The sequence below is a fragment of the Coregonus lavaretus genome (genome assembly GCF_964263955.1).
Source record: "Coregonus lavaretus genome assembly, chromosome: 17".
NCBI classification, from domain to species: Eukaryota; Metazoa; Chordata; class Actinopteri; order Salmoniformes; family Salmonidae; genus Coregonus; species Coregonus lavaretus.
The window spans coordinates 19,743,769-20,032,126 of NC_140004.1; the positions used below are offsets into that span (position 1 = coordinate 19,743,769).

At 44.8% G+C, this 288,358-nt stretch overlaps 7 protein-coding genes across 7 annotated transcripts; 5 read left to right on the forward strand and 2 right to left on the reverse strand.

Moving 5' to 3' along the window:
* Nucleotides 1-216: 216 nt before the first annotated feature.
* Nucleotides 217-1,122, forward strand: LOC311145065 (immediate early response gene 5-like protein; the record flags this gene model as incomplete). The annotated part of the gene is made up of 1 exon (XM_084181249.1): nt 217-1,122. One exon carries the CDS (start codon nt 217-219, stop codon nt 1,120-1,122), a length of 906 nt encoding a protein of 301 aa, XP_084037375.1.
* Nucleotides 1,123-1,714: 592 nt separating this feature from the next.
* On the forward strand, nt 1,715-17,330 carry LOC311145188 (carnitine O-acetyltransferase-like). The gene is made up of 14 exons (XM_084181398.1): nt 1,715-1,845; nt 10,011-10,289; nt 12,357-12,475; nt 13,514-13,567; nt 13,664-13,829; nt 13,995-14,169; nt 14,387-14,565; nt 14,726-14,826; nt 15,169-15,288; nt 15,380-15,502; nt 15,610-15,745; nt 15,858-15,920; nt 16,019-16,156; nt 16,310-17,330. Exons 1-14 carry the CDS (start codon nt 1,819-1,821, stop codon nt 16,523-16,525), a joined length of 1,896 nt encoding a protein of 631 aa, XP_084037524.1. The 5' UTR covers nt 1,715-1,818; the 3' UTR covers nt 16,526-17,330.
* A 94-nt stretch (nt 17,331-17,424) lies between these two features.
* On the reverse strand, nt 17,425-36,778 carry adamts13 (ADAM metallopeptidase with thrombospondin type 1 motif, 13). The gene is made up of 31 exons (XM_084181397.1): nt 36,538-36,778; nt 36,111-36,177; nt 35,738-36,006; nt 35,441-35,606; nt 35,207-35,343; nt 34,982-35,065; nt 34,726-34,850; nt 34,452-34,598; nt 32,877-33,011; nt 32,560-32,710; nt 32,299-32,403; nt 31,974-32,131; nt 31,738-31,801; nt 24,288-24,414; nt 24,002-24,150; nt 23,589-23,709; nt 23,403-23,483; nt 23,129-23,310; nt 22,789-22,945; nt 22,520-22,649; nt 22,252-22,431; nt 21,932-22,130; nt 21,718-21,826; nt 19,895-20,024; nt 19,641-19,820; nt 19,241-19,445; nt 18,719-19,085; nt 18,462-18,605; nt 18,177-18,356; nt 17,851-18,032; nt 17,425-17,711 (listed from the first exon to the last, which is right to left on the reverse strand). The coding sequence occupies exons 1-31, from the start codon at nt 36,616-36,618 to the stop codon at nt 17,556-17,558; spliced, it is 4,668 nt and encodes a 1,555-aa protein (XP_084037523.1). The 5' UTR covers nt 36,619-36,778; the 3' UTR covers nt 17,425-17,555.
* A 16,817-nt stretch (nt 36,779-53,595) lies between these two features.
* On the forward strand, nt 53,596-83,263 carry LOC311144600 (neuronal calcium sensor 1-like; the record flags this gene model as incomplete). Its single annotated transcript, XM_084180637.1, has 7 exons — nt 53,596-53,659; nt 69,243-69,267; nt 78,751-78,889; nt 81,765-81,843; nt 82,253-82,341; nt 82,460-82,537; nt 83,165-83,263. 7 exons carry the CDS (start codon nt 53,596-53,598, stop codon nt 83,261-83,263), a joined length of 573 nt encoding a protein of 190 aa, XP_084036763.1.
* Nucleotides 83,264-88,571: 5,308 nt separating this feature from the next.
* Nucleotides 88,572-171,514, forward strand: LOC311144884 (hemicentin-1-like; the record flags this gene model as incomplete). The annotated part of the gene is made up of 81 exons (XM_084181052.1): nt 88,572-88,845; nt 91,288-91,358; nt 93,075-93,233; nt 98,081-98,203; nt 104,505-104,676; nt 105,006-105,112; nt 105,224-105,344; nt 105,427-105,690; nt 105,790-105,934; nt 106,554-106,675; nt 106,920-107,192; nt 107,660-107,801; nt 108,139-108,266; nt 109,039-109,152; nt 109,317-109,475; nt 109,680-109,874; nt 116,452-116,547; nt 116,726-116,853; nt 116,945-117,089; nt 117,436-117,548; nt 118,236-118,395; nt 118,596-118,755; nt 120,574-120,701; nt 120,824-121,075; nt 125,246-125,329; nt 136,342-136,533; nt 136,645-136,775; nt 137,935-138,082; nt 138,284-138,410; nt 138,517-138,674; nt 138,859-139,137; nt 139,259-139,401; nt 139,513-139,663; nt 139,776-140,009; nt 140,141-140,254; nt 140,391-140,578; nt 140,770-140,866; nt 141,019-141,180; nt 141,312-141,425; nt 141,538-141,734; nt 141,884-141,965; nt 142,076-142,207; nt 142,353-142,496; nt 142,653-142,812; nt 142,911-143,035; nt 143,148-143,331; nt 143,476-143,573; nt 143,669-143,938; nt 144,081-144,274; nt 144,377-144,458; nt 144,551-144,687; nt 144,809-144,950; nt 152,892-153,036; nt 153,190-153,317; nt 153,521-153,677; nt 153,791-153,912; nt 154,010-154,174; nt 155,629-155,736; nt 155,879-156,013; nt 156,127-156,261; nt 156,388-156,657; nt 156,788-156,978; nt 157,063-157,276; nt 157,399-157,533; nt 157,653-157,843; nt 158,680-158,761; nt 158,933-159,103; nt 159,276-159,428; nt 159,661-159,798; nt 160,110-160,231; nt 160,353-160,593; nt 160,789-160,863; nt 160,989-161,108; nt 168,978-169,112; nt 169,265-169,384; nt 169,509-169,634; nt 169,766-169,894; nt 170,000-170,293; nt 170,474-170,593; nt 170,706-170,832; nt 171,124-171,514. 81 exons carry the CDS (start codon nt 88,572-88,574, stop codon nt 171,512-171,514), a joined length of 12,660 nt encoding a protein of 4,219 aa, XP_084037178.1.
* Nucleotides 171,515-173,568: 2,054 nt separating this feature from the next.
* Nucleotides 173,569-176,284, reverse strand: LOC311144187 (uncharacterized protein). The gene is made up of 2 exons (XM_084180193.1): nt 176,246-176,284; nt 173,569-175,809 (listed from the first exon to the last, which is right to left on the reverse strand). The coding sequence occupies exon 2, from the start codon at nt 175,776-175,778 to the stop codon at nt 174,471-174,473; it is 1,308 nt and encodes a 435-aa protein (XP_084036319.1). The 5' UTR covers nt 175,779-175,809; nt 176,246-176,284; the 3' UTR covers nt 173,569-174,470.
* Nucleotides 176,285-248,969: 72,685 nt separating this feature from the next.
* Nucleotides 248,970-268,976, forward strand: LOC311144207 (angiopoietin-related protein 2-like). Its single transcript, XM_084180214.1, has 5 exons — nt 248,970-249,400; nt 255,335-256,269; nt 265,240-265,433; nt 266,623-266,893; nt 267,062-268,976. The coding sequence occupies exons 2-5, from the start codon at nt 255,372-255,374 to the stop codon at nt 267,259-267,261; spliced, it is 1,563 nt and encodes a 520-aa protein (XP_084036340.1). The 5' UTR covers nt 248,970-249,400; nt 255,335-255,371; the 3' UTR covers nt 267,262-268,976.
* Nucleotides 268,977-288,358: the final 19,382 nt, after the last annotated feature.

The following is a 288,358-nucleotide window of genomic DNA, read 5'->3' on the forward strand; positions in this document are numbered from 1 at the left end:
TTTGTTGGTGGAAACTGGAATGGGGGAGGAACCTATGCGAGATGGCTTTAAATCCCTCACAGCAATGAGGGGCGTCATACCCATTTCCAGAAAGGATGGGAAAGCATGTTCAGATTTTCTCCACGAATTTAGTTAAACTCTATTGGTATTTTTACACACAGATTACAGTTAATTTTTTCACCAGAATCAGGGAAAAACAGTTGGACAGTTTTAAGGATGGAGGAATGTGCCATTGACGCACAGAATCTGATCTCTATTTCTTTGCAGAAAATCCATAACTCCAGGACGCAGAGAGGAGGTATCAAGCTCCACAAGAACCTGCTGGTTACCTACGTCCTGAAGAACGCTAGAGACTTTTACATGAGCGTGGAGTTCGCAGGAATATACAGCATACAGCAGAACGGGGAGATGAGGACTGTCTCTGATGAAAAGCAGGACTCCTTTGAATTGACCGGGAACTGTGAGGATCTAGCTGGTGAGTTTTGCTGCAACTACAGCGGGGATGCGTTGGAGACTAACCACTGCGCAGCGCCACAGTCGGCTGGCCACCCAGCAATGGTGCCCGAAGCGCACACCCAGACGGTAACTGCCTGTCCCATGGCTCCTGTGCATCATTGTGACTCTAACCTGATGGACTCGGAAGTCTGCTGGGACTGTTATTCGGAACCTTACACATCCAAACGGGACATTCTTATTTCAAACACACCCAACAATCAAAAGACTGTGTTGGACTTGGACACACATGTGGTGACTACTGTCGAGTATAGATATCTCCCCGCAGACTACTGCGCGTCATTGAAACAACATGGACAGTGCCCGCAAAGTTCACCTAAGAAACGAAAAATTGACTCAAGTTATGTTTCTGATTCCGATTATCTTTCAGACTTTTTGCCCATGTCATGCAAACAGATTAGGTCTGATGACGTTTATTGTTGTAATTCTGAACAGCTGGACACAAATAACATCTCCAATCTCATGTCAGTGTTAGGCTCGGGGTTTACTGAGCTGTTGAACTGGCAAACAGACTTGGAACAGATATGCCTAGTCAATGGACAAACAAACTGTTGCAAACAAGCATTGGCGGGCAGCGGTGCATGGACTAGAGCAATTGAAGCTTTTTGATCCACACACTTTTACTTTTTCTACACACCATTGCTGGTCTCAAATAAAATAAGTATTTTTTACACACTTAACACTCTCCTCCTCTCTTCCATATCACTTTTGGGGAGAGGGCACTTTCTTGCTCCTGCACCAGCATGTTGCCTTCATGTGACCTGCACGAATGTGTGATGCAGAACGAGCTCCACCATGCGATAATAGATGATAACTACACCTATTTTATACAGTAAATAATGATCAGTCCCGTGAAATTATAAGAAAATTACCAGGTGTGTGCATTTCATAGGGCAATATAGTCTGTTTTAATTAGGCCTGTGTAGACCAAGACAATTTTATTTAAAGATGTCTTATATAATTTATGTGTCATGCCATCATACTTAATGATGTCCCTCCACAAAGCAAGATAGTATAATTTTGGTAACTAAATAATACATGTTATTTACAAAGTATCCAGCTGCGTGAATGTAAATTACGTATCAAGCCAGTATGATTGAATATGGGCAACAGTGTATCCAGCTGTAGACATAGGCTATATCGTTTCCGATCATGTCCGGAGGGGGGCGTAGAGATGTCCGACATGACTAAGTAACTTCTCGACTGGGAAACTTTAGTCGTAGGCTATGTCCTTGAAATGACAGCTCGAGGTGTTTCTTTACACTAACAACAACCAAAGCCTCGCTGGGCCATTTTTATGAAATTATGTTGGGTCTTCTTTTGAGAGTCGTGGTGAGTCAAACGTTTTTATGATTCATAAATGCGCAATTGTGCACCCATAACTGAGATCAGCGCGTTCACTATTACTGCTGTAAATGTGTGGGGAACCAGGTTAGGCTACTGTTATTAGCTTATAGTAGCCTACAATGTCAAGCCAGGCCACTCCGCATGTTTCCAAGAAAATCCTATCGAATGGCTTGGATACTGTAACCTATTTACCCCAGTCTAATAAAGACCAGAGTCTCTATATTAGGCTACAACATGGATAACGTTTCAAGGTTCATGTCTATATCAAATCAATACTGATAACACTTCATTGAGGGACAGTGGGTTAAACTATCATACAATATTTTAATATAGACTACAGCTTGCTTTTTAGATGTGTTTGCTGTGTTGGAAAAAGTACTCAACTGTCATACCTTGAGTAAAAGTAAAGATACCTTAATAGAAAATGACTAAAGTAAAAGTGAGTCACCCAGTAATATACTACTTGAGTAAAAGTCTAAAAGTGTCTGGTTTTAAATGTACTTAAATACTGTGGTGGAAAAAGTAGGCTAATTGTCATACATGAGTAACAGTAAAAGTAAATGCCATGAATCAAATTCCTTACATTAAGCAAACCAGACGCACGATTTTGTATTTTTTTTTATTTACTGACAGCCAGAGGCACACTAACACTTAGACATAATTTACAAACGCAGTATTTGTGTTTAGTGAGTCTGCCAGATCAGAGGCAGTAGTGATGACAACGCGTTATATTGATAGGCTAAGTGCGGCAATTGGACAATATTGCTGACCTGCCTGAGCATTCGAAATGAAAGTGAGTACTTCTGGGTGTCAGGGAAAATGTATGTGATTCAAAAATACATATTTTCGTTAGGAATGTAGTGGAGTAAAAGTTTTCAAAAATGTAAATACTCAAGAAAAGTACAGATCTCTCCCTTCATTGCAAGGGTTCACAGAGTGTAGTAGAACCCAGCAGCATTGCAGTTCTTGACACACTCAAACTGGTGCGCCTGGGACCTACTACCATACCCCCGTTCAAAGGCACTTAAATATGTTGTCTTGTCCATTCACCCTCTGAATGGCACACATACACAATCCATGTCTCAATTGACTCAAGGCTTAAAAATCCTTGTTTAACCTGTCTCCTCCTCTTCATCTACAGTGATTGAAGTGGATTAAACAGGTGACATCAATAAGGGATCATAGCTTTCACCAGGATTCACCTGGTCAGTCTATGTCATGGAAAGAGCAGGTGTTCCTAATGTTTTGTACTCTCAGTGTAAATTCTAACCTGAAGAAGCTGTCAGGAAACTTGACAACCAAGCACACAGTCGAAACAAATAGTGTAACAACATACTAAACTTGACAGAGTTGTTTTGGTCTCAAGTTTCTTAGTCATAAAAATAGCTCATACAGTGCCCTAGCAATCTAGTTTTTGCATTGGTTTTTGGATTCATACAGAATTATACTGATCACACCTGTTTAAATAGAAACTAAAGTAAATGCATGTTAATCACTTTGTGTAACCTTATGTCTGTTTTATTATGTTATGGTTTCTGTTGCAACAGCCTGGACCCTTTGGGCTCTATTTTCAGCTGGTGGTAAGCCAGCGCAATTGCAATTGCCAGACGGCATCCCAAGCCGTGTCCTAAGAGCATGCACAGACCAGCTGACTACATTTACATTTGACATTTTAGTCATTTAGAAGACGCTCACTATCCCACTCTGTTGTCCCCACTTGCTTCAATATGTCCACCATTGTTCCTGTACCCAAGAAAGCGAAGGTAATTGAACTTCTGTAATCATGAAGTACTTTGAGAGGCTAATTAAGAACCATATCACCTCCATCTTACCTGACACCCTAGACCCACTACAATTTGCATACCGCTCCAACAGATCCACGGACGACGCAATCGCCATTGCACTGCACACTTCCCTATCCCACCTGGACAAGAGGAGGACTACTAACAGAGGGCCGAGCACGCCCCCATCCACATCGACGGGGCTTTAGTGGAGCGGGTTTAGAGCTTCAAGTTCCTCGGGGTCCACATCACTAAGAAATCATCATGGTCCACACACACCAACACAGTTGTGAAAAAGGCATGACAATGACTCTTCCCCTCAGGAGACTGAAAAGATTTGGCATGGGCCCTCAGATCCTCAAAAAGTTATATAGCTGCACCATTGAGAGCATCTTGACTGGCTGCATCACCGCTTGGTATGGCAACTGCTTGGCATCCGGCGCTACACGGCTCAGTACATCACTGGGGTGGGGCCGAGCTTCCTTGGTATCCAGGACCTCTATACCAGGCGGTTTCAGAGGAAGGCCCTAAAAATTGTCAAAGACTCCAGCCACCCAAATCATAGACTGTTCTCTCTGCTACTGCACAGCAAGTGGTACCGATGCAAGTCTAGAACCAACAGGACCCTGAACAGTTTCTACCCCCAAGCCATAAGACTGCTAAATAGTTTGTCTGGGTAGCTATTTGGTTAACTATTTAACTCTCTGCATTGACCCCTTTTTGCACTAACTCTTTTGACTCATCACATACGCTGCTGCTACTGTTTATTATCTATCCTGTTGTCTAGTCACTTTATCCCTACCTATATATACATATCTACTTCAATTACCTCGTACCCCTGCATATTGACTCGTTACTGGTACCCCGTGTATATAGACAAGTTATCGTTACTCATTGTGTATTTATTCCTTGTATTATTGTTTTTCAATTATTTCTCTTTTTTCTCTCTGCATGGTTGGGAAGGACCCGTAAGTAAGCATTTCACTGTTAGTCTACACATGTTGCTTACAAAGCATGTGACAAATAAAATGTGATTGATTTGAGGAATAACTATGTAAGAATGCTGTTCATCTACTACAGTTCAGCCTTCAACACCATAGTGCCGTCCAAATCACTAAACTCAGGGCCCTGGGTCTGAACCCCACCCTGTGCAACTGGGTCCTGGACCTCCTGACGGGCCGATCCCAGTTGGTGAAGGTAGGCAACAATACCTCCGCCACGCTGATCCTCATCACGGGGGCCCCACAGGGGTGTGTGCTCAGCCCCGTCCTGTACTCCCTGTGCACCCATGACTGTGTGGCCACGCACGTCTCCAACTCAATCTTCAAGTTTTCTGACGACACAACAGTGGTAGGCCTGATTACCAACAACGCGAGACATCCTACAGGGAGGAGGTGAGTGCCTTGGCAGCGTGGTGCCAGGAAAATAACCTCTCCCTCAACGTCAACAAAACGAAGGACCTGATCATGGACTACGGGAGACAGTATAGAGCGCACGCTCCCATCCATATCAACGGTGCTGCAGCGGAAAGGGTCAAAAACGTAAGTTCCTCGGTGTGCACATCATTGAGGACCTGAAATGGTCCCATCACACCAACAGTGTGGTGAAGAAGGAGCAACAGCGCCTCTTCAACCTCAGGAGGCTAAAGAAATTCAGCTTGGCCCCTAAGACCCTCACAAACTTCAGATGCACCATTGAGAGCATCATGTTGGGCTGTATCACCGCCTGGTACGGCAATTGCACTGTCCGCAACCACAGGGCTCTCCAGAGGGTCCCAACGCACCATCGGGGGCACACTGCCTGCCCTCCAGGACATCTACAGCACCCGGTGTCACAGGAAGGCCAAGAAGATCATCAAGGACCACAGCCACCCGAGCCACGGCCTGTTCACCCCACTACCATCTAGAAGGAGGAGGTGCATCAAAGCTGGGACCAAGAGACTGATAAACAGCTTCTTTCCCCAAGCCGTCAGACTGTTAAACAACCACCACTAGACGGCCTCAGCCTAGTACCTTGCCCTCTGCCCAGTATCCTACTCTGCCCCTAAGTCACTTTCACTAGCCGGCTACCACCGGTTACTCAACCCTGCACCTTGGGACTGTTGCCCTATTTACATAGTCATTGAACACTGGTCACTTTAATCATGTTTACATGCTATTTATATATGTACTGCTGTACTACATTTTTATTATTTTAGAATTTTTTATTATTGTGTGCTTGTTTGACATTTACTGCATTGATTGATAGGAACTAGGAACATAAGCATCTCGCTGCACCCGTCACAACACCTGCTAAACTGTGTACGCAACCAATAAAATTAGATTTGATTAAACATGTTGATCCATTAAAGCTCTTCAAACCCTAGCGCCAGGATTGGTAATTTATCTGTCTTATATGAGCTCGCTCGCTCTGAGGTGGGAGGGGTGGCAATATCTGAGTTGTGCCCTTAAAAACGTGCGCCAAAGTGTCAATTTCAGTATGCGCTGGTGGGGATATTTAAGACCAACCAAAAGCTGGTTTAGCGGTAACCCGGTTGGTTATGGCATGGATTTTGACAACGGCAGTGCAGCTGTGACGCACAGTGCCCATATGCACATGGAATAAGATATACACTACATTACCAAAAGTATGTGCACACCTGCTCGTCGAACATCTCATTCCCAAACCATGGGCATTAATATGGAGTTGGTCCCTTCTTTGCTGCTATAATGGCCTCCACTCTTCTGGGAAGGCTTTTCACTAGATGTTGGAACATTGCTGCAGGGACTTGCTTCCATTCAGCCACAAGAGCATTAGTGAGGTCAGGCACTGATGTTGGGCAATTAGACCTGTTTCGCAGTCGGCGTTCCAATTCATCCCAAAGGTGTTCGATGGGGTTGAGGTCAGGGCTCTGTGCAGGCCAGTCAAGTTCTTCCACACCGATCTCGACAAACCATTTCTGTATGGACCTCGCTTTGTGCAAGGGGGCATTGTCATGCTGAAACAGGAAAGGGCCTTCCCCAAACTGTTGCCACAAAGTTGGAAGCACAGAATCGTCTAGAATGTCATTGTGTGCTGTAGCTTTAAGATTTCTCTTCACTGGAACTAAGGGGCCTAGCCCGAACCATGAAAAACAGCCCCAGATCATTATTCCTCCTCCACCCAACTTTACAGTTGGCACTATGCATTCGGGAAGGTAGCGTTCTCCTGTCCTCCGCCAAACCCAGATTCGTCCGTCGGACGAACGTGTTTCCACTGCTCCAGAGTCCACCATTCCATCATTGCGCATGGTGATCTTAGGCTTGTGTGCAGCTTCTCGGCCATGGAAACCCATTTCATGAAGCTCCCGACGAACAATTATTGTACTGATGTTGCTTCCAGAGGGAGTTTGGAACTCGATAGTGAGTGTTGCAACAGAGGACAGACGATTTTTACGTGCTACACACTTCTGCACTTGGGGGTCTCATTCTGTAAGCTTGTGTGGCCTACCACTTTGTGGCTGAGTAGTTGTTGCTCCTAGACGTTTCCACTTCACAGTAACAGCACTTACAGTTGACCAGGGCAGCTCTAGCAGGGCAGAAATGTGATGAACTGACATGTTGAAAGTCACTGAGCTCTACAGTAAGGCCATTCTACTGCCAATGTTTGTCTATGGAGCCTATCCATAAAATGTTTCTAAATGGTCTACTCGTGAGGCTTTTGCCGACATGCTTTTGCATTATTCACAATTCACATAGGCCTGCCTGCAGTGCATACTCCATTCGGCTTGTATCCATCCCCATTTCCAAAGTGCGCCTCTTGTCCAGTTACCAAAGACGTGCTCTTCCAAACAGGCTATTCAACATTTTCAGTCCCATAACGCCATATCAACGGTTGGCCTAGGCTATATCTTGCTTATTTAGAATGTGCCTCACACATACAATACAATTTACGGGAACCTAGTATTTTTTATTTGAGGAGAAGTGCGATTCGTAAAGGCCTATACTCGTTGAAGCCAATTACAACAATGTTGACTGTCAACACTCTAAACATATTGAGCAAACCAAGGTTATTATAGTTTTGTGATGTTTTTTGTGATGTTTTTTGAAATTCAGTTTAGTTTTAGTTAGTTTTCAGACTTAATTTACTCATTTTTATTTAGTTTCAGTTTTAGTGTTAGTGTTAGGGACACAAAATGTGCCTATGTGTGGGAGGCTAGGAGTCATTTATGTGTTGTAGGCCTATAGTTTGTTTTTTGGGGATGTCACTTCTTGCCACTGGGGGGCAGTAATACATAAGTTGATTGGCCAGAACCATAGACTTGGATAGACATAACATCTCTGTATCTGTGTCATGATGGTGTCTGTGAGAGCATGGACAGCACCATTGAGGCCATCATCTTGAGATAGTCAATTTTCTTCTTCTCAAGTAAAATTAATTGGCTGATCCTCCTAATGACCCAGCTGTCACGACTCAAACCGGGTCATCAGGAAGGATCAGTCAAGGAAGTTGGAAGTCTTGCCCAGTTGACTAAATAAAAATGGCGAAAGTCCTGAATGGAGCTGCCAATGCTAACACAGGCATTTGGCCACTAGAGGACTCCATAAAACTTTATGGCAAGGACATAAATGATAAATCAATCCTAATGTGACTTGGATTTAAAGAATAAGCGCCTAGACTGGTGCAAGAAATATGGTGGAAGGAAACTCTCTTGCCCATGTTTACACCAATCCAATGCTTTTTTAACTAAGTAAATGTTAGAACAATAAGTACCTTTACCTTTATCTGACAGACAGAGAGAGGAAAAAACAACAAATGAAGTCATGGCCCATTTGATATGTTATGTTTATGTAATGTTAAACATGAATCATTGACTAACCCCTTCAAAAAGTGTTAATAAAAACAGCTGCAACAACAGCAAAAAACATAAGCAATACAATACTTCTTCACAAATCTGTCAGTTCACAGCCAGCCAGCTTGTGTGTGCGTTTCTCTTCAACCAAACAAGATTTTCTGGCTTATCTTCAAGAAGACTCTGCATTCCAGAGAGGTGGTCGTTCCGTTTCTCAAGCCTGATGACAGTTGTCCACAGACAGAGAATATTCTCTCCACCAACGCTTGGGATGCAGGGGCATAAACCAGATCCAGTGCCACTGGGCACAGTTTGCCTGCCAGAACTTGAGAGGTGATTCTGTAAACATGCCCCCCTTTACGTCTTCCAGGTATTTCCGCAGCTCACATGGGGCACTTAATGCCCTGCCAGGTTGACCCTCCAGCTGGACAGTGACCTCAGACGCAATCTTCGATGCGAGGAAGCTATATTTCTGAAGCACTGTGGTCGAGATGCTTGCTGGATTCATCGTGCTGGCATCTTCCTGGGGTCCTGCTCCATGGCTGAACTCTCTGATTTTCTGAAGTACAAAATACTCTGCTTCCCTAATCAGGGGCTCCATCTCTGTTGAGCGAAGTGCCAGAGACACACTTGGGTCCATCAGGCAAGCTGTTGCAGGGGTTGGATCGCAGTTGGCTATCAGAGGATTCAGTATGCATGCGAAGCGCTCACACAGTGACTTCAGGAGGACCTGCGCCAACTGTTTTGCAAGAGTAGTTGACCGCAAGTGTGCCTGTTTGAAGTTGGTCGGCATGGATTGCGAACGGCTCCAGCAACTTCACAAGCTGTTCTAGCTTGGCCCAGTCACGCTCCGTGCTCGCCCTAGGATTTCTTCCCTGTTAGCTAGTGATAGCTAGTGATAGTGACGCACAAACTAGGCCTATTTGAAACATTGGCATCTACTGGCAGCATTTACCCGCCAGATTCAGAAGCTCGAAAACCCCATTAGATTTTTGTCCAAAGTTTAGATAAAAAAAAAAACAAAAAAAACAATTGATGATGTTTTCTATTTTATTTTAGTTCGTTTTGCAGTCAAAGATAATAGTTTCACTATAGTTTTAGCTTTTTAAATGTTTTTATTTTATTTATTTTTTAAGTTTACTAAATAGTTTTTCCAATTGTATTTTTTATTTTAGTTTCAGTATTCATTTACTATAATAACCTTGGAGCAAAAACAGATTTTTTTTTTTTACTGTTGCTGTCACAACCCCGGACCTATAGCACTACCGGCAGCGCTTAGATTTACCATTGCGTTAGAGGGTTCTATTTTAACAAACCTACAGTATGTATCAGGTTGTTGACAGTTGCTGGCCAGTAGGGCTACAAATCAGCTCTGTGGTGTTCACCCAACATTGCTGATATATTTTATATGCCAATGGGATTATCAACTTAATATTTTAGATACTTTAAAACACAAAATATCAACCTAGATACTGTATGAATGGTATTTCAATATGTCATATCGAATGCAAAACAAATGATTTATTAGAAATGCAATGACACAGTATTTATTTTTTCAGCTAAGGCCGGGCTTGGTGAAGCCATGTCGCCTGGTCAAGCCGATGTCAGTGAACATCCTCCCAGAGAGATCCTCGCATCACCAGGACAATTTGCCCAAGCTGCCCGTGCCTCCACTAAGGCAGACATTTGAGCACTACCTGTTGATGCTGGAGCCCCTGCTCAGTGAGGAGGAGATGGATCACACACACAAGCTAGTCAAGGAGTTCCTCATTCCTGAGGGGGTGGGAGACAGGTTGCAGAGGAGCCTGGAGCGCAGAGCCAGCAACAAAGAAAACTGGGTGGGTACTGTCATAGAACAGAACTCGTCACATAGAGCAGAGGGAGCAGAGATGGGTACTTAGTAGGGCAGAGCACTGGGTTGATCTGGGTTGATTGGCAGGAACAGATACCTGTATTATATCATTTATACACCTACAGTATATGTCATGTTGATGGTCTACAGTATATGTCATGTTGATGGTCTACAGTATATGTCATGTTAATGGTCTCCAGTATATGTCATGTTGATGGTCTACAGTATATGTCATGTTGATGGTCTACAGTATATGTCATGTTGATGGTCTACAGTATATGTCATGTTGATGGTCTACAGTATATGTCATGTTGATGGTCTCCAGTATATGTCATGTTGATGGTCTACAGTATATGTCATGTTGATGGTCTACAGTATATGTCATGTTGATGGTCTACAGTATATGTCATGTTGATGGTCTACAGTATATGTCATGTTGATGGTCTACAGTCGTGGTCAAAAGTATTGAGAATGACACAAATCTTAATTTTCACAAAGTCTGCTGCCTCAGTTTTTATGAATGCAATTTGCATATACTCCAGAATGTTATGAAGAGAGATCAGATGAATTGCAATTAATTGCAAAGTCCCTCTTTGCCATTAAAATGAAATTAATCCCCAAAAAACATTTCCACTGCATTTCAGCCCTGCCACAAAAGGACCAGTTGAGATCATGTCAGTGATTCTCTCGTTAACACAGGTGAGAGTGTTGACGAGGACAAGGCTGGAGATCACTCTGTCATGCTGATTGAGTTAAAATAACAGACTGGAAGCTTTAAAAGGAGGGTGGTGCTTGAAATCATTGTTCTTCCTCTGTTAACCATGGTTACCTGCAAGGAAACACGTGCCGTCATCATTGCTTTGCACAAAAAGAGCTTCACAGGCAAGGATATTGCTGCTAGTAAGATTGCACCTAAATCAACCATTTATCGGATCATTAAGAACTTCAAGGAGAGAGGTTCAATTGTTGTGAAGAAGGCTTCAGGGCGCCCAAGAAAGTCCAGCAAGCGTCAGGACCGTCTCCTAAAGTTGATTCAGCTGCGGGATCAGGGCACCACCAGTGCAGAGCTTGCTCAGGAATGGCAGCAGGCAGGTGTGAGTGCATCTGCACGCACAGTGAGGCGAAGACTTTTGGAGCATGGCCTGGTGTCAAGAAGGGCAGCGAGGAAGCCACTTCTCTCCAGGAAAAACATCAGGGACAGACTGATATTCTGCAAAAGGTTCATGGATTGGACTGCTGAGGACTGGGGTAAACTCATTTTCTCTGATGAATCCCCTTTCCGATTGTTTGAGGCATCCGGAAAAAAGCTTGTCCGGAGAAGACAAGGTGAGCACTACCATCAGCCCTGTGTCATGCCAACAGTAAAGCATCCTGAGACCATTCATGTGTGGGATTGCTTCTCAGCCAAGGGAGTGGGCTCACTCACAATTTTGCCTAAGAACACAGCCATGAATAAAGAATTGTACCAACACATCCTCAGAGAGCAACTTCTCCCAACCATCCAAGAACAGTTTGGTGACGAACAATGCCTTTTCCAGAATGATGGAGCACCTTGCCATAAGGCAAAAGTGATAACTAAGTGGCTTGGGGAAGAAAACATCAACATTTTGGGTCCATGGCCAGGAAACTCCCCAGACCTTAATCCCATTGAGAACTTGTAGTCAATCCTCAAGTGTCGGGTGGCCAAACAAAACCCCACAAATTCTAACAAACTCCAAGCATTGATTATGCAAGAATGGGCTGCCATCAGTCAGGATGTGGCCCAGAAGTTAATTGACAGCATGCCAGGGCGGATTGCAGAGGTCTTGAAAAAGAAGGGTCAACACTGCAAATATTGACTCTTTGCATAAACTTAATGTAATTGTCAATAAAAGCCCTTGACACTTATGGAATGCTTGTAATTATACTTCAGTATACCATAGTAACATCTGACAAAAAATATCTAAAAACACTGAAGCAGCAAACTTTGTGAAGACCAATACTTGTGTCATTCTCAAAACTTTTGACCACGACTGTATAGCGTTATCATGGCTGTTTGTGGATGTTTTTGCAGCTCACAGAGTGGTGGATGCAGTCAGCCTATCTGGATTCCCGGATGCCAGTGGCGGTCTATTCCAGCCCTGGGGTGGTCCTGCCCCGCATGACCTTCCAAGATCGCCAAGGACAGATGAGGTGAGCAACAAGGAACCATGTATGTCTGAAACCACTGTACCAGCCATTGCTACGAGATTATACAGTAGATGCCCACCCTCCCTCCAGCACTAAAACATCTTGGGGCTGTCCTACCGATCAGTGAAAATGACATTTTATAGGCTTACTGCTTCTTCAAAAGCAAGTTAGTAGAAAGTGATTGACTTCAGTGTTGTAATTCACCATTGCTCTGTTGAACTTAAGAATAAGCTTGAGGTTCAGATGACCTTTAGACAGACTCCCCCTTCATGCTGGCTATTTTAAGCACATTGGCTGCTCATAGCATTGCTCAGCTTTTTTGGACCGCGGTGACCCACATACGCAATCAACATTGCGGACAGTGCCAAACACATGCAGTAGAATATGATACTAGCGCAGACTTCAGTGCTCATATGAAAAGTCAATGATTCAACAATATACTGTACTGTAATGTACACCATCTTATTCACTAGACTAGAGTGACACAGACAGTTCAATAAATGCAGAGATATAGAATCAAAGAAAAATCCAAAGCGACTTACAGTCGCGCATACATTTTTACGTATGGGTGGTCCCGGGGATCGAACCCACTACCCTGGCATTACAAGCGCCATGCTTTACCAATTGAGCTACAGAGGAAAGATAGACAGATGTTTGTTATAATAATCATGGTTCTAAGTCGGACATGCTAAGCAAGTCTGGTTGGAGATTTGAGGACATGGAAAACAATGGTGCACTAAAGTTTATTGGAGTTGATTATGTGAATAGAACATGAAATGCTGTAGAGGTAAAAGGCTGAATCTCAGTTGGATGAGGAAATACCATATAAGGTATCATACTTAATTAATCAATAGGGTGGCAGGTAGCCTAGCAGTTAAGAGCATTGGGCCAGTAACCGAAAGGTTGCTGATTCGAATCTCTGAGCCGACTAGTTGAAAAATCTGTCTGTGCCCTTGATCAAGGTACTTAACCCTAATTGCTCCTGTAAGTCGCTCTGGATAAGATTGTCTACTAAAATGTAAATCAATGTTTTCTGCTCAGGTTTGCTGCTAAATTGATTTCAGGAGTTTTGGACTTCAAACAAATGATTGACAAGTGAGTAATATGGATATAGAAAATATTATCTATTTTAATTATATACATCTAATATGTATTTGTCACCCCAGTTGACTCTCTAACTCTGTGTCACAGTGAGACCCTACCTATTGAGTATTTGGGTGGGAAGCCTCTGTGTATGGACCAGTACTACCAGATACTGTCCTCCTGTCGTATCCCTGGACCAAAGAGAGACACTGTGGTCAACCACGCTATCGGGAAAGTGGCCCCTACTCACATCACTGTGGTCCATAACTTCCAGGTACACTAGGGTGTGCTATTGCTTTGCTTTTCTCTCTTTGATGCTGCTTTATGTTGTTACAAAACAGAGAGGAAATCAATCACATTGTTGCATTGTTAGTTTATTGGCTGTAACCCACTTAACCAGAACCTCAAATGCTGACTAACCTTCTCCCTCTGTCCTCAGTTCTTTGTCCTGGATGTGTATAACAGTGATGGCTCCCCACTGACGGTGGACCAGATTTACATGCAACTGGAGAAGATCTGGAACTCATCCCTGCAGAGCAACAAGGAGCCTATCGGCATCCTGACTTCCCAGCACCGCAACACCTGGGGCAAAGCCTACAACAACCTCATCAAGGGTGAGGCCAGGGAGAGCCTGAATGGCAGAGAAGGGTCTTTGGAGCGCATGGAGTGACCCACCAAATAAACAAAACCCTAGTCATAACCCAGCCTTGAGCCATAACATAAGAGTAACTGGTTGCAACCTATCACTTTGGACACACTGTTTTGTAGATATTGGTCGATGCTTTCCTCAAGGTCCTTGTAGGTTGCTCATTGTATCGTTTTCTTCCTTAGACAAGACAAATAAGGAGTCTGTCCGTGCTATCCAGAAGAGCATATTCACGGTGTGTCTAGATGCCCCCATGCCACAGATGTCTGAGCAGCGCTACCAGAGCCGCGTCGCTGCCCAGATGCTGCATGGTGGAGGGAGTCGCTGGAACAGTGGCAACCGCTGGTTTGATAAGACATTACAGGTGAGCTCTGAGACTAGAGCTGTAGAACAAAGCTTACATCCTCCCAGATATTTTATTTCATGTTCATATTTTTATTCACAAGTGTCTCTTGCATTATTCTACTTTATTCATAAATGTATTTTAAGTCTTATTATTATAACGTTTATTATTCAATCCCCAGTTTATTGTGGGTGAAGATGGTACCTGTGGTCTGGTGTATGAGCATGCCCCAGCTGAAGGCCCACCCATTGTGTTCCTGGTGGACTATTTGGTTGAGTACATGTAAGGCGTTACAGAATATCTTTATTTCATTCATTGATTAATGGTACATAGCACTACCAAGGTCATTGTTTACTATAGATAAGAAGGTCGGCACAGGTTGCTGGTTGCTATGGTTGCAATGGCTATTTTTCCAACCAGATCAGGTGCGTTATGCCTGAGTGTAGCAAGCATTTTGAAGGTTTACTATTTGTCACGTTTAGATAGTGCCTCATCCATTTCAAAATTATTTTTACTACCATTTGGAACCCACTAATCATGACCAAGCTGGAATCATGACCCTGGCCTTCAACTGAATGTGACCCTGCCTCTCTTGAAGTATAATGTTTGGTGTTGTTTAAACAGGGGAAGGATGGAGGTAGTACGCGCTCCCATGATCCCTCTGCCCATGCCTCCCAAACTGCGTTTCAACATCACACCTGAGGTCAAGAAGGATATTGAGTCGGCCAAACAGAATATGAACATGCAAGTAGAGTCTGTTTGTGTTCCTAGCAGTTTCCATTCAAACATATCTTTGAAGTGTTTCTCACTCTTTGGCTACTCTTTCATTTACCAGAATGTCCCACGACTTGGATGTGAATGTGGTCTACTTTGCTGACTATGGGAGAAATGTTCCAAAGGCGCACAAGATGAGTCCAGATGCCTTTATACAAATGGCTCTACAGCTTGCCTACTTCCGGTGGGTTTCATGACATTTTTACTCTAACAAAACAGTCAACATCTGAAACAGCAGTTGGGTTACCTTAACCTGACACAAATGAGACTTATTGCTGTTTCATGTTTCAGAATGTATAAGATGTGCTGTTCCACCTATGAGAGTGCATCCTTGCGTATGTTTGCACTTGGTCGAACAGACACCATCCGCTCCTGCTCCAATGAGTCTCTCAAATTTGTCCAGGAAATGGAGGACCCAGCTAAACCGGTAGGTCAACTCTGAAACCTGGATGTTGACAGTAAATAAACCCTGACTGTCAACACTAACCCCTGACTGTCACTGTACTGTAATGATGGATGTTTATCCCATATGTTGACAGAACACAGAGAAGGTGGCTCTATTGGACAAGGCATGCCAAGCCCACGTAGAATACACACGCATGGTGAGGACTTGAACTCTGCATAGGTTTTTGATGAAAATCTAAATTTACTGTATTAATCCATGCTTGTACATTTATTTTGTGTATGTCATAATGAGCAGGCAATTCATGGCCAGGCCATAGACAGACATCTCCTTGGCCTGAAGTTGCAGGCGATTGAAGAACTGACGTCCATGCCAGAGATATTCATGGATACAGCCTATGCTGTGGCTGAGCATCCCAATCTCTCCACCAGCCAGGTATGAAGGCTGTTTATGTGAGATATTAAACATCCCAATATACAACATATAACAGGACAAATTGCAGACCTGTAGACAGTGGTTTGGTAATAATTTGTTTATTAGGTTTGGCCCACATTTGTACATGCTAAAGGTCATGTTTCACTTCTCCAGGCTGGTGCCAAGACAGACTGTGTGATGTGCTTCGGTCCACTGGTGCCGGATGGCTACGGAGTGTGTTACAACCCCATGGCAGACCACATCAACATTGCCATTACAGCCTTCAACAGCTGTGAAGAGACACATGCTGCCAACTTTGGCCGGGCTGTGAAGAAGGCTCTGAGAGACATGAGGTCTCTGCTGGAGGACACAGCTAAGGCCAAGCACTGAGGCCCCACAGGGGACATGGCTCCTCTGTAGGGCTGTGTGGAACTGAACCTGTGCTGGAGGTAGTGGGGGAAACTAAAGCCACCTGGGTATACTGTATCTAGTTCTGTAACATGGAGAGAGGAGATGCACTTTGCACTGCATTAGGTGGGCCTTGGGAAGCTTTGGGCCCACTTGATATGAGTGTGGGAGGGAAGGTCATGTAGGAGAGAAAGTCCTGAAATATGCAAAATACTAGAAGACTGTAAAGCGAGTATGACTGATGGAAAGTTATACATAATGTTGAATGAAATGGGTGTATCCTTTTCCAAATAGGAAGTGCCGTATGTCAAAGAAAGATCCACACCAGATCAAGGCAGAGACTGTACTCTATTACAGGTGTACTATCTTAATTTGACCAGTTTCTCACAGCAGGACAATAATCCTGCAGCAACAGGAAATGTGAATTATTATGTGCATTATAATGAAGGGACATTTTTGTAGAGGTTGATCAAATTTTTTTTGTTGGATAAATCAAGTCTGACATTTTAAAGTGGAAATTGAAAACTTTATAAAGCTGCGCAGGAAAAATGTCTGCAACAACAGAGTGATCGAATTAAGAGAGTACATTTGTCTGTTTTAAGTTATATTTAAAAGTCACAGTATGTTGGCGAATGTCTTATCATTTATTTTTGTGGGATTCTATAAATGTGTTTATTCAGTTTGATTACTTACATATTTGTTATTTCATATTTATAAAATACGTTCAAACAGTTGTAAGTTATTTAAGTTCTGAAAATGTGTGCCATACTATACCAAATGTGCCATAATGATGAGTTGCTGAGTGGTTCTGCTGTGATCTACATTAGTAAATGTTTTATATACCAAATCCCCACCACCCCAAAAAATAAGACAGACTGCTGTGATGATAATCATTTATTTTAATGTTACAAAACTCTGACAATACTGATTAAACTAAGGACAAATTGTTCTCCAGGAACTGCCTAAATTCCTGTCTTGTTAAATACTGTATAATAGAAATGCGAGCCATGGATCAAGGCTCCACAAATGAGTATTCCGCTCGGAAGCTCCCGTTGCTATGCAGGTACTCGCCATGGAATTCTATCTCCACCATGTTTCCAGCTGATCGCCAGTCAAAAAGCTGTTGGTCCTTGAACACGTTGGTCTTCAAGACGTCTACATCTTGTATCTAATGTAGATGGTATTAGAGGCATAATGTTATCTACAATGGCATACATGTCAACATTCAAGATTTAATGTACACTCAACTAGTTTACATTGATGAATATACTGAAAAGCAAGAGAGAACAGTCTCCCTACTCCCTGACCATAATGAAGGTGGACTGGGTTGCTGTGCTGTTGACGACAGGGCCCATGCTCAGAGCCCGGATCCTAATCTTCACTGAGGGAGGGGCGTTGATGAGGACTCGACAGGTGTGACTGCCCAACACTGAGGTCATCGTTGGATTCTCAATGACCCCGCTGGGAGCAAACAGCTGGACATCACAGTCTGTAGGAGCAACAGTGAGAAGCATGTGGGTAAGTATTAAATTAACCAAATAATATGTCCTTCTAAAAATCTATTATTCCAGCTCTGTAACAACATGCCACTCTGCCTTCTGTTCCAGCCCATACAGTAGCATCTCAATGTTACCCTGGTGGTGACTCTTTTTGGTGTTCTTCTGACTGCTGTAAGTGAGCAGCACTCCGTTTCCGGGGGACAAGAGATTCTGGCGTACTAGCAGGACGTTGGTCCTGGAGGTCAGTTCAGTGTCCTCAAGCTGGTCACACTTCCTGACCAGTACCAGCCTGTCATAGAATGCCACATACTCCCCTACGCACGCACGCATGTACGCACACACACACACACACAGGGTTATTGTTGTCCATTTCGGTTGCCATAGATAGACAGTAAAAAGGGTATTATAGCTTTTCTCACTTTTCTTGCAGCTTAGGGAGCTGAACACTACTTTCATGTGGATGACCTCATCCAGGGGCCGGCCTATGGACAGGATGCAGCGACCTGTCTCATGTCTCAGGTCCACTGTGCCTGACTCCTCCAGCAGAAGCTGCCCACACAGACCTAGATAGCAACACACAGTAGATAACTATTACATTAGCTGATGGAGCTCTCTCAATGCTTGGTTTATGCCTATTCTGATGAGTGCTAAAAAGCAGAGAGTTCTGCCACCTTACTGGTTTTTGGGGTCACGGAGGGCATGGCTGTGGTGGTCTGTGGGGTGGTCAGTTCTGTTGCAGTCGGGGGTGTCTGGGTCAGGCTGAGAGTAGGAGACAGGAGTGGCTCCTCATCCGTGGGAGTGACCTCCATGCCCTGGGAACTGGTTAACTGGTCCCTGGTCTCTAGTGAAGGGGCGTTGGTGGTGTGTGTGTGGGTGAGGGGACTAGTCTTCTCTAAGACCCTGCAGTCGTCCATCTGGCAGCCCCGGATGGTGATGGGCTTTGGCATGTGCATGCAGAGCAGTGGGCTGAGGGGCTCAGGCTTAGTGGGTCCCATGCAGGACACTGCTCTAGACTGGATCCCATACCCACATGGCACTGAACACTGAGAGACAACAGAAAAGTTAGTCAACAGTACATCTACATAATGTATAAATTACTAATGTATGAAAACACAGCTGATCACCATTTACAGTAGATCACTGCATCTGCCAGCTCATGTCATATGTATCATTGGTCTGCACCTCTCACTGTACCTACCTGATTCCAGTCTTTCACGTCCCATCTGAAGGTGCACACCTGCACCAGACAGGGTACTGTGGTAGCAGGTTTAACGGCTGCATGGCACCTCTCCTCAGACACCTCACTGTCCTCTCCATGGATATACTCAACACAGGAGACATGCCTCCTGGCTACCCCCAGATCACAGGACGTAGAACAGGCCCCCGTCCTCAGCACTCTCCACCTGGACAGTATTATATCAAGTTCAAGTTTATTTACACCCAGCAATACATATAGAAATCTCTATATGGCACTGTCTGTTGACACTCACATAGCATTCAAGACAAACTGAAATCCATGGGTGGTGAATTCCACATTTAGATTATCTTTTTTACCCTGATCTTCCAGCCAGTGTTCAGTGTCTGTGTTTACCGTTTACCTGGCTGGGCAGCTGTTGGAGTTGCATCTGACCACTGCTATGGGTTTGGTCATGCTACTGCACTCTGTATTGTTCACAACCACCTCCTCATCTCCCTCGGTCTCCTGTGAGCAGTACAGCACCCTATGGGCCACGCCTCCTCCACACGACACACTGCACACTCCCTGCTTGTAGCGCCACCTGCATTGGAAACACACTGCTGTTACCCTGCTATGACAGAGCAATCATTCTTGTATTTGAAAGGATGGACTCACATGGGAGGGCAAGGGAAAGGGTTACAGGACTCTGTGTGAGGCTCTGGTTTGCTGAAGGCATCACAGTGGACCTCAGGCACCCCTAGCCTGGTCTGGTGGTCCACACATGAAAACCACACCTGCAGGGTACCTACACATGTACAGTTGAAGTCGGAAGTTTACATACACTTAGGTTGGAGCCATTAAAACTCGTTTTTCAACCACTCCACACATTTCTTGTTAACAAACTACAGTTTTGGCAAGTCGGTTAGGACATCTACTTTGTGCTTGACACAAGTAATTTTTCCAACAATTGTTTACAGACAGATTATTTCACTTATAATTCACTGTATCACAATTCCAGTGGGTCAGAAGTTTACATACACTAAATTGACTGTGCCTTTAAACAGCTTGGGAAAATTCTGATAGGCTAATTGACATAATTTGAGTCAATTGGAGGTGTACCTGTGGATGTATGTCAAGGCCTACCTTCAAACCCAGTGCCTCTTTGCTTGACATCACAGGAAAATCAAAAGAAATCAGCCAAGACCTCAGAAAAAAAATTGTAGACCTCCACAAGTCTGGTTGATCCTTGGGAGGAATTTCCAAACGCCTGAAGGTACCACGTTCATCTGTACAAACAATAGTACGCAAATATAAACACCATGGGACCACGCAGCCGTCATACCGCTCAGGAAGGAGACGCGTTCTGTCTCCTAGAGATTAACGTACCTCGGTGCGAAAAGTGCAAATCAATCCCAGAACAACAGCAAAGGAACTTGTGAAGATGCTGGAGGAAACAGGTACAAAAGTATCTATATCCACAGTAAAACGAGTCCTATATCGACATAACCTGAAAGGCCGCTCAGCAAGGAAGAAGCCACTGCTCCAAAACCTCCATAAAAAAGCCAAACTACGGTTTGCAACTGCACATGGGGACGAAGATCGTACTTTTTGGAGAAATGTCCTCTGGTCTGATGAAACAAAAATAGAACTGTTTGGCCATAATGACCATTGTTATGTTTGGAGGAAAAAGTGGAAGGCTTGCAAGCCAAAAGAACACCATCCCAACCGTGAAGCACGGGGGTGGCAGCATCATGCTGTGGAGGTGCTTTGCTGCAGGAGGGACTGGTGCACTTCACAAAATAGATGGCATTATGAGGAAGGAAAATTATGTGGATATATTGAAGCAACATCTCAAGACATCAGTCAGGAAGTTAAAGCTTGGTCGCAAATGGGTCTTCCAAATGGACAATAACCCCAAGCATACTTCTAAAGTTGTGGCAAAATGGCTTAAGGACAACAAAGTCAAGGTATTGGAGTGGCCATCACAAAGCCCTGACCTCAATCCTATAGACAATTTGTGGGCAGAACAGAAAAATTGTGTGCGAGCAAGGAGGCCTACAAACCTGACTCAGTTACACCAGCTCTGTCAAGAGGAATGGGCCAAAATTCACCCAACTTATTGTGGGAAGCTTGTGGAAGGCTACCCGAAACGTTTGACCCAAGTTAAACAAATTAAAGGCAATGCTACCAAATACTAATTGAGTGTATGTAAACTTCTGACCCACTGGGAATGTGATTAAAGAAATAAAAGCTGAAATAAATTATTCTCTCCACTATTATTCTGACATTTCACATTCTTAAAATAAAGTGGTGATCCTAACTGACCTAAGACACAGAATTTTTACTAGGATTAAATGTCAGGAATTGTGAAAAACTGAGTTGAAATGTATTTGACTAAGGTGTATGTAAACTTCCGACTTCAACTGTATAAGGCTTGTGTTGACCAAGATACCACATTGTCTTTGTAAAAAATGAAGGGATTATCTGGTCTCACTTACCATTTCTGCAGGTCTTTGAGCACTGGCCTATCACAGGGCTCCAAACATACACTGTTAGGTACCTGGAGCGTTGCCTTAAACCAGGGGATTTGTTAAGTATAGGTTGATCCTGGTAAAGACAAATCAATGGATGTCAGAGCTCCACCTTCTCCAGTATGATATCTTAAAATTCTGTGTGCACGTTTATGAGATGTATTATAGATCTCTGCTGTACCTGTCCCTTAGACTCCCAGCCAATAGGGCAGACATCAACCACACAAGACACTAAGACAGGTGGTTTGAAGAGCCCTGAACACAAGCTATGGTCCACCTCAACATCATGACCACCTTCGGACCGCACACATGTCACAACGCGTTTGGCCACTCCGGGCCCACACACTGCTGAACACTCCCCAGCTTCTGACGCATTCCACCTGTCACACACATCCACAAAAAAAGGATATGTAAATGTAACCACTGTACTGGGCCATTTAACCTACTTGGACCTTGTTTGCTTCATGCACATATTGTATTTGATCATACAAATATGTGTACCTTGCAGGGCAGGGTTGAAAGTTGCATGTATCCACTGATTGTGGGGCTGAGTGTTGTGGACATTCAGAAACTGGCACCTGTAGGACATCTGCTCCTTGCCTTTGAACACATCTCACAGGACGCACTTTCTCTCCACCACCACACAAGGCACTGCAGGGTCTAAACTCGCCCATCTCCCAGCTGGAGAACACAACACAGGACATTGATCAATCAGTTTGATGAATGTTCAAGCGTCTAGGTGTGACAGTGTGCCATGAATGTAGTGCACCTGGGGGGACAGGCTGGGAGGTGACAGGTTGTCTGCTGAGGCAGGAGAAGGGGAACTGAATCACAGTAGACCTCCTCCAGATGCTCCTTAGTGTCTTCATCCATACAGACATACATAGATTTCTGTATGCCTACAAGAAAAAGAGAGAACAGTGGATCTCTAAGAACAGTGACATTTGGAAAGCCCTAAAGTACTACCACAACAAACAAACTAAATATATTTATTCAACAATAATTTGTAAAAAATAAAAACTTCAAAGTGACTCTTACCAGAGCTACAGGTGACAGAGCAGGATGTTGTAACAACAGTCCACTTGCCCCTGGGTATCTCTTTTATAAAAGCATTATTACTAATGGGAGTATAAAAGTGGTAGGTGATGTTTGGACTGGTTTGTTCTCCATATTCTTTTCCATATTTCCGATAGACCTATATGAGCAAAAAACACATTTCACATTCCTTTCTTTTTTGAGGATTCAGTAAACTTCCATATTTGTGTGTGCATAGTGGAGGGAGATACTGTTCCTATTCTATATGTGTTTCTCACAGTTGCCCCCTCTGATGCTTTGAGTGTCTGTTGCCATGTCTGTGAATGTCTCTCTCACTGCTGACCTGTATGTGTGTCTCCTCTGTAACAGTTCCAGGCAGCAGCAGCACCTCCATTAGAGGCAGGAGGTCAGGGGTCAGGTACAGACGATAAACCCAACGACCGTCCTCCAGAGGAGAGGGGTGAGTGATGTTTAACGCTATGCTGCCACTCCCAGACACAACATACTGTTTCCCAATCAACACCGCTATGGATAAAAACACCAGACACCTTGCTTATTGCCCTTTATATGATTTGGAGTTTATTTTCAAACCACCCAAGGTCACCCCAGATACTCACCCAGGTGAGTGAAGACAGGTGCCCTGTTGACAATGTGAACCTGAGTGGCGTTTACTGGCAGTGTCAGAAATGTGACGTACTCTGAGAATCAATTAAGCAGGGAAAATCTAATTTCATTACTGGAATGAGATGGAGGTAGAAATTATCACTCTCCAGACTGAAGAATGGGGATATTTGAGTCGTTACCTCTGGCCCGACCACCACTGTAAGACTGAGAGGTGAGACTGCAAGAGGAGCCATCCCCTCCACACACCCCACACACATCCTCCACCTTCCCAGACTTCAACACTCCATCACAGCCAAACAGCTGGTGGAAGACAGACAGAAATTATTGCCCATTAGTTTATGAGGACATGTCAGTGTTATGTATGGTACGTCGTACTGTACGTTGTTATGGTTTACGACAGTGTGCTGCTTTACGGATGAATGGGTTGTCAGAATGAGTGGCACATATCATTAAAGGACAAAGTGATGTACAATGTGAAACTGTGCAGATGTGCGTTCTTCTACAGCTAGGCTAGATATAACAGTCAGGTCTAATAATCTGTCAACGTGTCTCTAGAACTCTCTAAGGTGGAGAAACCGAAGCAGGCCTTTACCTGGCACGTCCCTCCTAGACAAGCTGTCGTGGCACCCAGGGGAGCTGGACTGTCTGATTCACACCGAGTCCCATCCACAAACTGAGACCCACGGCTCACAATGAAGTTCTCTCCCTTACACTGGCACATGTACCTGCACTGTTCATCCCCTGGTCATAGGGGACAATCAGAGGGATACAGTGGAGGGAGAATGTAAAAAGTCAGTACTGTAGTAGTTTGCCCTTTGTTTATTGTCCTCCACCCCAGTGACCCCACCATTCCCCATTGGAGAGGTGTCTTGGCCCACCTGTGACAAAGCCGACAGCGGGGATCCAGGTGTAGAGGGAGGCCGTGTTGGGGGACAAGTACAGGGGCTGGAGATCTGTCTGGGAGCACTGCTCTGCCATGAAGGCCAGCTGGGTCCTTTCACACTGCTACTCAGACAGCATAGTGTGCGGGGAGGAATGCGGAACATTGCTTGTTGAGTTCACACCCTTTGATTCAGTTAACATCCTTTTGACGACCAATTGAACTTTCGATCATAACAATCTTTTGAAGGGAAGCCACTTTACTCTTTCCAATTCAACTCCCCTCATTCCACTCCAAAGCATGTGTATGGAGCAATTTCAGGAATTGTATTTGAATTCCATAATTTTGGATATAGTCAGATTCAGACATATTCAAAACCAGAGACAACCCCCTGATACTTTGCAAGCCAGCAAATGTAGAGGAGAAAATATATAATCAAACGCTCTCTGTGGTAAACAGAAGCCTCTGGTTTCTGAAGCCAATATGGGCCCTGTGTAGCTAAGTTGGTAGAGCATGGTGCTTGCAACGCCAGGGTTGTGGGTTTGATTCCCACGGGGGGCCAGTATTAAAAAAATAATGTAAGTCGCTCTGGATAAGAGCGTCTGCTAAATGACTAAAACACCGTTTTTTTTAAAATGTTGAATTTATTGTCTTCCTATGAATTTGTCACTAGCGTTTGAACCGTTTTGGCTATAAGCTATTATGCTTACACCCCATTCCTGAAAGCTTAGACTCTCTGGAACATGAACATGCCTTCCCACTGGGCACACACTGGTTGAAACAACGTTTCTTTTGAAATGACGAACAGGACATTTTAGAAGGGAGCAATGTTCCCTCTAAACTGCACGCATGCACGGGCCCGCAGTTGCCCCCGGGACTCCCGCGCAGAATAAATATCAGCCACTGAGAGAAGCACCAGATTGAATTTCACTCAACTTTCTAGAGCAGTGGTCACCAACCTGTCAATCGCAATCGACTGGTCAATATCCAAGGCATTCCTAGCATTCCAAACATTTCTGTAAAAAACCCAACGATAAAGCCTTGTGTTCCTATTTATTTTTATTTGTCACGGGCTGTTGGCGGTAGGTGCACCCGATTCAGCTGCCCTGCGTGCCGGGTAGGTCGAACTGTTGCCATTTTGTGTCTGAAGGTACAAACTTTGCCTTCCCAGCGGGCCTGGAAAGCAAATCAAGTGCACTATAGGCTTACCGCTGGCCAATCAGATGGCTCAGATTACTGTGTCTGCAGTAACATAGCAGGCATAAAAGAAAGCTACAGCAAAGTTGATACTGTGAGATTTTAAAATGTTTAAAACCATGACTAGAGAGAGATTGTCAACAAATACAGCAAAGAGCTGCTGTTTTTATGAGTGAGTTCATGTTTAAGTTTTTACTCAGCACTGTCAAAATGTTGTATTGAGCACTTTTATAAGCCATAAAATGCGCGTTCTTCCTATTTCCACTCAACACTACAACAAGCACTGCAGCAGTAATAAATGAGTAGGAAAGTGTATCGATAGGCTTGCGTTGTTGTTATGTTTAGCGGCTTGCGTCTTTTTTAATATCAAGGAATATTTCACATTCTCTGTTCACAGGAGTAACGACATGAATTTGTGCATGAGGCAGAAATAATTTGGTGCGAATCGAGTTTTGCCATCAACTGGAAGACATTTTTGGTCAGCGGGAGAGCAGAGGGATGTTGAGAGGCGGACCCTCAGTCTGCTGCTCTCTCCTTCCGCTGAGACTGATCATCAGATGCAGGCACCATCAGCCCAGTGAAATAAAAATTAAAAGCTAATGATTTAAATGTATGCTCACTCAGCTGTGCCTCACAAGTAATACAACCACAGATCTATTACCGGTGTGATCATATAGACTACCTCAAAAAAATTGCCCGAACAACAACGCATTAGCAGGGTAATTCAAGCAAAGCCAATATGCAGTGATAATGTATTGGGCATATAGCTTACTGCATAAACTTAATTGCTACAATACTGTACTTAATTGGTTAATGATGCATAGGCTTATGTGTTTTAAGTCATGTTTAAAAAATAATAATGAACTGTAGATCTTGGCTTGCATTTTGACTCAGAAATTGATCTTGACTCAGAAAAGGTTGGTGACCACTGTTCTAGAGTTTTCCCTGTTAACACTATCAATGTTTCCCTTTACTGTGGCAATTCGGATCAAATCAACGCAATATTAGCCACTTCCAATGCAACATACCGAAACAAAATGAACTATGCAAGAGATTTTGTTGTAGGCAGAACGCATCGGAGTAGGATTCAGCCCATACTCTACACAGAACTGTGCGGCTAACCAATCAGAGTTGCAGTAGGCCTATATGCAAATAGACCATTGTCATATATGAATCTTTGCCATTTACCTTGAACTGGACTGTGTTTACAGCATGAGCGGTCGTGAGTAGATGCACTTGTTTTGAGATTAAAGCGAGAGCTGCATGTAGCCACGTGTACACATTTTGTTCATATCCTTTGCTAGTTAGTGAGTTATTAGCTCAGTTATAGATAATTTGTAGTCAGCAATAGGGGAGTGATTACTTCCTACAAGAGCACAAAACATGTACATTTCTAGACATCTTTGAAATTCGAGTCAGGTAAAGAGCTATTTTTGATCTTAAAGGGGCAGCGTTGTATTTTGAAACAGGCTTGAATAAGCTAAGTAGCCAATAGGCAGAGGGTAGCATAATTTGTCTAATTCTCTGTAATAATGGTATGGGAATAATAATGCATTTTATTTTGTAAAGTGGTTTCTTGCATCAAAAAACACAACAACATTTTCAGTCACCTCCTTGTCTGAATGACAAGTGGATAAACAGGTTAATGTCAAGCCCTGCAGGTTTTTTTCAAAAGTCTCATGGAATGTAGGCCTACATTGAACACCACACATTGGCTGCTACTGTAGGCTGACTGATAGAACAGCAATTTCCATGTTAAAAATGTTATGAGATGGATTTTCTTCTATTGTAGGCCACTCTGGTAGGCCCACATTATGATCAGATAGCCACAGTAGCCTACTTGACCACTGTTAAAACTGTAACTTAAAGTGGGTACCGCCTCAGTGTTCACAGTAAACGCGCGCTGGAAGTTGCACAGAATTTTCACAATGTTCAAATTTGCAGACCTGAAATTTGCTCAGTGCCCCCAAAAATGAGAGGGAACATTAGAAGGGAGTGTCACAAAAACCGCAGTTTGGCCCCGATAAGAATATAGTTGAATAGCCCTGTCATTGCCCTTCTGTGACACTCTGGCTCCATGGACTTTGATATTTGAGCCAGGGTTGTTCATTTTCATTTGTTTGGGTGTATTTCTATGTTGGGGTGTCTAGGTTGTTGATTTCTATGTTTGGTGATTGTGCTTGATTTAGTCATATGACTCCCAATCGGAGGTAACGAGTGTCAGCTGTCGGCTCGTTATCTCTGATTGGGAGCCATATTTATACTGTGTGTTTTCACCTTGGGGTTGTGGGTTTTTGTTCCTAGTCAGTCATTGTAACTGTGGACTTCACGAGTCGTCTTTTGTTTTGTATTTTTGTGCTTTATATATTAAAGTCATGTTCGCCACAAACGCTGCGCTTTGGTCCGCTTCCTTTATAGACGATCGTGACAGAAAAACCCACCACAAAAAGACCAAGCAGCGTGTCAAGCGGCAACAGGACCTACCTACACAGGATTTATGGACTCCCATAAAGGATTCATGGACATGGGAGGAGATTCTGGATGGTGAGGGGCCTTGGGATCAACCGGGAGAATATCGCCGTCCTCGTGAAGAGCGGGAGGCAGCTAAAGCCGAGAGGCGGCGATATGAGGAGGCAGCACGGAGGCAAGGCTGGAAGCCCGAGAGTACTACCCAAAAATTTCTTGGGGGGGGGCTAGAAGGGAGTGTGGCGAAGTCAGGTAGGAGACCTGCGCCTACTCCCTGGACTGACCGTGGAGAGCGAGAGTACGGGCAGACACCGTGTTACGCAGTAGAGCGCATGGTGTCTCCTGTACGCAGGCATAGCCCGGTTCGGTACATTCCGGCTCCACGTATCGGCCGGGCTAGACTGAGCATTGAGCCAGATGTCATGAGGCCGGCCCTACGCATCCGGTCACCAGTGCGTCTCCTCGGGCCGGCTTACATGGCACCAGCCTTACGCATGGTGTCCCCGGTTCGCCTACATAGCCCGGTGCGGGTTATTCCACCTCCCTGTACTGGTCAGGCGACGGGGAGCATACAACCAGGTAAGGTTGGTCAGGCTCAGTGCTCAAGGGAGCCAGTACGCCTGCACGGTCCGGTATTTCCGGCACCACCTCCTGTCTCCAGTCCAGTACCACCAGTGCCTACACCACGCACTAAGCCTCCTGTGTGTTCCCCGAGTCCTGTGCGTCCTGTTCCTGCTTCCCGCACTAGCCCTGAGATGCGTGTCCTCAGCCCGGTACCTCCAGTTCCGGCACCACGCATCAGGCCTACGGTGCGTCCCCAGGGCCAAGCATGCCCTGTTGCTTCTCCCCGCACTAGCCCTGAGATGCGTGTCCTCAGCCCGGTACCTCCAGTTCCGGCACCACGCATCAGGCCTACGGTGCGTCCCCAGGGCCAAGCATGCCCTGTTGCTTCTCCCCGCACTAGCCCTGAGATGCGTGTCCTCAGCCCGGTACCTCCAGTTCCGGCACCACGCACCAGGCCTACGGTGCGCCTCAGACGGCCAGAGTCTGCCGTCTGCCCAACGGGGCCTGAACTGTCCGTCTGCCCAACGCCGTCTGAACTGCCCGTCTGCCCAACGGCGCCTGAACTGTCCGTCTGCCCAACGCCGTCTGAACTGCCCGTCTGCCCAACGGCGCCTGAACTGCCCGTCGGCCCAACGGCGCCTGAACTGCCCGTCTGCCCTATGGCGCCTGAACTGCCCGTCTGCCAAGCGTTGCATAAGCCGCCCGTCTGTACTGAGCCTGCAAAGCCGCCCGTCTGCCATGAGCCTTCAGAGCCGTCCGCCAGACCGGAGCCGCTAGAGCCTTCCGCCAGACAGGAGCCGCTAGAGCCTTTCGCCAGACAGGAGCAGCCAGAGCCTTCCGCCAGACAGGATCAGCCAGAGCCTTCCGCCAGACAGGATCAGCCAGAGCCTTCCGCCAGACAGGATCAGCCAGAGCCGTCCGCCAGACAGGATCAGCCAGAGCCTTCCGCCAGACAGGATCAGCCAGAGCCTTCCGCCAGACAGGATCAGCCAGAGCCGTCCGCCAGACAGGATCAGCCTGAGCCTTCCGCCAGCCATGAGCAGCCAGATCCGTCAGCCAGCCATGAGCAGCCAGATCCGTCAGCCAGCCATGAGCAGCCAGATCCGTCAGCCAGCCATGAGCCGTCCAGCCAGGATCCGCCAGAGCCGTCCAGCCAGGATCCGCCAGAGCCGTCCAGCCAGGATCCGCCAGAGCCGTCCAGCCCGGATCCGCCAGCCAGCCAGGATCCGCCAGAGCCAGCCAGCCAGGATCCGCCATTCAGTCCGGAGCTGCCCCTCAGTCCGGTGCTGCCCCTTAGTCAGGTACTGTCCCTTAGCCCGGTGCTGTCCCTTAGTCCGGTGCTGCCCCTTAGTCCGGTGCTGCCCCTTCGCCCGGTGCTGCCCCTTATCCCGGTGCTGCCCCTTAGTCCGGTGCTGCCCCTTAGTCCGGTGTTGCCCCTTAGTCCAGGTGGGGTTAGTTGGAGGGTGGTCATTGGGAGGAGGCTACTGAAGCAGGTTGTGACTGTGGTGGGGTGGGGATCACGACCGGGGCCAGAGCCGCCACCGTGGACAGACGCCCACCCAGACCCTCCCCTAGTCCTTATGTTGGTGCGCCCGGAGTTCGCACCTTTAGGGGGGGGTACTGTGACACTCTGGCTCCATGGACTTTGATATTTGAGCCAGGGTTGTTCATTTTCATTTGTTTGGGTGTATTTCTATGTTGGGGTGTCTAGGTTGTTGATTTCTATGTTTGGTGATTGTGCTTGATTTAGTCATATGACTCCCAATCGGAGGTAACGAGTGTCAGCTGTCGGCTCGTTATCTCTGATTGGGAGCCATATTTATACTGTGTGTTTTCACCTTGGGGTTGTGGGTTTTTGTTCCTAGTCAGTCATTGTAACTGTGGACTTCACGAGTCGTCTTTTGTTTTGTATTTTTGTGCTTTATATATTAAAGTCATGTTCGCCACAAACGCTGCGCTTTGGTCCGCTTCCTTTATAGACGATCGTGACACCTTCTAAGGATAGCCTTTCCACTCCTTATTTAATCTTGCTCTGACTGGGTTCAAACCAGGTCTCCTGCATGTCACAAGACTGTGTTAGCCCACTTAGCTAAAGCCCATAGGGACGAGTTCAGGAAGCTAACTCAAGTCTCCAGCAAGGTTACTCATCAAAAGAGCATGGTTCATCTAACCACCTTGGTTACATTTCACAACACTTTTGACTCATACTCAGAGATCACGGCACCAATATAACTAACTAGGTTCGAAATCAGGCCTACTGCCCAACAACAACACTTTCTGTGGCAAACAGAAGCAGACAGATCTGTTCACCCCATTTAAGGAGAGTGCAACAGAGGTAGTTTGGTGATCCATGAATATGATATGCAACCTTGTCTAAGACCTGAAGGTGTGTTAGTTTGACTGATGGGGTTCTAACCCAGGTCTCCTGTGCTCCAGACAATGCAACTTTTCAGGTCTCAGACAAGTTACCCATGTTCCAGAGAGTCTAAGCTTTCAGGAATGGGGTCATAATCGCTTATAGCCAAAAAGGTTAAACGCTACAGTCAAATTCATAGGAAGAAAATAAATTCAACATGCCACAAATTCAACTGCCAGAAGCTTTTGTTTACCACAGAGAGCGTTTGGTTATTTCTGTGCTCCTCTACCTTTCCTGGCTGGCAAAGTACCAGGATGTTGTCTCTAGTTTTGAATCTGAATTTAGAGAACTGAATTTTAAAACTGAATCTGAATGTTAGTTTGTAAACTTGATACACAGAAACTGCCAGAAGCTTTTGTTTACCACAGAGAGCGTTTGGTTATTTCTGTGCTCCTCTACCTTTCCTGGCTGGCAAAGTACCAGGATGTTGTCTCTAGTTTTGAATCTGAATTTAGAGAACTGAATTTTAAAACTGAATCTGAATGTTAGTTTGTAAACTTGATATACAGAAAATTAATGCAATATCTACCATATTGAAACGGAATATGTAAATGTTGAATTTGAATATTCAGTTAAATAGAAATTGAATTTTAAAACTGTATGCAATATTCATTCAATTAATTTTCAAATCATGAAATACAAGTTCAATTTATGAATTCAATGATTCAATTTGTGCATTACAAATAAAAAATATTGTATTCAAATTCAATATCCTAACAACAGAATAAATGGTGCAACAATGTACCTTGTAAAAATGACCTACGGAGGCCCACTGTAAACATAAAGATGACCTGTGGAGTTTTACCTGCTGGTGACAAAGTTCAGCCTCCGTATCCCTGCCCTTGCAATCATTCCCACCAAATGCAGGTCTGGAAATGAAAACATTTTAAAAATTAAAATCATGAAGACATCCATCAAGAATAATAAACTGTTTGGCTAATCTCATTTGCCAGAAATGTACCACTTGACCTTGGGAGGAGTCATGAGAATTAGTGTTGTAATTGGAACTGACTAACAAAGACGTTTGTTGTTTGTTGTTACCGTGGGTTGTTGCATTGCCTGGTCCGGGAAGTGACGCCCCCACCACATGTCCGTGAGCAGGGGGAGAACTGGGACCAGCTGGACCAGGAGCCGTGCACCACCACAGAGGAAGAGGAGCTGAGCTGGTCTGGGGACACACAGCGGCCCTTCAGGCACCACTAGAGGACATGCAGAGTTAGAGGTCAGGGCTGCTTTCATTTCACAACACAGATTTTGCATACTTTGAGCAACAGTCATATTTTCGTCATTGTAACATTTGGCTCATTGACTGGACCAAACATAGCCATAGTGATTGAATGTGACTAGTGATAACAAAAGGCTGTACCTGGTTGGGTGCACACTCTGTCCCATCCAACAGAGGCACCAGCAGGCGTTTACATGAGCTGTTGTCATCAGGTTTGATGTGGCAGGAGAGAACACGGCACACAGGCTGACAGGAGGAGAGAATTAACACTGGGAAAGCCTTACCCAGACAGAGCTATAGATACTATCAACATACTCTATAACCAGTCTTATTACTACAGTATAACCAATGATAGTATAATCACAGAAGTGGCTGCTATTAATGTCATAATGTGTCCCTTACCAGGTCAGTGTTGGTGAAGGAGCAGGCCCTGGCGGTGCTACCAAACGCTATCCGGCACTGGTCGTCCACTCCATAGTAAAGGCCTGGCTTCCAGTCTTGCAGAGAGCCAACCAGGACAGGCAAGTCTTTCACACAGTCAGCCTTGCCTTCACTAGAATAGCATTACAAACACGTATCTTACTCTCATCACCAGAATATACAATACTCAATGTGTTGTATACAGTACCACTGACCATTATTACATTTCTGCAGAGTACTCTACTTATGATGAACAGTTCATATTAAGAGTCCATGTGAGTAACAGCTGGCATGCTTACCTGAAGAATGTGTACAGCTGCTGTCTGCTGCACTGGGACCAGGTGAGATCCACACTGTTGTAGCCTCCATCAGAGGCCATCATAAAGCCACTGCTGCTGCATGTGTTACCGATCCCATCATGGTTTATACCAAAGCTGGGGGGAAAGAAGTGAAGATTACTAACTGTAGCTCATCCCATGCTATTGACTATGGCACTACTTTATTACTACGTCTTACCTGTGGCCTATCTCATGCCACTACGTCTTACCTGTGGCCTATCTCATGCCACTATGTCTTACCTGTGGCCAATCTCATGCCACTATGTCTTACCTGTGGCCAATCTCATGCCACTATGTCTTACCTGTGGTCTATCTCATGCCACTATGTCTTACCTGTGGTCTATCTCATGCCACTATGTCTTACCTGTGGCCTATCTCATGCCACTATGTCTTACCTGTGGCCTATCTCATGCCACTATGTCTTACCTGTGGTCTATCTCATGCCACTATGTCTTACCTGTGGCCTATCTCATGCCACTATGTCTTACCTGTGGCCTATCTCATGCCACTATGTCTTACCTGTGGCCTATCTCATGCCACTATGTCTTACCTGTGGCCTATCTCATGCCACTATGTCTTACCTGTGGTCTATCTCATGCCACTATGTCTTACCTGTGGCCTATCTCATGCCACTATGTCTTACCTGTGGCCAATCTCATGCCACTATGTCTTACCTGTGGCCAATCTCATGCCACTATGTCTTACCTGTGGCCTATCTCATGCCACTATGTCTTACCTGTGGTCTATATCATGCCACTATGTCTTACCTGTGGCCTATCTCATGCCACTATGTCTTACCTGTGGCCTATCTCATGCCACTATGTCTTACCTGTGGTCTATCTCATGCCACTATGTCTTACCTGTGGCCTATCTCATGCCACTATGTCTTACCTGTGGCCATCTCATACCACTATGTCTTACCTGTGGCCTATCTCATGCCACTATGTCTTACCTGTGGCCTATCTCATGCCACTATGTCTTACCTGTGGTCTATCTCATGCCACTATGTCTTACCTGTGGCCTATCTCATGCCACTATGTCTTACCTGTGGCCTATCTCATGCCACTATGTCTTACCTGTGGCCTATCTCATGCCACTATGTCTTACCTGTGGCCAATCTCATGCCACTATGTCTTACCTGTGGCCAATCTCATGCCACTATGTCTTACCTGTGGTCTATCTCATGCCACTATGTCTTACCTGTGGCCTATCTCATGCCACTATGTCTTACCTGTGGCCTATCTCATGCCACTATGTCTTACCTGTGGTCTATCTCATGCCACTATGTCTTACCTGTGGCCTATCTCATGCCACTATGTCTTACCTGTGGCCTATCTCATGCCACTATGTCTTACCTGTGGCCTATCTCATGCCACTATGTCTTACCTGTGGCCTATCTCACGCCACTATGTCTTAACTGTGGCCTATCTCATGCCACTATGTCTTACCTGTGGCCTAAGCTTTTAATAGTTGCTTAAATAAAATAATCTGTTTTTAATTGTGAGTGAGCGTTGCACCTTTTCCTTTTCAAATTACCTGTGGCCTATCTCATGAGCGATGGTGATGCCCAGATCAAAGCCTGTGTCCTCTGTGATCACACAACTCCATTGGCTAGAACATGCCCCGCCCAGCTGGGCCACACCCCTCACCTGCTTGTTCCCATTGGGCAGCTCCAGATCGAATCTGGTTGAGGACAAACACATTACAGTAAAGTAAAACCGCAAGACTTACAATGATACAGATCTTATATCTTTAGACAGAGTACCATTCAACTTGAAAAAATAGCACAGGATAAAGTACAATGACCTACCTTGTGATGTATAACACAAGATCAGCATGCAGGGGGTCCGTGTCATTAGAGGGGATGACCCTTCTGGCCCACTCACACACACTCCTCAGAGACAAGGAGATGTTGGTGGAGATATTAATCTCTGGCTGAAAGCGAGAACATAGCAAACAGAGAGGAACGTTTTCTTCTGGCTCCTCAGCCAGGCCTCAATGGCAGACTGGCCCACCCAGGTGTGTGTGGTGTGGTGTGGGGTGGACAGACATTGTCAGACACTGACCTCTGGTTCTGAGAGGATGATCATGCGGACCAGATGCACTCTCATGTTGGCTCCCAGTGTCATGTCCCTCAGCAGCTCTGAGGCCTGTGGGAAGATAACAGGACACACCATAAGAGCAACACAGAATAACCACTTTCAATAATCATTCAGATACCTCACGCAAACAGATACAGACAGACAAAGACAGGCAGGCAGGCAAACAGGCAGACAGACAGACAAACTCACAATGTTGAGGTTGGTGAGGATGTATCTCTCTGTGTCCTGCCTGTGGACCAGCTGCACATCAGGCGCCACCACCACTAGCAGCTCCAGGTGGGTCATCTCAGGCATTATGGTTGACCGTCGGCGACGCAGCCTCTTCACTGTCAGGATGAAGACAAAAAGAGCAGTATGCTGATAGAATGTGTGAGGATGAAGTATGAAACATTAAATACAATGCTATAATGTTTGAACACTGACTGGGAGAGTGTCTGGGGGGGCCTCCGGCAGTAAATGGCTGGTGGAACACCAGATGAGGTGTTCCTGGACTGGAACAGTTTCTGGCTTCAGTCAGATGAATGTGTTTCTGAAGCACTGACTGAATGTATAGTCTCTCCTTCTCTTTACCTGCAACAACCAGGCCTTGCTGTTGGAAATAGAAAAACATTTGCAATCCAAATTCATTTAAGAGAATGATGGATGTTAAAGACAGAATAACAGCTGAAATAAATAAGTAAACTGTAGAATTGTTTATGTCTTAACTTGGAAACAACTTACCATTTTCCTGGCACAGATGGTGAGAAATCCTTTAGTTGAAGGAGGATGTAGAACTTTGGCCTGCTGACAACACATGGCATGACTTTTCCTTATGACGTTGAGAGTGGTGTTCCGAGCTGTCTCTAATGTGGACTGACAGAAGAGGGACTGCTTCCTCTCCCCAGGCCCCAACACAAAGCGCTTCCCTTGGGCCTCGAAGGAGCATCGCCAGGGGCCAGTGTGGAGCTCCGTGGAGGCACAGTCTGTCCAGATGAGCTGAAACTCAGGCACTGGGGTGAGAAAGGTTACAATACTGTATGTGAATTATTGTATCCACCATAATGGTTCAGTAGCTCACTAACTGTATGGAAACTGTGTCATTATTCAGTCATACCTGAGGAAGCAGAGGCAGTACCAAAATAAAACACCATGTCCTTTTGTTCCAGGGAGTGCAGAAATAGCTGGGGAGGGGATACAAATTAAATGTTGGGGTCTTTTGTGAGCCTTCAGCAACATGTAGATTAGATTCACTGATCCATTCCTGGTTTGTATACAGTATGACAGATTACAGTAGGCCTATGTCCATGGCGAGCACAATCAACTGAACAAGAATAATATCTCTAGAGAACCCCTGAAAAATGTCACTAAGGTTTTTTTAAAAGTGTCTCATACAACTGAGATCCTGTGAAACCTGTGATCTGTCTCTCTGTAGGTAGAGATTTCCGCAGGACAATAAACAGCGCAAGTTGAGGAGGTCAATGTACTTTGCAGATGTCACAAACAGAAGAATCACCAACCACATCCCTGTGTTTTCCACTTACCTCCTCCAATGGAGATCTCATTAGTGTTGCTGTGGAGCCTGGCAGCACTGACAGCAGACAGAGCAGCGCCAAGGCTGTCATGTTTCCCCTCTCCTCTCCCTGTGGGACCACACCACACACTACCTGGCCTTGCTATATATCTATCGGAGGAAGAGGACCAAGATTTTCCTTCCAGCCAAGTCTGATGAGACCCAGCCAAATTGGGAAGTGGCAAACGAGTTTACTTAAACATCAGGGGCAGTAGTTGATCAGTGACAGACTTCATTTGTTGATTTTCACTGTGGGAGTAGGTGAAAAGAGCAATGCCAGCTGATTGGCTGGTTGGTCAACACTGATGTTTATTCTATTGGTCACCGGATGTCACTGGCGAGTGTCACAGTGCAGAACAGTGCATTTGTCCACAAACTCACTCCATGCTTGTTTCATGTACAGTATTTTGTTGTGACGTAGTACTGTAAGACGGAAAATTCCATTATATCCCATGAGAGTTGGCACATGGAAATGCCATTATATGTGCAATGGTTATAAAGAACCTCTTGAACTTGAAGACATTTATTTACATTTTAGACTTGAAGACTTGTTGATATACCAATTTCCTGTGCAGCAATTACTTTCTAACTAAGTGTGCATCATAAGTGTGTAAATCAAAGAAAAAAACTGGATGTTATTTCGGCTTGATCATTTTCACAGAAGCTCTAAACTGAATTTATAGAAGTTCACACACACAGTATCATAAATGCTGCGGGCCATACAGATCATTTTTGTAAGTGTAATATAGTACCACTAGAGGGCAGACAAGGCCCACTGTCACATTACAGATGTACTTTAGAAGGACTGAATGCTCCTTACATGTGATGTCTAATAGCCTGGTCTCATAGACTAGATCATTAAAACCAAAGTAAATGAAAATCCGGGACACTCAAATTAGTATGATATGTTTGGTATGGTTACATGAGACAGAAGGTTACTTAAGGCAAAAATGAAAGGAGTATGGTTGGTCAAGGTGGATGGGTTGTGTATAACGTGAATGTCTAGCAACCCAAAGGTTGCGTGTTTAAATCTCATCACAGACAACTTTAGCATTTTAGCTAATTAGCAACGTTTCAACTACTTACTACTTTTTAGCTACTTTGCAACTACTCAGCATGTTAGCTAACCCTTCCCCTAATCCTAGCCTTAACCTAACTCCTAACCTTAACCTTAAACCCTAGCCTAGCTAACGTTAACCACCTAGCTAACGTTAAACACAACATATTGGAATTCATAACACATCATAAGTATTGCAAATTCTTAACATATTGTACGAATTGTAATTCGTAATATATTATACGAAATGGATGATGGACATCTACAAATTAATACATATCAAACGTAACATATCATACTAATTTGAGTGTGTCTCTCCCTCCCTCTCCACAGTGGGCATTGTTTATCTCTATAAAGCTGGGATTCCAGTCCCATCTGCCATTAGTCGGCTAGATATCTGCCTGTTGTCAGTCTGAATTAACAGCTGGGTATCAGGCATTATACCAACAGAGCTGCTATACTGAAACCTGCTTCCCCCTGGAATAGCAGAGCACATTTTGTCCTCAGTGCCACCTGCTGAGGGATTCTCCTGCTGGTTTGGAAAATTGTGCTGTAGGCCTGGGGTTTTCAAACCACAACTGTTACATGTATTTTAACTATTCCACTTTTAACTATTCCACAGCTAGCACACCTGATTCCACCTGTGAACTATTAACCAAGCCCTTCAATAGGTGAATCAGGTGAGCTAGTTCAGAAAAATAAGAAAAAGTGAAACCTCTGGGGGTCCCCGAGGAGAGGTTTGAAAACCACGTAGGCTACCTGTAGACCAGACAATGAAAAAGGACAGACACAGGTTGAGAACTTTAAGTTAACTGTGCTGAAGTAGTATTTCCCAGTATGCATGGATTCCCTCTCAGATTGGATCTCCAACATTATGCAGAGTGGATATGGCCTGTATACAGTACCACCATGAGATACTTGTTTATTGGTTGTCCTTATTCACTCCCTCCATCTGTCACATTGGCCTTGAAATCTGTGGCATCCAGCAAGTGTCTACTAATGTCCGTACCTCATAGTACATTATCTTCATTATGTGTCCTTACTGTACACTTAACATATACACTGTGGCTCACCACTATTCTAATCTAAAACATCCTTTCCTAGTCAACTCTATGTATTGCCCTTTGAAATGACCAAATGTTCATGATAATTAATTAACTTGGTGATATGACTTTGTCCTGCTACAGTAAGTCGGCAGAGAGTCATGAAGTTCAATCTAACATACAAGATTGTAATTATTTGGCTTTCTCCTGGTGTTTTTAATTTCAGTATTTGCTAGTCTTTATTGATCCGCAGGCATCGCTGCCCTTATGGAGTACATCTGTCATTTGTGATTAATCAAATGTGCATTAATTTGGAAAGTTATGTCCTTGACTATTTATGAAAGTGCGATAATGATTGATCTGATGCTTAGCAAATGGTACAGCAACACTTAAAAACATCCGCACCAATAGCCTCATAACATCATTTTTCAAATACATGGATGTTTCCTTTAATTGTTTGGGTCTTTGTTTATGCAGGAGGGTTGCTGTCTTTTCACAGTTCTAATGTAATAAAACGTCTGTAAAATCTGGCTACACAGAGGGAATCTGTGCAATATTTCCCTCTATTGAAGGATATTTTATTGCATCCCCGATGCTGTGCCAGGCATGGAAATTCAAGTCAGTCAGTTACCAATAGACAGGTTTAGCCATATACTGCTTCCAAAAACATCCAACGGATTGGGCTGGATATTATTACATTATTGTTGTTGGGATAAGTTATTCACTATAATATACTATATGGACATCAAGAGTGTTGATAGCGGTGGATATGATAATGAAAATACTCTATATTAGTTGCCCTGCATAAAGTCTAGAGTTTGGAGCACAGTTCATATCATGTGTGCTACATAACATGTCTCTCAGTATTAACATGGAATAATTATTTAAAATTGCAATGTCAGGTTATTATTTAAAATTATTAATGACCATATTACTCATAATACAAAGATGCTGTGAGTTTCAATGCAATGAGAAATAACCAAAAGTGGCAAATACTTACAATATACAATATAATGTCAAAATGGGACTACTACTATCTCCAAAGTTTACTAGTACATTGGCCTAAAGGTGCGTTGATGCATTAGGAAAGTGAGTGCGAAAGGAGCCTCAAATGATTGGTGAGGATGATGGCTCTTGAGGATGCAGGGTTGGAAGGGAGACTGAGAGACAGGCTGCACTGGCCTGGTTAAACACTCCCAGCACACAGACTGGCAAAGCTATATGTTTGCCAAGTACTGGGCACAGTCAGGAACAAGGCGCACACATTCACCCATCTGTCACCAAACACCTCATAGCATACTGCCCAGTGCACAGGCAGTTTATTATACTCAATTTATTCCTCTGAGAGTATAGCTGCTATTTGTGCAACGTAAGGGACTGCAGGACTCCCTCTTGTGAATACTAAAAGGCTGGCCCAAACCCCTGTCAGATACAATGTGTTCCTCTCTGTTCTGAATGTTAAGAGGATATGTACTGACTGCATCCAGCTTTTAGTCTTTAGTCAACCCAGTCCCAGTTCACTTTAATCCCAAACAATTAATTTCAAATAAAATAATTGCCTGTAGCCCACTGACAGATACGGAAATTGAAACTGATGTGGAGGTCTGCCCTGTACATGTGTTTGGGGATTTTATCTGACCGAGGGTACAGTTGTGTGGCCCTAGATTAATCATTTTACATTACTTTTTCATAAAATACTGAAACACAACAACAAACCCGACAGCCAGAAAGACATCTCTCCTCTAACTGTCCTTATTTTCTTACAATTCCCACACTGTAATCAGGGGCATCATACACCCATTATTTTAGAGGGGGCACAAAGTACACACATCTCAACTGGGGCGGACTGGGAACAGCCAATAAGGTTGCAGCAGTTTTTTCACCGTAACCTAATGCAGCGCTCTATTGCATTAGTGGAAACCAAGACTGTTCTCAGGGCGGGTCTGACTAGCAGAAGTTACTTTTCGTTGTGTGGTCGAGTGCTGCAAGGAAAGACCTAGTTAAGCTGCAGCTGGCCCAGAACAGAGCGGCACGTCTTTCTCTTCATTGTAATCAGAGGGCTAATATAAATACTATGCATGCCAGTCTCTCTTGGCTAAGAGTTGAGGAGAGACTGACTGCATCACTTCTTCTTTTTATAAGAAACATTAATGTGTTGAAAATTCCAAATTGTTTGCATAGTCAACTTACACACAGCTCTGACACACACACTTACCCCACCAGACATGCCACCAGGGGTCTTTTCACAGTCCCCAAATCCAGAATAAATTCAAGAAAATGTACAGTATTATATAGAGACATTATTGCATGGAACTCCCTTCCATCTCATATTGCTCAAATGAACAGCAAACATGGTTTCAAAAAACAGATAAAGCAACACCTCAAGCACTACGCCTCTCCCCTATTTGACCTAGATAGTTTGTGTGTATTGATATGTAGGCTACGTGTGCCTTTTAAAAAATTGATGTAGTTCTGTCCTTGAGCTTTTCTTGTCTATTAATGTTCTGTATTATGTCATGTTTCATGTTTTGTGTGGACCCCAGGAAGAGTAGATGCTGCTTTCGCAACAGCAAATGGGGATCTTAATAAAACACCAAAATACATGTCTAGCTACAACCAGGTCTGCCCTGAGAACAGTCTTGGTTTTCACTAATGCAATGATCCTAATGCAGCGGGCATAAAATAAATGGAACTCTTGGTCTGATAGTTTCAACCTGATTGGCTGCATCTCCCTATCTGAAATACCTCACCATCAAATGCATCACCTACCGAGAGTTTTGTCTTCGGTCATTATCACTGCCGTGTATATTCCCCCCAAGCCGACACCGTGACAGCTCTCAAGGAACTACACTGGACTATGTGCAAAATGGAAATCGCATATCCTGAGGCCGCATTTATTGTAGCTGGGGACTTTAATAAAGGAAATCTGAGGAAAATGCTACCGAAATTCTATCAACACATGTCCTGTGCTACATGCGCATCACATAACCTGGATAATCGTTACTCTCCCTTCCGGGACGGCTACAAGGCCCTCCCCTGCCCTCCCTTGGGCAAATCAGATCACGCCTCCATTCTTCTCCTCCCCACCTATAGGCAGAAAGTTAAACAGGAAGCATCCGTGGTAAGGACTGTTCAACGTTGGTCTGACCAATCGGAATCTATGCTTCAAGATTGTTTTGATCACGTGGATTGGGAAATGTTCCGGGTCGCCTTTGAGAATAATATCGACGTACACACTGACTCTGTGACTGGATTCATCAGGAAGTGCATAAAGGATGTTGTTCCCACAGTGACAATTAGAACTTATCCAAACCAACAATTTTGGATGGATGGCAGCAACCATCCCATTTAACCATGGCAAGGTGACTGGGAACATAGACGTGTACAAACTGAACATCTATGACCTCCGTAAGGCAATCATAGAGGCAAAACGACAGTACAGGGACAAAGTGGATTCGCAATTCAATGGCTCAGACACGAGACCTACTGTATGTGTCAGGGACTCCAGGACAAAGAATGCTGAGTTGCATCCAAAGAACACCATACCTACTGTGAAGCATGGGGGTGGAAACATCATGCTTTGGGGCTGTTTTTCTGCAAAGGGACCAGGACGACTGATCCGTGTAAAGGAAAGAATGAATGGGGCCATGTATCCTGAGATTTTGAGTGAAAACCTCCTTCCATCAGCAAGGGCATTGAAGATGAAACGTGGCTGGGTCTTTCAGCATGACAATGATCCCAAACACATCGCCCGGGCAACGAAGGAGTGGCTTCGTAAGAAGAATTTCAAGGTCCTGGAGTGGCCTAGCCAGTCTCCAGATCTCAACCCCATAGAAAATCTTTGGAGGGAGTTGAAAGTCCGTGTTGCCCAGCGACAGCCCCAAAACATCACTGCTCTAGAGGAGATCTGCATGGAGGAATGGGCCAAAATACCAGCAACAGTGTGTGAAAACCTTGTGAAGACTTAGAGAAAACGTTTGACCTGTGTCATTGCAAACAAAGGGTATATAACAAAGTATTGAGAAACTTTTGTTATTGACCAAATACTTATTTTCCACCATAATCTGCAAATAAATTCATAAAAAATCCTACAATGTGATTTTCAGGAGAAAAAAAAATCTCATTTTGTCTGTCATAGTTGACGTGTACCTATGATGAAAATTACAGGCCTCTCTCATCTTTTTAAGTGGGAGAACTTGCACAATTGGTGGCTGACTAAATACTTTTTTCCCCCACTGTAAATGTAAATGTAGTAACCAAAAAAGTGTTCAAATAGCCACCCTTTGCCTTGATGACAGCTTTGCAAACTCTTGGAATTCTCTCAACCAGCTTCATGAGGTAGTCACCTGGAATGCATTTCAATTAACAGGTGTGCCTTCTTAAAAGTTAATTTGTGGAATTTCTTTCCTTCTTAATGCATTTGAGACAATCAGTTGTGTTGTGACAAGGTAGGGGGCGGTATACAGAGAATAGCCCTATTTGGTAAAAGACCAAGTCTATATTATGGCAAGAACAGCTCAAATAAGCAAAGAGAAATGACAGTCCATCATTACTTTAAGACATGAAGGTCAGTCAATATGGAACATTACAAGAACTGCAGTCGCAAAAACCATCAAGTGCTATGATAAAACTGGCTCTCATGAGGACCGCCACAGGAATGGAAGACCCAGAGTTACCTCTGCTGCAGAGGATAAGTTCATTAGAGATACCAGCCTCAGAAATTGCAGCCCAAATAATTGCTTCACAGAACTCAAGTAACAGACACACCTCAACATTAACTGTTCAAAGGAGACTGCGTAAATCAGGCCTTCATGGTCGAATTGCTTTAAAGAAACCAACCGGTTGAAACCTGTCCTTTGGTTTGATGAGTCCAAATTTGAGATTTTTGGTTCCAACCGCCGTGTCTTTGTGAGATGCAGAGTAGGTGAACGAATGATCTCCGCATGTGTGGTTCCCACCGTGAAGCATGGAGAAGGAGTTGTGATGGTGTGGGTTGCTTTTCTGGTGACACTGTCTGTGATTTATTCAGAATTCAAGGCACATTTAACCAGCATGGCAACCACAGTATTCTGCAGCGATACGCCATCCCATCTGGTTTGCGCTTAGTGGGACTATCATTTGTTTTTCAACAGGACAATGACCCAAAACACACCTCCAGGAGGTGTAATGGCTATTTGACCAAGAAGGAGAGTGATGGAATGCTGCATCAGATGACCTGGCCTCCACAATCACCCGACCTCAACCCAATTGAGATGGTTTGGGATGAGTTGGATCGCAGAGTGAAGGAAAAGTAGCCAACAAGTGCTCAGCATATCTCAGCCCGTGACAGAACAACACACCTTCATGGAGTCAGCAGGAGCAGTGGCGGCACCCAAGTCGCTGGAGGATCGGATCAGCGATCAAGACACCATGATCCGGCAACTTGGGGCCGCCATGAACGAGGTGTCCAACACTCTGCGCCGGTTGGTGACTGGAGAGGTGCCCACGCCTTCTCACACCATCCCATCACCAACGGCCAGTCCTCCTCTCTCAGCACCGGAACCCAGTGGCATACGGCTCTCGCTCCCGAGGGCATATGACGGTTCTGCAGCCGGGTGTCAGGGGTTCCTCCTGCAGGTGGAACTATACCTGGCTACCATACACCCAGCGCCCTCGGGGTACGAGAGCGTCTCCGCCCTCATCTCCTGTCTATCCGGCAAGGCGTTGGAGTGGGCCAACGCCGAATGGAGGGGAATAGACGCCGCTACCATCACCTACGCAGAGTTCTCCCGCCGCTTCAGGGCTGTCTTCGATCACCCACCTGAGGGGAAGGCGGCGGGGGAGCGTCTGTTCCACCTCCGACAGGGGAAGAGGAGCGCACAGGAGTTCGCCCTGGAGTTACGGACTAAAGCGGCGGATGCGGGGTGGAATGAGAGGGCCCTCATCGACCATTACCGGTGTAGCCTACGAGAGGACGTTCGTCGTGAGCTGGCCTGCAGGGACACCAACCTAACCTTCGACCAGTTGGTAGACATCTCCATCCGTCTCGACACCCTGCTGGCTACCCGCGGACGTCCCGAGTGGGGGTCGTCCATTCCACCCTCCAGCACCTCCGAGCCGATTCCCATGGAGCTCGGGGGTGCTGGCGCTAGAGAGAGGAGGAGAGAGAACCCGAGGGGGGCCATCACCTGCACCAACTGTGGCCGTGGAGGACACACCGCGGCCAGGTGCTGGGGAGGGTCTCCTGGGAGAGGGGACAACAGGTCACGCACTGGGGAGTCATTTCAGGTGAGTAGGCGCCCCACTTACCCAGAGCTCTCTGTTGGTCACATGAGTATACCTGTGAGATTTCCACAGGTGGCACCTCATTCCCAGCATAAGGCGCTAGTAGATTCAGGCGCAGCTGGGAATTTTGTTGATCGTGCATTTTGTTGTAAGTTAGGAATTCCCCTTCAGCCGGTAGAAGCCCCCTTTCCTGTTCACGCCCTAGACAGCCGGCCGTTGGGGTCGGGGCTGATCAGAGAAGTCACAGCACCACTTAAGATGACGACGCAGGGGGGTCATGAGGAGACCATTCAGTTTTATCTGATTGACTCTCCTGCGTATCCCGTGGTGCTGGGGCTTCCCTGGTTAAGCACCCATGATCCTACCATTGCGTGGCAACAGAGGGCTCTTATGGAGTGGTCTGCCCAGTGTGTAGGGAGATGTCTAGGTGTTTCCTTAGGGGCGACCTCGGTAGAGAGTCCGAACCAAGTGCCCGCAATGCGCATTCCCCCTGAGTATGAGGATTTAGCACTTGTGTTCAGTAAAACGAGGGCTACACGGCTACCACCTCATAGACAGGGGGATTGTGCGATAGATCTCCAAACAGGAGCGGCACTTCCGCGGAGCCGTGTGTATCCACTGTCTCAAGAGGAGACAGCGGCTATGGAAACTTACATAGCCGAGTCCTTGGCACAGGGATACATACGGTCCTCCACTTCCCCGGTTTCCTCGAGTTTCTTCTTTGTGAAGAAGAAGGACGGGGGTTTGCGCCCGTGTATTGACTATCGTAGTCTCAATCAGATCACGGTTAAGTACAGTTACCCTCTTCCACTGATTGCGACTATGACAGAATCATTACGCGGAGCGCAGTTCTTCACAAAGTCAGGAGCGCGTACAATCTGGTACGCATTAGGGAGGGGGATGAATGGAAGACCGCATTTAGCACCACCTCGGGTCATTACGAGTATCTCGTCATGCCATACGGGTTAATGAATGCTCCTTCAGTCTTCCAATCCTTTGTTGACGAGATTTTCCGGGACATGCATGGGCAGGGTGTGGTAGTATACATCGACGACATCCTAGTGTACTCTTCCACACGAGCCGAGCATGTAGCCCTGGTGCGCCGAGTGTTGAGAAGACTGTTGGAGCATGACTTGTATGTCAAGGCAGAGAAATGCCTGTTCTTCCAGGAGTCCGTCTCCTTTTTGGGTTATCGGTTGTCCGCGTCTGGTGTGGAGATAGAGGTAGACCGTGTGTCGGCCGTGCGTAATTGGCAAACTCCAACCACTGTCAAAGAGGTGCAGCAGTTCTTGGGTTTTGCTAATTACTACCGGATGTTTATCCGGGGCTTTGGACAGGTTGCAGCTCCCATTACGTCCTTGCTAAAGGGGGGTCTGGTTCGGTTGCAGTGGTCAGCTGAGGCGGACAGGGCATTTGCCAAGCTGAAGAATCTGTTCACCTCGGCCCCGGTGCTGGCGCATCCGGATCCCTCTTTACCATTCCAAGTAGAGGTAGACGCGTCCGAGGCCGGCATAGGGGCAGTCCTGTCACAACGGTCCGGCACGCCACCTAAGCTCCGCCCCTGTGCGTTCTACTCCAAGAAGCTCAGCTCGGCGGAGCGAAATTATGACGTTGGGGACAGGGAGCTGTTAGCTGTAGTCCAGGCCCTAAAGGTGTGGAGGCATTGGCTTGAGGGGGCTCAACACCATTTCCTCATTCTGACTGATCACCATAACCTGGAGTACATCAGGGCAGCTAGGAGATTGAACCCTCGTCAGGCTAGGTGGAACATGTTCCTGACCCGGTTTGTTTTTAAGATCACATACATCCCAGGGTCCCAGAACGGTAAGGCAGACGCCCTGTCCCGGCGGTATGACACAGAGGAGAGGTCCATTGAGCCTACTTCCATATTGCCGGAGTCTTGTTTGGTGGCTCCGGTGGTGTGGGAGGTCGATGCGGAAATTGAGCGGGCACTGCGTACCGACCCTACTCCCCCCGAGTGTCCTGTGGGACGGACGTACATCCCGCTCGAGGTTCGTGATCATCTGATTTATTGGGCTCATACATCACCCTCCTCTGGGCATCCAGGTATTGGCCGGACAGTGCACTGCCTTAGCGTGAAATATTGGTGGCCAACGTTAGCTAGGGATGTGAGGGTTTATGTCTCCTCCTGCTCGGTGTGCGCCCAGTGTAAGGCGCCTAGACATTTGCCCAGGGGTAAGTTACATCCCCTGCCCATTCCACAACAACCATGGTCCCACCTATCGGTGGATTTTGTGACCGACCTACCCCCCTCCCAGGGGAATACCACCATTTTGGTCGTTGTGGATCGGTTTTCCAAGGCCTGTCGTCTCCTCCCAATGCCGGGTCTCCCTACTGCCCTACAGACCGCTGAGGCCCTATTTACCCATGTGTTCCGGCACTATGGGGTCCCCGAGGATATTGTGTCTGACCGAGGTCCCCAGTTCACCTCCAGAGTTTGGGGGGCGTTCATGGAACGCTTGGGGGTCTCGGTAAGCCTTACCTCGGGGTACCACCCAGAGAGCAATGGGCAGGTTGAACGTGTCAACCAGGATGTGGGTAGGTTTCTGAGGTCCTATTGCCGGGACCGGCCGGAGGAGTGGTCTAGGTTCATCCCCTGGGCAGAGATGGCCCAGAACTCTCTCCGCCACTCCTCCACCAATTTAACACCTTTCCAGTGTGTTTTAGGTTATCAGCCGGTCCTGGCACCATGGCACGAGAGCCAGATCGAGGCCCCTGCGGTGGACGAGTGGATTCGGCGCTCGGAGGAGACGTGGGACGCTGCCCATGTCCATCTGCAGCGTGCCATCCGTCAACAAAAGGCGAGCGCCGATCGCCACCGCAGTGAGGGACCGGTGTACGCACCGGGAGATCGAGTCTGGCTCTCGACTCGAAACCTGCCCCTCCGCCTGCCCTGCCGGAAGCTGGGTCGGCGGTTTGTGGGGCCCTTTAAAGTCCTGAGAAGGTTGAACGAGGTGTGTTACAGGTTACAACTGCCTATTGAGTACAAGAATATTAACCCCTCGTTCCATGTGTCTCTTCTCAGGCCGGTGGTAGCTGGCCCACTCCAAGAAGATGAGATAGGAGAGACCCCTCCGCCCCCTTTGGACATCGAGGGGGCCCCGGCGTACAGGGTCCGGACCATCTTGGACTCGAGGCACCGGATGAGTGGTCTCCAGTATCTCGTGGAGTGGGAGGGGTACGGTCCGGAGGAACGGTGCTGGGTGCCTAGGAGGGACATCCTAGATCCGTCCCTCCTGACTGAGGTCCACCGTGGGCATCCCACGCGCCCGGGTCCGCGTCCTCCTGGCCGTCCCCGAGGCCGGGGTCGGCGCACGGCTGGAGCCGCGCGTCAAGGGGGGGGTACTGTCACGGATTCTGCCGAGACTGCTCCTCCTCCTGGTTCGGGCAGGCTTCGGCGTTCGCCGTCCCCGGAGTACTAGCTGCCACCGCTCCATGTTTCTTGGTGTGATTGCTTTCGTCTGTCTTTTACACCTGTGTCCGTTTGTGTGCTGATTACTTGTCCTATAAGTTCCTTGTTTTGCTTAGGTTAGATTGTGTGTTGTTTTTCGCCTGTCCGTTGTGCTGCGTGTTTTGTACCTGTTTTCTTGTTTGTTTGTTTTACGCACAGTTTGCGTATTTGCTCGCCTCTGTTTTATGTTGAGGCCGTTCTCTGTATTTTTGCCTATTGGTAAACTTCAGTAAACTTTGTTGGACTAGCTTCGGTGTCCTGCGCCTGACTTCCACACACCTTACACCTCAGCCTGTGACAGGAACTCCTTCAAGACTGTTGGAAAAGCATTCCAGGTGAAGCTGGTTGAGAGAATGCCAAGCGTGTGCAAAGCTGTCATCAAGGCAAAGGGTGGCTACTTTGAAGAATCTCAAATATAAAATATTTTTGGATTTGTTTAACACTTTTTTGGTTACTACATGATTCCATATGTGTTATTTCATAGTTTTGATGTCTTCACTATTATTCTACTATGTAGAAAATAGTAAAAATAAAGAAAAACCCTTGAATGAGTAGGTGGTTCCAAACTTTTGACTGGTACTGTATATACGGTCGTGGCCAAAAATATTGGCACCCTTGCACTTTTTTAAAGTAACTCACAATTTTCCCAAAAAAATAAGTTGAAATTGACCAAAGTATTTGGTCTCCACAATTCTTTATTTCACTGTTAATAGTACAGAACCTTTGTTTTTAATTTCAGAACTTAATGTATCTGTAACAAAGACGCAGGGAGTCAGGAAGCAGGTGCAGTCGGTGAGTTTAATAAGAACGAACATAGAGTGAATACACAAACAAGAGTGACGTCTGAACATGACCACAGAAACAATACTGCCTGATTGGTGATAACAACGGAGTGCTAGATAAAGGGGGAGTAATCAGGGAAGTGATTAAGTCCAGGTGTGCCTAATGATGAGGCGCAGGTGTGCGTAATGAAGGTTGCCAGGTGTGCGTAATGATGGGTTGCCAGGACCGGTGGTTAGTAGACCGGTGACGTCGAGCGCCGGAGAGGGGGAGTGGGCGTAGACGTGACAATATCCATTTAAATCAGAAAATAAACAGAAATGGCATTTGCAAAATGCACCCTAGACTTCATATTTGGTAGCACAGCCTTTGGGTAAAATAACTGCAATCAAGCGCTTCCTATAGCCATCGATGAGCTTCCTGCACCTCTTTACTGGCGGTTTGGCCCACTCCTCTTGTGCAAATTGCTCCAGTTCTCCCAGATTTGAAGGGTGCCTTCTCCCAACTGCTGTTTTCAGATCTCTCCACAAGTTTTCAACGGGATCTAGATCTGGACTCCTTGCTGGCCACTTCAGAACAGTATAGCGTTTTGTCTTGAACCATTCCTTGGTGCTTTTTGAAGTGTGTTTGGTGTCATTGTCCTGCTGGAAGACCCATGACCTTCGACAGAGACCCAGCTTTCTGACACTGGGTCCGACATTGCGCTCCAAAATTCCTTGGTATTCTCCTGATTTCATGATGCCATGCACACGTTCAAGGCACCCAGTGCCAGAGGCAGCAAAGCAACCCCAAAACATCACTGATCTTCCTCCATATTTGACTGTAGGGAAGGTGTTATTTAGCTTTACCAAAAAGCTCTAATTTGGTCTCAATTGTCCACAGGACATTCTCCCAGAAGGATTTTGGCATGTTCAGGTGTATTTTGGCTAATTGCAGTCACGCTTTCTTATGTCTCTCTCTCAGCAGTGGGGTTCTCCTGGGTTTCCTACCATATAACCCCCTTTCATTGAGTTGGCGACAGATGGGGCGAGTTGAAACTGTCATACCTTGTGTCTGAAGGTCAGCTTGAATCTGTGTGGCAGTTGATCGAGGAGCTTTCTCCACCATTCAAACAATCCTTCGCTGCAATCTTTCATCAGGTTTTCTCTGGCATGGGCCTTTAACTTCTTGATTACATTATGTACGGTGGAAACGGGAACATCAAGGTCTCTGATGGACTTGTAGCCTTGAGATTGTCCATGCTTGGCTACAATCTTGTCTGACCTCCTCCTAAAAGCTAACATTTAGTAAATTATTCAAATGTTTTGTTTTGTTCAACTGCAAAACAATATGTGGATACCAAAATATGTTTTAATTTCAACAGTTTTCTGGAAGAAATTGTGCATTATTTGAAAAAAGTGCAAGGGTGCTCTTTGCCTGGTCCAGTCAGTGTGCCCCCTCTGCAAAATACCGTTGACAGATATTTTTGTAAACAATGATGATAAAACTTGGGCTTAAAAATTCAATGTAGTAATACATTCAACATCTGATGTATGAAAATGTATGCACTCACTAACTAAGTCGCTCTGGATAAGAGCGTCTGCTAAATGACTAAAATGTAAATATCTGAGAAATAACAAATCTGAGGGGGCATGTGCCCTAGTGCCCCCTATGGGCATGATGCAGCTGACTGTAATGACAAAGTCCCTCATCCAGAACATCACAGCACACCACTAGAGATGGCCTTCTCAAGGTGATGCGATTTAAAAGGAATCCCAGCTCCACTGCCGGTGTGCCTTTGAGCAAGGCACTTAACCCCAAAATTGCTCCAACTGCACTGCACCGCTGCTGACCCTGTGCCATGTTGGTGTATGTCTGCTGGTTAGTAAAGGCAGAGAACGAATTTCTGTTTCTAACCAAATGGAAAATAAAGTATCTATCATGTTCTATTCTATTACACATAATTGCTGTTCATCTTGAATCATTTCACAATACCGCTGATTTACAGTTCAAGGCAGACTATCGAAAATGGCACAGGAAATAAAGGGTTAATAGCAAATGTTGTTCTGTGGTTCGGGACTGCGATGTCATTCGCGTCTGAATCTAGCCGACGCCAGTGGGAGAGAGCCGCAGGAAAAGCGCGCTCTTGTAGACTACAGAAGCCTTGCGGAGAAAGCAGATAATTCGTCCATAAACAGTCAATTCCGGATGCCTGCCTGAAAATGAAGGTGAGTGTTTCAATTGAAAGTTATCATCATGTCTGTCGGTTACAAGGGTATTATTTGTCATAATTTGCCTTGGATAGTGAAAGTAGCTTTAGTAGTAACCGAATGACAGGTAACAAACCGAAGAGCTCAGCCTTCACGGTCGCCAGATACATTACTGTTTGTGTTGCTAAGCAATAGCGTTGAAACCGTCTCTGCTACTGGTACCCTACTTTTGCACAATCTGGAAAGGTGCACAGAGCACAATAAGTTTAATAGATTTGACTGTTTCGTTATTGAGTTCTTATTTTGTTGTAAGAAACATCACCCAGCCTGGTGGGTGTAGTAAACTCAAACCAAAATGCAATGAGGAGTAAAATTATTATATCTTATTTAGATATGTTATTTTCTTTAAGCCTGGCAGAATGTCTTAATAAACATTGGTTTGGATCATTTATATGCTACATTGAATGACCTACAGGAGGGTATTATTGATCTCATTTATGTAGTAGGGCAATTCCATGGTAACAGAGTGACGCTGAGACTTAGATTTTTCACATTAAAATGAAGGCTATGTCAAACCAAAAAACAATGATTGCAAAGTTAAAGAAACCATACAATTCTATGCACAATGGACTACTTTTAATAATGACCACTGAACATTTTACCAAAGCACATTTACTTGAAGAACAGTGCAGATGCAAAGTTTGGTAACAGAATGAGGATTTGTGCTGTTTGTTCTGTCATTCTGTTGCCAAACTTTGCATCTGCACTGCAAGCGCAGCCCTGTATTGTGAGGGCTGCATACAGGAGCAGGGCATCTCTCTCTCACCCCAGTGAAAGTCAAGCAAGTTGCTATTTCAGTATTGTCTGTGAATGCTTGAGGAGAACTCAGCATTGAGAAATGCTCAGCATTTGACACTGTGGAGTGGGTGAGATTCCAGAGATTAAGGCTTGCTGATGTTCACAGTAATCTTGCCCTCCTGGCACTGCCCTGACCTTGCAACTGCTGTTTTTTTTTTTTACAGCGTCTGGGTTACCCGGGACCATGGAGCTGAGGAAACACAAGACGATGATTACCGTCACCACAGTCATATGCACAGAGAAGACAGTCCTGGCCAAGAACAGAACAAACACAGGCATAGACCCTAATGCTTAGTGAGGAAAGGTGCCGTATTGTCCTGTGCTATACTGAGACTCAGCCAGCTACTGAGGTTAAGCATCTATGAATGCCATTTTAGGCCTGTGACACAGAGAAATTCCATTATCCATCTCCTGTCCGCTGTGAGAGGTGGAAATCAAAAGGCTTCCATTTGCCGCTGTGAGGCCAGGAAGGAGGGAGAATTATGAGTCAGAATGGAAGAGAAAAGAGAACTGTCATTCTGTAAATCCCTCAGCCTGTAAACTCACTGGGAAAACAGCCTCATTCAAAGAACTGGAACATTTCTATTTTCTCTCTAATTTTCGGTATTTTGCATTTTAAATTACAGTTTAAGTCGCAAAAACCTTTTGACTTTGTATTTTCTGTTGCTGTGTCAGAAGGAAGTCCTGCTGGGATCTGAGTTCAAGCCTGGGGTGTAATTGAAAACGGAGTGCATCTGAGGCTGAGCCCTGTTCATTGTATTTTAGTTTACCCATCCCCTTATCTCAGCTGTCAAGAGGGAGGATTCTATTATAAGTTACCCGGAGCCACAGAGACAGTGGTGGGAAAAGAGGGTGGGAGGAAGAGAAAGGAGGAAAAGGAGGGGTGAGAGGAACAGTGAGCGGAGTGTGAGGGAGTGTGTACACACAACCCAGAGACTGAGTGACTCCTGTAACCAAGGACAAAGGTAGCAACGCATCACAACGCAACTCTCGCCCACTGAACATTCTAAAGAAAGGGGAGGCGAGCACTCAGACTCAGTCAACAGTCTCCCATTATTCAGTGCTGAGCCCCTGGGGTTGGAGTGGCTGCCCTGGAGGGCTGAAGTCTGGGCACATCTTGGCCACATCCAGAGTGGACTGCACCGAACAGAAGCCTGATGTGGGTGGATGGAGTTCAATTCTCTGCCAGAGTTTACTGTTCTCTTATTTCAGTGGTATAATTGCATCGCTTTCCTTAACTGGCCCATATTTGCGTCTGTTTGACCAGTGAGGACTGGACTGAGGAGTAGACTGAGAGGGGTGTTCAGTGTGTGTCAAGGTGGAGCTGGAGGAGTAACCCAAGGCAGTGAGGACAAAGGTACCCACCATGGGAAAATCAAACAGCAAGCTCAAGCAGGAGGTGGTGGAGGAACTGACCAGGAAGACCTACTGTGAGTGACCTTCTCTTTTTATGTTCTCTCTTTTCAACTGGACTGAGATAGGACGTGGATTGTATAAAATGCTAATATGTTATGTGGGGATAACAAAATTATTGTAACATGCAATAATAAATAACCTATAATAATAAATGCCTATTTAATAACTATGTAACAGAACTATAAGAGCACTGAACCAAGACTGATCTAGTGCTGGTGCATTTTCCAGTGCATTTTATGATGAGCAACAGTGAATAAAATACTACTAAATGTGTGCCTCATATGACCTGGTTTCCATGTAGCCTGTATAAGACATCTACGCTTCTGTTTCACTTAATCCTCAGAAACAACAGAACAAATTGAAGGCCCAATGCAGGCGTTTTTATATCAATATCAAATAATTTCTGGGTAACCTTACAGATTTCTATTAAAATGGGCAAAAACAGCTTTTTTTAGCAAAAAATGCGTGGGGAGGGGAAAACCGAAAACTAGCTGTTATTGGCAGAGGTTTGGAACTCTCTTTGTTATTGGTCTATTAACCAATTTACCGCATGGTGATGTCACCATGGAAAGCCCAAACTCCCGCTCATGCTGATTAGAAGGTCCTGTGTAGATTGTGCAGATCAACTATCAGGAAATAACACTGATCACATTTTCCACTCTTTTACAGTGTTAGTTTAGTCAGCTGTTACAATATGATACAAAACACAGGAAAAACAGAATTTTCACTGCACTGGGCCTTTAAATGTCAGCTCCTCTGTGGATATAGACTAGGCTTCATATTTTTGGCTTGCATAAATATTTATATGGTGTCACAAATTGTGATTAGTTCAGGTCTTTTGAAACCCTCCACTGGGAAGGAGAGATCTCTGAATATGCAGATGGGGTTAAGACTTTGGATCAGCAATCAAGCTGGTGTTTTGCCAAAGTTAGCAAATATGGGCTTGATGGCGCCTTCATACATTTCCATAAGTATGCACATTTAGGCAAAGGTCTTCAAGTAGCAGGCGAAAGAACACTATTTTAATTGTTGGCAGTAGGTCACTTAGCCTAAGTCAAGCAAAGTGGACTGGAGGCATTTGCAGCAATAACAAGATAATCACAATTATGTTAATTAGGATCTCTAATCACAGAATGAACGTATCCACGTATCCACATAGCCGTCCATTTTGCATATAAATAAATATAGCTTTTTGTTCTTTCAGCATTTAGAAGACTAGAGTTGAAACGTTCTCTATTTGTTGCGCTCACAGTATCTAGTCTAGTGGGTGGTGGTTAGCCTGTAGCATAGCATGCCAGGTGATGGGTGGGAGTTGACAGCCAATGGCTGCCTAATGACAGTGCTGTTCACGCGGTGGGCTTCACCACAACCAGGAAAGGCTGCTGTGGCAGGAGATTGAAGTGGTGAGGAAGATTGGGCTTCGTGCTGGGATGGGCTGTTTGCTACTGTACTTTATTCAGCTCTCTCTCTCTCTCGCTCTCGCTCTCACTCTCTCGCTCTCTCTCTCATCCCCTAATTGCCCTATTTGAACAGAATAGTATAATTAGGATCCCATCTGCTTAGCTTTGCACAGAGGGGCACCCAGCCTTTTCTCCCAGCATGTCCACTCCCTTACCCCGCTCTCGTCTAATTTAGACCCCTTATCGTTTCTCCCCTCATTTCTTTCTGATTCCTCTTATCCCTCTCCTTTGGAGAGGCTTAAATATTCTTCCTCTGACTTATAAATCATATAATTTCTTCCTTTCCCATTGGAAGTTGTTTTCAGTGATCCATTTTGAGCTCAGGAAGTTGTAGGCCTGTTTTCAGTGCCATAATAAAATATTAAAAGAAGCTGGCTTACCCTACTGTCCTGTCCAAGGCACACACCCAAATTAGAGGAGGAGCACCATCTGTGCGTTAGCAAAATTTCAGGATGCAGTTCTGGAGATGTTTATTTTTTTTGCATCTAAGGTACTTTGACAGCCAGTCAAGTAAATCTCATAAGCAACGTTGTTACTCTTATTGCCAACCTCACTTTGATCCAATGTCAAGTTTGAGACATTCACTTTTGACACTTCAAATAGCCTATCTATAATTATGCCAGTCTTACACGTTTGGTTGTGCAGGCCAGAAAGCAGAGATACTTCCTCTGCTTGCCTTCTTTCTTTATTAGCTATTTCAATTTGTCAATATAACAAGCATTTTATATTGCATGTTATGGCTTAAAACATACCCATCTTTTAATGTAGGGGACCACAGTTTAGCCTACTGTACCTAAAACTGAACAAGCCAAATGGTTTTCCAAATGACTGGTCTGATATCATATGGAAAGAGGAATCCCAGTCAAATAACTTGAGGATGTAATGGTCGCAGTTGTAAATGAGAACTCAACTGGCTTACCTGGTTAAATAAAGGTTAAAAAAAAAAAAAAAAAAAAAAAAAAGGATGTAATAGCTGTTTTTGTTAGCCGTCAGACTCAGCTCAGCGGTTGATACTGACATAGTGCATGCTGGATCTGAGCAGGCCTGCAGGGCTAAATGAGCTGAGCTGCTAGCCCTGGCCTCACTGCTCTCATCCGTCCTCCTAGGCTGATTGTATTACTGCCCATTGCCTTTAACTGAGTTACGTAATAAAACTTGATTAAATCATAGCCATGGTGAATTGCCTAGATTTTTTGACGCCATTGACTTTTGAGGCCAATTTCATGGCTTGGCTTGCCTGACAGTCGTGAGATTGACTCTGGAATTTATGACTGTGTCACATGATGATACTCTGTGAAGGGCTGAGCAAAGCAAAGTGAAGCAGGGATGTACATGTGGGCATAGGCTATACCCTCAGTACCATGGCTCAGGCTAAGACCCAGATACAGACACAGGAGGTGGATAGTACGAGTCTCAGAGTTTATTACAGTACAAGGGGCAGGCAATCGGTAGGTCAAGGCAGGCAAAGAGTCGTAATCCAAATCAGAGTCAGGCAGGTACAGGACGGCAGGCAGGATCAGGGTCAGGACAGGCAGAAAGGTCAGAACTGGGAAGACTAGAAAAAGCAAAAACTAGAGTTCAGGAAACACGGGAACATGCTGGTAGGACTTGACGGGACAAGACGAACTGGCAACAGACAAACAGAAAACGCAGGTATAAATACACATGAGGTAATGGGAGACACCTGGTGGGGGTTGGAGACAATCACAAGACAGGTGAAACAGATTAGGGTGTAACACTGTGGAAATTGGTTGCATCATGTCTCTTTACTGATCTTATACTAACTGCACCAGTCAGTCACAATACTGGACAATGATTCTGGTTGTAAATAGGCTAATAACAATATTGTAACTAGTCTGTTAAGAGAGAACAAATAGCTTGGCTGGGTCATTCTCACAAAACTGACACTTGACCCAAAAATTCTCAAGTGTAATTTTTCCAGAAATTACCTCTAGAATCACTGAGATTAGGATCTGTACTTTTCTATTTAATAATAATAATAATAATAATAATTATGTTTTTTGATGCATTTTACAACCATTTCCACAACTACCAACACAAAATGTTTTATTACCGCAACAGTTTTCAAAGTCCAAAAAAGTAATAAACAAATCAATTTCTAATATTTTTGACATTGCTCCCCTAATGAAAAAACATGACTGAAAATAAAAATGTCTTTCGTAATTTATCTCATTGCGTAAAACAACCTTTTTTTGGTCATAATCACTTTTGTATACATGTTTTTTGTTGTTGTTGATTTATGTAGACATATTTCAATAAAGAACAAAAGTCACATTAAGCCAAAATTGGTAAAGTACAGTGCATTCGGAAAGTATTCAGACCCCTTGACTTTTTTCACATTTTTTCCCCCCTCATCAATCTACCCTATAATGACAAAGCAAAAACAGATTTTTAGAAATTTTAGCAAATGTATTACAAATAAAAAAACGGAAATATCAACTTTACAAAAGTATTCAGACCCTTTACTCAGTACTTTGTTGAAGCACCTTTGGCAGCGATTATAGCCTCGAGTCTTCTTGGGTATGACGCTACAAGCTTGGCACACCTGTATTTGGGGAGTTTCTCCCATTCTTCTCTGCAGATCCTCTCAAGCTCTGTCAGGTTGGATTGGGAGCGTTGCTGCACAGCTATTTTCAGCTCTCTTCAGAGATGTTCGATCGGGTTCAAGTCCAGGCTCTGGCTGGGCCACTCAAGGACATTAAGAGACTTGTCCCGAATTTCACTCCTGTGTTGTCTTGGCTGTGTGCTTAGGGTTGTTGTCCTGTTGGAAGGTGAACCTTTGCCCCAGTCTGAGGTCCTGAGCGCTCTGGAGCAGGTTTTCATCAAGGATCTCTCTGTACTTTGCTCTGTTCATCTTTCCCTCAATCATGACTAGTCTCCCAGTCCCTGCCGCTGAAAAACAACCCCACAGCATGATGCTGCCACCACCATGCTTCACCGTAGGGATGGTGCCAGGTTTCCTCCAGTCATGACACTTGGCATTCAGGCCAAAGAGTTCAATCTTGGTTTCATCAGACCAGAAAATCTTGTTTCTCATGGTCTGAGAGTCTTTAGGTGCCTTTTGGCAAACTCCAAGCGGACAGTCATGTGCATTTTACTGAGGAGTGGCTTCCGTCTGGCCACTCTACCATAAAGGCCTGATTAGTGAATTGCTGCAGAGATGGTTGTCCTTCTGGAAGGTTCTCCCATCTCCACAGAGGAACTCTGGAGCTCTGTCAGAGTGACCATCAGGTTCTTGGTCACCTCCCTGACCAAGGCCCTTCTCCCCCGATTGCTCAGTTTGGCCAGCACTAGGAAGAGTCTTGGTGGTTCCAAACTTCTTCCATTTAAGAATGATGGAGGCCACTGTGTTCTTGGGGACCTTCAATGCTGCAGACATTTTTTGGTACCCTTCCCCAGATCTGTGTCTCGATACAATCCTTTGACCTCATGGCTTGGTTTTTACTCTGACATGCACTCTCAACTGTGGGACCTTATATAGACAGGTGTGTGCCTTTCCAAATCATGTCCAATCAATTGAATTTACCACAGGTAGACTCCAATCAAGTTGTAGAAACATCTCAAGGATGATCAATGGAAACAGGATGCACCTGAGCTCAATTTTGAGTCTCATAGCAAAGGGTCTGAATACTTATGTAAATAAGGTATCTGATTTTTGTTTTTTATAACATTTGAAAAAATTTATAAAAACCACTTTTTGCTTTGTCGTTATTGGGTATTGTGTGTAGATTGATGATGGAAAACATTTATCTAATCAATTTTACACTGTAACGTAAAAAATGTGGAAAAGGGGAAGGGGTCTGAATACTTTCCGAATGCACTGTATATGTTTTTTTTCTTCCTGATATTTCCTAAATATTGGTGCGTTACGGTAATGATGAGCAGGTTTCAGAGATGAGATTGCATGTTTCGGTAAAGAGTGTTGCATAGTTTGCCATTGAAAAACTACTGATCTCTATAGACAGGTTGGTTGTTTAGCAACAAAACGCGTGTACACAACTATGGGGCAAAACAAACTGGGTTGGCATAGATTGTTGACAACATGTAAGCTATATTTCGTCTCCAATGTTTATTGAAAACATAAATATATTTGCACAATGAGCACTTGTTGTTTCTCATATACATTGTTACAGTTGTTGGTTAGCTAGCTAGTGAATTTGAGCCATATTAGCATTGACATGAAATCAGTCAAAACACCTCAAAACAAGACATGGTATCAAGAAGAAGATGAAATGAGCTGAAATGAGCCACTTACGATTTCCTACATGGCAGTTTCTTGTAATTCTTGCTAGCAATCTTGCCATCCAGAATCACAACAACACGTTGACTTCTGCCCCATGGAAGTGCACACATCGTTTCCGTGACATTGTCAGCTAACCCATCTCAGAGATTCAGTAACCAAACATATCATCAAAGTGTGTCATTGTTAATCACAAATGACTTACACAATACTCAAATCCCTGATCTTAATGCAATTTACAAAAATAACCTTGTACTAAGTACTGTAATTACATGCATGTATTTTTAAAAGTCAAAAGTGGACACATTTTATTTTTAGAATTTATCCAAGGTCTTTACAGGTAATATTGGTGTGATTGTTATGTTAGGATGTGGATATTTTTGGTTGTAAGGTATTTTAGATGTATTTCTGGGCTGAATGGGATCCTATGGGCAAACGGCATAACACAATATGCCTATAAAGTATCTAAATACGTGAGATATGGACCACAAACTGGTGATATCAAACAACAGTATAGGTAAGTGTGAAAACAGGTACACATGTCAAAATGGATGTCACGGATTCAGCCGAGGCTGCTCCTCCTCCTTGCTCGGGCAGGCTTCGGCGTTCGTCGTCCCCGGAGTACTAGCTGCTGCCGATCGATGTTTCGGTGTTTGTCTTGTTTGGTCTTTATTGTTTACACCTGTTTCCCATTATGTTTTATTGTGTTCCGTTTATAACCCTCGGTTTCTCATTGTGTATTGTGCGTAATTGTTTTGGTCTTTGCGGCAGTTGCCCATGTGTGCGGGTCATATTATTTCCTCTCTGATTGAGGTTGCCTTTGTACTTTGTATTTGCACTGCATCCAGTAAAGTTTCTGCCAGTAGCTCGGTGTCCTGCTCTTGACTTCGCCTACCGCATACACGTCGCTGTGACAGAATTACGCACCTTTAGACATGGAGTCAGCAGGAGCGGCGGTGCCAGCTGGATCAATAGAAGAGCGCGAAGAACAACAAGCGGCTATGATCCAGGCTCTCGGCACCGCCATGGAATAGGTGGTGAAAACCGTGGAGCGATGGGAGAGAAGAAGTTGGTCTACACCTCCTCCGACGATACCACCACCATCAGCTATGCCCATCGCTTCATCTCCGGGGTCCAGTGGGATTCGGCTCTCGCTCCCGAGGGCTTATGATGGCACAGCTGCCGGGTGTCAGGGTTTCCTGCTCCAGGTAGAACTCTACCTGGCAACCATCCACCCGGCGCCCTCGGGATACGAGAGCGTGTCCGCCCTCATCTCCTGTCTGTCCGGCAAGGCACTGGAGTGGGCCAACGCAGAGTGGGGGGGAATAGACGCCGCTACAGTCAACTATGCGGAGTTCACCCGCCGCTTCAGGGCAGTATTCGATCATCCACCAGAGGGTAAGGCGGCGGGTGAACGTCTAATCCACCTCCGACAGGGGAGGAGGAGCGCGCAGGAGTTCGCACTGGACTTCCGGACGCTGGCTGCCAACGCGGGATGGAATGAGAGGGCCCTCATCGACCACTACAGATGTAGCCTGAGGGAGGACGTGCGTCGGGAATTGGCCTGCAGGGACACCAACCTAAACTTTGATCAACTGGTGGCTACCCGCGGACGTCCGGACTCGGGGCCGTCCATTCCATCCCCCAGCCCTTCCGAGCCGACCCCTATGGAGCTCGGAGGTGCTAGTACTAGGAGAGAGACCAGGAGAGAGGCCGTCCCCTGCACCAACTGTGGCCGCAGAGGACACACTGCTGGTCGGTGCTGGGGAGGGTCTCCTCGGAATCGAGTCAGTAGGCCACGCACTGATGAGTCATTCCAGGTGAGTAGGTGCCCAACTCACCCAGAGCTCCCTGTTGCGTATATGTGTATTAGAGTTGTGTTTCCCGAGGTTTCTCCTCATTCCCATCATAAGGCGCTAGTCGATTCAGGTGCAGCTGGAAATTTTATCGATCGCCATTTCACCCATAAGTTAGGGATTCCTATAGTTCCAGTGGATGTGCCCTTCCCTATCCATGACCTAGATAGTCGCCCTTTGGGGTCTGGGTTGATTAGGGAGGTCACGGCGCCGCTCATGATGAAAACGCAGGAGGGCCATGAGGAGATAATTCGGTTGTATTTGATTGACTCTCCTGCGTTTCCCGTGGTGTTGGGGCTTCCGTGGTTGACGTCTCATGACCCCAACATTTCATGGCAACAGAGGGCTCTCAACGGATGGTCTGATCAGTGTGTCGGGAGGTGTGTGGGTGTTTCCGTAGGGGCCACGACGGTGGAAAGTCCGAACCAAGTTCCCACCATGCACATTCTACCTGAATATGCCGATTTGGCTCTCGCCTTCTGTAAAAGGAAGGCGACTCAATTACCACCCCATCGACAGGGGGATTGTGCGATAAACCTCCAAGTAGGCGCTGCGCTTCCCCGTAGCCATGTGTATCCTCTGTCTCAGGCGGAGACGGCGGCTATGGAAACATATGTCGCCGAATCGCTGAGACAGGGATACATACGGCCGTCCACTTCCCCTGCGTCCTCAAGTTTATTTTTTGTGAAGAAGAAATATGGGGGTTTACGCCCGTGTATTGACTACCGTGGTCTCAATCAGATCACCATCAAATACAGCTATCCTCTCCCTCTGATTGCTAGTATGACAGAGTCATTACACGGGGCGCGATTCTTCACAAAACTGGATCTCAGGAGCGCGTACAACCTGGTGCGCATTAGGGAGGGAGATGAGTGGAAGACAGCATTCAGTACCACCTCGGGTCACAATGAGTACCTCGTCATGCCATACGGTTTAATGAATGCTCCTTCAGTCTTCCAATCGTTTGTGGATGAGATTTTCCGGGACTTGCATGGACAGGGTGTAGTGGTGTATATTGATGACATTCTAATATACTCCATTACCCGCGCAGAGCATGTGTCCCTGGTTCGTCGGGTGCTTGGTAGACTGTTGGAGCATGACCTGTATGCAAAGGTAGAGAAATGTCTGTTCTTCCAGGAGTCCATCTCCTTCCTGGGACACCGGTTGTCCGCGTCAGGGATCGAGATGGAGATTGACCGTGTTTCAGCCGTGCACAATTGGCCGACTCCCTCCACGGTGAAGGAAGTGCAGCGGTTCTTGGGTTTTGCCAATTACTACCGGAGGTTTATCCGGGGCTTTGGGCAGGTAGCAGCTCCCATTACCTCCCTGCTAAAGGGGGGTCCGGTGCGTCTGCAGTGGTCGGCTGAGGCGGATAGGGCTTTTAGGCATCTGAAGGACCTGTTTACCTCGGCTCCGGTGCTGGCACATCCGGATCCCTCTTTGGCGTTCCAAGTTGAGGTGGATGCGTCCGAGGCTGGGATCGGTGCTGTACTGTCTCAGCGCTCAGGTATGCAACCTAAACTCCGCCCCTGTGCTTTCTTTTCTAAGAAGCTCAGTCCGGCGGAGCGCAATTATGATGTGGGGGACAGGGAGCTGTTAGCTGTGGTGCAAGCCCTGAAGGTGTGGAGGCATTGGCTTGAGGGGGCTAAACACCCTTTTCTCATTTTGACTGACCATCGTAACCTGGAGTACATCCGGGCGGCGAGGAGGCTGAACCCTCGCCAGGCTAGGTGGGCTATGTTTTTCACCCGATTTGTATTTACGCTCACCTATAGACCAGGGGCACAGAACGCTAAGGCAGACGCCTTGTCCCGACTATATGACACAGAGCAGAGGTCCATTGAGCCTACTCCCATACTTCCGGAGTCTTGTCTGGTGGCACCGGTGGTATGGGAGGTTGATGCGGACATCGAGCGGGCGTTACGTACCGATCCTACTCCCCCACAGTGTCCAGAGGGTCAGAAGTACGTGCCGCTCGAGGTTCGTGATCGATTACTATATTGGGCTCACATGTCACCTTCCTCTGGCCATCCTGGTATTGGACGGACAGTGCACTGCCTTAGTGGAAAGTACTGGTGGCCCACTTTGGCTAAGGACGTGAGGGTTTATGTTTCCTCCTGCTCGGTGTGCGCTCAGTGTAAGGCGCCTAGACACCTACCCAGGGGGAAATTACAACCCCTACCTGTTCCACAACGACCGTGGTCTCACCTCTCAGTGGATTTCGTCACGGACCTTCCCCCCTCCCAGGGGAATACGACGATCTTGGTCGTTGTGGATCGGTTTTCAAAGGCCTGCCGTCTCATTCCTATGCCAGGTCTCCCTACAGCCCTACAAACTGCTGACGCCCTGTTTACACACGTCTTCCGGCACTACGGGGTACCTGAGGATATAGTGTCTGATCGGGGTCCCCAGTTCACCTCTAGAGTCTGGAGGGCGTTTATGGAACGTCTGGGGGTCTCGATTAGCCTTACCTCAGGGTTTCGCCCCGAGAGTAATGGGCAGGTGGAGAGAGTGAACCAGGATGTGGGTAGGTTTCTGAGGTCCTATTGCCAGGACCGGCAGGGGGAGTGGTCGGAATATATCCCCTGGGCAGAAATAGCCCAAAACTCACTTCGCCACTCCTCAACTAACCTTACGCCTTTTCAGTGTGTGCTAGGTTATCAGCTGGTCCTGGCACCTTGGCATCAGAGCCAGATCGAAGCCCCTGCGGTGGATGAGTGGTTTCGGCGCTCGGAGGAAACCTGGAACGCTGCGCATGTCCATCTACAGCGAGCGATCAGGCGGCAAAAGGGGAGCGCCGATCGCCACTGCAGTGAGGCTCCGGTGTATGCACCGGGAGATCGGGTCTGGCTCTCGACCCAAAACCTGCCCCTTCGCCTGCCCTGCCGGAAGCTGGGTCGGCGGTTTGTGGGGCCATTTAAAGTCCTGAGGAGATTGAACGAGGTATGTTATAGGTTACAACTGCCCATTAATTGCCACATTAACCCCTCGTTCCATGTGTCTCTCCTCAGGCCGGTAGTAGCTGGTCCACTCCAGGAGAGTGAGGTACGAGAGTCTCCTCCGCCCCCGCTGGACATCGAGGGGGCTCCGACGTACTCAGTCCGTTCCATCTTGGATTCGAGGCGTCGGATGGGGGGCCTGCAGTATCTCGTGGAGTGGGAGGGGTACGGTCCGGAGGAACGGTGCTGTGTCCCTAGGAGGGACATCCTAGATCCCTCCATGTTGAGGGATTTCCACCGGAGTCATCTGACTCGCCCTGCTCCGCGTCCTCCTGGCCGTCCCTGAGGCCGGGGTCGGCGCACGGCTGGAGCCGCACGTCAAGGGGGGGGTACTGTCACGGATTCAGCCGAGGCTGCTCCTCCTCCTTGCTCGGGCAGGCTTCGGCGTTCGTCGTCCCCGGAGTACTAGCTGCTGCCGATCGATGTTTCGGTGTTTGTCTTGTTTGGTCTTTATTGTTTACACCTGTTTCCCATTATATGTTTTATTGTGTTCCCTTTATAACCCTCGGTTTCTCATTGTGTATTGTGCGTAATTGTTTTGGTCTTTGCGGCAGTTGCCCATGTGTGCGGGTCATATTATTTCCTCTCTGATTGAGGTTGCCTTTGTACTTTGTATTTGCACTGCATCCAGTAAAGTTTCTGCCAGTAGCTCGGTGTCCTGCTCTTGACTTTGCCTACCGCATACACGTCGCTGTGACAATGGAGGATATCCTCCTTTAATTTGTGGGGTTGATCTTTGCTGGAACACAAACTGTCGATTGTGGCGTAAAGAAAGTTAAATGGAGTTTATACACCCCATATTTCTTGACAAACCCTACTTAATCAAATAACTTGTTTTATAAAAAGAATGTTTTTTCATGAAATTTGATGATATTTGAAGGAAACCAGATCAAAGTATTATGACCAAAGTATGAAAAATGACTGTTGCTTCTACATTGATAACATTTGATCATAAAGTTACTGGTCCCCTCCCCCATGTCAAACACTTTGATTCATTATTAAAGGGGACAAGGTGACATCACCTTAACTCTAATTTTAATACACCAATGGTAACATGATATTCTCCTACCTAATTTAAATAAGTACTGCCTTTTTAACCAACATTGGAGAAAGCGTGTTTGCAGAGGGGCGTGGTTTATATAGCTAGATAGCTACTCTACTGGTGCTAAAATTTGACTGTAGGGTGTCAGCAAAACCCTATTCATCTATGGCAAAGATATTTACAGTAAGCTCCCTGCCAACTCAAACTTCCTGGTAGTTAGCCATGAGAGAAAAAGTACTTTTCAGAATGACTGTTCAGGATCTTCCAGTTTAAGGAGTGGTCCTAGTAAATTAATAAAGTTACCAGCACAGCACACCCAAATTAAGGTTCTCATTACCGAAATGGACCTAAAAGTTGTGTGGTAATGAGAAATGTGTGTTTCGGTAATGAGACGTCCTAAACTCAATCTGCAAATATTAGGAGACAGATTATTATGAGTCAGCAATCAATTGACCTCATCACTAAAGCCCATTCATGACACTCTGGATAAGAGCGTCTGCTAAATGATGTAAATGTAAATGTAAATGACACCATGTTGGTACGTTAATGGTTCTCTGACTTTTCTCAAATTTGACCTTTTTAGCCATTACGGTAATGAGAAGGCCAAGTGGGGTAAAGGGGGTATTTGAGAATAAGAACCTCATTCTGAAGGCATATAAGTGAATAAATTAACTTGTGCTCACCTAAGGACTACTCCTCTAGATGATGCATCATGGGTGAATAACATTTTATTTCAAAACTGTTTGGAGTTTTTACAGGAACTTGAAAAAGTGTTACGGTACTGAGACACGTCCACAGACACTATGTTTTTACGTAATAAATATTATAGTTGAATGTAAACGTCAACTAGTATACCATTTTTATGATTTATGGAAAAACTAAAGCAACATATTTTGTGTTTTATTCAAACATGTTAGGTTTTTCTACAATGAAATTGTATAAAATGACCCAAGAATTTAATCCGGATCCCCTGTAGCTCAGTTGGTAGAGCATGGCGCTTGGTTTCTGGTTTCATGAGAATCACCCGGCTGGTGGCTGCAAAATTAATATCACTGTTTTACCTTACTTGCAATATTCTTGTAAGCTGGTAGACAGGTTGGCTGTCACTACATTATTTATAGAGCATTGAACAAGGTCTAGACTGGTCTTGTACTAAATCTAGACTCTTCAATCCATGGTATATCTTGTATATAGAACAGCTTCACTATTATCGGGATGTGACCATTATTTCTGTAATGGACACAGTGACGCAGCACTGACTCATAGACAGCGTCTGGATGTTAGAATGAATGATGATTTTTTTCTCATGCTGGTTGATGGTTCTCCAAATTCCTCCCCCAAAAATGCTTAATCTCTGCACTCTGTTCAGACTAATTTCTTGTTCGTTTACGTTACACTTACAGTGCCTTGCAAAAGTATTCATCCCCCTTGGCGTTTTTCCTATTTTGTTGCATTACAACCTGTAATTTAAATTGATTTTAATTTGGATTTCATGTAATGGACATACACAAAATGAAAAAAATAACTTGTTTCAAAAAATTCTACAAAATAAATAACAGAAAAGTGGTGCGTGCATATGTATTCACCCCATTTGCTATGAAGTCCCTAAATAAGATCTGGTGCAACCAATTACCTTCAGAAGTCACATAATTAGTTAAACAAAGTCCACCTGTGCAATCTAAGTGTCATGAGATCTCAGTATATACACCTGTTCTGAACGGCCCCAGAGTCTGCAACACCACTAAGCAAGGGGCACCACAATGACCAAAGAGCTCTCCAAACAGGTCAGGGACAAAGTTGTGGAGATCGGGGTTGGGTTATAAAAAAAGATCAGAAACTTTTAACATCCCACGGAGCACCATTAAATCCATTATTAAAAAATTGAAAGAATATGGCACCACAACAAACCTGCCAAGAGAGGGCTGCCCACCAAAACTCACGGACCAGGCAAGGAGGGCATTAATCAGAGAGGCAACAAAGAGACCAAAGATAACCCTGAAGGAGCTGCAAAGGTCCACAGCAGAGATTGGAGTATCTGTCCACAGGACCACTTAAGCCGTACACTCCACAGAGCTGGGCTTTACGGAAGAGTGGCCAGAAAAAAAGACATTGCTTAAAGAAAAAAATAAGGAAACAAATGTTTGGTGTTCGCCAAAAGGCATGTGGGAGACTCCCCAAACATATGGTACTCTGGTCAGATGAGACTAAAATTGAGCTTTTTGGCCATCAAGGAAAACGCTACGTCTGGTGCAAACCCAACACCTCCCAGTACGGTCCGGCTTGTTCCTGTCCCTCGCACCGAGCCTGTGATGCGCGTCGCCAGCCCGGTCCGGCCTGTTCCTGCTCCCCGCACCAAGCCAATGGTGCGCGTCGCCAGCCCGGCCCGGCCTGTTCCTGCTCCCCGCACTAAGCCTATGGTGCGCGTCGCCAGCCCGGCCCGGCCTGTTCCTGCTCCCCGCACCAAGCCTATGGTGCGCGTCGCCAGCCCGGCCCGGCCTTTTCCTGCTCCCCGCACCAAGCCTATGGTGCGCGTCGCCAGCCCGGCCCGGCCTGTTCCTGCTCCCCGCACCAAGCCAATGGTGCGCGTCGCCAGCCCGGCCCGGCCTGTTCCTGCTCCCCGCACCAAGCCAATGGTGCGCGTCGTCAGCCCGGTCCGGCCCATTCCTGCTCCGCGCACCAAGCCTGTGGTGCGCTTCGTCAGCCCGGTTCGGCCCGTCCCTGCTCCCCGCACCAAGCCTGTGGTGCGCGTCGTCAGTCCGGCACAGCCCGTGCCTGGGTCACCGGTGCCTGGTCAGGTACCGGTTAGCTGCTCCACATCGGAGCCTGAGCGATCCGCTCCACCGATGTCCAGTCCAGATCCAGCCAGCAGGGCCAGACCGGACCAGGGGCGCTATGGGGGGTTTGTTGGAGGGTGGGGGTCAAGCCCGGAGCCGGAACCGCCTCCGAGGAGGAATGCCCACCCGGCCCTCCCCTGTTCGGTTTATGTTTGGCGCGGTCGCAGTCCGCGCCTTTGGGGGGGGTACTGTCACGCCCTGGCTCTGGGACTCTGTTATGTTGAGCCAGGGTGGGTTGTTTCTATGTGTTTTGTGTGCTAGGTTGTTTACCTAGTTCATTTGTTTCTATGTTGGCCGGTGTGGTTGTCAATCAGAGGCAACGTGAATCAGCTGTTACTTGTTGTCTCTGATTGGAAACCATACTTAGGTAGCCTGTTTTTCCACAGTGTTTGTGGGATCTTGTTCCGTGTTTGGTTAGTGTCTTTTGCCAAGGACGTCACGTATCGTTTTGTTGTTTTGTTCGTGTGATCATTAAAAATAAAAGTATGTTCGCATTCCACGCTGCGCCTTGGTCCTCTCTGTTCGACGATCGTGACAAAAACGCTGCTTGTGTGGGCATGATAACATGTCTCGTTACCCAAGCCACTCACCTTCCTGCTGACCTCTCTCTCTCTCTCTCTCTCTCTCTCTCTCTCTCTCTCTCTCTCTCTCTCTCTCTCTCTCTCTCTCTCTCTCTCTCTCTCTCTCTCTCTCTCTCTCTCTCTCTCTCTCTCTCTCTCTCTCTCTCTCTCTCTCTCTCTCTCTCTCTCTATGTGCTAAGTTGACCTTTGAAATAATAATGATGTGGAAGTCCTTCGGAAAAATGCAGCAGAATAGTGAATTCCATAGCTTCAGGTGTGATGAATCAGTCGGTTTGTTAACAATATGTACGGAATTCAATTACACTTTATTCCTCAGGGTGGTTACAAATAGATGCTGCGAAACCCCAGTGCTCAGGGCAATCATGATTTAAACAAAATTTAGAAAATAGACAGCATTATTAATAATATGCTGTGGAGCCAGATACACTGTCAGTCCAACCTGTACAGTCATGGGAATCTGTGATTTTCAACTGCCAATGGATTTGCCAAGTCATCTTAATGGTCCGATACATAGTACATTCGTTTATTGTATCTTACTAAAAACTGTCTCTTTTTTTCTTACAGTTACAGAGAAAGAGGTGCAACAGTGGTAAGTACATCATTTTAAATGACCCTCCAAATCTCCTTGTCCTGCTCTACTCTTTTTTTTTTTTTACCCCTCTCTTCTCCCAAAACTCAGATTCTTCTAATCTATGCATTGCCCCTAGTCCTCAAATAGACTCTCAGAACTGTAGCTGCCAATGTGGGTGAGATTGACAGAGTCACCTGCAACATGTGCTGTTTACTCCATTTGGCAGGTGTTCTTGTGTTAATGCCCCCGTGTAGCTCTGTTGGTAGAGCATGACGTTTGCAACGCCAGGGTTGTGGGTTCAATTCCCACGGGGGGCCAGTATGAAAATGTATGCACTCACTAACTGTAAGTCACTCTGGATAAGAGTGTCTGCTAAATGACTAAAATGTAAAAAAATGTAATTCCAGGGGCCAGCTGAAGGCTGGCTGCAGCCTGCAGGGTCACTGTGACTGATCTGAACCTGGAGAGCAGGTCTGCTGCTCTGGGGGCTGAGCCCAGGGACTGGTGTGTGAGCTGGCTGAGAGCTGGCTGAGAGCTGGCTGGGAGCTGGCTGGGCTGGTGGCCAGGAGCTTCCTGAGTTGTTGACTCATGTCTGACTGATGCTCCAACTCTGCAGCTGGTTATTAAGGACTTTCTACAGAGGGAGCATTTCACTTTATATAGCCCTCTGATTAAATCCTCAATTTGATAGATCCGCGATACACAGATATTGCTTCTGAGGTGAAATCCATGGGAAAAGTATTTAAGTAGGCTAGATAGTATAGTTCTACTGCAAAGTTAATGTCTCACACATTACCTTGAAGACAGATGAGTTCTGAAAATAGAATGTCTTTGAAGCCAGATAATAGTGAGACAGAGTGACTTTGGAGCCTGTCTGATAACACTGATACAAACACCTCTGTGATCTAATCCCTGCGCCTCCCAAGCCTTCTGGGGCTATTTTCAAGAGGGACTTCTGATAACAAAACAAATCGCAAGGTGCAAAGAGCATTCTACACTCTTTTGTGTTACTGTAGCTCATAGCAATCCCTCCATGAGATTGTGGGTGTATCACCAGATTGCACCTCAAATGTGTTTCAGAGAGGGTAGCCGTATTACCATGTATTGCTCTGGCCTCCCTCTACTCTCAGACTGCACTTAACCTACTGGCTTTGTGACTAAATAGGCCTACATGAACACAGACACCTCTCAGACCAGCCATGTCACAGATTTCCTACAGAGTCAGGGATTGGTGATATTGTTGAGGATGAAATCAAATAAAAGTTTATTGGTGAAGGCTTTCCTGGTGCATGGGTCCCACAGTGAGGGTGAGAGGTGCTTTGATGTGTGTGATTGTGCCGGATCCCAATGGTTACTTATCCAGGGCTTGGACCGGAAAAGGAGAGGAGAGCGGGTGTGAGGTTATGTTCAGGGAGGAAACGAGGGCCTGGTCGATGAAATTCCCCACGGCACCAGAGTCCACTAGAGCCGTAGAGACAACACCTGAGGGACAGCCAGCCAGTGAAATGGAAACCAGAAAGGGTTTGGCGGAAAATGATGATAATGGAATACTCACGCCTACCCTGGGAGAGGGAAGATCACGGGGCCGCCCGTCTGTCCTAGTGGACCCTCGGGTTGGAACGCACCGGACACCACTGAAGCTGGTGCCCCTCCTGGTCGCAATATGGACAGAGCCCCAGCTGTCTCCGGCAACGCCGCTCTACCGTGGAGAGGTGTGTGGCCCCTATCTCCATGGGTTCAGGTTCTGCCTCAGGACAGCCAAAGGAGGGAGGCGAGTGGCAAGGTGGGCATCGGCGCTCCCGAAGAAGGTTATCCAGATGGATGGCCATCGTGATGAGTGCGTCCAAGGATAGGTTGTCATCCCGACACGCCAACTCCGTCTGGACCTCTTTGTGCAGTCCTCTTCGGAAGAGAGTGCGGAGAGCCGGCTCATTCCATCCGCTGGAGGCTGCCACAGTATGAAAGGTGAAGGTGTACCCCGCAGCTTTCTGGGCACCCTGCTGGAGTTGGAGAAGTCGCTCACCTCCCTCTCTGCTCTCTGGAGAGTGGTCAAAGACCACCCTGAACAGAGCCATGAACCTCTCATAGGAACCCAGCTCCTCCTCTCCTCTCCTCTCTCCCAGACGGCCGTAGCCCACTCCAACTCCCGCCCGGTCAGCAGGGAAATGACCGTGGCAACCTTGGACCTCTTGTGGTGGGGGCTCCCGTCTGATGGGCGAAATAGAGGGAACACTGGAGTAGGAAGCCACGGCATTTCGATGGAGTGCCGTCATACTTCTCCGGAAGGGAAAGTCAGGCATCGCTGACCTGGGTGGACGGCTGGGGAGGCTGGCTCACTGTGACGACCCATGGTAGGAGGCCCTCTGATAGGGGTATGGAGAGCCTCGCTGGTGGTGTCGAGGCGGTGGAGTACGCGGAGGACCTGTTGGTGGAGTAGATTACCCTGTTCATTGACCGTCTGGAAGATGGTTTTATCTTCTGCTGCTTCCATATTGAGAGGCATGAAGTCCAGGTGTGCGTAATAATGGGGAGAAGGTGTGCGTAATGATGGTTGCCAGGACCGAGGGTTAGTAGACCGGCGACTTCGAGCGCTGGAGAGGGGGAGCGGGAGTAGGCGTGACACAGATGTTATAGTGGGAGCAGCGAAATGCTTATGTTACTAGCTCCTAACAATGCAGTAAAATGTCAAACAGGTACACAAATAAATACAAATTAAATAAAAACTAACAATCACCCCAATTAAATATAATATATACTGAGTGTACAAAACATTATGAACACCTGCTCTTTCCATGACAAAGACTGACCAGGTGAATCCAGGTAAAAGCTATGATCCCTTATTGATATCACTTGTTAAATCCACTTCAATCAGTGTAGATGAAGGGGAGGAAACAGGTTAAAGAAGGATTTTTAAGCCTTGAGACAATTGAGAAATGGATTGTGTATGTGTGCCATTCAGAGGGTTAATGGGCAAGACAAAATATTGAAGAGCCTTTGAATGGGGTATGGTAGCAGGCATACAGGTTTGTGTCAAGAACTGCAACACTGCTGGGTTTTTCACGCTCAACAGTTTCCCGTGTGTATCAAGAATGGTCCACCACCCAAAGGACATCCAGCCAACTTGACACAACTGTGGGAAGCATTGGAGTCAACATGGGCCAGCATTCTATGGAATGCTTTCAACACTTTGTAGAGTCCATGCCCCGATGAATTGAGGCTGTTCTGAGGCCAAAAAGGGGGGTGCAAGTCAATATTAGCAAGGTGTTATTAATGTTTTGTACACTCAGTGTATATGCGATTTAGCAGACTCTTTTATCCAAAGCGAATTACAGTCATGCATGCATAGATTTTACGTATGGGTGGTCCCGGGAATCAAACCACCTATCCTGGCATTACAAGCACCATGCTCTACCAACTGAGCTACAAAGGATCTGATATGCTTACCAACAAGGTTCAGCACCTGGACAAGGTTGCTGCTGCCCCCTGGGGGAATGGAGTGTGGAAGTGTAACCTGGATAGTGTTTGTCTATGTCTTAATACAGCCATACCATGCCAGTTCTAACCAGCCGGACTAACACCACAATGCCAACGCGTTAATATTTATCCTGGACGAGCCCCCATCTGTTAGGAAACCAATCACTAGCCTACGGATATTGTTGCACTCACGTTGTCTAGGGGTTCTAGAACTAGTTACATGGTCTGTAACCTGAATGAATATGTGCATTTATGTGAGAAATCAGCATTTGCGGACCGTATTGGATGCATATGTGTCCAGTTAGACAGCAACTTTACTTTAGGTCCAGGACCAGCTCTGTCTTGACCTCTTGGTCGGCAAGTCCAAGCAGATTACTATATGTTCAGATGGTGACAAAACATAAATATGTATCAAAAGGAAAAATATCAACGGCATGCCCAAACTAAAGACTCAAAAACAAACAAATTGCCTCGTGGCCACCAAACAGAACCAGCAATCTCACGGCTTGCAATCTGGCACACTGAATGACGATCACTCTAATTGATGGCACATGATGTACTTACCCACGAGGCTCAGCACCCGGACAAGGTTGCTGCTGCCCCCAGGGGGAATGGAGTGTAGAAGTGTAACATGGATTGTGCGTTTGTCTACAGTGCATTTGGAAATTATTCAGACCCCTAGATCTTTTCCACATTTTGTTACGTTCCAGCCTTATTCTAAAATTGATTAGATAAAAACATTTCCTCATCAATCTACACACAATACCCAATAATGACAAAGTGAAAACAGGTTAAAAATAATAATAAATAAAAATACAGAAATACCTTATTTACATAAGTATTCAGACCCTTTGCTATGAGACTCGGAATTGAGCTCAGGTGCGTCCTGTTTCCATTGATCATCCTTGAGATGTTTCCACAACTTGATTGGAGTCCACCTGTGGTAAATTCAATTGATTAGACATGATTTGGATAGGCACACATCTGTCTTTATAAGGTCCCACAGTTGAGAGTAGAGTACGACCCTACATCACACAGGAAGCGGCGCAGGTCCTAATCCAGGCGCTTGTCATCTCCCATCTGGACTACTGCAACTCGCTGTTGACTGGGCTCCCCTCTGGTGCCATCAAACCCCTGCAACTTATCCAGAACGCTGCAGTCCGCCTGGTTTTCAACCTTCCCAAGTTCTCCCATGTCACCCCGCTCCTCCGCACACCCCACTGGCTTCCAGTTGAAGCTCACATCCACTACAAGACCATGGCGCTTGCCTACGGAGCAGCAAGAGGAACTGCCCCTCCCTACCTTCAGGCTATGCTCAAACCCAAGCACTTCGCTCTGCCACCTCTGGTCTCTTGGCCCTCCCACCCCTATGGGAGGGCAGCTCCCGCTCAGCCCAATCCAAGCTCTTCTCTGTCCTGGCACCCCAATGGTGGAACCAGCTTCCCCCTGAAGCTAGGACAGCAGAGTCACTGCCCATCTTCCGAAAGCACCTGAAACCGTACCTCTTCTAAGTGTATCTTAAATAATATCCCTCCTCACCTCGAACAAAATAAATAAATACAATATAATTCCTGAAGCAACACTTGCATCTGACTGCCCCCTTTCTAGCTCTGACTTTGCTGATAACTACTTTATGGAGGAAAAGTGTACTTACTATGCCTGGTATATGTGGTTGTTCCACCTAGCTGTCTTAGGATGAATGCACTAACTGTAAGTTGCTCTGGATAAGAGAGTATGCTAAATTACTAAACTGTAAAATGTAAAAATGAAACAATGGAGGAGGTGTCACAAGGTTGTGTTGCATGACAATTTTATTCTGAGGTCTTGCCTGACAAGCTGTGAAAATAGCAAGTAAACAGTGAATTAAAATATTTGTGGAGGTCGCTAAACCCTTGCAATCACATTGCTGGACATGTTATGATACCCACCTTTGCTCCCTCTTATAGGTCCCGGCATCCGTTCATGACCAGGTGATCAGTCTGGCACCCAACTGTGCACTTTGTCTAACAGAAAAACAGTGTCAACAATTGTCATCATCCCTCAATTATAAACATAGCTTGATAAATAACATAATCTTATTTGGAAGCTATTCCTGCGCTTTACAGATGTAGACTGACTGGCTCCAGAAAGTATTAGATTCAGGCCGGTGACACCATACACTTCGCAACCAACTGTGACATGTTTTGCTATGGCCCTGGGTTGGTTTGAGTTAGTTGCTGCTAGTTAGTACACTGTTGTAGTCAGACATGAGTTAGCTAGTACTACCATAGCTCCATCCAATATGTATTTGTGCCATAGTCATGGGTTGCACCTTGGAGGCTAATGTGACTGTTTCATCTAAATTACACTAACTTAGAGTGACATAGAAATACGATGACATTGCTAAAGTAGGCAAATAATTAGTAGGAAACAACTTTGCCATATTATGACGTCGTCAAATTTACTTTAGAGTGATGGCAATGTTGCCATTACTGTTACTAGCAAAGTTCGTCAAAAATAGCTAACAGTGCTAATGTTAGCTAGCTTAAAAATTGTGGTCCATTCAATCTTAGTTCGCTGGCTAAAGTTATACTGCATCTAAAGTCAATCTGGCGATATCACAATCATGACAAAATGTTTTCCTACTAATTATTTGCCTTCTTTTGAAATGTTATCGCGTTTCCAAGCCAAATCCGAGTTGTATTGAGGTAGGCTAACTAGCTAGTGATGATAGTGATAATGATTATCAAAATATACATAACCAGATACATAATCAGCAGTCTATGGCCTAGCTACCGGTATACTCACCACCACTTGGGACCAACGAACTCCAACCACCTATTCCGCTTGATAGGCTCCTTCGGCAGGGCATGCAAACCATTTGGCTGTGCATCCTGCTGGAAGCATGCATTGCATAGTCAATCCGTATAGGGCTTTTCAGTCTAAAACGTCTGTGATCCTTTGAACACGTTGGGGCAATGAAACAACGGAGCCCCATTCAATGAAGGGAAGCGAAGTGAGCGGATGGGCGATTTGCACGTGGAGCTTGGCAAAAGAGGGCATGATTTGTTTAAATAATTGTAATCCAAACCCAACCTTCATTTACTTGTTGTGACGAACTGAGGTTCCAAACTCCGTTTTAGACGAGACTGACTTTATTACCAAAATTATCCTCTTTACACTTTGTAGTCAATTTTGACACTACAATACAATGCAAATAGTCTGGGTAGCCATTTTATTAGATGTTCAGGAGTCTTATGGCTTGGGGTTAGAAGCTGTTTAATAATAATAATAATAATAATAATAATATGCCATTTAGCAGACGCTTTTATGTTTAGAAGCCTCTTGGACCTAGACTTGGCGCTCCGGTACCACTTGCCATGCGGTAGCAGTGAGAACAGTCTATGACTAGTGTGGCTGGACTCTTTGACAATTTTTAGGGCCTTCCTCTGATACCGCCTGGTATACAGGTCCTGGATGGCAGGAAGCTTGGCCCCAGTGATGTACTGGGCTGTATGCACTACCCTCTGTAGTGCCTTGCGGTCGGAGGCTGAGCAGTTGCCATACCAGGCAGTGATGCAACCAGTCAGGATGCTCTCGATGGTGCAGCTGTAGAACCTTTTGAGGATCTGAGGACCAATGCCAAATATTTTCAGTCTCCTTAGAATAACCCCCTGGCTGTGGACTGCAGCCAAGTCAGTCAGCCTTCCATCCATTCTTTTACATAAAACTTTGCATGGCTCCTCACTTAAAGATCAGCTGCAATCACCATGCTTGAGTGTGAAGGATGAGAGGCAGTTTAAACAGGGGAAATGCCAGATGGTGTGTAAGTAGTGGAAGAGCCACTGACAGACATAGAATAAATAGCAGGGTTAGATAAATATACTATTAAACCCGACTCTAGGCAACGCATTGACAAAGGTTTGAATTATGGACTCTTTTGGCATAGAGGAACTACATCACTGCCTACGTTGATAAGAAGAAAAAAAAAATCTGGGGGCTCCCCCAACAAATCCCGAGGCAGCCATGCCAGAATGCCGCGATTAAAAAAAAAAAGTTTGCAGGCAAAACCTTTGCAGTGGTTTTAGTTAAGGTAGTTGATGCAAACTAGCCACTTGCGAAATGCACTCATTCAAAATAACCTCAGTGATCTCCATCTTGCTAGCTACTATTTTGTATTTTATTCAAGCGAATAAAGAAGTGATGTAGGCAGTGACGTAGTTACTCTATGCCAAAAGAGTCCATCATTGAAACCAGATCCTAGTCACTGTGTTGCCTAGGGTCAGGTTGCCTGGTGCTGTTAAATGTCTCCTCCATATTGATCAATGCTAATGTATTCAGGGGGAAATGTCATTAGCATGCTTAGTGCTCACCTGCAATCAATAACACAGGGAAAATAGCCAGGTATCCCTGCTAACTGGACAACAACAAGGGAAAATAGCTAAAATGCCTTGTCCACAACACTGTTTATAGCCATCCACCATGATGACAGATTACAGCCTGTTGGTAGAAAGCTGCCAGTCATGTACAGTATATCCCCAGGTTGCCTCACTAACTATGCCATAAAGTCACTGGTCTACTGGTTTAGGCTATTTTCATGTGAGTAAGCACAATTATCCTGAAAGGCCTGGGAGCTAGGCTACTGTACATGTCCATGCACAACTGCACATATGCTACTGAATTAGCCAGAGCCACATCAAACTAGAGAGAGCTGCTTCACATTTAGTTAGATAGGGATCATCCTGCCCAATTAGTAGTCAATGGTTACTAAGCAAATGATTGAATCTAAAGGCCTGTGTGTTTTTGCACTAGCCTGTTTTTGCATAAGTCCCGCAATGAATCTACTGAAAAGATTTCCCTCTCACAAAGACAATGGGAATTTCAGAAATGAGTCAGACTAAATCTATCTCACTTGAAATGAGTCATATTGGGATTATGATGTGCTTTGTATTACCTGCCTGCTGAACGGCAATTAGACTTGATTCCTCATTGTTCTTCAATGGGCTTTCATTTCCTCTGCATATCTCCACATCCAGATATGCAAATAGGAGGATTATAGCCTTCTCTTCAAAATTTTCTCAGCCCATCTTCAGAGATTCACTGTGTCTATCTGTCCTATTCTAGGCCATGCAGGAGTGTGTTTTATCTGTGAGGCAGATTAAAAGTATGAGTTTCAGAGTGAGGAGCCAAAGGAAGGAGTGAGTGTAGGGAGGATCTGTCCTGGGCTTCATTCTTCATTCCTCTCAGTCTGGCCTTCATTACAGCAGATCCTCATCAGGACCAGTCTGTGTTTGTGGTAAATCACATAGAGACATGGGAAGTTATGGGAACTCACAAAATACCTGTCTACCTCTGAACATCACTGTCTAACACTGGTTCAGACATCATGTGGATGCACATTTTAGTCCTCCAGACTGATTAGTACCCTCATGTTTTTACCAGAGAGTGATGGAGAGAGAAATATACACTTATCTCCTTAAACTAGCCTACTCATCTCTGATTCCTTCTTCGAATCTCCCTCTCCGTCTCCCTCTCTGTACAGTCCCATTAAATGTTTGTTATTCAACTCTGATAACACTGTTTCTTTATTGAGTTGTACAACGAGACTGTCTACCTTTAAGTGACGGGGCTTGAAATTGCATATGAAACATGGTTCTATAAATAACTGTGATGTTATGTCATTCTGGACGTATCATCTCCAAAGGCTAGAAGCTCACAGATTGATTTATCATTTATGCACATTATCAAAAGACAAGACAAGAAAGTAATTTGATTTGAATTAAACTCCCTCTGCCTCTTTTAATGGATTAGATACATTATCTTATCTGCTAGCAAGATAAATAGCTTTGGGTTTAACCTTTTTATACAACATGCTGTTTTAAACTAGATCAATGCTGCTTGCCTGTGAAGAGCTGCGTCTGAAGCTTTGTGGTATTGAACAGTTTCATATTATATTCAATAGGCTAATTATATCCTTATCATGTTAACTTTCTCTTGTGTTCTCTTTGCCTTCCTCTCTCTCATCATCCTCACCATCATCTCCTGCAGGTACAAAGGCTTTATAAAGGACTGTCCAAGTGGTCAGCTGGATGCTGTGGGCTTTCAGAAGATCTACAAGCAGTTCTTCCCTTTTGGTGACCCCACCAAGTTTGCTTCTTTTGTCTTCAACGTCTTTGATGAAAACAAGGTTTTTATTTTTTATTCTTTGTACCTCCATACAATACATGTGCTTTTTCTGTGATTTTAATTACATTTTCAGTTACTGCCATGTTTGGGGAGAAAATGCTTCCATACTGTATAGTAAAAAGGTTTAGGATGCTGTTTCTGGTATATGGGTGAGATAACTCTGTGATGATCTAACAGTTTCCAGTCTCTGTGGTGCCTGGAGGGTCATGGCACTGTGTAACGGTCTCTAATCAGAGGTGGAATCTGAGCGCGGAAAGGGTGCCTTCTGTGGGGTCAATCAGAGGTGAGACGGGTTGACAAAGCACATGTCAGAGGTGCCTGGAAATAAAAGGGAAATGGACTTTGAACAAAGGTTTTTGTGATTCACAACAAAGCATTGCAATTCTTGTTTCATCCCCATGGTTTGTAGGCTTTGAGAGGATCCCCAAACATTAATGAAACATGCTAGCACAGCCTGGCATTATGTTATCAGTATTAATAATTCATAACGCAGCATCCTATTATAGTTATCAAGGCAATCTGTTGTGTTGTTAAGAGCAGCCCTCACAGGCTGGTCGATGACCCCATGTGTCCATAGCCACACACCAGTTCTGATGTTTATTTATGGGCTTAATTTGTGTTAAGCACCCTGTAGTTAGAGAGAGTGCATTGGTCTTAATAGTTTCATTTGTGTTAAGCACCCTGTAGTTAGAGAGAAGGCATTGGTTCTAATAGTTTTTGTAATCAGTGTAATTTCTCAGTTCAATGTCTGTTTTTGGAGATAGAATCAGTCTGAGAGGCTGTAAAATGCTGTTGTTGGGTCTCAGCTCCCTGGTCTCCTTTAGCAGGCCTGGGTCAGGTCTGGGGCGTCTAACCTAGGATGTAATCTAATGAAAATCAAATCAGAAAAGGTCTACTGGTATTTTAACCTTCCAAACACAGTTCTCATGAAGCATCCTTGAAAACAAACATTTTGTTCCCCTCTTCTCACTATCATGTAGTAGCAGGCATAGCTGTGGATTGTGTGTAATCACAAGCGCATACAGTCGGGATGCTTGCCGCAATTTGTCAAATATTTGTCAAATATCAAAAAGCTGATTGTTTCGTAATATTTCAAAATAAAATTGCGGGAAAAACAACGTTTGGAAAAGCAAATGGTTTCTGTTGCAAAGAGTATACTTTCATCCGTCTGTAGTTAGGCTCCCAAAAGATCTTATGAACTATATTGAGCGAACAGCACTGTTTTACAAAGTATCTTGAGATACGGCTATTGGCACGAGTGCATCGGTCATGTCTCACCGCTATTCATATCTTCATCATTGGGTGAGTCGGTGCCACTGGAACGTTTTTTTTAATACGTAGAATTGCACGTATTGCAAATGCGATGATAGATCCATGGGAAACACCTGTGAAGTCCATCTAAGATGTATAATCGATGTGAAAACTGTGAAACTTATTTGGCTCTAATATACAATGGTTCTATGAATGTGTAATAACTTTCAAAATACACTACATGACCAACAGTATGTGGACACCTGCTCATCAAAAATCTCATTCCAAAATCATGGGCATTAATATGGAGTTGGTCCCCCCTTTGTTGCTATAACAGCCTCCACTCTTCTGGGAAAGCTTTCCGGTATATGTTGGAACATTGCTGCAGGGACTTGCTTCCATTTAGCCACAAGAGCATTAGTGAGGTCGGGCACTGATGTTGGGGGTTTAGGCCTGGCTCCCAGTCGGCATTCCAATTCATCCCAAAGGTGTTCGATGGGGTTGAGGTCAGGGCTCTGTGCAGGCCAGTCAAGTTCTTCCACACCGATCTCGACAAACCATTTCTGTATGGACCTCGCTTTGTGCATGGGGCATTGTCATGCTGAAACAGGAAAGGGCCTTCCCCAAACTGTTGCCACAAAGTTGGAAGCACAGAATCATCTAGAATGTAATTGTATGCTGTAGCTTTAAGATTTCCCTTCACTGGAACGTGTTTCCACTGCTCCAGAGTCTAATGGCGGCGAGCTTTACACCACTCCAGCTGACGCATGGCATTGCGCATGGTGATCTTAGGCTTGTGCGCAGCTGCTCGGCCATGGAAACCCATTTCATGAAGCTCCCGACGAACAGTTATTGTGCTGACGTTGCTTCCAGAGGCAGTTTGGAACTCGGTAGTGAATGTTGCACTGAGGACAGACGATTTTTACACGCTACGTGCTTCAGCACTCGGCGGTCCCGTTCTGTGAGCTTGTGTGGCCTACAACTTCGCAGCTGAGCCGTTGTTGCTCCTAGACGTTTCCACTTCACAATAACAGCACTTACAGTTGACCGAGGGAGCTCTAGCAGGGCAGAAACGGACTTGTTGGAAAGGTGGCATCATATGACGGTGCCACGTTGAAAGTCACTGAGCTCTTCAGTAAGGCCATTCTACTGCCAATGTTTGTCTATGGAGATTGTGTGGCTGTGTGTTCTATTTTATACACCTGTAAGCAACGGGTGTGGCTGAAATAGCCGAATCCACTAATTTGAAGGGGTGTCCACATACTTTTGTATATATAGTGTATCTGGCAGCATGCATCCGTCTTGCTAATGACCAGCGGTGACATGTTTTAGCCTCGGGGTGAGCCAGGTGCAGAGCAGAATAGCAGCAGACATGGTGCACATGTCTGCCCCACTTTTCAGCAATAGACCAAAGTGTTTTGGGGAGTTAGTGTGAAAGAAGATATTTGTCTTGTGTCCAAGCCCCCCCCCCCTCTCTCTCACTCTCTCTCTCTCTCTCTCTCTCTCTCTCTCTCTCTCTCTCTCTCTCTCTCTCTCTCTCTCTCTCTCTCTCTCTCTCTCTCTCTCTCTCTCTCTCTCTCTCTCTCTCTCTCTCTCTCTCTCTCTCTCTCTCTCTCATTAAATAGGACGGACAAATAGAGTTCTCCGAGTTCATACAGGCCCTGTCGGTGACTTCGCGGGGGACACTGGATGAGAAGCTCAGATGTAAGGAGAGATGACCCCTTCACATCAGGCAGTGCACTTTGACATTTCAGTGACAGGACCTGACTATTTGTGATTGTGTTGTTATGCATGAACAGAACAAAAAGATTGACATGCTCACAGAAGAATACAAATAAGAGATTGTTAAGTATTGTAGTGCACTAAATTCAATGGTGTTGCTTACGGTGTGGGCCCTGGGTTTGGATCACCTTTAGAAATATTTGGGAGAAATGGTTCTGCCACTCAAAACCCTCATCCCACTCCCCCAATATAGCCACTCATTTTTAATACATTAGTAAAAAGTCAAGACTACATACATTCATCCATCCCCATCTACCTGTACACAATCCCAAAACAACTTTATTTACAGTCAGTACTGGGCCTTCACAATCTGTTTTTTTGCTGTCTTTAGGGGCTTTCAAATTGTATGATCTTGATAACGATGGCTACGTCACACGAGATGAGATGTTAAACATCGTAGATGCCATATATCTGATGGTGGTAAGTTATACAATATCAAAATGTTCCAGTGTCAAAAAGGCTAATGGTAGAATTCACATACAGTATTTTACATTGACCTGAAAAATTGCAAGATAATGTATTTGCCTTTGTGTTCCAGGGGAACACTGTAGAGTTACCAGAAGAAGAGAATACACCTGAGAAGAGAGTGGACCGTATTTTTTCCATGATGGACAAGGTATATCTCTATTCCACAAATAAAACACTGTAGTAACCCAAAACCACCACCATGGGTTAAGATATAATTATGTCAGTGGCAGTACTATTGTAATGGGCTGACTAGCAACTCCACAGAAAAATACATGTGTATTGTGTTCCTACTGTGTCCCTGTGCTGTAGTGCAGTGAGACGGGCTGTGTAGAGTTTAGACCTCGTAGCCGTAGCCATCCCAGCATCACTAACAATTCCCGCAGTCTATAAACACCACATATACCCCCTCCACCACCACAGCCCAGTGCTAATGCCCACTCAGGCCCTCCTCGTCCTTGGCTCAGTGAAAGATGAGATGGAGCTTGCTTGGGCGTGTTTTCAGTTCCATACCCAGTGCCAGGATCAGCCGATAGGACTGGCTGCAGAGCACAGCCGCAGTGCTCAGTCATTTGTATGGGTGGAGGGAAGTCAGCTGACCATTCAAGTGCACTGAACTAGATCAGCCAAGCCGTGAAGAAAAGGCCCTGGTATATTAATCATGATTTGTTTGAGAAACACTTTTGCCCCCTGCTGGTAAAATAGAGTAAAAGCGGCCTGATCTGCGATAGAGATGCTGTTCCGTTGTACTGTATCTTCTCCTGTGTTCTTATTCCAGAATGCTGATGGCAAGTTGACCCTGCAGGAGTTTCAGGAGGGTTCCAAGGCAGACCCCTCCATTGTGCAGGCACTGTCACTATACGATGGGCTTGTATAGGGCTTAAAGTGTTTAAAGGTGAGTGGAGCATTGATCATGCAGCATTGAATGAAATACCACAGTGGTGGAAATGTCATAAGGTTGTACATACTGTATCATATAATCAAAATCATGTTTTATAATAAGATAAACTAAGAATTGTGTGGTCAATTGATCTGTTTGAGGATGACAATGTCTGTTATTGAGAATACTACCGTTTACGAAGGACAGTATAGTATAGACGTCAGAGACTCACCATGGTCTGAAAACAATGCAGAGCAGCCATTGTCAGACCACAGTTTGTCCTTATGCATTATTCAAGTGCCCTCTGCTGATTGCTGGCAATCAAAAAGCCATGCAGTGCTCAGAGAGGAGAGAGGGCAGTTAGCTGGTCTCTCCTCCCCTCTGTCAAATGTATTCCACAGCCCATTATTGCCAATTGCAGCTGACGTCCTGCTCAACATGTGATAGAGTGTGTTTGAGCTCAATATAGACACATACATGGGACAGCTTGGGTTTAAAGTAGCACTGCATGTACTTGTTAGTTCAGTGTCCCTTATGTCAATAGGATCTTGCACTGTTTGTGTCCATGTCTGATTTCATTGCCACATTGAACTCAATGGCGATTATTATTACAGATTCCCAGATTCCCATCACACCTGCTATGAGAAAAAAGCATCTACAAGCATCAACATCCCTCCATGCACCATCCAGAAGGAGACATGGAGTGAGGAGAAGGGCAAGGACTTGTGTAATACTGTCGTCAATTGCACATATTCATCTGCACTCTAAGCATTGAAAACAACTCTGAGCCTTCTGATATAAAAAATGTTTAAATAAAAAAGGACAAGAGGGGAATATACACTGAACTTATACATACAAGCAAGGAAGTTGTTTTTCCCTGTGGACTATACTGGAGGATACCCCTTGAGGTGTGTGTGAACTGTGAACGGCACTCAACAGATTCATAGTGGTGTGCTGTCACATGGCTACCTGAAAGACTACAGCGGGAGACATCAGCAGGCACTGATTGTTTTTGAGAGTGTTGAGGGAGATCAACTTATTTATAAACCCATGTATATAGGATATATTATAAATAGCCTTGTTATTATGTGTTGCTTTGCTGCATTTGTTGGAGTGCTGTTCAATCACATGAAATTAAGCTTAAGCTTTTTTAAAATCAGTTTTAATCAATGGAATGCTTTTTTACATCCTGCTTCCTGCACAAACCGCTTCCTTCGTTTTCTTTTATCATTTTATTTGGGGAGAATGTGGTCGGGGAGGGGCTTTCATTTGTAAGGCTTAATTTATTATGTTTGTATTATGTGCCTCCTATTGTGTTGGATGTATGTTCCGTTTCCCATCAGCACTACATCCTGAATGAAATGATCAAGCAACCAACACAGTGTAATTCCTCACAGTTGACATATCTCAATTGAGGCTCATTATTTCCTTTGAGGGCGTCTTACTCCACCCTGTGTATACATAAGGCTTCAGCTATTCTTGTTGTAAAGCTTTTTGCAGGCTTTCTGTTTGAGTCTGTCCTCTTTGTGTCTGTCCTGTGTGTTCAACAGAAGCCATAAATCCCAGCATGTGATGATGCCTTTCGTCTTCAGTCTCGGTCATTTCAGTCTGAACATTAGGTATTTGTCAGCTTCACTGATTTAGCCTTATTCAAGTGATAAAGATAATTTACCCCTGTGCTGTCATTTACATTTAACAACACAGAGCACCGAGTAAAATGCATTTTAAAGCTGCAATATGTAACTTTTTGGGCGACCCGACAAATTCACATAGATATTTGAGTTATAGATCTGTCTAAGAAGCGGTAGATCTGTTCTATGTGCGCTATTTCTATGCTTCCCGTTCGTACTTGCTTGTTTTGTCACATAAACTGAAATTAGGCGAACTATGAGAATTTTTGCAACAAGGAAATGGCGGGGCGATTTCTGCATAGTGGACCTTTTAAGTGGCTGCCTTTACATTTTGTGTGATTGAAATTCTGTTTTTGTAACTTCAACTTCAAAACTATCTAAACTCAATTTGTTTCCTAAATGGTGTCTTTTACTAAAAAATTGTAAAAATAAAGAAAAACCCTTGAATTAATAGGTTTGTCCAAACCTTTGACTGGTAGTGTATATATACACTATCAATCAAAGGTTTGGACACATCTACTAATTCCAGGGTTTTTCTTTGCTTTCAATATTTTGTACATTGTAGAATAATAGTAAGTAAAGACATCAAAACTACAAAATAACACATATGGAATCATGTAGTAACCAAAATAGTGTTAAACAAATAAATTAAAAATTATGATTTCAGATTCTTCAAAGTAGCCACCCTTTGCCTTTATGACAGCTTTGCATTCTCTCAACCAGCTTCATGAGGTAGTCACCTGGAATGCATTTCAATTAACATGTGTGACTTGTTAAAAGTTAATTTGTGGAATTTCCTTATTAATGTGTTTGAGCCAATCAGTTGTGTTGCGACAAGGTAGGGGTGATATACAGAAGATAGTCCTATTTGGTAAAAGACCAAGTCCATATTCTGGCAAGAACAGCTCAAATAAGCGAAGAGAAACGACAGTCCATCATTACTTTAAGACATGAAGGTCAGTTAATAAGGAACATTTCAAGAACTTTGAACGTTTCTTCAAGTGCAGTCGCAAAAACCATCAAGCGCTATGATGAAACTCGCTTTCATGAGGTCCGCCACAGGAGGAAGACCCAGAGTTACCTCTGCTGCAGAGGATAAGTTCATTAGAGTTACCAGCCTCAGAAATGGGCAATTAACTGCACCTCAGATTTCACCTCACAGAATTCAAGTAACAGACACATCTCAGCATCAACTGTTCAGAGGAGACTACCTGAATCAGGCCTTCATGGTCGAATTGCTGCAAAGAAACCACTCCTAAAGGACACCAATAATAAGAAGAGACTTGCTTGGGCCAAGAAACACAAACAATGGACATTAGACCCGTGGAAATCTGTCCTTTGGTCTGATGAGTCCAGATTTAAGATTTTTGGTTCCAGCCGCCGTGTCTTTGAGACGCAGAGTAGGTGAACGGATGATCTCCGCATGTGTGGTTCCCACCGTGAAGCATGGAGGAGGAGGTGTGATGGTGTGGGGGTGCTTTGCTGGTGACACTGTCTGTGATTTATTTAGAATTCAAGGCATACTTAACTAGCATGGCTACCACAGCATTCTGCAGCGATACGCCATCCCATCTGGTTTGCGCTTAGTGGGACTATCATTTGTTTTTCAACAGGACAATGACCCAAAACACACCTCCAGGCTGTGGAAGGGCTATTTGACCGAGGAGAGTGATGGAGATTTGTTTAACACTTTTTTGGTTATTACATGATTCCATATGTTGTATTTCATAGTTTTGATGTCTTTACTACTATTCTGCAAAGTAGAAAATAGTACAAATAAAGAAAAACCCTTGAATGACTAGGTGTGTCCAAACTTTTGACTGGTACTGTATATATATTTCGGTTACTTCGGTAACTTCCTACAATTCTACACATTTTGCCATGTGGCAAAGATAAACATTTTCAGTTTTATAACTAATCTCATGCTATTCTACACATTTTGCAATGAGGCTGCGAGAATTAGGCACTTTAAAGCTAATTTCCTGCAATTCTACACATATTGCCATGGGGCAGAGAGGAAAATATGCAGTTTTACACAGTAGCTAATCTCATACTATTCTACACATTTTGGAATGAGGCTGAAAGAATTTATAATTTTTAAGGCCAATTTCCTGCTATTCTACACATTTTGCCATGCTGCTGAGAGAAAAGATTGCAGTTTTACAGCTAATTTCCTGTAATTCTAAAAAAAACATTTACGTGGCTTATGATGTGTTCATATCTGACCTGGGGAGGGGGGAGTGACCATAGAGATCCTATTACTAGAGGGGCTATGTCATAAACCTTCAGATTTCCAGAATGTGGTGACAATGGGCGGCAGGTAGCTTAGTGGTTAAGAGCGTTGTGCCAGTAACCGAAAGGTCGCTGGTTCTAATCCCCGAGCCGACTAGGTGAAAAATCTGTCGATGTGCCCTTGAGCAAGGCACTTAACCCTAATTGCTCCTGTAAGTCGCTCTGGATAAGAGTGTCTGCTAAATAATGTAAATGTAAATGTACAATGGCAGCCATATTGGTCAGGGAGAAATCCAAACCAGTCTAATTGGAATCAATGGCAAAAGAGGCATACTCTTGATTTTACTTATGCAGGAAAATAAAACAAAGGCATGTGATGTATCAGAAATTGTGTCATTGAATTATTGTTAACCTACAATATTGTCAAATAATCCTGAATACAGTTTATACAGGTTTTATACACATTTTCTGTATATATAGCCTCTAAAATATATGTAAACAGACCATAGATGTCTAAATGTTTTGTTTTCTTGGAAAGCTGAGAGTGCTATCATATGATACAATATCAGTGCTTGTTGCATTTACAACTTGTCTAAATCCTATAATCTACTGATTTCAGCCAGTGTATGTCTGTGGATTGACTGCATTGTTTGAATGGAATGTTGGCATATTAATTTGTAAAATTAATGGAATCATTCCTCTGGATGGCTAGCAAGCTAACAAACGTTTGTGCAGATAAATTCTTCAAATTCAACATTTTACACAATATCTTATCACAGGACTGACAAACCGTGGTTGACCAACTCCCTGTTTATATTATTAGATATTTTTTAATGTATTTTTGGGAGAATGCAGGGTGCGTGGTATGCCAGCTGAATATATACACTGCTGTTATAATAAATCCCAAGCCATTTCGACAATGATGAGTCGTGAAAACAATTATTCTCCACTGTAAAACTGCTTAAAAGTTGAGCACAATTGCATCTCTAAGGTTAACCGGATCCAGTCATGAGTACCCGGCCAGGAGAATGTGGATGGGGTTGGGGCTGGAAGTCATAGCCGGGTCAAGTTACACAAAAAAAAAGGGCTTGTTCCTACTCAGGACCTTTTTAACACCCATCCCTGCCCCCGTTCGGAGCGCTCAGCATACACTACCATTTCTCGAGGGGAGCTGCTTTCTTCAGTCCATCCAAACTTTTGTGCATGGATGTTACTCGGGACGAAATAACGTGCTACACCATCTGGTCTAGATCTGCATGGAGACTATTTCAGTTGAGGCACAACATTTTCCAAATATTTGTTATTTTGTTGTTTTTTGGCAATAATTCGATTTCTATAGATACGTTTTTGGGGGGATGCGCCAAAACTTTATTTTTTATGTGTTAGTGTTTTAACTGGTCTGTTACATTTCTGAAATCAAACACAGATGCAGTAAATTGAGAATGACCGGTATTATGTTGAAGTGCCTTGTCTTGGCGCTCTTTATTTGCGGGCACAAAGTCCTGACCGACCTGGGAGTTGAGGGTGGCCAGGAACACTTTGATTCCATGGACAGTGACAGCGCTTCAACCCTGGCATTTGTGTTCGATGTTACTGGCTCAATGTACGACGACCTCAAACAGGTGATAGAGGGCGCCTCTCGGATCCTGGAAAAGACCCTCAACCGGAGGACCAGACCCATCAAAAACTTTGTCCTCGTCCCATTTCATGACCCAGGTAAAAAAAAAAATGAAGAAAAGTTGCAGAACCCTAATTATTTATTACAAGAGTAAGACATTTAGCATTTTTGAAAAAGACAAATGACAATAGGCCTACATTATTTACATTAAACAATTGACATTAAACAATAAGGCCTCAATCAGATCAAACATAAAAGTAACTGTCCTGTGTTTCCAGATTTCTATGAAATATGACATAATTAATTACAATATGAGTGATGGGCCAGCTCAACCTCCTCAGGAGGATGACATCATCCTCTATGAGGAAATAGCAAGCATTTTTAAAACTTCTGTTTGAGGTACAAATTTAAGGTGTTTTTTTTTTACTGTTTTTTTTTTCTTCAATTTATGCTTTGGCCACAAATACAAGTATAGAATGAGTCCCCAAGCATCCCTCTTCCACTCAACCTCAATGGGAAAGCTGGAGCTTGATAAATGAGAGTGCCCTAATGGGGGAGGCTGTCTGCTTGTGTGTAATTACCCCAATCACCCCCATCCACCCCTCCGGAAAGCCTACCAGCCCCAGTAACCAACCCTGGGTGGAAGGGCTGGAGTTTGGGAAGGGGATGGCGTGCTCAGCTAGCTACACTAACGTCACACATTCTATCTGTGTTTAATGTAGTGTGCCCTTGGGGACATTGTAAGCCTCCTGAGATTGCAAAGAAACTGGGTGACAAAGAGGCGTGACAATGTCCATGTTGTATGGACTCTTATGACTGAAGTGGGGACAAAGCCTTAAAATGCCTGACAAGAAAAAGACAGAGGGAGAGAGAGGGATAAAGAAATACTCACCAGGCAGTCTGACAGTCTGACATTCTGACATGTCCACGTATTATCAAGGTTTAATAGTTATATTTGGTAAGCAATGTGATGGCAAAGCTTGAAGCACACACACAAACACACACACACTGCCCCCACCCCAACCTACTTGCCTCTCCCTCACACTAGAGTGAAATACTGTTCTATATGGCAAGCTATTCTATATGACACACAATATATTCTCTGTGTGTTGGTTAATGTTTACTGCTCCATCGATCAGCCCCTGAAGGATTCCAAATAAGTGTCAGATCTTAGCAGGCTGTTATTTGTCACATTGAGGTCTACTGCAGTATGAGAAGGGTTCAGGTCACCCAACAGAGAGTGCTGACTTCAGCACTAAACACAACTAATGATTACTCAGTCATCATGGGCATTTTGAAGAGATGGCACAATACCTCCACAGACATGCTATATTTAAGCAATAAGGTACGAGGGGGTGTGGTATATGGCCAATATTCCATGGCTACGGGCTGTTCTTAAGCACGACACAACCGGCAAATGGTACCGGAGCATCGGCTCTCAGACCAAGACAGCTTCTACCCCCAAGCCATAAAACTGCTAAATAATCAATTAATGGTACCCGAACTATCTGCAATGATTCTATCTTGCACTGACCCTACACTGTATACACTCACACACAACACACTCACAATCATCATTTGCTGCTGCTACTCTGTTCTTTATTTGACTCTTATTATTATCTATCCTGATGCCTAGTCACTTTACCCTGCCTTCATGTACAATTCCTACCTCAAATCTCTGCACATTGACATGGTACTGGTACATTTACATTTTAGTCATTTAGCAGACGCTCTTATCCAGAGCGACTTACAGTTAGTGAATGCATACATTATTTTTTTCATACTGGCCCCCCGTGGGAATCAAACCCACAACCCTGGCGTTGCAAACGCCATGCTCTACCAATTGAGCTACATCCCTGCTGGCCATTCCCTCTCCTACCCTGGGCCAATTGTGCGCCGCCCCATGGGTCTCCCGGTCGCGGCCGGCTACGACAGAGCCTGGATTTGAACCAGGATCTCTAGTGGCACAGCTAGCACTGCGATGCAGTGCCTTAGACCACTGCGCCACTCGGCGCACATAAATGGTACTCCCTGTATATAGCTCCATTCTTGTGTGTTTTATTTTATTCCTCTTGTGTTAGTATTTAATTTTTATTTATAAACTCTGCATTGTTGGGAAGGGCTTGTAAGCAAGCCTTTCACGGTAACGTCTACACCAGTTGTATTCGGCGCATGTGACAAATACAGTTTTTATTTTATTTTATTTGAGCAGCATGAACTGCTGTTAAAATTTGGAGTGTAGTGCCTCCATTTTGCTATTAACTCCAGAAATCATGGATGACTGAGGACTTGAATTACTGTATGTGGCAACTACAACGTCCTTTTCCCAATATGTTCATTTTGATTATGTCCCAAGAGCTAAAAAACTAAATAGGAAAGACCTGCAGTTTTCATAGTAGATAATCAAGCACCCTATCATTTTTCAGTGCAACTGACTTACCTTTTTTCCTTTCATATTCAGTATTGATTGATTGTACTTTGATTATCCAGCCATTCGTCATGTATAATGTTAATAACATCCACAGTATGTTTTCTTCTAGACATTGGCCCTGTGTCCATCACCACTGACCCAAAGAAGTTCCAGCAGGATCTGCAGGAGCTGTTTGTCCAAGTGTGTACCATCTCTGCCAGAACATCCGCCAGACTCCATATGATAGGCTGTACATACTGTACTTTATATCAATCTGTAGACCAGGATGGATATAGGCTATACAGGATATGTACAGTACCAGTCAAAAGTTTGGACACACCTCCTCATTCAAGGGTTTTTCTTTATTTTTACTATGAAATAACACATATGGAATCATGTAGTAACCAGAAAAGTGTTGAACAAATCAAAATATATTGTATATTTGAGATTCTTCAAAGTTGCCACCTTTTGCCTTCTTTCCTTCTTAATGCGTTTGAGCCAATCAGTTGTGTTGTGACAAGGTAGGGTTGGTATACAGAAGATAGCCCTATTTGGTAAAATACTAAGTTCATATTCTGGCAAGAACAGCTCAAATAAGCAAAGAGAAACGAGGTCAGTTAATACGGAACATTTCAAGAACTTTGAAAGTTTCTTCAAGTGCAGTCGCAAAAACCATCAAGCGCTATGATGAAACTGGCTCTCATAAGGACCACCACAGGAAAAGAAGACCCAGAGTTACCTCTGCTGCAGAGGATAAGTTCATTCGAGTTACCAGCCTCAGAAATCGGCAATTAACTGCACCTCAGATTGCAGCCCAAATAAATGCTTCACAGAGTTCAAGTAACAGACACATCTCAACATCAACTGTTCAGAGGAGACTGCGTGAATCAGGCCATCATGGTCAAATTGCTGCAAAGAAACCACTCCTAAAGGACACCAATGATAAGAAGAGACTTGCTTGGGCCAAGAAATACAAGCAATGGACATTAGACCGGTGGAAATCTGTCCTTTGGTCTGATGAGTCCAAATTTGAGATTTTTGGTTCCAACCCCCGTGTCTTTGTGAGACGCAGAGTAGGTGAACGGATGATCTCCGCATGTGTGGTTCCCACCATGAAGCATGGAGGAGGAGGTGTGATGGTATGGGGTTGCTTTGCTGGTGACACTGTCAGTGATTTATTTAGAATTCAAGGCACACTTAACCAGCATGGCTAACACAGCATTCTGCAGCGATATGCCATGCCATCTGGTTTGCGCTTAGTGGGCTGTGTAAGGGCTATTTGTCCAAGAAGGAGAGTGATGGAGTGCTGCATCAGATGACCTGGCCTCCACAATCATATGACCTCAACCCAATTGAGATGGTTTGGGATGAGTTGGTCCGCAGAGTGAAGGAAAAGCAGCCAACAAGTGCTCAGCATATGTGGGAACTCCTTCAAAACTGTTGGAAAATATTTCTAGGTGACTACCTCATGAAGCTGGTTGAGAGAATGCCAAGTGTGCAAAGCTGTCATCAAGGCAAAGGGTGGCTACTTCGAAGAATCTTAAATATAAAATATATTTTGATTTGTTTAACACTTTTTTGGTTACTACATGATTCGATATGTGTTATTTCATAGTTTTGATGTCTTCACTATTATTCTATAATGTAGAAAATTGTAAAAAATTAAGAAAAACCCTTGAATGAGTAGGTGTGTCCAAACCTTTGACTGGTAGTGTAGATATGCAGACTACTTAAAAATGACACTCATAGTCTCTACGTACAGTCAATACAGTATAGTATAGGTTTCTACACTAAATAGGATTATGGTTAGGCTATACAGCACAGGTCTTTAGACTATGCATAGTGATGCATTTCCTGTTCTTATAGAGGCCCTCACTGATGGCGTTGGATCAATGTCTGTGTGTTGTCTTCTCTCAGGGAGGTGGAGACTGTCCAGAGATGAGTATAGGAGCCATAAAGAAGGCCCTGGAGGTGTCCCTACCAGGCTCCTTCATCTACGTGTTCACTGACGCCAGGGCCAAAGACTACCGCCTCAAACGGGACGTGCTGCAGCTGGTGCAGCTCCGACAGTCACAGGTAATGATTGCAGTCAAGAAAATGCTGGGTTGTTTGGTTGACCCAACTGCTGGGTTGTAGGCGTTGGGTCACTTAGTTGGGTTGTTTTCTTTAACCTTTAAAAGTCTAGTCCATAGAAACGCATTCAATAACACATTAAGAAATGGCTGAAAAGACAGTAAAACATTTTATCATAAGGAATAAGGTTTTGAAGTGTCTGTCCTACAGTACCAGTCAAAAGTTTGGACACACCCACTAATTCCATGTTTTTTCTTAATTTTTTACTATTTTCTACATTGTAGAATAATAGTGAAGAAATCAGAACTATGATATAACACACATGGAATCATGTAGTAACCAAAAAAGTGTTAAACAAATCAAAATATATTTCATATTTGATATTCTTCAAAGTAGTCACCCTTTGCCTTGATGACAGCTTCGCACACTCTTGGCATTCTCTCAACCAGCTTCATGAGGTAGTCACCTGGAATGTATTTCAATTAACAGGTGTGCCTTTTTAAAAGTTAATTTGTGGAATTTCTTTCCTTCTTAATGCGTTTGAGCCAATCAGTTGTGTTGTGACAAGGTAGGATTGGTATACAGAAGATAGCCCTATTTGGTAAAAGACCAAGTCCATATTATGGCAAGAACAGCTCAAATAAGCAAAGAGAAACAACAGTCCATCATTACTTTAAGACATGAAGGTCAATCAATCCGGAAAATTTCAAGAACTTTTAACATTTCTTTAAGTGCTGTCGCAAAAACCATCAAGCGCTATGATGAAACTGGCTCTCATGAGGACCGCCACAGGAAAGGAAGACCCAGAGTTACCTCTGTTGCAGAGGATAAGTTCATTAGAGTTTCCAGCCTCAGAAATTGCAGCCCAAATAAATGTTTCACAGAGTTCAAGTAACAGACACATCTCAACATCAACTGTTCAGAGGAGACTGCATGAATCAGGCCTTCATGGTCAAATTGCTGCAAAGAAACCACTACTAAAGGACACCAATAAGAAGAAGAGACTTGCTTGGGCCAAGAAACACGAGCAATGGACATTAGACCGGTGGAAATCTGTCCTTTGGTCTGATGAGTCCAGATTTGAGATTTTTGGTTCCAACCGCCGTGTCTTTGTGAGACACAGAGTAGGTGAACGGATGATCTCTGCATGTGTGGTTCCCACCGTTAAGCATGGAGGAGGAGGTGTGGGGGTGCTTTGCTTGTGACACTGTCTGTGATTTATTTAGAATTCAAGGCACACTTAACCAGCATGGCTACCACATTATTCTACAGCGATACGCCATCCCATCTGGTTTGCGCTTAGTGGGACTATCATTTGTTTTCCAACAGGACAATGACCCAACACACCTCCAGGCTGTGTAAGGGCTATTTGACCAAGAAGGAGAGTGATGGAGTACTGCATCAGATGACCTGGCCTCCACAATCATCCGACCTCAACCCAATTGAGATGGTTTGGGATGAGTTGGACCGCAGAGTGAAGGAAAAGCAGCCAACAAGTGCTCAGCATATGTGGGAACTTACAGTCGTGCGTGCATACATTTTTGTGTATGGGTGGTCCCGGGGATCGAACCCACTACCTTGGCGTTACAAGCGCCGTGCTCTACCAGCTGAGCTACAGAGGACTGTTGGAAAAGCATTCCAGGTGAAGCTGATTGAGAGAATGCCAAGAGTGTGCAAAGCTGTCATCAAGGCAAAGGGTGGCTATATCTCAAATATAAAATATATTTTGATTTGTTTATAACTTTTTTGGTTACTACATGATTCCATATGTGTTATTTCATAGTTTTGATGTCTTCACTATTATTCTACAATGTAGAAAATAGAACAAATAAAGAAAAACCCTGGAATGAGTAGGTGTGTCCAACCCTTTGACTGGTACTGTATATCTGGGAGATACAAGAAAGCTCAGGAAATATTTTTGTTTTTTGTACACATATTTAACCCCTTATTTTTGTTGCCACAAAACTACCTCCATAATTCCATTCATTTTTATGAGTTACCATCAGACGAGTCCCGGGACACCATCGTGTTCGTGTTCGTCTTTCCATAGAGTTTTTGGGGATGTCTCGTAGTCTGACAAACACCGCTGTAGCTCGGCCACCTTCCACCTTCCACTGCAGATGCTAGCTTAAACTGACGTATTTTGATGGGGATTTTTTTATTATGTTACTTAGATTGATGCACTGGTGCATTAATAGACTCTTAAGGATTAATAAGAGCAAGGTTTGGTTGTTGATGCTGGGTTATTGGTGCTGGGTTATTGGTGCTGGGTTATTGGTGCTGGGTTATTGAGATATGACCCAGCAGGTCAGATCAGAAGACTGGAGGTGTAGTTTAGTAGGGGTGTGGCTTTCAGATAGTTATTTTCAGTCACCTGTGAGAGTAAATGTAATTCCTGTTCATGTGTTCTGTTGTATAATTATCATATGTTAAGGTTGAACGTTGACACATGTATAGCTTCTATGAGGCTTAGGGAGCTGTCGAAATGTACACAGTTATGAAAATGGGGGAGGGTCATGCTTTTTACATTTCAGTCAGGGGAAGGATTTAGTATTTTTTTGTTTAGTCCAGGGGAGGGTCATGTCATTTGTAATCGATCAAATGTCATATTGGTCAGGGTTTGAGAATTAGTTGCTTATTATAGTATCTCATGTGTGCCCGATGATACCCCTTATCCCTCATTCTCTGCTCGGCGTGCAATATCAAGTGTGCATAGTGTGGTCACAATAAAATGATCCATAGCTTATACTATAGGCTATAGGCCTGTACGAAGAGCATGCTCAGAGAAGCACAGGGCAAAGTTATATTTCTAAGAAAATGTACTTCCTTCCCGAGTTTTTGCGCTGCTGGGATGGTGTATATAAAGCTAGGCTACACTGCATTACACACTGCAATGGATAGGTGTTCCCATTCCTGAGCCCTGGCCTGCCCTGCTCTTGCTGATGTAAACTATTTTGTGCTGCCCAACCAATGACTGTGCTGTGTAAGGTGGCACTTCAGGAGGTGAGTCAAAGGCTTCTTCAGAAAATATTTTTTTCTTTTCCAAAAAATGCTATATCTATTCTGTGCGTGAGCACTAGGCCTACTGATTTCCTGTTCAGTTTAAAAAGGAGAGCGCGAAGATGAGAAGGAGGACTGGATGTAAGCTTGCTACTGCTATAATTGATTTTATTGATGTTTCGTTTCCCATAATGAAGCTATTTATCAGTTATTGACCTCACAATAAGCCATATTCAAGTAATTTATATAACTTGCATTACTATGAAGCGGCAACTGTGGAGATAGACAGCGAATGGGTGCTGAAAGTAGGCTAATTTGAGAAGGCCTAATTCATTTAAACAGTCTTCATTTTAATTTGACTTTAGGCTACTAACAACAAGAGGGCTGGAGGCTATTTCTTCCTATTCAAGAAATAAGAGGTATGCCTACCTGTTTGACAGATGAAATTATAGTCTACTATCCATAGATTTTGTCAGCCAATTCCTTCAGTCACCATGCACTCCTTAAATAGCTCAGTGTCAGTGAAGAGATTGGTGTGTTAAGTTAAAACCAGGGCTCAAATTGAGGGAGAATGTGAGGGTATTGTGGCCTTTGTTAAAGAAAATGGCTAAAAGCATAGGCCTAAACCTTGTTAGCTTAAGATGTTGAAAAACAAAATGTAATGGACCTGATTATATAAAGTGATCTATAATAACGTTTTAGTCCTTAATGCTTTATGCTAGAAACAAGCTGTAAAATGCCAGGGAAAGACAAGACTCCAATGCATATGGGATATATTTGGTTAGCCTCTATGATTATATAGCCAAGGAGACAAAAAATTTACTTTACTTGGGAAGTAATGTGTGACTTTGTCACTATCAATTGACATTCAACATTTCAACAGGCTATTAAACAACATACTAACTCTAAATCAGTCAGGAACAAGCCAGGTAGCTTAAGAAGGAACTAAAATTAATTATTTAGGCTATATTATTATTATTATTTCAAGGCTATAGCCTGCCATTTAAGAAATAAATGGTGAAACATTTGTGACACGCTACAGGCTGGCAGGAACACTCAGCATTTCAACAACACATCAACAACAGCACTTCAACAACATGCCTATAAATGTTGCATTACGGCTGTATAAAATAAAACGAATTACTTAGAAGTACAGTGCCTTTGAATTCACTTTTAGATACATGAGTTTGGCCAGGCTTTGGTTTGAGGATCATGCGGTGAGCTATGCATGCCTAGTTTGTTAATTTAGCCTAGCAGATGTTCTTATTTTCCCATGCCTTAATCACAGTCAAACAAATCTATTTTGTAACAACAATATCATGGAATAAAATAGAATAAATAACATACAGTCTCTTACAGAAGTGTATGAGTTCCATAAAAGCCTATGTAAATCCCATTGTTGGGGTGCAATAAGGTGGCATACCTTATGATAATATTGTAGTAGAATGTGAAAAACGCCCAATTTTTTAAAATACATTTGCAGTATATAACATTAACATGATGAACAGGAATTGCATTTACTATCATGGGTGGCCAATAAGATATATCAGAAAGCCACACCCACAGTAAGCTAAGCCTCCTGAAAATTACCTAAGGATTACAAGCTGCTAGGTCAATCCAGCATGAAAGTAATAAATACCCAAATGATGGTTAAATTAACCCATGTTTGGGTAATCACGCAGTCCAACTGGCTCGGTCAAAATAACCCAGCATGTGTTCCTTCCAATATTTACCCAGCACTGGGTTACCAAAAAACCCAAATTAGAGTGTGATTGTAATGTATGATTACAGTAATCTCATGAAAGTTCAGTAGTAATAACCATCCACTGCTGTCCTCTGTGTGCACCCAGGTTGTGTTTGTGCTGACTGGGGACTGTGGAGACCGCTCTCAGCCTGGGTACAGAGCCTATGAGGAGATCGCTGCCACCAGTTCTGGACATATCTTCCACCTGGACAAGCAGCAGGTCAATGAGGTGAGAATCAGAAGAGGAGAGTCATCAAACTAATGTATATATATTTTTTCAAGCACACTCATGAGGTTGTGCTGAGTCAATGGTCAACCATAGTGTGATTTTTCTGTAAAAATGATAGGTTTATAGACTCTTCAGGACATGGGTAAAAAAAATGCAGGCGGGTTCAAAGGAACACATGGTGAATGGAGAATATTTTATATGTAAAAGCAGTCGAAAGAATAGCGATATGAACCTGATATCACCCATACATGTAGTCATAGTATATTTTATTGACACACATAAAATATTTTTGAAGTGCATATTAAATGTACCAGGAACTAGGGGTGAGTGATTCCTTTATCTCAGCATGTAACTGAACCCCAAATCTTGGAAACCTAAATCAACGGGGCTCAATAACTCCCAGTCAAACTTAAAAGAAGCCAGAGTTTCCTTTGGGAGAGACACTGGTATCCTGCATGTCATCACAGGAGATGGCTGGGCTGAGGAAAGGGGCAGCTCTACACTGGAGCCAAGTATGACTGTTCACTGGGATGTGGCTCACTGAACCCTTGAACCAAGCTCTCTATGTGTGTTTTTATATGTTTCTGCTTTCTTTCAAATCATGTCAGTCTTTATGTATTCATGTGTATGTACTGTATATATGGTGCGTGTGTGTATGTGTGTTGGATCGGGTTCTATTAACACTTCATAACCTCCACAGTTTTTTGAGTGTAATGGTAAATAGTGAAGTGCTGAGGGACCACATTCACACCACCAACAGAAACCAGTCCACTCATTGTGAGCCCCAGCTGGCCAGAGTGTGGATAGTGCTAGACCAGGTTGGATTGCCTTTACATGTTTTAAAGTGACCCCTCTCACCTTTCAAATGTTTTGCTAATTCAAGCTCTCCACTCATTTAGCATGGATCAACAGAACTACAATTGTATTTCAGATGTACTGTATTTACACCCAGTAGGATTGTAACTCCTGGGTGGCATGGTATTACTGAATTAATGTAAATCCTTTAATCCTTAGAAACCACATACCTCAAATCGAACTAAAATCTTCCCTCTTAATATCAGTTTAATAAACTGCGGCCAAATCAAATATACACAATCTTTTGTGGTCTTAGGCGGAGATGTGGAGGGAAAACAGACTGCTTATTTTACTCTCTAATCCCAGGATATGATCTGTCAAGGCTTCCCTCTTCCTCTCCAACACAGCTGCCCTCTTGGCTGGCTCCAAATCCACACACAACAGCTCATTGTGAAACCTTGTGTGTGACACTCCTTAAACTCTTAATACTTAACTTGTTCTAATCACTGGAGCAATCTGCCAACAAGCCCTCGGGCAGAAAAATAACACTAATGCGCTGTTTAAACTTGGATTCTGGTCCTAATGGTCATGGAGGCCATCCTCAATTCTCAGTGTGTGAGGGATGTGAGAGGGCTGAGAACCTGGCCAAGAGAAATCTTTCTGGGCTCTGTGAGGTTTCATCCATGCACTAATCCGTGTACATGGATGATGTCTGTTCTATTACGTGAGCCGGCCATGAGCTCATGGGTTATTGCTGTCCATCTATAAACTACTCTAGACTATGATCACCTTGTCAGCAGCTTGGCTAATGCATGTTCGTGTCTCTGTGTTTCAACTCCACACGCACTCCTCACTGAAGTGGCTGGACTTCCTTCCATAAAATAACCACTCGTAACATTGGCCCAATGGTTTCCTCATCATGTGGGCCCAGTAGTGAGTTAAAGGGACAGGAGTGTTTTTAAAAATATAAATTAAATCCAGTTAACCCGTATCCTCTGTTGTGTTCCTGAGGTTAGTGAATAAAGCCAGTCTCTGTAGTATAGACCTGCTCTCAGAGACAGGAAGACAGATGTGCTAGACTCTTGCCTGTTGTCTGGGGGAAAGGTAGGTGTTTTGAGGATCCCATCCAATAGGAGAACGGGGGTCCATTTGGGACTGATTTGGCCTAATAGCCTGGTTCCTGGCACCCTGTCTCCTCTCTCACAGTGATGGTGGTAGCGTCTTAACCCCAGAGCCGGAGTTGGGAGACCCCTTTCTGCAAGGAGGGCTGTGGTCTATAGGTTCCCCAACAGCAATGGGAGAAACATTCAGGCGGTCTGCTGGGGGGTTTCAAATGGCCATGAGGAGGAGGAACCCCTGTAGAAAACAACCTAGCTGGAGGATGAAAAGAACAGTGTATCTCCTTAGGCTTAGCTGACCTTCCTCTGCCCACCCTCCTTTCTCTATTCCTAGAATAGCGGAGGTGCTTCTTCCTGACACAACGCCATGTGCCTGTTCAGCCGAGACACAGCAGATGAGGTTTCAAAGACCCGTAGATCCTCTGGATTCCCCATGGCTCTAGCAGGGAGTGGCTGTAGCACCAGCAGCAGAACACAGCATGTTCCTCGAGACACACCTTGGCCAGACCAGACAGCATCAGCTCTATCTCTGTGTCTCCCCTGTCCCCCCTGTCCCTTTGTCTACACACTAAAATAATGGTTCTAAATAGTACCAAATAGGGGTTCTTTGGCTTGTAACTACAGCGGAACCCTTTTTGGTGCTATATAGAATGCTTTTTTGAAGGTTCAATAAAGAACCATGCTCATAAGGTTCTAAATGGAACATGTATGGTGCTGCAAAGAACCCTTTCCTAAGGTTCTATAAACAACCATTAAAAAAGGTTTTATATAACATTTCTCAATCTGAAAGGTTCTTTGTAGATCCTTTTGAAAAACCATACAGGGTTTTTTATTCTGGTCAGCCAAATTATATTGATAGAATTCCATAGGTGTTATTATTGTGTTAATTGACAAGTTGAGACAAGTGAGCTACCTCTGGAACATCTGGGGGTCCCCTGAGAAGAGAATTGAGAACCACTGACTGATTTAGTCAACTGTTCTCAATTGACTGAAGGCTATGCATGAGTTTTTCACAAGACACAATCACTGGACATAGTCATATATAATATGTAATGGCATAACACAACACATTAGATGAACTGTAATGACACTCTCACTCATGGTTGCACAAAAAGAGCTGTGCGCAAACCACACCCCAGAATATTATACTGAGCCACCTCCCATACATTTTAATTATCGCTAAAAGAGCTGTAAAGAACAATTGATGTGCTCAAAGGATTATTTGAGTCATTAGGGTTCCACATAGAACCATCACCCTTCCCAAAGAACCCTTGAGTAACCCTAATGTTGAAGTGTGTAAGGCTGTGGGGAGATGGATGTCTCTGAGTCTCACTAGGTGGTTGAGATGAAATAGACAGCGGTTTGAGGCAGATGTAGGTCACTCTATATCAGTGTCCTGCTCTGCTGGGGATGGCTGCACATGTGGCAGAAATTACAGCTGTTTCCAGCTGTAAACTCAGAGAGGAACCAGCTGCTGTCAGCACCCAGTGGGCTGGCTTTGCTCACTTCAATCTTCTCCATTATTACTAAATATATTAAGATTTGTTGAATAAGCCCCATTTCTCAGAGGGGCCACTGAAGCAATGTTTTCAGTTTGTTTTATTACGGACACAATGCAACCATAATGTCTGCACTCAGGATTATGGGGTCAAAACAAATACAAGACCACAGTTGCTTGTTAAGCACTTGAAAGATGGAAAAAGGATGGTCCGGTCAGTGAAATGAGACTCAGTTATACAACGGGTTCTTCTCTTCTTTTCCTGTAAAGGGGAAAGGACACATTGTTTTTTCTTCTGAATCCTAACCACCAGCATGATTTCACCTAGAGGGTTGAGTATATAATCAAACATTGAAATTCGACCTGTCCAATATTCTACAGTAATAGTCGAGGGAAAAAAGTATACTCAGTGATGATTACTCCTGGAATTGAATGTAATAAAGCCACCCAGGCTTATTTCAGACTCAGCGGAAGCCAGGCATTGGTTAATCTGTTCTCTGAGAACCAGATAATGACCATCATTTCAGAGTGAAGCCTCCACAATTCCATCAACCCCAGACCAGACCAGTCCTCTCAGGTAACATCCGCTATTTAAAGCCCAACCAATTTGCAGGGTTGGGGAGTAACAGACTACATGTAGCCTAATGGATTACAAAAAAAAACTGTAACTGTAATCTGTTACATTACCAGCAAATATATTGTAATCAGATTACAGATACTTTTGAAAAAGTAGATGCTTACCTCTAGCACCTTTCTGTTTTCTCAATGACGTTCAAATCAGCATTGATAAAATGCCAGGTTTAAGATTGTTCTGCCTGAGCGAGTGTGACCACAAATCAGAGACCACTATGATGACACATAATGCATTTGATGGATCGCAGGAAAAGAGCAGGAATAGGATTTTGTAAACTACAGTACAAGCTATGTCTTCCAATTGTGCGACTGCAAACAGAGCAAAACGAGAGTTTAAATTGGACAAATTCAGGTAGGTCCCTCCCCGTTTGCTTCCATTTAAGAAACGTTTTGCAAAAGAATCGGCTGCAAATTATCAAATCAAATTGTATTGGTCACATACACATATTTAGCAGATGTTATTGCGGGTGTAGCTAAATGCTTTTGCTCCTAGCTCCGACAGTGCAGTAATGTCTAACAATACACACAAATCTAAAAGTAAAATAATGGAATTAAGAAAAATATAAATATTAGGAAGAGCAATGTCGAAGTCGATATATCAAAGTGTCACCATCATAAACGTAAACAATACGCCTATGGAATACATTTTTCACATGCAAATACCACTTTCGGTAGTGCCCAAAGCATGCCATTCCGAGAGCAGCATTTATATTTCAACTTGAAGCAACGAGCCCTATCAGTCCATCATAAACAACGGAGTAGGCTAATTAGTCCTTCGTTTTTGGGTTATACTCAGGTAAAACAATTTGGCTAATCTATATTTCCATATTTCCAAGTCCTATTTTTGAAGACAAGGGGTATTAAATTAATTGGAATGACTGAAAATATGACATACTTTTTAATTTTTATGGTAAGATATAGCCTAATCATATTATTATCTGTAGTAGAAGGCAGTGAAGCCTACATAACCAACCCATTAAGTAAAATACAACATCCATTTATGGCCAGCTATGTAAACTCTAACATTGATTTATACTGCAATAGATGTAGAATTGGTAATATACATTTTTGTCTTATTCTAATGCCTCTTAAGCAGGTTGACGTTTATTGGGATGAGTCTTGTCCTTGAGGCAGAACTGAGTGATTTCAGGGCCAGCTGCAAAGTACAAATTTGCAATATTGTAAAAATGTATGAAAACAAAATTGTGTTTTTTGGCCATAATTTAAGGTTAGGCTTAGGCATTAGGGTTAGCAGTGTGGTTGAGGTTAGGGTTATTTACGGTTAGGGTTAGGCATTAGGGTTAGCAGTGTGGTTAGGGTTAAAATCAGATTTTATGACTTTGTGGCTGTGTCAGCTACTAACCTGCGCCTCTTAAGGGGAAAGTAATCTAAAAGTAACTGAAAGTAATCAGATTGTATGACTGAGTTTGGTAATCCAAAAATTACGTTACTGCTAACATTTTTTGGACAGGTAACTAGTAACTGTAATGGATTACATTCAGAAAGGATGTAGCTCAGTTGGTAGAGCATGGCGTTTGCAACGCCAGGGTTGTAGGTTCGATTCCCACGGGGGGCCAGTATGAAAAATAAAAAAATAATGTATGCACTCACTAACTGTAAGTCGCTCTGGATAAGAGCATCTGCTAAATGACTAAAATGTAAATGTACCCAACCCTGCCAATTTGACAGATAACACAGAGTAAGCCATTTCTAGCCTAAATTGATCCTGCACATTGGACCTGTTAATAATCTGGAATAGATCTCTCCCATATTTTTGTAAAGCCAGGACAGGGGAACCAATGCCATGATTCATTAAAGGCGGTGTGCAGAAGCATGGCCCTTTCTGTCAGAAAGTGTGCTACCTTCCACTGTGAGAGAAACTCCTATGGGGAATTCATGCTTAAGAGTGCAGAAAACTGTATGTTATCTTTTTGACAGTTGAGCTGTTTCACTTTCCTTTTGTTTATGGAAGATCCCTTTGAGACATACTTTGGCGATGGAAGATGGTTCAAAGACAAAGACCAGCTTGCAGTGTTAAAGCAGACAGTTTCAGAATCAGAGAGAGGTCATGAGGTCACATGCACATCCTTCCTTTCGTTTCCCTCTCATTGGGTTTCTAGTAGAGGTCTTTGCTAGAAAGTCTATCTATATAGTCTAGTCTATTGTGACAAGTCCCAGACCACCCCTGTCTAATCTGTCCTCTAGCTGTGTGGGGTGTGCTGCTGTCTTGCTGATATGAAGTCTTCTCTCCTGCCAGGTCTTGAAGTGGGTGGAGGAGACAGTGCAGGCCCTGAAGGTTCACCTGCTCTCCTCCAATCATGACAGTGCTCAGGAGAACCAGTGGGAGGTGCCCTTTGACCCCAGCCTGAAGGAGGTCACTGTGTCACTTAGTGGGCCAGCCCCTCAGATCGAGCTCAGGGATCCCCTTGGTACACCATGCTTTCATTATGTATTCTCGTTGTATAGATATCAAATAACTTTGTCACTACTTGAGAATAATACTATATATTCATCAGTGGAGGCTGCTGAAGGGAGGATGGCTCATAATAATGGCTGGAATGGATTGAATGGAATGGCATCAAACACATGGAAATCATGTGTTTGATGTATTTGATAAAATTCCACTCATTCCGCTCCAGCCATTACCAAGAGTGTTTTCCCCGATTAAGGTGCCACCAACCTCCTGTGATATCCATTTGGCTGAACATTGATGTTATTTAACATTTTGAAATTATATTGTTATGTGTCAATTGCTTAGGTCACATTGTTAGAGTGGAGCAGGGCCTCACAGAGCTGTTGAATATTCCAAATTCTGCCCGTGTTGTCAACCTGAAGTTCCCCCGACCTGGAGCCTGGACTCTGAAGGTACTCTACAGTAGATCCTCCTGACGTGATCATCCTGCATTGAGAATGAGATAACTGCTTTAGTCACCTCTGATGCACAATACAACAACTGAATGTCCTGTCTATGTCCAGGTGGGCTGCGGTGGCCGTCACACTCTGAGAGTTACAGGGGTCAGCAATCTGGACTTTCGGGCTGGGTTCTCCAGTATACCAGTGTCTGAGTTCAACCATACCAGGGAGAGACCCATCAAAGGTAAAGTGTACATGCAATTTTATATCTTTGTATGTATACGTGATTGCATTGAATAACGTTGGGCTCCCCTCCCCTTCCAAAGGAGTTCCAGCCCATGTGCTGCTGAAGTGTACAGGACTGAAGCCCCCAGGTCAGCTGAGTCACATGGAGTTAGTTTCAGGTTCAGGACGCTCCTTACGCACCCTCCCCGTGCCTCTGCCCTCTGACAGGGGCAGCTTAGGACTCTGGAATGTCCCAGAATTTCGCACTCCTTCCCAAAGCTTCTTCCTCAAGGTGACAGGGAAGGATAAGGAAGGATACCGCTTCCAGAGGTTGTCCAGTGTCTCCTACACAAACATCATCCCAGGTAAGAGATCCCTCTCCTCAGTCTCCACCATAATGTCTCACAGACATACCTAGTCCTTTGTGTGACCTCTTCCCTCCTCTCTTTTTTGTCATGACAAAGATCCCCCAGCGGTGAGCATGCCCAAGGTGGTGAACGGCTTTTATATGCAACCCGCTATGATTGGCTGTTCGGTAGAGAGCGACGTTCCCTATAGGCTGAGGTTCACCAGGAGTGGAGTGGCTATTGGGGAGGAGAAGTTGTTCCAGTGAGTCTTCGTCTGTTCTGTTTGTTGAACACACTATAACACTTGACTTGCCCTCCTTTTGGATGAAATAGCCATATGCACTCAATACCCGCTGTAAAACAGCTAATTAGGTCATGGGGTATGACAAAGTGCACTGTTTGCAGTTACCAGCTCTGCAAGACATTAGTGCCGTTAGACTCTGTTGCCTTTTATTGGTGCATCAATCAGGAGACGGGTATACACAGTAGATTTTGTGTACATTACGCATTCGATTGTGCCATCTTGGAAAATGAACAAAGCAAAAAAAAAATCTCTCACTGTTTTTTTTTTTTGTCATTTAGCAGACACTCTTATCCAGAGCGACTTACAGTTAGTGAGTGCATACATTATATATACTGGTCCCCCGTGGGAAACAAACCCACAACCCTGGCGTTGCAAACGCCATGCTCTACCAACTGAGCTACACGGGACTATACTGTTCTGACACTCTGTTTTGAATTACATACATGAAATAATGCCGACCTCTGACGAGAGGTATTCACTGTGTCTCTGTGCCAGAGAGGCTAATTTGTCAGTGGTGTAAGACAGTATCCTGTTCCCATCATCACTCACCTGTCAGCTATCTGTTCATGTGTCTCAGGTTCTCTGGCAAAGCATCATGGGAAATTCCACATGCCTCAGGTAAGGATGAGGGTCCGTATGAGTGCATCGCTCAGAGCAGCGCAGGACTGGGAAGAGCATTCACACAGCTGACCGTGAGAGGTATGTCAGAACACACACACACCCGCACACACACACACACACACACACACACAGATCACTTAGCTAATGTTGTCAAAGCTTTCCAAAATACTTATCTTATTTATATATTGCTGATATAAATACCACTTTGATACAAAACATGTAATTCCAAATGTTTACATTGACAATAAACTGAACTGTTTAGTGCCTGCTGATAATGTGTTGTTTGTCACACTGTGTTGACTCTGTGTTTCCCATGAGACAGAGCCTCCTCCGGTGCTGAAGGCCCCAGTGAACGTGAGCTCTACTGTGGGTGCTGTGGCTGTGCTGGCCTGCCAGGTGGAGGGCTCCATGCGCCACAACCTGACCTGGCAGCGGGCAGGCCTCACTATCCTGGCCGCCTCCGGGAGGGTCAGGGTCCTGCCCAACTCCTTCCTGGAGATCAGTGGGGTGCAGCCCCAGGACGCTGGCCAGTACCAGTGTGTGGCCACCAATGCCAACGGAGACAGCCGAGTCACAGTGTGGCTGCTCGTCCCAGGTACTGTAGCTCACCGCACCCCAACCACACCGTACCGATCATCTGTTTAAACACTTAACACACAAGGGCCTCCTCCATAGCTTTTCCAGGCCTCTGGCATCTGCTTTCCATTACTGCCTTAGTAGCATGACTTATCCACTTCTCCAGAAACGCTCCCAGTCACAACATGTTTCAAATCAGCCCAATTGATGCAAGTTGAAAATTGTGGCTTCTATGATGGACATGGGCTCAGAGGCTTATAATGCGTTTGAAAACGATGAACAAATTTGAAACATGTCTCTGACTGTGATCCACTGTGATCATGACGTCAGGCCCTCCCGGTTAATCATGCTCTGCCCCCAGACTAGCAGAGGTTACCACTGCTTAGCCATGATCAGCTCTGCATGTAATAAATTATTACTCATACAGCCATGACTTGGACATGAGTCATCAGATCTTTCCTATGGACCCTCTCTGTCTCTCTGCAGAGGCCCCTTCTGTGGTAGTCAGCCCCCAGAGCCAAGCCTTCTCCAGGGGGTCTGAGGTCCGCCTCGTCTGCACAGCGTCCGGCTCCCCCCCTCCCCAGCTCTTCTGGAGTCATGGAAACATGTTCCTCACTAATCGGCCAAGGTAAAGGAACTCTCAGCCCACTCAACACCTACACGGCAGCAGCTACAGAGAGTTGTTTGATTCTATTTTAACAGCCTACTATGAATATATAAATGTCACATCTCGTTTGCTTCATTTTACAGTTACAGCTAACCACAAAACTATATTATTCCAGATTTTTGGTACATTTACATTATATGGCTGCCAATAAATACATTTTCAAAAGAGATATGCCTCAAGCGATCCAAAATGTTCCTTGGACATCTAGTGATGAATTTCACGAAGACATCTTTATTTGTAATCATCTAAATCAACAAACATGAATTCCCATGACTGATGTCTGTCTTACATAATACAGGATGACTATATCCAACCATGGAGGCCTAACAATCAGAGATGCCCTCCCCGAGGATGCTGGGAACTACTCGTGCCTGGCGACCAACGAGGCTGGAACCGCCACTCAGACTGTGTCTCTCAATTATGCAGGTGGGTAGAGATGTCTATCAGTCCCAGTCCTATTCTAGGTTGAGTGAGACAGCGCTATAAAGGCTATGATGTGGGCTTTCCATTTAAAGACTAGTTCTTTACCACTTTTACCCCAGGCATACATTTTCAGAGTTCAGAGTAGGGTCACTTTTTTATGGTTTCTGTGAGAAAACTTTGTTGAGTGCTGTTATGAATGAATGTCTCCCTGATCCATCGTGTTTGGGCTATGTTGTCTAGCTGTGAGGAGAGTTTAGATTGACAGTGGCATATATCTGGGTTATAGCTTCCCTGTGTTGGCAGGGTTGACAGTCCTCAGGATGTATTTTTAGCCTTGCTGTCATTGAGTGCTTGACAGAGGGCACAGCACTGATGGACCATGGCAGCTTCTCCCGGGGGTGTGCTTGTATTATACTCACTGTCTGGGAGTGTCATTTTTAACAACACTGATCTGTCAAGACACCATCAACCTGGCTCTGGCAGGATGCATCATCTCATCCTTTCAACTGTCTCTTTCTCTCGGCTCCTGTAGCGCCTGTCTCTGTCACGTCTCTGCAGACGTACAAGGCGTGTGAAATGACAGGCAGCGATACTTCTATTTTTATCTCCTGTCTGGGCCACTGCCCAGTCAATTGACTGAATTAAATTCACATTAATTTGCTATTCTGATCACATATAGCATTGTGAGCATGTCTGCTGATTTGGTAGATAATACAAATGTTTTGATCATGTTTATTATTTAAGTTTTATCTTGGTTCACCCTTCCTCCATACAGAGGAACCCAGTATCTGGGTGGTGAAACCGGTTGTGATGGTGGCAGTTGGAGGTGATGCAACTCTGGAGTGCCGAGCCACAGGCATTCCTCTACCTCTGGTCAAATGGTCCAAAGGTAAAACACTGATCACTTGTGTGATACGTTGTCAATAGTACACTAGATAGGATTATGTCTAATCACTTGTGTAATCTGTTATGATAAATGACATTCATTAGGTTGATATTTGCATTAAACAAAGAATCACTGTGTCTGTGTGTCATTTTCTTGTAATTTCTCAGGTGATCTACAGGTGGGCTCAGTTCCTTTTGCTGAGCAGGACGTGCATCGTGGGACGCTGCAGATCCGAGGGGTGCAGGAGATGGATGCTGGGGAGTACAGCTGTGTGGCCAGTAACCCTGCTGGAACCTCGTCTGCTACTGTTATTCTGGAGGTCGGAGGTGAGGGCAGCCATTTTAGCCTTACTGAATTAATGCCACTTTCAGATAACCAGTAATAATGGTAAGGCATTGCATCCTTTATCTAAACCATGTAGGTGTAATAGACTATTTATATATTTTGAACAGAGTAGATCTATGTCCTTTTTAAACACTGTATTTGATTATAGAGAACTTCATGCTGATCTCCCACTCTTTCTCCCACAGCGGCCCCTCTATTCTCAGAACCCCCAGATGACATGACAGTGGATGTGGGGGAGAATGTCACGCTGCCCTGTGTCGCCCGTGGTTTCCCGTCGCCTACAGTTACCTGGCGTCGAAAGGATGGGAGACCGATCATCACTAAAGCAGACAGCAGCGGTGGCACGGTGCAACTAGAAACAGGGCATCTCCTGATTCAGGGTGAGTCATATGTCCCTTTCCCACTATTCTTCTTTACACTATTACACTATCCCCATAATGAGTTCCTTACCAAAACAGCAGGCACCAAAGAGACCACAGCCCTCCATTGGCACCAAGTGTGTGACTGGCATGGCTGACATTCTTTGGGTTCATAAATATATAAGAGGTGGAGCCCCTCAGATCAGATTCAGTAAACGTTTTCTTAAGAGAGTGTCACGGTTCTCTAAGACCGAACCCAGAAGCAGACCAGGACAAGGTGAGTTGAACGAATGTGAGTGTTTATTTACAGATAAAAGATGCAGAATAGTCCAGGAGACGGAGCGGGTGGCGGAGATGAGTAGGTGGTGGTGAAGTGGCAGATGAACTGATGGCACGGCAGGGGTTGGGTGAAGGTTCCGGGAGAATGACTGTAGACAGAAAAAAACAGAGGTAAGTACAAGGCAGGTCAACAAGGTGCAAAAAACAACAAAACTAACGCTAGTACTCAGAGGCTGATACGCTGGCAAAACATACTGTTTATGGCTAACGATCCGGCAGGGAATGGATGTCAGGTCAGAGCTTATGAAGGGGTGATGATCAGGACCAGGTGTGCCGAAGCTGATGAGAAGCAGGTGCGGGTAATCGAGAGATCATCCGCCTAGCAACGTCGCCCGGCAACCGGACAGGGTGCGTTCAGGCACCTTCGGGAAACAGGAGACACAGAGCAGAAAAACGGCAACACAGGCAGGAACAGACTCAGGACGCAGGGTTCATGACAGTACCCCCCCTCTGACGAACGCCACCGGGCGGACTACCCGGAGCGCCAGGATGGAGGCGGTAGAAGTCACGAAGGAGGTCAGCATCAAGGATCTGACGCCGAGGAATCCAACTCCTCTCCTCAGGACCATACCCCTCCCAGTCCACGAGATACTGGAAACCCCGGCCCCGCCGTCTGGAATCCATGATGCGGCGCACCGTGTAGACAGGACCTCCTCCGATCATCCGAGGAGGAGGAGGGGGCAACAGAGGGCTGAGGAGAACAGGCTTGAGGCAGGAGACATGGAAGGTGGGATGGACTCTGAGCGTACTAGGCAACTTGAGTCGAACCACAACAGGATTAATCACTCTCTCCACCACAAACGGACCAATGAACCTCGGCGACAGTTTCCTTGACTCAGTCCGCAGAGGAAGGTCCCGTGTAGCCAACCAGACCCCATCTCCGATTGCATAAGCGGGGGCTGGAATACGGCGACGATTCGCCTGGAGCTGATACCGGTCAGAAACTCTAAGGAGGGCCTTTCTGGCCCGATGCCAGGTCCGGTGGCAACGACGAATGTGGGCCTGGACAGAGGGAACCGAGAGATCTTTCTCCTGAGAAGGAAACAAGGGGGGTTGGTAGCCGTATAGGCACTGGAAGGGAGACATCCCAGTGGCAGAAGTAGGGAGAGTATTGTGAGCATACTCAACCCAAGGCAACTGAGAGGCCCAAGAGGTGGGGTTGGAGGAAACAAGGCAGCGCAGCGTGGATTCCATCTTCTGGTTGGCTCTCTCCGCCTGTCCATTAGATTGGGGGTGAAATCCAGATGTAAGACTGACTGTAGCTCCAATGGCCAAACAGAAGGATTTCCAGACAGCAGAGGTGAACTGAGGGCCACGGTCGGAAACTATGTCACTGGGCAATCCGTGGACCCTGAAAACCTCCCTAACCAGGATCTTGGACGTCTCAGAGGCAGAGGGAAGCTTGGAGATGGGCACAAAGTGGGCGAACTTGCGGAATCGGTCCCCAATAGTCAGAATGACCGTGTTCCCCTCAGAAGAGGGCAACCCAGTGACAAAGTCCAGAGCCAGATGCGACCATGGTCGCCGGGGGATCGGTAGGGGGTGAAGAAGTCCAGAGCTGGGCCGATTGGCACTCTTGTTCTGCGCACAAACTGGACAGGCAGCAACAAACCTCCGAGTATCTTCTCCCATGGCAGGCCACCAAAATCGTCTGCGTAGAAGCGCCATCGTCCGAGCCACGCCAGGGGGACAAGCCATCTTGCTGGTGTGGGACCATTGGAGGACAGCCGAACGAACCGACTCAGGCACAAACAACCGACCGGGTGGACCGTTACCGGGGCCGGGCTGCGTCCGAAGGGCCGCCATAACCTCCTCCTCAATCCTCCACATAACGGCTCCCACGACAAGGTTCCGGGGAAGAATCGTCTCAGTCTTGGCCCCACTCTCCTCCGTCTTGGAGAACATCTGGGACAAGGCGTCCGCCTTGCCGTTCTTAGACCCCGGTCGGAACGTCAAGGAAAAATTAAAGCGTCCAAAAAACAACGACCACCTGGCCTGACGGGAGTTGAGACGTTTAGCCGATTGCACGTAAGCAAGATTCTTGTGGTCAGTCCAGACAACAAATGGTTGCTCCGCCCCCTCCAACCAGTGGCGCCACTCCTCCAAGGCAAGTTTCACCGCGAGAAGCTCCCGGTTACCCACATCGTAGTTCCTCTCCGTAGACGACAAGAGTAGTAGGCGCAGGGATGGCGTTTACCGTCAGTGGAGCATCGCTGGGACAGGATGGCGCCAACCCCCACATCAGACGCATCCACTTCAACGACAAACTGACGGGCAGTGTCAGGTTGAGAGAGAATCGGAGCGTTGGTGAATCGCCTCTTCAAATCCAGAAATGCTCGGTCCGCCTCAGGATTCCAACTGAAGGTTCTGGTACTAGAAGTCAGGGAAGTTAAAGGAGCGGCCACACGGCTGTAATCACGGATAAATCGCCGATAGAAATTCGCAAACCCCAGAAACCTCTGGAGCTGCAATCTCGTACCGGGCTGGGCCCAATCCAGAACCGCCCTAACCTTCTCTTGGTCCATCCTAATCTCTCCCCTGGAGATGATGAACCTGAGGAAGGATGTAGTGTGGGCGTGAAATTCACACTTCTCGGCCTTCACAAACAGGCGATTCTCCAGCATTCGCTGCAGAACCTGCTTGACATGCTGGACGTGGCTGGAAGGCTCCTTCGAGAAGATAAGAATGTCATCCAGGTAAACAAACACAAAAAGACCGATCATATCTCTCAGGACGTCATTCACCATACTCTGGAACACTGCTGGGGCATTGGTCAGTCCAAACGGCATCACCTGATACTCGAAATGACCCATCGGTGTATTGAAACCAGTCAACCACTCGTCTCCCTCTCTGATCCGGACCAGATGATACGCATTGCGTAGGTCCAGCTTGGTGAACACAGTAGCACCCTGTAAGGAGTCGAAAGCAGAGCTCATCAAGGGCAGGGGATACTTGTTCTTGACCGTGATATCATTCAACCCCCGATAATCAATACAAGGTCGAAGAGAGCCATCCTTTTTACTCACAAAGAAGAATCCTGCCCCCAGGGGTGATGACGAGGGACGAATGAGACCAGCAGCTAGGGACTCCTTTATGTAGGTCTCCAAAGCCTCACGTTCAGGTCGGGAGATGCTGTATAACCGTCCCTTGGGATAGGCAGCTCCAGGGAACAGGTTTATGGCACAATCGTATGGTCGGTGGGGAGGGAGTGACAGAGCCCTCTGCTTACTGAACACTTCCCCCAAATCGTGATATGTCTCGGGAACCAGGGACAAATCTGGGGGGTTAGCCTCAATCACCTGACTGGGAACAGAATGGGAACAGGCAGTCTTGAGGCAGTTAGCATGACAATCAATGCTCCAACTAGTTACCTTGCCAGTCACCCAATCGAACGTGGGATTGTGTTCTTTCAGCCAGGGGTATCCAAGGACCAGAGGAACATGGGAAGAAGGCAGAATGAAGAATGAGATAACCTCAGAATGATTCCCTGACAACAGCATCTTAACCGGTTCAGTCCTCATCGTGATACGTGCCAGACTACTGCCGTTCAGAGTGGTAGCTTCAATGGCTTCCGGTAATCGCTCCTTGGAAAGCCCCAGCTGTTCCACCACGTCGGCATCAATAAAGCTTCCATCGGCACCTGAATCGAGGAAAGCGTTAATCGCTAAACTCTGATTCCTGTTCATGAGGGTAGCCGGGAAACGGGGTCTGACAGGGGTATTGAGAGGTTGAAACTGGCTCGCTAAAAGTCCTCCCAACTTTAGCGAGCCGAGCAGTTTGACGGCCGCTGGGAACAAGTGGAGATGTAATGTCCCAAACTACCACAGTAGAGGCAGCGGTTGGTCTTATGTCTATGTTGGCGCTCCTCCTTGGTTAACCTGTGCCGCCCCACTTGCATGGGTTCAGAATCTGGAGGCAGGACCTCTCCACTAATCCCGTGTGGTGGACAATGATCGACGCATTCTGGTCCACCTCCTGACCCGACTGGAAACTGAGAAGCGGATTGATTGGACGGGCCCCATTGCTTCTCCCTCCTTCTCTCTCGAACTCTGTTATCCACCCGAATAGACAAAGCTACCACACTGTCCAGGTCACTAGGCTCCGGATAGGAGATCAACTCATCCTTGAGTTGCTCCGACAGCCCCTGGTAAAAGGATTCTTGCAGTGACTCCTCATTCCACCCACTCTCCACAGCCAATGTCCTGAATTCGACTACGGAGTCGGCAACGCTGCGAGTTCCTTGGCGAAGAGAAAACAGGCGCTTAGCTGCGTCCTTACCTTGGACTGGATGGTCAAACAGCTTCCTCATCTCTGCCGTGAATTGCTGGTATGACGCCATGCAGGTGTCCTGTCGTTCCCATACGGCTGAAGCCCACTCCAGGGCTCTACTACGCAGCAATTCAATAACAAAGGCTATCCTAGCCTTGTCTGTGGCGTAAGAGTGGGGCTGTAGATCGAACACTAATCCACACTGCATAAGAAAGGAACGGCATCTTCCCAAATCCCCTTCATACTTCTCAGGCGTCGGAACCTTGGGCTCACTGAAGGGCACAGCTCCAGAAGCGGCAGGCGAGAGAGGTGAAACCGGTGGTGGATTCTCCACCGGCAAACTGAGCTGAGCCTGGATCTTCGTCAGACTGGTAGAAAAGTTCAGAACCGATAACGCTATCTCCTGTAGCGCCGTGCTGTGTTGTCCCAACATCATCTCCTGATGGGTAATGGCATGGCGAACAGAGTCCAGGTCCGCTGGGTTCATTTATGGCCGGATCGTTCTGTCACGGTTCTCTAAGACCGAACCCAGAAGCAGACCAGGACAAGGTGAGTTGAACGAATGTGAGTGTTTATTTACAGATAAAAGATGCAGAATAGTCCAGGAGACGGAGCGGGTGGCGGAGATGAGTAGGTGGTGGTGAAGTGGCAGATGAACTGATGGCACGGCAGGGGTTGGGTGAAGGTTCCAGGAGAATGACTGTAGACAGAAAAAAACGGAGGTAAGTACAAGGCAGGTCAACAAGGTGCAAAAAACAACAAAACTAACGCTAGTACTCAGAGGCTGATACGCTGGCAAAACATACTGTTTATGGCTAACGATCCGGCAGGGAATGGATGTCAGGTCAGAGCTTATGAAGGGGTGATGATCAGGACCAGGTGTGCCGAAGCTGATGAGAAGCAGGTGCGGGTAATCGAGAGATCACCCGCCTAGCAACGTCGCCCGGCAACCGGACAGGGTGCGTTCAGGCACCTTCGGGAAACAGGAGATACAGAGCAGAAAAACGGCAACACAGGCAGGAACAGACTCAGGACGCAGGGTTCATGACAGAGAGTGAGCGTAACAGGATACAGCTGGCACTGCTGAATGAACAGAGCATCTCCCCTTTCTCCCCCAGTGAGGGGAACTGAGGCGCTTGGAGGGCCTTAGAGAATTGACAGAGACTTTTATGTCAAGTCAGGGGTGAGTCAAGTTCAACTGTATAATGTGGATATAACATATTTTGGACCATGACTTTAGCCTTGGCCAGAGAGGGAGGGAGGGAGGGAGGGAGACAGAGAGAAGAGAGAGAGAGAGAAAGAGAAAGAGAGAGCGTGGTTGGTATATCTATCCACAGCTCAGATCCTAAATGTTTATAGGCTGGGTTATTTTTTGTTGGGGAGGGAGAAACAGTAATATTTGCATGGAGAAGTGGACTTCCATCACTGGGCCCATATGTGTGTACATACTGACCTGATTTGCTTAAATGGCAGCAGATGTTTCTATCTTTACGTGGCGTTGTTTAAAGAGAGTCCAGTAGCCTCTTTATTAATGTGTCAGATATGTAGGCTACATATTGTACAGTCATTGGACAACTTCATTTTCACTGTTTACTCTTCACATGAGTTGACATCAGCCATTTAGACACTGGCAATTGAATCATGTTTTCATCTGTCATCATGTGGTCTAAGTAAAATATACTGTTTAGGACATATTGTATAGGCAGCTGTACTACATTGTGGCTAATTGTATTGAAAAAAGGTTTTATAAACCCTAATGACATTATAAATAAACCAAGAGAATGCCAGTAGACGATTGAGACATAGTTGATGAAAACTTAGAATGAAAATGATGTTTAGCTAGTATGCACTTGTCAATTCTTAATACAGTACTTGCACATGTAACCTGTCTCATACTGAGATTTGCATGGAGATGCCATCCTATACAGTGGAATCTGTATTTATTTGATCATGATAACAGTATTCTCAGAGTGACTGTGTCTGTCCACAGATGTCTGGTTGGATGATGAAGGCCTGTATGTCTGTGAGGCCAAGAATCAGTTTGGAACCATCAGGACTGAGGCCAGAGTCAGTGTCAGTGGACTGGGTATGAACTAGTGTTTGTGTTAAGTCTTACCTTTCTCTGCTGACAGATAACACCAGTATCCATTGCTGCCTCTCCCCATAATAGTTTAAGTTTGATCCTACATTATTTTTTCAGCTGCTGCTTTGTATTTCGGTCTGTCTGCTCATGTAATGATATCCCCCCCCGTTTTGTCCAACAGAGCCCCCTCTTTTGGCACATGGTGCCCCAGTCATCACCACTGGGATTGGTCAGTCCCTGAGCATACCCTGCATGCTATTGGATGGAATACCCCTGCCAGAGAGACACTGGACACACAATGGAAACCAAGTGAGGATGACCTGTCCTGAATAATCCTACATTACTACCTTTCTGAATGTGTGTTTATCATTGCCTAACATTATCCATTGCTGTTCCCTAGCTGCAACTGAGTGGCAGGAAGTTCCTGAGGAGTGATGGCAGCCTGTACATAGAGAGGGCACTCCAAGAGGATGCTGGGACGTATGTTTGCACTGCGGTGAACGTAGCCGGGTCGGTCAACACATCAGTCAGCCTGGAAGTCCATGGTGAGAGGAGATACGTTTTACAGAATGGTCAAAGGGCTATAGCAGATCCTCTATAGTCATGGGCCATCTAATGAGCTTATGAATGTGCTGACTATTAGTATGGGAAAACAACATCTTGAGCAACTTGTAACTTGAGCACCCTGCGGTGTTATAGTTGAGAGAGTGTTTCATATACTGCATGCTTTGATGAAGTCATTTTGTCCATAGACAATAATGACAGGCATACAGATCAGGGTTCATCAACAAGTTGTAATGAAGCTGGTTGATGCTTTGAGTCCAGTGATAATTCTGCTCCACTTGTTGTCCATGCTCAGTAGACTGCTGTACTTGTGACCTACTTTCCCAGTGCCCCCAGAGATCAGCGCTGGTCCATACCACTACATAGCCAATGAGGGCATGGCCATCACCCTGTCATGTGAGTCCAGCGGCGTTCCCAAGCCAACTGTTGTCTGGTCCAAGGTAGGATGCTATGCTTTCTGCTCTGAAGCTGTTTTTTATTTAATGATGGTTTTGGCTTCATTTCACGTGTGACAAATGGCCTTTGACAAATCGCATAATATAGCACAAGGGAATCTAGTGGGGATTGCAATCACAGCCCATCCATTTTAAGATTAATGGCCACTAACATCATGTAAATAACCTTTAAACTAATGTAACACTTGTCTATATATTATAAGGCTGCCTGTGTCAAGGAATGTTTATTCATAGCCTCGTTCCATACATTCTCAGATTAATACACTAGAGTCAAGTAAATGTATATACTTGTCAGATGATAGTGAGTCTGCAAAAGCCATCTTGTGTTCAAAAGTAGTACTGTGTGTGTGTGTGTGTCTGAGAGAGAGAGAGAGAGAGAGAGAGAGAGAGAGAGAGAGAGAGAGAGAGAGAGAGAGAGAGAGAGAGAGAGAGAGAGAGAGAGAGAGAGAGAGAGAGAGAGAGAGAGAGAGAGAGAGAGAGAGAGAGAGAGAGAGAGAGAGAGAGAGAGAGAGAGAGAGAGAGAGAGAGAGAGTTTAGTTTGGGAAGGGGGCTCGGCTCTGTAATTATAGCAGGCATCAGAAGTGAATTTGGGCTTTGAACCTTTGGCCTAGTTATATGTCCCAGTGCTGTTGAGTGTGTATCCGGGCCTCACTCTGCCTGCTCTTCCCCCAGGGAAGGGAGCCCCTGCCCAGGGACAGGTCCTCTCCTCAGTCAGACCCTGATGGCTTCCTCCATATCCTCAACCCCACTGCAGAAGATGCAGGCATATACATTTGCACAGCCACAAGTGCAGTGGGCTACACCAGCCGTGAGATCCAGCTTAGTGTCAACAGTAAGGGCTGCACATTAACTTACAGCAAAGACTGTCCAGTGCGTGATGTCAATGGCCTCTCTCCAAAGTGTTTCATTGATAGAGGATGTACTGTGTAAAAGAAAATCATAAGGCATTTGACATGTTTAGATTAGAAAAAAGTTGAATGCTTAAAGAGCAGACCTGGCTCTGTAAAAATATAATGTTTCCCTTTCCCCTAGCCAAGCCTAAGATCGTAGGTGTGAGCGGTGAGGAGAACACGGTGAATATGGCTGCCGAGGTGGGCTCTGAGGTCATCCTCCCTTGTGAGGTCCAGGGCAGTCCCTCTCCTCTGGTCACATGGAGCAGGAACGGCCAGCCCATCCCTCCAGTCACTGCCTGGTAAGAGGAAGACCCATCTTCCTGCAATGGTAACATAAGAATGTAGCAACAATGCAGTGAAATGGTAAATAGGCAATAAAGGACAAGTTTCTCACCATACCAAGGTGATTACCTTACCTCTGACTTAACTGACCAACCTTTTACAAGGGACGCTGATTGAATCCGGCTGCTCTCCAAAGCAGATGTTAACGGTTGGAGCTAATTTAGTGGTGCCTTTTGAAGCAGCAGAAGCAGCAGCCTGGCGCGGGGCTGTTGTGTGTGTGTGTGTGTGTGTGTGTGTGTGTGTGTGAGAGTGTGTGTGTGTGTGCAGTCGTATGGAACAGCTTCTCTGAGGAAGAACATCTAGTTACACATGACTCTCTCTAGGGATGACAGTGAAACCCACTGGCCATGACCAGTCCCTATGTCTCTGAAGGAACTGTGTGACAGTGTTGAAAGCTGTGATAGTGGTAGAATGAGGATGATCATGTGGGGCCAGGAAGGAGAGAGGGACAGGGGGAGGGAGGAGAGGGGGAGAGGGAGAGGGGGAGGGAGGAGAGGGGGAGAGGTGTGCTGACGGGAAGAAGGGAGAACACTGACAGAAGAAGAGAAAAAAGTCGAGCCTGTTTGGCGTTTGGGTCCCCTGTGGATCTCCTGCCATAAAAGAGCATGTCGACTCCTTACTCTTTACCAGCCCTGGCTGTCTGATGAGAATAACACACTTCCACCAACAACCCCTTCAGCCTTCAGCCACTGGAGCGGACAGACGCATTCTCTCCATCCAGGAGTCTATCTGCCCCCCATCGTTTGGCCCAGCCGGTGTGAGCAGGGAGGCACTGATTGTTGGAATAACTCAGTCAGTGGGTGTTCTGAGTGTCTGCTGCCGTAGCCCTGTTCTTCTCCACCACCTCCACCACAGGCCCCAGTGCTGCAGACAGAGAACGATAGAGAAAGAGAGAGAGAGAGAGAGAGAGAGAGAGAGAGAGAGAGAGAGAGAGAGAGAGAGAGAGAGAGATAGAGAGAGAGCTAGCACAGCTGGAGAGTAGAGGAGCGCTAGCCCACAGTGGGTCAGTCGGGGAGGCTAGGGAGCTGCACTCAGGCCTCTCTGATAAGCCCAATTTGTCCCTGTCAGCCTGTGTATACAGATGAGGCTGTATGTTGGGTCCATGTCTCCAGTTTGTGCTCAGCTCCCTGGTCTCTACTAAGGTGACTTAGAACTGCTTTATGTCTCAGTAGAGACTGACCGCTGCTGAGCCAGTCATTCAGTTTCTATGATGTATGCTACTGGTTGGGTTTGAAGCAGTAGGGAGGCAGAGTGTTACAGGCACATGTGCAGTGTTGAAATATAGGGCTATTTGTGGTTCCAGATCATTTCCGAACATGTTATTGATATAATTTTAGTTGCTTAGCAGACACACTTATACATCTCAGAGCACTGTTTACATTTGTGCAAATTATCAATTTCTGCAGCTGGGTATAGTTCTGCTGGGGATTTAATAATAATAATAATAATAATAATAATAATAATAATAATAATAATAATATTATGCCATTTAGCAAACGCTTTTATCCAAAGCGACTTACAGTCATGCGTGCATACATTTTTACATATGATTTCAGTTCAGTTGAGAAGTTCAGTTACTATTATGCAATATGAATGGTATTACAAAAGCCAGAACTACACAGGCATGTACAGCATGCACACACTCACACACTCACACACTCACACACTCACACATATTCACAGAAACGCAAACAGGGTTGCAGATTTCCAGTGTGACTCCACTGTGAGTAACAGTGTTATCCCCAGCCTGACCTCTGACCTCTCTCCATGTCCAGGTTCACCGTGCTGCCTTCTGGCTCTCTGAAGATCACTGATGTCCGACCGATTGATAGTAAACTTTACACCTGCTCTGCAGAAAACCCAGCAGGCAACGTGTCCCTCAACTACAATTTACATATACAAGGTATCTCGTTATGGATTCTCACTTTGTAGGTGCTATGTGAACTTGAGATCTGAGAACCTGTTTCACTTCACATGCATCTAATAGATATCATGAGACACAAACCTTGTTTGTTTCTTTCCCAGTTAAGCCCAAGATCCAGGCAGCGCCGTCCCTGCTGAAGGCGCTGATAGGCCAGACGGTGGTTCTGCCGTGTGTGGTTCAGGGGGAGCCCAGCCCTGAGATCAGCTGGTTCCAGAACGGACGTCCTGTCGGGGCGAGGGACACTGCAGCCCTCAGGATCCACAGGGCCAGCCACACTGACCAGGGCACCTACAGCTGTGTGGCCAAGAACACTGCTGGACAGGACACCATGGAGGTCAAACTGGAGGTGCTAGGTGAGGGATCTGATTAATAAATAATGCAGCTTTTCTCTCCTAATATACTGTAAATCTATTTATCCATTAATCAGATCAGCCCATGCACTCCACTAAACATTTCCACAGACTGATACACAATAGTGTCATTGTCAATAGTGTCGAAAGAGGTTCACACAGAACTGACTGTAACAGTATACCTAGAACAGATATTTCCCAGTTTTACATAGTCCCCTGTAGCTCAGTTGGTAGAGCATGGCGCTTGCAATGCCAGGGTTGTGGGTTCGTTTCCCACGGGGGGCCAGTATGAAAATGTATGCACTTACTAACTGTAAGTCGCTCTGGATAAGAGCGTCTGCTAAATGACTAAAATGTAAAATGTAAGGAAACACTGTCCCACCGTAACGTGTGTTTTGGACTTCTAACCCCTTTTAAACATTGTGAGTTTGAGCTAAAGACTTCTGGGTTGTACCATTATATTTGAGTATTTCTTCGGCATCTGTAGATACCAAGTTTGTGTGATTAACAGGGGCTGAGCTAGAGTGGTGTTTGTGAGACAAGGGCGGATCCCGAAGCGGCCCGGGGACGGTTCTTTTTTCTGTAGAGTCCGAATGGTTTGAGCTATAAACTTTTAAAAGCTATCTATGAAAAGCTGAGAAGAACAAGCACATGTTTTGCTCTATGATGCTCACAAGCTACACAAGAGCCATTAAGGGGTTCTTCTACGTAGGAAATCACAGGACATTATGTCTATAATGCTGTAATAAGCTCACATAGTTGCTGTCACAAACTCCAAACTCCAGACAGTTGTCATATTCATTTCCCAGTGAGCAAACTATTTCTGTACTTACAGCATTCATATAAATATACTGCTCAAAAAAATAAAGGGAACACTTAAACAACACATCCTAGATCTGAATGAATGAAATAATCTTATTAAATTATTTTTTCTTTACATAGTTGAATGTGCTGACAACAAAATCACACAAAAATTATCAATGGAAATCAAATTTATCAACCCATGGAGGTCTGGATTTGGAGTCACCCTCAAAATTAAAGTGGAAAACCACACTACAGGCTGATCCAACTTTGATGTAATGTCCTTAAAACAAGTCAAAATGAGGCTCAGTAGTGTGTGTGGCCTCCACGTGCCTGTATGACCTCCCTACAACGCCTGGGCATGCTCCTGATGAGGTGGCGGATGGTCTCCTGAGGGATCTCCTCCCAGACCTGGACTAAAGCATCCGCCAACTCCTGGACAGTCTGTTGTGCAACGTGGCGTTGGTGGATGGAGCGAGACATGATGTCCCAGATGTGCTCAATTGGATTCAGGTCTGGGGAACAGGCGGGCCAGTCCATAGCATCAATGCCTTCCTCTTGCAGGAACTGCTGACACACTCCAGCCACATGAGGTCTAGCATTGTCTTGCATTAGGAGGAACCCAGGGCCAACCGCACCAGCATATGGTCTCACAAGGGGTCTGAGGATCTCATCTCGGTACCTAATGGCAGTCAGGCTACCTCTGGCGAGCACATGGAGGGCTGTGCGGCCCCCCAAAGAAATGCCACCCCACACCATGACTGACCTACCTCCAAACCGGTCATGCTGGAGGATGTTGCAGGCAGCAGAACGTTCTCCACAGCGTCTCCAGACTCTGTCACGTCTGTCACATGTGCTCAGTGTGAACCTGCTTTCATCTGTGAAGAGCACAGGGCGCCAGTGGCGAATTTGCCAATCTTGGTGTTCTCTGACAAATGCCAAACGTCCTGCACGGTGTTGGGCTGTAAGCACAACCCTCACCTGTGGACGTCGTGCCCTCATACCACCCTCATGGAGTCTGTTTCTGACCGTTTGAGCAGACACATGCACATTTGTGGCCTGCTGGAGGTCATTTTGCAGGGCTCTGGCAGTGCTCCTCCTGCTCCTCCTTGCACAAAGGCGGCGGTAGCAGTCCTGCTGCTGGGTTGTTGCCCTCCTACGGCCTCCTCCACGTCTCCTGATGTACTGGCCTGTCTCCTGGTAGCGCCTCCATGCTCTGGACACTACGCTGACAGACACGGCAAATCTTCTTGCCACAGCTCGCATTGATGTGCCATCCTGGATGAGCTGCACTACCTGAGCCACTTGTGTGGGTTGTAGACTCCGTCTCATGCTACCACTAGAGTGAAAGCACCGGCAGCATTCAAAAGTGACCAAAACATCAGCCAGGAAGCGTAGGAACTGAGAAGTGGTCTGTGGTCACCACCTGCAAAACCAGTCCTTTATTGGGTTTGTCTTGCTAATTGCCTATAATTTCCACCTGTTGTCTATTCCATTTGCACAACAGCATGTGAAATCTATTGTCAATCAGTGTTGCTTCCTAAGTGGACAGTTTGATTTCACAGAAGTGTGATTGACTTATTTTTTTGAGCAGTGTACATTTTTATCAGGTTTTTGCTTTGGCGGACCTTATTTTTTTTATTTACATTTGTCAATAAAACTCATGAATGCAACTGTTTATGTCAAATGGTAAAACACTTTATTGTGAGGCTGAATATAAGGGCTGGACATGCAGATAAATGAAAAGCCGATTTTTGCTGGGGTCTCGGGACTGATATGGTTAAAGAGAATAGACAATTACATTTGTCTTTGGAGGTGTTTTCTCTAGAAGCAGCATCATATGGTCAGAATGTAAGTGTAGCTCATGGGGATGTGCAGGGGCGTCATGCACACCCAAAATCTGAGGGGGCACAAAGTGCTTTATGGCTCGGTGGTGGTCTGGAGTGGAGCTACGCCCCCTGTCTGTAAATTGGACACCTGAAACAGCTTTTTCCTGCAATCTAGAGCCATAATCATTATGCTTATTATTTTTCTGCATATCTAAGCATACCTCTTGAGCTGTCTTTTTTTAAAGAGATTAAATATGCTTCTCTGCATCTCTGCTAAAATCTGTGTAGTAGATTGAAAGGAATGTGAGTCTTATTCAGTACATTTAATTACTGCTCGCTTTTCTGAAGTCGAACAACCGTGCCAGTGTCACGATCGTCTTGAAAAGAAGCGGGCCAAGGCGCAGCGTGAGATGCGTACATATTTATTTTTTAGTACACCACAGCGAACAAAACAACAAACGATACGTGAAGTCCTACGGTACAAACACAAATCAAAAGGAACAAGAAACCACACCAAACGAATGCCTTACGGCTACCTAAGTATGGCTCCCAATCAGAGACAACGAGCTACAGCCGTCTCTGATTGGGAGCCACCCTGGCCAACATAGAAACACAAAACTAGAACCTAACACCCTGGCTCAACATACGAGAGTCCCCAGAGCCAGGGCGTGACAGCCAGCAGGCATGCGATCTAAGATAGTTAGACAAGCTAGCTACTCTAACTTGATTGATAGCCTGAAATAGCTTCTTGGTAGCTAGTTATGAAGTTGGGAGATGGGAACTTATCTGGGCTAGTTAAAACCAACTTCATAAAATTGCTAGGTGGCTATAAGTATTACAGAGAGAAAATAAATAATATTTTTTAAACAAGACAAATCTGATGGGGCACGTGCCCCTCTGCCCCCTATGGGCATGACGCCTCTGGGGATGTGTGCAACTTACTCCTCAGCCTGAAGTGTCCCCCATGCTCCAGTGGATAGCTAACTTTTCACTTGGATCCGACTGGTAAGATGCTTCAGAAAGGCGGTCATGTGTGCTAACAAGGCAGAGGTCCTGGGTTCGAGCCTTGGTGTGAGCTGAATCTAGAGGAAGTGGTACTCGCTAAGCAAGCAGCGTGAGGTCCTTTAAACAAGCAGCCCTATAAACCCCATTCTATTTGACAAGAGCATGGGTCAGTCTGTTAGTGGGTGTTGATTGAGGTGATATTTGACCTTAGAGGTCAGCTTTAGCTGAGGGAAGGATTAGAGGAAGCCAGAGCTGGAGGTTAACGAGTGAGTAGGGGGCAAAGGAGACATGACTCACATTGTAAGGGTCAGTAGCACAACATCTTCACCCCACCGCTAGGATTAACCCTAGCACTCATGTCGTACCTAATGCTACTCTAGCTGAACAGTAACACTAAAATCAAGCCTATATCTTATAGAAATCTCAACCTAACTTTGACACATTATTTACAGTAGCCCTTATAACCCATGACGCTAAATAAACCCTTTGTCTTATTCCCTGTGCTGTCCTAATGCTATATCCTTTATCCTTTCCACAGAGGCCCCATCCTTCGCTGAGCCTGGAGATGCCATCATGGAGAAAGTGGCTAACAACAAGGTCACCATCCCCTGCCCCGCCAAAGGTAGGATAAGATTTATGTTTTCCGGGGTGATTTGCGATAGAGGGAAACATACGTCTGGTGTCCAAAAAAATACACAATTTACACAGCCTGACCAAAGTGAACAGATCCGGTGAATCTTTTTCAGGTAATGTTTGGATGGAACTGTTTTGTTTCATCATTCCCAGAGCTAGCTCCATATTAAATGTAAGACAAAGTGTGGATTTATCTAGCTATCTTCAAAGCATTGCTCTGCTTTCTCCATAGGCCTTCATTTGTCTGTGGAAACAAATGTGTGTTTCAATACCCCTGCTATCCTAATGGTGTGCTTTCATTCTATTGAATACTGTTTCTGTCTCTATTTTAACATATTGGGGAAGGGGAGGTAGCATTCAGCATGGCTGAGAAAGTGTGTGTGTGTGTGTTTGTGTGAGCATACAACGAGTAATAAAATACAACGAATAATGATAACTTGGCTATATACACGGGGCACCAGTACCGAGTTGTTTGTATGGAGCCGTGCCATGGTAACGGGGCATGTTTGAGAAGGTGAGGAGTGGGCTAATGCGGACATAGCAACAGCGGGCCACATCTGCTTTCCTCTCCGCTCTGCGAGGGGGCCTGCTGAGAGAGGAATTCTAATTACAGACTGCTGCTGGCAGATAATAGACAGAGATATCTGGGGTACTCCTCCACTGAGGAGGCTCCACTGGCCCTCCTTGTAGAGCTTAGACAGGCAGCTACACTGTTACCATTACAGGGTGACACCCCAAACAACCCAAAACAACCCCAAACAACCCCAATAAAAACCAAACAACCCCAAACAGGTACCTGAAAGAACCCAAAATAACCTAAAAGTACCCAAAATAACCCCAAAGTACCCAAATCAACCCAAAACAACTAAAAAGAACCAAAAAAAATCCCAAACAATCACAAACAGGTACCCATAACAACCCAAAAGTACCCAAAACAACCCAAAACAACCACAAACAACCACAAACTGTCAAGGCGTGCTGAAGGTGGGTGTGGTGTAGGAATCATGCGCAGGACGCAGAGGCTCAGTCCAAAGGCTTTAGTGCAATATATATTATATATATATACAACAGAAGCACAATAAGCCCGAAGGCAAAATACACGACGCACACCGGCGACAAAACAAATGACGCACAAACATGTGCAAACAACCCTCTCCAAAACACTGGAGGGAAAATGTAGCTCCAAACACGAAACAGAAGCGCAATCACACACAACGACAAGCACACACAACGAGAACTAAATAGGACACTAATGAGGACTAACAAGACACAGGTGTACAACATCCAGACAAAACCAAAACGAACATGAAACATAGATCGGTGGCAGCTAGTACTCCGGGGACGACGACCGCCGAAGCCTGCCCGAACCAGGAGGAGGAGCAGTCTCGGCCGAAACCGTGACAGTACCCCCCCCTTGACGCGCGGCTCCAGCCGTGCGCCGACCCCGGCCTCGGGGACGGGGTCGACCAGGAGGACGCGGAGCAGGGCGCGCGGGATGGTCCCGGTGGAACTCCGACAGGAGAGATGGGTCTAGGATGTCCCTCCGCGGCACCCAGCACCGCTCCTCCGGGCCGTACCCCTCCCACTCCACGAGATACTGGAGACCCCCCATCCGGCGTCTAGAGTCCAAGATGGACCGAACGGTGTACGCCGGAGCCCCCTCGATGTCCAGTGGGGGCGGAGGAGTCTCCCCTATCTCATTGTCCTGGAGTGGACCAGCTACCACCGGCCTGAGAAGAGACACATGGAACGAGGGGTTAATATTCTTATACTCAACAGGTAGATGTAATCTATAACACACCTCGTTCAATCTTCTCAGGACTTTAAAGGGCCCCACAAACCGCCGACCCAGCTTCCGGCAGGGCAGGCGGAGGGGTAGGTTTCTGGTAGAGAGCCAGACTCGATCTCCGGGTGCGTACACCGGCCCCTCACTGCGGTGGAGATCGGCGCTCGCCTTGTGACGAAGGACGGCCCGCTGCAGGTGGACGTGGGCAGCGTTCCACGTCTCTTCCGAGCGCCTCATCCAATCATCCACCCAATTGCCTCGATCTGGCTCTGCTGCCAAGGTGCCAGAACCGGCTGGTAACCTAACACACATTGGAAGGGGGTTAGGTTAGTAGAGGAGTGGCGGAGAGAGTTCTGGGCCATCTCGGCCCAGGGAATGTACCGTGCCCACTCCTCCGGCCGGTCCTGGCAATACGACCTCAGAAACCTACCCACATCCTGGTTGACACGTTCTACCTGCCCGTTACTCTCCGGGTGGTACCCTGAGGTAAGGCTAACCGAGACCCCCAAACGCTCCATGAACGCTCTCCAAACACGAGAGGTAATCTGGGGACCTCGATCAGACACTATATCCTCGGGTACCCCGTAATGCCGGAAGACATGGGTAAATAGGGCCTCAGCGGTCTGTAGGGCAGTAGGAAGACCCGACATAGGGAGAAGATGACAGGCCTTAGAGAACCGGTCCACAACGACCAGGATGGTGGTATTCCCCTGCGAGAGGGGAAGGTCTGTCACAAAATCCACCGAGAGGTGGGACCATGGTCGTTGTGGAACGGGCAGGGGTTGTAACTTACCCCTGGGCAGATGTCGGGGCGCCTTACACTGGGCACACACCGAGCAGGAGGAGACATAAACCCTCACATCCCTAGCCAAAGTGGGCCACCAGTATTTAGTGCTAAGGCAATGCACCGTCCGGCCGATACCCGGATGTCCAGAGGAGGGTGACGTGTGAGCCCAGTAAATGAGTCGATCCCGAATCTCGCACGGAACGTACTTCCGACCCTCAGGACACTGTGGAGGGCTGGGGTCGGTACGCAACGCTCGCTCGATTTCGGCATCGACCTCCCACACCACCGGTGCCACAAGGCAAGACTCCGGTAGTATGGGAGTGGGCTCAACGGACCTCTCCTCCGTGTCATACCGCCGGGACAGCGCATCTGCCTTACCATTCTGGGACCCAGGGATGTACGTGATTTTAAATACGAACCTGGTGAGAAACATACTCCATCGAGCCTGGCGAGGGTTCAGTCTCCTCGCTGCCCGGATGTACTCCAGGTTCCGATGGTCAGTCAAAATGAGGAAAGGGTGTTGAGCCCCCTCAAGCCAATGCCTCCACACCTTAAGGGCTTGAACTACAGCTAACAGCTCCCTGTCCCCAACGTCATAGTTACGCTCCGCCGGGCTGAGCTTCTTAGAGTAAAAGGCACAGGGGCGGAGTTTAGGTGGCGTGCCGGACCGTTGAGAGAGGACGGCCCCTATACCAGCCTCAGACGCGTCTACCTCGACCTGAAAAGGTAATACGGGATCCGGATGCGCTAGCACCGGAGCCAACGTAAACAGGTCCTTCAGTCTCCTAAAGGCCCTGTCCGCATCGGCTGACCACTGCAGGCGCACCGGACCCCCCTTCAGAAGGGACGTGATGGGAGCTGCCACCTGTCCAAAACCCCGGATAAACCTCCGGTAGTAATTCGCAAAGCCCAAAAACTGCTGCACCTCTTTTACAGTAGTTGGGGTTTGCCAATTACGCACAGCGGACACACGATCCACCTCCATTCTCACCCCTGACGCGGACAACCGATAACCCAAAAAGGAGACCGACTCCTGGAAAAACAGACATTTCTCTGCCTTGACATATAGGTCGTGCTCCAACAGCCTCCTCAATACACGACGCACCAGGGTTATATGCTCGGCTCGGGTTGATGAGTACACCAGAATGTCATCAATGTACACGACCACCCCTTGTCCCTGCATATCCCGGAAAATGTTATCTACGAAGGATTGGAAGACTGATGGAGCATTCATCAACCCATATGGCATGACGAGATATTCGAAATGACCTGACGTGGTACTAAACGCTGTCTTCCATTCGTCACCCTCCCTAATGCGCACCAAGTTATACGCGCTCCTGAGATCCAGTTTTGTGAAAAACCGTGCTCCATGCAATGACTCCGTCATGGTCGCAATCAGAGGGAGTGGATAACTGTATTTCACAGTAATCTGATTGAGACCACGGTAATCAATGCACGGGCGCAACCCTCCATCTTTCTTTTTCACAAAAAAGAAGCTCGAGGAGGCGGGAGAAATGGAGGGCCGAATGTATCCTTGTCTCAAAGATTCGGCTATATAAGTCTCCATAGCTTTTCTCTCCTCTTGAGACAAAGGATACACATGGCTCCGTGGGAGCGCTGCTCCTGCCTGGAGATCAATCGCACAATCCCCCTGTCTATGAGGAGGCAACTGCGTCGCCCTAGTTTTGCTAAACACGAGTGCTAAATCCCCATATTCAGGCTGAATGTGCAGTGCGGGCACTTGGTTTGGACTTTCCACCGAAGTCGCCCCCACGGAAACACCCAGACATCGCACCTCGCACTGAGCAGACCACCCATCGAGAGCCCTCTGTTGCCACGAAATAGCAGGGTTATGGGTGCTTAACCAGGGAATCCCCAGCACCACTGGGTACGCAGGAGAGTCGATCAGATACAACTGTATAGTCTCCTCATGACCCCCCTGCGCACACATCCGAAGTGGCGCTGTGATCTCCCTGATCAACCCCGACCCCAACGGGCGGCTGTCTAAGGCATGAACGGGAAAAGGTTTGTCAACAGGTAGGAGAGGGATCCCTAACTCAAAACAAAACTTACGATCAACAAAATTCCCAGCTGCGCCTGAATCTACTAGCGCCTTATGCTGGGAATGAGGTGCAACCTGTGGAAAACAAACAGGTATACAAAAGTGTGCAACAGAAAGCTCTGGGTAAGTGGGACGTCTACTCACCTGGGAGGCCCCCCCAGTGCGTGGCCTGTTGTCGTTACTCCCGGAGAACCCTCCCCAGCACCTGGCCGTAGTGTGCCCTCCACGACCGCACTTGGTGCAGGAGACAGGCCCCCTCGGGCTCTTCCTACTCCGTTCTCTAGCGCCGGCACCCCCGAGCTCCATAGGGCTCGGCTCGGAGGTGCCGGAGGGCGGAATGGACGGACTCCCCTCGGGACGTCCACGGGTGGCCAGCAGGGTGTCCAGACGGATGGACATATCGACCAACTGGTCGAAGGTAAGATGGGTATCCCTGCAGGCCAACTCACGTTGAACATCCTCTCGTAGGCTACATCGAAAATGGTCGATGAGAGCCCGTTCACTCCACCCTGCATCCGCCGCTAGAGTCCGGTACTCTAGAGCGAACACCTGAGCGCTCCTCCTCCCCTGTCTCAAATGGACTAGACGCTCCCCCGCCGCTTTGCCCTCAGGTGGATGGTCGAACACGGCCTTGAAGCGGCGGGAGAACTCGGCGTAGGTGATGGTGTTGGCGTCCATCTTCCTCCACTCGGCGTTAGCCCACTCCAACGCCTTGCCCGTGAGACAGGAGATGAGGGCGGAAACGCTCTCGTATCCCGAGGGCACCGGGTGTACAGTGGCCAGGTAGAGCTCCACCTGCAGGAGGAACCCCTGACACCCGGCAGCTGTTCCGTCATACGCCCTCGGGAGCAAGAGCCGAATCCCCCTGGGTTCCGAACCTGGGACTGGTGGACCGACCGATGGGATGGACAGGGTAGGTGGAGGTGTGGGTACCCTGCTGGCCTCCCATCGGTGCATGATGTTGATTACCTCCTGTAGAGCGGTCTCCAGTTGTCGGATCTGGTCCTCTTGCCCACGAAGATGCTCCTCGAGCGACACAGGCGTCACTGCCGATCCTGCTGATTCCATTAAGGTGTGTGATTCTGTCAAGGCGTGCTGAAGGTGTGTGTGGTGTAGGAATCATGCACAGGACGCAGAGGCTCAGTCCAAAGGCTTTAGTGCAATATATATTATATATATATACAACAGAAGCACAATAAGCCCGAAGGCAAAATACACGACGCACACCGGCGACAAAACAAATGACGCTCCAAACACGAAACAGAAGCGCAATCACACACAACGACAAGCACACACAACGAGAACTAAATAGGACACTAACGAGGACTAACAAGACACAGGTGTACAACATCCAGACAAAACCAAACGAACATGAAACATAGATCGGTGGCAGCTAGTACTCCGGGGACGACGACCGCCGAAGCCTGCCCGAACCAGGAGGAGGAGCAGTCTCGGCCGAAACCGTGACACAAACAACCCCAAACAACCATAAACAAGTACCCAAACCAACCAAAAGTACTCAAAAGTACCGCAACGTACACAAAACAACCCAAAACAACCCAAAAGAACCCACAAGCACCCAAAAAGTACTCAAAAGAACCCCAATGTACACAAAACAACCCCAAAATATGCAAAACAACCACAAACAACCCCAAACAGGAACTCAAAACAGCCCAAAAGTACCCAAAACAACCACAAACAGGTACCCTAAACAACACAAAGGTACCCATAACAATCCAAATTTCCCAAAACACCCTAAAAGTACCTAAAACAAACCAGAACAACCCAAAACAACCACAAACAACCCCAAACGACCACAAACAGGTACCCAAAACAACCCAAAAGTACCCAAAATTACTACAAATGGGCAGCCAAAACAACACAAAACCACCCAAATTATAAATTCAGGTTCATGTTTCAGACACATCAGCAATAGCTTGGTTGATTGGGCTGGTTCACCTCTACAGGCTACAGGGAAACATTTGATAACACATTAGACTCAGAGATAATCCAGGTCCCTCAAGCATCATCAGTGGTGTTTCCTGTAAACTGTGACGTGGGACACAATCCTGGTCTCCTGCCATGAACGGAGCGGTCTATAGAGAGCAATAGTAATGGCGTCTTTTTGTAGGCACTAACTCCGCCATTGCTCGTTGGCCAAAGCCTATGGGGAAATTTTTTTGAGGGGGGGAGGGTTTTTGGATAAACGCCGAAAATAAGGCCTGTGGTAAACACAGGTTTAGGAGATCTTATACGTTTTGTTCTATGAGATAATCTTAATCAGCTAACGTCACTGTTTGTGAATTTTTAAGCATTTATGTGATCAATACAAGCACATAAAGGCTTGATCATTCAAAAAGTTAACTGACTGATATTCAGGGACGGTTCCACGCATAAACGACATAAGCGGTCATTTAGGGCCCCTGGCCGCTAGGGGGCCCCCGACCAAAAATGGGTTTTTAATCAAAATAAAAACAATTCGGAACTATTGAGAGTAAGAATAGTAGAATATACCAGGTGCAATTTCAAAATGTTGTTGCGCATCAGCTGTTTTTCTCTTGTTATATCAGTCACTGACAGTCACTCAATTAGCTATGTCAGCTAACAATTTTTTGATTGGTAGTTAGTCTAGCCAGCTATCTAAACTTGTAGTAATCATGGCCGAATACCGACCGGGCACACAGGGCACGTGCCCAGAGGCCCTGACCTTCAGGGGGCCCCAATTGACTTTGTTAGTCATTCTCACTCGGATATCATATTAACATGGCATAAGTCATTACGAAATGAAATTAGCTTTAAAACTGCAAATATGTCTCTCCACCCTATGGCAAAATGTGTAGAATTGCAGGAAATTAGCTGTAAAACTTTACTAAAATTATCTCTGCCCCATGGCAAAATGAGTAGAATTGCATGACATTTGTTATAAATTGCAATATTTTCTCTATTTCGTACCCAGAGTAATACACAGAGCATTCAAACTACTGGAGAAAACCCCTCACAACGATCTCAAACTGTGTTTTTACACAATAAAATTAAACACAGACTACCCCTTGCTAATCAGGAGACTATCGGTTATGTTGTGGTGGACTGTCATTACAATTGCTTCACGGGAACCTGGTACAATTAAGTTTGTAGTGTGGCTAGCCACTGGGATGGCTCTGAATGTACTGTCATGCAGTCAAAGCTACTACTAACTACTTATGGAGCTAACTAGTTCGCTCAAGTTGTATCCTGATGTCGTAGCAGATGATAGTTATATTCATAATATAGCTAATTTAGCTAGCTAACATACATTTTGAGAAAACAAGTTATATTAACTAGATAGCTAGCTAGCATTAGCAACGTTTGGTAGTCAATTCTGGATTTGAAAAATACTCCATCAACAGCCTCTACATTTCAGGAATCACAGTAGCAAGTACCCCTGGTGCATTCACTGTTATTTAGCCATTTAATCAATTGAGCTACTTTTTCTATGAAAACTCTGTTTTGTCATAGCTCTCATTGGCTTTCATGTGCTTGAAACGGGAGCTTGTCCGAGGTGTCGGACTCAACGATGGTTGCTATCCATTGGAGAGCTGCGATTGGTTGCCCAAAATTATGGGTCTGGGCTTAGCGAAGGGTAAATTGATTGAATTTAAACCGAATTGACCCCAACCCTGTCCCTGACCCACACACACAGACTATGTGCACACACCCACATACACATTTACCAGAGTAGGCACATAATTATATCCACACGTACATACACTACATGACCAAAAGTATGTTGACACCTGCTCGTCGAACATCTCATTCCAAAATCATGGGCATTAATATGGAGGGAAGAAATTTGACGTACTGACTTGTTGGAAAGGTGGCATCCTATGACGGTGCCACATTGAAAGTCACTGAGCTCTTCAGTAAGGCCATTCTACTGTCAATGTTTGTCTATGGAGATTGCATGGCTGTGTGCTCGATTTTATACACCTGTCAGCAACGGGTGTGGCTGAAGTAGCTGAATCCACTCATTTGAAGGGGTGTCCACATTTCATTCATACTTTGCTTTGATTATTTCTGCTATCCTGACAATATAGAATCCTGAACCCAATATATCACATACCAAACTGAAACATGAACCTGAACTGATCATTTGGGTGGTTTTGTGTTGTTTTGGCTGCCATTTTGTGGTTCTTTTAAGTACTTTTGGGTTCTTTTGGGTACCTGTTTATGGTTGTTTTGGGTACTTTTGGGTTCAGTTGGGTACTCTTGGGTTATTTTGAGTACCTGTTTGTGGTTGTTTGTGGTTGTTTTGGGTACTTTGGGGGGTTATTTCTGAGACTTTTGGGTTGTTTAAGGTACCTGTTTTGGAGTTGTTTGGGGTTATTTGTTGTTGTGTGTGGTTGTTTTGGGTTGTTTTGAGTACTTTTGGGTTGTTTTTGTTACTTTTGGGGTCACACTTTATTTGGATAGTCCGTAAAGTCCATTTATAGATGCTCTACAGATGGTTATACTATCAACAAACTATCTGTTGTTAAGCAACTGCTTACAAAGGTTACGGTTACGGTTAGGTTTAGAATAAGGGTTAGGGTAAGGGTTATTAGGGTAAGGGTTAGGGTTAGGGTTAGGGTAAGAGTTAAGTTTAGGGTTAGGATAAGAGTTAAGGTTAGGGTTAGGGATACGGTCAGGGTTAGGGTTAGTAGATAATTAGTTGAAATGTTACTGATAGTCTGTAGATAGGACAATACAGATGGACTATCCAAATTAAGTGTTACCCCTGTTTCTGGTGGTTTGGGGTTATTTGTGGTGGTTTGGGGTACTTTTTGGTTGTTTTGGGTACTTTGGGGATTGTTTTGAGTACTTTTGGGTTGTTTTGGGTAACTGTTTGTGGTTGTTTTGTGTACTTGTGGGTTGTTTTGGGTACCTGCTTGTGGTTGTTTGTGGTTGTTTTGGGTACTTTGTGGTTATTTTAGGTACTTTTGGGTACCTGTTTGGGGTTGTTTGGGGTGACTAGTAGGACCCAGGGTCCCTCACAGAGATGGTCACAGCTCCAGGCAGCAGCACTAGGAGCCTAGCCAAGGAAACTTGGAAACAATAGCTTGTTCATCACCCATTGTTTCATAGAAATGTGTCTGTCTGCATGGATGTTGGATGGGAAGATGAAAGGAGATTCTACCATCAGGAAATTATTATGTTTTACCAACAGGAACACTACATGCCCCATAATAGTGGACAATATAGATACAGAACAAGTACTTGTTTAAAAAACACATGGAAGAGACAATCGAAGGAAACGTAGTGGACCCTGCAGATAAATACAAGAAACCGGTTTTAATAAGATATTTTTACTTTTAAACAGAACATCTGTACGCATTTCCTCACAGCAATGAGATAATACAATTGAGTCAGTGTTCTAAAGTGTAAACATGTGCTCCGTGTGGGACCATTACCTTTGGTTCCTCTCTGTCCCCTGAGTTTAGTATTTTTGGATGGGGGATGAAATATGTGTTTAGTTATTTTTTTGTCATTTAGCAGACGCTCTTATCCAGAGCGACTTACAGGAGCAATTAGGGTTAAGTGCCTTGCTCAACGGGACATCGACAGATTTTTTTTTTAACCGACCTTTCGGTTACTGGCACAACACTCTTAACCACTAAGCTACCTGCCGCCCCTGTTTCCAGTACAGCCTCTCTCTCTGGTCTTTGGATATGTTCTGTAAATAGAGATGGTACAGGGATTTACTTCCTTCTCTGCTCTTAATGCAAAAAGCTGGACTGGATGTCCACACACCTATGTATGTCCTGTCCTTCTTATGTAAGAGAGACCTCAGACTGGGTTATATGGGGTAATGGTGTGCCCTCCTAACCCCATTCAGTCCCCTGCTCCACCACTAACTCCATCCCAGACTCCTTTCTCTGCTCCCGGCCCTTTTCCCAATTGTAAAGCTCCAAACACATCTGTTTCAGGCGCCAATACATCCCATCAAGGTTTTGAACTACTGGCCCAACCACTATTCTTACTGCCCAGGATCCTCACCTTTGATTTTGGTAGTAAATCATGACACCAGCACTTTAAATCAGGCATCTACCAATATATTGTGTTTGGTGTTTGTGTGCTACTTTCTAGCCATGAAGTAACCCAGCCCACGGACCGATAGGGCTCTCAGTCTCAGTAACTATTTGGCAACGTTTCCCCTGCTGTCCTGCTGTCCAACAGATAAATATAGGGCCTGCTTTTTCCAGTTTGGGACACTTTCCCATTCAGCCCTCTTATAGGGCAGCTCAGGGACAGAAGTAACTTTTATTTCTGTCAGTTATGATCGATAAAGCCCTCCTCAGAGCTCCTCACACCACTCCTCACACCACATCTCTGTCCTCTCTACACTCGCAGGCTCACCCTTTCCAAAGGTGCGCTGGTTCAAGAACGGCCTGGAGATACACCCTGACCAATCAGAGCTCTCTGTGGCACAAGATGGCTCTCTTGTGATTGGCTCAGCATCTGCCAGTCACAGCGGGGACTTCAAGTGTGTGGCCAGCAATGATGCAGGCTCTGTTGAGCGGAAGACCCGGCTGAAAGTGAATGGTGAGACTTCATAAACTCGATCTTTATACAGATCTGATGTCAGTTCAGATCACAATAAAATGTGTTAATAAGGGGACTTCTAGATGATGTCTGTCTCCTGTACTCCTCCAGTTCCCCCCGAGATCCAGGATGGTGGACAGCCCCTGAACCTGACTGTCACCTTGAAGCAGCCCCTCACTCTCGGCTGTGATGCCTTAGGTATCCCCTCCCCCACAATCACCTGGACTAAAGACGGACAGAATGTGAGTCACCTACCAGTCATTCAAATAAGCTTCTTAAAAAACACTACAAAAAAACCTATAAGTTGTATAGGTTACCATCCCAGCTAACAATTCTAGGGAGAGAGAACGTTTTTGTAATGTTACCCGTAATGTCCCCCTAATGTTTGAGTGTCCAGTTTTCCGTTAGTTAGGGGAACATTCTATCTATGTTAACAAAAACCTTCTGAGAACGTTTTTAGCATGTTTTAATTAATGTTCTAGACGCGTTTTATGGGACATTGCAAGAACATTCATGTGTCCAATTTTCTGTGGGTTAGGAGAATATTCCATCAACGTCACATCAAACATACACAGAACATGGTTGCCATGTTTTCAGAATGTAAGATATTAATGTTCTAAAAATATAATTACACACGACGTGTTGTTACTTTTGCAGAGCCAATCAAGGCCCTGATTGGTGAACCACTTAGTCATTCATATCTCTTTGTCTGTTGGCAAGGATACTCACACAGTGTTTTTAACATACAGTGTTTTCAACTTACATGTTTGACACACTTTGTAATACATGATTACATTGTGCATGTTAATTTATACAGTAATCAACTAGGATTTGAACAACCTCTTGGTTCACGGTACTCTGATTCTCCTAACCCTCAGAAAACTGGACAAATTAATGTTCTTGCGACCTTCCCATGAAATGTGTCTAGAACATTAGTATCTTATATTCTGAGAACATGGCAACCATGTTCTGTGTATGTTTGGTGTGACGTTGATGGAATATTCTCCTAACCCACAGACAACTGGACACATTAATGTTCTTGCAACATTCTCATTTAACGTGTCTAGAAAATTAATATCTTAAGTTCTGAGAACATGGTAACCACGTTCTTGGTAAGTTCTCTTTGACATTAAGGGAAAGGTCTCTTGGAAACATTCCTTGCACATCACAGGAACATTCCTATGAAAACATTAGTTAATGACCTAATGAGACTCATAAGGGAACATTTTCTAAAGTTGTTGGAATGTTTGATGTTAGCTGGGATACTTCTACTGCTAACTGTCAATGACAACCATGTTATTTGTATCTAGCAACACAGTGACACCAAGTGGTCATTTAGTTTATCACAATCCCATATTGATCATACAGTAACAAGCACTAATTATGTCTGGGTGTGTATAGGTGGTGGACTCCCTTGGAGTGTACCTTCAGAATGGGAAGAGACTTCTGAGAATCTACCGGGTCCAGACAGAGCATGGTGGCCAGTTGACCTGCACAGCTAGTAACACAGCCGGGCAGGCCCAAAGGGACTACAACATTGTAGTACAAGGTGAGCCTTCATAGTGCTTCAAATCAAGTTGTGGTCCTACTGCTCCCATTGATTTTACATTTTAAGTTTAGTTAAAGTAAACAAGCAGGCATTACAGGTCCAAGGTGGAGTTGTATCCTTTCTTAAGCCTAATTGTGTGTGTGTGTGTGTGTGTGTGTGTGTGTGTGTGTGTATGTGTGCGTGTGTGTGTGTGTGTGTCAGCCCCACCAGTAATCTCGGGGACATCCAGGGTGCAAGACCTGTCAGTGGTTGCAGGACAGGAGGTGGAGTTCCAGTGTCGGGTCGGTGGGCGCCCAGCCCCCAAAGTGGAATGGAGCCGGGATGGAGAGTGAGTATTCCATTATAGGTGTATGAGATTTATATCATATTTTGTGTGGGGATTAATCAGTACACTATCAGGCTTTGGCATATTGCTCCCTCTCCCTCCTCTCCAGGGTGCTGTCCAAGGATGGGGACCCCCATGTGGAGTTCCATGAGCAGGGCCAGGTGATGAAGATGAAGGTGGTCAGACTGAGGGACCAGGGCTTGTACCAGTGTCTGGCCAGTAACAGCGCTGGGACACAGATGCGCCAGTTTAGACTCATAGTGCAAGGTATCCTCTCTCATGTCTCCTTCTCAATGACCTCACACATACAACACAAACTTCGTAAAATCTCATTAAGAATCACAATGTTTATCAATGAAGCACATTCACCTTCTATACTACAGTATACTTTGAGAAAGTCACTGTCTCTTTCTCTATCCTCACTCTCCCCTCTCTCCCCCTGTTTCTCTAGCTCCCCCCACCATCAGGGGCCCCAGTGAGACCTCAGAGGTGTCTGTGGTGTTGGGTTTCCCCACCGTTCTGCCCTGTGATGTAGAAGGTTCTCCCATGCCCAGTATCACCTGGCTGAAGGACAACCAGCCCATCGTGTCCAGTGCCCAGCTCACCTACACCCGGGGTGGGCAGGCGCTGCGGCTGGGGGCAGCTCATGGAGACAGTGCTGGTATCTACACCTGCCGAGCCTTCAACCCTGCAGGCACCACTCTCAAACACTACTCACTCAGTGTGCTTGGTAAGGGAACCAGACAGGGAGAGGGTTGATTCTAGTGTATGGAATAAAGAGAAGTCTAACATCAACAAAATTACATGTAAATACAGGAGAGGATTTTTGAATGCCTGTTTCATTTGATCAGTTCCACCCCAGATTGAAGGCGACTCTACATCTCTGAGTTTCGGCGGCCGAGGTGAGAAAGTGCGTATCAACGGCTCATTAACCCTGTCCTGTCTGGCTAAAGGCTTCCCTGAACCCAAGACCCAGTGGTTCAAAGATGGACTGGTTGGTTTGTGTTTCTATCTGTCTAGCTATTTCACATCATTTCATTTAGCGCCATAAATGTCTATTTCTGCTAATATGAAAACTTGATGGTGTTGTTCCTTCTGCTTCTAGTTGTTGACTAGGAACTCCCACACTGGAATCCGTGAGAGTGGTCACCTCCTTCACATAGACAATGCCATGCTCTCCCATGAGGGACAATACACCTGTGTGGTCACCAACACTGCAGGAGAGGACAAGAGAGATTTCCAAGTCACCATTCAGGGTGTGTCCACACATGGAATTGACACTGTCTGCCCTTGGCAAGATTCATTCATTCACGCTATGCAACCTAATCTCATAGCACTCTTGTGATACTAACTGAACTCTCTCTCTAGTTCCTCCCATCTTCCATCGGGTGAGTAACGGTGCAGCGGCCTGGGGTCTGGGAGGAGAGGAGGAAGAAGAGGAGGTAGGAGACAGAGATGATGAGATAACTGAGAAGAGGGAGGTGGTCCTGGGGCATCCCATCAGCCTGTCCTGTGAGAGTAACGCCATCCCCCCGCCCCGTCTCAGCTGGTACAGAGAGGGACGCAAGCTCTCCACTGCTGACGGAGTGGTACTGCTGCCAGGTGAGAGGGGGGCCATGCCCTCTAGGTCTAAGTCTAGGATATCAAACCAGTACAACGACCAGTATGGCATTACTGCAGCATCAGCTCCACTGAGATCTGATGGGATGCTGTGTTATGTTGTTGTCCTCTAGGTGGGCAGGTGCTCCAGATCCCTCGGGTCCAGCAGGAGGATGCTGGAAAATATACGTGTCAGGCGGTGAACGAGGCAGGGGAGGACCGCATGCACTTTGACTTGGATGTGCTGGGTACGCATGCTTTGTTACTACTTCCTGTCATTCTGTCAACTCATTATTCAGCGATAGCCTAAAAACTATTAAATGTATGGCAAGGCCAAGGAGTCATTTCCTAATGTTTCTCTCTGTTGACGTACTGTTTGCCCAGTTCCCCCAGTGATAACTGGCCAATTGGATGAGTTCATGGAGGAGATAGGAGCGGTAGTGAACAGTACCGTGGCTCTCCACTGTGATGTGACGGGTCATCCAGCACCAGCAATCTCCTGGCTGAGGGACGGCACACCACTGCATTCCGGACAACACCACAGCATCAGTAAGGACGGGAGACAACTACAGGTCAGAATCCTATTATGATATAGTTGGAACAAAGCAATGCACTGCATAGTACAGTGCCAGGACTTCACTTGGTTGAATGTCAATGCCTCCCTGGTCCCCCTCCTGTGCTGGTGTCACTAATATAATATAATTCAATACAGGGACCAGCTGTCACATGATAGTTTGTGGCCTTATGTTATTCTGGCTTTCAGATCCTCAGTGTGCAGGTGTCAGACATGGCTGGCTACCTTTGTGTGGCTGAAAACAAGGTTGGAGCAGTGGAAAAGCTCTTCAGTCTAACAGTGCAAGGTCAGGTGGAAAACAAACATAATTCAAATACCACATTGAGAGGATTCTTTCAATTCACATAGGAAGGACAGGGGTACTTTCTGGTTTCCTGTGAATGTGTGTTATTGTGAATGAATTTGACATGTGATGTGTTGATTCCTGTTCCTCTCCAGTTCCCCCAAGGATGGTGGCTGGCAAGGAGGAGGAGGTGAGTGTGATCGAGGGACACATGGTGTCCCTGCTGTGTGATGTCCAGGCGTACCCTCCTCCAGAGATCACATGGACCAGAGATGGACAGATCCTCCAGTTCAGCACAGGAATCCACATCCTGCCAGGTCAGAGCTAGCTCCTAAACACACTGCCCAGAGCCCATAACACACTTCATAACTCCCAGTGTACTCAAATGTCTGATGAAATCACTGAACATAAACAATGCATTGTAATCTATGTATTGTCTGTACTGTAGGAGGTCAGATGCTGCAGCTGCCCCGGGCCAGACTAGAGGATGCAGGACAGTACGTGTGCACTGCCACCAACTCAGCAGGCCAGGACCAGAAGAGCATCCTGCTCAGTGTCTATGGTGAGAAACTCTACTCTAGTATTGTGCTTCCCTCATCAGTGTCACACTTCATCTGCTACAATATCTGGATTAGCACTTACAATTAATATTTTATTCCTGCTGTGGTTTACAGTCCTGCCCACACTGAAGCCCCGCCTTGACTCTGAGACAGAGGTCGTGACCCCTCAGATTGGCTCGTCTGTCACTCTGCGCTGTGAGGCTCTGGGGATTCCGGAGCCTGAGGTCACATGGTACAGGAACGGGCTGCAGCTGGCAGCTGGGAATGGACTGAAGGTGGACCAGCAGACACTGGAGATCATGGGAGTGCAGGTAAACACACTGTCATCACCTTCAGTTGGTGGACTCTAATTGTCTCAGAAGCGTTAGCACTGATAACTGAGGGCATGAGATTAACCCTGTTTTAAGTATCAAAGTCACTGTTGTTCTGTTTCATGCTGACTATGGTTCATGGTCCATAGATGGCTGATGGTGGAATCTACACCTGCAAGGTGTCCAATGTGGCTGGACAAGTGGACAGGACCTTCCACTTGACTGTCCATGGTGAGACTTGCCGCCCATGTAACCTCCAATTAGATATGTTTCTTACATATGGTAATACTGGCATGTCAGTATAATTAATCTAATTCTCTCTATGATGTTCCTCTCCTCAGTTCCCCCTGTCCTGGATGGGCCTCTTCATGAGTCTCTCACTCAAAACCTGGGCTCCCATGTCACCTTGTTGTGTGAGGCTACAGGGGTCCCAGTACCCAGCATCACCTGGCTGAAGGATGGCACCCCTATTGGTAAGAGGCTGAAGTTTTGTTAATGAACTGTGAAAAATGTAGTTTTGACAAGATCACATTTTGACACTTGTATTAATGCAATTGAATGAATGAGACCTCCAGCTGTTGGTTTAGCCTGACCTCTGTGTGGTTATTTCCTTCCCAGAGAGCAGTCTGCAGTGGCAGTGGTCGGTACGAGGCAACAGGTTGGAGCTGGGTACTCTCACCCTCTCTCACGCTGGGACCTATACCTGTGTGGCCAAGAACAGGGAGGGACAGACCCAGAAGGATTACACTCTCACAGTGCAAGGTAGGCTACAGGCTGTCCTCTACACAATCTCCCACCATTGCAAATTAGATTACACCCAAGAGAATCACATTTTGTAAGAGAATCACAACCCTCTGCATGGCCTTTGTTCCACTATGAGTCAGTGCTGTGAGTCATAGTGCTGACCTTTTATTTCAGTGTCGCCCTCAATCCTGGACTCTGGCCAGTCGTCTGACCTGAGTGCCCCAGTAGGTGATGAGCTGACTCTGGAGTGCAGAGTGACAGGGACACCCGCACCCCACCTCAGCTGGCTGAAGAACGGAGCCACTCTGGAAGATTCAGACCCCCAACAAATAGAGTGAGTCCATCTCGCTTACAGCACAGCCTCCAGCCTAGGTCTGTGTACCAGTGTTATGCTCTTAGTACTCACTGATATGTTTGTCTCCTGTGTTACAGCATAGCCCCTAATGGGAGCACTCTAACCCTTCTAAGGCTGAGGCCTGAGGACTCGGGGACCTACACCTGTCTGGCTGTCAGCCCTGCTGGCCAGGAGAGCAAGATCTACACCCTCTTTGTACTGGGTCAGTTGTCTTTTATCTACCTGTTGATCCAAATATGTCCTAACTAAATTGGTACTGATCTTCCCAGAAGCTATCTGGATTCTAGGTAACAATAATTTTGTAATCCCCTCAGTACCCCCCTCTATTTCGGGCGAGACTAGCGCCCCCAGAGAGGTGCAGACCACCCAGGACAGTATGGTGACACTGGAGTGCCAGGCAGCGGGCAACCCTCCACCTCAGATCAGCTGGCTGAGGAATGGACGCCCCCTCCTCCTGTCTCCCCGTACACGCCTCCTCTCAGCAGACACTGTACTCAGGTAAGATTCTACACCTCAAATGTCAAGTTTGGTTGCTCTCTCACAAAACTGCCTTAATGAAGGACTAAAGAGGATAATGTTTTAGAAAGTGTGTTTGAGCTTGAAAAGTGAGTGTATATGCCCTGTGTGTGTGTGTGTGTGTAGGATTTCTCCAGTGCAGCTGTCAGACTCTGGGATCTATACGTGTGTGGCACGCAGTCGCGCTGGCCTCGCCGAGCTCAACTTTGATGTACAGGTTCAAGGTACTAACTCCCCATCTCCTTTTGATGCATACACTACTGATCTGAAGGAGCTGTATCTGTGTGTACTGATATCTGTGTATCTGTCTCTGTGTCAGTGCCTCCGGTTGTGGAGCCTGTAGAGTCAGTCACAGTGGTGAGGGGGTCCTTGGTGACGCTGACCTGTGAGGCGCGGGGTGTCCCTCCTCCCTCCCTGACCTGGCTGAAGGACGGCCAGCCCCTGTCCCTGCACCGTAACCTGCTGTTGGACGGCCAGGAGACACGGCTGCAGCTGCCTGATGTGGGGCTCTCTGATAGAGGCCTTTACAGCTGTGTGGCCAGCAACCAGGCTGGCAGCAGCACCAAGAGCTTCAACCTCACTGTGTTGGGTGAGAAGACAGAACAAACATTCTCCATTTACCCAAACATAACCTACAAAGAGATAAAAAGTTTAACTGAAGCAATAGGAAAGGGATGTCATGTTAGTATTTATTTTGTGTTTTAACAATGGTGTCGTTTTGTCTGATACAGAGCCTCCAAAGATCTCCATCTCCAGTTCTCCAGAAGAGTTGATGGTAGCTGTGAAGACTGCTCTGGAGCTGGAGTGTACTGCCGAGGGCGTTCCCCCTCCTACCCTCAGCTGGCTCAAGGATGGGCGCCCCTTAAGGGGAGATAGTGAGATAGTGCAGGAGGATGGACACTTTCTTAGGATTAACAAAGTGCAGGTGAGTCACATACCTAATGACACAGCATTTAGTTGACATTCAGACCTCATTGCTTTATTATGAGAAACACCAGATAACAACCAGTGATATCTCTGTTGTTAGGTAGAGGATGCAGGTCTCTATACCTGTCTGGCTACCAGCCCAGCGGGCGAGGATGGAAGGAACCACTGGGTCCGTGTTCAAGGTGATCCTAGCCGTACTTGTTGGTCCTGCCAAAAGATGACAAGGTACTGAATCCTGATTCTGATTATCGACGGTTGTGTCTCCCTCTTCCAGTTCCCCCAACTCTTCTTGGCTCTGATGATGTCAGATTGTTGTCAGTCCCAGCCAAAGGACACCTGACTATGGAGTGCCAGGCTGACAGTGACCCTCCACCTAACATAGAGTGGTACAAGGACGACGTGAAACTACAGGTCAGACAGGATGTCATGGAAACAGAGGGTGGCAGGAATCACACTATATGGTGTTGTATAATCTTATTGACTCTGTCTCTCTTTCTGTCTCCCTCTCTCTCCCGTTCTCTCCTGGTTCCAGCTGGGGGGTCGCATCCAGAGGCTTGCCGGGGGTCAGTACCTGGAGATCCAGAACGTCAGGCCTCAGGACAGTGGCCAGTACAGCTGTGTGGTCACCAACATGGCCGGAAGCACCAGCCTCTTCTTCACTGTGGAGATCCTCTGTGAGTTGATAACATGATGAGTTAGACAGAGGATTGAGATCATGCATTCAGTTCATTTAATTTTCACTGAACAAAAATATAAACGCAACATGCAACAATTTTAAGGATTTTACTGAGTTACAGTTCATAAGGAAACCAGTCAATTTAAATAAATTCATTAGGCCCTAATCTATGGATTTCACATGACTGGTCACAGATACCTTTAAGAAAACCAGTTAGTATCTGGTATGATCACCATTTGCCTCATGCAGCATGACATATCTCCATCGCATAGAGTTGATCAGGATGTTGATTGTGGCCTGTGGAATGTTGTCCCACTCCTATTCAATGGCTGTGTGAAGTAGCTGGATATTGGCGGGAACTGGAACACGCTGTCGTTCACGTCGATCCAGAGCATCCCAAACATGCTCAATGGGTGACATGTCTGGTGAGTGTGCAGGCTATGGAGGAACTGGGACATTTTCAGCTTTCATGAATTGTGTACAGATCCTTGCAACATGTGGCTGTGCATTATCTTGCTGAAACATGAGGGGGTGGTGTCAGATGAATGACACGACAATGGGCCTCATGATCTCGTCACGGTACCTCTGTGCATTTAAATTGCCATCGATAAAATGCAATTGTGTTCTTTGTTTGTAGTTTATGCCTGCCCATTCCATAAACCCACCGGCACCATGGGGCACTCTGTTCACAATGTTGACATCAGCAAACCGCTCGCCCACACGACGCCATACACGCTGTCTGCCATCTTCCCAGTACAGTTGAAACCGGGATTAATCCATGAAGAGCACACTTCTCCAGCATGCCATTAACCATCGAAGGTGAGCATTTGCCCACTGAAGTCGGTTACGACGGCAAACTACAGTCAGGTCAAGACCCTGATGAGGACGACGAGCATGCAGATGAGCTTCCCTGAGATGGTTTCTGACAGTTTGTGCAGAAATTCTTTGGTTGTGCAAACCCACAGTTTCATCAGCTGTCCGTGTGGCTGGTCGCAGATGGTCCCTCAGGTGAAGAAGCCGGATGTGGAGGGCTGGTTACACGTGGTCTGCGGTTGTGAGGCCGGTTGGACGTACTGCCAAATTCTCTAAAACGACGTTGGAGGTGGCTTATGTTAGAGAAATGAACATTCAATTATCTGGCAACAGCTCTGGTGGACATTACTGCAGTCAGCATGCCAATTGCACGCTCCCTCAAACCTTGAGACATCTGTGGCATTGTCTTTTGTGACAAAAGTGCACATTTTAGAGTGGCCTTTTATTGTCCCCAGCACAAGGTGCCCCTGTGTAATGATCATGCTGTTTAATCAGCTTCTTAGGTATGCCACACCTGCCAGGTGGATGGATTATCTTGGCAAAGGAGAAATGCTCACTAACAGGGATGTAAACACATTTGTGCACAACATTTGAGATAAATAAGCTTTTTGTGCCTATGGAAAATTTCTGGGATCTTTTATTTCAGCTCATGAAACATGGGACTGACACTTTACATGTTGCGTTTATATTTTTGTTCAGTATAATATATATAGATATACACTACCAGTCAAAAGTTTGGACACAACTACTCATTCAAGGGTTTTTCAAGGGTTTTTCTTTATTCTATACTTTTTTTTACATTGTAGAATAATAGTGAAGACATCAAAACTATGAAATAACACATATGGAATCATCTAATAACCAAAAAAGTGTTAAACAAATAAAAATATATTTTATATTTGAGATTCTTCAAATAGCCACCCTTTGCCTTGATGATAGCGTTGCACACTCTTGGCATTCTCTCAACCAGCTTCATGAGGTAGTCACCTGGAATGCATTTCAATTAACAGGTGTGCCTTCTTAAAAGTTAATTTGTGGAATTTATTTCTTTCTTAATGCGTTTGAGCCAATCAGTTGTGTTGTGGCAAGGTAGTGGGGGTATACAGAAGATAGCCCTATTTGGTAAAATACCAAGTCCATATTAAGGCAAGAACAGCTCAAATAAGCAAAGAGAAACGACAGTCCATCATTTCTTTAAGTCATTAAGGTCAGTCAATACGGAACATTTAAAGAATTGACTCTCATGAGGACCGCCGCAGGAATGGAAGACCCAGAGTTACCTCTGCTGCAGAGGATAAGTTCATTAGAGTTATCAGCCTCAGAAATTGCAGCCAAAAGAAATGCTTCACACAGTTCAAGTAACAGACACATCTCAACATCAACTGTTCAGAGGGGACTGTGTGAATCAGGCCTTCATGGTCGAATTGCTGCAAAGAAACCACTACTAAAGGACACCAATAAGAAGAAGAGATCTGCTTGGGCCAAGAAACATGAGCAATGGACATTAGACCAGTGGAAATTTGTCCTTTGGTCTGGAGTCGAAATTGGAGGTTTTTGGTTCCAACCGCGTGTCTTTGTGAGACGCGGTGTGGGTGAACTGATGATCTCAGCATGTGTGGTTCCCACCGTAAAGCATGGAGGAGGAGGTGTTATGGTGTGGGGGTGCTTTGCTGGTGACACTGTCTGTGATTTATTTAGAATTCAAGGCACACTTAACCAGCATGGCTAACACAGCATTCTGGTTTGGGCTTCGTGGGACTATCATTTGTTTTTCAACAGGACAATGACCCAACACACCTCCAGGCTGTGTAAGGGCTATTTGACCAAGAAGGAGAGTGATGGAGTGCTGCATCAGATGACTTGGCCTCCACAATCCCCCGACCTCAACCCATTTGAGATGGTTTGGGATGAGTCGGACCGCAGAGTGAAGGAAAAGCAGCCAACAAGTGCTCAGCATGGGTGGGAACTCCTCCAAGACTGTTGGAAAAGCATTCCAGGGGAAGCTGGTTGAGAGAATGCCAAGAGTGTGCAAAGCTGTCATCAAGGCAAAGGGTGGCTATTTGAAGAATCTCAAATATAAAATACATTTGTATTTGTTTAACACTTTCTTGGTTAATACATGATTCCATATGTGTTATTTCATAGTTTTGATGTCTTCACTATTATTCTACAATGTAGAAAATAGTAAAAATAAAGAAAAACCCTTTAATGAGTAGGTGTGTCCAAACTTTTGACTGGTACTGTATATACATGCAATCTCCATAGACAAACATTGGCAGTAGAATGGCCTTACTGAAGAGCTCAGTGACTTTTAATGTGGCACCATCATCTTTCCAACAAGTCAGTTCGTCAAATTTCTGCCCTGCTAGAGCTGTCCCGGTCAACTGGAAGTGCTGTTACTGTGAAGTGAAAACATCTAGGAGCAACAAAGGCTCAGCCGCGAAGTGGTAGGCCACACAAGCGCACAGAACGGGACCTTCGAGTGCTGAAGTGCGTAGCACGTAAAAATCGTCTGTCAAACTTCCTCTGGAAGTAACATCAGCACAATAACTGTTTGTCGGGAGCTTCAAGAAATGGGTTTCCATGGCCAAGCAGCCGCACACAAGCCTAAGATCACCATGCGCAATGCCAAGCATCGGCTGGAGTGGTGTAAAGCTCGCCGCCATTGGACTCTGGAGGAGTGGAAACACGTTCTCTGGAGTGATGAATCACGCTTCACCATCTGGCAGTCCGACGGATGAATCTGGTTCGGCGGATGCCAGGAGAATGCTACCTGGCCTAATGCATAGTGCCAACTGTAAAGTTCGGTGGAGGAGGAATAATAGTCTGGGGCTGTTTTTCATGGTTCAGGCTCCTTAGTTCCAGTGAATGAAAATCTTAACGCTACAGCATACAATTACATTCTAGATGATTCTTTGCTTCCAACTAATGGCAACAGTTTGGGGAAGGCCCTTTACAATGCCCCTGCGCACAAAGTGAGATCCATACAGAAATGGTTTGTTGAGATTGGTGTGGAAGAATTTTGCTGGTCTGCACAGAGCCCTGACCTCAACCACATCGAACACCTTTTGGATGAATTGGAATGAGATGTTCGACGAGCAGGTTTCCATATACTTTTTGTCATGTAGTATATACAGTTGAAGTCGGAAGTTTACATACACCTAGGTTGGAGACATTAGAACTAATTTTTCAACCACTCCACACATTTCTTGTTAACAAACTATAGTTTTGGCAAGTTGGTTAGGACATCTACATGCATGACACAAGTAATTTTCCAACAGTTGTTTACAGACAGATTATTTCACTTATCATTCACTGTATCACAATTCCAGTGGATCAGAAGTTTACATACACTAAGTTGACTGATGTCAAGGCTTTAGAAGCTTCTGAAAGGCTAATTGACATAATTTGAGTCAATTGGAGGTGTACCTGTGGATGTATTTCAAGGCCTACCTTCAAATTCAGTGCCTCTTTGCTTGACATCATGGGAAAATCAAAAGAAATCAGCCAAGATCTCAGAAAAAGAATTGTAGACCTCCACAAGTCTGGGTCATCCTTGGGAGCAATTTCCAAACGCCTGAAGGTACCACGTTCATCTGTACAAACAATAGTACGCAAGTATAAACACCATGAGACCATGCAGCTGTCATACTACTCAGGAAGGAGACGCGTTCTGTCTCCTAGAGATGAACGTACTTTGGTGCGAAAAGTGCAAATCAATCCCAGAACAACAGCAAAGGATCTTGTGAAGATGCTGGAGGAAACAGGTACAAAAGTATCTTTATCCACAGTAAAACGAGTCCTATATCGACATAACCTGAAAAGCTGCTCAGCAAGAAGCCACTGCTCCAAAACCGCCATAAAAAAGCCAGACTACGGTTTGCAACTGCACATGGGGACAAAGATCGTACTTTTTTGAGAAATGTCCTCTGGTCTGATGAAACAAAAATATAACTGTTTGGCCATAATGACCATCGTTATGTTTGGAGGAAAAAGGGGGTTGCTTGCAAGCCGAAGAACACCATCCCAACCGTGAAGCACGGGGGTGGCAGCATCATGCTGTGGGGGTGCTTTGTTGCAGGAGTGCCTGGTGCACTTCACAAAATAGATGGCATCATGAGGAAGGAAAATTATGTGGAAATATTGAAGCAACATCTCAAGACATCAGTCAGGAAGTTAAAGCTTGGTCGCAAATTGGTCTTCCAAATGGACAATGACCCCAAGCATACTTCCAAAGTTGTGGCAAAATGGCTTAAGGACAACAAAGTCAAGGTATTGGAGTGGCCATCACAAAGCCCTGACCTCAAACCTATAGAACATTTGTGGGCAGAACTGAAGAAGCATGTGCAAGCAAGGAGGCCTACAAACCTGACTCAGTTACACCAGCTCTGTCGGGAGGAATGGGCCAAAATTCACCCAACTTATTATAAGAAGCTTGTGGAAGGCTACCCGAAATGTTTGACCCAGGTTAAGCAATTTAAAGGCAATGCTACCAAATACTAATTGAGTGTATGCAAACTTCTGACCCACTGGGAATGTTATGAAAGAGATAAAAGCTTAAATAAATCATTCTCTCTACTATTATTCTGACATTTGTCATTCTTAAAATAAAGTGGTGATTCTAAATGACCTATGACAGGGAATGTTCACTAGGATTAAATGTCAGGAATTGTGAAAAACTGAGTTTAAATGTATTTGGCTAGTGTATGTAAACTTCCGACTTCAACTATATATATACATATACAGTACCAGTCAAAAGTTTGGACACACCTACTCATTCAAGGGTTTTTCTTCATTTGTACTATTTTCTACATTGAGGAATAATAGTGAAGACATCAAAACTATGAAGTAGCACATATAGTAACCAAAAAAGCTACTACATGATTCCATATGTGTTATTTCATAGTTTTGATGTCTTCACTATTATTCTACAATGTAGAAAATAGTATAAATAAAGAAAAACTCTTGAATGAGTAGGTCTTCTAAAACTTTTGACATGTAGTGTATATACATACATTAATATATACTCTATATTTTTAACCTTAATTCACACCACTAAGTTAATTAAGAACAATTTCTTATTAACAATAACATCTTGTCAAACACATCAATAAATAACACATCAATAAACAAGAATTACATTATACATATCTATATACACATCAATTACACAATACATGAAAAGCAAACACGAAAAGCAAAACACAATCATATGTAACAAACACATTCTTCAGTAAAAAGGACCTCTAACATCCGCCTGAATTGCCCTAGAGGCACCAACTCCACCAACTTTAAGGACTTTTGGAGAACATTCCACGACGCACAAAAATGCTATAAGCAGATTTACCTAACTTGGTGGAGTTTGAAGGGATCTCCAGGGTTAGCTATCCCTGAGTCTGGGTTTGGTAACTTATACGTCTGAAGGTTAACAATGAGATAATATGTGATATATACAGTGAGGGAAAAAAGTATTTGATCCCCTGCTGATTTTGTACGTTTGCCCACTGACAAAGACATGATCAGTCTATAATTTTAATGGTAGGTTTATTTGAACAGTGAGAGACAGAATAACAACAACAAAATCCAGAAAAACGCATGTCAAAAATGTTATAAATTGATTTGCATTTTAATGAGGGAAATAAGTATTTGACCCCTCTGCAAAACATGACTTAGTACTTGGTGGCAAAACCCTTGTTGGCAATCACAGAGGTCAGACGTTTCTTGTAGTTGGCCACCAGGTTTGCACACATCTCAGGAGGGATTTTGTCCCACTCCTCTTTGCAGATCTTCTCCAAGTAATTAAGGTTTCGAGGCTGATGTTTGGCAACTCGAACCTTCACCTCCCTCCACAGATTTTCTATGGGATTAAGGTCTGGAGACTGGCTAGGCCACTCCAGGACCTTAATGTGCTTCTTCTTGAGCCACTCCTTTGTTGCCTTGGCTGTGTGTTTTGGGTCATTGTCATGCTAGAATACCCATCCACGACTCATTTTCAATGCCCTGGCTGAGGGAAGGAGGTTCTCACCCAAGATTTGACTGTACATTGCCCCGTCCATCGTCCCTTTGATGCGGTGAAGTTTTCCTGTCCCCTTAGCAGAAAAACACCCCCAGAGCATAATGTTTCCACCTCCATGTTTGACGGTGGGGATGGTGTTCTTGGGGTCATAGGCAGCATTCCTCCTCCTCCAAACACGGTGAGTTGAGTTGATGCCAAAGAGCTCGATTTTGGTCTCATCTGACCACAACACTTTCACCCAGTTCTCCTCTGAATCATTCAGATGTTCATTGGCAAACTTCAGACGGGCCTGTATATGTGCTTTCTTGAGCAGGGGGACCTTGCGGGCACTGCAGGATTTCAGTCCTTCACGGCGTAGTGTGTTACCAATTGTTTTCTTGGTGACTATGGTCCCAGCTGCCTTGAGATCATTGACAATATCCTCCCGTGTAGTTCTGGGCTGATTCCTCACCGTTCTCATGATCATTGCAACTCCACGAGGTGAAATCTTGCATGGAGCCCCAGGCCGAGGGAGATTGACAGTTCTTTTGTGTTTCTTCCATTTGCGAATAATCGCATCAACTGTTGTCACCTTCTCACCAAACTGCTTGGCGATGGTCTTGTAGCCCATTCCAGCTTTGTGTAGGTCTACAATCTTGTTCCTGACATCCTTGGAGAGCTCTTTGGTCTTGGCCATGGTGGAGAGTTTGGAATCTGATTGATTGATTGCTTCTGTGGACAGGTGTCTTTTATATAGGTATCAAACTGAGATTAGGAGCACTCCCTTTAAGAGTGTGCTCCTAATCTCAGCTCGTTACCTGTATAAAAGACACCTGGGAGCCAGAAATCTTTCTGATTGAGAGGGGGTCAAATACTTATTTCCCTCATTAAAATGCAAATCAATTTATAACATTTTTGACATGCGTTTTTCTGGGTTTTTTCGTTGTTATTCTGTCTCTCACTGTTCAAATAAACCTACCATTAAAATTATAGACTGATCATTTCTTTGTCAGTGGGCAAACGTACAAAATCAGCAGGGGATCAAATACTTTTTTCCCTCACTGTATAATAGATCTGCAGTGTAAACCTTAATACATTTTAATGTGTATTTTTTTTTCTTTTTTTTCTTAGTGCCACCAGTCATCAGAGAGAGCAGCTCTGTGGTCACTGCACATATCAGTCAGGATGCATTCCTGCCCTGTGAAGTAGAGGGGGAGACCTCACCTACGGTCATGTGGAGGAAAGATGGCATTCCTGTAGGTCCTGACAACAACAAGTAAGGGCTTACTGCTTTTTGTTCCAGCCACTTAACTTAGGCTATAGAGGTTATTGGGATACTGTCTTTATACATATAGCAGAATTTGTCACCTTCTGTATGACGTTAGATGGGTAGATAGTCCAGTTAGCTGATTGATTGTGTATGTCCAAGGTACACCGTACTGTCTGAAGGCTCTCTGCGTGTAAAGGCTGTTCAGCTGAGTGACACTGGCCGCTACTACTGCACCGTGTCCAATCAGGCCGGATCAGATCACAGTGGGATGGACTTACGCGTGTTAGGTAAATACAACTCAAAGAAATAAAGAATCACATCATAACACAGTAGATTTACATTTTTACATTAACATTTTGGACATTTAGCAGACATTATCCAGAGTGATTTTCAGCCACTCTATTATAGTCAGCGCCTTACAGTCACATTTGTTTGTATGCCATACATATCTATATGTCATTCCTTATGACTCCATGTTGTGTCCCTGTAGTGGGTCCCTCGATCAGCCCTGGTCCTTTCAATGTGACGGTGACAACAGGGGTGAGAGCCGTGCTGAGCTGTGAGACCACAGGTATACCTGCCCCTAAAGTCACCTGGAAGAGGAACGGCACTCCACTAGACCCCAACCAGCAGCCTGGCACATACAGGTACATGAAACAGAATGACCTCTCCTGTGTTAATTATAACACAATGGACATAAATCCAAACGGATTCATTTTGAAGTATTGCCTGTAAAATTGCCTTTTTTTTTTTTTTTAAGGTTACTCTCCTCTGGATCTCTGATAATTTCCTCTCCATCCAATCAGGATGAGGGATATTTTGAATGCACAGCAGCCAATGAGGTTGGAGAGGAGCGCCGGGTCATTGAGATCATCCTACAAGGTATTGTTGCTTTGAGGTCCTACTCAGACGTTTGTAGACTGCCATTTCATCTCACATACAGCAGAACGGACTGAGATTTCTCCTCTCTGTCCCTCAGTCGCACCAACCATTGAAGATGACATCACAACAGTCACTGCTATCAAAATGGCCCCTGTGGTGCTGCCATGCCATGCCCAGGGCATCCCAGAGCCCACTGTCAGCTGGACCAAGAGTGGAGCCAAGCTGGGCTCCCGGGGAGGGAGTTACCGGGTTCTGCCCACAGGTAGGTACACTTGCTGCTCAGAGGGTAACATTACATTTACATTTACATTTACATCATTTAGCAGACACTCTTATCCAGAGCAACTTACAAATTGGTGCATTCAACTTATGATAGCCAGTGGGACAACCCTTTTTTTTTCTTTTGTTTTATGGGGTGGGTAGAAGGATTACTTTATACTATTCCAGGTATTCCTTAAAGAGGTAGGGTTTCAAGTGTCTCCGGAAGGTGGTCAGTGACTCCGCTGTCCTGGCGTCGTGGGGGAGCTTGTTCCACCATTGGGGTGCCAGAGCAGCAAATAGCTTTGACTGGGCTGAGCGGGAACTGTGCTTCCGTAGAGGTACGGGAGCTAGCAGGCCAGAGGTGGATGAACGTAGTGCCCTCGTTTGGGTGTAGGGTCTGATCAGAGCCTGAAGGTAAGGAGGTGCCGTTCCCCTCACAGCTCTGTAGGCAAGCACCATGGTCTTGTAGTAGATGCGAGCCTCAACTGGAAGCCAGTGGAGTGTGCAGAGGAGTGGGGTGATATGAGAGAACTTGGGAAGGTCGAACACCAGATGGGCTGCGGGGTTCTGGATAAGTTGTAGGGGTTTAATGGCAAAGGCAGGGAGCCCAGCCAACAGCGAGCTGCAGTAATCCAGACGGGAGATGACAAGTGCCTGGATTAGGACCTGTGCCGCTTTCTGTGTAAGGTAGGGTCGTACTCTGCGAATGTTGTAGAGCATGAACCTGCAGGATCGGGTCACCGCTTTGATGTTAGCGGAGAACGACAGGGTGTTGTCCAGGGTCACGCCAAGGTTCTTTGCACTCTGGGAGGAGGACACAATGGAGTTGTCAACCGTGATGGCGAGATCATGGAGCGGGCAATCCTTCCCCGGGAGGAAGAGCAGCTCCGTCTTGCCGAGGTTCAGCTTGAGGTGGTGATCCGACATCCACACTGATATGTCTGCCAGACATGCAGAGATGCGATTCGCCACCTGGTTATCAGAAGGGGGAAAGGAGAAAATGAATTATGTGTCGTCTGCGTAGCAATGATAGGAGAGACCATGTGAGGATATGACAGAGCCAAGTGACTTGGTGTATAGAGAGAATAGGAGAGGGCCTAGAACTGAGCCCTGGGGGACACCAGTGGTGAGAGCACGTGGTGCGGAGACAGATTCTCGCCACGCCTCCTGGTAGGAGCGACCTGTCAGGTAGGACGCAATCCAAGAGTGAGCAGCGCCAGAGATGCCCAACTCGGAGAGGGTGGAGAGGAGGATCTGATGGTTCACAGTATCAAAGGCAGCGGATAGGTCTAGAAGGATATGAGCAGAGGAGAGAGAATTAGCTTTAGCAGTGCGGAGAGCCTCCGTGACACAGAGAAGTTTCAGTTGAATGACCAGTCTTGAATTGCCGTCAGTGATCCTGTCATGTTAGTTCTTTGGTGTTCATTGTTGTGTTACTGTACTGTTTGGATCCAGGAGTTCTGGAGATCACAGCTGCTACCCCCAGTCATGCAGGGAGGTACACTTGCTCTGCCCGGAACCCTGCAGGAGTGTCCCACAAACACATCACTCTCACAGTGCAAGGTGGGTCCTCAGGTGGATTGTTGTTGAGGTTATACAGTAATGGTTCATGTTTTTGCTTTGGAACTCTCTAATGTCTTAATTCTACCATTTAACAATCTGTATGTGATAAACCATGTTAATGGATTTGCCCTCTCCCGCTCAGAGCCCCCTGAGATCAGGCCCATGACAGAGGAAGTACAAGTAGTGTTGCATCATGGGACGGTTCTGCCTTGCGAGGTGCAGGGTTTCCCTCGACCCTCCATCACCTGGCAACGAGAGGGTGTTCCCATATCAGCTGGTGAGAATGCCCTCTTTGGACACTTGATCAGAAATCAAGCCATTATATAACACAGTAGTCAGTTATAGTCTGCTGTTTCTCAATAGCAATGTCTTCCTTCTATGGCTCTACAGGTCACAGACTGTCTCTCCTCTCAAACGGAGCTCTGAAGTTCTCTCGGGTCACTCTGGGTGATGCAGGCACCTACCAGTGTCTGGCACAGAATGAAGCTGGCACAGCAATGGGAAGGACACTGCTAGTATTGCAAGGTAACACACTATATTTCTACAGAGCATAGACATGTTGTTGAAACAGCGTGGAGGCACTTGTTGATACTTAGTTGAATGTGTGGGCCTCAATAGTGAAAGGTACTATGTGTCTTGGTGTTGATCCAGTTCCCCCAGTGCTGAGAGTTCCTCGTGTGGAGTACACAGCAGTCCTGGGACAGCCAGTGAGCCTGGAGTGTGTGGCAGATGGACAGCCCCAGCCGGAGGTGTCCTGGCACAGGGAGCGCAGGCCCATCACAGAGGGAGCACACATACAGCTCTTTGCCAACGGCACCCTGAGGATCGCGGCCACACAACGCAGTGATGCTGGCCTGTACACGTGCTCAGCCAAAAACCTTGCTGGCAGGGCCAGCCATGACATGAGGCTTGTCATAATGAGTGAGTGTGATATGAGGTCAATATGATGCTTAGGTTTAACCTTGATTTAACCTGACATTAGGAATAACAGTGTCTCATGGAACAGAGCTACTGATCTGCCAGTAATTAACTGACTCTGTCTTTCTTCTAGTCCCGCCAATGATTCCTGTTGGTCAGCCGGAGCTGTCCGTCATCCAGGGCTTCCAGGCCATGTTGCCCTGTGCGGCTCAGGGTATGCCAGAGCCCAGGGTGTCATGGAAGAAGGATGGTAACATTGTTCCCAGCCTCCCTGGCAAATTCACCGTGCTGCGATCAGGAGAGCTGATCATTGAGAGGACAGAGGTCAGAGATACATTTCTATTTTAAATTGCATTATAATCAAGGTGATTTAGATGAAGGATCTGATCAACGTTTTCGCCCTTGTAGCCAGATGATGGTGGTGTGTTCACCTGTGTGGCCACCAACACAGCAGGCTCTGTGAGACAGGATACCCGCCTGTCTGTCAACATGAGACCCGCCTTCAAGGAGTTACCTGCTGACGTGACCATGAACAAAGGTCAAAGTCTCAGCTTGTCTTGCCACGCCCAGGGCACCCCTAACCCTGTCATCTCCTGGACCGCTAACAACAGCCCCTATCCAGGTACAACACTGCCCTCCACTGGCCCCATGTTCTGTTATGATTGATATTATGTAGTCATAGGTACTGTATATAGTAATGGTAATAATCATCTTGATTACTCCAAACATGTCTCTCTCTCTCAGGTTCCAGTGTGGATGAGGCAGGCAGAAGCTCCTTGGTAATAGAGAATGTGACCATGAGGGATGCAGGAACCTATGTGTGCCTAGCAGAGAACAGTGTGGGCACCATCAGAGCACTCTCATTTGTCCGCATCAGAGGTGAGCACTTTCAACACCTCATGACCTTAAGACTGTTTCTATTTGTATTAGTATTGTTTTATATTCTTTGGTAGGAGTACATTGTACGTAATGGATGTGTTATGGTCATGTCTCCTTAGAACCACCGGTGTTGAAGGGAGAGGCCCACACCTCTCAGACTGTGGCCCAGGATGCCACTGCCATGCTGGACTGTCCTGTCCATGGAGATCCCAGTCCAGTCCTCCGCTGGCTCCATGATGGCAGACCCCTTCTCCGCTCCCTTCGCCTGCAACCCCTCCATAATGGCTCCTTGGCCATCTACAGCATCACGGTAAACACAGCCCTGCACCTGTCCCACCTCTCTTATCAGTCTCGTTCAGAAATCTATTTATCCAGTGTTAGTTTAATTTGAGAGTTCATATATTGAGAGTAAAAAATGGCTAGAAAAACAAAAAGAGAGTAGGCTTACACAAGAAATGAGAGCGAGAGGATGGACCACTGACTGCAGTCAATCTGCACTCCATCTGCAGTCCTGAGTCATGGTACATTGTTTGACCTAACTGCAGTGTGCCAGTCTGGCCTAAGATTGGAGTGAGTTCAGTTGAAAAACCTAACAGTATTAGCTAGGGAGGGAGAGGGAGATCAGAGATGGATGTTCCCAGGCTCTCTCACTGTTATGTTCTGTGTCTATAATTTTGTTAACTTTGTTAACTCCATAATTGATGCTGTAATTGTACGCCCTGCAGCTAAAACTTTCTCAAAGACAAATGGTTCCCCTTCTTACAGAGTGTTCTAATGTGATACTTCCTCTCTCTCTGGTGTCATAATGACACTTATTTCAAACAAGCTAATGGAAAAACCTTGAATTCCCTTTTAGAAAATGTCAGTTTTTAAATGCCTCAATGAGGGATGAAAGTTTCATTAAATATCTGAAATATGCACTGGCCCTCTTAAACAGAAAAATGACAAAAGCACTCTGTGGAATGTAAGGCAAATATGTTTACCACTGGAGAAATGTCACTAAATGACATGATGCTATTTGGAAGAGTGAAAGGATGAGGGTCCCAAACAGCATATCAATCCTCATATTTCAGACGAACAATGATAATGTGCTTGTGTTAAAAGTGTTTATGCCCTAACATGTCTATCTGTCCCCATTTGTGTCAGAGAGAAGATGCAGGGGAGTACCAGTGTGTCGCTGAGAGTGAGGCTGGAGTCGCTGAGAGGACCATCTCTCTCAAAGTACAGAGTGAGTGATGTAAAGCATGAACACAGTCACACAACATCCATCTAATATTCTTAAAATGAGATCCTCTAGATCCATTAGATCAAATTAATAAGAAAACACACAATAGTAATTATGGATTGTTTATTTAATTATCTAAATGGTTGCTCTCTCTCTCTCCCTCTCTTGCCACAGTTAAGGGAGGGTACTCTAACTGGGAGGAGTGGGGCCCATGCAGCACCACCTGTGGTCGAGGGGTTCAGGAGCGAATCAGGTTATGCAACAATCCAGAGCCGGTCAATGGGGGGCGATCATGTGACGATCCCAGTATGGACTCCAGGAGATGTCAGACTGGACTCTGTCCAGGTACGGCTGATTGAACTGTTCTCTTGTCACTCCAAACGGATGCAGCTGAATTTAACAATGGAATGATGTGTGTACATAGAAAGTGTAGTACTACAGCTACTCTTAAATAATGTGTAACGTAATACTTATTCCTCGCTCTCTCTCTCTTTTTCTCTATGTTTGTTGACTGAAGGGGAGGCCCCTCGTAAGGCCAGGGGGAGTCTGATAGGGATGGTGAATGATAGGGAGTTTGGGGTGTCGTTCCTGGAGGCTAACATCACAGAGAACACAGAAGAGGGCACCAGCACCCTGCAGGCCCACCTGGGCAACATCCCCCCTAGTGTGGGTGAGTATGGGAGTGGGAGAGATGTCTTACAGTAACCAGTAGGATCCTCTCAGGAGCACATCTAAATGCAGTAATCAAGCACTTGGTGTAAAGTTATTTTCCATAATCAAGCACTTGGTGTATTATTTTCCATAGATCACTCAGCCACTGATCGTTGCTGTATCCTGACCTATCATACTTTGCTCAGAGGTATTTCCATAGATGGTGTGGTCTTACTACTGATGTTTTGCAGGTCCATTGCTACGGGTGTTGGTGTCTGTGTTTGCTCCCATCTACTGGACCACAGTGCTGCAGACTGGAGCGGCCAGGAACGGCTACTCACTGACCCAGGGCCTGTTCAGACAGGAGTCCCAGCTGGAGTTTGACACAGGTCAGCATTGAAGAACAGATACAATAACATCCTGTAAAATAACCTGAACTAAGGTTTACTCTACTGTAAATGTAGTCCTACAACAGTGTTTGTCTCTAGGAAGCGGAATTGTCCCTTTAAATCTGTACATTGTAAAATAACCAGCAGAGGGCATAGTTCTCCATGACTGCAGTTCTTCAGAGTAATCTCGGAAACCAGACCCTAGGCAACAGTGACCAGGATCTGGTTTCAATGACAGACAACTCTCCCAAGTGACTGTTTTATCATGTATCCCAGCTGTATTTGAATGTTGTGTTTGTGTTTGTAATCAGGGGAGATCCTTCGGTTGACGCATGTAGCTAGAGGTCTGGACTCAGAGGGGACTCTCCTAATAGATATTGTTATCAATGGCTTTGTTCCTCCGACATTATCAACATCCCATCTCAATCTGCAGGTGTGTAATGACTAACACTGTCATTCTAAGGGCAGCTGAAGTCCCTGAACATTACTAACCATGAAAGTCTTAATTGAATCTCTTAATTAAATATCTAATATGATTGCTTTGTGTCCTGCAGGAGTTTGATGAGTCGTACGTGCAAACGGGACCAGGGCAGCTGTACTCGTGGTCGTCCCAGGCCCACCAGAGAGCAGGCGGTCCCATGGTGCTGCGCTGTAACCACTCCATCACCTACGAGGGCCGAGAGGAGCGCCAGGGGCCACTGCTGCAGCTCCTCAAGGTGTCCCATATGAGTGGCGTCTACAGCATGTTCACTCTCAGTCTGGACTTCCAGATCACAGCCTCCCTACTCCTACCAGGTCAGTGAAAATACAAGACAGATTACCACAAGTCAGACTTACACAATACAGACTAACAGACAGTCAGTCAGACACATGACTTTTAACTGATGTACTGTAGCAAACACATTCATTTGTAAGATGTCATTTTCATTGTTTAAAGTTGTGATACAGTAGCATCATCTGCTCATGGATTGAATGTGCTCCTGTCTTTAGATGGGGATGGAGAAACGTGCCCGAAAGGTTTTGTCCTGAAAGGTTTTGTCCTGGATACAGCCTCTTACTGTACTGGTACGTTTTGTATACTTTTTCCTCCTTCAATTTCTTTGTTAGATCGACCAATATTATTTTCTATTTTACAACTCAATTAACTCATTAATGTATATGATCTTTATAAACTGTATCTGAATGCTTAGATGAGGATGAATGTGCTGCCGAGTCGCCTTGCTCTCATTCCTGCAACAATGTGATGGGTGGCTTCTCCTGTGCCTGTCCCTCCGGCTTCACCATCTCCCCAGAGACCAACACATGCCAAGGTCAGCCACGGAAAACACTCTAACTGTCACGAACGTTGACTGATGACTCGTTGAACCAAGGCGCAGCGTGATAAGCGTACATCTTTAATTAGTACTTAACACACGAACAAAACAACAAAACGAAACGATACGTGAAGTCCTGAGGTTACACACACCAAACCTTTACGGATCAAGATCCCACAAACTAACTGGTGCCAACAGGCTGCCTAAGTATGGTCCCTAATCAGAGACAACGAGCTACAGCTGTCTCTGATTGGGAACCACCCTGGCCAACATAGATCAACACGATCTAGAACAAAAACATAGAAAACTAAACAATGAAAATCCACACCCTGGCTCAACATTTAAGAGTCCCCAGAGCCAGGGCGTGACAGTACCCCCCCCCCCCCAAAGGCGCGGACTGCGACCGCGCCACACAAACACAAGAGGGTAGGGGCCGGGTGGGCATTCCGCCTCGGAGGCGGATCCGGCTCCGGGCGTGACCACCACCTTTTCTCCACCTCCCCGTTGCGCCCCTGGTCTGGTCTGGCCCCGCTGACTGGAGCTGGACCCGACGACGGTGGACCAAACCTTACCGGCTCCGGACTGGAGCCGCTGGCCGGAGCTGGACTGGACACCGGTGGAGCGGATTGCTCTGACTCCGGAGTGGAGCAGCTGACCGGTGCCGGACCAGGCTGGACACACGCACCACTGGCTTGGCGCGGGGAGCAGGAACGGGCCGGACCGGGCTGACGACGCGCACCACTGGCTTGGTGAGGGAGCAGGAACGGGCCGGACCGGACTGTGAACACACACCACTGGCTTGGTGCGGGGAGAAGGAACAGGCCGGGCTGGACTGGGAACACGCACCACTGGCTTGGTGCGGGGAGCCGGAACGGGCCGGGCCGGACTGTGGAGGCGGACTGGAGGTCTGGAGCGGAGAGCTGACACAACCCGTCCTGGCTGAATGCCTATTTCCACACAATATGTGTGAGGCATCAGCACAGGACGTACAGGGCTGTGCACTCGTACTGGCGCTACAGCACGTGGCACTGGCGCAGGATATACGGGACCGAGGAGGCGTACTGGAGGCCACGAGCGTTGAGCCGGCACACCCCGTCCTGGCTGCATGCCCATCTTAGCACGACACGTGCGTGGTGCTAGCACCGCATAACACGGAGCCTGCCCAGACTCACGCTTCCTAGCCTGAGTACGGGGAGTTGGCTCTGCTCTAACTCTAGGCTCCGCCAACCACCCTTTTAGCCCCCCCCCCAAAAATGTTCTTGGGGCTGTCTATCGGGCTTCCTCCTCGGCCGCTGCTCCTCTCTGTAGCGCGCCTCCACAGTCTCCTCCCAAGGACGGCGATCCATTCCGGCCTGAATCTCTTCCCAAGTCCAGGATCCCTTCCCGTCCAGGATCTCCTCCCAAGTCCAGGCTGTCTGTTCCTGGACACGCTGCTTGGTCCTCTTTAGGTGGGATCTTCTGTCACGAACGTTGACTGATGACTCGTGGAACCAAGGCGCAGCGTGATAAGCGTACATCTTTAATTAGTACTTCACACACAAACAAAACAACAAAACGAAACGATACGTGAAGTCCTGAGGTTACACACACCAAACCTTTACGGATCAAGATCCCACAAACTAACTGGTGCCAACAGGCTGCCTAAGTATGGTCCCCAATCAGAGACAACGAGCTACAGCTGTCTCTGATTGGGAACCACCCTGGCCAACATAGATCAACACGATCTAGAACAAAAACATAGAAAACTAAACAATGAAAATCCACACCCTGGCTCAACATTTAAGAGTCCCCAGAGCCAGGGCGTGACACTAACTGAATGCTGCACACTTTATCACACCGTTATACAGTATACTATATCTCCTAATTAGATACAACATTACAGTAAGTGATTTGTCTGTAAAGGGATCTGGTATCATGGTGATTTGTATGCTGTATTTAATCAAATCAAATCAAATGTTATTGGCCACATGCGCCGAATACAACAGGTGTAGACATTACAGTGAAATGCTTACTTACAGCCCTTAACCAACAATGCATTAATTTTTTTATAAAAAAGTAAAATAAAACAACAACAAAAAAGTGTTGAGAACAAAAGAGCAGAAATAAAATAAAATAACAGTAGGGAGGCTATATATACAGGGGGGTACCGGTGCAGAGTCAATGTGCGGGGGCACCGGCTAGTTGAGGTAGTTGAGGTAATATGTACATGTGGGTAGAGTTAAAGTGACTATGCATAAATAATTAACAGAGTAGCAGCAGCGTAAAAGGATGGGGTGGGGGTGGGGGTGGGGGTGGGGGTGGGGTTAAAGTGCAAATAGTCCGGGTAGCCATGATTAGCTGTTCAGGATTCTTATGGCTTGGGGGTAGAAGCTGTTGAGTCTTATGGACCTAGACGGTGATGCAAAAAGTCAGGATGCTCTCGATGGTGCAGCTGTAGAATTTGTTGAGGATCTGAGGACCCATGCCAAATCTTTTCAGTCTCCTGAGGGGGAATAGGCTTTGTCGTGCCCTCTTAACGACTGTCTTGGTGTGTTTGGACCATGAGTTTGTTGGTGATGTGGACACCAAGGAACTTGAAGCTCTCAACCTGTTCCACTACAGCCCCGTCGATGAGAATGGGGGCATGCTCATTCCTCTTTTTTTTTCCTGTAGTCCACAATCATCTCCTTTGTCTTGGTCACGTTGAGGGAGAGGTTGTTATCCTGGCACCACACGGCCAGGTCTCTGACCTCCTCCCTATAGGCTGTCTCATCGTTGTCGGTGATCAGGCCTACCACTGTTGTCGGCAAACTTAATGATGGTGTTGGAGTCGTGCCTGACCATGCAGTCATGGGTGAACAGGGAGTTCAGGAGGGGACTGAGCATGCACCCCTGAGGGGCCCCCGTGTTGAGGATCAGTGTGGCAGATGTGTTGTTACCTACCCTTACCACCTGGGGGCGGCCCGTCAGGAAGTCCAGGATCCAGTTGCAGAGGGAGGTGTTTAGTCCCAGGATCCTTAGCTTAGTGATGAGCTTTGAGGGCACTATGGTGTTGAATGCTGAGCTGTAGTCAATGAATAGCATTCTCACGTAGGTGTTCCTCTTGTCAAGGTGGGAAAGGGCAGTGTGGAGTGCAATAGAGATTGCATCATCTGTGGATCTGTTGGGGCGGTATGCAAATTGGAGTGGGTCTAGGGTTTCTGGGATAATGGTGTTGATGTGAGCCATGACCAGCCTTTCAAAGCACTTCATGGCTACAGACATCAGTGCTACAGGTCGGTAGTCAATTTAAATTTGTAAATTTTACATTTGAGTCATTTAGCTGACACTCTTATCCAGAGCGACTTACAGTTAGTGAGTGCATACATTTTTCATACTTTCATTTAGGCAGGTTATCTTAGTGTCCTTGGGTACGGGGACTATGGTGGTCTGCTTGAAACATGTTGGTATTACAGACTCAGTCAGGGACATGTTGAAAATGTCAGTGAAGACACTTGCCAGTTGGTCAGCACATGCTCGGAGTACACGCCCTGGTAATCTGTCTGGCCCTGCGGCCTTGTGAATGTTGACCTGCTTAAAAGCCTTACTCACATTGGCTACGGAGAGTGTGATCACATAGTCATCTGGAACAGCTGGTGCTCTTATGCATGCTTCAGGGTTGCTTGCCTTGAAGCGAGCATAGAAGTGATTTAGCTCGTCTGGAAGTCTTGTGTCACTGGGCAGCTCGCGGCTGTGCTTCCCTTTGTAGTCTGTAATATTTTTCAAGCCCTGCCACATCCGACAAGCGTCAGAGCCGTTGTAGTATGATTCAATCTTAGTCCTGTATTGACTCTTTGCCTGTTTGATGGTTTGTCGGAGGGCATAGCGGGATTTCTTATAAGCGTCTGGGTTAGAGTCCCGCTCCTTGAAAGCGGCAGCTCTACCCTTTAGCTCAGTGCGGATGTTTCCTGTAATCCATGGCTTCTGGTTGGGGTATGTACGTACGGTCACTGTGGGACGACGTCATCGATGCACTTATTGATGAAGCCAGTGACTGATGTGGTGTACTCCTCAATGCTATCTGAAGAATCCCGGAACATGTTCCAGTTTGTGCTAGCAAAACAGTCCTGTAGCTTAGCATCTGCGTCATCTGACCACTTTTTTATTATCCGAGTCACTGGTGCTTCCTGCTTTAGTTTTTGCTTATAAGCAGGAATCAGGAGGATAGAGTTATGGTCAGATTTGCCAAATGGAGGGCGAGGGAGAGCTTTGTATGCATCTCTGTGTGTGGAGTAAAGGTGGTCTAGAGTTTTTTTTCCTCTGGTTGCACATTTAACATGCTGGTAGAAATTAGGTAGAACGGATTTAAGTTTCCCTGCATTAAAGTCCCCGGCCACTAGGAGCGCTGCCTCTGGATGAGCGTTTTCCTGTTTACTTATGGCCTTATACAGCTCATTCAGTGCAATCGTAATTACATTTACATTTTAGTCATTTAGCAGACGCTCTTATCCAGAGCGACTTACAGGAGCAATTAGGGTTAAGTGCCTTGCTCAAGGGCACATTTACGTCATTTAGCAGACGCTCTTATCCAGAGCGACTTACAAATTGGTGCATTCACCCTATAGCCAGTGGGATAACCACTTTACAATTTATTTTTATTTTTATTTTTATTTTTTTTTTTTTTTTTGGGGGGGGGGGGGGGGTAGAAGGATTACTTTATCCTATCCCAGGTATTCCTTAAAGAGGTGGGGTTTCAAATGTCTCCGGAAGGTGGTGAGTGACTCCGCTGTCCTGGCGTCGTGAGGGAGCTTGTTCCACCATTGGGGTGCCAGAGCAGCGAACAGTTTTGACTGGGCTGAGCGGGAGCTATGCTTCCGCAGAGGAAGGGGAGCCAGCAGGCCAGAGGTGGATGAACGCAATGCCCTCGATTGGGTGTAGGGACTGATCAGAGCCTGAAGGTACGGAGGTGCCGTTCCCCTCACTGCTCCATAGGCAAGCACCATGGTCTTGTAACGGATGCGAGCTTCAACTGGAAGCCAGTGGAGTGTGCGGAGGAGGGGGGTGACGTGAGAGAACTTGGGAAGGTTGAACACCAGACGGGCTGCGGCATTCTGGATGAGTTGTAGGGGTTTAATGGCACAGGCAGGGAGCCCAGCCAACAGCGAGTTGCAGTAATCCAGACGGGAGATGACAAGTGCCTGGATTAGGACCTGTGCCGCTTCCTGTGTAAGGCAGGGTCGTACTCTCCGAATGTTGTAGAGCATGAACCTGCAGGATCGGGTCACCGCCTTGATGTTAGCGGAGAACGACAGGGTGTTGTCCAGGGTCACGCCAAGGCTCTTCGCACTCTGGGAGGAGGACACAACGGAGTTGTCAACCGTGATGGCGAGATCATGGAACGGGCAGTCCTTCCCCGGGAGGAAGAGCAGCTCCGTCTTGCCAGGGTTCAGCTTGAGGTGGTGATCCGTCATCCATACTGATATGTCTGCCAGACATGCAGAGATGCGATTCGCCACCTGGTTATCAGAAGGGTGAAAGGAGAAGATTAGTTGTGTATCGTCAGCGTAGCAATGATAGGAGAGGCCATGTGAGGATATGACAGAGCCAAGTGACTTGGTGTATAGGGAGAATAGGAGAGGGCCTAGAACTGAGCCCTGGGGGACACCAGTGGTGAGAGCACGTGGTGCGGAGACAGCTTCTCGCCACGCCACTTGGTAGGAGCGACCGGTCAGGTAGGATGCAATCCAGGAGTGAGCCGCGCCGGAGATGCCCAGCTCGGAGAGGGTGGAGAGGAGGATCTGATGGTTCACAGTATCAAAGGCAGCAGACAGGTCTAGAAGGACAAGAGCAGAGGAGAGAGAGTTAGCTTTAGCAGTGCGGAGAGCCTCCGTGACACAGAGAAGAGCAGTCTCAGTTGAATGACCAGTCCTGAAACCTGACTGGTTTGGATCAAGAAGGTCATTCTGAGAGAGATAGCAAGAGAGTTGGCTAAAGACGGCACGCTCATTAGTTTTGGAAAGAAAAGAAAGAAGGGATACTGGTCTGTAGTTGTTGACATCAGTGGGATCGAGTGTTGGTTTTTTGAGAAGGGGTGCAACTCTCGCTCTCTTGAAGACGGAAGGGACATAGCCAGCGGTCAAGGATGAGTTGATCAGCGAGGTGAGGTAGGGGAGAAGGTCACCGGAGATGGTCTGGAGAAGAGAGGAGGGGATGGGGTCAAGCGGGCAGGTTGTTGGGCGGCCTGCAGTCACAAGTCGCAGGATTTTATCTGGAGAGAGAGGGGAGAAAGAAGTCAAAGCATAGGGTAGGGCAGTGTGAGTAGGACCAGCAGTGTCATTAGACTTAACAAACGAGGATCGGATGCCGTCAACCTTCTTTTCAAAGTGGTTGACGAAGTCATCCACAGAGAGAGAGGGGGGGGGGGGGGGGGGGGGGATTCAGCAGGCAGGAGAATGTGGCAAAGAGCTTCCTAGGGTTAGAGGCAGATGCTTGGAATTTAGAGTGGTAGAAAGTGGCCTTAGCAGCAGAAACAGATGAAGAAAATGTAGAGAGGAGGGAGTGAAAAGATGCCAGGTCGGCAGGGAGTTTAGTTTTCTTCCATTTCCGCTCCGCTGCCCGGAGCTCTGTTCTGTGAGCTCGCAATGAGTCATCAAGCCACGGAGCTGGAGGGGAGGACCGAGCCGGCCGGGAGGATAGGGGACACAGAGAGTCAAAGGATGCAGAAAGGGAGGAGAGGAGGGTTGAGGAGGCAGAATCAGGAGATTGGAGGGAGAAGGATTGAGCAGAGGGAAGAGATGATAGGATGGAAGAGGAGAGAGTAGTGGGAGAAAGAGAGCGAAGGTTGCGGCGGCGCATTACCATCTGTGTAGGGGCAGAGTGAGTAGTGTTGGAGGAGAGCGAGAGAGAAAAGGACACAAAGTAGTGGTCGGAGACATGGAGGGGAGTTGCAGTGAGATTAGTAGAAGAGCAGCATCTAGTAAAGATGAGGTCAAAGATAGGTTTGTGGTGGTAAATAGACAGCTATGAAAAATATAGATGAAAACTCTCTTGGTAAATAGTGTGGTCTACAGCTTATCATAAGATACTCTACCTCAGGCGAGCAAAACCTCGAGACTTCCTTAGTATTTGATTTTGTGCACCAGCTGTTGTTTACAATATACACAGACCGCCACCCCTTGTCTTACCGGAGTCAGCCGTTCTATCCTGCCGATTTAGCGTATAGCCCGCCAGCTGTATGTTGTCCATGTCGTCGTTCAGCCACGACTCGGTGAAACATAAGATATTACAGTTTTTAATGTCCCGTTGGTAGGATAACCGTAATCTTAGGTAATCTAATTTATTCTAAAATGATTGAACATTGGCTAATATGATTGATGGAAGAGGCAGTTTACTCGCTCGCCGTTGGATCCTTACAAGGCACCCCGACCTACGTCCACGATATCTCCGTCTCTTTCTCATGCGAATGACGGGGATTTGGGCCTTGTCGGGTGTCTGTAGGATATCCTTCGCGTCCGACAAAATCTTCGTCCAATACGATATGAGTAATCGCTGTCCTGATATCCTGAAGCTCTTTTTGGTTATAAGAGACGATGGCAGAAACATGTACAGTGATTACAAATTACAAATATGCACGGAAAAACACACATAATAGTACAATTGGTTAGAGGGCTGTAAAATGGCAGCCATCTTCTCCGGCGCCATTCAAAATTCAGAAGGTAATCTATTGTGAAAGTTGTTACATTTTTTTAATGTAAACAGAATCAGTTAGCTAGCACACGCACTATTTGGTTCCGGAGTTTCGAGATTATCTGGACTGATATTATCGCTGTGAAAGTATACATCCTACTACTGTATTGTAGACAGTGTTCTTGTGTTTGACCTCACATTTGGTATGATATCTCTCTACAGATATTGATGAATGTGCCCAGGGCTCCCACATGTGCCACTACAACCAGCAGTGTGTGAACACGGTTGGCACATACCGCTGCCAGGCTAAATGTGGCCCAGGGTTCAAGCCCAGCGCCATGGGAACCAGCTGTGAAGGCAAGTCTATTCACAACAAATAAATGTTTTTGAGGGGGATGTTCTTTCAGCCATTCATCAACTGAATGGAATACATTCTAGACCATCCTATAATAGGATGATAATAATAAGGTGTATTAGTAACAGAGTTTGACCTGTGGTGTGGGTTTCAGATGTGGATGAGTGCCAGGAGTCGTCTCTCTCCCCGTGCCAGCAGCAGTGTCTGAACACCCTGGGCTCCTTCCGCTGTGCCTGCAACCCTGGCTACCAGCTCTCTGGCCAGCGCTGTCTGGGTCAGTGTCACCTGTGACTCACTGATGATATTTTAAACAGAATCAAATCTTTCATACCAGTATCATATGGAAGCAGTGAGTTAACTTGTGGAATATCTAACCCTTTATGTTTGTTTGTATACAGACATCAATGAGTGCAGCCGGAATGTGTGCCCAGCTCACCAGCAGTGCCGCAACACAGAGGGAGGCTACCAGTGTTTTGACAGCTGCCCAGCTGGCATGAGAATGGGAGAGAATGGGGCCTGCATGGGTATGATGCCATTTATACTTCAGCCATCTTTTACTTTGAATGTTGTTGCATGCAGGTACAGGTTTGTGGTGTGAGAATGCTGATCCTACCATTACAGTATGCCCTGTGTTTACCAACATTGTGATTCACAGATGTGGACGAATGCCAGGATGGAAGCCACTTGTGCCGCTACAGCCAGATCTGTCAGAACACCATGGGAGGGTACGGCTGTGTCTGCCCCAGAGGTTACCAGTCCCAGGGGGTGGGCCGTCCATGCCTGGGTAAGACACATTTTGGCATAGACATGTATTACCGCACAAAACAATATGCTACTGTTCAATAAAATATTGTTATAAGTAGTGTCTGAGTCTTGTTTTGCCTTTTAGACATTGATGAGTGCCTACAGACGCTGAGCCCCTGTGCCCACCAGTGCCGTAACGTGCCAGGCAGCTTCCGGTGCCTCTGCCCACCAGGCACTGTGTTACTGGGGGATGGGCGCTCTTGTGCTGGTCTAGAGAGAGGACAGGTATTTTCCAACGGTAGCCGCGTCAGGGCAAGACTGCGCCCACAGCTGGTGTCATCACTGGGTAGGCCCCTCCTCTCTCGGCATCATGGGGTATCCCGCATCACCAGACAGAGCTGCCCCATAGGCTACACCAACAGAGATGGCACATGTGTCGGTGAGTGAGTGTGTGTGTGTGTGTGTGTGTGTGTGTGTGTGTGTGTGTGTGTGTGTGTGTGTGTGTGTGTGTGTGTGTGTGTGTGTGTGTGTGTGTGTCCACAGGAAGCAAAGGCCACAAACAAGGGAGTTGAGTCTGGTATGTCTTGCTCACCTCATCATGTCATCGGTCTCTGTACAGATGTGGATGAGTGCTTGCTGAGGAACCCATGCCAACATGAGTGCCAGAATACCATAGGCAGTTTCCAGTGCCTCTGTCCTACAGGCTACCAGCTGTTACCCAACGGCAGGAGCTGCAAAGGTATGGAGAAAACAAACAATACACATAAACACTACATAAACCACCCATCACGACTGGGTTTGCATTGCCAACAACACACACAGGTACTAAGTTTCCTTTCTGATGATTGCAGACATTGATGAGTGTGCAGTACAAGGCATCCAATGTGGACACAACCAGATGTGCTTCAACACTCGTGGAGGATATCAGTGTCTGGACACGCCCTGCCCTGCATCCTATCAGAAAGGAGAGAGCCCAGGGTATGGAGCTTCAATAAAACGCCACTGTGTGTTTGCAATGTGTGGTTAGACAGAAGGTTTCCTGGGTATTTTTGTAATGTTGTAGTTACCATAGTTACCTATCACACCACCATAAAGTAATTGTTGTGCAGTTATCTAGTCACGACCATTGGTGCCACAAAACCAATAAGTGGTTGCTTTGTACAGTAGTTAACAGTATTTATCACAGATCTTTGGACCTACTGTAGCTGATAACAGACGGTGTCAGTACCTCTGAAAGTGTAACAGTTGACTCTTCTCTCTCCATGGCAGGACGTGCTACGGACCCTGCTCTCGGGACTGTGGCTCTGGGGGTTCCCCTCTGCTACTGCAGTACAAGCTGTTGACCCTCCCCCTGGGCATCCCAGCCAATCACAACGTGGTGCGCCTGTCTGCCTTCTCGGAGGGGGGGGTGTTGCAGGAGAGAACATCCTTCACCATCCTGGAACAGGGTAGTGAGGGGGGTACAGAGGTGGGGGCAGGGGGCCAGATGTTTGGCATCAGGGACCAGGCAGGCAGGGGCATCATCTTATCCCTGCGGCCCCTGCAGAGGTCAGGCCTGGTGCGTCTGAGGGTGCAGGCCACTACCCTCTCCACACAGGGCCGCATCACATACCAGAGCATCTTCATAATCTACATCTCCATCTCTAGATACCCCTACTGAGCTGAACCCCCCCCCCCCCCCCCCCCCCCAGCTGAAGGCTGGAACTGACTGTGTGTGCCCCTGAGAGGCCACTGACCCCTCCTTCACCAACCACTGTAGAATCAGGCCCACAGCCTGGAGGTCTGTGAGACAGAGCGTGCCAACCAAGCCAAGAAAGCACTAATCATGAGACAAGGCAAACATTATTATCACTAAGGATTTCATGCATATTTGGACACGTATCTGTGGTGCAGTAAGTAAACTGGATTGAAATGGATCTTAAACTGTGGGGACACAGTTTTGCCAAAATCTGTTCTTGTAAAGAATATTGACCTTTTTATATGATTGGTTGGATTCATTACAATGAACACTCCACAGGTGGTCCTATAGCATTAGAATGGCGTGTAGCTATTTATATTGTGATAATGTTACAGGTGTGGCAATATTATCTTATCTCAGTTTTTCTATCATTTTTTAAGTCATTGTTGTCACATGAACCAGCTATAAGGTGCTATTCTGAAGGTACTTGACTTTAGCTTCGTCGAAGCAGTGAGGCAAATGGTGTTTGCATTGCAAGATCAAACCGATAAGAAAGCATTTCTTCCCCTGGCCTGGACTAAACCATCTTAAGCAGGGAGTACAAGACCGTTTGAGATTGATTGCACTTATCAGACTCTGTGCTGAATGGAGTTGGCCTCAAGTAGCAGGGCCATAATATGGACATCAGAGAAAATGTCCCTTTCTGCTTAAACCAGTTTAGTCACTAGGCTGTAGTATTCTGATTTAGCCATCCATCTTTCTAAATGTGTTTCAAAGGTGCAGGGTTAAAAACCATGGAGGGGGGGAAGTAGCAAAGACATTGTGCTGAACTACAACTGTTCATTTGTAAACCAAAAGCATACTCAATGACTAGTATACATGAAAACACACCCCAAAATCAAAGAGAAGTTGGAAGTGGAGGACCACATTCAGTGGGTGTTTGCAGGGGCGGACTGCGACAAGAAATCGGGCCTGGCATTTCTAACACACCGGCCCATCTCTAAAAAAAACTCACCGGCCCATTTTTTTCCTCGAGGCCCCCACATCGGCCCCCAGTATTAGCCAGATAATAGTCATTTTGCACACAAAAAAAAACAAGTTAGACCGGCCCAGTGGGCTAAAAATGGACCAGCCCATCTGGCATTTGCCCAAAAATTATTGCCCAAATTGTAATCTGTTAGCCATATGACCCACTATTGCTAGCGAACCTAAGGAACAATCACACGAACGTGACAGAGGAAAGAAAGGTAAACAATGGAATGGAATGATGCAGAATGTATGGAAACTAACACTAAAGTGACAGGTATAAATGCATGTGGGTATAACTGACGGTGAATACACATTAGCAGTTTTTGTTTGCTGGTAAATAATTTCTTTCCTTGAGGACGAAAGGCGTTGGCCAGTCCAGCCCTGGATGTTTGTGAAACAGGAAGAGAGGAAGCGGGTGTTTGTGAAACAGGAAGAGAGGAAGCAGGTGCACATATTGTCAAGGTTTTTCACTTCAGTTCAAAGACTTTCATTTGAAAGTGTGCAATTGAAAGATACTTGACAAATTACAATATTACAGTATTTTCTACCTTCATAAACTTGATTATTTAAATTGCAGACCCATGGCTATTGGCCACTTTTAGTACATATTAACTGGAAGACTCATTTTAATTCATGACTCTAGTACAGTATCTCAACATAATTATGTTTGTCTTTTCTCACAGGATATCATAGGTTCAGGCTTCCTGCACAGGAAACTACTTGTGGAAATGGCATGTGAAGCTCTAGAAAGATAGAAAGGATAGAGAAAAAATCTAGTACTATGATTTCACAGCTCTACCACTATGCATTAAATGGACTAGAGACTGAGAGAACAAATTGTCTGAAAGGAATGAAATACACAAATCTGTGGCCTCAGCAAATGCATGGCAATTTGCCAACTTGTTCACACAAACTTGCACGTGACCTGAAAATAACCTTTTACTCAGGGTCAATGTTCAAAATCGTTGCCTACTGTAATATCATGTTAATAACAGTAGTATTTTGATGTGGCATGTGAACACTTTAAGGTTTATTGAAAATCACAATGCATACACAGTGATTTACCTAGATAAATAAAGATGAAATAATATGTGATTGTGTCTGGGAAAGCTGATTCCAACATCTACAACACCCACAGGACCTGGAACTAATATGTAATCTAAATAATGATACACACTCACAGACAGTAATAGTACACACCCATACACGCAAATGTCAAATGGAAATTAATGTTATTAATGTTATTAATTATTCAGTAAATTATTGATAATTGCTGAATAATTGGCTGAAAACGTTACATACTCTAATGTAACGCCACCTTTTTTATACACGAGGGGAGGTCCTTGGGACAAGTTAAAGACAGGTTTGTCAAATAAATGACATAAACAGAGTTAACAAAAGTGGCAAAACTGAGAATCTATGCCATTTTTGTATGATATTTACTAACCTAGCATATGGAATTGTTTTAAGATAGTAGTTACATGGACCATCTAGCTGTTTTATTTTAGGACCCCTGGGGGTATAATAAACAAATATTTATTTTTATTTTTATGAAACATTGAATTTGGCCTTAATGCTATTAACCCATAGCAACACACTGAATAACACACAAATACATGGCAAAAAAGATAGGCCAAAAATAAATCAGAAGGAAGTATGGTTTGTAGTGTGAAATGCATCAGATAGATATTGGAAAGCTCAGGAAAACATCAGCGATGATCATAATGCAATAATCGTCCGTTCCCTTCTCATTTTATCGCACAGTCATTTTCTGCTGAGTTGGGATGTGGCTGACCTTTACCTTCTAACGAGTCCTCACGGCTTGGCTAGAGCAAAACAGACTGTTATTCATATGAAATAGGCCAAGAAACAAAAATGACAAAGGAATGTCAAAATCAGATTTGCATCATCAAAGCAACAGTCCAGATTTTATTAAAGTGTTGTCAACATTTTGAACCAGATCCTTTTCAAATTCCCACAGCTTTTTGTCCACAAGCAGCTGATCTTTAGTCAGGCTCCCTTGCAGGGGAACTCTGACGTGTATTAGCCGACACACATCAGGAGGTACCCAGAAGGTCTCCCCTAAAGTCTTCAGTACAGAGTGAACAGATGTCTGTACCACATGTCTAGGGTTGACAATCAGTTTGGTTGGGTTGTAAACAGCTTTTCTCGAGGGTTCTCTGTAAATATGCTCCAGGATATTGATCCCTGGAATTTCCCTCCATTGTGGCAGTTTGAACTTGCCACTGTCTTCGTAATGGTTTTTGGGGAATATGTGGTTCTCGATGAGGAAGACTCCTACTCTGGGGTGCTGGTGTTGAAGGTCCCCCAGCAGTAGATGCAAATTGGCATGTTGGTAAGGCATGACGATCTCATCAATGTCATGAAGAAGTACATACTTCGACTGGTACATGTATCTATAGATGCATTCATTCAGAGTGGTCAGCTGCCCATAGTAGTGGAGATCTCCTTTGTGCTCCTCAAACCTCCAGCCTTTGGATGGGTTGAGGAACTGGTCAATCGGCCATTCTACTATCTCCAGTATGCCCTCTTCCCTGTAGTGAACTAACACTGGTTCCAAGTCCTGACCACAGCTGGTGTTATAGATCACCACTCTCTGCACCCCAAGGAGTTTGTACATCTCCATAGTTTGGACAAACTGCAGGACATTGTTGTAGCCCCCGAAAAGGTTGGAGATGCACACTGTAAAGTTGTATGGAAATATCTTCTCTCTCAGCTCTTTGTTTTGTATGGACAGGAAGTGCTGGTTTTGGGTGGCATTGATATCTGAATGTATTGATATAGTGACATGTGTCACATTATACATAGATGGACTCTGGCACAGCACATCTGTGGTCACAAAGGGGAATCCAAAATGGTCGCTGTGCATCTCTACCTGTGTCACTGAGGCAGGAAAGCAGCCATGTCCACCACAGAAAAAACAATGAAGTGGCTGGAGATCATCTCTTCTGATTATACTAATGATGCGGATTGCTCCATGCACTCTGTGGTCTTTGTAGGCAGACACCATTAAATGCTTTGTGTCTTTTATCTGAGTTATTGTTTTCTCACTTATGAGAATTTGCCAATGTGTTTTTCCAGGGTATTTGTTTGTATTTGATTTGATATATATGGACCATGTCCAATATAAATATACCACAGCAAAGAATATTAGAAGACCAAACTTCAATTTCAGCATACTGTAGGCTATGTCCATCAAAATCCAGCACTGTGATTCCAGACCAGACCTATTGGGGATAGACATCGTTTATTAAGTGCCCTTTTTTAAATACAGTAGCTAACCAATGCAACTTTGTCCTTGTTTTTTATTTGCAGACTCGGATGAGAATATTCTAACACCGCAACATCCACATGAAAAAAAATCACATTTTCCAAATTAGGCTTTTTTCGATGGGATACGCATCAACGGAATGTTTTCACTACTAGTGCAGCAATCATAGGAGCGCTTTATTTCCAAATGAAGTTAACTATGAGGAAACACCGTTAACTATAATAACAGAGTTTAAACGTAATAAGGTAGTTGTGAGCAACAGACGCTTTTTATCAATGTAGCCTAACATAAATTCGAGGAGTCAATGTATTTACAATTGTCTTGATCAAATTAATCAAAACAATCAAACATACAAAATGTCCCATTTAATAATAAGTGTGTAGGCTACATACCTTACTCATTGACATTCACTCAGAGCTAGTGGATGAAGAACCGAATCGCATCTGTGAAAGCCGTTCAATTGGCTCCCTGATTTGGATAGGCTACTGCTTGCATAATGTTTTTTTTTTTTTTTGGGGGGGGGGGGGGGGGGGGTTAACGATATTTTTAAGCACGCATCACCAGTGGATCCAGATTACCAGGACTGAACCTCGTTATCGCACACACATAATCATTTACAGGACAGGATGTAGCCCTTACACTGACTTGACGCTGGAAAAGCGAATTGCCACTGACTGGCAGCTGTAGTGTCGCTGGTAGGGAAATGTGCGGTTGAAGGTCAGGTGAACGGCAGGAGCACAGTTGCGGCGGACAAAGCATCATATCTCGGGCGCGGCGTGAATGAGGAATTGGCCAACAAAGCTGACACAAGGCGCGCCACCACTCTGGAAGGACTTTGACCTCCCAAGTGCTTATTGCTAACTGGGAGGCTACATACTGAACAAAGATCCACTTGGTAACCAAATGAACAGCTATTTTAGGTGAATGGAGCCAAAACATCTGGCTCATCAAAAATACTTGTAATGCCCTTCACTACTCAGGGCCGGCCCTAGCCACTATGACATAAACTACCAATTAGGGCCCTGTGGCAGCTTTCTTTTAGGAATTCAGTTGGGTTCAACAAACTGTTGAGAGTTAGAAAAGTTCCTAACCTTAATCCTAACCTTAATGCCTAGTTTACGTTAGCCACCTAGCTAATGTTAGAGTTAGCTACCTAGCCACCTAGCTAATGTTAGCCACAACAAATTGGAATTCGTAACATATCATACATATTTCAAATTTGTAACATATTGTACAAATTGCAATTTGTAACATATACGAATTGTAATTTGTAGCATATCATACGAATTGTAATTCATATAATATCAAACGAAATGGATGATGGACATCCACAAATGAATACATACAGTGGGGGAAAAAAGTATTTAGTCAGCCACCAATTGTGCAAGTTCTCCCACTTAAAAAGATGAGAGAGGCCTGTAATTTTCATCATAGGTACACGTCAACTATGAGAGACAAATTGAGATTTTTATTCTCCAGACAATCACATTGTAGGATTTTTTATGAATTTATTTGCAAATTATGGTGGAAAATAAGTATTTGGTCACCTACAAACAAGCAAGATTTCTGGCTCTCACAGACCTGTAACTTCTTCTTTAAGAGGCTCCGATGTCCTCCACTCGTTACCTGTATTAATGGCACCTCTTTGAACTTGTTATCAGTATAAAAGACACCTGTCCACAACCTCAAACAGTCACACTCCAAACTCCACTATGGCCAAGACCAAAGAGCTGTCAAAGGACACCAGAAACAAAATTGTAGACCTGCACCAGGCTGGGAAGACTGAATCTGCAATAGGTAAGCAGCTTGGTTTGAAGAAATCAACTGTGGGAGCAATTATTAGGAAATGGAAGACATACAAGACCACTGATAATCTCCCTCGATCTGGGGCTCCACGCAAGATCTCACCCCGTGGGGTCAAAATGATCACAAGAACGGTGAGCAAAAATCCCAGAACCACACGAGGGGACCTAGTGAATGACCTGCAGAGAGCTGGGACCAAAGTAACAAAGCCTACCATCAGTAACACACTACGCCGCCAGGGACTCAAATCCTGCAGTGCAAGACGTGTCCCCCTGCTTAAGCCAGTACATGTCCAGGCCCGTCTGAAGTTTGCTAGAGTGCATTTGGATGATCCAGAAGAGGATTGGGAGAATGTCATATGGTCAGATGAAACCAAAATAGAACTTTTTGTAAAAACTTAACTTGTCGTGTTTGGAGGACAAAGAATGCTGAGTTGCATCCAAAGAACACCATACCTACTGTGAAGCATGGGGGTGGAAACATCATGCTTTGGGGCTGTTTTTCTGCAAAGGTACCAGGACGACTGATCCGTGTAAAGGAAAGAATGAATGGGGCCATGTATCGTGAGATTTTGAGTGAAAACCTCCTTCCATCAGCAAGGGCATTGAAGATGAAACGTAGCTGGGTCTTTCAGCATGACAATGATCCCAAACACACCGCCCGGGCAACGAAGGAGTGGCTTCGTAAGAAGCATTTCAAGGTCCTGGAGTGGCCTAGCCAGTCTCCAGATCTCAACCCCATAGAAAATCTTTGGAGGGAGTTGAAAGTCTGTGTTGCCCAGCGACAGCCCCAAAACATCACTGCTCTAGAGGAGATCTGCATGGAGGAATGGGCCAAAATACCAGCAACAGTGTGTGAAAACCTTGTGAAGACTTACAGAAAACGTTTGACCTGTGTCATTGCCAACAAAGGGTATACAGTGATCCCTCGCCACTTCGCGGTTCACTTATCGCGGATTCGCTATTTCGCGGATTTTCATAATGCATTTTTTTTTTTTTTTTGGTGCATTGTGCTCTGCATTCTGATTCGCTAAAAACTCACTCCCGCTTCTTGTATCAAAACATGCTACGAATTGTGCTATCATTTTGTCGTCTCGTGCAGTTATGTGTACGTACATAAAACAGCTTGGCAAATTTACATTAAGTTGGCCAAATTATCTTGTAATTTCGAACATCTTCTAAACCCATAATGTCGACGAAACGGCCTACACGTGAGTCACTGTATTTGTATACATGTAATAGTTGCTAATTGTAAAAAAAAAAAGTTTTCTATTTCGCGGATTTCACTTATCGCGGGTCATTTTCGGAACGTAACCCCCGCGATAAACGAGGGATTACTGTATAACAAATTATTGAGAAACTTTTGTTATTGACCAAATACTTATTTTCCACCATAATTTGCAAATAAATTCATTAAAAATCCTACAATGTGATTTTCTGGATTTTTTTTTCTCATTTTGTCTGTCATAGTTGACGTGTACCTATGATGAAAATTACAGGCCTCTCTCATCTTTTTAAGTGGGAGAACTTGCACAATTGGTGGCTGACTAAATACTTTTTTTCCCCACTGTACCATACCAAACATATCATACTAATTTGACTGTCCCGGATTTTCGTTTACTATGTTACATCTACCCCTGAGTCCAGGTTGGTTTTTCTCTTGTTTTGTGAGTCACTGGCAGTCACTCAATTAGCTCATGTCAGCTAACATTGTTTAAATTAAAAATAAATTGGTCATTTAGCAGACGCTCTTATCCAGAGCGACTTACAGTTTAGATTGGTAAATTAGTCTAGCCAGTTATCTAAACGTACAGTAATCATGGTCGAATAACCAACCGGGGCTCACAGGGCATGTGCCCAGGGGCCCTGACCTCCATGGGGCCCCTATTGATATTAGTCACTCTCACTCAGATATCATATTAACATGGCATGTCATGGTAAAATGTGTAGAATTGCAGGAAATTAGCTGTATAACAGATGTTTTTCTCTCTCTACCGTCAAGAGGCCACTTTTTAGCTTAGGGCCCCCAAAAGGCTATGGCCGGGTCTAGGTGAACTAACCTGTTTATGGTATGGAACTGACTCACTGCATGATAACTTAAGCATAGATAATACACAGCTGATACACTCATTAAATCCCTCCCCTCACAACACTACTCATCTTGGTTGGAGTAAATAACAACTCATAAGAGACATAGAGCTCCTCCCAACCACCTTTTCATTTTTTACATTTTTAGTCATTTAGCAGACGCTCTTATCCAGAGCGACTTACAGTTAGTGAGTGCATACATTTTATTTTTTCATACTGGCCCCCCGTGGGAATCGAACCCACAAACCTGGCGTTGCCATGCTCTACCAACTGAGCTACATCCCTAAAGTGAACATTGTGCAATGATGATAGTGTTGTTATCATCCCTTCAGTACACAGGCCATACTAAGCCTGACACATCCCACCGTACTTTCCAGTACAATCTGTCAAAGCAGGGTTGAATAGCAACTCTGAAAAGATTCTGCACAGCTTGCATTTGTTACAGAATTAATAGTGGACTTTGCAGTGATCATGCTTGAGAATAAGCCAAGAGCACAGAATGAGCCCTTGCCTATTGTACTTTTTCAACACAAAAACCTGCAAGTAAAATACAACTGGTGCTCTCTTCTCTGCATATGCCCTGACAAGATGGTCGTGAAAATGTACCCTACGCAAACTTTGCTATTGGTGGCTGTTGAAAGAGACAGGTGGAAAGGGTGAGAAGCAGGTGAAAGGGAGTTTCAAGTACACTGGTGATTATGGAGTCTGTGAAAGCCAGCCATAACACAACCCTGTCACCCACACAAAGATCTGGAAACACTATCACCATTCAACTGAAGAACACACACACTGACTGTAGTATTTCTATGATGAGATCCCCAAGCACTGTCAGAATTACCTAAGCAATTACCTTGGACCTGCTCATTCATAGACCTTCATCTGTAAAACTTGATGAAAGCAGATTTGTGTTAGATGTAGGATCAGTTAACCCTCCCCAAATTCTAGAGGGAAAACACAAAACTGACATCAATGTTGAGGGGGAAATTCACCCTACTGTACTCATTGGTGCCTCAATTCATCTGACAGTTTCAACTTTGTACCAGATTACCCCAGAGGCTTTAAAATGTGATCCTGTGGAGTCGTTAAACCCCATCTCCTATAATCAATTTTTTTGTTTCTTGGCATTTTCGAAGTGTTTGATATGTGAATCAGGACAGTTCATAACAGGGAGAAATTATGTGTTGTATAAAAAGCATGAGCTGGCACACACCCAGAGAACATTATTTAGTGTAGAGGTGCTGACCAACGGCGAATAAACTGCAAGCTACAAAAACAAATAAAGAGAGTCGCACACTCTATGTATAAACTCCCAGTCATTTATTGGGTAAGAAACCAGCAATGGCATCACTGTGCCTTCTTCAGGGTAATGTCATGAATGCTTGAACCTGGTTATGTAGACAAACAGTGCAATTAGTGCAACCAATGACAATAGTGAGGGGTGTGTCATAATTGCTAGGTTAATCAGAATGAATTGAGCGAAACTGTTCAAAGACAATAGCCCACAGCATATTGAATATATTATGCCATTGTTAGCATTAGCATTAGCATCAACATACATTGTTTCATTTAATTTCACATATATTTAAATATTTCCAATTTCATTAAATGTTTTTGTTACATGTAATCTTTTGGTTAAACCATAATGCATAATAAGCATCATCAACAGGGGGAACATATTGCGTGTACGCTGATACGCTGTAGAAAGAATACATTCATTTTCAAGACCTGTTCACCAAAAATATAATTGGTCATAAGAAGGGCCTGAGATCAAAGTCAATATTCAGACCATTGTGTTATTGTGTTGTGTGAACAAAACTTAGTGAAGGGAGGAGTTGAGGAGCTGTTTGGATCATGGAAACTCTGTAATGCCACTCAACCAGGCCCAACTGCATGCCAACTGTCGCTCTCTACACTCTAATGCAATTTTCACAAAAGAAAGTCCCACTCTATGGGTGCATCAACTCCCCCAAGCATTGCCTGTTGTGTTGTTTTTGATGATGAACATACAATACTTATTATTTGTATGGTGTATAGTGTAACTGTCAGAACACACTTTACATTAAAAGCAAAATAATTATCCAGTAGATGGCGAGCTTTCTCTGTATAACACATGACAATGACACTCATCAACATGCTAAACTAACAGATCATACCAACATATATGTAAATACATACTCATTGTCTCACGTCAGTTTGCGTCACTCCTACGCGATGCTCATCCCTTATTTTCTGTTCACTTTCACAGCTTTGTGAAGTCCAGACAACTGCTTGCTAATTGCCCATTGTGACAAGTGTGAATGTTTTGGGGACATAACCTACCTATCCCTGACTGACAAGGTGAAAAATCTGCCGATGAGCCCTTGAGCATGGCACTTAACCATAATTGCTCCAGGGTTGCTGTTGATAATGGCTGTGACCCCACTCTCAGGGAGAGTTGGGATATGCAAAAAAACACATTTCCAATCACACATGCGCATAATACACACTTGTACATTTATGAAAGGACAAATATAAGCAGCCAAGAAATTATTTATCATAGTATGCTAACTTGACCCTGTAAGAGGGTTTTGTGACTGCAGAAACAGTCATGTATGTATCTTTTACATAATATATTAGATTACAACAAGGACAAACTGATATCACGATATGCCTTGCTCATATCGATATCAAACGATATTGATAGCAAACAATATCAATATTATACACTCTTAGAAAAAAAGGTGTGATCTAGAACCTAAAAGGGTTCTTTGGCTGTCCCCATAGGATAACCTTTTGAATAACCCGTTTTGGTTCCAGGTAGAACGCTTTTGGTTCCTGGTAGAACCATTTTGGGTTCCATGCACTAATGTTCAAACAAATGTATTACTCACATCTGGGGCCAGCTGATGTACATTTGTACAGTTAGATTTGGAGGAAGTGACACTACCATGCTCCAAGGTAGTTGAGAAAGAACACACAGATTGGACACAAGTAGAGTGAATGTAGAATTATAAGACACTATTCATTAGTTGATGAAATAATTGTTTTAGCATTGATGACTACATTGATTAGTTGTCTATGTGATAGTCTCCAGTTCCCAGTCTTATTAACATGGCAAGTGAGGCTATTCTATGGGAACCGTGTTGATACTTGGAGAAAGAGGGCCCTCTTGTGTTGGATTTTGGTCATCGTTGTCGAGCACCCATCCTACTTATCTTTGCTGTGGCGCTGAGGCCTACCTGAACTGTTATATATCCCATGTGATAAGCAAACATTAGGGCCTAATTTCTTCCACCTTCTGTTTCTAGACAAACATTCATGAAGCCCTACAGTATGTCCATAAAACCTTATGTAATTTGCCTATAGAACATGTGTATAAATATGCAGTCTAAACCACTGGTAATAGTGGAGGAGCAGTATCATTAGGACTTAAACACCTACTTCTGAATGAAACAAGCAATCACACAAATCAAGTAAAAGTGGCATCAAAGGGAAATTAACATTATTGTCTGGGAAAAGCTGCAAGACTGTACATCAATTGGGTTGAATAAAATACATGTCTTATAAAGTTTTGAAGTTTACAAATGTGTTCTAACACATGCACTCAGGAGCAGTCTTAGGGTCTTTTTCCACAGTGCTATAAAAAGTGGAGTATTTATGGAAGTGAAGCAGCATGGGTATGTTCCTGCTGAGGATGGCTTCTAGCCTCAAATCCCCTACAGCTTTTAACAGTCAGGATGTCAGGACACAATATGGGCTCCACTCTAATGAGCACAATTTCACCCAATTAGTGTGTGGAAGCAATAGAGCTCTGACCGCAACCATAGGCATTACAACTTTAAGCCCTCCAGGAACAGAGGGATTAGGGAGCAAAATTAGGCTATTAAGTCTAGTATTTTATTGTATCCCAGATACTCGTAGTAAATAATGTCCAAAACATAAACATAAAATGATAATGTATAATGTAAGTACAGTAAGCCTGTTTGCTGTTTCATCACTTCATATGCTCATAGGGTCACAATATCGTAATGTTATGACTATAACTCATGTTCCCTGAAGGAGGGAAACGAGGTACAACATACTATGGGGGAGTCGCACTCTCGCGACTTCGGCCGAGAGTGCGACTTGACATGGCCAATGAAATCCACGCCTCACTGGAAGCCCAGCCTTCCATAGGTGATTAGCTTGAGGCTGGGATTCATTCCTTTAATTTAATACAGCTCTTCATCAATCCCAGGAACGGGTGGTGCGGGGCCAAACAGGTGTTGTACCTCGTTTCCCTCCAGGGAACAGTAGTTAGAGTCATAATGTTAAGTTCCCTTTCAGTAAGTCAACTTCGGTACAACGTACTATGGAGAAATATAATCATGGCCCAAGCCGGCCCCAAAGGATACTAAATGAAACGACCCATGGCAGACCACCCAGACCTGACCCCGCCAGATGTGGCAGTCTGGGTATTGCGCACAATGTGTACTGCATAGTGACTTTCCCCTGTCCCAGCCATAAGCACAATATGTGCTATACTGGGAGCAGTGACATCCAAAACAGACAAAAAGTTGGTCACATAACCGGATAACCCCGTCCGTTCAATGTACGTGTGTAAAGCTCGCACCAGACACAGGGCATGTAACCTCTGTTACTCTTCAGATGCAAAAATTAGAAGGTGAAAAGGGAAATAGCTGAAAAGCTAAGGACCTGTAGTACATAGCCATGACTTTAGGGTCAAAGGCCGCATTTGGACACAACGTCACCTTAGTGTCGCCCGGGGCGAACTGTGTACAGGAAGGGTGTATGGATAACGCGTGGAGGTCCCCAACACGTTTAGCCGAGGACAAAGCCATGAGCAGGGAGGTTTTGTAAGAGAGGATCTTGAGATCCACCGACTCCAGAGGCTCAAAGGGGGCCGCACACAATACCTCCAAAACCAGCACCAAATCCCATGTGGGCGCAATAGGTTTAGAGACCGCTCTGAGACGATGTACACATTCCAGGAACCGCACCACCAGTGAGGTTCCGTCAATTCCCACATGACACGCTGAGACAGCGGCCATGTACACTTTTAAAGTGGAGAATGCTTGAAAAGCTCCTGTAGGAACATAATGTTGTCCCTTACAGAGCACTGAAAAGAATCAAGTCCTTTATTTTGGCACCAGAGCTCAAACACTTGCCACTTATACGCATTCAACCTACTTGTGGAGGGCGCCCTTGAAGACTGAATGGTAGCAATAACATTCGGAGGTAAACCTCTAGCCATCAGATTGGCCCTCTTAATAGCCAGGTCCATAGGAACCAAATCTCCAGCTTTGCTTGCCAAACCTGCCCATGCGCCTGGGACAACAGGAGGATCCGAGGTCACTGGTGCGCCAGAGCGTCCGTTCCCAACAGGGCACACGGGTCCCTCACTGTGGGGTTTACCAACTCCATGAACTGAAAATAGGACACTGCTCATTTTCTTGCAATACGTAAGATCTAAGTCAGCCCTGCCAAAGATTTCCCATACCTGGGAGAGCCTCCACTCCTGAGAGAGAGGGTCCCACCTGGATAAAAGATCTGCACCCGAGTTGAGGCAATGGGGGACATGAGCGGCCCAAAGCAATAGGTAGCGATCCAAGGTTAGGAGAGAGAGAGAGAGAGAGAGAGAGAGTGTCTTTCCCCATCTGTTTATGCACGCCACCACTGACATATTGTCGGTTCTTGCAGGATACAACTCAGCCCATGGGAGCCCCTTGACAATAGCAGAGGATCCCACTACTGGGCCATGGCATGTAAGTCTGACAGGGACACCTGAAGCACTCAGCGCTGGAAGGGCCATATCAACAACAGCCCCACAGGAACAACTTCCATCACAGAAGCCATCATCCCCAGTAGGCATAGGCACTGGCGAAAACGCACTGTGAACAAGCCGAGATTTGGCTAAGCAGAGCCGGAACCCGGACACCCTCCATGGGCATAGAAAATTGCGATAAGCGAGTGGGCCTAGCTCGAGACCCAGAAATGCAATGAACTGAGATGGAGTCAGACAGCTCTTTTTCTGGTTTCTTATGAAGCCTAGAGACTGAATACGGGACAGTAGAATGGATGTGTGTAACACTGCTTGCCCCCTCGACTCCGCCGCCACCAGCCAGTCGCTGTTATAGCCAGCGGCTCATGAGCATTCTGAGTTTGTATACTCTGAGGTGCTTGCTGAGGGCACGTACAGTTGAAGTCGGAAGTTTACATACACTTAGGTTGGAATCATTCAAACTCATTTTTCAACCACTCCACAAATTTCTTGTTAACAAATTATAGTTTTGGCAAGTCGGTTAGGACATCTACTTTGTGCATGACACAAGTCATTTTTCCAACAATTGTTTACAGACAGATTATGTCACTTATAATTCACTGTATCACTGTCACGCCCTGACCTGGAGAGACTGTTATTCTCGAGGTAGTTTGGTCAGGGTGTGAATATCATGTGTGTGTATTTCGATGTGGACATTCTATATTTGTATTTCTATGTTTGGCCGGCTGTGATTCCCAATCAGAGGCAGCTGTCGCTCATTGTCTCTGATTGGGGATCATACTTAGGCAGCCAGTTTTTCTGCCTGGGATGTGGGATCTTGTTTGTGTTTCGGTGAGTTTGGCTTGTTTGTGTATAGCCTTCCGACGTCACGTTTCGTTGACTTTTGTTGTTTTGTCAGTGTGTATTCAGTAAAATAAACATGTTCGCATACCACGCTGCACCTTGGTCTGACCCGTCTTTCAACGACCGTGACAATCACAATTCTAGAGGGTCAGAAGTTTACATACACTAAGTTGACTGTTCCTTTAAACAGCTTGGAAAATTCCAGAAAATGATGTCATGGCTTTAGAAGCTTCTGATAGGCTAATTGACATAATTTGAGTCAATTGGAGGTGTACCTGCGGATGTATTTCAAGGACTACCTTCAATCTCAGTGCATCTTTGCTTGACATCATGGGAAAATCAAAAGAAATCAGCCAAGACCTCAGAAAAAAAATTGTAGACCTCCACAAGTCTTGGTTCATCCTTGGGAGCAATTTCCAAATGTCTGAAGGTACCACGTTCATCTGTACAAACAATAGTACGCAAGTATAAACACCATGGGACCACGCAGCCGTCATACCGCTCAGGAAGGAGGCTCGTTCTGTCTCCTAGAGATGAACGTACTTTGGTGCGAAAAGTGCAAATCAATCCTAGAACAACAGCAAAGGACCTTGTGAAGATGCTGGAGGAAACAGGTACAAAAGTATCTATATCCACAGTAAAACGAGTCCTATATCGACATAACCTGAAAGGCTGCTCAGCAAGGAAGAAGCCACTGCTCCAAAACCGCCATAAAAAAGCCAGACTACGGTTTGCAAAAATCGTACTTTTTGGAGAAATGTCCTCTGGTCTGATAAAACAAAAATAGCAAAAATAGAACTGTTTGGCCATAATGACCATCGTTATGTTTGGAGGAAAAAGGGGGATGCTTGCAAGCCGAAGAACACCATCCCAACCGTGAAGCCAGGGGGTGGCAGCATCATGCTGTGCGGGTGCTTTGATGCAGGAGGGATTGGTGCACTTCACAAAATAGATGGCATCATGAGGAAGGAAAATTATGTGGATATATTGAAGCAACATCTCAAGACATCAGTCAGGAAGTTAATGCTTGGTCGCAAATGGGTCTTCCAAATGGACAATGACCCCAAGCATACTTCCAAAGTTGTGGCAAAATGGCTTAAGGACAACAAAGTCAAGGTATTGGAGTGGCCATCACAAAGCCCTGACCTCAATCCTATAGAACATTTGTGGGCAGAACTGAAAAAGTGTGTGCGAGCAAGGAGGCCTACAAACCTGACTCAGTTACTCCAGCTCTGTCAGGAGGAATGGGCCAAAATTCACCCAACTTATTGTGGGAAACTTGTGGAAGGCTACCCAAAACATTTGATCAAAGTTAAACAATTTAAAGGCAATGCTACCAAATACTAATTGAGTGTATGTTAAATTCTGACCTACTGGGAATGTGATGAAATAAATAAAAGCTGAAATAAATCCTTCTCTCTACTATTATTCTGACATTTCCCATTCTTTAAATAAAGTGGTGATCCTAACTGACCTAAGACAGGGAATTTTTACTAGGATTAAATGTCAGGAATTGTGAAAAACTGAGTTTAAATGTATTTGTCTAAGGTGTATGTAAACCTCCGACTTCAACTGTAGGTCTAGAATGGGATGCAAAGTCCTGTACCTTTTCATAACCAGGAATACCGGCTGTACCAGCAGTCCCGGATCTTCGACATAGGAACCACTAGGATTGCCTGCTTCTGGATATGGGAAGATATTTCTTCCCTCAAAACGGGCACTGAGGCCTCGGGAACTGTCTATGTGATGACACTGCAGAAGCGTGGGGGACACACAACAAATTGCAGCCTGTGCCCCGACGTCACTGTTCGCATGATCCAGGGCTACGCTACTCAGCCGCGCCATTGGTCGCAGCAGACAATGAGACTCCTGTGAAGTGCCATCTGAAGGGGCGGGACGCCACCTCGTGGACTGGGAGAGATTGGTTCTTCTTCCATTTCCACAACTCTTAACAACTGTGTGTCTGAATATGGAGAAGGAACACTTTTAATCGAACTCACATATGGGAGACAACACTTTTAACACCTGTGAACACTGTTGAAAAAACAGTGTTATGTGTTAAGGTTTGCCAAAAGCCCGGTCCACTCTGGGTACACAGGCTCCGGCAATCAGTGACGTACCCCAATTGGCGGTGCCACTTAAGGGGGACTGTTGTCACAACGAGGCTCACTTGTTTTAGGCAGTAAGATGCGTTCCGGTAACCGACTGGCACCCAGCGCTGGACCACACATATTAAAAATAGACCCAGGGTAAAAACTTTATCCCAACCAGTCATAGGTACTGGCGACAAAGCGCCTTGTAACCTAGCTGGGAATGGGACAGACAGCTCTGAAAAATTGACCCTTTCTGTTGTAACAGACAGGGGCGATTCGTAATTGAATCTAATTCCCCTGAATGAAAAGCGTTGAGCTGGAGACAGACAGCTCATTTGGGGGCTCATATGACAATTTCTGTCTGTCTCTGGCCATCTTCTCCACCATGCCCCAGCTCTGCTGATGTTGTTGAAGCTTGGTCTCGATTGTTCTCCACCATGTTGTCTTGGGTATATTTTGAGTTTTGTATTTGTGCTATATTGTCCGGATTTCCAGACTTTATTGAACTTCGGTTAAGATTGCTTTTGCTTTATTGATTATGGTGCAAATGTCTTTGCTGGTGCCTCCATCATTTCCCATGTTTCTGGGGTGATTAGTGGACTAGTGAGCTACAGGCAGGAATCAGCAATGAATCCCAGTAATGAGCCGCCTATGTGGCCACCCCTTGTGAACAGTGAACCAACTTGTCACTCACACCCTGGGGAGATTGATATACTGTACCCCTTGAACCCTGTGAAGGGGGCAGCATTAAATATGGACAAGCTTCCAACATACGTTACGCTTCCGTGAGACTGTATAGCCTGGATAAAGCCCGTCCCCTTTACGGGCACAGGGGGCTCTGGCAATGGCTGACGTAGTACCCCATTTGCCAAACATGGAGGCACTGTTGTCACAGTAATGTTTATGCGGAGGGGCGCACTGGTCATTCAGACCCATGCCAAAGCACCTTGCTCCGGGGGTTACCAACTACAGGATCTGAAAATAGGAATGGGGTTGCCATAACGCCAAGGTAAAGCTAGTAAATTTCACTGGCTGGAAGTTAAGCATGCTATCCGACGTTAGCCAGGAGGCTTTATAGCATAAGCTAGGCTAGCTAGCCTCTATGACTGCAGCGCGGTCCTTTTAGAACAGGGCTCTCCAACCCTGTTCCTGGAGAGCTACCGTCCTGTAGGTTGATAAGCCGAACCAGGTTAGTTACAACTGGGGTTGGAGTGAAAACCTACAGGAGGGTAGCTCTCCAGAAACAGGGTTGGAGACCCCTGGTTTAGAATAACCAAGCGACTTAAGCCGAGGTACCGGCATCCAGGAAAATAAAGTCGCCATCGGTAATTCCAAGCTTCCTCAAGAATGCTACACGTTTTTCCAGGAAGTTTGTACGCAGTACGTGGCAATGCGCACAAGGACTGGTTTGAGTGGATGACGCCTGAGCATGCTCCAAGCCGAGACAAACTACACAAAGATCGTGAGTATCTTTCAGAGAAATGATATACTGTAACCACATGACATGGGGCATGATCTCGACCCCGAACCCCGGCTTAGTCATCGTCATCTCGGTCATTTTCTTAGCCATCTTACTAATTGAACCAGCAAATTTAAGAATAACTAATTGTAAAACGTATGAGAACAAGTACAAATTTCAGCACACAATGTCCAGGGGGTGAGCACTCTCTACCACTAAGGGACAGTTTAGTTGGCGCAACGTAAGACAGTCTCGTTTTCCAATTGTTTGTTTTAGTAGCGTGAATTGTTCCTGTTCACACAGAGGTGAAGAGCGGAATAATTGAAGGAATGAATGCCAGCCTTATGCTTATCAGCAGTGGAAGGTGGGGCTTCCAGCGAGGCGCGGATTTCATTGTCCTTGTCAGGTGTGATTGTAGCTCCTTCAACCGAAGTCGCGAGAGTGCGACTCCCTATAGTATGCAGTACCAAAGTTGACTGACTGAAAGGGAACTTTAGTTATTGACTAGGAGACATGTACATTCTGTCATTGGAATCCTCAAAAATAGCAGCATGAGTAATGTCTGCTTCAGACCATCATAATACCTCATCAGTCTTTGGCCTTCATTGTATGGGCAGATTGAGTAATACTCTCTCAACCATGATGGCATGATGTGCTAGAGGACTTCAGTGGAGGGTAGGCAATTTATCCACAGAATGAGCAATCCTTTAGATAGATCGCCCAGCAATACTGTTACAAAACACATTGAGGATACTGTATGTAATGCAGTTAGGTGTTGCATCTGATTTACAAAACTGGGTAAAGCAATGTTGTTTGCCGTGAGTCTCGACATTGAGTCATTTCCAATGTTCTTCCGTATTCAATTAATCAGTCAACAAAATGCATGATTCCTGTCCAACCCCTTAAAGTATGAGATGCTCTGAGACTATAATGAGGGTGAATAAATCCAAAGCTGTTGGAAACATGTTTTTAGAACCATTAACAAGATTTGTTTGAAAGTGTTTTGTCAACGTTACGCTCAACCGTGATATATTTCCAGATTACACAATTTCCCACTGCCCAGTTACTAAGACATTAGTGAATGTGTTGATTTACATATGCATGTTCTTACCCAGACCATTTCCACTGGCCCACCAATTAGGCATAAAGGATGAGATGGTAAGGTTTACTGGTCACTATGGCAGCTATGAAAAACAATCCTCCTACTGGGTCATTGCGAAAATCTTCAATGTCATCACACCATCCAATGTGCACCCATAAATTGCAGTGATGCACGCACAAATTGCAAATTTGCTATGGTAATTGTGTGATACATTAAATAGAAACTATTATGTAACAAAGCCTATAGTCTTCTCATTCATCCTTGTTAATAATAATGTAACAAGCTAACTTTGGGTAAAAACTTTGGGTAAAAACAGTAGAGCTGCAACAGACAAGCTTTCATTGGAAGTCTCAATCTAAGTGTGGTACAGGTAAATAATTTTTATTTCAGTTTCCTTGGCACAATGTTTCCTTCCAACATGGTAGTATGTACATTATAAATGAGTTTCAGGTCAGCATCAACCTTTTATTGGCCTACACTACCACTTAATCTGTCTGTGTTTATAGAATATGTAGCCGATGACATCATATTCCACTGTTGAGAGGGGGCCCCCAGCTTGGCTTAAAAAACACCCACCATGTTCCCACCAACTCCCCCCACCCCATTCATCTACCCACCCATATCCATGTTTCCCCCTCCCATTCCATCCTCATCTATTTAAGAGAGCATCACTTTCCACCCTGCTATCCCTCTCACCCTTAACCTGTCTGCAGGGACAAGACTTCCCAGATGCTGAGCAATAACTGCTGGCTGGCACAGACAGGTGAAGTACTGGAAATGAATGATTACACTTTTTGGCACATTACAATCATCAAGGATTTAAAGGTGTGGGTGACCAGAAGTGGTGATGTCAAAGAGTAGGGGCCGAGTCAACATTTCCTGAAATGTACATCCAAAAACGATTCAGGTTGGATCACACTCAGGGATCTGTTCTCTTTCTTTTGCACAAAAAACCCAGATGAAAGCGTCTTCCTTGGATTCAGGTTGTTCTCAGAGCAGGGGTATGAGCACATGGGCTTGGAAGAGCTCTTGTGTGGGCTAGACGCTGACTTCATTCCCCCAAAGCTAACCACATGAGCCCCATCCATCTTGTTCCCCCGCCCTTCCCTCCCATCCAGCCAGCGCTGCTTCCCAACATTACAATCAGTGACTGCAGTTGGGAGAAAAAGAGAATCACATCAAATCCATACAATATTCATGCAGGTTAGAAATTACAAACACTGTATATGAAGTGTTATTTCATTTAAACCACACTCTGCTACTGTTTTGGATATGATTCTAGTTCGTGTCAGTCATAATAATACAGGAATTTCATAAACATGTTAACCATACCAGATCAGATGTTGTTGCTCATCAATTTCACAAAATTCAGCAAAATAAAGAGAGAAATAATCCGCTCTCTAATGGAGGAAAAAAATGAGGACCTTACAAATACACAAACCACGTGAGAGCTCTAACTCAACTTTTCGTAGTACACCGGCTTCGACCCTCGTCGGATGTGGCAGGGCTTGCAAACTATTACAGACTACAAAGGAAAGCACAGCCACGAGCATCCCAGTGACACGAGTCTACCAGACGAGCTAAATTACTTCTATGCTCGCTTCGAGGCATGTAACACTGAAACATGCATGAGAGCATCAGCTGTTCCAGACGACTGTGTGATCACGCTCTCCGTAGCCGATGTGAGTAAGACCTTTAAACAGGTCAACATTCACAAGGTCGCAGGCCAGAAGGATTACCAGGATGTGTACTCCGAGCATGCACTGACCAACTGGCAAGTGTCTTCACTGACATTTTCAACCTCTCCCTGTGTGAGTCTGTAATACCAGCATGTTTCAAGCAGACCACCATAGTCCCTGTGCCCAAGAACACTAAGGTAACCTGCCTAAATTACTAACGACCCGTAGCACTCACGTCTGTAGCCATGAAGTGCTTTGAAAGGCTGGGCATGGCTCACATCAACACCATTAACCCAGAAAACCTAGACCCACTCCAATTTGCATACCGCCCCAACAGATCCACAGATGATGCAATCTCTATTGCGGTCCACACTGCCCTTTCACACCTGGACAAAAGGAACACCTATGTGAGAATGCTATTCATTGACTACAGCTCAGCGTTCAACACCATAGTGCCCTCAAAGCTCAAAGCTCATCACTAAGCTAAGGACCCTGGGACTGAACACCTCCCTCCGCAACTGGATCCTGGACTTCCTGACGGGCCGCCCCCAGGTGGTAAGGGTAGGTAACAACACATCCGCCACGCTGATCCTCAACACAGGGGCCCCTCAGGGGTGCGTGCTCAGTCCCCTCCTGTACTCCATGTTCACTCATGACTGCATGGCCAGGCACGACTCCAACACCATCATTAAGTTTGGCACAAGGCACTACAAAGGGGCCATGCTTCCTGCCATCCAGGACCTCTATACCAGGCGGTGTCAGAGGAAGGCCCTAAAAATTGTCAAACACTCCAGCCACCCTAGTCATAGTCTGTTCTCTCTGCTACCGCACGGCAAGCGGTACCGGAGCGCCAAGTCTAGGTCCAAGAGGCTTCTAAACAGCTTCTACCCCCAATCCATAAGACTCCTGAACATCTAATCAAATGGCTACCTAGACTACTTGCATTGCCCCCCCCCCCCCCCCCCACTCTCTTTTACGCTGCTGCTACTCTCTGTTTATTGTCTATGCATAGTCACTTTAATAACTCTACCTACATGTACATATTACCTCAATTACCTCGACTAACCAGGGAGCCAGCACATTGACTCGGTACCGGTACCCCCTGTATATAGCCTCGCTATTGTTATTTTACTGCTGCTCTTTAATTATTTGTTACTTTTATTTCTTATTCTTTTTTTATGTAATGTTTTGAGTAATGAGAAATATGAAAAAGAAGTAGAAAAACAATTACAGATGTAGGAGCTTACATTACATCACCCTGTTGCATGATAACTTTTCTGCAATGCAGGAAATGTAAAACTTGTAGTTTATTTGAGGTTTAAAAAAGCTTCTGAAATTTGTCATTTCCACTTACAAATTTCAGAGTTGATTTTCCCTTACGAAAAATGAATCAACCCCTACAAAAATGTCAATTAATTATAATTCACATTTGCTGTTGCTGCAGGATTATTTTCCTGCTGTAGCAAACTGGCTCAAATTAAGATCCTACATCTGTAGACCAAGATGAAAGAAACAGAACAAAGAAGATAGAGTAATTTTCCCAGAGATTGTCAAAACATATTAGGTATCTTTACTAACCCAGCTGCATTACCATAGTTTAACAAATGTTTAATGTAAGCTATGGCAATAACATTGCATAAAATATATACTATACACCCTCAACAACACACTGCCACACTTCCATTATGTCTTTATAATCAGTGGAACTTTCCCACCACCTCAGGGTTATTCTGTAGCCTTCTGCCCCGTTAGCAGGAGTTAAGTTTCCCTTCTCCAGTTCCACAGTTGTCCAGTAATCAGTAGGCTATTTACAGCCTCGTTGGGCAGGTAATTGTCAATCCTGCACCGGTGATTATGTTGTTCACTGCTGGAACAGAGTCTGCTTTCTCACGCCAAGGCCACCAGCAACGAGGTGAGAACACCTTGGTCTATTGTTAAAATATCATGGGAGACACATGACTCAGGACACATGTGAAAATAAGACCATGTTGTGTCTAGTGGGGCGGCACACAATTGGCCCAGCGTCGTCTAGGGTAGGGGAGGGAATGGCCAGCAGGGATGTAGCTCAGTTGGTAGCTGGCATTTTCAACGCCAGGGTTGTGGGTTCGATTCCAGTATAAAAAATAAAAAGTATGCACTCACTAACTGGATAAGAGCGTCTGCTAAATGACTAAAATGTAAATGTTAATGTAGTGGATCACTCTGGGCCTCTGCATGATACCCATCAGAGTGCCAGTTGTGAAAGACTGTTAACCAGTGGACATTTTGATACAAATAATGTGGTACATGGATTCTACCTCAACATATGCATAATATATACAGTAGCAGATAAGTGATGATAAAGGTAGAAACCCCAATGAATTTGGTTGTTTCAGGCTCAGAAACAGCAAGACTGCTCAGCCACTCTTCCTTTCCATTGCTGAACCAGATGCCATGCTAGCCCTTGCCTGTAATCAGACACTTGTAAATGAACTTTTTCACAAAATGTTCAGGTGGTTCAGAAGTGTTTTGGACAGCTGTTCCTCTATACTCTGCCAGACTACTGGGCCAAAATAGCAAAGGACTCAATGACATTGTATGCATCTAGATAGGGTTCCTAAATAACGAAAGACAATGTTGAAAAAAACATAACTAAGATCATGGTAACTACATAGTCATAATTACATGCTCATGGCCTAACTACCTCCTATAATGTTCTATAACCTTTATAATCCCCAGTTCACAAGCCAGTTAAACTCAACATTTGTTCAGCATGAGTAGAAACATTCTCTGTGTAATGTGCAACCAATAGAGGGTCAGAGTTTACTGGGTAATTTTATGCTTGACCATCTAATACATTTCTCTCTTAAATGGAAACAAGTTTAAGGGTGTTAGAAGCCATGACCTGAAGGTGGCACACATTCCATGTTGTACACTGAGAACACCGCCTGATCACTTAGGCCCACTGAGCCTTTAGCAGACGGAAGAGTTATTTACATTTATGTTTATGTCATTTAGCAGACGCTCTTATCCAGAGCGACTTACAAATTGGTGCATTCACCATATAGCCAGTGGGATAACCACTTTACAATTTTTTTTTTTTTTGGGGGGTGGGGTGGGGTAAGGGGGGGTTGAAGGATTACTTTTCCTATCCCAGGTATTCCTTAAAGAGGTGGGGTTTCAAGTGTCTCCGGAAGGTGGTGAGTGACTCCGCTGTCCTGGCGTCGTGAGGGAGCTTGTTCCACTATTGGGGTGCCAGAGCAGTGAATAGTTTTGACTGGGCTGAGCGGGAACTGTGCTTCCGCAGAGGTAGGGAGGCCAGCAGGCCAGAGGTGGATGAACGCAATGCCCTCGTTTGGGTGTAGGGACTGATCAGAGCCTGAAGGTACGGAGGTGCCGTTCCCCTCACAGCTCCGTAGGCAAGCACCATGGTCTTGTAGCAGATGCGAGCTTCAACTGGAAGCCAGTGGAGTGTGCGGAGGAGCGGGGTGACGTGAGAGAACTTGGGAAGGTTGAACACCAGACGGGCTGCGGCATTCTGGATGAGTTGTAGGGGTTTAATAGCACAGGCAGGGAGCCCAGCCAACAGCGAGTTGCAGTAATCCAGACGGGAGATGACAAGTGCCTGGATTAGGACCTGTGCCGCTTCCTGTGTAAGGCAGGGTCGTACCATCCGAATGCTGTAGAGCATGAACCTACAGGATCGGGTCACCGCCTTGATGTTAGTGGAGAACGAGGTGAGAGCACGTGGTGCGGAGACAGATTCTCGCCACGCCACTTGGTAGGAGCGACCGGTCAGGTAGGACGCAATCCAAGAGTGAGCCGCGCCGGAGATGCCCAGCTCGGAGAGGGTGGAGAGGAGGATCTGATGGTTCACAGTATCAAAGGCAGCAGACAGGTCTAGAAGGACAAGAGCAGAGGAGAGAGAGTTAGCTTTAGCAGTGCGGAGAGCCTCCGTGACACAGAGAAGAGCAGTCTCAGTTGAATGACCAGTCTTGAAACCTGACTGGTTTGGATCAAGAAGGTCATTCTGAGAGAGATAGCAAGAGAGTTGGCTAAAGACGGCACGCTCAAGAGTTTTGGAGAGAAAAGATAGAAGGGATACTGGTCTGTAGTTGTTGACATCAGAGGGATTGTGAGTTATGGCTGTAAACCACGCTTTACCCATGACAGAAATAGCTATGAATGTGTGTGTGTGTGTGTGTGTGTGTGTGTGGCCTTGCCACTGTCCTGACCCTCACACTCTTCCTAGGAACCATGCAGTTGGTGGCCTGGTGACCTTGAATGACCTACTACTCACTCTGACAGCATATCTGTATATTATGAACCCACACAACAAGGTAGGAACTGGCATGAATCTCCGGTTTAATGCACACGGTCAGTTGTACAGTGGTGCGCTCTAGCTCCAGCATAGCCGGACATTATCGACCACTATGCGGTGCCATACAAACACCATTTTCAAATCATACAACCGGATATCAACTGACTAACAGGACCAGATAAAGTAAGCTATAACCACACAACACATGTGACCTATAACTGCAACAATACTTAGCTGTCTCAAAATAGAAAGAGTTGCGTTTTACTCCTTAACTACTGTTTCAATGTAGAATGGCACATCAAAAAGGAGTATAATACCACAACTAAAAGTAGGCCAATGTGTTAATATAGCAGCGAGTGCACTCTTTTACCCCAATGTCGACTGGATAGTCCTCCATTACAGGAATACGCGTCGGTTTGTCAGAGATTCGGAGCCAAAGCTTTGCGAGAATTCAATGCATTCTAGGAAATCTGATTGCAACTCTTCCCCTTCTTTTGCAACAACTTGGAGAAAAGTAAGTGCCAGCATACCACAGTAAAGGATTGTTTGTCTTGGCAAAGCAGTCATTCAGTGATCACCGATCCTCTATAATTTTCTCCAGTATTTGGCTCTATTTGAGGGATTTGAGACTTTATTAGTGTCTAGGATGCATGGGATAAGAGCTGAGCTTCCTGGAAATTAGAGTGCTGGTGGCTGGGCTCCAGAGGAGCAGTGCCTTCAGCAGTGTGACCCCAGGGAGGGGGCTGGTGGTGGGGGCCTGACAACCATCCATCATGGCCAGTGCCCTGGAACAGACGGTGAGGCACGACTGGAGTGTGGCCTGCCTGAAACCAGTGACCATTACAGCCATGGACATTTACAGACATGGTTTATGCAACTTGAAATGTAATACACACTTATATTTAGCCTCTCCCCTTTTTGACTTTTACAACACAAATTGGACCTGTAAACCTCTCCTGACTGTTGCATGAAATACTGCCTTGGATGGTTGTAAAATATACAACCCTCTGCACCTCCACTGTAGCCATTTTGGACTTACAGTATACTGTAGAAAGTCTAACGACAATATGGACTGTATAATACATTGCTATCAGCTGTGGTGGACTACAGTCTATTAATAAAGGTGTTTAGGGAAATGTGATCATATTGCACTAGGGTGTGTACAGTAGTACTCTATCTTGGAGGGTCTGTGGAGCACAGGCATGTTGAGAAGAGAGAGCCATAACCGTTCATCTAAATATAATAAGGTCAGTCAGATACAGATTCACAAGAATAACTCTTGGGAATGAGAGAGAGGACTCATGGTGTGTATTCTCAATGGCTAAAGCCTGATGCTTGAAACCATTCAAGGGATCATTGCAAGGTTGAGTCAAGAAGAGACTGATGATTTCACAAACAGCCAGTGGAGGTCTTCAGGGTAAATGGCACTTTGTTGAAACCTTCAATAACATGTCATTAGAGGCCCCCCCAGCCACCGCCACAGCCACAGCAGAGACCAGACAGATGTTACAGACGGCAGCTGTTTTAAAACAGCTTTCACAACTCTGCTGGGACAGTCCCACAATGGCATTCCCCTCACTGGCCTAAGGACAGCAGCTGCATGTGTCAAGGCGCCTTAAGAGAGAATTACCATTAATTGGGACCAATGGAAACCGTGTAGTCGTAGAGATATTGCTCCGGTCGTATAGATGGCATGATTTGCTTTTATATGCCTTGATTATTAAAGACGTATTATCAATTTAAAAGGTATTTTATATTTTGCTCACTGAGTGGAATGGAAGATTTACAGTTTAGAAAGTTATTGGCTCATAAATCCACAGCAGTCTTTTAAATGAGCAATAGATTAACTGTTCACCTGCTATGAATACATCTTATTAGCATGAAAAGTGGTGTTCCTGTCATTGCAGACATGTTTCAATAATATTTACACAAAGTGACCTGACTGACCTGACTGACAAGGTCAGCCTCTACTTGGCAAAGGAAACCATAGTAATATGTTCTAAACTCCAAACAAACAGGACAAGTGCTTTGCCCTGACTTTAACACTGCTCAAAGGAGCATTCCACTGTCATGACCTCATATGAGGCAGCAGGGGCGGAGGGTAGTAAACACAACAGCAACTGTCTCTGTGGAGATGGCTTTTCCATTCGCGCTCTCGTCTCCACTCTCAAGGACCGTCAATGAGGATGTGAAAGAGAGTCTGTGAGATGCATCCACAGGCGCTCCACTGTACTTTACTCTGCACTGCAGACTCTGGGCTAACTTTACTTTACTGACTTTATTGTCCCCATGGGGAAATTTGGTTGCGGTAAATCACAGAATACAGAGTTTATTCTGGAATTCAGAGTTACGCAGAATTGCGTCGAACAGTCCAGTGCGCAAAACAGGCGCACTGGAACCAAACAGGCACACAGGGAAAATATACCCTGGCAATACAAAATACATGGAGCTCAACCGAGCTACACTCTCCTCACACTAAACAATCACCCACAAGGACAAGGGGGCAGGGGGAACACTTATACACGTACTAATAAGGGGATATGAACCAGGTGTGTGTAATAGACAAGACAAAACAAATGGAATGATGAGATGAGGAGCGGCAGTGGCTACAAGGCCGGTGACGACGAACGCCAAAGCCTGCCCGAAAGAGGAGAGGAGGCAGCTTCGGAGGAAGTCGTGATATTGTGAGCCTTGCTGAGGGCCCTGACCTTAAATATCTCATCCAAGCCTGTCTGTTTGGCTCCAAGTTCCTTACTTACTGTGGTGATAATCCTTCTCAGCATATTTTTCAGGCTGATAGTGGCATTGCCAAACCAACAAACAATACAAAAATTTAAAATACTCTCAATGAAAGATTTGTAAAATAGAGTCATTACAGTACAGTCAACATTAAAAGTTCCCAGCTTTGTGAGAAAGTACAGTCTCTGCTGACTCTTTTTGTAGATCAGGTCTGTACATTTACTCCACTGAAGCTTATTATCCAAGAGGACACCCAGATGTTTGTATTCCTCTACAATCTCTATGTTCTGACCTCTGATAGATGTTGCAGAGGTAGATGATGTTCGCTTCCTGAAGTCTATGCGCGTCTCTTCGGTCTTGTTGGTATTGAGGACCAACTGTGATTCATCACACCATTCTACATCACACCATTCTACACTTCTACAAAGTCATTTAGAACCGGGCTATTGTGTTCTTCATCATCATACAACAGGCTGATCAGGAAGTGTCATCAGAGAACTTAACTAGGTGTCTGTCAGGAAGGGAACTAGTACAACTATTAGTGTACAAGATGTACAGGAGTGGGTACAAAACACATCCCTGTGGGGAGCCTATGTTAGTGGTGCGTATGTCCGACACATGGGGACCCAACGTGACCCGCTGTGACCTCTGGTTCAGGAAGTCCAACAGCCATAAAACCAGCCTCCCATCTAAGGAGAAGTCCCTTATGAGTCTCTGTCCCAGAATGTAAGGTTGGATTGTGTTGAAGGCAGAAGAAAAGTCAACAAACAGAACCCTGATATGGGATTTGGCGCCCTCTAGATGTCTAAAGACCATGTTGAGGAGAGTAAGAATGGCATCAACTCCTCTGCTGGGCTGATAGGCAAACTGAAACGCGTCGAGAAACTTCTGGGTGGCGCTGGGAATATGACTTTTCACAATTTTCTCAAAGCATTTAATTACTAAGGATGTCAAGGCGACAGGGCGGTAGTCATTCAGCACAGATGGATTAGATGCTTTAGGAATGGGTATAATTATTGAGTTTTTCCACAATACTGGAACGTGTTGCTGGTCGAGCGAGGATTGGAAAATGTCTGTAAAAACACCAGCTAATTGTTCAGCACAGTGCTTTAACAATTTTTTTTATTTTGTCTGGGCCTGGGATTTTGTGTGCGTCCCCTGAACAACTTCAAAACATCAGCCTGTTTAACAACAACCCTCTCAAACATTTGTAATGATGATTCCATTTGTTTTACCTCTAACACAAAGTATTTTGTTTCAAATCCATGTTCTGGCCCTCATGTCTCCCAAAGTCAGCATTGGTTTTTCCCCTGCCTATGTGGGGGGCAATAGCCATGGATTTAATCCCTTGCCGGGCCACTCTTGAGTTTCCTGAGGACAGGGTCCTCTCCACCCTTTGCTTGTATGCCTCCTTGTCCACCAGTATCTGTCTTTTGATCTCACGTTGTACATCTCTTAAAGCCTGTCTATCACCCTCAGCATAAACTGCCTTCTTCCTATTAAGTAGTGATTTTAGATTTTTTGATACCCAAGGCTTATTGTTAGGGGCGATTTTACAGGTCTTAGTACAACTGACTCAACACAGAAGTTTACATAGTCTGAAACAACATCTGTGAGTTCATTAAGATCAGAGCTGCTGTCCTCATATACCTCCCACATAGTCCAGTCAAGACACCCTTGGAGACGAGCTAAGGGGTTCAATGCTACAATACATCTACATCTGCATGTACTGTAAGGACCACTTCACACTGGATGCTCTTATAAAACAATAGCAAAGCCCTGATTAAACATGATGTAATAAGTGACAGATAACAGGCAAACAAGCAGGAAGATAAATCAACAATTGATGCCACTCCACCCAATGAAAGTGAGCGTATACTGTCAGGGTGTTTCTGTCTGCAGAGTTCCTACTCTTGAGGAGAGAGGGGTTTTAAGGTCACTGTCAAGAGAAAGCCAGTGGAAAGAGCTGACACATCAGTGGAAGCTAAATATCGTCTGCCACCACATGGAAGGTATGACTGGTAAACATGAGGTAACTGTGCTTTTCTTTTTACTTTCAAGTGGTGAAGAGAGTAATGTGAGACATAAGTACAGTGCACACTATTCTCATGAGATACATATTTTTGGGGTGACACATTCTGGAACGATCATGAGCATGCATTGGAAAATCATTACATCAAAGTTAAGCTACTGTATGGGCACAAAATAATATTCAATTTTACAAGGACTTGCATATTAATCCACATGAAATACATGTTTACATTCCTTAAGCTTTACTTCTATTATGGTTGATTTAGAAGCCTAAATATAGCAATTAAATTACATCCCAGGGCTTTGTTTTGATTAGGTGTTGTGACTAGAGAAGCACACTGCCCATGTGCAGAACAATAACGCTGGGTTCATGAACATCCTGTCTGGAAAAGCAGTCGCTCTGTTGGTTGGCTTCAGAGTAGCAGCCTATATGAAGTCTACCTATATGTGAATTAAATCAACAGGCCCCTTATTGTTCCAAACTAGAGCAAGCTGCCAGGTTGGCTGAGTAAAACCAATTAAATGTTTCATTAGACATCGGTACTGGATGAATGCAACTTTTGAGCTCTCAGCAAGATTTTTATGTCTAAACGTCAAGTCCACAGAAATGACGTGACGTTTACAGGGACATCTGTCAGAAGATGTTAGAAATGAAATAACCATTTCTCATTCTGCCACTCGGAGGAAATTAAACACTTCACTCTCTTTAAGGTGTAAAGTACACATTAACTCCAGGGAGTCCGTTACAGAGGGATAGCATTTCAAAACTGAACAGGGCACTGTTGAGCATCTCATTGGCCTTAGTTTCACACAGTGTTGTGTTTGATATGGGCTGAATGGATGGGTGTCCTGTTGGTGATATAATCAGTTCATATCCTCACCGGGAGAAGAACCCATTCAACCCGAGTCATCACTACTATGCAGTTGAATTTATAACTGTCACTGAAGAACTTTGAAAGAGTAAAAGAAAGTGCTTCACTCTTCAGAAGTACTGCCAAGCCAAACACAGAACTCTGATCTTCAGAGCCAGAGGATCAGGAGGAATAGTGGGCCTGTGGGTGTGGAGGATCAGGAGGAGTGGTGGGCCTGTGGTTGTGGAGGATCAGGAGGAGTGGTGGGCCTGTGGTTGTGGAGGAGCAGGCGGAATGGTGGGCCAGTTGGTGTGGAGGAGCAAGGGGAATGGTGGGCCTGTGGGTGTGGAGGAGCTACTCAACGGGCACAAAGAGCCTGCAGAGGTGTGGCCAAACTATGAGCTCAGCAGAGCCTGTTGGACCATCGAGCCTGAGGGGATAGGTATGTGTGTGTGTGTGTGTGTGTGTGTGTATGTGTTGGGGCTATTTTTCATTCTATTCCGTCCCTCTGTGGTCCACTAAGTACATTTGAGTGAGCGATGGTCAGGTCCAGAACCACAGCCATAACCAGCAAGACTCACCGTACTCCTGTTCTCAGGCATCCCTTCTCTTTACTTTAATTCAAGCCAACTACTGTAACCTGAGAAATAGACTTCTTGCTTGAAGCTCTAAATGGTTTTGAATTATCATTCATGCATATGATATGGAAAATGGATCAAATCATGCTGCATTACTCAATGCTCAAGTTAATATTTTCCACAAGTATGCATTAGATGATACGATACAGTATAGTGATATCATCTTATATCAAACCATCCCTACAGATGACAGGAAATTCAGCCTGAAGTAGAAATTACTCCTTTTTCAAATTGCCTTGTGAAAAGTGTATGGAAATAATGTTATAGTCTGTGGCTGTTGAATCCAGGCACACCACTTTTAACACATTATCTCATAATGCAGTGGAAAATAGCAAATTCCCACTTTGTGGTTCCTCTGGTTTCACCCTCCAAACTGAGTCTGGCCCTGGAGTCTTGATGGGGGAAAGGATTCCATGCTATAATCTGTAAAGTATTACTGGGGTTTGCAGAACATGGGAAACAATAACACCAGGAATATTCCTATTCTATCCATAGTGCTCTGTGAGCAGGACGAGATATGCTGCAGTCTGCAGTTTCCCCCCACCACAGCCACCGCTTGGCCCCCAGCCTCAACCCCTTTTTTTCTACCATACACACTGTACTGTACTGTATATAGTGGGCTATTGTTTAGCAGGGCCTGGGGGAGAGAGGAGAGGAAACTCCAAGTACTGTAGTGTGATCTACAGAGGAACACAGCTCCCACAGGAAACACCTCTATCACCTGGCCAGACATGCAGGCAGCAGGTCCTGCATCAGATATAAAACAAAATAATATAAATAACATTGCTTTGATTCATTCTAATCCACTTTATATGAGGCTTTTCTACTATAGATTGGAATTGTATCAAAGCCCATGTCTGATTCAACTAAACCTCTCCCCAGTTGAATCACATTTACCATAAATGAAAGTGGTCAGTTATGAAGGGAACCGCCTGGCATGCTGTGGTGAAGGGTTGCTGGACAGGAGTGGTAATTGCTCTGAAGATAACCCACTGTAGTTCCCCACAAACAGACAGGGACTCCCTGATGTTGAATATGGAAATATACTGAGGTTACAGGGTCAACAATTATTTGCTTTTTCCAAAACCCTTCTGAGCAGAGTGATGTCCTTCTGCTTTCCTCATCTGGGCAGCCAAGGACTTCCAGCAACTGATTAACTAGTGTTTTCAGAGAGGAAATCGTCACAACTGATTTGTAAGCTCATGTCAAACACAATCACAGTGGGGACATATACAGTACCTTGCAAAAGTATTCATCCCCCTTGGCGTTTTCCTATTTTGTTGCATTACAACCTTTAATTTAAATAGATTTTTATTTGGATTTCATGTAATGGACATACACAAAATAGTCCAAATTGGTGAAGTGGAATGAAAAAAATTACTTGTTTCAAAAAATCAAAAAAAATAAATAATGGAAAAGTGGTGCGCGCATATGTATTCACCCCCTTTGCTATGAAGCCCCTAAATAAGATCTGGTGCAACCAATTACCTTCAGAAGTCACATAATTAGTTAAATAAAGTCCACCTGTGTGCAATCTAAGTGTCACATGATCTGTCACATGATCTCAGTATATATACACACCTGTTCTGAAAGGCCCCAGAGTCTGCAACCCAGGGGCACCACCAAGCAAGTGGCACCATGAAGACCAAGGAGCTCTCCAAACAGGTCAGGGACAAAGTTGTGGAGAAGTACAGATCAGGATTGGGTTATAAAAAAATATCTGAATCTTTGAACATCCCACAGAGCACCATTAAATCCATTATTTAAAAATGTAACAAATATGGCACCACAACAAACCTGCCAAGAGAGGGCTGCCCACCAAAACTCACGGACCAGGCAAGGAGGGCATTAATCAGAGAGGCAACAAAGAGACCAAAGATAACCCTGAAGGAGCTGCAAAGCTCCACAGCGGATATTGGAGTATCTGTCCATAGGACCACTTTAAGCGGTACACTCTACAGAGCTAGGCTTTATGGAAGAGTGGCCAGAAGAAAGCCATTGCTTAAAGAAAAAAATTAGCAAACACGTTTGGTGTTCGCCAAAAGGCATGTGGGAGACTCCCCAAACATATGGAAGAAGGTACTCTGGTCAGATGAGACTAAAATTGAGCTTTTTGGCCATCAAGGAAAACGTTATGTCTGGCGCAAACCCAACACCTCTCATCATCCCGAGAACACCATCCCCACAGTGATGCATGGTGGTGGCAGCATCATGCTGTGGGGATGTTTTTCATCGGCAGGGACTGGGAAACTGGTCAGAATTGAAGGAATGATGGATGGCGTTAAATACTGGGAAATTCTTAAGGGAAACCTGTTTCAGTCTTCCAGAGATTTGAGACTGGGACAGAGGTTCACCTTCCAGCAGGACAATGACCCTAACCATACTACTAAATCAACACTCGAGTGGTTTAAGGGGAAACATTTAAATGTCTTGGAATGGCCTAGTCAATTGAGAATATGTGGTATGACTTAAAGATTGCTGTACACCAGCGGAACCCATCCAACTTGAAGGAACTGGAGCAGTTTAGCCTTGAAGAATGGGCAAAAATCCAAGTGGCTAGACGTGCCAAGCTTATAGAGACATACCCCAATTGACTTGCAGCTGTAATTGCTGCAAAAGGTGGCTCTACAAAGTATTGACTTTGGGGGGGGGGATTGGGGAATAGTTATGCACGTTCAAGTTTTTTTTTTTTTGTCTTATTTCTTGTTAGTTTCACCAAAACATATATTTTGCATCTTCAAAGTGGTAGGCTTGTTGTGTAAATCAAATAATACAAACCCCCCAAAATTCAATTTAAATTCCAGGTTGTAAGGCAACAAAATAGGAAAAATGCCAAGGGGGGTGAATACTTTCGCAAGCCACTGTACAGTAAAAGAAAAAGCCCAGCCAACATAGACTTTTCTTTCTAGTGAATGTCAAGTGCGGAGAAATTTCCTGTAAAAAGTAAGAATACAGAACAACAAACAACAATGTCTCCGTCACAGTCAATCAATTCCATTGCACAAGTGCAACATTACACATCCTACAGGCACATGGTTCTCTACCTCAGTTCTGGAGGTCTTGGTGATTAAATGCTGTCGACCATCAGATTGTCAATAGAGGTTGTCCATGCTGTAACTCTCTAAGTCAGTGCTGGACAGGCTCTGGTCTGGGGATGAACCCCATGGAGAAAGGCATCTTGCTCCAGGGGTGGAGCAGTCGAGGAGCAAGGTGGCCTGAGAGTAATCTACCAGAGCTCTGGTCTGTTATTTGAGCTCTAATGATCCAAGACAAACAGGCTGAGCTTTCAGAGAGCGGGTGGGCTCAGTGTGATCTGCCTGTGTGTGACTGCGGTAGTAGTGCCGCTACTGTAACACTGCCCACAAACGGCCGGAATGACGCCAGTGAACCACCAGGAGGGGAAGGCTACATGGAGCCTACATAAACATGGTTATAGAGAGCAAAAACACTGTCCAACTGAGAGGACTGGACCTGGCCAGGTCAAAGGTCACCAGTGTTCCTGGATGTCAAGGTCTCCATGGGAGATAGTGAAATCAGTCATCAGTGTCTCTGCTCTTTGATGCATCTCTGCACAAGGCGACAGGGCTTCTGGGACCACAGAAAGGCCAGTGTTCTTGGGCAGGGACACACAAATAAAGATGCCGTTCTCAAACACAGGGGTGGAAAACACCACACTTCAGTGATTTTGGCCACATAAACTGGACAGATTACTCCCCGGCGTTTAGGGTCAGTGTCCATGTCTTGGAAATATACTCATTAAGCAAGAATTTATCTGAATAAAAATGATGGATGGCTAGCAGACTGATGTGGAATGGACAGTAAGTGAAGACACATCAGACATACATCATTAAAGAAAGTCTCCTGGCTGACATTTTTGTCAGATATTTGGCATAAGCATGATTACAGTGGGTCTAATGTCTTCCACTTTCATTCCAATCAAGGAGAAAAAGGAATCCCCAAGCTAACTGATGTTTGAGTATTGACTTTTAGATGAGGCATTAAACACTTGTACATCATTGATTGTGACAGAAGAATGTAGAATATATTCTATAAGACATTGATAACAGGACAGTGCAGAAATCGAAAGAAATAGAGCTGCTTAGGGATGGATCGAAATTTACAGAATGGGTAGCTGGAGGAAAACAGGGGAGGGTCATGCTTTTTCAATTTCAGTCAAGGGGAGGGTTTAGTATTTCTTTAATCTAGTCCAGGGGATGGTCATGTAGTTTGTAATTGATGAAATTTCAATATTTCTCAGTGATATTTGCTTATTAGGCTATATATCGATGTGTGCCTGATGCCACCCCTCATCTCTGATTCTCTGCTGGGCGCGCAATATCAAGTGTGCCTATAGGCTATTTACAGTGGCTTGCGAAAGTATTCACCCCCCTTGGCATTTTTCCTATTTTGTTGCCTTACAACCTGGAATTAAAATGGATTTTTGGGGGGTTTGTATCATTTGATTTCACAATATGCCTACCACTTTGAAGATGCAAAATATTTTTTCTTTTGAAACAAACAACAAATAAGACCAAAAAACAGACAACTTGAGCGTGCATAACTATTCACTCCACCCCAAAGTCAATACTTTGTAGAGCCACCTTTTGCAGCAATTACAGCTGCAAGTCTCTTGGGGTATGTCTCTATAAGCTTGGCACATCTAGCCACTGGGATTTGTGCCCATTCTTCAAGGCAAAACTGCTCCAGCTCCTTCAAGTTGGATGGGTTCCGCTGGTGTACAGCAATCTTTAAGTCATACCACAGATTCTCAATTGGATTGAGGTCTGGGCTTTGACTAGGCCATTCCAAGACAATTAAATGTTTCCCCTTAAACCACTCGAGTGTTGATTTAGCAGTATGCTTAGGGTCATTGTCCTGCTGGAAGGTGAACCTCCATCCCAGTCTCAAATCTATGGAAGACTGAAACAGGTTTCCCTCAAGAATTTCCCTGTATTTAGCGCCATCCATCATTCCTTCAATTCTGACCAGTTTCCCAGTCCCTGCCGATGAAAGAAATCCCCACAGCATGATGCTGCCACCACCATGCTTCACTGTGGGGATGGTGTCCTCGGGGTGATGAGAGGTGTTGGGTTTGCGCCAGACATAGCGTTTTCCTTGATAGCCAAAAAGCTCCATTTTAGTCTCATCTGACCAGAGTACCTTCTTCCATATGTTTGGGGAGTCTCCCACATGCCTTTTGGCGAACACCAAACGTGTTTGCTTATTTTATTCTGGCCACTCTTCCGTAAAGCCCAGCTCTGTGGAGTGTACGGCTTAAAGTGGTCCTATGGACAGATACTCCAATCTCCGCTGTGGAGCTTTGCAGCTCCTTCAGGGTTATATTTGGTCTCTTTGTTGCCTCTCTGATTAATGCCCTCCTTCCCTGGTCCATGCGTTTTGGTGGGCAGCCCTCTCTTGGCAGGTTTGTTGTGGTGCCATATTCTTTCAATTTTTTAGTAATGGATTTAATGGTGCTCCATGGGATGTTCAAAGTTTCTGATATTTTTTTATAACCCAACCCTGATCTGTACTTCTCCACATGTCACGACTTCCGCCCAGGCTGCCTCCCCTCCTTGTTCGGGCAGGTTTCGGCTTTCGTCGTCACCGGCTTACTAGCTACTGCCGCTCCCATTCTCCTCACTCCACTTGTCTTGTCTTGTCAATCACACACGCCTGGTGCTCATCCCCTAATTAGTCTGTGTATAAGTGTTCCCTCTGCCCCCTTGTCTTTGTGAGTGATTGTTCTATGTGGGAGGAGAGTAGCTCGGTTGAGATACTCTCTCATTTATTTTGCCAGGGTTGATTTTCCCCTGTGTCATTAAATTTATTGTATTTTCTGAGACTGTGTTTGGTCAGGGAGGATTGTTTTCCCCTGTACCTGTTTCGATTGCCGTTGTAGGCGCATTGTATGTCTGGAAGGAATAAATCTGCATCCGGTTATTTTACTCCTGCGCCTGACTCCGTCCATCATTCACCACAGAATCACTCACCCACTGAGATGGAGTCAGCAGGAGAAGACCACATGCCTGGAGTCGTGGCAAGGGTCCAGGAGCATTCCACGATGCTGGCCAGCTTGGGGGAAGCGATGGATCAGGTTCAGGTCATCCAACGCCTGGAGAGGAGAGGACCCGATCTGTCGAGAACAGCTGGCCAACCAGATCCAGCCACCTACACCCCAGCACCCGGAGGGATCCAGATATCCCGGTCACCGGTGTTTGATGGGACGGCAGCGTGCTGTAAAGGATTCCTTCTCCAGCTGGGGCTGTATTTCTCCAGCATCAGGCCAGTGCCATTGGAGCGGGAAAAGGTATCCGTCCTCATTTCCTGCCTATGGAGTGGGCCAGCGCGGTGTGGAACAAAGCAGGAGCCAAGTTGGAGGACTACAGGGAGTTCCCTCACCTCTTTCGGGTGGTTTTCGATCACCCGCCCGAGGGTCGAGAGGTGGGCGAGCGGCTGGTCCAGCTGAGGCAGGGGACGAGGACTGCACAGGACTACGCGCTGGAGTTCCGGACGCTGGCAGTGGGGTCCGGGTGGAACAAGTGGGCCCTGATTGACCATTTCCGGTGCCACCTACGGGAGGACATCCGACGGGAGCTAGCCTGCCGGGATGCCATGCTATCGTTCTCCCAACTGGTGGACATGGCCATCCGGCTGGACAATCTGCTGGCAGCCAGAGGACGTCCTGGTAGGGGTCTGCCCGTTACCACCCCGGACGACTCGGATCCTGAGCAGATGGAGCTAGGTGGAGCCGCCGGTCGAGAGAGCGGAGGAGGACAGCGACAGTGCCACTCTGGTGGCACAAAGGGACAATACACCTCACGTCGCAGTCAACGTTCTTTTGGGTCTGGAGGCGGTAGGCAGGGCACTCATGCATCACCCCAGGTATCGAACACCCACACTTGTTCAGAACCCTTTGCGGTGCACTTTACCCTATCTATCTCCTTTCCCGATCACATGGTAGTTCCCCAGTGTAAGGCGCTAGTCGATTCAGGCGCAGCTGGGAACTTTATGGACAGGGCATTTGCACGCCGTCAAGGCATTTCATTGGTTCCCCTATCCATTCCACTCCCCATCAGAGCCCTTGATAGTTGACCATTAGGGTCCGGGATAGTTAAGGAGGTTACTGTACCAGTCACCATGATCACCCAGGAGACTAATTTTGAGCAGATCACCTTTTTGATGAATGAATCTCCTGCTTACCCTGTAGTATTAGGTATCCCATGGATAGCCCTTCACAACCCCAATTTATCTTGGCCACATAGGGTTCTTACGGGGTGGTCGCAAGAGTGTCCGGGTAGGTGTCTAGGTGTTTCCGTTGGTGCAACCACGGTGGAAAGTCCAGACGGTACCCCCACCGTGCGCATTCCCGCCGAATAGCATGATCTGGCGCTCGCGTTTTCCAAGACGCAGGCGACTAAATTACCACCTCATCGGGAGGGGGATTACGCGATAAACCTTCGGGTAGACGCTGTACCTCCCAGGAGTCATGTGTATTCCCTGTCGCAGGCTGAAACAGAGGCTATGGAGACATACGTCACCGAATCCCTGGGCCAGGGGTATATACGTCCCTCCACTTCACCTGCTTCCTCAAGTTTCTTCTTTGTGAAGAAGAAAGATGGTGGTTTACGCCCGTGCATTGATTATCGACCACTGAACAAGGTGACGATACGATTTAGTTATCCTCTTCCCCTCATTCCTTCAGTGATTGAGTCAATGCATGGGTCCCGCTTCTTCACCAAATTAGATCTCAAGAGTGCCTACAACCTGGTGCGTATTCGGGAAGGGGATGAGTGGAAAACAGCATTCAGCACAACCTCGGGTCATTATGAATACCTGGTGAAGCACTACGGTTTGATGAATGCTCCATCCATCTTCCAGTCCTTTGTGAACAAGGTGTTTCGGGACATGCTTGGTCGCGGTGTGGTGGTCTACATCGATGACATCCTGGTGTATTCCGCTACGCGCGCCGAGCATGTGTCCCTGGTTCGCAAGGTACTGGCAGAAAAGTGTGAGTTTTTCCAGCAGTCTGTCTCCTTCCTCGGATACCGCATTACTACCTGATGGAGGGAGATTGCATTTCAGCCGTGCGTAATTGGCTGACTCCAACCACGGTTAAGGAGGTGCAGCGGTTCCTTGGATTTGCCAACTACTATTGGAGTTTTATCCGGGGCTTTGGTAAGATTGCAGCTCCCATTACCTCCTTGTTGAAGGGTGGGCCACCCAAGCTCCGCCCCTGTGCCTTCTTTTCTAAGAAGCTCAGCTCGGCGGAGCAGAACTACAGCGTTGGTGATCGGGAGCTGCTGGCTGTTGTCTGAGCTTTAACCGTGTGGAGGCATTGGCTCGAAGGGGCGAAACACCCTTTCCTTGTCTGGACAGACCACCGTAACCTGGAGTACATCCGGGCAGCGAGGAGGCTGAATCCTCGCCAGGCCAGGTGGGCCCTCTTCTTCACCCGGTTTGATTTCACACTATCATACATTCCGGGTACGAAGAACGTGAAGGCAGACGCACTGTCCCAGCTGTATGACACAGAGAAGAGGCCCAGAGACAACACCCCTATACTCCCGGCCTCCTGCATCGTGGCGCCGGTAGTGTGGGCGATGGACGCGGATATAGAGCGAGCATTACGCACAGATCCATCTCCACCTCAGTGTCCAGCTGGGATGCGGTACGTGCCTGCTCTTATCCGTGATCGTTTGATCTACTGGGCACACACGTCACCCTCCTCTGGTCACCCAGGTATCGGTCGTACAGTGCGCTGCCTGACCGATAAATACTGGTGGCCTACCTTGGCAAAGGACGTGAGGGTGTACGTCTCCTCCTGCTCAGTGTGCGCCCAGAGTAAGGCACCTAGGCACCTCCCAGCGGGTAAGTTGCAACCATTACCAGTTCCACAACGACCATGGTCTCATCTAAGTATTGATTTTCTTACTGAGCTTCCCCTCTCCCAAGGTAACACCACTATCCTGGTCGTTGTGGATCCTCTCGCCACGGCCCTACAAACTACGGAGGCCCTGTTTATTTATGTCTTCCGGCACTACGGGATACCAGAGGATATAGTGTCCGACCGAGGTCCCCAGTTCACGTCTAGGGTCTGGAAGGCGTTCATGGAACGTCTGGGGGTCTCGGTCAGCCTGATCTCTGGATTCCACCCCGAGAGTAATGAGCAGGTGGAAAGTGTTAATCAAAATGTGGGTAGGTTCCTGCGGACCTACTGCCAGGACCGGCCGGGGGAGTGGTCGGTGTTCTTGCCATGGGCAGAATATGCCCAGAACTCTCTCCGCCACTCATCCACTAACCTAACGCCCTTCCAATGTGTTTTAGGTTACCAACCGGTTCTGGCACCGTGGCACCAGAGCCAGACCGAGGCTCCTGCGTTGGATGACTGGTTTCGGCGTTCACCGCCAGCGCACTGTGCGTCATCAGAAGGCCAACGCTGACCGCCACCGCAGGGAGGCCCCGGTCTTCGTACCGGGGAATCGGGTCTGGCTCTCGACCCGGAATCTGCCCCTCCGCCTGCGCTGCCGGAAGCTGAGCCCGCGGTTTGTGGGGCCATTTAAAGTCCTGAGGAGGATAAATGAGGTCACATACAGGTTATTACTTCCCCCTGATTACCGTATTAACCCCTCGTTTCATGTGTCTCTCCTCAGGCCGGTGGTGGTTGGTCCGCTCCAGGAGTGAGATGCGGACCTCTGGACATCGAGGGGGCCCCGGCGTTCCATCCTGGATTCGAGGCGTTACGTGGGGGGCCTTCAGTACCTCGTGGTGTGGGAGGGGTACGGTCCGGAGGAACGGTGCTGGGTCCCGGTGAGGGACATCCTCGATCCCTCCCTGTTGCGGGGTTTCCACTCTACTTCCGGTCTATACTTACTATCTACACCTTATGGACACAGTTAATTTTACAATAATTCTATTATATACTTCTTCTACTCTCAACTTCTTCTACTCTCAACCTCTCCGATCATTTTCATGATGTCCATCCGGTTTGCTTCTATATGTCATATCTTTCTAACTGTGCTCTTTCCCAAAAGCTCCCAACATACAACCTATATACTTATTATGGACACAGTATGCTTACATTATTAGCTATCTTTGTTATTATTTGTTATTAGTCCCATCCTTCAACTCTATTCAATACCTCCCATCTATCTCTTAACACCATCCATATAGGATTTCTATTTGCCATGTATATTTCAACCATACTGTGATGTTTTACAAAAGTTCTGAACCATTCTATTCTCATTGCTTCTACAGATTGTGAATTAAAAATAAACATTTTTGCTAAAAGTATTAGTATATTATTGATCAATTGACTATGACTTTTCAGATCTCCCAGTAATGCTATCTGCAAGGTTAACTCCAGGTAAAAATTGTAATCCTTTAGCCATTCCTGGACCTGTGTCCAAAAACAAGCTACAAATGGACAGAACCAAAACAAATGATCTAATGATTCTGTCTCTTCACAGCAAAATCTGCAGAGCTGGGAAGATTGTATCCCCCATATAAATAACATTATATTGGTAGCAAGAATTTTATATAATAATTTAAATTGAAAGATTCAAATTTTTGAATCCGGTGTCGTTTTGCGTGTCAGTTCATAAACACTATGCCATGGGATCGGTACGTCAAAAATCTCTTCCCAACTATTTTGCAATCTATATGGGACGGCTGTCAATCCTTTGGTCCTTAAGTGAAACTGATATACTTTTTTATTTATCACAGTTTTCCTTAACCAATTATGCTCTTTAATGCAAGGCCGACAGACAAGTTCCTTACTTTCTCCCCCTTCCACTTTCCTCTTCCACTTTTGCGGTAAGGCTGCAATTATTTGGTTGTAATTTTGGGTAGAGCAGACATTTCCATATGTTTTTGTTAGCTGCATGTGCGACATAACTCCACCAGTCCTACCGATGATATCATTTATGAAGATTATACCTTTTTTAAACATTCTGTCAAAAAATAAAGGTTTTTTGTCAATTAGTATATTTGAATTTAACCACAATATTTGTTGCATTATTTGTTCTGTCGTTTCTGGAGGATTAAATTGAAATTGCAACCAACTTTCTATGGCTTGTTTTAGAAATAGTGATATTTGGGAGATGATTTCCTTTTCAAAGAACTGCAAATGAGTTAAGGGAAAAAGGCCTTTCTTGAACATTGGGTGAGACAATCTTACTAATTTGCTTGAGAACCAGTTCGAATTTAAGTATAACTTTTGTATGACTGAAGCTTTTAGTGATAGGTCTAATGCTTTAATATTTAATAATTTCTGTCCTCCGAATTCATATTCACTATATAAATATGCCCTTTTAATTTTGTCTGGCTTGCCGTTCCAAATAAAATTGAATATTTTTTTCTCATATAATTTTAAAAACTGTTCGCTAGGCGTAGGCAAGACCATAAGCAAATAGGTAAACTGGGATAATACTAAAGAGTTAATCAGGGTGATTTTTCCACAAATTGACAGGTATTTTCCTTTCCATGGTAGTAAGATCTTATCTATTTTTACTAACTTTCTATTAAAATGTATTGAAGTGAGATCATTTATTTCCTTTGGGATATGTATTCCGAGTATATCCACATCACCATCAGACCATTTTATTGGTAAACTACATGGTAATGTAAAAATTGTATTACATTGTGGTGTTGCAACTTGAAGCAGCAGTCACGGCACAATCAATCGGAAATGGACAGCTCATTGTGTGAAAGTAGACAAATTCGAGTAGGCATAATTTATTTCAATGTCTTCATTTTAATTAGACTTCACTAACAACAAGATAGCTTTGTGTTGGAGCCTATTTCTTCCTATTTAAGAAATAAGAGGTAGGCCTACCTGTTTGACAGACAAAACTAGGCTATAGGCTGCTATATACATAGATTTGTCAGCCAATTCCTCCTCCCACCATGCACTCATTAAATAGCCTACCTATTTGTCCGTGAAGGGCTGTTAAGTTAAAACCAGGACTCAAATTGAGTGGGTATGAGAGGGTATGCCATAGGCCTACGTTTTTATTTAAGAAATAGGCGAAAAAAGCACAGGCCTACCCATTGTTAGCTTAAGATTTGGAAGAAAACAAAACAGATCAGATTATAAAAAGTGATGTATAACAGCGCTTTGGTCCGCGATACTTTATGCTACAAACAAGCTGTAAAATACCTGGGAACGACGTGACTCCGATGCATATGGCAATATCATTGTTTAGTTTCTTTGACATTCAGATGCTGAGCTACAACCTTTTATAGCTGAGGAGACAAAAAATGTACTTTGCTTGGGAAGTAATCTAATTCTGTCACTATCAATTGATTAAGCTATTCACTTTCTGTAAAATAGGGAAACACTTGTGACCTTCTCTCATTGGGTTAAGCCAAAGAAGAAGCGTAGCCAGCAGTTAAAGCTTACATCTTCTTTTAATACTGTTGTATAAAAATTACAAATGCTGCAGAAATCTGCTCTAAGCAGTATCCAAATCCATTGGATTTAGTAATTTTAATAATACTGTAATATAAAAATTACTAATGCTGCATAAATCTGCTCTACAGCAGTATCCAAATCCATCGGATGTAGTGATCATAATATAGTAGCCATATATAGGAAAACCAAAGTTCCAAAAGCCTGGGCCTAATATACTTTATAAGAGGTCAAACAATAAGTTTTGTAGTAATTCCTATGTTGAAGATTTAAATAATATTTGCTAGTCTGTGATGTGTAATGAGCAGCAACCAGATGCTGCACTTGACACATTTCTGAAATTGCTTATTCCAATTACTAATAAGCATGCATCCACTAAAAACTGTTACATCCCCACGGATTGATGAGGAATTGAAAAATTGTATGGTTGAGAGGGATGAGGCAAAAGGAATGGCAAGTAAGTCTGGCTGCACAGCCGATTGGCAAACATACTGTAAATTGAGAAATCATGTGATTAAACTGAACAAAAACAAGTAACTGTAATATGAAACAAAGATAAACTATATAAAGAATGATAGTAAAAAGCTTTGGAGCAGCATAAATGAAAATCTTGGCAAAAAGGCGAACTCGGGTCCATCATTCATTGAATCAGATGGCTCATTCATCACAAAACCCACTGATATAGCCAACTACTTTAATTATGTTTTCATTGGCAAGATTAGCAAATTTAAGCATGACAAGGCTAATTCTGACCCTACACATCCATGCATAACTGACAAAATTATGAAAGACAAGCGTTGTAATTTTTTTAAAAAATATTGTTGTCTATCAACAATGACAAGCCACCTGGGTCTGACAACTTGGATGGAAAATTACTGAGGATGACAGCAGATGATATTGCCACTCCTATTTGCCATCCTTTCAATCTAAGCCTACAAGAAAGTGTGTGCCCTCAGGCCTGCGAAGCAAAGTCATTCCACTACCCAAGAATAGCAAAGCACCCTTTACTGGCTCAAACAGCTGACCAATCAGCCTGTTACCAATCCTTAGCAATCTTTTTGAAAGAAATGTGTTTGATCAGATACAATGCTATTTCACAGTAAACAAATTAACAACAGATTTTTAGTACACTTATAGGGAAGGGCATTCAACATGTACGGCACTTACACAAATTATGAATGATTGGCTGAGAGAAAGTGATAATAAAAAGATTGTGGGAGCTGTTTTGTTTTACTTCAATGAAACTTTTGACATTATCACTCATAATCTGCTGCTGGAAAAACGTATGTGTTATGGCTTTACATCCCCTGCTATATTGTGGATTGAAAGTTACTGTACCTGCCTAACAGAACACAGAAGGTGTTCTTTAACGGAAGTCTCTCCAACATAATCCAGGTAGTCAGGCATTCCCCAGGGCAGCTGTCTAGGCCCCTTACTTTTTTCAATCTTTACTAATGACCTGTCACTGGCTCTGAGTAAAGCCTGTGTGTCTATGAATGGTGATGACTCAACACTATACATGTCAGCTACCATAGCAAGTTAAATCACTGCAACACTTAACAAAGAGCTGAAGTCAGTTTCAGAATGGGTGGCAAGAAATAAAGTCCTAAATATTTCAAATACTAAAAGCATTGAATTTGGGACAAATAATTCACTAAACCCTAAACCTCAACTAAATCTTGTAATGAATAATGTGGAAATTGGGCAAGTTGAGGAGACTAAACTGCTTGGAGTAATCCTGGATTTTAAACTGTTATGGTCAAAACATATTGATGCAACAGTAGCTAAGATGGGGAGAGGTCCATAATAAATGTAAAAAGTGCTGCTCTGCCTTCTTAACAACGTTATCAACAAGGCAGGTCCTACAGGCTGTAGTTTTGTTGCACCTGGACTACTGTCCAGTCATGTGGTCAGGTGCCACAAAGAGGGACTTAGGAAAATTACAATTGGCCCAGAATAGGGCAGCACGGCTGGTCCTTAAATGTACATGGAGCGCTAACATTAATAATATGCATGTCAATCTCTCCTGGCTCAAAGTAGAGGAGATATTGACTTCATCAATACTTGTATTTGTGAGAAGTATTGACATGTTGAATGCACCGAGCTGCCTGTTTAAACTACTAGCACACAGCTCAGACACCCATGCATATCCCACAAGACATGCCACCAGAGATCTCTTTACAGTCCCCAAGTCCAGAACAGAATATGGGTGGCGCACAGGACTACATTGACCTGGTTCCAATCCCCACTCTATCACTGTATATATACTCCCTCTGCCATTTGTCTTTGTCGGCCATTGTATATGTTACTTGTTTTCCTGAGAGGAATCTCTCCTACTATTTCCTGAGTACTTTATATTTTGCACTTTGGGTTCACCCTGTGGCTTTTGCTTATGAATATATATTTTGAGCACAACAGCATTTGGTTTCGTCCCGCTTTGATCTATGGTGCTTAAATAAATTCAGTAGTTCTAAACCTGCGACTGCCTCCTGCCTACTCCTCTCTACACCTGTGACAGGGGTGGGAAGATAGACCTAACTTTTGAAGGTACCATGAATGCTCAGATTCCTAATGAGGTCTCATATTTTATTATTTGCAAATAGGGACAGTTTTGTTCAAACAAGACACACTGATTTGGCATTGGAGAAATATGATTAGATAAACACATCTCTCTGTCCATTCTTAGCCTGTAATTTCGGGAATTTGTGTGGTTTGTGTGATTAAAAATGATGTAGAATTGCATGAAATGTTTATACTGTATAGCACATTTTTTTCTCAGGTCTGCAAATACGATGATAGATTCATGCACCACTTTTACCATAAAAGAGATCTTTCCACTCCTACTCTTGTCCACGGTGGTCTGTGAATCCACAACCTTCTGTCCCTCAATTACTGCATTGCCATGTAATGCTTACAGGACGAAGAATAATTTGTAACGGCATATCTAAGACTGGTTTGTCCAAGAAGTGAGGGTAAACGTTAAGGATGTTCTCTGCTATCTACTTTATGTTTTAATTATTATTTTGGGTGATGGGGAGGGTCACTTGTTAATATAATTTGAAGATGTCACGATCGTTTATAGACGGGACGGACCAAGGCGCAGCGTGATATGCGTACATGTTTATTAAATATTAACCACAATGACAAAATAACAAACAAAATGAAACGTGAAGTCCAAGGCAGCACAACACACCATACCTTACACGGAACACGATCCCACAACTAACTAGTGCCAATAGGCTGCCTAAATATGATCCACAATCAGAGACAACGAGCGACAGCTGCCTCTGATTGGGAACCACACCGGCCAACATAGATCTAGAAATACTAGAACTAAACATAGAAAATGCAACATAGAAAATCACACAGAAAATACACGCCCTGACTCAACAAATACGAGTCCCCAGAGTCAGGGCGTGACAGAAGAGGACATAAAAGGCACGGTATGTGGGTATGTACGGGTGTATATGTGAGGGATGTGCGGGTGTGTAGGAAGATGGGGTGTCTGTGTGTTTTGTATGATTGGAAAAGTGTGATGAGTTAAGTAAGTGACTAAGGAAAATGGTTTCAATGCCAGAGCCCCTGTGTGTCTGCGAGCACTTTTGCGCAGACATCGGATATAGTTTGTTTATTTTTGTCCTATCATGATGGAATGGTGCCAACCCTATATCCAAGACACCGACCTGAGCAACCCACCCACTAAGGAGAAGTCCTTATCCGTTTTATAGGCCTACTGCAAGTAACCTACGCAACCATGACAGAAAGGTGAACGCGGTCAGAAACCCACTAAAGCAGCATCACCCCCTCAAGAGTCTGAGCCTGCCTGGCAGGGTTGGTCCAAAAGCCAAAGCCCTCGGATGGGTAAGCACAATATACCGTACAAGGATTTTCTCAAATCCTTTTTAAAAAAGGTTTTTAAAATTTGAACAAAGGATTTTCTCATTTGCTAATGAGAACATTGATGACCTTGTACCTAGCCGGAAGGAATTCTGGTGGAGTACCCCACCCAGGTAGTGGCAGTGCTGGCAACACTGGCTGCAGTAACCCATGGGGAGGGAATCACACTCTGACAATCAGCGAGGGGGCATATTATTGTGGCCCTGGCGCCACAGAATAATCAAACGGTCTGACTGCACAGAGGTGCTTGGGAAGACGGGTCACAACAGGGGACCAGTGTGTGTGGGAGTTGGGGGGGAAGGGGGGTATCCGAGCTCCATCAGCTAGGACTAGATATTGGTTAATCAAATCTTCCCATTCCTGCTCAATTTGGCATGCCTTCTTAAAAAGCCAAACTGTATACCAATTCACACATCAAGTCTTCTCTTGAGTTGGGCTCGGGGATGGAACAACTGTTCAACATTTTAGCTTGTTCTTGTGTGTTGTTGTGTGTATGTGAGGGGGCGTGTAGGTTGATCTATGGGTGGAAGGAGAGTGAGGGGCAGAGGTGTTTGTTTGGGAGGGGTGGGGTGAGTGAGTGAGTGTGTGCATCCCACATCTGTTGACAAAAATGTAGAATTCCTGCTACCGGCCGTTGTTTTGGGTAGCAATCCTTCGTAGAAGTGCTTATATTTCTCATATTATTCGTCAATTGTGGGAATAAATTAAGATATGCAAGATTTTGTAAATATACAGTGCCTTCGGAAAGTATTCAGAACCCTTGACTTTTTCCACATTTTGTTACATTACAGCCTTAATCTAAAATAGATTTAAAAAATAATAATCCTCAGAACGCTACACAGAATACCCTATAATGACAAAGTGAAAACAGGTTTCTATAATTATTTGCAAATGTATTAAAAATAAAGAACAGAAATAACTTATTTACATAAGTATTCAGACCCTTTGCTATGAGTCTTCAAAATTGAGCTCGAAGTTGCATCCTGTTTCTATTGATCATCCTTGAGATGTTTCTACAACTAGATTGGAGTCCACCTGTGGTAAATTCAATTGATTGGACATGATTTGGAAAGGCACACACCTGTCTATATAAGGTCCTACAGTTGACAGTGCATGTCAGAGCAAAAACCAAGCCATGAGGTTGAAGGAATTGTCCGTAGACCTCCGAGACAGGATTGTGTTGAGGCACAGATCTGGGGAAGGGTACCAAAAAATGTCTGCAGCATTGAAGGTCCCCAAGAACACAGTGGCCTCCATCAGTCTTAAATGGAAGAAGTTTAGAACCACCAAGACTCTTCCTAGAGCTGGCCGCCTGGCCAAACTGAGCAATCGGGGGAGAAGGGCCTTGGTTAGGGAGGTGACCAAGAACCCGATGGTCACTCTGACAGAGCTTGAGAGTTCCTCTGTGGAGATGGGAGAACCTTCCAGAAGGACAACAATCTCTGCAGTACTCCACCAATCAGGCCTTTATGGTAGAGTGGCCAGACGGAAGCAACTCCTCAGTAAAAGGCACATGACAGCCCGCTTGGAGTTTGCCAAAAAGCACCTAAAGACTCTCAGACCATGAGAAACAAGATTCTCTAGTCTGATGAAACCAAGATTGAACTCTTTGGCCTGAATGCCAAGCGTCACGTCTGGAAGAAACCTGGCACCATCCCTACGGTGAAGCATGGTGGTGGCAGCATCATGTTGTGGGGATGTTTTTCAGCGGCAGGGACTGGGAGACTAGTCAGGATCGAGGCAAAGTTGAACAGAGCAAAGTACAGAGAGATCCTTGATGAAAACCTACTCCAGAGCGCTCAGGACCTTAGACTGGGGCGAAAGGTTCACTTTCCAACAGGACAACGACCCTAAGCACACAGCCAAGACAACGCAGGAGTAGCTTCGGGACAAGTCTCTGAATGTCCTTGAGTGGCCCAGCCAGAGCCCGGACTTGAACCGGATCGAACATGTCTGGAGAGCCCTGAAAATAGCTGTGCAGCAACACTCCCCATCCAAACTGACAGAGCTTGAGAGGATCTGCAGAGAAGAATGGTAGAAACTCCACAAATACAGATGTGCCAAGCTTGTAGCATCATACCCAAGAAGACTCAGCGCTGTAATCGCTGCCAAAGGTGCTTCAACAAAGTACTGAGTAAAGGGTCTGAATACTTATGTTAATGTGATATTACAGTTTCTTTAAAAAATTTAAAAATAAAAACTTTTCTTTGCTTTGTCATTATGCGGTTTTGTGTGCAGATTGATGAGGTGAAAAAAATAATTTCATCAATTTTAGAATAAGGCTGTAACGTAACAAAATACGGAAAAAGTAAAGGGGTCGGAATACTTTCCGAAGGCACTGTATAGGCTTGGGATGGGGGGGAGGTTTTAGCGGATGGAATATTGGAGGACAATTATAGGTTTACTTCGTTGCAGAACAGTATGCTTAACAGTGCAAATATCATGGTACAACTATATGGACACTCAATTATCATGGTAATTCTTAATGGTAAGTTTACAAATATATATTATGCTAAGTATAATCAAAACTTGTAAAAGTATAATCAAAACTTGTAAAAAATATATTTCTCCCATGGGCAAAGAGGAGTGATGATATTAATTAACAATAATTTTGATCTGAATGTGCAAACTGTTCAAACAGATCCTCAAGGATGGTGGATCCTTTTAAATATGCTATTGGACAATTGGCTCATTAATCTACAGTATATGGTCCAAATAATGATGATCCACTCTTCTTTGAAAATATACATAATAATTTATCAAGCATACAAGCAATAATTGACTCAATTATTATGGTGGGAGATTGTAATAAGGTCTTAAGTACTTAATTGGACTGTAAAGGAAATCACATGACAAACTATCACCCTCATGCATTTAAGGAAATTACGAATATTATGGATATATTGGAACTAGTGGATATATGGAGGCTTAAATATCCTGACGTAGTGAGATATACAGTTGAAGTCGGAAGTTTACGGACACTTAGGTTGGAGTCATTAAAACTCGTTTTTCAACCACTCCACAAATGTCTTGTTAACAAACTATAGTTTTGGCAAGTCGGTTAGGACATCTACTTTGTGCATGACACAAGTAATTTTTCCAACCATTGTTTACAGACAGATTATTTCACTTATAATTCACTGTATCACAATTCCAGTGGGTCAGAAGTGTACATACACTAAGTTGACTGTGCCTTTAAACAGCTTGGAAAATTCCAGAAAATGATGTCATGGCTTTAGAAGCTAATTGACATCATTTGAGTCAATTGAAGGTGTACCTGTGGGTGTATTTCAAGGCCTACCTTCAAACTCTGTGCCTCTTTGCTTGAAATCATGGGGAAATCCAAAGAAATCAGCCAAGACTGGTAGACCTCCTCAAGTCTGGTTCATCCTTGGGAACAATTTCCAAACGCCTGAAGGTACCACGTTCATCTGTACAAACAATAGTATGCAAGTATAAACACCATTGGACCACGCAGGTGTCTTTTATACAGGTAACGAGTTCAAACAGGTGCAGTTAATAAAGGTAATGAGTGGAGAACAGGAGGGCTTCTTAAAGAAAAACTAACAGGTCTGTGAGAGCCGGAATTCTTACTGGTTGGTAGGTGATCAAATACTTTTGTCATGCAATAAAATGCAAATTAATTACTTAAAAATCATACAATGTGATTTTCTGGATTTTTGTTTTAGATTCCGTCTCTCACAGTTGAAGTGTACCTGTGATAAAAATTACAGACCTCTACATGCTTTGTAAGTAGGAAAACCTGCAAAATCGGCAGTGTATCAAATACTTGTTCTCCCCACTGTATATATATATATACACTGCTCAAAAAATAAAGGGAACACTAAAATAACACATCCTAGATCTGAATGAATGAAATCATCTTATTAAATACTTTTTTCTTTACATAGTTGAATGTGCTGACAACAAAATCACACAAAAATTATCAATGGAAATCAAATGTATCAACCCATGGAGGTCTGGATTTGGAGACACCCTCAAAATTTATGTGGAAAACCACACTACAGGCTGATCCAACTTTGATGTAATGTCCTTAAAACAAGTCAAAATGAGGCTCAGTAGTGTGTGTGGCCTCCACGTGCCTGTATGACCTCCCTATAATGCCTGGGCATGCTCCTGATGAGGTGGCGGATGGTCTCCTGAGGGATCTCCTCACAGACCTGGACTAAAGCATCCGCCAACTCCTGGACAGTCTGTGGTGCAACGTGGCATTGGTGGATGGAGCGAGACATGATGTCCCAGATGTGCTCAATTGGATTCAGGTCTGGGGAACGGGCGGGCCAGTCCATAGCATCAATGCCTTCCTCTTGCAGGAACTGCTGACACACTCCAGCCACATGAGGTCTAGCATTGTCTTGCATTAGTTGGAACCCAGGGCCAACCGCACCAGCATATGGTCTCACAAGGGGTCTGAGGATCTCATCTCGGTACCTAATGGCAGTCAGGCTACCTCTGGCGAGCACATGGAGGGCTGTGCGGCCCCCCAAAGAAATACCACCCCACACCATGACTGACCCACCGCCAAACCGGTCATGCTGGAGGATGTTGCAGGCAGCAGAACGTTCTCCACGGCGTCTCCAGACTCTGTCACGTCTGTCACGTGCTCAGTGTGAACCTGCTTTCATCTGTGAAGAGCACAGGGCACCAGTGGCGAATTTGCCAATCTTGCTGTTCTCTGGCAAATGCCAAACGTCCTGCACGGTGTTGGGCTGTAAGCACAACCCCCACCTGTGGACGTCTGGCCCTCATACCACCCTCATGGAGTCTGTTTCTGACCGTTTGAGCAGACACATGCACATTTGTGGCCTGCTGGAGGTCATTTTGCAGGGCTCTGGCAGTGCTCCTCCTGCTCCTCCTTGCACAAAGGCGGAGGTAGCAGTCCTGCTGCTGGGTTGTTGCCCTCCTACGGCCTCCTCCACGTCTCCTGATGTACTGGCCTGTCTCCTGGTAGTGCCTCCATGCTCTGGACACTACGCTGACAGACACAGCAAACCTTCTTGCCACAGCTCGCATTGATGTGCCATCCTGGATGAGCTGCACTACCTGAGCCACTTGTGTGGGTTGTAGACTCCGTCTCATGCTACCACTAGAGTGAAAGCACCGCCAGCATTCAAAAGTGACCAAAACATCAGCCAGGAAGTATAGGAACTGAGAAGTGGTCTGTGGTCACCACCTGCAAAACCAGTCCTTTATTGGGGGTGTCTTGCTAATTGCCTATAATTTCCACCTGTTGTCTATTCCATTTGCACAACAGCATGTGAAATGTATTGTCAATCAGTGTTGCTTCCTAAGTGGACAGTTTGATTTCACAGAAGTGTGATTGACTTGGAGTTACATTGTGTTGTTTAAGTGTTCCCTTAATTTTTTTGAGCAGTGTATATATATTGCTAAAGGGAGGGCCATCCATTTTCATTCCAAAGAGGTCAGATTTTCTCCATGTAACCCTTTATTTTAAATAAAGTTCACTCCCTTAGATATGTGCTGTCAGTGCTGAGAGTATGGTAGATCCACCAGAATCTCCTAATAGTTAGTTAGGTCCAGCTTAGTTTGGTCCAGCTGCTCTGGACTCTATCTGGTAACAAGAAATGACCTCAGACTGCTTTCAGACTTGGATGAAACTGAATGAAGTGCAGACACAGATTCTGATCCAGCTCGCTCATAGCATTGCTGCTGTGGTTCATTATAACTACAGTGGGGGAAAAAAGTATTTAGTCAGTCACCAATTGTGCAGGTTTTCCCACTTAAAAAGATGAGAGAGGCCTGTAATTTTCATCATAGGTACACGTCAACTGTGACAGACAAAATGAGAAGAAAAAAATCCTGAAAATCACATTGTAGGATTTTTTATGAATTTATTTGCAAATTATGGTGGAAAATAAGTATTTGGTCAATAACAAAAGTTTCTCAAAACTTTGTTATATACCCTTTGTTGGCAATGACACAGGTCAAACGTTTTCTGTAATGCTTCACAAGGTTTTCACACACTGTTGCTGGTATTTTGGCCCATTCCTCCATGCAGATCTCCTCTAGAGCAGTGATGTTTTGGGGCTGTCGCTGGGCAACACAGACTTTCAACTCCCTCCAAAGATTTTCTATGGGGTTGAGATCTGGAGACTGGCTAGGCCACTCCAGGACCTTGAAATGCTTCTTACGAAGCCACTCCTTCGTTGCCCGGGCGGTGTGTTTGGGATCATTGTCATGCTGAAAGACCCAGCCACGTTTCATCTTCAATGCCCTTGCTGATGGAAGGAGATTTTCAAAATCTCACGATACATGGCGCCATTCATTCTTTCCTTTACACGGATCAGTCGTCCTGGTCCCTTTGCAGGAAAACAGCCCCAAAGCATGATGTTTCCACCCCCCATGCTTCACAGTAGGTATGGTGTTCTTTGGATGCAACTCAGCATTCTTTGTCCTCCAAACACGACGAGTTGAGTTTTTACCAAAAGTTCTATTTTGGTTTCATCTGACCATATGACATTCTCCCAATCCTCTTCTGGATCATCCAAATGCACTCTAGCAAACTTCAGACGGGTCTGGACATGTACTGGCTTAAGCAGGGGGACACGTCTGGCACTGCAGGATTTGAGTCCCTGGCGGCGTAGTGTGTTACTGATGGTAGGCTTTGTTACTTTGGTCCCAGCTCTCTGCAGGTCATTCACTAGGTCCCCCCGTGTGGTTCTGGGATTTTTGCTCACCGTTCTTGTGATCATTTTGACCCCACGGGGTGAGATCTTGATCGAGGGAGATTTTCAGTGGTCTTGTATGTCTTCCATTTTCTAATAATTGCTCCCACAGTTGATTTCTTCAAACCAAGCTGCTTACCTATTGCAGATTCAGTCTTCCCAGCCTGGTGCAGGTCTACAATTTTGTTTCTGGTGTCCTCCAGCTCTTTGGTCTTGGCCATAGTGGAGTTTGGAGTGTGACTGTTTGAGGTTTTGGACAGGTGTCTTTTATACTGATAACAAGTTCAAACAAGTGGAGGACAGAGGAGCCTCTTAAAGAAGAAGTTACAGGTCTGTGAGAGCCAGAAATCTTGCTTGTTTGTAGGTGACCAAATACTTATTTTCCACCATAATTTGCAAATAAATTCATTAAAAATGTGATTTTCTGGATTTTTTTTTCTCAATTTGTCTGTCATAGTTGACGTGTACCTATGATGAAAAGTACAGGCCTCCCTCATCTTTTTAAGTGGGAGAACTTGCACAATTGGTGGCTGACTAAATACTTTTTCCCCCCACTGTATATTCAAACATTTTACCACAACATGCAAAATAAAACACTTGGGCGACATTGATATTACAGATATTCTGCTTGATATTGTTTCATGTAACTCTTCAGCTGGATCTCTATTATTAAGCAGTGATGTGTACTGGAGAATTGACATTTTTGGCTCAAAACTTACCAAACGTCTGGAGGGATTGGAGCTTTGCTCACCTAGGTACATAAACATAGGGGAAATGAGGTATGGATGAACATGGGTCAGGACAGGAGTCCTCCATAGTGCTTTTTCCCACTGTTCACTAGGCTCTCCCAAGGACATCATTCATTAAAGCCAGCAGACCTGAACCTAAATACATTCCAACAGAACATACCTTGTTCTCCACAGTCAAGTAGCTGAGGCAGCAGGGAAATGAGCTTCAAGTCACATGTTAGCACCATTACAAGCCACAACTGACATGAAGGCCAGCTAGTTCAAAACTGTTTTCAGAATGATGTTGCTCTCCTCATAAAGGTTGTGTAACATTACTGACTAAAGGAATTTGAGTTTTTAAACATAATTATTTAAGGTTCTGTAACACGTAGCTGGACATAAATGTGTTGTACTAGGATTTTAGGATAACTGAAAGGCAGGGGTCACAGATTTACCTGACTGGAGGTGTAACTAGTAAACTGTTGGTAGTGTTTTACTTCACTCCTGACAAACATAGGCTGCATTTAGACAGGCAGCCCAATTCTGGTCTTGTTTTCTATAATTGGTCTTTTGACCAATCAGATCAGCTTTGAAAAATATATGATGTGAAAAGATTTTATGTGATTGGTCCAAAGAACCAATTAGTAAACAGCCTAAGACAGCACAGTCCACTGAAAGATCTAAGTAAAGATATTTAACGTTTGTCATGTTTAGTAATTTTTTCATCCGAGAACTGTTTTTAGGGGGAGGGAAACTATGTCAAATATTCTGGCAGTATCCAAATAGGTAATTGACCACATCATTTTTAGGTGTGAGATGAAGAGTCTCCTGATAACTGACCACTAAACTGGAAGCTGTAGTATTTATCATGACCACTCCTGTTGAAAGAGACACTCCAGCATTACCAGGCCTTCCCCATGAGGTCCCATGTCATCAGGTATGCCAGAGGGAAATCCCTTTACTATAATATTTATTTGGTCCACTTTTCATCTCCTCATTCAGTCATTATTCACTGGGTGGGTCTAATCCTGGACTCTGATTGGTTAAAACCGCATTCCAGCTGGTGTCTATTCCACAAGTTACCACCGGCTAAAGCTATGACATTGAAATGCCTGTTTACTCTGTTCCATCTGACTGCGCAATCCACTGTCTCATCAGCCCAGCCAGACAATTTATAAACTTGATCTCCACTGTAAAAAGTATCTAGAAATGATCTCCCATTTCTTTTAGACTAGCAATTGGTTTTCGATAGCGGAGATTTGTATAAAACCTGCGGTCTGTCTCTGACATTTGCAACATTGTTTCAATATTGAAATTCGATCTCCAGCTTTCCCATGGCAATGAACGTGTATGGGTCGGGAGTCGGGACGAGACAGACAGGCAGGCAGCTTTTCTCAGCCAGTCGGAATCAGGAATCAGCATCATTTTTATGGACATATACAAAGATGTGTCAATAGAAAACAGGTCAAATGAAATGTAGCTAGTTTGCAGTCTTTCCAGCTTCAGTTTGAAGTGATTGTGTTAACTGTGTTGTTGGCTAATTCCTCTGAACAACAGTGTCCTGACATTTTCTATGCTTGGTGAAATTGCCAGTTGTGGAAAAAGTACCCAATTGTGATACTTGAGTAAAAGTTTAGATACCTTAATAGAAATGTACTAAAGTAAAGTCTAAAAGTATTTTGTTTGAAATATACTTAAGTATCAAAAGTAAATGTAATTGCTAAAATATACTTAAGTATGAAAAGTAGAAGTAAAAGTATAAATCATTTGAAATTCCTTATATTAAGCATAGCAGATGGCACCATTTCCTTGTTTTAAAAATGTACGGATAGCCAGGGGCACACTCCAACACTCAGACATTATTTACAAAAGATGCATTTGTGTTTAGTGAGTCCGCCAGACTAATGAGTACTTTGGGTTGTCAGGGAAAATGTATGGAGTAAAAAGTACAATATTTTCTTTAGGAATGTAGTGAAGTAAAAGTAGAAGTTGTCAAAAATATAAATAGTAAAGTAAAGTACAGATACCTCAAAAAATAACTTAAATAGTACTTTAAAGTATTTTTACTTAAGTACTTTACACCACTGGAAATTGCGCATTAGCTCATTCTTATGAATGTATCCAAATAAATGTCACTAGAAAACAGCTTGAAGAAATGCAAATGCTGATACTTTGCTGTTATTCTGGCTGCACTGTTTGACGTGACTGTAAGTTAGCAGTAGTTGGCTAGCTAGCGATCAAGGGATAAGAACGTTGCCAGCCAGTATGGCAATAGAACATTTAGAACAAACGACTGGGTCACGTCCATAGATGCAGAACAAAAAGACTTAACGACTGGGTCGCGTCTCTGGGAACCGATAGAACGAACGACTAGCCGGCTTGCGTAGAAACCCTAGATTTGTGTCAGGACTACATCTCGTGGAAGGAAGAAATAGTATGAATAAATTAATCAAAATAACATTTGTTATGAAAATATGTCAATCATTATTTGAATATATTGGTAACCCGTTGTATAAAAGTGATAATGCCCTCGAAGCTAGTGTTTGGAGGATATATAATGGCACGGTTTGCCAGCTCTTTACCTGACCCTGTTTTCTTGGATTCCTTCCCAGTGACATACAGAGGTCAGTCTTGTAAAATACATGTCTGGAAACCATAAGCTATGGCTTTAGAAGTCTGAGGCATACCAATGTAACCTTGAACTTTAAATGGCATGGCTATTAGGTTTGGGACACATAGTGTAATAAATGTAGAGGACAGCTGTACTGGGTTAGATGAGCTTGTTCCTCTGTAATCCTGTAGAAATACACCACAAAGTGCAGCAGGGTGACTATTCTCCATATCTCTGGCCAAGGTTTCTGTCAAGCTGAATGGCATTTCAAATCTGCTGCAGTTGAACAACAGCAGTGTAACTTGTATAAATGTCAGGAAATATAAGAAACACACCCAGCCAGCAAGGCATAGGGTTAGTATTTAGTCCAGGGACACCAGGTGGCTAGATCCCCTAAACTCTAAACTCTAAACTTGAAGTTTGCAGCTTCAATACTTGTGGGGATGAATCGATAAATCATCTGGGAATCAGCCGGGATTAATGGGCAAGTAAAGTGGAGAATCGGTCACACAGGCCTATGTTCCTATAGTCACTCACACTTTCAACTTCAGACTCATAAAGTCTAAATAAAATCCCATTCCTCTGAATTCTCACACATTCCACATTTAGTGGTTTCATTCTGAGGCTTATTACAGTCAGGGTGATTCTGACAGAATCCTGAGCCAGACCCACTGATCATAAAACTGAACTCAACTTCTATCCAATGGGAACACACCAGGGTCCAGCTCAAAGGAATAATCCACTCAAAAACTATCTTTTGGTATTTATTTCATTAGTCCACTGTTGATACAGTCCCAAAATGTTTTGCATGTCAGCAATCACGTTTTCAAGATATGGGACTTTCAAAAAGCTAATAGTCACTTGCCACATCAAAACATCAAATGTTGCGTGAACGCATAGGCTTCTACCGTACGTTGGTGTACAAACAGTGAGATCATTGACCCCTGCCCTCTTCTTCAAAAAGCTGACCGTGACTCACTTAGAGATGTGACCTGCGGTTGAGTCAGTCTCACCCCAGAACAGTTCATCTTCCCAGCGATTCCAGCTGTCTCTACAGCTCCAAAACAACAGACCTCCTCAGGCACACCGCCAGATGCACAGCCAATAGAACCATCCATTTATTCATGAAAGAAAACAACACAAAGTTAAAATGTACATGAGAGGATGGAAAATAATTCAAGTGTTAGTGTTACATGGAAATGTCCCCAGTCTTGGTGAGCAACCAGGGGGAGTATACAAGAGACTAGTTACAGAGTGCCTGTTATGCAGAACAGGTGAGACACAGATAAATAATTATCTGTATGATAGTTGTAGATGAGTGATGATGAGCTGTTTATCTGACTGTTCACTTTAGCTCCGGGGCATGTGTGTGAGTGGAGTGGAACAGTCCGTAGTGTGAGTGTACTGTAAGTAAACACAAGCAATCCAGAAATAAATGTTATTTCCAGACAAAAATTCCCCCATCTACATGTCATAGTCCAACCAGAGGGAGTAGGCATGTTCTGATGCTAAGATTCCACAGAAAAATGTCTACTCTGGTCTGAGAGCTGTCAGCCAATGTGAGGTACCAAAGAGTGAGTAGCAGTTGAGATCAGCCAAGGGGTGACGAGGTCGCTAGGGGTTATCATGGGACCATCCATCATTGCCAGGGAGACAGGGACATGCTCTGGCCTTGTGCTGCAGCAGACCGATGCTTATCCTGCAGGGGCTGAGTGGTAAGAATACTACACTATGGGGGTCTCTGTGTGTGTGTGTGTGTGTGTGTGTGTGTGTGTGTGTGTGTGTGTGTGTGTGTGTGGTCTCACATAGTAGGGAGCTTACATCAGGCACACACTGTACAGCTAAATCACAGAGACGTCAGCCTCATCTCTAGTCCTTCTCTTTCATTTGTGTAAAATGAGGTCTTCTCTCTTTCTGAAATGTATCTTATCTATTTTTCGATGTAGGTGACTCTGAAGTCATACCTATGCTACAAATCAAATCAGTACTGCATGACATGACTTTGCAGTTGGAATAAGGTCACTGCTGTTTTCAGCCTTTGTTCCATTTACAGTACATTCAGCCAAATACAACAAAGCATTTCAACAGTAACTGGGAGCTTGTACTCATGAACACTGGAAAGCCAGTTAATCCATATGCAGTTCGCCACACTGAACTGATCACAGTGATACAGATAAAAAACGATGCAGAGTGACACAGTGTTGGTCAAATCTAAGGTTGGATTTTTTCTGTTTTCTTATTACGGTGCATTGTTTATCTTCCCATGGCCTGCCTATAGCTTACTGCTTAATACCATAAGATGGTACAGTACATCCCTCGCCTAAGAGAGGGATACAACCAGATAGGAACATCAAGGAGAAGGACTTCAGCCCTGGGCTTCAGTAGGACTTCAGAACTTCATGTCACAGTTACCAGGATGCAGTAATGATTGAAACAACATAGAGTACATTACCTTAAATGCCCTGCCTTGATGAAAGAGACAGCTGCAGCTTGATCCTTGCCATAGAGAAAATGCATACCAAAATCTTAAGGGATTCCTTTCGTCAGTTCTGCAACTTACGTGTTTTAGGATGAAATAGATAGGCCTTACTTAAGATAAAGGGCCTGATGCATTTAGAGCAGGGATCATCAACTAGACTTAGCCGCGGGACAATTTTTTCTTGAGCGGATGGTCGGGGGGCCGGAACGTAATCACAAATAATTTGTAGACCTCAAATTGACCGCAAGAAGCCCAAATAGATATAATATCTGACTAAAACGTAACAATTTCAAAACTTGCTTACATTTATATACGATCACGTCTCTCTATAATGCGGGGGAATACTTGAGAACAGATTTCCAAAATTAAAATCACTTGTAACTGATTCTTTACAGTCTTTTATGGCCAACAACTTTTTTTTTAAATAAAATCCCCCGCGGGCCGCCAGTTGGGGAACACTGACTTAGAGTAACAGCAAGACAGTTTACAATTTAGTCATTTAGCAGACGCTATTATCCAAAACGATTTACAGGAGCAATTAGGGTTAAGTGCCTTGCTTTAGGTCACAGACATATTTTCACCTTGTCGGCTCAGGGATTTGAACCAGCGACCTTTCGGTTACTGTCCTAATGCTCTTATCTGCTAGGCTACATGCCGCAAGATCCAAGCAGCCCGAAACAAAGAGGCACCACATAAAATCATCTGCTGATCCATTACCATTGAATGTGTTCAGATTTCGATTACTTCACTTTCCACCACAAACACTTCAGTTTAATGTGAACAATAATTGGTTTGCACAATGTGTTCTGTATGAGACACTCTTTTCCATCCCTAAATAGATGCGGCTACATTTAGCAAGGGAGTCTTTGACTGACTGTGACAGCTCACAGAGCCTGTCTCCCACTGATGATGATGTATGCTGTATGTGAATGATCTGCAGTGCAGAACTCTTCTTCTTTGTATAGGCCTCTCATTACAATGACTGTCTGTGGATAGGGAGGGCAGCTAATTCCATTTGTATGTCTCTGCATCCAGTATGAAGAAAGTTGGAGGTAGTTTCGTGAGCCAATGATAACTTGAGTTAGCGCAATGACCGGAAGTCTATGGTAACTGCTTCTACTAGCATGCTAGCAGTTACGATAGACTTCCGGTCATTGCGCTAACGCTAGTTAGCAACTTTCTTCGAACTGCACGCGGAGACATAAAAATCGTATCCACGAGTTCATCTGACTCTGGGGAAGTAGATAAAGGGCTTCATTGCCAAAATCCTGAAGTATAGTTTTAACGTCCAGCCTTGCACCTTTAAACATTTAGCCTAAAGCCTTTACCCTATCTCATATGTGCATTTGCTTTCATATGTGACAAAACACAAAATGAATTAGAGAAAAAAAGAACCAGAACCACATAATTAGAAGAGTTAGAGAAAAAGGGTTTAGTGTACAGCTAGTTTACATCATATTATGCATAATGACCCTTATGATATCAGGAACAAATGTTAAAATTTTTAAGAACACTAGACTTCAAAAGAAAGCTGTGTTAGTTACAGTCATACAGAGGTTGAAAGCTGACAAGTGACTTCTTAGATGTTTGGATGGCTTTAAAAATACTTGCCAGAAATACACTATCAGTCAAAAGTTTGGACACACCTACTCATTCAAGGGTTTTTCTTTATTTTTACTATTTTTTACATTGTAGAATAATAGTGAAGACATCAAAACTATGAAATAACACATGATTTGTCTTCACTATTATTCTACCATGTAGAAAATAGCAAAAATTAAGAAAAACCCTTCAATGAGTAGGTGTGTCCAAACTTTTGACTGGTACTGTACATTCCTAAATATTGTTGACTAAAACAGTATTTAGCATTGCGATAAAACAAAATGTATTATTGAATATTGGAGAGTGGACAGCACATAAACTCAGACTAGACAAGGGGCAGCCAAATTAGACACCAGAAATAACGTCTAGAATCTTCTGTTTGTAGTACTAATGAGAGACAACACTGACGAAGCTAACATATGGAATTGTTTTAAGATGTTCATAACATGAATCCTTTAGCTATTTGATTTGGAATTTTAGGACCCCTTTAGGTATTAAAAAATATTGAATTTGGCCTTTAATAGAATAGCCCATAGAAAAGCATTGAATAACACATTCATAAATGGCAAAAAATATTAATAATGAGGAATAAGGTTTTGAAGTGTCTGTCCTACATTTGGAGATATAAGAAAGCTCAGGAAATATATTTAAGTTGTTTTTTGGACACATATATTTTACACATTTTGGCTCAAAACTACCTCCATACTTCCATTAATTTGTATGGGTTACCTTCAGACGAGCATAATGGAGAACACCATCGTGTTCTTGAGAGGCTCCCCTTTCCATAGTGGGGTCATATTAGTTTGTAGCTCATATGGTTTGAACGCTACAGACAGAAGTTGGCACATCAGCGTTGCCGACTTCAGACGAGTCCCGTGACACTTGTGGGGGCCGTAGAGCCAAACGGAGAACCCCATCGTGTTTGTGAGAGTCTCCCCTTTCCATAGGCAAACCGTTTGGATGCTACAGACATTTTCTTGAGAAGACCGATTTTAGGGATGACTCATGGTCTGACAAACACCGTTCTAGCTCTGCCACCTTTCACTGCAGATGCGGAAGGCCGACAAACTGTAGAAACAATGAGAATAGAAAGGTTCAGAACTTTTGTAAAACATCACAGTACAATTGAAAAAGACATGGCAAATAGAAATCCAATATGGATGGTGTTAAGAGATAGATGGGAGTGTCACGTTCGTTTAAGGACGGGTCAGACCAAGGCGCAGCGTGAAAGGCATACATGTTTATTTACCGAATAAACACACGAACAAAACAACAAACCAAACCAAACGTGAAGTCCTAAGGCTACACACAATACAAGCCTCTAACCGGAACAAGATCCCACAACCCCTAATTGTCAATAGGCTGCCTAAGTATGCTCCCCAATCAGAGACAGCGAGCGACAGCTGCCTCTGATTGGGAAACACACCCAGCCAAACATAGAACTACAAAACCTAGATCACAAACATAGAAAATACAACATAGAATATCCACACCCTGACTCAACATATAAGAGTCCCCTGAGTCAGGGCGTGACAGTTCCCCCCCCCCAAAAGTGCGGACTCCGACTGCACAAACTTTACATAACAGGGTAGGGGCCGGGTGGGCATTCTGCCTCGGAGGCGGATCCGGGCGTGACGACCACATACTCTCCGCCTCCCGGTTGCGTCCCTGGTCTGGTCTGGACCTCAGCGCGCTGCTTCCCATCTCCTTCCTCCCACGATACTCAAAGCCCTGTCTGGACCCTGGTGTGGGAGACCCCGAACCTGGAGAGGGGCTGACGTCTGGGTCTGGACTGGAAGCGCTGACCAGAGCTGGACTAGGCACCGGTGGAGCGGACTGCTCTGGCTCCGGACTGGAGCCGCTGACCGGAGCTGGACTGGGCACCGGCGGAACAGGCACGGGCCGTGCCGGACTGGACACATGCACCACTGGTCTGGTGCGAGGAACAGGCACGGGCCGAACCGGACTAGGAACACGCACCACTGGCTTGGTGCGAGGAGCAGGAACGGGCCGGGCTGGACTGGCGACACGCACCACTGGCTTGGTGCGGGGAGCAGGAACAGGCCGGGCCGGACTGGCGACACGCACCACTGGCTTGGTGCGAGGAGCAGGAACGGGCCGGGCCGGACTGGCGACACGCACCACTGGCTTGGTGCGAGGAGCAGGAAGAGGCCGGGCCGGACTGGCGACACGCACCACTGGCTTGGTGCGAGGAGCAGGAACAGGCCGGGCCAGACTGGCGACACGCACCACTGGCTTGGTGCGAGGAGCAGGAACAGGCCGGGCCGGACTGGCGACACGCACCACTGGCTTGGTGCGAGGAACAGGAACGGGCCGGACCGGACTGTGAAGGCGGACTGGAGGTCTGGAGCGGAGAGCTGGCACAACCCGTCCTGGCTGGCTGCCCACTTTCGCACGACACGTGCGGGGCGTTGGCACAGAACGCACTGGGCTGTGCATGCGCACTGTTGATACAGTGCGTTTCTCCGCATACCTGGGTTCCTCTATTAACCCCCACTCCTTATATTGCCTAACCAGTTCCTCTCTCCGTGCCTCTACTTCCTCCTTCTCCCTACGAGCCTCCTGTAGTGCCTCCTCTTGAATGGATCTCTCCTGCTCTGTTCTAGCTATAAGGCCCCGTAATGTGGTGGCCTCCTCTCTTACCCTGCAGATCCGATCCCTCTCTCTCTCTCGGCACTCCTCCTCCAGTGAGGACTCCTCCGGTAGCCCCCACGAATTAGGGACCAGAAATTCATCGTCATCGTCATCCTCCGACTCCTCAATATAATACTGTTCCCACTCTTCTTCCCATGGTCGTAGGGACTCAATCTGGAAACCCACCGGGTGCAGTGGTCGGGGCTCCTCTCTCTCGCTCCCCGACCACCCCTTTAGCCCCCCAACATTTTTTTCTTGGTGCTGCTTCTCGGGCTTCCTCCTCGGCCGGCTTCTGTGTTGCCGTTGCTCCTCTCCTGCCTGGGCTTCCTTCTTCACCCAGGGTCCTTTTCCCGCAAATATCTCCTCCCAAGACCAACTCTTCCCCACCTGTGTCCAGGGTGTTCGGTCCTCCTGGGCACGCTGCTTGGTCCGTGTTTGGTGAGATCTTCTGTCACGTTCGTTTAAGGACGGGTCAGACCAAGGCGCAGCGTGAAAGGCATACATGTTTATTTACCGAATAAACAAAACAACAAACCAAATGAAACGTGAAGTCCTAAGGCTACACACAATACAAGCCTCTAACCGGAACAAGATCCCACAACCCCTAATTGCCAATAAGCTGCCTAAGTATGATCCCCAATCAGAGACAACGAGCGACAGCTGCCTCTGATTGGGAAACACACCCGGCCAAACATAGAACTACAAAACCTAGATCACAAACATAGAAAATACAACATAGAATATCCACACCCTGACTCAACATATAAGAGTCCCCTGAGTCAGGGCGTGACAGGGAGGTGTTGAATGGAGCTGAAGGATGGGACTAATAACAACAACTAATAAGAACAAGATAACTAGTGTAAGACATGCTGTGTCCATAATAAGTATATAGGTTATATATTGTGAGCTTTTGTGAAAGAGCACAGTTAGAAAGATATGGCATATAGAAGCATACCAGATGGACATCATGAAAATGATCGGAGGAAGTTCAGGAGTAAAAACAAACAAAATATAATTAGTGACTGTGTCCATAAATTGTATATAGTATGTATAAGCATGAAGAAGAGGCCTAAGCATTGTTGTTCACTAGTTTACTCCAATTAGAGAGGGGATGGTGGGGTTGGAAAGTAATAAAGGGAAATATACTGTATATATTTTTAAAGGATATGTTAGTATGTATATATGTATGTATGTGTATATATATGTGTATGTATGTGTATATATATATATATATATATATATATATATATATATATATATATATATAAAATCACATTGTAGGATTTGCAATGAATTTATTTGCAAATTATGGTGGAAAATACGTATTTGGTCACCTACAAACAAGCAAGATTTCTGGCTCTCACAGACCTGTAACTTCTTCTTTAAGAGGCTCCTCTGTCCTCCACTCGTTACCTGTATTAATGGCACCTGTATGAACTTGTTATCAGTATAAAATACACCTGTCCACAACCTCAAACAGTCACACTCCAAACTCCACTATGGCCAAGACCAAAGAGCTGTCAAGGGACACCAGAAACAAAATTGTAGACCTGCACCAGGCTGGGAAGACTGAATCTGCAATAGGTAAGCAGCTTGGTTTGAATAAATTAACTGTGGGAGCAATTATTAGGAAATGGAAGACATACAAGACCACTGATAATCTCCCTCGATCTGGGGCTCCACGCAAGATCTCACCCTGTGGGGTCAAAATGATCACAAGAACGGTGAGCAAAAATCCCAGAACCACACGGGGAGACCTAGTGAATGACCTGCAGAGAGCTGGGACCAAAGTAACAAAGCCTACCATCAGTAACACACTACGCCGCCAGGGACTCAAATCCTGCAGTGCAGACTTGTCCCCCTGCTTAAGCCAGTACATGTCCAGGCCCATCTGAAGTTTGCTAGAGTGCATTTGGATGACCCAGAAGAGGATTGGGAGAATGCCATATGGTCAGATGAAACCAAAATAGAACTTTTTGGTAAAAACTCAACTCGTCGTGTTTGGAGGACAAAGAATGCTGAGTTGCATCCAAAGAACACCATACCTACTGTGAAGCATGGGGGTGGAAACATCATGCTTTGGGGCTGTTTTTCTGCAAAGGGACCAGGACGACTGATCCGTGTAAAGGAAAGAATGAATGGGGCCATGTATCGTGAGATTTTGAGTGAAAACCTCCTTCCATCAGCAAGGGCATTGAAGATGAAACGTGGCTGGGTCTTTCAGCATGACAATGATCCCAAACACACCCCCGGGCAACGAAGGAGTGGCTTCGTAAGAAGCATTTCAAGGTCCTGGAGTGGCCTAGCCAGTCTCCAGATCTCAACCCCATAGAAAATCTTTGGAGGGAGTTGAAAGTCTGTGTTGCCCAGCGACAGCCTCAAAACATCACTGCTCTAGAGGAGATCTGCATGGAGGAATGGGCCAAAATACCAGCAACAGTGTGTGAAAACCTTGTGAAGACTTACAGAAAACGTTTGACCTGTGTCATTGCCAACAAAGGGTATATAACAAAGTATTGAGAAACTTTTGTTATTGACCAAATACTTATTTTCCACCATAATTTGCAAATAAATTCATAAAAAATCCCACAATGTGATTTTCTGGATTTTTTTTTCTCATTTTGTCTGTCATAGTTGACGTGTACCTATGATGAAAATTACAGGCCTCTCTCATATTTTTAAGTGGGAGAACTTGCACAATTGGTGGCTGACGAAATACTTTTTTCCCCACTGTATATATATATATACAGTGGGGAGAACAAGTATTTGATACACTGCCGATTTTGTAGGTTTTCCTACTTACAAAGCATGTAGAGGTCTGTCATTTTTATCATAGGTACACTCATCGTCTGATTTTTAAGTAATTAATTTGCATTTTATTGCATGACATAAGTATTTGATCACCTACCAACCAGTAAGAATTCCGGCTCTCACAGACCTGTTAGTTTTTCTTTAAGAAGTCCTCCTGTTCTCCACTCATTACCTGTATTAACTGCACCTGTTTGAACTCGTTACCTGTATAATAGACACCTGTCCACACACTCAATCAAACAGACTCCAACCTCTCCACAATGGCCAAGACCAGAGAGCTGTGTAAGGACATCAGGGATAAAATTGTAGACCTGCACAAGGCTGGGATGGGCTACAGGACAATAGGCAAGCAGCTTGGTGAGAAGGCAACAACTGTTGGCGCAATTATTAGAAAATGGAAGAAGTTCAAGATGACGGTCAATCACCCTCGGTCTGGGGCTCCATTTAAGATCTCACCTCGTGGGGCATCAATGATCATGAGGAAGGTGAGGGATCAGCCCAGAACTACACGGCAGGACCTGGTCAATGACCTGAAGAGAGCTGGGACCACAGTCTCAAAGAAAACCATTAGTAACACACTACGCCGTCATGGATTAAAATCCTGCAGCGCACGCAAGGTCCCCCTGCTCAAGCCAGCGCATGTCCAGGCCCGTCTGAAGTTTGCCAATGACCATCTGGATGATCCAGAGGAGGAATGGGAGAAGGTCATGTGGTCTGATGAGACAAAAATAGAGCTTTTTGGTCTAAACTCCACTCCACTTTTCTGCAAAGGGGACAGGACGACTGCACCGTATTGAGGGGAGGATGGATGGGGCCATGTATCGAGATCTTGGCCAACAACCTCCTTCCCTCAGTAAGAGCATTGAAGATGGGTTGTGGCTGGGTCTTCCAGCATGACAACGACCCGAAACACACAGCCAGGGCAACTAAGGAGTGGGTCCGTAAGAAGCATCTCAAGGTCCTGGAGTGGCCTAGCCAGTCTCCAGACCTGAACCCAATAGAAAATCTTTGGAGGGAGTTGAAAAATCCGTATTGCCCAGCGACAGTCCCGAAACCTGAAGGATCTGGAGAAGGTCTGTATGGAGGAGTGGGCCAAAATCCCTTCTGCAGTGTGTCCAAACCTGGTCAAGACCTACAGGAAACGTATGATCTCTGTAATTGCAAACAAACGTTTCTGTACCAAATATTAAGTTCTGCTTTTCTGATGTATCAAATACTTTTGTCATGCAATAAAATGCAAATTAATTACTTAAAAATGATACAATGTGATTTTCTGGATTTTTAAAAAATTACAGACCTCTACATGCTTTGTAAGTAGGAAAACCTGCAAAATCGGCAGTGTATCAAATACTTGTTCTCCCCACTGTATATATATATATATATATATATATATATATATATATATATATATATACAGTGAGGGAAAAAAGTATTTGATCCCTGCTGATTTTGTACGTTTGCCCACTGACAAAGAAATGATCAGTCTATACATTTAATGTTAGGTTTATTTGAACAGTGAGAGAATAACAACAAAAGCATGTCAAAAATGTTATAAATTGATTTGCATTTTAATGAGGGAAATAAGTATTTGACCCCCTCTCAATCAGAAAGATTTCTGGCTCCCTGGTGTCTTTTATACAGGTAACGAGCTGAGATTAGGAGCACACTCTTAAAGGGAGTGCTCCTAATCTCAGTTTGATACCTATATAAAAGACACCTGTCCACAGAAGCAATCAATCAATCAGATTCCAAACTCTCCACCATGGCCAAGACCAAAGAGCTCTCCAAGGATGTCAGGAACAAGATTGTAGACCTACACAAGGCTGGAATGGGCTACAAGACCATCGGCAAGCAGCTTGGTGAGAAGGTGACAACAGTTGGTGCGATTATTTGCAAATGGAAGAAACACAAAAGAACTGTCAATCTCCCTCGGCCTGGGGCTCCATGCAAGATCTCACCTCGTGGAGTGGCAATGATCATGAGAACGGTGAGGAATCAGCCCAGAACTACACGGGAGGATCTTGTCAATGATCTCAAGGCAGCTGGGACCAAGGGTCACCAAGAAAACAATTGGTAACACACTACGCCGTGAAGGACTGAAATCCTGCAGCGCCCGCAAGGTCCCCCTGCTCAAGAAAGCACATATACAGGGCCATCTGAAGTTTGCCAATGAACATCTGAATGATTCAGAGGAGAACTGGGTGAAAGTGTTGTGGTCAGATGAGACCAAAATCGAGCTCTTTGGCATCAACTCAACTCGCCGTGTTTGGAGGAGGAGGAATGCTGCCTATGACCCCAAGAACACCATCCCCACCGTCAAACATGGAGGTGGAAACATTATGCTTTGGGGGTGTTTTTCTGCTAAGGGGACAGGACAACTTCACCGCATCAAAGGGACAATGGACGGGGCCATGTACCGTCAAATCTTGGGTGAGAACCTCCTTCCCTCAGCCAGGGCATTGAAAATGGGTTGTGGATGGGTATTCCAGCATGACAATGACCCAAAACACATGGCCAAGGCAACAAAGGAGTGGCTCAAGAAGAAGCACATTAAGGTCCTGGAGTGGCCTAGCCAGTCTCCAGACCTTAATCCCATAGAAAATCTGTGGAGGGAGCTGAAGGTTCGAGTTGCCAAACGTCAGGCTCGAAACCTTAATGACTTGGAGAAGATCAGCAAAGAGGAGTGGAACAAAATCCCTCCTGAGATGTGTGCAAACCTGGTGGCCAACTACAAGAAACGTCTGACCTCTGTGATTGCCAAAAAGGGTTTAGCCACCAAGTACTAAGTCTTGTTTTGCAGAGGGGTCAAATAATTATTTCCCTCAATAAAATGCAAATCAATTTATAACATTTTTGACATGCGTTTTTCTGGATTTTTTAGTTGTTATTCTGTCTCTCACTGTTCAAATAAACCTACCATTAAAATTATAGACTGATCATGTCTTTTTCAGTGGGCAAACGTACAAAATCAGCAGGGGATCAAATACTTTTTTCCCTCACTGTATGTATATATGCAAAAAAAAAAAAAAACATATGGGGGATTGGAAGTGATGCAGACAATTACATTGATGGAAGTTACACTCTATTTGCAATATTAAAGCTGATCTACCCCCTAAAAAAATTTAATAAAATAAAAAATAGAAAAAAGGCGGATGAGGTGGATTGAGATGCAGCCCATGCAAAAAAACTGATATCTAGCTTAAATTGACAGATTTTAATGGGGAGTTTTTTTTATTATATTACTTAGATTGACGCATGGGTATCCAACAAAGTTAACGGACTTCCTCAGGGATACATACAGTGCATTCAGAAAGTATTCAGACCCCTTACATTTTTTCACATTTTGTTACGTTACAGCCTTATTCTAAAATTGATTAAATAAACATTTTTCCTCATCAATCTACACACAATACCCTATAATGACAAAACGAAAACAGGTATTCAGACACTTTGCTATGAGACTAGAAATTTAGCTCAGGTGCATCCTGTTTCCATTGATCATCCTTGAGATGTTTCTACAACTTGATTCGAGTCCACCTATGGTCACTTAAATTGATTGGACATGATTTGGAAAGGCACACACCTGTCTATATAAAGGTCCCACAGTTGACAGTGCATGTCAGAGCAAACACCAAGCCATGAGGTCAAAGAAATTGTTCGTAGAGCTCCGAGACAGGTTTGTGTCGAGGCACAGTTCTGGGGAAGGGTACCAAAAAATGTCTGCAGCATTGAAGGTCCCCAAGAACACAGTGGCCTCCATCATTCTTAAATGGAAGAAGTTTGGAACCACCAAGACTCTTCCTAGAGCTGGCCGCCCAGCAAAACCGAGCAATCGGGGGAGAAAGGCCTTGGTCTGGGAGATGACCAAGAACCCGATGGTCACTCTGACAGAGCTCCAGAGTGCCTCTGTGGAGATGGGAGAATCTTCCAGCAGGACAACCATCTCTGCAGTACTCCACCAATCAGGTCTTTATGATAGGGTGGCCAGACGGAAGCCACTCCTTAGTAAAAGGCACATGACATCCCACTTGGAGTTTGCCAAAAGGCACCTAAAGGACTCTCAGACCATGAGAAACAAGATTCTTTGGTCCGATGAAACCAAGATTGAATGCCAAGCTTCACGTCTGGAAGAAACCTGGCACCATCCCTACAGTGAAGCATGGTGGTGGCAGCATCATGCTGTGGGGATGTTTTTCAGCGGTAGGGACTGGGAGACTAGTCAGGATCGAGGGAAAGATGAGCAGAGCAAAGTACAGAGAGATCCTTGATGAAAACTTGACCAGAGCGCTCAGGACCTCAGACTGGGGCGAAGGTTCACCTTCCAACAGGACAACGACCCTAAGCACACAGCCAAGACAACGCAGGAGTGGTTTCGGGACAAGTCTCTGAATGTCCTTGAGTGGCCCAGCCAGAGCCCTGACTTGAATCCGATCGAACATCTCTGGAGAGACCTGAAAATAGCTGTGCAGCGACGCTCCCCATCCAACCTGACAGAGCTTGAGAGGATCTGGAGAGAAGAATGGGAGAAACTCCCCAAATACAGGTGTGCCAAGCTTGTAGCGTCATACCCAAGAAGACTCGAGGCTGTAATCACTGTCAAAGGTGCTTCAACAAAGTACTGAGTAAAGGGTCTGAATACTTATGGAAATGTGATATTTCAGTTATTTTTGTAATTATACATTTGCAAAATAATTCTAGAAACGTGTTTTTGCTTTGTCATTTTGCTTTGTTTAGATTGATGAGGGGGAAATTTATTTAATTTAGAACAAAGCTAAATGTGGAAAAAGTCAAGGGGTCTGAATACTTTCCGAATCAGTGTATATCAGGAGGTCCATGTGATTCACAGAGATAGGCCACATTTGGTTTACACCTGTTTGTCCTCATAATGGGGCCCATGCTGATGGGCATCTCATCAGTGGACATAACAGAGCTGAGCTGAGCTGAGCAGGAAGAACTAATTTGACTGCAGCTTCCTTCTCCTTTCTTTCCCAGACTAACTCCTGCTCTGACGGATGCGGTTAATAACCAAACAGCCTTCTCAACACACTTATTCACTAACAAAGAAGCCCATCTGTGAAACATTTCCAGTAAGAACCCACTCTTCCTTGATTTATCCCATGTGTGCATATTTGGTTTATAATGCGTTGATTGGTCACTATTTCAATATGAGTAACATGTTCCTCTGAAATGTTTATTGGATTTTCTTCTTACACCTGTTGTGGATTAGAGATGGAAATAGAAGTGATCACAAGTGTAACACCACCGTGATTCTGGAGGAAGATCTGGGAGTCACTCTATTGCTGAACACCTGCTCTCCATCTCCAGTTAAAGGTGGGTTCATATATTGTCAGATGCAGGTGCTATTCTAGTGAGCAGGAAGAGAGGTAAAGAGACCGACTGACATATTCTGGAGACAGATTCCCATCAGGACATGTGGAAAACCTATGTTCATGTTTGAATAAAAGTTACTTTGATCAAAGCTTGCTCCAAGAGGTTAGCTTGTAAAATAGTAGTGATATAAAATAACATTTGTCTTCTTCCCTTTCCCAGCCCCTTTGTTTCCACACAGACAGTTGTATATTCTCAGTACAGGTAAAGATGCCTGAGATTGTTCCATTGACATTTGGAGGACAGAGAAGGGTCATTCTTGGAAGTGACATTAATTGAAGTGATCAATAATGATGAACACACAGTCAGTATTGTAAAACACTTGCTCTAGCTCAGTGAGGGATGCACTTTGAATTTTATAAGTATGCTTAGTTTGGTAGATGGATCTCATGTAGTCTTCAAGTGAGTGAGAAGAAACCCTCTTAAAGTAGTTGGTTCCTGTGAGTTGCAATCCACTGGCACAGATGTAGTTTCAACTTGTAGTTTTGATTTACATTTGGTTGAGTTGTGAATTCAATGTGAAATCAACAAATCACTTCACCATGTCATTTGATTTAGGTTAAAACTTGGGTGAAAGAAATATGAAATTCCCTTACATTGATGACTTTTTGCAAATCTAATCAGTTTTCCCATGTTGATTCAACATCATCACATTGGATTTTGGAAACAATGTTGATTCAAAGAGTTTTTGCCTAGTGGGAAGCTTTCCAGCCAAAGGCTAACTGCTACTTTCTCTTAATGGCTTTGTGATATTGTCGTTTATTGGGTTTATTTTCAATACCTTTGAATCCACAATATGCATTTACTTTTATATACTAAAACATTTTCCAGGGATTGTTCGAGCTAAGTAAAGCTAAAGCCAAGAAGAACACCAGAGCACTCTCTTTAACTTTTCCAAATAGCTTTTCCTGTCCTATCTTAAAATGCATAAATGCAAGCTGTATTTAAGTCATAAACTCTTATTGATACAGGCCTACTGCATTTTAACAGTTAAAGTAGCAAATCAGTAGAATCCCAATAAAGGCAGGGTCTATTAGGTTTCTTGTTGGCTGCTAAAATAATAACTTCAGTGTTATAAGAGATGATGTCATGATGTGAAAGCAAAATGCCTACTCTATGGCCATAAACATAAAATTCAGGTTATAGTCAAGTTATAACCTGCCCATTTCATTGTTGTCAGTATCACATTAACTCTGGCTCAAAACAATGTTTTACGAGTTTAGCAGATGTTATTGAGGGTGTCGCAAAATGCTTGTGTTCCTAGCTCCAACAATGCAGTAATATCTAACAATGCACACAAATCTAAAAAGTAAATTAATGGAATTAAGAAATATTGAAATATTAGGACGAGCAATGTCGGAGTCCGGAATATAAATACAGTATATATATATATATATATATATATATATATATATATATATAGTACCACTCAAAAGTTTGGACACACCTACTCATTCAAGGGTTTTCTTAATTTTTTACTAGTTTCTACATTGTAGAATAATAGTGAAGATATCAAAACTATGAAATAACACATATGTAGTAATCATGTAGTAACCAAAAAAGTGTTAAACAAATCAGCCTTGATGACAGCTTTGCACATTCTTGGCATTCTCTCAACCAGGTTGATTGTCAGGTGATTGTGGAGGCCAGGTCATCTGATGCAGCACTCCATCACTCTCATTCTTGGTCAAACAGCCCTCACACAGACTGGAGGTGTGTTGGGTCATTGTCCTGTTGAAAAACAAATGATAGTCCCACTAAGCGCAAACCAGATGAGATGGCGTATCGCTGCAGAATGCTGTGAGATGTGTCTGTTACTTGAACTCCGTGAAGCATTTATTTTGGCTGCAATTTCTGAGGCTGGTAACTCTAATGAACTTATCCTCTGCAGAAGAGGTAACTCTGGGTCTTCTATTCCTGTGGCGATCCTCATGAGAGCCAGTTTCATCATAGCGCTTGATGGTTTTGCGACTGCACTTGAAGAAACTTTCAAAGTTCTTGAAATGTTCCGTATTGACTGACCTTCATGTCTTAAAGGAATGATGGACTGTTGTTTCTCTTTGCTTATTTGAGCTGTTCTTGTCATATATGGATGGGTCTTTTACCAGATAGGGCTATCTTCTGCACCCCCCCCTTGTCACAACAAAACTGATTGGCTCAAACGCAATAAGAAGGAAAGAAATTCCACAAATTAACTTTTAAGAAGTCACACCTGTTAATTTAAATGCATTCCAGGTGACTACCTCATGAAGCTGGTTGACAGAATGCCAAGAGTGTGCAAAGATGTCATCAAGGCAAAGGGTGGCCGTTTGAAGAATCTCAAATATAAAATATATTTTGATTTGTTTAACACTTTTTTGGTTACTACATGATTTCATATCTGTTATTTCATAGTTTTGATGTCTTCACTGTTATTCTACAATGTAAAAAATAGTAAAAATAAAGAAAAACCCTTGAATGAGTAGGTTTGTCCAAACTTTTGACTGGTACTGTTTATGTGATGGGATGTATAGACAATAATGTATGCACTCACTAACTGTAAGTCGCTCTGGATAAGAGCGTCTGCTAAATGACTAAAATTTAATGTAAATGTATATCTGAAGAATAGTATATGTACAGCAGAATTGTATTGTCCAGGGACTGAACATTAGCGAGTAATATACGCGGAAGCGGTGGAAAGTGGTGGATGGTATGAAACCTCTGTGTAAAGGGTTCTACATGGAACCCAAAAGGGTTCTACCTGGAACCAAAAAGTGTTTTTCAAAGAGTGTAGCAGTGAGAGGCAACATCTGAATCAAATGTATAATGGATGCACCTCAAGGGAAAAGCCAGACATCCTGTACATAGTCAAAACCCACAGTTTAACTTAATGATTATATTATAACACCAACCTATAATAAAAAGCAGATAAGTAACATATTTACAAAACCTTTTAGCATTTAATGATGTTGTAGCCTGCTGTTTCAGTTTACCAATTAGCCTAGGCCTAGACGTCTGCAGTCATCTTTGATCATGTATCACAAACCAAGTCTGAACAAGAACAATGGCAACTGCTAATATTTAGTTATTATTGAGCACTCACTGTTGGAAAACAGCTATTAAACAAATGTTTTTAGTTGCTAATCACCCTGGATTGGACAGCATTCAGAATAAACACAAACAATTAAAGTGGAATCCTTAAACCTGATAACAAGACTATTTCTCTGAGAAAAAACTATTCAATCTTTAAGCTAGATAAGAGAACAACAAAACCCATTTGACTACAGCCAGGTGAAGACTGTCACTGCCAATTCTCTACAGGACTGCTTTTCTCAGAGCTTTGGCCAGCTTGTCAACACACTGACACATCATCAACACCCTATGACTCTGTCCATATTGAGCAAGATGTTCCCAATCACAACCAAGTACAGTCATCTCCTTCAAACAACAAACCAAACACACAAACACAATAATGCAAACAACAACAAAAAGCAGTTTCAATAATCCTCATCCCCCCCTCTAGCCCAATCTGGTGCCCTCTGCAGAGCAGCCTGCTTCACAACATAGAGATCTTGCTCCTTAGCTCTGGTCTATGGTCCGCTTTCTGTCGTCCAATCCAAAACTCAACCACTATTAGCTCAAACCAATGCTTGGGTGCTTGGGTGCATTTTCTTCATATCGCTATAACCAGCTTCCTTCCTCCTACAGCGCTGGCTCACATAAATGCCCAATTAGGCTCTGATTACTGTGACATCATAAATAAATAAAAAATAAAAATAAATATGCCATTTAGCAGACGCTTTTATCCAAAGCGACTTACAGTCATGCGTGCATACATTTTTGTGTATGGGTGGTCCCGGGGATCGAACCCACTACCACTGCGTTACAAGCGCCGTGCTCTACCAGCTGAGCTACAGAGGACCACTGCATCACTCCCTGCTGTTACAGCCAACAGCCAACACCAGAAATAGTGGTGGTGGACCGAGAGGGTGAGAGAGGGCTGGGAAACTGGAGTGAAGTGAAGTGAATGTGTGTGTGTGTGTGAATGAGAGAGGGGTGTGTGGTGTGTGTGTGTGAATGAGAGAGGGGTGTGTGGTGTGTGTGTGTGAATGAGAGAGGGGTGTGTGGTGTGTGTGTGAATGAGAGAGGGGTGTGTGGTGTGCGTGTGTGAATGAGAGAGGGGTGTGTGGTGTGTGTGAATGAGAGAGGGGAGGTGTGTTTGTGTGTGTAGTCAGAGCTTGTATCTCATGCTTGTAGATGTCTTCGTGCGAAGGGGAGGAGAAAGGGGAGGGCTTGTGCTCAATTTGTCAGCTTACTGAAACGTTGTGCCAGAGCATTTTTCATCATGTAAATGCACTGAGGAAAGGAAAGGGGAGGTAAGGAGGGGAAAATGAGCAGAAAAAGACTGCCTCTTAGAGCCTTGAGGCAGAAGTGATGGACTCAGCACTCAGAAAGTGACAGTCTTCTCCTACCGGGCTACAGACAGCACACTGGCCAGACCATGCTGACCTGTCACTGTCTCCTGCTCTCTCACTGCCTGTGAGGAATCTACTCATTACATCTATTAACAAATATGGATTTACTCGATTTACTCTTTTGAAGTGGATTTTTAAATCTTTGCTCAATGCCTACAGTACAACGGACATCTTCCTGGCAAGTGCAGCTCCTGGTTCTATAATGAAGGTGTTTTACTAACAGGCTTCAAACCACAGTCCACTTTTAAGTGACAGGACGGACTCAGGTGACAAAGAGCAAGTGATCCAGAGAGAGAAGGACAGCCCCAAGCAGCTTTCACACAGACCGGTGATTACTTTCTTCAAGGGGACACTTCAATCAGTGTTGCCAGGAGGGCAAGGGAACTGAAGGGATAGCAAGCTATAGTTTACAATTATCTGGTAAGGATTCAGTGGCCTTTGACTTTCACTGCATCTTTCTCCGTATTGAATGTGTACATGCAGTAATCTAGCACGGCTTGCTCATACTTCTGTAAGTGTTGCCAGTGTTGCTCCTAAGTAGAGCCTCAAGATGAACTCTTCACTGATTGAATTAGCTCACTTGTCTTATCTGTTGATTATCGGTTGATAATTTTTTACATTTACATTTTATAATCTAGCAACTTTGTAGAAATGGACCACTGAGCTGCACAGTGTCAGACAGGCTTTGGCCACTCTGTGTTGAGTTAGCCAGAGATTCCTGCTGACCAGTTTGAAGCTTAGCACCTGGGTGCTATCTATATGGAGCTACAAGGAGAGGTCTGTTGTCCAGGGTAATTCCCCTTTCTGGTTTAACAAGGAATCTGGCTCTGATATAGACTCAGAAGATAGGGGTCAACACAAAGCATAGAGACTAATGTCGTGGGCTTTCCAGGGCAAGGGCTTGTGAACTACTGATAAACACTAAGCTTGTCATCACAGAGGAACACTCGAACAACAAAGATAGGCTGCTAGTGAATAGTGCCAATAGCAGGAGCCTGGGCTTTTTAATTGGAGCATCTATGGGGCATTCATGATTGTAAGCAGAGCCACAAAAAACTATGCCCTCGTGTGATATGGTTCACACCAGCAGAAGTTGTTTGTTTGAGGTTGTTTGATTATTCAGAAAAATACAATATTTTCACATCACAAAATGCCAAATTTACACCCCAAGAAGCTTGCAGTGACAGATTTTAAAAAATCCACACAAAACAGGAATATTGTCATACAATTAGTTTGCTATCATTTGTACATGAATGGATATAGCTTATGAATATATATATATATATTTGATAAAAATAATCCACAGAGTACTGGGAACAGCCTTCCCCTGGGTCAGGATGTTCCCCCATGCTGAAGTGGACAGGGAAGAAGAGGGCTGTTCTGTTGAATCTCTGCTTTGTCTCTGCTGCCAGGGCTGTGCTTGGATAAGAGGGCTTTGAGGGTGCATTTAGAAACATATTGAAATGGTTCCTGAAACCCCCTGCCAGACAGCATCAGAGGAAATGTGACAGCCAGAACAACAAACCACACAACAACACATAAGCCAGAAAGAGTAAAATAAAGAAACCCTACTAAATGTGGTAAATGATCATCAGAACTATTCTGTGCCGTGGAAAGCCATAACAATGGCTGCTTTCCATCAGCTTCAGACTCAATGCAATCAGACTGAGCAGATAGCTTAGGCTGAGTCTGGGGCTGAGGTGAATTATGTCTACATTGTTATGTCATGGGCTAACCAGGATTACATGCTTGAGGAAATAATGTGGTCACTTTAGATAAAGTAATAACCCAGATTACCATGTACAAAGTTAACTTGATTCTGATCCAAAACATATTGTATGTCATACAAACAGCACTGTTATGGCTCACTATAATTGTTCCTAATTTGAGCATGTACGGGTGCCTCATTTTGCACAGTGCTCCGGTGCTGTAGGTTGGGAGGTGTTGAATTTATATGTTGTGACTAGTAATAAAGTGTGAAGAATGAAGTGCACTTGTATTAGTGGGGTGGTGTTTGTATGACTAGCTGCGGTGTGATAGGGCAGGAGGCAGAGCTGACGTGCAGGTACAGCAGAGTTGGGGCAGAGAGGAAGGGTCTCTCTCTTTCTCCGCAACTAACCAGTGTGCCTGTCTGTCTGTCTGTAGTAGCTCACTCTAATCAGGTGGCTAAGAATGTGAGGAATGCCACGCTCACTCTGAAATGAGAGGGGCTGGGGCGAGAAACATCAACCGGGCCCGCCGGGCCGCTCTGCTCACCTACTAATTACTATGTGCTGAGCATGAACAAAAACACTGGAGCATACTGCTGCTCACTGCCACACAAAGCACTACCTGTCACACTATTAGATAGGGAGAAAAACAGAGAGATGATTTGATAAGTCACTACCGACCTGTGAATTTGACAGACATGCTAATGAGCAAGACAGCCCTAATTAGGAACACTGTTTACCTCAAGGGCACTGTCATCCATAAAGCTACTGTAGTTATTTGTCTACAATATCACTGTCCTGTTGAGCACCTATCCACTGAGTGTTAACACAGAGATGTTCAGTATCCTGTGGTGTCCTCTGTGGTGTCCGACAGTATATGAAGCTACTCAACACCAGTTAATCATACACATCACAAGTGGCCATGCAGTCAATGACTGCTCATTTAAACAGAAATAATGTCACGACAATCACAAGGCCAGTCAGTCTGCTGTCTGTGTATAACTATGGAGGAGGAGAGAGCATGGGGCCTGCTGTTGTTGCCACATGTGCTAGGTAACGGTGGACGGGTTAATAACAGGGTGATTGTCTTGGGGCAGATGGGAATTTCTCTGGTCCCTAGGAGCCCGAGTCTGGCATGTGGTGTTATCTGAATACACACACTCCCTCACTGCAAGCTCAGGCATTTTCCTCCAGCTTTGAGGTGGTGGGAAGCCTGGCTGGGAGACTCCTGGCTAACCACGTAGTATTATGGGGCTCCTCTGCAGCCATGGAGTGGCCGGCGCATAACTTCCCTCAGACAGACAGCTCATGTTTCAGAGAGGGAAGCCACAGCAGCACCAAAGCAGTCCCAGGCCATTAACAGAGGGGAGACAGTGACTGCTGTATTAGACCTGATTTGTCATTACCAAGTGTTGTTGTCCTCTGTGTCCCTCTGAGGAATTTTGTTTGTTTTACATCCCACAAAGAGCTCAGCAGATGCTCTTAATAAGGACTTGTAGCCTATGTTTAGATAATGTAGCTAAATCCAACCTTTACCATCTTCTCTTTGTCAATCAGCATTTGCTATGATGATGTCATATGGCTTTGTGGGAAGGGATTAACTCCATGAAAGAGACCCACATACTGTATCGAAGGAGAGTTTCACAGTAAGACTGAAAACAAAACCTAACTATGGCTTCTTTTGAACTTTTACTGGTGGGCAAAAACAGACGCTTATATTAATGAGAACAACATATGGAAATTTAGTAACAATATATCGTTGCTGTCTAATGAAAACCTAAAAATCTCCAAAACAGAAAATTGTCTGGGAATGTAACACATTTGCATATTTTTCCTTTAAGAACATACAATTATGAATCTTCAGCAGCTATTTTGAACACATTTTCTTGGTCCTAGAGACATGAAATATTTAGAGTACATTGAGGAGAGTTACTGCTTTTAATAAATGTAACAAATTAAAATTGGCAAAAATGGAGTTACGAGGTTTTCATCGGACAGCGACGATATAGAGCTTTGAATGTGTTAAAGACACATTTAAAGCTCAAAACAGTTAACAGTTTTAAGTAAGTTAGTATATGGCTGTCGCTCCCACTCCATGTCTTTATCGCTTTCATACAGTATCTTCTACAATCATTTTCATCATACAAGCCAGAGATCTCCAAGGGTCTTGATCTCGGACAGTTCTACATTTTTACTCTCCGTCTATTCAACCTAATGTGCTGGCCCCATGCCCAGAATAGCAAGGCAAAAACAAAAGTGTTCTCCCCTGGTTCTGAAGGCTGTCTGGACATTATGCACGTAGTTCTCCTTTGGGTCAGACCTCTAGCAGTAACTATTGAGCAGTTAATGTAGTTACTCTAATACTAAATAGAGTCAACAGAACCAGGCCAGCAGCCATGCGCCTGCCCTGCACCAAGCCTCCCACTCTAGAGGTCTGAGATCAGAAAGGCTTGTCCTGACTCTGGGGATGTGTTGCACAGGGCTCCTCTGTAATCCAATCTGCAGCAGCTTTCAATTAAGGAACCCAAGGGGTACAGGCCCTGTTATCCTTACACAGCGGTCACATTCTCCTTTGCACTCAGTGGCATCCCCTCCGCTTCTAATAACACCACAGCCCCTTCAACTGCTGCCTGGCTATTTTTCTAATAAAAAGGCACTTTGAAATCTGGAACAAACAGTCAAAGATCCTCTTTTTCATGAACTCCTGTGAAAAGCTAATGGTTGTATCTTAAAAGTTAGTTGATGTGCGCTAATCCCACTACTTAAATGAAACCTCTCTATAGAGACACACTGCATCAGGTAAGATTGATATTAGACAACATTCCCTCTACACTGTTTAACAGAGCGATATAATGGTCCAGAGCACATTGAGAAGGTTTAGCTAAGAGTTCAACATTCTTTCCAGGTTAAGTTTAGATTGAAATTCCAATATTCTAAATGAACCGCATTACCTGTCTCTTATTAATAGAGACACACTGCATCAGGTAAGATTGATATTAGACAACATTACCTCTACACTGTTTAACAGAGCGATATAATGGTCCAGAGCACATTGAGAAGGTTTAGCTAAGAGTTCAACATTCTTTCCAGGTTAAGTTTAGATTGAAATTCCAATATTCTAAATGAACCGCATTACCTGTCTCTTGGAAACGGTTCAGGCCTGATGCAATCTGATCAATATCTTAAAACAGGCACAGGAATAGCATTGGCTTCTATGTGTCAAACTTTCCATAAGCAGTGATGTCCACTGTCCAGGCCTGCACAGCACTGAGGAGCAGATAGAGGATAGACATGTGAAACCACTCCTCTTAACAGTGGCAGTCACCCAAGAGAGTCAGGACAGCTACAGTAGCTAAATACACTCCCCTGACATCATTAAAGCAGACTTAGCAACAAGAGAGATCAGTACTTTACTAACTAAAATAAATAACATAGCGGTGGTGGAAAGGGTTAGACTAATGACACTCCAACAGCTTCCATTTAACACATCTGATTCTGGCCCACTGAATTACAGTTCACAACCCCAATCTACTGTATCACAGATTACTTTACTAGTAAGTAGAGGCGCCTAAATCCGTTCAATTCACACTAAGCAAAAGCACAGCCCAGGTCATATTTTAATGTGTCTGGCTGTGTTTTTCATACTCCAACATCAATTTTAAGATTCTTCTTTGCCTTTTATTATGTAGCACAGTTACATTATATCTTAAATACAGTAATATAAAGTCACAGCATCCTTAACGGGAAAGGCTTCCTTTTATGGTGGCCTATATTTATTTAGCCCTAACAACCACCAGTCTGCCCTGGATGCTGGGCTGGGCTCTGGAATGTATAGGGGGTCCCAGGGCAGGGCTGCTCCCTGAGCTGTGTGCCTGCCTGGCCCTCTCATGTAATGGAGACTAGGAAGAAGCCATCCTAAGGGACAGGCTGCCTCTGGTACCAATCAGTGGAGCGGTGAAGCCTCCCATTGATGTCCTGTTAGTGTAAGAGTAGACTCCAAACCCCAGCTCTATGGGTCTCCAAAAGGGGCCTTGGTGGACTGAACAGGCAAGCCAGGAAAAAGGTTTCATAATGGCCAATCTAAGACAGCCAGAGCCAGCCATGCTCTCACAAACACAGCCTACACCACCAGCCTGGGGCCTGTTTAGAGACATTATAGCACACCAGCTTGGCCCCTTGGTGAAATCTAACCTGGCTCGGAGTTGAGATTTCCACTGTTTGATAATAGTGGGAGGTTTAGTGAAACCCACTCAATGATATCACAAGCATAGAATAGGTGGTGCCAGATCTGGTTGGAATCAGCATGTCGTTTCTCTCAGCCTGTTCATACAACACCCATGGAAAACACACTATTACCAGGGTGACAATACCTGACCAAACAACATCCTTTCACTAGAGACATGCTAAACCCAAGATATGAGTATTAGTTGAAATAATACAAAGGAATCTGTTTAGGCTTTATAACACATTCCTCCATTTATTGAAACTGTATACTGTGCAATTAGAGATCATTTGAACAAGATAGCTGACCTCAGGTTGGTGTGTCACAGTATTTGTGAAATAATTCAGTATTTATACCAAACCATTGATCTCCCTTTCTCTCTCCCCATCCCTCCCTGCCTCTCATATCCCTCTGCCTCCTAAGCCTAAGGTGTGTGTGAGTGAGAGCCCTTCCCAGACTGATGGAGCTCCCTGCAGTGGTGCTGCTGTTCCTGGTGTATGGTCTGGTGTCTGGAGCCCAGCAGCCCCAGGGCCAGGGGAACCCCCAGGAGAGCAACCCCCAGGCCAGGAGCCAGGACAGGGCCCCGTCCCAGGAGTTTGAAAGCAGTAAGGATGGCCTGGAGAGAGAATTCCTGTATTCTGGACGGAGGAGCAGACGGGCCCCCGCTGACTCCCAGCAGACTGACGAGTGTTCATACACCTTCATCGTTCCCCAGCAGAAGGTGACAGGGGCCATCTGTGTGAACCGCAAGGAGCCGGACGCAGTGCTGGAGAACCGCGTCAACAAGCAGGAGCTGGAGCTACTGAACGGGGAGCTGCAGAAGCAGAAGAGGCAGATCGAGACGCTGCAGCAGCTAGTGGAGGTGGACGGAGGCATCGTCAACGAGGTCAAGCTGCTGAGGAAGGAGAGCAGGAACATGAACTCCAGGGTGACTCAGCTCTACATGCAGCTGCTGCATGAGATCATCAGGAAGAGGGACAATGCCCTGGAGCTGTCCCAGATGGAGAACCGCATCCTCAACCAGACATCGGAGATGCAGCAGCTCACTAACCGCTACAAGGACCTGGAGCACAAGTACCAGCACCTGGCCTCTCTGGCCAACAACCAGTCGGTTCTCATCACCCTGCTAGAGGAGCAGTGCCAGGGTCGGCCTGTCAACCCCACTCGCCCAGTCCCCGTACCCCAGCCCAGGCCTCAGCCCCCACCCGCATCATCACCACCCATCAACAAGCCCTACCAACCTCCCACCTACCCACGCCTCACCAACGAGATTCAGAGTGACCAGAAGTCTGTGCTGCCTGTCCTTCCTACCATGCCCAGTGGCACAGGCAGCCCCTCTACTACCAACAAACCCTCTGGTGAGTCTCTCTGTTTCATTGAGCAGGCTGCATGTTTATACTTACCCATTGAAATGAATATTCCTTGATACAGATCTGGTCTGAAGTTACATTTACAGTGAGCTCGGACGCAGCGCTTTACCATTCAGTAACTTTTATTGTAAATAAGAATAGAATATGTTTCTAAACACTTCTACATTAATCTGTATGCTACCATGATTACGGATAATCCTGAATGAATTGTGAATAATGATGAGTGAGACGCACAAATATCAATATTTGTGCATCTGTAACTTTCTCACTCATCATTATTCACGATTCATTCAGGATTATCCGCAATCATGGTAGCATACAGATTAATGTAGAAGTGTTAAGAAACATATTATATTCTTATTTACAATAAAAGTGCCTCCAAACTGACAATACATTGTTTACCATTCATTTCTATCGGGCACAAAATAATCGGAAACACAACCAAAACAAACAACAAATGTAGAGAGTCACAAGCTTGTTGTAGTCATTGTGTGCTATGAAAATGGGACCAAATACTTAACTTTTTACTACTTAATACATATATAAGTGAATTACTTTTGGAGCACACTGTATATGAGGAATCAAGCAGAAAAAGAGAAGCTGGCATGTTCTATGAACCCTCATCAGACTAATGTCTAAGCCAGTCTGAAACAGAGGGTTGTGTGTGAGACCAGTTTGGTCTTTCTTATTCATTTATCACCAGACAACAGCAGCTATCCATTCTTTATCCATTCTTCTCACTATTGTCTATGGGAATAATAAGTCCCAAACATTCCCTGAGAAAAGTCCTCTAGCGGAGAACAGAGCTGATGTTGTTTAAAAGCCATTTGAATGCATATCATCTAATGGGCTTTATACTACAGTCAGCTGATGACAATCCACAAAGCATCTTAAAACACATATTTTGTGTGCTCATGGATGGTTGGACTGGAGCCCTCTGGTATTGAGGCCACTGAAAGTGGAGCTGTCTGAAACTATCCTCATTGATTTAGTAAATTTAGAAGCTTAAGTTACTGGATGATTAATTGATAACTTAGTGAACTGTATAGTTGACAGAATACATCAGAGATGTGGATGAGACTGACTGTCATGTTCTTTAATTGTGTGTGTGGCGAGTTAACTTTGGTCTTAAGCTGATAATTGAAGTACAATCATCAGAAAGGTCTTCTAACAAAATATGCCTAATACCTACAGTATATCATTTTCTTGTGATTTCTCCTCTTGTTCAGGTTTCATCCCTTTCACAAACCTTGCTGTATTTATTATCCTGCTCGTATTTAACTGTTAACAGTGATGTGTTAGTTTGTATGCCTGTGCCAGTGACTATTGCTGTTGGATGGGAGTGTTGAGCCACAGGCAGACGTGTCTCAGCGGAGACAGACACCAGATGAGGGGGAGTTTAGAGACATGCTCTGTGTGGTCTCAACTCACCATGGGCTACAAGCCCACTGCCGAGGGGACAAAGCCAGCTTACACTAAATTGCATGGTCAATCTAACCCTGACAATGGTAGCATGGTAAGTATAGTGTTCCTGTAATGAGAGGAAACCCCGCCACAGGCTAGCAGCAGGAATTGGCCAGATGATGTATAGGACTCAAGGGAGAGCTCTCAATCATCTCAAAGTGATTTGATTAGTATTTTCTTGTTAACAGATTCTTCCATTAGATACCATGTCATTTGAATGTAGTAGGACACACTGGCTTATTCTATACAGTATTAGACCATTGTAAGCTCTTTCCCTAGACACTGTGTCACAGTGTGCTTTTCTGACTGATGTGTACAGTCGTGGTCAAAAGTTTTGAGAATGACACAAGTATTGGTCTTCACAAAGTTCGCTGCTTCAGTGTTATGAGATACATGTATTTTTGTCAGATGTTACTATGGTATACTGAAGTATAATTACAAGCATTCCATAAGTGTCAAAGGCTTTTATTGACAATTACATAAAGTTTATGCAAAGAGTCAATATTTGCAGTGTTGACCCTTCTTTTTCAAGACCTCTGCAATCCGCCCTGGCATGCTGTCAATTAACTCCTGGGCCACATCCTGACTGATGGCAGCCCATTCTTGCAAAATCAATGCTTGGAGTTTGTCAGAATTTGTGGGGTTTTGTTTGTCCACCCGCCTCTTGAGGATCGACCACAAGTTCTCAATGGGATTAAGGTCTGGGGAGTTTCCTGGCCATGGACTCAAAATGTCGATGTTTTGTTCACCGAGCCACTTAGTTATCACTTTTGCCTTATGGCAAGGTGCTCCATCATGCTGGAAAAGGCATTGGTCATCACCAAACTGTTCTTGGATGGTTGGGAGAAGTTGCTCTCTGAGGATGTGTTGGTACCATTCTTTATTCATGGCTGTGTTCTTAGGCAAAATTGTGAGTGAGCCCACTCCCTTGGCTGAGAAGCAACCCCACACATGAATGGTCTCAGGATGCTTTACTGTTGGCATGACATAGGACTGATGGTAGCGCTCACCTTGTCTTCTCCGGACAAGGTGTTTTCCGGATGCCCCAAACATTCGGAAAGGGGATCCATCAGAGAAAATGACTTTACCCCACTCCTCAGCAGTCCAATCCCTGTACCTTTTGCAGAATATCAGTCTGTCCCTGATGTTTTTCCTGGAGAGAAGTGGCTTCTTTGCTGCCCTTCTTGACACCAGGCCATCCTCCAAATGTCTTCGCCTCACTGTGCGTGCAGATGCACTCACACCTGCCTGCTGCCATTCCTGAGCAAGCTCTGCACTGGTGGTGCCCCGATCCCGCAACTGAATCAACTTTAGGAGACGGTCCTGGCGCTTGCTGGACTTTATTGGGTGCCCTGACGCCTTCTTCACAACAATTGAACCTCTCTCCTTGAAGTTCTTGATGATCCGATAAATGGTTGATTTAGGTGCAATCTTACTAGCAGCAATATCATTGCCTGTGAAGCCCTTTTTGTGCACAGCAATGATGACGGCACGTGATTCCTTGCAGGTAACCATGGTTAACAGAGGAAGAACAATGATTTCAAGCACCACCCTCCTTTTAAAGCTTCCAGTCTGTTATTCTAACTCAATCAGCATGACAGAGTGATCTCCAGCCTTGTCCTCGTCAACACTCTCACCTGTGTTAACGAGAGAATCACTGACATGATGTCAGCTGGTCCTTTTGTGGCAGGGCTGAAATGCAGTGGAAAAGTTTTTTTGGGATTAAGTTCATTTTCATGGCAAAGAGGGACTTTGCAATTCATTGCAATTCATCTGATCACTCTTCATGACATTCTGGAGTATATGCAAATTGCCATCATCAAAACTGAGGCAGCAGACTTTGTGAAAATTAGTATTTGTGTCATTCTCAAAACTTTTGACCACGACTGTAGACACTGTGCTCTGTACTCTGCTAAATAGTTCACCAAATAGCTACCCGGACTATCTGCATTGACCCTTTTGCACGAACTATTTTTGACTCTATGCAAACACACTGGACTCTACACAGACTCACACATACTTACACTGACACTCCAACACATACACACTCACTCACTCACACATAACATGTACACACAGGCACACATTCACCACACACATCCTTCCACATTTCCACACTCATCACATACGCTGCTGCTACTGTTTATTATCTATCCTGATGCCTAGTCACTTTATCCCTACCTATATGTACATGCATTGGGGCAGGTAGCGTTCTCCTGGCATCCGCCAAACCCAGATTCGTCCGTCAGACTGCCAGATGGTGAAACGTGTTTCCACTGCTCCAGAGTCCAAAAGCGGCGAGATTTACACCACTTCAGCCAACGCTTTGCATTGCGCATGGTGATCTTAGGTTTCTATGCGGCTGCTTGGCCATGGAAACCCATTTCATGAAGCTCCCAACAAAAAGTTATCGTGCTGACGTTGCTTCCAGAGGCAGTTTGGAACTCGGTAATGAGTGTTGCAACCGAGGACAGGCGATTTTTACGCTATAACAGCTTCAGCTCTCTGCGGTTCCGTTCTGTGAGCTTATGTGGCCTAGCACTTCGCGGGCTGAGCCATTGTTGCTCCTAGACATTTCCACTTCACAATAACAGCACTTATAGATCGCCAGGGCAGCTCTAGCAGGGCAGAAATGTGATTAACTGACTTATTGGAAAGGTGGCATCCTATGACGGTGCCGCGTTGAAAGTCACTGAGCACTTCAGTAAGGCCATTCTACAGCCAATGTTTAACTTTGGAGATTACCAGGACAAGTACTCCGAGCATGCGCTGACCAACTGGCAAGTGTCTTCACTGACATTTTCAACATGTCCCTGACAGAGTCTGTAATACCAACATGTTTCAAGCAGACGACCATAGTCCCTGTGCCCAAGAACACTAAGATAACCTACCTAAATGACTACCGACCCATAGCACTCACGTCTGTAGCCATGAAGTGCTTTGAAAGGCTGGTCAGGGCTCACATCAACACCATTATCCCAGAAACCCTAGACCCACTCCAATTTGCATACTGCCCCAACAGATCCACAGATGATGCAATCTCTATTGCACTCCACACTGCCCTTTCCCACCTGGACAAGAATGCTACGTGAGAATGCTATTCATTGACTACAGCTCAGTGTTCAACACCATAGTGCCCTCAAAGCTCATCACTAAGCTAAGGACCCTGGGACTAAACACCTCCTTCTGCAACTGGATCCTGGACTTCCTGACGCCCCCCCCCCCCCCCCCCCACACCTCTCTTTTATGCTGCTGCTACTCTGTTCCCCTCCTGTACTCCTTGTTTACCCATGACAGCATGGCCAGGCACGACTCCAACACCATCATTCAGTTTGCCGACGACACAACAGTGGTAGGCCTGATCACCGACAATGATGAGACAGCCTATAGGGAGAAGGTCAGAGACCTGGCCGTGTGGTGCCAGGATAACAACCTCTCCCTCAACGTGATCAAGACAAAGTAGATGATTGTGGACTACAGGGAAAAAAAGAGGACTGAGCACGCCCCCATTCTCATCGACGGGGCTGTAGTGGAACAGGTTGAGAGCTTCAAGTTGCTTGGTGTCCACATCACCAACAAACTATCATGGTCCAAACACACCAAGATAGTCGTGGAGAGGGCACGACAAAGCCTATTCCCCCTCAGGAGACTGAAAAGATTTGGCATGGGTCCTCAGATCCTCAAAAAATTCTACAGCTGCACCATCGAGAGCATCCTGACTGGTTGCATCACCGCCTGGTATGGCAACTGCTCAGCCTCTGACCGCAAGGCACTACAGAGGGTAGTGCGTACGGCCCAGTACATCACGGGGGCCAAGCTTCCTGCCATCCAGGACCTCTATACCAGGCGGTGTCAGAGGAAGGCCCTAAAAATTATCAAAGACTCCAGCCACCCTAGTCATAGACTGTTCTCTCTGCTACCGCACGGCAAGCAGTACCAGAGCGCCAAATCTAGGTCCAAAAGGCTTCTTAACAGCTTCTACCCCCAAGCCATAAGACTCCTGAACAGCTAATCATGGCTACCCAGACTATTTGCATTGCCTCCCCACCCCACCCCACCCCAACTCCTCTCTTTTACGCTGCTGCTACTCTGTTTATTATTATTTATGCATAGTCAGTTTAACTCTACCCACATGTACATATTACCTCAATTACCTCGACTAACCGGTGCCCCCGCACATTGACTCTGTACCGGAACCCCCTGTATATAACCTCCCTACTGTTATTTTATTTTACTGCTGCTCTTTAATTATTTGCTTTCTTTTCTTTCTTAAACTGCATTGTTGGTTAAGGGCTTGTCAGTAAGCATTTCACTGTTAGTCTACACCTGTTGTTTACGAAGCATGTGAGAATTAAAATGTTATTTTATTTGATTGATTTGAAGGGAGGCAAGCAATTTCCTGCCAGGGCCAACTGCAACTCATACACCAAAGTTTATACAAACTCACCACACAGAAAGAGAGTTCTGTACAATGCAGAAAGGGAGGGAGAGAGAGAGGTGTGGTGGAGGGGGAGCGAGAGAGAGAGTGTAAGGAAGGGGGGGTATGAAAAGACAGAGGAAATGTGTGATGTAATTTATTCCAGCCCCACCAGGCTTGTATCAATCAAACGTTCTGCCACAGTGGCAGGCTTTATCAGTAGGGCAGTCCTCTGGCTTATGTCTGATTACTTCTTACATGCCATCTTAGCACAACCTAATACTTATCCCTATTTTATAGAAGTGACTAGCCATTTTATCCTATCAGTTTACAATGTGAACCTTTGTTCATATGTCTCTATATGTGTGACACTGTGCGACACCTTGTGGTTGACAGTCCTGCTTGGAATTAGCTTCTTGTTTCCCTCCTTTTTATACTGATACAGTCAGGCTGTCAGTGTGGTCGCTTTATGAAAGCCTGACATCTCCCTGACTCACATACGGTCTTTTCCTCATTTTGCTCTCTCCCTACCCTGGCTGGATGTAGACCAGCTGCTTCTGCCTCTGTGTGGATGCCTCTCTTCCTCCTGTTTCTGTACAAATGTCCATCGTGTTCTAAACAGGGTCATTTGGCGAATCACATCAGTGTAAACTCTTGAATAGGTTAACACTTTCACATCCAATTAAAAAAGTGGAGCCAGAAGCCCAATAGAAGACTGTTTACATGTATGCTGACTAGAGATCTTCTGAGGGGGAGAGTAATGGCTAACAGGCAATACGCCAATTCATGTTTTTACAAATGTGAACCAGAACACCAAGACAAATGAATAAACCAAACACAAGCAGCATTTAACATAAACTTCATTCCTAGTTAAATTATATACTGCAGAGAAATATAAAACATATCCTGCTCAGTCGTTGGTTTCTGTCAGGGCGTCCATCTTAGCATTTGGGTCTGTTATACACTGAGTATACAAAACATTAAGAACACTTGCTCTTTCCATGACATAGACTGACCTGGTGAAACCTATCATTCCTTATTGATGTCACTTGTTAAATCCACTTCAATCAGTGTAGATGAAGGGGAGGAAACAGGTTAAAGAAGGATTTTTATGCCTTGAGACAATAGAAACATGGATTGTGTATGTGTGCCATTCAGAGGGTAAATGGGCAAGACAAAACATTTAAGTGCCTTTGAACGGGGTATGGTAGTAGGCACACTGGTTTGTGTCAAGAACTGCAATGCTGCTGGGGGGTTGTCTAACCCATAGATAGACAACCACAATAGTCCGTTTTCACATTTGTCTTCAAAACATGACCACTATAAAATACCTCACCACAGTATTTCTGTAAAATGACCAACTGCCAAGATGGGAATTATGTCAGATAAATGAAATGTGAAGTTTACGGGTGAACATTTTGGAATTTGGGATAAATTCCAGAGGTCTCCCTGGCAGAAAAGTACTGAGGTAAGATAGGGTTTTATTCAGGATGATCTTAAATGAGTCCAATTCTAGAAATCCTTTCTCTTTAGTATAACAAACAAAGATAAGCAACCAGATTATTATTTTGTAGGCCTGTTGAGGTAATGTTTTTCAGAAAGTGTCATTGTTGAGCTGCAAAACACACTCAGTCTGATGCAGAAACAGCAACCACCACCATCAGACCTTTATTCTCAGCCCCCTACTTACACTCAACATCCTCCTCCACCCAAACACCTTTATTTAATCACTCCCACCCTCACCCTCCCACCCCCACCAGTAGACATTTGTACTTCTCTGAGTGAGAAAAGGGGCTGGCATCTAGCATATAGACAGCTGTATGGCACATTGTGTGGTTGTGAGTGGCATGTAGTGCCATGCTGTGTGTCCTGGTGAGAGGCTCATTTCAAAGCCACACCACCCATGTAAACACACAGGCCTTTCAGATGAAGGATACCACTGTCTCAGCAGAGTTTCCATGGCTGATATCTGAGATTCCATTACCAGAGAATGGCCAAGCTAGAGCCCACTGCCAAGAGCACATGCTATATGAAAACACTATCGTTCAGATAGAATGTCTCCGATCTGCATAATAGCACAACAGCTCTCTGGATGAGTATAGTACAGGATGAGGTTTTACCTCCACCGGGGTAGGTCAAAAACACCCATTGACAATAACTACATGGGAAACATGCATACTAAATGCATGAAATCATGGAGTGGCACCTACAGAGAGTACTGTTTATCGTTTGGCTCATTTTGCTCAGAGCTTTACTATGATAGCTGTTGCATCCTAAATGGGTTTAGGAAGACATCAAGTATTAACATACTTTTTAACTCTATTTCAATGAAAAGTATTTTCTTAAAGCCCAATGCCCATGATGTCATTCATCACCAAGGGATCTTTAGAGTACCTGCTGATCCATCTGCTACTGTTGCATCATTCAGCAATCAGGTCTCCCTTTAGCCATATGCCAATGTTACTCTTGGCTGCACAGCCTGCAGCCACTTCTCTTGTGAGAGCAGCAGCCAAAGTCAACGCTGGCCTTAAGCTGAGAGCTTTTCCTACTGAAGGATGGTAGTAGCAGCATTACAGATGTAGGATCTTCATTTGAGACAGTTTGCTACAGCAGTTTGCTACAGCAGGAAAATAATCCTTCAGTAAAAGGAAATGTTAATTATTATGTAGATTATAATTAATGGACATTTTTGTAGATATTTATAAATTTTTCGTAAGGGGAAATCAAGTCAAATTTCAAAATGGAAATTACAAACTTTAGAAGCCCTTTTAAACCTCAAATACACTGCAAGTTTTTCATTTCCTGCATTGCAGGAAGGTTCTCCTGCAACAGGGTGATCAAATTATGATCCTACATCTGTAACAGTAGATCATGCTGTGGTCAATTAGGCTACATAGCCTCTGTCTCTAATACTGTTATAGTCACACAATAATAAAGTTTTATTCATTATGAATATATGAAGACTAAAGAAGCAAGTGACTCATATTATAGAAAAATATGTCATTTGACAACCTCCATTGACTCCACCTTGGTTTCTGTCTGACCACTGTGTCTATCTCCTGTCCTGTCCCATACAGGGCCATGGAAGGACTGCCTGCAGGCCCTGGAGGATGGCCACACAGCTAGTGGCATGTACCTGGTGAAGCCAGAGAACGCCAACAGACTGATGCAGGTGTGGTGTGACCAGAGACATGACCCTGGTGGCTGGACTGTCATCCAGAGGAGGCTGGACGGATCAGTCAACTTCTTCAGGAACTGGGAGACTTACAAGGTAGGTAAGCAGCCCCACACTACGGCAAACTCATTTAGTAAAGGGGGAGGCAGGTTCAATGTAGACTTGTGTCTGTATGCTGAGCCATGGCTGAGTGAAACAGGTGACATGTCTGGTGTGTCTGACGTTAAACAGATCTGAAATGTAATTGTTGAGGTTTGAGGAGAATGGTCACTTGCACTGCCTGCTCTGCTGTGGTACCTACAGGGTTCTGCACCTATCAGTCACAACACTGGCCTATGACTCATAACACCCGCCAACATGAGTTGGGTCTTTGTGAAATTTGTCCACATAGGACGCATACAAACTTAATGACAAACATGTGTAGACAAGAGGCTGCCATACTGGAAATAAATGCCATGATATAAAAACAGCCCACTGTAAAATGATTCATGGTCCATGAAAATTATTTATATTTACATCATGGAAATGGTTTATGATGAGGAAAAAGACATGGATGAATTCAGGCATTTACACAACTTTACACAGGCATTCATGAGGACAGCATGAAATACTAATTGATGACTATTGCCAGTGGGGAATTCGTTTTTCCTGAGTCAGTGAAAGTATCTAAAGCACTAGAAAAGGGCGAAGCAATTCAAGGGCAAACATCAGAGGGCAGACAATTTGCAATGGTCTTGTTTAAATCTTTGCCAGATAACTTTCCAAGACCTTACAATACACCTTAAAACACATGGGAATTAAATGTGTACAATAGCCAGATCATCCCATGAATCAAAGCATCTACAGTGTAATGTAAGCCATATTATATCCTTTGACCTAAGCTGGCACAGAGCTGAGGCAGAACAGTCCAGACCAGCACAAATCTTGTAACAAGCTCACAGATCTCCCACTCTTCTACACAGGCCATCAATACATTTTTGATAACTGAAAGATAGTGAAGATCTAACCTCCCGAATACCGGGCTGGCTATGGTGTAGTTGGCTCATGGGCCGTTTGCTGTTATCTTTTCTGACAATAAACAACACTCTAAGACAGATTCATATGGAGCTTAACTGTCAGGGCATTCTAGAAGGACTGTTCCTCTCAGTACTTCCAGGGCATTGAGTAGAGTAGAGCCTATGAATTATCCCCCAGACCTCCAGACCAACTGCTTACAGATGAAGGGACTTCTGTAAAGTCCATCATGTTGACTGTGTTGTATGTATTCTCTCTTTGCCCCTCATAGCAAGGCTTTGGGAACATAGATGGAGAGTATTGGCTGGGCCTGGAGAACATCTACTGGCTGACCAACCAGGGGAACTACAAGCTGCTGGTGACGCTGGAGGACTGGTCTGGCAGGAAGGTGTTTGCAGAGTACGCCAGCTTCAGGCTGGAGCCTGAGGCAGACTTCTACAAACTCAGGGTGGGCCGCTACCATGGCAACGCCGGAGACTCCCTCACCTGGCACAACGGCAAACAGTTCACTACGCTGGACAGAGACCATGATGTGTTTACAGGTAATGTCAAGATCATACAGCTGCATACACTCTCAATATAAAACAGAAATGTGAGATAAAAGCTTCAGTGTTCTGACAATTAGCCAAGTTAACTGACAATTAACCTAGTGCTTAGATTTTGTTTGAGAATGCTACAATGTTGTCTAACTAATATTTGCTTCAACCCAGGTAACTGTGCCCACTACCAGAAGGGAGGCTGGTGGTACAATGCATGTGCCCATTCTAACCTCAATGGAGTATGGTACAGAGGTGGACACTACCGCAGTCGCTACCAAGATGGAGTCTACTGGGCTGAATTCAGAGGAGGGGCCTACTCCCTGAAGAAAGTATCTATGATGATAAGACCGAACCCAAACACCTTTCATTAAGTATCCATGGCAAAACAACTTCCTTTCCATGAAAACTTAAATTCAAACAGCTCTTGAACTCTGATACAATGGCACCTCACACAGCCAGATCAAGAAGACGATGACATAGAAAGTGCAATATCTAAGCCTTGGAGAAGCAATCAAGGAGAAGCAGGGTGCATCATGTTGCTTCAAAGTCCCTTAGCAAACTGTTTGGCCAGATACAATGCTATTTCACGGCTAGCTCTTAAATGTACACAGAGAGCTAACATTAATAATATGCATGTCAATCTCTCCTGGCTCAAAGTAGAGGAGATTGACTTCATCACTACTTGTATTTGTGAGAAGTATTTACATGTTGAATGCACCGACACCCATGCATACCCCACAAGACATGCCACCAGAGTTCTCTTCACAGTCCCCAAGTCTAGAACAGACTATAGGAGGCACACAGTACTACATAAAACTCTATTCCACATCAAGTAACTCATGCAAGCAGTAAAATCTGATTGAAAAACCCCCAGATAAAAACACACCTTATGGAACAGCGGGGACTGTGAAGAGACACACACACAGGCACACGCATGCACACACACATGATAACATACGCACTATACACACACATACACATGGATTTTGTGTTGTAGATATGTGGTAGTAGAGTAGTGGCCTGCAGACACACACTTAATGTGTTGTGAAATCTGTTGTGAAATGTAATGTAATGTTTTTAATTGTATATATCTGCCTTAATTTTGCTGGACCCCAGGAAGAGTAGCTGCTGCCTTAGCAGCAGCTAATGGGGATCCATAATAAATGCAAATACAAATGTTGCTCCACAGACAAAGACATGCACCAGCACAGCAGTATGCTTGATTCTCTCCCTTTAAATGTTATTCAAATGTGTATGTTTACTTTACACTGAGTAAGATGTACTGCTGCCTTAGAACTGATGGAACGGTGTTATTCATGTGGGATAAAACTAAGTTAAAAACAAAAAGAGGAGAGTATGTCAGTTCACAGTACTTACACTAAGTAGCTTGGGATAGCAATCTTATATTGTAGTCTGTATGTGTTATAATGCAATATATATTTTTATGAGAATGAAGATGACACAGGACATTATATCCAGTGACTAGCCTTAATTTGTTTAAAGCAAGTTCTTCAGGTGAGTAATTTAAAGGAAACAATAATCACATTTCTTAAACCTTGGTACAGGTACTCTTATTATGTAGGCCTGCAATTCATTAGCCATTAGCCATCATCTTTGTCAAGATATACAATCTAATGTCTACCACTGATGTAAAAGGAGGCACAGATACAATGGTCTGGTACTGTCAACAGTCAACACCTGATATCTGTCTTACAAACTCACAGTAAACGATGATGTATACCATTCAACTATGCATAATGCTTGTGTGGCACAGTGCAAGGTACAGGGTGCAATAAAACCCAAGTACAATGACAACTGACTTGATCATAAGTCCAGATGGTAGAGTGATATTTTATAAAATATAATGGTTACATGCAGCTGTATTGCTTTATAACATGAAACCTCAATTTTATGTCCAGGTATTCATTTGCTTGCAACCAAGGAACAACGTATGTACTGTTTAATTAAATGTATTGTTGGTGTAAAATGACTCAACACATTTTGTCTGTACATAAAATATATGTGTAATATAATGTAACAAAGCTAATGTATCACTATACAGTTGCAATAAATGATGTGCAGCTTCTTTGCTTTTCTTTTTGAGTTCTTGCTTTATGTACAGACACAACTGTACATTCTGTTGTATGATGTTGTATATGTTCATGTGTCTCGGATATTGTATTACAGGCCATACACATACATACAGAGAGAGAGAGAGAGAGAGAGAGAGAGAGAGAGAGAGAGAGAGAGAGAGAGAGAGAGAGAGAGAGAGAGAGAGAGAGAGAGAGAGAGAGAGAGAGAGAGAGAGAGAGAGAGAGAGAGAGAGACAGAGACAGAGAGAGAGAGAGAGAGAGAGAGAGAGAGACAGAGAGAGAGAGAGAGAGAGAGAGAGAGAGAGAGAGAGAGAGACAGAGAGAGAGAGAGAGAAGAGAGAGAGAGAGAGAGAGAGAGAGAGAGAGAGAGAGAGAGAGAGAGAGAGAGAGAGAGAGAGAGAGAGAGACAGAGACAGAGAGAGAGAGAGAGAGAGAGAGAGAGAATGTCAGTGAGGCCGAGCCAGACAGGGCAAGGCTCCACAGGAGCCATGGAGATTAGGCTAATTACAGGCAGTCCGCTCTCCTCTCCTGTGGACAATATTAGGCCACGTGTGACAGAGGAGACAGAACCACTGTCTCTGTCTCTGATGTAGCATTCATCAACCACAGGGCCAGTGGAACATGGGATGACAAATGAAACCTGACAGCCTGTAAAACGCCCGGCATGCTACAGTCCCTTACCCTCAGAGCAGACAGCGCTTTTATTTGACTGCACCAGGGATTTCCAAATCAGGGTGGAAAATGACGAGAGAGAGAGAGAGAGAGAGGGAGAGAGAGAGAGAGAGAGAGAGAGAGAGAGAGAGAGAGAGAGAGAGAGAGAGAGAGAGAGAGAGAGAGAGAGAGAGAGAGAGAGACAAACACGTTCATGGGCTAATGGCATACTGTTAAGCACGCCATTTGAAAATGCAGTCTGAAAATATTTCCCTTTAGGAGAGATATGACAGGACATTCATGCATTAAGAAACTATAACGGTATATCAAAACTTAGTAGATGGATATCGCCCGTCTCTAGAGAAAGGAAAAGCATGTTTACACTGCAATTAATGGAGTTTCATCCAATGTTTTCATCTGAACATCCTTTTGCAACCATCCAATGAAATGTATGAAAAATAACCAGCCCACTGGGCAAAAACCGATTGAATGGTTGTTTCCATGTAATTTCAACACCCAAATTCTATGTGATGACGTTGAATCAATGTGGAAAACTAATTGGATTTGCAAAAAGTCATCAACGTAATGGCATTTCGTCTTTTTTTTCACTCACATTTCTACCTAAATCCAATGACAGTGCTTTTTTTTTGTGAATTCACGTTAGTTGTCAACTCAACCAAAAGTAAATCAAAACTAGACGTTCAACTGACATCTGTGCCCAGTGGGATCTGTTAACCAATGAGATGTGTCCAAGCGAATAATAAACTGAGCAAAATAAAAGCTTGTTGAGCGTGTTTATTCATAACAGCTCTTAAGAATCAAATCATCTAAAAGACTTTAGGACTGCCCGCTAGCATGGCTGTGCTTTTCTCCTGACAAGAAGACAGACCATGAAAAAAGAAAAGGATTCAGGAGAGTCACTGAACTGACTCACAAATCAGCAGCTTTGTTGCCTTATTCCCAGAGAAAAATAGGCTTTGGATGAGAATGAGATGAAGGAAGGCCTCCATCTCCAGTACTGTCACTGCTGTCAGCTGTGTGTTCACAGGAAATTAATGGGACAGTAAACCACTTCCCGTAGGGGGCTTCAGGGCCGGCCGTAGCCTTTAGGGGGCCCTAAGTGAGATTTAGTAGCCCCCCTCTTAAAGGCGGAGAGAAAAATGTAAAGGGCCAGTGAAGTAAAAAACGCATATTTCCACAATATGAGGTTGGAATATTACTGTGAAATTGTGAAAATTATGATAATGCCCTTTTAGTGTAAGAGCTGTTTGAACAGACCGCCTGAAATTTCAGCCTGTTTAGGCAGGATGGAGTTTTGGCCTGCCTGGTGACATCCCTGATCCAAGATGGCGTAGCAGTGCGGTTGTGTTCTTTGTTGTGTGTCCGTGTAAATAGCCTGTTTTTTATATTACCAGTTGTTGTCTTAGCTCTCTCTAATAACACCTGTGATTGCTTTATGCCTCTCTCCCATGTCAATATGCCTTGCCTATTGCTGTTCCAGTTAGTTCTTATTATACAATTTCAATATAGAACCCCAAGTCATTCTCAAACTGCCTCAAATAGCTCCTTTGTTCCACCCCCCATGCACGCCGAGACCGGCTAAATCGGTGCCTCCAGTGATGCTATCTCTTTCATTGTTACCCAACGCTTAGGTTTACCTCCACTGTACTCATATCCTTCCATATCCTTGTCTGTACATAATGCCCTGAATCTATTCTACAACGCCCGGAAATCGGCCCCCTTTATTCTCTGTACCCAACGCACTAGAATCCCAGTTCTTAAAGCCTTTAGCCGTATCCTTATTCTAGTCCTCCTCTGTTCCTCTGGTGATGTAGAGGCTAACCCAGGCCCTGCAGCCCCCAGTATCACTCCTACTCCCCGGGAGTTATCATTTGTTGACTTCTGTAACCGTAAAAGCCTTGGTTTTCTGCACGTTAACATCAGAAGCCTCCTTCCTAAGTTTGAGTTATTCACTGCGTTAGCACACTCCGCCAACCCTGATGTTCTAGCAGTGTCTGAATCCTGGCTTAGGAAGGCCACCAAAAACACCAACTACAACATTTTCCGTCTAGATAGAACTGCCAAAGGGGGTGGAGTTGCAATCTACTGTAGAGATAGCCTGCAGAGCTCTATCATACTATCCAGGTCTGTACCCAAACAGTTTGAGCTCCTACTTCCTAAATCCACCTTTCCAGAAATAAGTCTCTCACTGTTGCCGCTTGCTACAGACCACCCTCAGCCCCTAGCTGTGCCCTGGACACCATATGTGAATTGATTGCCCCCCATCTATCCTCAGAGTTCGTACTGCTTGGTAACCTAAACTGGGATATGCTTAACACCCCGGCCATCCTACAGTCCAAACTAGATGCCCTCAATCTCACACAAATTATCAAGGAACCTACCAGGTACAACCCTAAATCCGTAAACATGGGCACCCTCATAGATATCATCCTGACTAACTTACCCTCTAAATACACCTCCGCTGTCTTCAACCAGGATCTCAGCGATCACTGCCTTATTGCCTGCATCTGTAACGGGTCCGCGGTCAAACGACCACCCCTCATCACTGTCAAACGCTCCCTAAAACACTTTAGCGAGCAGGCCTTCCTAATTGACCTGGCCCAGGTATCCTGGACGGATATCGATCTCATTCCGTCAGTAGAGGATGCCTGGTTGTTCTTTAAAAGTGCTTTCCTCTCAATCTTAAATAAGCATGCCCCATTCAAAAAAATCAGAACTAAGAACAGATATAGCCCCTGGTTCTCCTCAGACTTGACTGCCCTTGACCAGCACAAAAACATCCTGTGGCGTACTGCATTAGCATCGAATAGCCCCCGCGATATGCAACTTTTCAGGGAAGTTAGGAACCAATATACACAAACAGTTAGGAAAGCAAAGGCTAGCTTTTTCAAACAGAAATGTCCATCCTGTAGCACTAACTCCAAACGTCCATGGAGAATAAGAGCACCTCCTCCCAGCTGCCCACTGCACTGAGGCTAGGAAACACTATCACCACCGATAAATCTACAATAATCAAGAATTTCAACAATAATTTTGCTACGTCTGGCCATGCTTTCCACCTGGCTACCACTACCCCGGCCACCAGCTCTGCACCCTCCGTTGCAACTTGCCCATGACCCCCTGCTTCTCCTTCACACAAATTCAGACAGCTGATGTTCTGAAAGAGCTGCAAAATCTGGACCCCTACAAATCATCTGGGCTAGACAATCTGGACTCTTTCTTTCTAAAAATAGCCACCGAAATTGTCGCAACCCTTATTACTAGCCTGTTCAACCTCTCTTTCGTAACGTCTGAGATCCCCAGAGATTGGAAAGCTGCCGCGGTCATCCCCTTCTTCAAAAGGGGTGACACTCTAGATCCAAACTGTTACAGACCTATATCCATCCTGCCCTGCCTTTCAAACGTTTTTGAAAGCCAAGTTAACAAACAGATCACCGACCATTTCGAATCCCACCGTACCTTCTCCGCTATGCAATCCGGTTTCCGAGCTGGTCATGGGTGCACCTCAGCCACACTCAAGGTCCTAAACGATATTATAACCGCGATCGATAATAGACAGTACTGTGCAGCCGTCTTCTTCGACTTGGCCAAGGCTTTCGAATCTGTCAACCACCGCATTCTTTTTGGCAGACTAAATAGCCTTGGTTTCTCAAATGACTGCCTCGCCTGGTTCACCAACTACTTCTCAGATAGAGTTCAATGTGTCAAATCGGAGGGCCTGTTGTCTGGACCTATGGCAGTCTCTATGGGGGTGCCACAGGGTTCAATTCTTGGGCCAACTCTTTTCTCCGTGTATATCAATGATGTCGCTCTTGCTGCTGGTGACTCTCAGATCCACCACTACGCAGACAACACCATTTTGTATACATCTGGCACTTCATTGGACACTGTGTTAACAAACCTCCCAAACGAGCTTAAATGCCAAACAACACTCCTTCCGTAGCCTCCAACTGCTCTTAAACACTAGTAAAACTAAATGCATGCTCTTCAATCGAACACTGCTGGCACCCGCCCACCCGACTAGAATCACTACTCTCGACGGGTCTGACCTAGAGTATGTGGACAACTACAAATACCTAGGTGTCTGGTTGGACTGTAAACTCTCCTTCCAGACTCACATTAAGCATCTCCAATCAAAAGTTAAATCTAGAATCGGCTTCCTATTTCGCAACAAGCCTCCTTCATTCATGCTGCCAAACATGCCCTCGTAAAACTGACTATCCTACCGATCCTTGACTTCGGCGATGTCATTTACATAATAGCCTCCAACACTCTACTCAGCAAATTGGATGTAGTCTATCACAGTGCCATCCGTTTTGTCACCAAAGCCCCATATACTACCCACCACTGTGACCTGTACACTCTTGTTGGCTGGTCCTCACTACATACAGTGGGGAAAAAAAGTATTTAGTCAGCCACCAATTGTGCAAGTTCTCCCACTTAAAAAGATGAGAGAGGCCTGTAATTTTCATCATAGGTACACGTCAACTATGACAGACAAGATGAGGGGGAAAAAAATCCAGAAAATCACATTGTAGGATTTTTTATGAATTTATTTGCAAATTATGGTGGAAAATAAGTATTTGGTCAATAACAAAAGTTTCTCAAAACTTTGTTATATACCCTTTGTTGGCAATGACACAGGTCAAATGTTTTCTGTAAGTCTTCACAAGGTTTTCACACACTGTTGTTGGTATTTTGGCCCATTCCTCCATGCAGATCTCCTCTAGAGCAGTGATGTTTTGGGGCTGTCGCTGGGCAACACGGACTTTCAACTCCCTCCAAAGATTTTCTATGGGGTTGAGATCTGGAGACTGGCTAGGCCACTCCAGGACCTTGAAATGCTTCTTACGAAGCCACTCCTTCGTTGCCCGGGCGGTGTGTTTGGGATCATTGTCATGCTGAAAGACCCAGCCACGTTTCATCTTCAATGCCCTTGCTGATGGAAGGAGGTTTTCACTCAAAATCTCACGATACATGGCCCCATTCATTCTTTCCTTTACACGGATCAGTCGTTCTGGTCCCTTTGCAGAAAAACAGCCCCAAAGCATGATGTTTCCACCCCCATGCTTCACAGTAGGTATGGTGTTTTTTGGATGCAACTCAGCATTATTTGTCCTCCAAACACGACGAGTTGAGTTTTTACCAAAAAGTTCTATTTTGGTTTCATCTGACCATATGACATTCTCCCAATCCTCTTCTGGATCATCCAAATGCACTCTAGCAAACTTCAGACAGGCCTGGACATGTACTGGCTTAAGCAGGGGGACACGTCTGGCACTGCAGGATTTGAGTCCCTGGCGGCGTAGTGTGTTACTGATGGTAGGCTTTGTTACTTTGGTCCCAGCTCTCTGCAGGTCATTCACGAGGTCCCCCCGTGTGGTTCTGGGATTTTTGCAGATTCAGTCTTCCCAGCCTGGTGCAGGTCTACAATTTTGTTTCTGGTGTCCTTTGACAGCTCTTTGGTCTTGGCCATAGTGGAGTTTGGAGTGTGACTGTTTGAGGTTGTGGACAGGTGTCTTTTATACTGATAACAAGTTCAAACAGGTGCCATTAATACAGGTAACAAGTGGAGGACAGAGGAGCCTCTTAAAGAAGAAGTTACAGGTCTGTGAGAGCCAAAAATCTTGCTTGTTTGTAGGTGACCAAATACTTATTTTCCACCATAATTTGCAAATAAATTCATTAAAAATCCTACAATGTGATTTTCAGGAAAAAAAAATCTCAATTTGTCTGTCATAGTTGACGTGTACCTATGATGAAAATTACAGGCCTCTCTCATCTTTTTAAGTGGGAGAACTTGCACAATTGGTGGCTGACTAAATACTTTTTTTCCCCACTGTATTCGTCGCCAAACCCACTGGCTCCAGGCCATCTATAAATCACTGCTAGGCAAATCTCTGCCTTATCTTAGCTCATTGGTCACCATAGCAACACCCATCCGTAGTATGCGCTCCAGCAGGTATATCTCACTGGTCATCCCCAAAGCCAACACCTTTGGCTGCCATTCCTTCCAGTTCTCTGCTGCCAATGACTGGAACGAACTGCAAAAATCTCTGAAGCTGGAGACTCTTATCTCCCTCACTGACTTTAAGCATCGGTTGTCAGAGCACCTTACCGATCACTGCACCTGTACACAGCCCTTCTGAAATTAGCCCACCCAACTACCTCATCCCCATATTGTTATTTATTTTGCTCATTTGCACCCCAGTATCTCTATTTGCACATCATCTTTTACACATCTATCATTCCAGTGTTAATACTAATTGTAATTATTTTGCACAATGGCCTATTTATTGCCTTACCTCCATAACTTGCTACATTTGCACACACTGTAAATATATTTTCTGTGGTATTTTTGACTATATGTTTTGTTTTACCCCATATGCAACTCTGTGTTGTTGTTTTTATCGCTCTGCTTTGCTTTATCTTGGCCAGGTCGCAGTTGTAAATGAGAACTTGTTCTCAACTGGCATACCTGGTTAAATAAATGTGAAATAGAATAAAAATCACCAGGCGGTAAATTATTTAAGAGACATATAAGAAAGAAAGTTCCAAACCTCTATGCCAATAACAGCTAGTTTTCTCCTCCAAACTCAGACCAGTCCCAGACAGTCCTAGTTTGAGAAATTGCGCTTTTCTAAGAAGCTCTTTTTGTTTGCTTTTGACCATTTTAATTTAAAACAAGGTAATTAATTGTTACCCAGAAATTATTTGATATTGAGATAAAAATGGCTGCATTGGACCTTTACGTTTTAAGATGAATTTCCTGCAATTCTATACATTTTACCATGGGGAGTAGCAAAACTGTTGCCGTTTTAAAGCAAGCTTTCTGCATTTGTACACATTTTGCCATGGGGCAGAAATAAAACATTAGCAGTTTTACAGCTAACGGTATGTATTCGGCTATGATTACTACAAGTTTAGATACCTGGCTAGACCAATTTACCAATCTACCAAAATGTAGCTGACATGGCTAATTGAGTGACTGTCTGTGACTGACATAACAAGAGAAAAACGCCTGATGCACAACCACATTTTTTAATTGCAACTTGTGTATTCTACTATTCTTTTTTTGTACGATTACTTTTTTCTCAAACAATAATCAAATCAAATCAAATGTATTTGTCACATGCGTCGAATAAAACAAGTGTAGACCTTACAGTGAACTGCTTAGCTTAGTGGGTAAGAGCGTTGTGCCAGTAACCGAAAGGTCGCTGGTTCTAATTCCCGAGCCGACTAGGTGAAAAATCTGTTGATGTGCCCTTAAGCAAGGCACTTAACCCTAATTGCTCATGTAAGTCGCTCTGGATAAGAGCGTCTGCTAAATGACTAAAATGTAAATGTAAATGTATAAGCCCTTAACCAACAATGCAATTTTAAGAAAAATAAGTGTTAAGTTAAAAATAGATAAGTAAAAATACAAATACAAAATTAAAGAGCAGCAGTAAAATAACAGTAGCGAGGCTATGTACAGGGGGTACCGGTACAGAGTCAAATGTGTGGGGGCACAGGTTAGTTGAGGTAATTGAGGTAATATGTACATGTAGGTAGAGGTAAAGTGACTATGCATAAATAATTAACAGAGTAGCAGCAGCGTAAAAAGATGGGGTGGGGGGGGGGGGCAGTGCAAATAGTCCAGGTAGCCATGATTAGCTGTTCAGGAGTCTTATGGCTTGGGGGTAGAAGCTGTTGAGGAGCCTTTTGGACCTAGACTTGACATTCTGGTACCGCTTGCTGTGCGGTAGCAGAGAGAACAGTCTATGACTAGGGTGGCTGGAGTCTTTGACAATTTTGAGGGCCTTCCTCTGACACCACCTGGTATAGAGGTCCTGGATGGCAGGAAGCTTGTCCCCAGTGATGTACTGGGCCGTACACGCTACCTTCTGTAGTGCCTTGCGGTCGGAGGCCGAGCAGTTGCCATACCAGGCGGTGATGCAACCAGTCAGGATGCTCTCGATGGTGCAGCTGTATAACTTTTTGAGGATCTGAGGACCCATGCCAAATGTTTTCAGTCTCCTGAGGGGGAATAGGCTTTGTCGTGCCCTCTTCACGACTGTCTTGGTGTGTTTGGACCATGATAGTCCGTTGGTGATGTGGACACCAAGGAACTTGAAGCTCTCAACCTGCTCCACTACAGCCTCGTCGATGAGAATGAGGGCGTGCTCAGTCCTCTTTTTCTTCCTGCAGTCCACAATCATCTCCTTTGTCTTGGTCACGTTGAGGGAGAGGTTGTTATCCTGGCACCACACGGCCAGGTCTCTGACCTCCTCCCTATAGGCTGTCTCATCGTTGTCGGTGATCAGGCCTACCACTGGGTGAACAGGGAGTACAGGAGGGGACTGAGCACGCACCCCTGAGGGGCCCCCGTGTTGAGGATCAGCATGGCATATGTGTTGTTACCTACCCTTACCACCTGGGGGCGGCCCATCAGGAAGTCCAGGATCCAGTTGCAGAGGGAGGTGTTTAGTCCCAGGATCCTTAGCTTAGTGATGAGCTTTGAGGGCACTATGGTGTTGAACGCTGAGCTGTAGTCAATGAATAGCATTCTCACGTAGGCGTTCCTCTTGTCCAGGTGGGAAAGGGCAGTGTGGAGTGCAATAGAGATTGGTGTTGATGTGAGCCATGACCAGCCTTTCAAAGCACTTCATGGCTTCAGACGTCAGTGCTACGGGTCAGTAGTCATTTAGGCAGGTTATCTTAGTGTCCTTGGGCACAGGGACTATGGTGGTCTGCTTGAAACATGTTGGTATTACAGACTCATTCAGGGACATGTTGAAAATGTCAGTGAAGACACTTGCCAGTTGGTCAGCACATGCTCGGAGTACATGTCCTGGTAATCCGTCTGGCCCTGCGGCCTTGTGAATGTTGACCTGCTTAAAAGTTTTACTCACATCGGCTACGGAGAGCGTGATCACATAGTCATCCGGAACAGCTGGTGCTCTCATGCATGCTTCAGTGTTGCTTGCCTCGAAGCGAGCATAGAAGTGGTTTAGCTAGTCTGGTAGGCTTGTGTCACTGGGCAGCTCGCGGCTGTGCTTCCCTTTGTAGTCTATAATAGTTTTCAAGCCCTGCCACATCCGACGAGCGTCAGAGCCAGTGTAGTACGATTCAATCTTAGTCCTGTATTGACTCTTTGCCTGTTTGATGGTTCATCTGTGTCATCTGACCACTTTTTTATTAAACAAGTCACTGGTGCTTCCTGCTTTAGTTTTTGCTCATAAGCAGGAAGCAGGAGGATAGAGTTATGGTCAGATTTGCCAAATGGAGGGCGAGGGAGAGCTTTGTATGCGTCTCTGTGTGTGGAGTAAAGGTGGTCTAGAGTTTTTTTTCCTCTGGTTGCACATTTAACATGCTGGTAGAAATTAGTTCGAACGGATTTAAGATTCACTGCATTAAAGTCCCCGGCCTCTAGGAGTGCTGCCTCTGGATAAGCGTTTTCCTGTTTACTTATGGCCTTATACAGCTCATTGAGGGCAATCTTTATGCCAGCATTGGTTTGTGGTGGTAAATAGACAGCTATGAAAAATATAGATGAAAACTCTCTTGGTAAATAGTGTGGTCTACAGCTTATCATAAGATACTCCACCTCAGGCGAGCAAAACCTCGAAACTTCCTTAGTATTTGATTTTATGCACCAGCTGTTGTTTACAAATATACACAGACCGCCACCCCTTGTCTTACCGGAGTCAGCCGTTCTATCCTGCCGATGTAGCGTATATCCCGTCAGCTGTATGTTGTCCATGTCCCGTGTAGCTCTGTTGGTAGAGCATGGTGCTTGCAATGCCAGGGTTGTGGGTTCGATTCCCACAGGGGGCCAGTATGAAAAAATAAAAATAAATACATGTATGCACTCACTAACTGTAAGTCGCTCTGGATATGTAATGTAAAATGTCGTCATTCAGCCACGACTCGGTGAAACATAAGATATTACAGTTTTTAATGTACCATTGGTAGGATAACTGTAATCTTAGGTCATCTAATTTATTTAGGATTGATGGAAGAGGCAGTTTAGTCGCTCAACGTCGGATCCTTACAAGGCACCCCGACCTACCTCCACAATATCTCCCTCTCTTTCTCCTGCGAATGACGGGGATTTGGGCCTTGTCGGGTGTCTGTAGGATATCCTTCGCGTCCGACTCGTTGAAGAAAAAATCTTCGTCCAATACGAGGTGAGTAATCGCTGTCCTGATATCCAGAAGCTCTTTTTGTTTATAAGAGACGATGGCAGAAACATTATGTACAGAATAAATTACAAATAACGCGAAAAAACACACATAATAGTACAATTGGTTAGAGGGCTGTAAAACGGCAGCCATCCTCTCCGACGCCATCATCCACATGTTTTCGAAAAAAAAATAAAAAAATATTTACATAAGTATTCAGACCCTTTGCTATGAGACTCGAAATTAAGCTCAGGTACATCCTGTTTCCATTGATCCTCCTTGAGATGTTTCTACAACTTGATTGGAGTCCACCTGTGGTAAATTCAATTGATTGGACATGATTTGGAAAGGCACACACCTGTCTATGTAAGGTCCCACAGTTGACAGTGCATGTCAGAGCAAAAACCAAGCCAGGAAGTCGAAGGAATTGTCTGTTGAGCTCCGAGACAGGATTGTGTCGAGGCACAGATCTGGGGAAGGGTACCAAAAAATGTCTGCAGCATTGAAGGTCCAGAAGAACACAATGGCCATCATTCTTAAATGGAAGAAGTTTGGAACCACCAAGACTCTTCCTAGAGCTGGCCTCCCGGCCCAACTGAGCAATCGGAGGAGAAGGGCCTTGGTCAGGGAGTTGACCAAGAATCCGATGGTCACTCTGATAGAGCTCCAGAGTTCCTCTGTGGAGATGGGAGAACCTTCCAGAAGGACAACCATGTCTGCACCACTCCACCAATCAAGCCTTTATTGTATAGTGGCCAGACGGAAGCCACTCCTCAGTAAAAGGCACATGACAGCCCGCTTGGAGTTAGCCAAAAAGCACCTAAAGGACTCTCAGACCATGAGAAACAGGATTCTCTGTTCTGATGAAACCAAGATTGAACTCTTTGGCCTGAATGCCAAGTGTCGCGTCTGGAGGAAACCTGGCACCATCCCTACTGTAAAGCATGGTGGTGGCAGCATCATGCTGTGGGGATGTTTTACAGCGGCAGGGACTGGGAGACTAGTCAGGATCGAGGGAAAGATTAATAGAGAAAAGTAAATAGAGATCCTTGATGAAAACCTGCTCCATAGCGCTCAGGACCTCAAATTGGGGCGAAGGTTCACCTTCCAACTGGACAATGACCCTAAGCACACAGCCAAGACAACGCAGGAGAGGCTTCAGGACAAGTCTCTGAATGTCCTTAAGTGGCCCAGCCAGAGCCCGGACTTGAACCCGATCGAACATCTCTGGAGAGACCTGAAAATAGCTGTGCAGCAACGCTCCCCATCCAACATGACAGAGCTTGAGAGGATCTGCAGAGAAGAGTGGGAGAAGCTCCCCAAATACAGGTGTGCCAAGCTTGTAGCATCATACCCAAGAAGACTCGAGGTTGTAATCGCTGCCAGAGGTGCTTCAACAAAGTACTAAGTAAAGGGTCTGAGTACTTACGAAATGTGATATTTGATTTATTTATTTTCTGTAAATGTGTAAAAAAAATATTAAAAAACGGTTTTTGCTTTGTTATTATAGAGAATCGTGTGTATATTTATGAGGGGGAAAAACAATTTAATCAATTTTAGAATAAGGCTGTAACGTAACAAAATGTGGAAAAAGTCAAGGGGTCTGAATACTTTCCGAATGTACTATAGGCCTAGGTGTAAAACAGCCGAGGTGATAGAGCAACGACCCTGGAATACAAACAAACTGGTTTTACAGGTTTACCCGCTCTGGATTGTCAGTACTGCATGTATTCTTGGCTATTGTGCCATGGCTGTGTCAGGGTCGATTGTAAGTTAAACTTAGGTATTCCTTTATGGATAGTGTGATGCCTAAGATGCATTTATCCTGGCAGTAATTAGCGGCCGTTAAAATCTATGTTCCTTTTTCCTTCTTCCTTTTGTGTCGGAATAAAACAGGATATAATGAGGACTACATTAAATATGTCTGGCATGTAATGGACATGAAGAACTGGTCTTGGGATATATGTAGGTAGATTTATTTTAATTTTTTTTCTTTTTTTTTCTCTCGAACAATTGGATCCAATGAACTGAGCAGGCTGGGCTGACATGCTTATAGCCTTGCAAGGACTTTCTAAATATGAGCATGACTGTTTTCCATGTTATTTGGTTAGTTCTCTTAAAAAGCACCCTCATAGATATACAATAGACCTATGGGGCTTTGAATGTGTTAGTGAAGGGTGGCAGTGTTGAATTATGTTATCATGGGACTGCCCATATTTCCCTCTGGCCTACGCCAATTGGCGGCCAATGGTTTGCCTTAGGACGCAAAGGTGCGTCATGAGTCAAGGAGATGGTCTGATGGTCTTAGTGACAACAGACCTAGATATGGGCGGAGGTTTTAGTGGGTGGAATATTAGGACAATTGGAGATTTACAAAGTTGCAGCTACGGTATGCTTAACATTGCAAATATTATGGTACAGCTATATGGACACTTAATCATCATGGTGCTTTGTAATGGTGAGTTTACAAACATTGGTTGTGGTAAGTATAATTGAAACTTGGGTATCATTATGGTAAGTAGGGAAATATGTATAGCCAGTTACAATTGTAATGGCTTAGCAGATCATAAATAAAGAAGATAAATTTTTACCTGGCTAAAAGAGAAAGAATATAATATATATTGTTTACAGGAAACTCACTCTACAAATATAGATTAGGTTGGGTGGAAAAAAGACAGAGAGAGAAATATGTTTTTGTCATGGGCAAAGAAACTCAAAAGGGGTGATTATACTAATTAATACAAATGTTAATCTGATTGTGCAAACTGTGCAAACAGATCCTCAAGGAAGATGGATTCTATTAAATATGCTATTGGACCAAAAACAGATCTGGCTAATTAATCCATATGGGCCATATAATGATGATCCACACTTCTTCTAAAATATATATAATAATCTATTGAGCTCACAAGCAACGAATGAATCTATTATTATGGTGGGAGATTATAATACAGTTTTAAGTACCTCAATGGATCGTAAAGGAAATCACACTACAAACTATCACCCTCAAGCGCTTAAGGAGATCACCAATATCATCGATACATTAGAACTAGTGGATATATGGAGGCTGAAAAACCCTGACCTAGCTAGCCGTCTTGATTACTTCCTGGTCACATTCTTGCTGGCATCAAAAGTTTAAAAAGTATTAATAGGAGACCGAATGCGATCGGACCACCATCTAATTGTCCTCCATGTAACTCTTACAGAATTTTCACGTGATATTGGAAATGTAATCAAAGCCTATTGGATGACAATTTGATCTTAACTAAGACAAAATAATTAATAATTGACTTTTTTTCTGCACAACATAGGTACAACAGATCCCCTTATTGTTTGGGACACTTTTAAATGTACTTTTAGAGGCCATTCAATACAATACTCATCATTAAAACAAAAGCAGTTTAGGTCAAAAGAGATTAGACTAATAAAGGAAATAGAGGAAAAAGCAGCGCAGGTAGATGGTAATGAAAACTGTACTATAGAGGCACAAAATAGGTTAGAGGAAAAACTAAAAGAATTGGAGGTACTTATTCAAGAATGATCAAGTGTAATGTATTACAAAAATAAAGCGATTTGGATGGAAAATTGTGAAAATGCACAAATGTTTTCTTGAATCTTCAACATAGAAATGCTACCAAAAATAATTTACAGAAACTTGTTACAAATGATGAAATCCATGACTAACCAAATTATATTTTGAAAGTGGAAGTATTTTAAGCATACAGTGCCTTGCAAAAGTATTCATCCCCCTTGGTGTTTTCCTATTTTGTTGCATTGCAACCTGTAATTTAAATTTATTTTTATTTGGATTTCATGTAATGGACATACACAAAATAGTCCAAATTGGTGAAGTGTAATGAAAAAAATAACTTGTTTCCAAAAATTCAAAAAAATAAATAACGGAAAAGTGGTGCGTGCATATGTATTCACCCCCTGTCACGCCCTGGCCGTGAGAGGCCTGTTGTCTTTAGTTGGTTTGGTCAGGGCGTGAGTTTCTATGTTATATATTCTATGTTTACGTTCTAGTTAGTCTATTTCTATGTTTCAGTTCTAGGTTGTGTGTCTATGTTTGGCCAGGTGTGATTCCCAATCAGAGACAGCTGTCACTCGTTGTCTCTGATTGGGGATCATACTTAAGTAGCCTGTTTGCCTACCTTAGATGTGGGATCTTGTTCCGTGTTAGGCTTGTATGTGTATAGCCTGAGGATTTCACGTTTCGTTGTTTCTTGTTTTGTTTATGTTTCTTGAGTTTAATAAACATGTACGCTTTTCACGCTGCACCATGGTCTGACCCGTCTCTCAACGTTCGTGACACCCCCTTTGCTATGAAGCCCCTAAATAAGATCTGGTGCAACCAATTACCTTCAGAAGTCACATAATTAGTTAAATAAAGTCCACCTGTGTGCAATCTAAGTGTCACATGATCTGTCACATGATCTCAGTATATATACAGCTGTTCTGAAAGGCCCCAGAGTCTGCAACACCACTAAGCAAGGGTCACCACCAAGCAAGCGGCACCATGAAGACCAAGGAGCTCTCCAAACAGGTCAAGGACAAAGTTGTGGAGAAGTACAGATCAGGGTTGGGTTATAAAAAAATATCTGAAACTTTGAACATCCCACGGAGCACCATTAAATCCATTATTTAAAAAATGGAAAGAATATGGCACCACAACAAACCTGCCATGAGAGGGCCACCCACCAAAACTCACAGACCAGGCAAGGAAGGCATTAATCAGAGAGGCAACAAAGAGACCAAAGATAACCCTGAAGGAGCTGCAAAGCTCCACAGCAGAGATTGGCATATCTGTCCACAGGACCACTTTAAGCCGTACACTCCACAGAGCTGGGCTTTACGGAAGAGTGGCCAGAAAAAAGCCATTGCTTAAAGGAAGAAAAAAGCAAACACGTTTGGTGTTCGCCAAAAGGCATGTGGGAGACTCCCCAAACATATGGAAGAAGGTACTCTGGTCAGATGAGACTAAAATTGAGCTTTTTGTCCATCAAGGAAAACGCTATGTCTGGCGCAAACCCAACACCTCTCATCACCCCGAGAACACCATCCCCACAATTAATCATTGTGGTGACAGCATCATGCTGTGGGGATGTTCTTCATCGGCAGGGACTGGGAAAATGGTCAGAATTGAAGGAATGATGGATGCCGCTAAATACAGGGAAATTCTTGAGGGAAACCTGTTTCAGTCTTCCAGGGATGTGAGACTGAGACAGAGGTTCACCTTCCAGCAGGACAATGACCCTAAGCATACTGCTAAAGCAACACTCGAGTGGTTTAAGGGGAAACATTTAAATGTCTTGGAATGGCCTAGTCAAAGCCCAGACCTCAATCCAATTGAAACTCTGTGGTATCACTGTGCGTGCAGATGCAGTCACACCTGCCTGCTGCCATTCCTGAGAAAGCTCTGCACTGGTGGTGCCCCGATCACACAGCTGAATCAACTTTAGGAGACGGTCCTGGCGCTTGCTGGACTTTCTTCAGGGGCGCCCTGAAGCCTTCTTCACAACAATTGAACCTCTCTCCTTGAAGTTCTTGATGATCCGATAAATGGTTGATTTAGGTGCAATCTTACTAGCAGCAATATCATTGCCTGTGAAGCACTTTTTGTGCAAAGCAATGATGACGGCACGTGTTTCCTTGCAGGTAACCATGGTTAACAGAGGAAGAACAATGATTTCAAGCACCACCCTCCTTTTAAAGCTTCCAGTCTGTTATTCTAACTCAATCAGCATGACAGAGTGATCTCCAGCCTTGTCCTCGTCAACACTCTCACCTGTGTTAACGAGAGAATCACTGACATGATGTCAGCTGGTCCTTTTGTGGCAGGGCTGAAATGCAGTGGAAATGTTTTTTGGGGATTAAGTTAATTTTCATGGCCAGGAGGGACTTTGCAATTAATTGCAATTCATCTGATCACTCTTCATAACATTCTGGAGTATATTTCACAAAGCAGACTTTGTGAAAATTAATATTTGTGCCATTCTCAAAACTTTTGACCACGACTGTACTAGAGTGGCTCTCAGAAACAGGCCTAAATATTTCATTTCTTCAACCTTTAGCAAGAACTGATATGCTCAGGTCAAAGCAGATCTGTTCATCTTCTAATTCAATCTCGGTAAGTGAAATGGTATAAGAGAGTTCCATTCATGGATATAAATCTGAGGAGCGAGGAATATCATGGACATGAATGTGAGTGTAGCCTAACTGTCAGCTAAATATAGTGCCAGCTCAGAAGCCAGCTTCAACTTTGCCAAAACAGAGTTACAGTAAGTGTCTCATCGTCTCCATAAACAGAACAGCCACTCCGGCTGCCGCTGCGTCTGTGTGAGGAAACACCACAATGGAAAAACCCATTCAGTGTGACTGACAGAGTCCCCACCCCCAAATAATCCTCCCAAACAGACAAAACCATGTTATAGTGTTGAATCTGTATATACACATATTGAGCAGAGAAACCCTGCAAGAATCAGTTCAGATGCCTAATCTTTTCAATAATGACGCTGACTGACTCATATTGCTGTGCAGGCTCATTGACGCCAGTATCTCACTGAGGTTCCAAGTGATCTTAATACCTCATACATCAATGACTGTGGCAGGGCATTGAGATATAATTTCCATTAGATGCATTTCATGCCTCCCTGCAGTTAGTCGTTGTGGCTTGGGGCCTAAAGGCTATATAGCAGGAGTGTATCAGTACATGTCTGTCTGTAGAGCAGTGTACGTGTAGTAAGGATAAGGAGTGGAACCACACAATAATGTAATATATACTGAACAAAAACATAAACGCAACTTGTAAAGTGTTGGTCCCATGTTTTATGAGCTGAAATAAAAGATCCCAGAAATGTTCCATAGGCACAAAAAGCGTATTTCTCTCAAATGTTGTGTACAAATTTGTTTACATCCCTGTTAGTGAGCATTTGTCCTTTGCCAAGTTAATTTATCCACCTGACAGGTGTAGCATATCAAGAAGCTGATTAAACAGCATGATCATTACACAGGTACACCTTGTGCTGGGGATAATAAAAGGCCACTCTAAAATGTGCACACAACACAATGCCACAGCGTGCAATTGGCATGCTGACTACAGTAATGTCCACCAGAGCTGTTGCCAGAGAATTTTATGTTTATTTCTCTACCATAAGCAGCCTCCAACGTCATTTCAGAGAATTTGGCAGTACGTCCAACCGGCCTCACAACCGCAGACCAGTTGTAGCCAGCCCAGGACCTCCACATTCGGCTTCTTCACCTGCGGGATCGTCTGAAACCAGCCACCCAGACAGCTGATGAAACTGTGGGTTTGCACAACCAAATAATTTTTGTACAAACTGTCAGAAACCATCTTAGGGAAGCTCATCTGCGTGCTCATCGTCCTCACCAGGGTCTTGACCTTTCTGCAGTTTGGCGTCGTATCCGACTACAGTGGGCAAATGCTCACCTTCGATGGCCACTGGCACACTAGAGAAGTGTGCTCTACACAGATGAATCCCGGTTTCAACTGTACCGGGCAGATGGCAGACAGCATGTATGGCGTTGTGTGGGAGAGCAGTTTGCTGATGTCAACGTTGTGTACAGAGTGCCCCATGGTGGTGATGGGGTCATGGTATTGGCAGGCATAAGCTATGGACAACAAACACAATTGCATTTTATCGATGGCAATTTCAATATGCAGAGATACCATGATGAGATCCTGAGGCCGAATGTTGTGCCATTCATCCGCCGCCATCACCTCATGTTTCAGCATGATAATGCACGGCCCCATGTCGCAAGGATCTGTACACAATTCCTGGAAGCTGATAATGCCCCAGTTCTTCCATGGCCTGCATACTCACCAGACACCTCACCCATTGAGCATGTTTGGGATGCTCTGGATCAACGTGTATGATATTTCCCGCCAATATCCAGCAACTTTGCACAGCCATTGAAGAGGAGTGGGACAACATTCCACAGGCCACAATCAACAGCCTGATCAACTCTATGCAAAGGAGATGTGTCACACTGCATGAGGCATATGGTGGTCACACCAGATACCAGTGGTGTAAAGTACTTAAGTAAAAATACTTTAAAGTACTACTTAAGTCGTTTTTTGGGGTATCTGTACTTTAGTTTTTATATTTTACTTCACTACATTTCTAAAGAAAATAATGTATGTTTTACTCCATGCATTTTCCCTGACAACCAAAAGTACTCGTTACATTTTGAATGCTTAGCAGGACAGGAAAATGGTCCAATTCACGCACTTATCAAGAGAACATCCCTGGTCATCCCTACTGCCTCTGATCTGGTGGACTCACTTCGTTTCTAAATGAAAATGGTGCCGTCTGGTTTGCTTAATATAAGGAATATGAAATAATTTATACTTTTACTTTTGATACTTAAGTATATTTAAAACCAAATACTTTTAGACATTTACTCAAGTGGTATTTTACTGGTTGACTTTCACTTTTATTTGAGTAATTTTCTATTAAGATAACTTTACTTTTACTCAAGTATGACAATTGGGTACTTTTTCCACCACTGCCAGA

What these genes read in the sequence shown, in the direction of transcription:
- LOC311145188 (XM_084181398.1), top strand. Translation starts at nt 1,819, where the DNA reads ATGTTGGGTCTTCTTTTGAGAGTCGTG. An exon ending in GATCGCCAAGGACAGATGAG is followed by an intron (nt 12,476 to 13,513) that starts GTGAGCAACAAG and finishes TTTTCTGCTCAG; the next exon opens with GTTTGCTGCTAAATTGATTT. An exon ending in CTACAGCTTGCCTACTTCCG is followed by an intron (nt 15,503 to 15,609) that starts GTGGGTTTCATG and finishes TTCATGTTTCAG; the next exon opens with AATGTATAAGATGTGCTGTT.
- adamts13 (XM_084181397.1), bottom strand. Translation starts at nt 36,618, where the DNA reads ATGACAGCCTTGGCGCTGCTCTGTCTGCTGTCAGTGCTGCCAGGCTCC. An exon ending in CTGAACTTTGTCACCAGCAG is followed by an intron (nt 24,415 to 31,737) that starts GTAAAACTCCAC and finishes CTGTCTGAGTAG; the next exon opens with CAGTGTGAAAGGACCCAGCT. An exon ending in CCCAGTCCACCTTCATTATG is followed by an intron (nt 17,712 to 17,850) that starts GTCAGGGAGTAG and finishes CATCTACATTAG; the next exon opens with ATACAAGATGTAGACGTCTT.
- LOC311144187 (XM_084180193.1), bottom strand. Translation starts at nt 175,778, where the DNA reads ATGGACATAGCCTACAGTATGCTGAAATTGAAGTTTGGTCTTCTAATA.
- LOC311144207 (XM_084180214.1), top strand. Translation starts at nt 255,372, where the DNA reads ATGGAGCTCCCTGCAGTGGTGCTGCTGTTCCTGGTGTATGGTCTGGTG. An exon ending in TACTACCAACAAACCCTCTG is followed by an intron (nt 256,270 to 265,239) that starts GTGAGTCTCTCT and finishes TGTCCCATACAG; the next exon opens with GGCCATGGAAGGACTGCCTG. An exon ending in AGACCATGATGTGTTTACAG is followed by an intron (nt 266,894 to 267,061) that starts GTAATGTCAAGA and finishes GCTTCAACCCAG; the next exon opens with GTAACTGTGCCCACTACCAG.